Here is a 288,358-nt window from a genome sequence, read left to right on the forward strand (position 1 = left end):
TCAAAGCTGTCAGACAGAGTCGTTTGCATCTGCACAGGTTTCTGCTGCTTTTTTTTGTTGTTGTTGTTTAGCTGTGCCCTGTCCCCAGAGGTGGATTCTACAGAGACAGGCAGGTTTCCTTGAGCTGCTGTGAGCTCCACCCAGTTCAAGCTTCCCAGCGGCTTTGTTTACCTACTTAAGCCTCAGCAATGGCGGGCGCCCCTCCCCCAGCCTCACTGCTGACTTGTGGTTAGATCGCAGACTGCTGTGCTAGCAATGAGGGAGGCTCCATGGTCCCGGCCAGCTGTGGGTATAATCTCCTGGTGTGCCCGTTTGCTTAAAGCGCAGCATTGGGCTGGGAGTTACCCAATTTTCCAGGTGTTGTGTGTCTCAGTTCCCCTGGCTAGGAAAAGGGATTCCCTTCCCCCTTGCGCTTCCCAGGTGAGGCGATGCCTCGCCCTGCTTCAGCTCTCACTGGTCGGGCTGCAGCGGCTGACCAGCACCAATTGTCTGGCACTCCCTAGTGAGATGAACCCAGTACCTCAGTCGAAAATGCAGAAATCACCAGTCTTCTGTGTCGCTCGCGCTGGGAGTTGGCGACTGGAGCTGTTCCTATTCGGCCATCTTGCTCCGCCCCCTTCTGTATTTTCTATAAGGGATATTACACAATCATAGAACATTTGCTGTGAGTCCTAATTTGCATATTAAATGCACATTTCTATTGAGCATGTACCTGGATGCAGGATTTCTGTGTTACAAAGCATGCACGCACATGTTCTATTCAATAGCATTACAGCATAGCATTACCAATATATCTCCTTCCAGTAACAAGAGTTTCAATGGCTCTACATATTCATATACATTTGGTACTTTTGTATTTACAATAGTCAAGAAGACCACTGTTGTCTACTGTATACAGAATTCTAAAATGGTCCCGTAATATCAGCCCTGGTGTTGCTCCTATAATCTTATTATATTACATGATCAAAAGTATTCGCCAGATGAAGGTTACTAATCAGTTGTCCTTAAAATAAGATTAGTCACATGACCACCAAACTAATCACATCAGCCCTTTAAAAGCAGACAGTTTTTCCTAGGTGGTTGCAGAAGGGAAATTCAGAGAGATTAAAAATATAAGGATTCGACTGGGCGCAGCGGCTCACACCTGTAATCCCAGCACTTTGGGAGGTCGAAGCAGGTGGATCACCTGAGGTCAGGAGTTCGAGACCAGCCTGGCCAACATGGTGAAACCCCGTCTCTACTAAAAATGCAAAAATTAGCTTGGCGTGGTGGCGGGCACCTGTAATCCCAGCTACTCAGGAGGCTGAGGCAGGAGAAGCACTTGAACCTGGGAGGCGGAGGTTGCAGTGAGCTGAGATTGTGCCATTGACTCCAGCCTGGGAGACAGCTTGAGACTCCATCTCAAAATATAAATAAATAAATAAGTAAGGATTTAACATGACAGATATTCCACTGTTGGCTCTGAAGATGAAGGGCACATAGGGAAAGAAGCTAAGAGTGGCCCATAATTATTGAGAATGATCCCTGACATAGTGCCAACTAGGAAATGGGGACCTCAGTTCTACAACCATGTGGAACAGAATTCTGCCAACAGTCGGGGTGAGCTTGGAAGCAGATTTTTCCCTAAAGTCTTTAGGTAAGAGCCCAGCCTGACTGACATTTTTACTGTGGCCCTGTGAGACCCTTAGCAGAGATACCACCCATGAAGTAGAGAACAAATTACTATAAACTTTTGACCTATGAAAATGTAAGGCTAATAAATAAGTATTGTTATAAGTTACTATATTTATGGTAATTGGTTATGTATTAATGGAAAACCAACACATGATCTTTGACTAATCAGGTAGTACAGAATACATCCGAATGAACCAGTCTGTACTCAGCGCTAGTTGACTGCTGTCATAGGAATGGGTGGTCCCCATTGCACCACGTTTCATCTTTTATGAGATGCTGGATATAGATATTTTTAGATTAGATTTCCAATTATTTTTTAATTGCCAACTAATTCTGTTTCAGAAAAACGGAATTTATTCAATATTCAGAAAAATTAGAAAATGTAATTGATATGAAGCAGAAAATACATCACTTTGCAGGCAAATAAATAATATCTGACGGCGGCCAGATTGAATTCTGGCCCAGATAATGATTAATTCAGTCCCTTGCAATTCCAGTGTTTCATGGATCCACTAAATAAGTATTATAAAGCTTTTTCCTTTTTGTTTTAAATAATAAATACTGTAAATGTTGTAATATTCTGAGTGGCTTCCAGTTTTCTTTTTCAGATGAAAGATTTATAACTAATGCAGTATTTTTAACTATTCTATGAGATTTCTTCTTGTGGAGGGAATTACAGGAATTGAAGTTTATATTGAAAATTTTCTATGGTAAATCATTAGATGAATAATTTTAACATAAGAAATATGCACTTTGAAATATGATCTTTTTTCTTTTAATAAAAATATGTAAATACTGTTTATTAAAAAGAAATAATTATTTTTCTTCTCATTCACAGAGGTAGTAATTAAGAGTGTGACCTTAGACAAGTTGTAAGAACTTGGGCAAGTTTCTGAATCTCTACTTGTCTACATTTCTTGATTTTCAATGTGAGTTTATAGTAGTAAGTGATTAACAGGGTTTTTCTAAGGATAATATGAATCAGTACAATTATAGCACTTAGATTGTTGACTAGAACAGAGTGTTCAACAAAGGTTAGTGATTTGCAGACAGAGGTATGGGAGTTCTAAAGCATAGCGATCGTGCCTTGGCTAGGGCCAGGAATATTCAGTAGCTTCATGTTGCTTCCATCCTGTTTCATACTGCTTTCAAACCAGCCCAAGTCAGTATTTCAAGTCCCTTGACTGCTTTAGTCCAATTTGACTTTATAGTCTGACTGTCTGACCACTCATTTTCTTACCTCATGATACACACTACATTTCTTCTTGTTTAGATCTCACAATTTGGAGTGCCAAGAGTCCTACTTTCCTTTGTTTGCCTATCCTAAAACTCAAACCTGTAGATTACTCCTTCACAAAACCTCCCCAGATCCTGCCAGAGAAGCTTAACTGCTTGTAACCATAGTCATTGTTTAAACTTCAGGTACATGGCTGATACCTTGCATTAAAGTTATTTACATATTGATCTATATCATTTGTGGATGATTAATTTCTTACAAAAAGCAAATTTATTTAGTTGTGTCCCTACAGAACTCAGTATAATGACTTTTATATTTTAGAAACTCAGTAAATGTTAATTGCATTGCATTTAAAATTTAAAAGTAGCAAAGCAATGCTTCAACAATGTTAAGTAATGAATGTAGAAAAAGGAATTTATCATCAATATTTAAATATTATAAATTTAATTAGGCTTTGGTCTGGCATATTTTAGAGTTTTGTTATTGTTTTAGTGTGTGTCTGTATGTGTGTGCTTACTTGAATATTAGCTTTTTAAGCTTAAAAGCAAAACAGCTGTTAGGATAAGAAGCATGTCAGAAATAGGGCATTCCAAACAACATAATTATGTTTATATTGTCTTGAATATAGAAAAGATTCCAATTCTTAAATAAGGTAGATTTCTATCATAGCACAATAGCCTAGAGATCCATTTATAAAACACACATAGGCCTTTGACAACAGCAGGGCCCAAAGGGAAAATTACAACAATGAATGAAAGGAAGCGTGCCCATTTTTTTAAGAGCATAGTTTCTATTATAATGCAAAATGATGCATTTATTGATAACAGATCAAACTAGGAAGGGTTTCTTTAGCTTGTAGACCCACTGTCTAGGTAGAATCCAAATTCTAGATAAAAAAGGGTCTTAAAAAAAAAGAAGGATTTGAGTGAAGTTTCCCTTCTACCTTTCTCAAAGGCAAACCCATCAATCTTTAACTTGGGATTCTAATATACTCCTTCATTTGGCAAAGAGCTGCTATTTCTGACTGTCTGCAAAGCAATCAGATGGCAAGACAGTCTGAAAATTTAGACACTAGTGGTTCACATACAAATTCTCTCTTCTCTCTACCCTCTCTAGACAATGAACGTATCAGACTCTCACTTCTCCAAAAATTATTCCAGCTTATGCATTCCACTAAATGTATAAACCAGTGCTGGTCAAGGGAACTCATCACAGGTGTGCTGGGATCCTAGGAAAGATTTTCATAACCAATATATAAGACTTATTTCTGCTCTTCTACGTGTTGCGTGAAGATATGCATGTTGCTCAGTGGTTATTTTGTAGCTCTAAGAATGAAAGAGGGAAAAAACAGAAAAACACCCTGGTCCTAAATAACACCTTGACAGAAGTTAAAACCCAAACCAACCAACTCTGTACTTCTTTTTATATCAGATAATAAACATTTTTTATTTAATTCACATTTAATTAATTGGATATTCTTTTACTTGCAGCCGTAAACATTCTAATAGATACATAATTTGTTTTTGTATGGTCTGTATCTCGGTCAGTTTGAGCTGCTATGCCAAACTACCATAGATTGGATAGCTTAAACAACAAACGCTTATATCTCTCAGTTTTGAAGGGTAGAAGTCTGAGATCAGGCTGCCAGCATGGTCAAGTTCATGGTGAGGTCCCTCTCATTAGTTTATAGATGGCTGCCTCCTTACTGTATCCTAACATGATACATATAGATAGCCTTTCATAAGGGCATTATCCCAACATGAGAGCTCCACCCTCATCATTTCATCTAACTCTAATTACCTTCTAAAGTCTCAACCTCCAAATTAGGGTTTTCTTTTTTTTTTTTTTTTGACAGCGTCTCACTCTGTCGCGTCTGTCACCCAGGCTGGAGTGCAGTGGCATGATCTCCTCTTACTGCAACTTCCGCCTCCTGGATTCAAGCAATTCTAGTGCCTCAGCCTCCTAAGTAGCTGGAACTAAAAGTGCGTGCCACCATGACTGGCTAATTTTTGTATTTTTAGTAGAGGTGGGATTTCATCATTTTGGCCAGGGCAGTCTTGAACTCTTGACCTCAGGTTATCTGCTCTCCTCAGTCTCCCAAAGTGCTGGGATTACAGGCATGAGCCACTGCACCCAGCCAGGATTAGGGTTTTCAATATAAAAATGTAGAGGAACCTAAGCATTTAATCTACAGAAGACTAGATCTTGCAATAAGAATACCAAGTCCAAAGTACTTCCTGAGTGGTATAGTATTCAACATAATCACAGCCAACTAAGGCTTTTGTAATTCTGATAGATTTTTCTTTCTCTGTAAAGTCTCAGTTAACAGCAAGATTCAGTTATAGTAAAATGATGACTTAAGGGACATTTAAGCTGAAATTATGTGACTGTCTTTATAAACTGTAATACTTGGAAAGATAAAATTAATGGTAATCTTGTGCAGTTAAACATTAATATCTTGCTAATCCTGGACCTCCTCAGTGATTTACAGCTCAATGAATGCTGCTAATAAATATTCTAGTGTAATGCATGTCCATAATACATCTGTGTGAGAAGTACTACTGTTATCAGCTTACTTCCAAATGCAATAGCAAGACATTCCAGCTAGAAATCTTTTAACTTTTTTATGACAAAGAAGTTAAAAACGTTTCTATTTCAAAACTCAATTGATGTGTATTGCTTAATTTGGGATTGTTTGCCCTGAAGACTTATCCAGTCAGTCTAGAAATATGTAGGTCATGTCTTATGTACAGAGTCATGCCTATACATGCCTGTTAACTTCAGGTGAATTATCAAGCCTCTACACCTTCACATTCCTATAAACTAGGGCAGATACCACCTTCCTATACCAACACAAAGCACAAGAATAGGAGAAAAAAAGAAAAACAAAAACAGAATATATAGATCTGGTTTAAGTAACAGAAAATGCAGAAAATGGACATTTTTTAAGATGCATATAGACTTAGCAGTATCAGAGTTTACTATTTGTCTATTTTACCTATTATCAGCCCTTTGAAAGTTATACGATGCAGTGGCTAACCACATAGTATATAGAGTAAGTGGGATGTATGGAGTTTATCTGTTTCTTTTGGAAGAGATGGACAATGAATAATGTAATTTCTTATTTGATAAAAGAACATAAATTGATTAGAACTCCTGTGATTTTACATGACAGAAATCTCAGCTTAGACTGACTTACACCGAAAAAGGAAACCTGTTGGCTCAGGCGTCTGTAGAGATGAGAGCAGGTTGTGACACAGTTTGATCCAAGGACTTGTTCAATGTGTTTCTCTCCATCTCTGCTTATTTCTCCACTGGGTTTATTCTCAGGCTCCTCTTATTGTCTCAAGTAGTTCCAGGCCCACATCCTCCTCATTACTAACATGCTCAGGAGAGAAGAATCGTATCTTTCTTTCAATAGTTCCAGAAAAAGATCTCCTTGAATTTTATTTTTTTTAGATTCGATTCCTGTTATTCCTGAGTGAAAGTGAACAAAGCAATGCAGTTCCAAAGGGCCAGGAGCCAAAAGGGGTGATTTCTGAACTGAACTCTATGGACTAAGAATAAAGGAGTGTTGTTCACTAAATAAAACTGTGAGTTTGCTACCAGGAGGACAGAGAGAATGAGAGCTGAGCAGCAAAAACAGAGATGTTCACTGTCATCTTTTCTATTTTAACTAGCATAGAAATAAAACTAAATTGACATACATCGTTTGAATCCACAAATAAAGAAAAATTATTTGTCAAGCGACTAAAATGACTTTAAGATTGATGGAAGTTGTACTTTATTCTCAAATCTCTCAGTGTAAAACTAAACATGTTATATATTTTATACATAGTACTTAATTAATTTAAATTTAACATATTGATAACAAATAAGTTTAAAATAAATTTTAATCAAACAAAAATTAAATATGTGATGTGGTAAAGTCTACCATGACTTCAGCTTATAAAGGTGATTTCACAGTGATAAAAAGTAAGACATGATTCCAGATACCAAATTGACCTTATAGGGAGAAAAAACTTATACGAAGCAATATTAATCACTGGAAAGAGAGATTAAATAATGTAACATTGTGTGTTCTTGCTGTGGAATAAGTGGGGTGGAAAGAGGAATTTTAAAGATAATTAAGGATTGAGCTGAATCTTAAAGGAATGTTAGGGTTTAATTACATGAAGTCAAAAGATAATCTAGGCTCAAGAAACAAAATCTCCTTAAAAAACGCAAAACAAAACAACAGGTGAATAAAATAAAACTAAATTTTAGTGAAACAATAGGAATGCCAGTTTCATAAAAACAGAATAATGAGTCAGAGAGTTCTATGTCAGAAAATTATAGGGTCCTTAAAATCAGGTAAAGAGTTGGTGGAACATCACAGAGATGTGGATTCTGGAATCACACAGACCTGATCTTAAGCCCCTGCTTTGCCATTTACTAGGTGTATGGTTTGGGGTTGATTAATGTATCTTACTGTGCCTCTGTTACCTTATCTTTTATTGAAGGTTAATGCCACCTACTTGAAAAGATTGTGAGAACTAAATCAGACAAGATATTTGAACTTAGCACAGTTCCTGATAGATGGGGTACTAGTAGTAATTGTCAGTAGTTATTATAGGTAAAGCATCCCTAATCAAAAATTCTAAAATCCAAAATCCTTCAAAATCTAAAACTTTTTGAGAGCTGACATGGTGCCATAAGTGGAAAATTTTACGTCTGACCTGATGTGACATGTCACGGTCAAAACGCACAAAACACCTTTTACTCCATATGATGGTTAATATGGAGTGTCAATTTGATTGTATTGAAGGATGCAAATTATTGTTTCTGGGTGTGTCTGTGAGGGTGTTGCCAAAGGAGATTAACATTTGAGTCAGTGGACTGGAAAAGGCAGACCCACCCTCAATCTGGGTGGGCACAAGCTAATCAGCTGCCAGCCTGGCCAGAATAAAAACAGGCAGAAAAATATGAAAAGACTAGACTGGGTTAGTCTCCTGGCCTACATCTTTCTCCCATGCTGGATGCTTCCTGTCCTCAAACATCAGACTCCAAGTTCTTCAGTTTTGGGACTCAGACTGGCATCCTTGCTCCTCAGGTTGTACACAGTTTATTGTGGGACCTCCCCTTGTGACCATGTGAGTCGATACTCCTTAATAAACTCCCCTTTATATATACATCTATTCTATTAGTTCTGTCCCTCTTGAAAACCCTGATCAATACACTCCACATCTTCAAGAGAAAAAATATCTCCCAGATTCCTTCAGTTGTGATATTTCCTTACTCTGTATGCCCAGATTCTCCCACATAAGCATGCCCACAAAGGGTAAAAAAATGGCACAGGTGCATGCCAGATGCACCAACAGCAAGTTTCCCATGATGCCCCACATGGGCCCAAGCTATTTCTGTGTTTTCGTTGTTCTTGTTGTTGTTGTTTATTCTCTGCTTTGTGGTGCAGAAATATTGTTGGAAATGTCAAAAAGACCTGAAGGTATCCCTGTGGGTACCTGTAATAAGAACAAGAGGAAACGTTTATGTTTGTCTATAACACAGAAAGTCAGGCTGTGTTATGCTCATACTGCTGCCTGAGAAAACAGACACAGCTGGTTTCTGCTCTCTGAGAATCCAGACAGCAGTGTGAGTATGAAATGTCTTACTGAAGACGTTTGTTGGAATGACAGCATATATGACCTGAAGAAACAGAAGAATACATTGTTGAAGTTCTATGTTGAAAGTGATGAACAGGTAATGTAAAGCAGAGAGACACTGCAAAAAAACTAAAGATGAGGATCTTGATTACGTATTGAAAGAGTGAGTCCATTAGCATTGCAATGAACACATGCTACTTAATGGTACACTGATCAAGAACCAAGTAAATATTTATCACAAAGAACTGAACATTGAAGGGAACTGTTAGTATTTAAGAAGCTTATGGCGAACATTTAAGAAAAGACATGATATTAAATTTTCGAAGAGTTGTGATAAGGCATCCACTGATCATAAAGCAGCAAAGAAATTTATTGACAAGTTTGCCAAGGTTATCACTGATAAAAATCTGAAGCCGGAACAATTCTATAATGCTGATGAAACAACATGCCAGGGATGATACTAATTTTGGTGTAAATACCACAGAAAGACAATAATGGCGGTTCTTGAGACAGCCCCTAAGTATTAAGGATGTCAAGAACAGAATAAGCTGTACTGGGATGTGCTAATGAAGCAGGCACACATAAGTGTAAACTTTCTGTGATAGGCAAAACCTTCCATTCTTGTTGTTTTCAAGGAGTTACTTAAGTTCACTATTATACTACCAAAACGGTATGGACCACCAGGAACATCTTTTCAGATTTATTTCACAAATATTTTGTACAAGTGACTTATGCTCACTGCAGGGAAGCTGAGCTACATAATAACAAGATTTTGTTTTTCCATGGCAACAGTTCTGCTCATCCTCCAGCTGAAATTCTCACAGAAAATAATGTTTATGCTACATAGTTTCCCCCAAATGTAACTTCATTAATTCAGCTAGTTTAACAGAGTATCTTTCTATCAATTAAGCCTAATATGCAAACATTTTTTTGAATAGCATGCTAGCAACAATGAACAGAGGCATGAGTGTGGAAGATTTTCAAAAGGAAGTTAGCATGAAAGATGCCACATATGCAGTTGCCAGTGCTTGGAACACAGTGACTAAAGACACATTTGTGAGTGCCTGACACAACCTCTTGCCTGTGATATCACTATGTTCAGTGATAATGATGAACATGGTCGTGGCTTTGAAGGATTCCATATGTCAAGTGAGAAAAAAAATTGATGTCTGACCTTCTTATATATATAAGATATATATCTTCAGAATCCATAGTAAGCTGAAAGAAGTGAATATCAAAAAAGCTTTTAACCTCCATAATGAGACTCCAGGTGTTTACTCATTGACTAATGGGAAAATAGACAAAATTGTTCTGAATCAAGGTGATCATGATACCAGTGATGATGAGGGTGATGTTAACTCTACAGAAAAAGTAATGCTGATGATGATATGGTGAAAATGTGTGATATCATGGGCTAATTAAAGGATTAGAACAGTGTGCACTCATAAGAGAAGAAGAAATTGTCAGTCTAGAAAATCAAAGAGTAACTTTTAAGACAGAAACCATTGTTAATGAAGGAAATGAGCCTAGAGAAAACATTTTAAAGGCCCATCAAGCAGAATGCTTTCTCAGCCCTAGAGAACCCATTTCCTGGTTCTTCAACTGCTTCTGATGGTATGTTTTCACCAAAGAAAAATAAAACGCAGTGTATATTAACCTTTTAATCAAAATACAGCATGATAGGAAAAAAATAAAATCTTCCCATGGTTTGTTGATGTTGTTTAACAGCTTCTATAGGTATTCTGGTGAGGTGACTGTGTTGCTTAGTTACTCCAAACACATTGTTTTTTCACTGTATTAATGGTACATTATATATATATATATATATATATATATATATATATATATATATTACTGTTAAGTATTCGTGTGTGAATAAGTATGAGAAAATAATTGCTTATTGGTAGCATATAATTTCACAGTCAGGAATGATGGTGATGCCAAACAATCAGATATTGTTCCTGTGGCTGTGGCTGGCTGAGGCAGTAACGTCTTTACTTTCTGATGGTTCAATGCACACAAACTTTGTTTCATGCACAAAATTACTTAAAATATTATATAAAATTACCTTCTGGCTACGTGTATATGGTGCAAATGAAGTATAAATAAGTTGGTGGTTTAGGTTTTAATCTTCTCCCTAGTATATCTCATTATGCATATGCAAATATTCCAAAATCTAACAAAATCCAAAATTCAGTACAGTTCTAGACCAAAGCTTTTCAGATTTTCAGCTTATATTATTATTATATGAATTAATGCAATAAAAAGCAAAGATCTTGTGTTGTGATCTTTCAGGGAAAAACACACAACCTTACTCAAATTCCTCAACTAACATGTAGTTGTTTTTTGTTGTTTGTATGTTTTTTCAGAGCAAACATAAAAATGAAGATAACGCATGGCAAGATCTCCAAATAACCAAAGAACCATCAAAAAAGAAAAAAAAAAAAAAAAAAAAAAAACAAACAAAAAAAAAAAAAACTGAAGTTGACCTGGCCTCACAGTGACCAGATTATCATACCTGAGTGTGGTTCCATGTTCTGATTAATATTTTTGTGACTATCTCTACTGCTACTCTTTCCTGCTCTGAGTTGGCTTTTCTTACATGGCCAAATTTCTGACAGAGAAGTTTGATTTGGTAAGTCATTCTTTAGATAGAGCCACCTGTATATTGGATATTCTTGGATAAGATGCCCATCCACTTAGTATCTGCCAAAGAGAAGATTGAAATTTGGGCATCATGCAGTCACAGCACGAAAAAAATTGCAGAAGGAATTTTGTAGATGGAGACTGTGCATAGAAGTTGAGGCAGAAGATGTAGCAGGTTATCTGAGACTTAGCCTATATGGGACACAATAATTGTTTAAAATAGCTGAGATATTGATAATAAAAGTGATAATTTAAAACAATTATTTAGGCATGAATATATTGAAAGCATTAAAGAGAAGGATGCTTGCATAAGTAAGGCAGATATAAGCAAGGACGTTGTTATGTTTATTCCTGTTTGATATTTAAAGACCTGAACTGGGACTAAGGGAATGGGACTAAGGGAATGGGACTAGGCAGAACCGGACCTGAAATATCTAAACAACACTAATGCAGCTTGATAAATGACCGGTCATGAGGTAAAGAATCCTTTTGGCAGAGTAGTTAAGAACACATACTTGGTTGCTTTAGAGTCTAAAAAAAATCTAGTTTTGTGTTTCCATTTTGTCACTTATTAACTTTGTGACCAGAAGAAGTTGTTTATCCACATCAAACTTTAGTTTCTTCACCCACAAAATAGCTGTTATTCACAATAGCAGCTGCATAGTGTTGGTGTGAGAAGTGGATTATATCATGCCTGTGAAATGTTGAGCATGCAGTGTTACTTAGTAAATACTCAGCACATGTTACCTGTCTTTAATAACTCTATCAGAAGAGGAGTCCAAGAACACCATGAGGTATAGATTGAATCCATCGAATCCATGAAAGAGAGGCCTCAGGAGGGAAATTGATCTGCAGGCATCAGAGACTGGATTCTGCTTTGGAGGTGTTGGGTGGTCTCTAGTACAAAATAATCTCCAGCTGGAAAGGCCATTAAAGCACTGAATGCATAGAAGGTTATTAACTTGGAAGAAGATAAGAGACAGAACAAGAGAATGCCATCTAGGAAGTAAAAATGTTGATGTTGAAAGAGCATAGGTGAGCTCTTTCTGGAGAAAAGAGCAAGGAGACCAGCAAGAAGAGACCTCACTCTGCCCCCAGCTAGAGATAAAAGAGGAAATATGCTAAGGGAATAGAGAAGTCTCTGTGAGAAAGTCCCATGGCTCATCCAACATGCAATTTAATATCATTTGAACTATGTTTAACACTTGTTATTGGCCTTTTATCTCATTGCAAAAACATACTATTCCGTAGTTAGCTAAAAAATTTCAATAAAATGATTTTAATTCATATAAAGTGTTCTGTAAACACTTTCTTTCAAAATAAATCATACACAAATAATGTTTCTTGAACACTGTATTGTAAATAAGAATACTTAAATAAATATAAAACAGTGATAAGTATTTTTAAATTACTTACTTTCATATTTTGTGCTATATGACAGAAAATGCATAACAGAAAATGCAATTCTCATTGGAATCTATCAGTAATTCTTTAACATTTGGTAAACAGCCCTGCCTTCCACCTAGTTTCTTTTTTTTTTTTTTTTCTTTTTCTTTAACTTTCATTTTAAGTTCAAGGGATACTTGTGCAGGTTTGTTACATGGATAAATTGTGTGTCACTGAGACTTGGTGTATGAATGATCCCATCACAAAGGTAGTGAGCATAGTACCTGACAGGTAGCCTTCTAACCCATGCCTCCCTCCCACCCTTCTGCATCAACCAGTCTCTACCATCATTTGTTCCCATCTTCGTGCCCATGTATATTCAGTCTTTAGCTCCCACTTATAATAGAGAAAATGTGGCATTTGTTTGTTTGTCCCTGTGTTAATTTTGCTTAGGATAATAGCCTCCAACTCCATTCATGTTGCTGCCTAGGACATGATTTCAATCCTTATATGGCGGCATAGTATTCCATGGTGTATATGTACCACATTTTATTTATCCAATATATTATTAATGGGCATTTAGGTTGATTCCATGTCTTTGCTATTGTGAATAGTGCTGCAATGAGCATACACAGGCATGTATATTTATAGTAGAATAAATTATATTCCTTTGGGTATATGCCCAATAAGGGACTGCTGGGTCAAATGGTATTTCTGCCTCTAGATCTTTGAGGACTCGCCACACTGTCTTCCATAATGGTGGAACTAACACTCCCACAAACATGTAAAAGTGTTTCTTTTTCTCTGCAACTTCATCAGTGTCTGTTGTTTCTGGACATTTTATTTATTTATTTATTTATTTATTTATTTATTTATTTATTTATTTTTTGAGATGGAGTCTGGCTCTGTCACCCAGACTGGAGTGCAGTGGTGTGATCTCGGCTCACTGCAAGCTCCGCCTCCCGGGTTCACACCATTCTCTTGCCTCAGCCTCCTGAGTAGCTGGGACTACAGGCGCCCGCCACCACGCCTGGCTAATTTTTTTGTATTTTTAGTAGAGACGGGGTTTCACCTTGTTAGCCAGGATGGTCTCCATCTCCTGGCCTCCTGATCCGCCCGCCTCGGCCTCCCAAAGGGCTGGGATTACAGGCATGAGCCACCGTGCCCGGCCGTTTCTGGACATTTTAATAATCACTATTCTGACTGGCATGATGGTCTCATTGTGGTTTTGATTTGCATGTCTCTAATGATCACTGATGTTGAGCTCATTTTTGTATGTTTTTTTGACCACATGATTGTCTTTTTTTTTTTTTTTTGAGAATATCTGCTCATATCTTTTGTTCAATTTTTTAATAGAGTTGTTTCTTGTAAATTTCTTTAAGTTCCTTGTAGACTAGACATTAGACCTTTGTCAGATGGATAGATTGCAAAAATTTTTTCTCATTCTGTAAGTTATCTATTCACTGTGATGATAGTTCATTTGGCTGAGCAGGAGCTCATTAGTTTAATTAGAGCCCATTTGTCAATTTTTTCTTTTGTTATAATTGCTTTTGGAATTTCGTCATGAAATCTTTGCCCATGCTTATGTCCTGAATGACACTGCCTAGATTTTCTTCTAGAGTTTTTATGGTTTTGAGTTTTACATTTAAGTCTTTAATTCATTTGGAGTTAATTTTGTATAAGGTGTAAGGAAGGGGTCCAGTTTCAATCTTCTGCATAAGGCTAGCCAGTTCTCCAAGCACCTTTTATTAAATAGGCAATCTTTTTTCCATTGCTTGTTTTTGCTAGGTTTGTGTAAGATCAGATGGCACTTACTCAAAAATTGATCACGTATTGGAAGTAAAACACTCCTCAGCAAATGACTGAGATATAACAAACAGTCTCTCAGAGCACAGGACAATCAAATTAAAACTCAAGACTAAGAAATTCACTTAAAACTACACAACTACATGGAAACTGAACTTGAGTGACTCATGGGTAAATAGTGAAAGCAAGGCAGAAATCAAGAAGTTCTTTGAAACTAATGAGAACAAAGAGAAAATGTAGCAGAATCTCTGGGACATAGGTAAAGCAGTGTTAAGAGGGAAATTTATAGCACTAAATGCCCACATTAAAAAGCTAAAAAAAAATCAGATTAACAGCCTAACATCACAACTAAAAGAACCAAAGAACCCCAAAGCTAGCGGAAGATAAGAAATAACCAAGATCAGAGCTGAACTGAAGGAGATAGAGACACAAAACCCTCTTCAAAAAGAAATAATAGTAATAATAATAATAAGCAAATCTAGAAGCTGTCTTTTTTTTGAAAGAAAATAATAAAACAACCTGCTAACTAGACTAATAAAGAAAAAAAAGAGAAAGGAATCAAAATGACACAGTTGGAAATGATAAGGGGGATATCACCACTGACCCCACAGAAATACAACCAACCATCAAAGAATACTATAAACACATCTAGGCACATAAGCTACAAAATCTAGAAGAAATGGATAAATTTCGGGACACATATACATTGCAAGACTGATCCAGGAAGAAATTGAATCTCTGAATAGTCCAATAATAAATTCTAAACTTAGGACACTAATAAATACCTACCAACCAAAAAAAGCCCAGAAACAGACAGATGTACAGCTGAATTCTACCAGAGGTACAAAGAAGAGCTGGTACCATTTCTACTGAAACTATTCCCAAAAAAATGAAAAAGAGGGACCTTCACTGATTCATTTTATGAGGCCAGCATAATCCTGATACAAAAACCTGGCAGAAATATAACAAAAAAGGAAAACTTTAGGCCAATTTTTTTTTTTTTTTTTTAATTTTCTTCTGCTAACCTAGGGGTTGGTTTGCTTTTGTTTTGCTAGTTACTCTATGTGTGACATTAGGCTGTTAATTTGAGACCTTTCTAACTTCTTGATGTGGGTATTTAGCACTATAAACTTTCCTTTGAACACTGCTTTCACTGTGTCCCAAAGATTCTGGTATATTGGGTCTCTGTTTTCACTAGTTTCAAAGAATTATTTGATGTCTTTCTTAATTTCATTATTCATCCAAAAGTCATTCAGAAGTAGCTTGTTCAACTTCCACATTATTGTATGGTTTTGATAGATTTTCTTGGTACTTATTTCTATCTTTACTGCATTGTGGTCCATGAGTGCACTTGGTACAATTTTGATTTTTTTAAATTTTTTTTTTTTTTTTTTTTTTTTTTTTTTTTTTGAGACGGAGTCTTGCTCTGCCACCCAGGCTGGAGTGCAGTGGCCGGATCTCAGCTCACTGCAAGCTCCGCCTCCCGGGTTCACGCCATTCTCCTGTCTCAGCCTCCCGAGTAGCTGGGACTACAGGCGCCCGCCTCATCGCCCGGCTAGTTTTTTTTTTTTTTTGTATTTTTTAGTAGAGACGGGGTTTCACCGTATTAGCCAGGATGGTCTCGATCTCCTGACCTCATGATCCGCCCGTCTCGGCCTCCCAAAGTGCTGGGATTACAGGCTTGAGCCACCGCGCCCGGCCATTTTTTTAAATTTTTTGAGACTTGCTTAATGGCTGAGCGTGTTATTGATCTTAGAGTATGTGTCACTTGCAGTTAAGAATATGTATTCTGTTGTTGTTGGATTTTTCTGTAGATGTCTATTAGGTCCAATTGTACAAGTGCTGAGTTTAAATACAGAATATTTTTGTTAGTTTTCTGCCTCAATGATCTACCTAATGCTTTCAGTGAGGTGTTTAAGTCCTCCAGTAATATTGTGTGGTTGTCTCAGTCCTTCACAGATCTCTAAGAACTAGTTTTATAAATCTGGGTGCTCCAATGTTGGGTGTGTATATATTTAGAATAGTTAAGTCTGCTTGTTGGTTTATGTAATGCCTTTCTTTGTCCTTTTTAATCATTGTTAAAGTCTGTTTTATCTAATACAAGAATTGCAACTTCTGTCCTTTTGTGTTTTCTGTTTGCCTGATAGATCTTTCTCTATCCCTTTACTTCGAGACTATGGGTGTCATTACTTATGAGATAGTCTCCTAAAGACAGAAAATACTTGGACCTTGGTTCCTTATTCAACTTGCCACTCTATGCCTTTTAAGTGGAGCATTTAACCCATTGACTTTCAGGGTCAATATTGATATATGAGGATTTGATTCTGTCATTGTGTTATTAGTTGGTTGTTATATAGACTTCATTGTATAGTTGCTTTACAGTGTCAATGTGGTATGTGCTGCACTTTGTTTTTGTGGTGGCAGGTATCATTCTTTCATTTATATGTTTAGCACTTCCTTCAAAATCTCTTGTAAGGCAGGTTTATTGGTAACAAATTCCCTTGGCATTTGCTTATCTGAAAAGAATTTCATTTTCCCTTGTCTTACAAAGTTTAGTTTAGTGACATATGGAATTCCTGGTTGAAATTTCTTTTTTTAAGGATGTTGATAATAGGCCTTTAAACTCTTCTGGCTTGTACAGTTTCTGCTGAAAGGTCTGGTGTTAGCCTGATGGAGTTCTCCTTGTAAGTGATCTGCCCCTTCTCTCTCGCTGCCTTTAAGATTTTTTCTTTCATGCTGACTTTGGAGAATCTGATGACTATGTGTCTTGGGGATGATCGTCATGCATAGTATCTCACAGGGGTTTTCTGAATTTCTTGAATTTGCATGTGGCCTCTGTAGCAAGATTGGAAAAAAACTTTGTGAACTGTATACTGAAATACATTATCCTAGTTGCATGCTCTCTCTCTTCTCTTTCAGGAATGGCAATATGTTGTGATTTAGTCTCTTGACATAATCCCATATTTCTCTGAGATTTTGTTCATTTTTAAAAAATTTTATTTGTTTATTTCTGTCTGCCTGCATTGCTTCTAAACAGTGGGCTTCAAGCTCTGAGATTCTTTCCTCAGCTTAGTCCATTCTGTTGTTAATGCTTTCAATTATGTTTTGAAATTCCTGTCATAAAGTTTTCATTTCAAGAAGGTCAGTTAAGTTCTTTATTAAAATGTTTATATTGTCTCTCAACTGCTGGATGATTTTACTGTTTTCCTTGGATTTGGTTTCAATCAATTCTTGTATCTTGATGAACTTTCTTGCCATCCAATTCTGAATTCTATGTCTTACATTTCAGTTATTTCAATCCAGTTAACAACTATTGTTAGGAAAGTAGTGTGATGTGTGATTATCTGAAGGTAAGAAAATACTCTGACTTTTAATGTTACCAGAGTTCTTGTGCTGGTTCTTTCTCACCTGTGAGAGTTAATGTTCCTTTTTCTTTTGAATTTGTTGTTCTTTGGATGGAGTTTTTTCTTTTTATGATCTTTACTCCCCTTGAGGATTTGACTGTGGCATAATTCACATATAGTTGAATGACTTCATTTCTGGTTTATTTCTGAGGGCCCAGGCTCAGCTCCACACTCCTGGGCTTCATGCTCTAACCCTGGGTGGCTGGGACCAGGTCTGCAGCTCTGTCCTCTCATTCATCAAGGTCAAGCCCTACCTGGGCTGGCAGGACCAAGGTACTTCCAGACCACTGACAACAGGATGCCATCAGGCCTGGCAGGGAAGCTGTGGGCACAACTGCTCAGGGGAAGGCTGCCGGGGTGCCATAGCTGGGAGGTACTCTGGTGGGGGTGCCACCGGTGGGAAGTACACCATGGGATACATCACAGATGAAAAGTGTTCTGGTGGGAATGGCTGGGGTGGCAAAGATGCAAAGTGCTCCAGAGAGGATCTGGGGGAACAGTGGGCAAAGACACTTCAAAGAATGACAGCATCACAGGCAAACACTTTTTGGTGGGAAGCTTCCAGTAAAAGCACTCCAGTGTGATGACTGGGGCTCCGGTGAAAGCACTACGGTGATGGCCACTGACAAAAGCACTCTAGGAGGTTGGGTGGACAGCTGAGACAGCACTGTGTACAAGCATGTTCAGGCAGAAAATCTGAAAGGGGATAATAGACAGCAGGGTATACAGATCAGACTCACCCCAGTTCCATGGCAAAGACAGCCCTGCTCTTGCCAAGTCTGGCAACTTACATAAGTCAGAGCCACCCCTTCCTTAGGAATTTTTTGGAGTCTGGAACATGTCCTAGCACTTGGCAACCATGTTTGGGTTTTCAGCTTTTGTCCCACTCAGTCCTGGCATCTGAGTTTTCTGTCAAAACTTTCTCAATGCGTTCTCGCAGATGGTCTGTTCAGATTATACTGGTTTCCTAGATATTTTGGTCTGTCTCAGTGGGAAATGTTCTTCCTGGCTGTGGCAACTCAGTCATTCTTTTGCAGAAGGGCAGCAGTATTATTTTCATCAATATTTGTATTTGCATAGCAGAAACCCTGCAGTTGTGATACCGTGTCTCCACAAGATGCTGGCTTTCTTACTTGTTGATATGGTTTGGCTCTGTGTCCCCACCCAAATCTTATCTTAATTTGTACTCCCATAATTCCCATGTGTTGAGGGGGGGATCCAGTGGAAGATAATTGAATCATGGGGATTGCTTTCACCATACTGTTCTCGTGGTAGTGAATAAGTCTCACGAGATCTGATGGTTTTATCAAGGGTTTCTGGTTTTGTGTCTTCCTCATTCTCTCTTTGCCTGTTGCCATCCGTGTAAGATGGGAGTTGCTCCTCCTTGCCTTCTGCCATGATTGTGAGGCTTGCCCAGCCACATGGAACTGTAACTCCAATTAAGCTTCTTTCTTTTGTAAATTGCCAAGTCTCAGGTATGTCTTTATCAACAGCATGAATATGAACTAATACAGTAAACTGGTATGAGTAGAGTGGGGCACTGCTGAGAAGATACCTGAAAAATGTGGAAATGACTTTGGAACTGGGTAATAGGCAGAGGTTGGAACAGTTTGAATGACTCAGAAGACAGGAAAGTGTGGGAAAGTTTGGAACTTCCTAGAGACTTGTTGAATGACTTTCCCAAAAATGCTGATAGTGATGTGGACAATAAGATCCAGGCTGAGGTGATCTCAGATGGAGATAAGAAAATTGTTGGGAACTGGAGCAAAGGTGACTGTTGTTATGCTTTAGCAAAGAGACTGGTAGCATATTGCCCCTGCCGTAGAGATTTGTGGAACTTTGAACTTGAGAGAGATGATTTAGGGTATCTGACAGAAGAAATTTCTAAGCGGCAAAGCGTTCAAGAGGTGGCTTGGGTGCTGTTAAAAGCATTCAGTTTTAAAAAGGAAACAGAGCATAAAAGTTTGGAAAATTTGTAGCCTGACAATAAGACAGAAAAGAAAATCCCATTTTCTGAGGAGAAATTCAAGTGGGCTACAGTAATTTGCATAAGTAACAAGGAACCAAATGATAATCCCAAAGACCATAGGGAAAATGTCTCCAGGGCATGTCGAGGTCTTCACAGCAGCCCCTCCCATCACAGGTCCAGAGGCCTGGGAGGAAAAAACGGTTTTGTGGGCCAGGCCCAGAGTCCCCAAGATGTGTACAGCACAGCCCTGCATCCCAGCCACTCCAGTCATGGCTGAAAGGGGCCAACATAGAGCTTGGGCCATGGTTTCAGATGGTGCAAGCCACAAGCTTTGGCAACTTCCACATGGTATTGTGTCTGAAGGAGCACATAAGTCAATAATTGAGGTTTGGGAACCTATGTCTAGATTTTAAAAGATTTGTGAAAATGCCTGAATGCCCAGGCAGAAGTTTGCAATAGGGGCAGAGCTCTCATAGAGAACCCTGCTAGGGCAGTGCAGAAGGGAAATGTAGGCTCAGAGCCCCCACACAGAGCCCCTACTGGGGCATCATCTATTGGAGCTGTGAGAAGAAGGCCACCATCTTCCAGACCCCAAGATGGTAGATTCACCAACAGCTTGCACCATGCACCTGGAAAAGTCACAAACACTCAACATCAGCCCATAAAAGCAGTTGGGAGTGAGGCTGTACCCTGCAAAGCTACATGAGTGGAGCTGCCCAAGACCATGGGAATCCACCTCTTGGATAATTATGGTCTGGATGTGAGACATGGAGTCACAGAAGATCACTTTGGAGCTTTAAGATTTGACTGCCCCGCTAGATTTTTGTACTTGCGTGGGCTCTGCAACCCCTTCATTTTGGCCAATTTCTCCCATTTGGAAAGGTTGTATTTACCCAGTATCTGTACCCCTATTGTATCTAGGAAATAAGTAGCTTGCTCTTGATTTTATGGGCTCATAGGCAGAAGGTACTCACCTTGTCTCAGATGTGATTTTGGACTGTGGACTTTTGAATTAATGCTGAAATGAGTTAAGACTTTGGGAGAGTGTTGGGAAGACGTGATTGATTTTGAAATGTGAGAACATAAGATTTGGCAGGGGCCAGGGAGGAATGATATGGTTTGGCTCTGTGTCTCCACTCAAATCTCATTTTGAATTGTTCTCCCATAGTTCTTCTGTGTTGCGGGAGGGACCTGGTAGGAGATAATTTAATCACAGGGGCAGTTTCTCCCATACTATTTTCATAGTAGTGAATAAGTCTCACGAGATCTGATAGCTTTATCAGGTGTTTCTGCTTTTTCGTCTTCCTCATTCTCTTTTTGCCTGCTGCCATCCATGTAAGACGGAACTTGCCCCTCCTTGCCTTCTGCCAGGATTGTGAGGCTTCCCAAGCCATGTGGAACTGTAAGTACAATTAAACCTCTTTCTTTTGTAAATTGCCTAGTCTCAGGTATGTCTTTATCAGAAGCATGAAAATGGACTAATACACCTGTCATTTCTGAAATTTGATGTCTCCCAGATAAGCAAGAGTCCCAAATCTGGTCACAGTCTGCTCGGAGCTGCCATGCTTATGCTTGCCCTCCAGGAGCCTCTTCCCTCCACCCTTGGTCTTTGACTTAAGCTGCAAACCTAACCTTCCTTTATTCTCGATCCCATCCAATAAACACACATACCACATACACATCAACACACAATTAACACCAAGACTCATTGCTTCTATTGCTTAATTATCTCTCAGAACTGCCCACACTTCTGCATAACCACTGTCATTTCCCTAATCCAAGCCATGTTGCTATGTATTATATGCTATGACATGTACTACATCTTTCTTCAGGACCACTGTCATGGCCTATTAGCCAATACCAACACTTCCATTCTTGTTCTTCTCCAGGCCTTCTCTGTGCTATTATCCAGAGACATCACATAAAACACAAATATAATCACAAACATTCACTACTTAAAACTCAACAATTGCTTCCCATAGGCCTTAGATAAAATCAAATCTCTTTGACACAACTTACATGGCCCTTCATGTCTGGCTCCCCACTAATGCTAAAACTGCATTTGCCACTGTTCTATAGTTGGTTATCTATGTCCCAGCAATGTTGGACTCATTTCAGTTTGTAGCTCATTCCTAATAATCTCCCTTACCTCCTGGCCTTAGACACACATAAAGACAACTCTAAATGTTCTTTTGGGCATTCTTCAAGTTAAACTTTTAAACTTTCCTTTCTCCAGGAAGCCCTGAACTTCGAATTAAGATAGGTCTCCAATGCCACTCATTCCACTGTATTTTTGCTTCTCATGACATCTATTGTATTCGTAATTACTTTCTTAATGTCTATCATTCTCATTAAGCTGCATATTCATTTAAGGCTGGGACCACCTCAGTTTTGTTTGTAGCTAAAGCTGTAAGAGTAAATAGTTAAATCTATTGTATAGAAGGAACATAATAAATATTTATTGGGTAAGTTAAATTTTTGAAAGACTACTTGTCAAAACAAACAGTAGTAATCATTTAATTTGTTGAGTAATTCTATCAATCATTTCAATTATTCATCTATAAAGCCCACTTACATTACATAATATGACATATACTACAAAACATAAAGGGCTTTTATATACATGTACTTCAAATCAGGTAATAAATATTTATATTCTTCAAAATGCACATAGATTATGATTATATGTGCTCATTAGCTTATAACCCTTCATATAATTTTAGAAATATACGAAATTGTTTTCCATAAATATTTCCTCTTTGTTACCATTTTCTTGGTGAGATAGAATCTCGGATTTCCTCTGGATTCTCTTCACAAAACTTCTCTACAATCCGAATACTCTATTATCATTAAATTAATATGATTTTTGTCTCTATAGAAGTAATTTCCTAGGAGGAAGCATTAACTATGAGACTTGGTGCTTGGACATTCCCACTAAAACTAGTGAAATGGAAATGTCAGGAGAACGTCAAAAATGCAAATAATGCTTTATTGTCAGATATGAGCCAACTGGTATGGTATGACCAGCATGAGTGTTTGAAGCTCAGAGATACACGGATTTCCAAGGAAATACATACCCCAGATATTCAAAGGTCATTCCAATTCAATTCTAAAATAATGGAGCCTAGATTATTAAGTAGAATCTGTCCCAGACACCCAGAATTAAACCAAAGCCAATTAAGTGCTTAATGCTATTGGGTATCATGAACTAATTCTCCCAAACTCCAGGGACAACTTTCATTCAAATCCAGTTCTAAAAATAAGAAGCCAGAGACAGTCTCAGAATATTTTATTTCATCTCAGGCTATTTATTGACTTGAGACCTGCCCTTATGTGGGGTTGAGGGCAGTGGAATGCATTCTAAAGTGAAAAGACACTTAAAATTAAAATTATAATTTTTCAGCAAATTGTAGAGGGTATTTTAGAATGTTTACCTGAAAAATTAAAGCTCAGTAAATTTTCTTGGTTGATGTTAGGAAAAAACAAAAGAGAGAGAGAGAGACTCCATTTTCTCCAGTTCATGACCATTGCCATCATGAGCCAGGAGCAGGATCACCACAAAGTTAGGTATTCCGGTCGGAAAGGTTTTCAGATTTGAACTACAGTGAAATTCTAATTTAATCCAAGGTTAACCCTAAACATCCTGCAGAGTGACAGACCAAGTCATCATCTAAGAATAGAGAACCTATATAATCTTTATCCCACAGTTTTGAACTCATGTTAGGGAAGCAGTCACAAAGTCTCACCCTTGCTCAGTAGAATAAAATTTAGAAAAAAATAGAAAATGCTTATTCTTGTTTTACTTCAGAGCACCTGCCTCTGGTGCACTCAGGTGTTGCTTTTTCCTGTTATCAACTTTAGGCCCAGCTGTCAGGTCCTCACACCTTTTCTCAATGTGACTCAAAAACTGCAGTGTTTTCATGTCTTATGTTAACTCTGTGGTATTTTTAGTTCTGCCAGCTGAAGATGCCGGCCTTACTCATCCCTTCACCTCTCTTCCTAGTATCTTCATTCCACCTCCTTCTTTCTGAAAGGAAACATAGGCTGGACACGGTGGCTTACACATGTAATCCCAGCATTTTGGGAGGCCGAGGCACGTGGATCACCTGAAGTCAGGAGTTCGAGACCAGCCTGGCCAACATGGTGAAACCCTGTCTTTACTGAAAATACAAAAAATTAGCTAAGTGTGGGGGTGGATGCCTGTAATCCCAGCAACTCGGGAGGCTGAGGCAGGAGAATCACTTGAACCCTGGAGGTGGAGTTTCAGTGGGCTGAGGTCCTGCCATTGCACTCCAGTCTGGGCAGCAAGAGTGAAATTCCATCTCAAAAATAAATAAATAAATAAAATAAAAACAAAAGGAAATATAACCTCTCTCTTTAACAACATAAGTTCTCTCTACTTTGTTCAGCTGGCAACTTCACATGAAAGCTGAAGTCAAGCAAAAGCAGAGAAAAACCGGCACCCTCTTCTAAAAGGGGTGGGCAGGGTGAGTCTGCTGTCACTGCTGGCCAAAGATTCAAGAAAAACTATCCTAACTATATTCCAGAAACTGTTCTTAGTAAGGCTGACAATGATTCCCTAATATCAAAACCAAAAGATTCTTCTGCGCTTTCATCTTCCCAAAGATGACTGGTCACTTAGCACTGAATGATTAGTACCTTCCTCCTTTGGTCCTCTTGACCACACACCCTTATGGTTCTCCTTCTGCCTCACAAAACAATGGATCACTTATTCTCTGTTGCATGTAAAGATGTTTCCTTTCTGTCTAGCCCATAAATGATCCTGAGGCATTACACTGGTTTATCCTCTCTTTTTAACTAATGTACTGTCCCTTCACATATGTTGTCAGTTTCCTATAATAGCTAAAGACTTCCTCATCTCTATTTTCAATCAGACCTCCTTCTAATGCTCCATGCTTATATGCCCAACTTTCTACTCAATCTGTCTGCATTCCAACTTTACCACAGGAAATTTAAGCTCAACATCTCCAAAACTATGTGCACCTCATTCCACACTTTCCACCTTAAGAATGGTACCAAGAAATGAAAAGAGCACTATCAGGATCTCCTCTTTCAAAAAAAATCTAATCTCATAGATTCCACCTCCTAGTATATCCTTTGTGACTTCTCCACCTCTCTCTCTTCTTACTAGTATTGCACTTGGGCATGTCTACATAGTCTCTTGATCATGTGCTCCTCAATGGTCTCCCTTCCTCTCATCTTTTTTCCGTCTAATCAAACTTTACTAAGATAATATTTTAAAGGACAAACAACATATTATTACTCAGCTTAATGTCATTTTGTGATGTCTCTTAGCCTAGCAGTTCTTAAAACTTAGTATGCATCAAACCACCTCAAAGCCTGGTTGAATCACTGATTATTGGGCCCACTTTCTTAGAATGACTGAATCAGTAGGTTGGGGGTGGGCCTGAGAATGGATATTTCTAAGATGTTCCCAGATAGTTCCCAGGTGGTTTCCAGGTATTAATGCTGCTAACCTGAGACCATACTTTAAGAACCATTGTGTAGCCTACAGTATATATTTCAAACTACATGGCATGGTATCAAAGACATTGTCAACACATCTCTCCAGCCATATCTCCTGATCTCTAAATCTGATAGATGAGCTCCAGATGAATGAAAGTGGCTCACTACTTCTTGTCTGTGTGTTTTGCTTAGCTGTTACTCTTTTCTCTTTTTTATTTGCCTGCCTATTTAACAGCCACTCATGTTTCAAGCTCCAGCTCAAGTGTCACCATCTCATTATGGTATTTCCCAACATGGCCTCCTCCCCTGCTACTACATCCACACACTTGCTGGTAGAACTGGCTACTCCCTTCCTTACACCTCACATATGAACTGAGTCTACTCTTGTCACAGAATATGTATAACTTCATAACACTTAACTTCCTGTTTCCCCATTTAAATTCTAAGGTCTTGTGGGTAGAAACTCTCTTACTAGAATGTACACTTCCGGTATGTGGTAGACACTTATTTTTTTGTAGGCATTTAATATTTTGTTGTTGACTAAAAGCAGATAAATGCATGTTAAGTCATTTTTAAAGTCTGGTTTATTATCCCGTATACATTATTTTGTTAAACTTTGCATAAGGGAAACATGAATCTGAAAAAAATGCAAGAGTGCTTTACCATTTTAGTATAAGATAAAATGTGGACAAGATTAACAGAGAGGATTAAACCTTCTTTTTCTTCTACATAATGAATTTAGACACTGAGAATAATTTGGCTAATGGAATATCAGGTTATATAACTGACTACACAGCAATTCCATAAGATAAAAGAGACTCTAGTAATTCTATTGCATTCTTGCCTACATTGAGCAAGGTCAGCATTAATTTATGATGCAAGTACCATGTTTATATAAAAAGGATCTAGGCCATCTTTAAAATGAAGAGAAACAATTCACTCTAAATAGGGCATGGAGTGGGTGGAATGTTTGGCTCTGAATATAAATTATTGAATTGCCAACCAAAAGAAAAACTTTATATTCCTACTGGGCCAGAGATACAAATCCCTGGATGTATCACAGCATATTACCAAATGTTTTGTATAGTTCATTTATTTAGGCATTTGTTATTTTTAAAATATCACACAAACTATAATAGCCAATAATGATAGTGTAAGATACTATGCTAAGCACAGTGGGGAATTCAAAGAAGAGGTCAACATCACTCTTGTCCTATATCTCAACAGAGTCACTGTTGACTCTGGTATTTGGGTGGGACAATTCTTAAAAGCCCAATGCATTCCAGGATGATTAGTATTCCTGTCACCCATTCACCAAATACTGATAGCATCCCTTAGGCAATGTGACCAAATGCCTCTACATCTTCTCAAACACTTTCTAGGGATAGTAGCAGCCACAGTTGACTAGACCTACTGTGAGGAAGGGGTCCACTGTAAAAAAATTGTGACTCTTTCTCAGGACATCCCATCTCATTTTTAAGGGAATAATCGAGAAGGAATATTTCAAATTTTCCTTGTTATAGTTTACACTCATGTGTTATTCATGTAACCCACTAATTAACAAGCTTATATGTGAATGGCAATGTTAATATCTAGTAATGAGTTAATTCCTGAATTGATGTCAGCTATTGTAAATTGGAGAATAAATTATTATCTGGTCTAGAATCAAACAACAGGCACAGAAGAAAATGTTTCATTTTCTATCAATGCATAAGATATTCAAATATGCTATGATTGTGGACAACAAGTTTACACTTATTTATGTAAACAAACTAGAAAAAGTGAGTAGGCTTTGCCTCCTGAGTTATTTATTGTGTGATAGAAAATTTATTTTACTCGATATACTCACATATAATTAAAACTTAACTTATTTAACCAAAACAATATGAAATATGTTGATAAACCAGAATGTCAATTTGTTAATTTACAGTGGAGCCTAGATTTTTTGTTTGTGTCTTCTCCTCAAGGCCATTTAATAAGCCAAAGTCATAATTAAGAGGCTCCATCTCCACTGCTTCCACCTTTGGCCTAGTCTAGCCTGCTGTGATTGCAAGTTAATCTGGCTCCCTGTATCTTGTTGGCCCATCTTCAATCTGTTCTCAACTATTTATCCTTGTGATGAGTGATCTTAAACAAATCAAATGATGATTTTGCTTCCTTGCTTAAATCCTTTTAATGTTAGCCCATTGCTCCTAGGATGAAAGGTCATGAAGACTTTTTTTTTTTTTTTCCCTGAAAATAAACCTAAAGACTTAGTAGCTACCAGACCAGAACTCTAAAAGCATCTAAGTTTTTCAGACTGAAAAGAATGATAACAAATGGAAACTGAACGCAATAAGAGGAGATAAAGAATACTGAAAATGGTATGTGAGTAAATATAAAACCGTATTTTTTGTTTATTTAAAATATATTTAATTTTTAAAGAAAAATATAAGAACATTGCATTGTGTGTTTTTTTATAACACATATAGGAGCAAATTATAGGATAAAGAGGTAAATGGTATTGTACTCTTATAAGATTACTTGATCCTATATAATGTGGTACAATATTAAATCCAATTAAACCATATTTTTTCATAGAGCAATTAAAAAATAAGTACAAATTGGTATAACTAAAAAACTGACAACTAAAAACTAATAATAAAACAATGTTTACATAATAAAAAAGAAACAAAAAAAAACAGAAAAATTAATCAAATAAGTAAAACAGAGAAACAATAGAAACTACAGACTAAAATGTATCATATCAATAGTTACATTAAATCTAGATGGAGAAAATAATTGTAAGTCAAAATCTGTTAGACTACAAACAGTAAGAGACAAGTATATTGCTATCTATCAGACTGCAGACACAAATAAGTTAAAGTAAATGATTAAAATTATAAACCATCAAACAATAAGATAGTAGAGTTACAGATATATCAAACAATATAGATTTCAATAAAGAGATTTTACAAAAAATTATACATGAGATAATTTATCAGAAGCACATAATAATCTCAAAAATGATGTGCTTAAGTATAATTCAAAGTACACAAAATTTGACCAAACTAAAGGAAGAAATCTATAAATCCAAATAAACAATAATAGTCAAATATATATAAACCTTCTCTCATTAACTTTTGAAACGAGTAGTCATATAATAATGATAAGGCTACAGAAGAATTGAACAACACCATCAACCACGTGGACCTAATTGACATTTATAGAATATCACTCCCATTCACCCCATTCACTGTAGAGTAAATATGCTTTCAAGTGAACATGAAAGTTTCATCAGATTTATCATATGCTGTGCAAAAATACTACAATAAATTTCAAAAGATAGAAATGATAGATACTTGTCTAGCCAAAATGAAATTAAATAAGCAAGAAATAACAAAGATTTGTTATTTACAGATCTGCAGGTCAAGTATTTTTAAATTAACAAACATTAAAACTATGAATCGGCCCGGCGCGGTGGCTCAAGCCTGTAATCCCAGCACTTTGGGAGGCCGAGACTGGCGGATCACGAGGTCAGGAGATCGAGACCATCCTGGCTAACACAGTGAAACCCCGTCTCTACTAAAAAATACAAAAAAACTAGCCGGGCGAGGTGGCAGGCGCCTGTAGTCCCAGCTACTCGGGAGGCTGAGGCAGGAGAATGGCGTAAACCCAGGAGGCGGAGCTTGCAGTGAGCTGAGATCTGGCCACTGCACTCCAGCCTGGACGGGCACTCCGTCTCAAAAACAAAACAAAACAAAACAAAACAACAACAACAACAACAAAACTATGAATCAAAAAAGAAATTTAAGAAAAATATTAGAAGTTTCAAACTGAAAAATAAAAATAAGCATCAAAATTTGTGGGTTGCTGCTAAAGTAGAGAAAAACTTTTAGCTTTAAATGCTCGTAGTGAAAAATGTAGACAAAATCAAAAATCTAAGAGTCCACCTTAACAAACTAATAAAATATAAGCAAATTGTGAGAAAAAATGAAAAGCAGAAATCAGTCAAGTGTAACACTAACAATAGAGAAAATTAACTATAGTAGGCAGAATGATGTCCCCAAAGGTATCTATCCCCTAATCCCAGATATCTGTGACTCTGTGACTCTTGTATGATAAAAGTGATTTTGCAGATATAATTACAGTGATAGACCTTAGAATGACGAAATTTTCTTGGGTTATCCAGGTGGGTCTAATTTAATCCCTGATACCTTAAAAACATAATTTTTTTCCAACTGAAGTCAGAGAGATGTGGCAAAGTAGAAGCCAAAGAGACTAGAAGCCTGAGAGGGACTCCACATATCATTGCTGATTTGAGATGTGCAATGTGACATGGAATGCAGGCACACTTTGGAGATTAGAGAGATTTCTAGTAACAGCCAATAAATAAATAGAGGAGCTCATCTAGATAACCACAAGGAAATAAATTCTGCCAACAAGCTAAATGAGCTTGGGAGTGAATTCTTTCCCAGAGGCTCTAGAGCAGAACACGGTCTAGTCAACCCATAGATTTGAGCCTTGTGGAGCCAAGCTGTGAACCAGGTTAGTCATGCTGTACCCTGATTTCTGATCCATGAAAACACAGAGAAAATAAATGAGTGGTTAAGCTGTTATGCTTGTAATAATTTATTATGGAAGCATTAAAAAAAAAACATGAGACAAAAACAAAATTTGTTTTTTTTTTAATAGCTTTTGTCATACAAATGACAAACACCTAATAAGACTGACCAAAAAAAAAAAAAAAAAAAAAAAAAACCCACAAAATGTCAATAGTAAATATAAAAGGGGACATTGATGTAAATTCTATGAACTTCATAGAATAAATTTATTTATAAATAAAATAACTTTATAAAAATAGTATGCCAAGAAATGTTAAATCTTAGGTGGCAAGCACGAATACTTTGGAAAGGATAACTTGGCAAAACTAATATAAAATATATATCCATGTGTACACACATATATCTCTATTTCCACTAAGGAAATTGAACTTGTAACGAAAACATTCCCATAAAAAACTCCAAGCCAAAATAATTTCACTGGTGAATTACAGTAAATATTTGAAAAATAAATAATAACAATCTTACTTGAACCTTTTCAAAAAATAGAGAAGGAAATAATACTTTTCAACTCATTTTGTGAAATAAGCATCAATCTGAAACCAAAGACTGACATAAAACAAGTCAAGGAAAAATATTATTAATCTCTACTTTTTTATATAGATGGAAAATCTTAACACAATATTAGCAAATAAAATTTAGCAATTTAAATAAATAATGTACACAATGACAAGGTGAGGTTTCTCTCAGGAAGGCAAGGTGAATTAACATTCAAAAATCAATAGGCAATTTACCATGTTAACAGAGATTGATAGAAAAGAAAAACCATGTTATCACTTTCATACATGCAGAAAAAGTGTTTGAAAAAGATTGAGCAATCATTTAATTGGGTACTCCACCCCTAAGATTGGGAAAAAGGAAAGGATATTTCCTCTCACCACTTCTATTAAACATTGTACTAAAGCTCCATCCTGTTTTTATTCAGAAATAACATGAGTACCTAAAAATCTCAAATAATGAAAGAAAAATCTATCAGCACTAATAAACAAATTTAGCAAAGTTACACTATAGATTGCCAATAAACAAAAACTAATTATATTTCTATAAGCTAATAATAGTTTTAAAATGAAATTAACAAAATAATATCAACAAAATCATCAAATAATGAAAATAAACTTAACAAATTTCAGGTAAGATCTCTGAACTAAGAACTCCAAAACATTGGTGAGACAAATTTTAAAATACTGAAATGTATGGAGAGTTCTATCAGGTTCATGGATCAGAGGACTCGATATTTTAATATGTCATTTTTTCTCAAATTGGTCTACAGATGTAATGCAAAAAAATTCCAACAAGTTTTTTTTTTTTTTTTTTTTTTTTTTTTTTAAATCTGTAAGCTGGCTATATGGAACTCAAAGGATTTAGATGAGCAAAATTTTTTTTAATTCAAAAAATAATAAAATTGGAGAACTGCTGCTACCTGATTTTAATATATATTATAAAATCATAGTAATAAAGACAATACAGTATGGATATAGGAATAAAAAGACAGATCGATGAAACAGAAAAGAGATTTCAGAGATCGACTCTTATATGTATGGTCAACTGTTATTAAAAAAAATACTGAGGAATTTCAGTGACGTAAAGGAAAGTCTTTTTAAGCAAATTTTGGTGGAACAAGTAGATACACGTATGAGGGAAAGAAAAAATTTCCCTAATGTTATACCATACTCCAAACTAATGTTAAGATGATCATTGACATAATGAGCAATATAAAAGTTAAAAGAATCTTGACATATGCAAAACTTTCTTAGTAAGGATGTAAAACACTAAAGATAAATAAAAAATGTAATCTTGATTTCATCATGTTAAAAAATTCTGTTTATCAAATGACACAAAATGAAAAGTAAAGTGCGAACTGGGAGAAAATACTGTCAACACAAGTGACCAGCAAAATACTTTCATCCAGAATACACTAAAGAATACTCTCAATTGAACAAGAAAACAATTTAAAGATGGGTAAAATATTTGAACAGACATTTTACAAAGTAAAATACGTAACTAGCCAGGCACAGTAGCTCATGCCTGTAATCTCAGCACTTTGGAAGGCCAAGGTGGGAGGACTGCTTGAGCCCAAGAATTCAAGACCAGCCTGGGCAACATGGCAAAAATATCAAAATTAGCTGGGTGTGGTGGCTCAGGCCTGTAGTCCAAGCTACTCAGGAGGCTGAGGTGGGAGGATCATCTGAGCCTGAAGAGGTTAGTGAGCCATGATTGTGCCACTGCACTACAGTCTGGATGACAGATTGAGGCCCTCTCTTTCTCACTGGCTATGTGTGTGAGAAATATATATATATGTATACACACACACACACATATACATACATATATATATGAGAGAATAGAGAGAGATGTCAATATGCTAATTAGGCACAATGAAATTCATACCTATATTCTTTCGAGGCACTATTCCTTTGGGGTACAGCTAAACATATATTATCTTTTAAGGTCTATTTAAAAACAAAGATAATACACATTCCTTAAAAAGGAATATATTATCTGTTTATGTACTTATTGACTGTTTACCTATATGCGGCATTGAATATTAAATATTTATATATTGAATATTTATACATGTGTAAATATTCCAATATCAATATTTGCATATATGTAAATAGTCAATAAGTACATAAACAGATAATATATTCTTAGGAAAATGAAAATTAAATTCACAATGATAAACTACTTTACATACTATGAACACCAAATATTCACAAAGATGTGAAACAAGTGAAATGTTAACACATTCAAGCAGAGTGTAATATCATTCAACCAACTTGGAAAATTGTAAATTTGTTATAATGTCAAACATGTATTCAACATATAACCTGAAAATTCCAATCCTAAATATTTATACAAAAAGATTTGTAAAAGAACCTTTATAACAGCTTTAGTCATAATAGCCAAAAACTGGAAAAACCCATAATGACCAAAAGTGGAAAAAATCCATCAACAGGAGAATGGGTACACAAATTATGGTATATTTATTCAATGGAATGTTTTACAGCAATAAAAAAGAATTAAATTTTGATACACGCAATGTCATGCTTGAGTATCACAAACAGATATTACATAAAATAAAGCAAAAGAAAGACTGCATATTTTATGACTCCACTATACAAGTTCAAGAACAGGCAAAAATAATTTATACCTATAGAAATCATAACTATGGCTGCCTGTGGGAGCCAGGATCACAACTAGAAGGTGGAGAAAGTAATGGAAACACTCTATGTCTTTACTGGGATGGTGGTTACATCTGTCAGAACTCATTATTACACACCTAAGAGTCATACATTATAAAACATTTACCTCAGCAAAAATATGTTCCTTTGGAAAATCCAAAAAGAAGCATGAAGAGAAAAAAAAGAAGCATCTTGTGAAATGTAGTAAAACTGAGAGACAATGTTTAAGGACTGTTTGAAAACAATGATAATAAATGTTTAGCTGCACTTCAAATAAATAGTACGTCAAAAGAATATAGGTATGAATTTCATTGTGCCTAGTTAGCATATTGACAACTCAGCTGACTCTGCAAATACATATAGTAACCTGTTAGGATGTTTACAGTCCTGTGACTGATATGCCATGATTTATAAATTAATATATAAATCAAATAATTTATAAAGTAATATATACATCAAATAATTTAGAGTATGTCTTTGAATTAACTTTTTAGTCTTATAAGAGTTTGGATAACAGATTAATATAATCCTAAATGCCGATGTCTATCAATATTTTGTTAATGTTTCTACTCTAATAAATATTTTTCTAATGTTTAAATCTGTTGGTATTACTGTTGTGTATTCATAGAAATCTGGACAAATGATAGTGTCATGCACTAATCTATAAAACACAATTCATATTTTAAGTTATTGTGCAGCTCAACTTGCAAAGCATTTGAGATATTTTACAACATTGTGCTGATGAAGCATGGGTCATAAGAATAAGCTTAACAGTGCTATTTATTTCAATACATAAATAACTCGATTTTCTATTTCTTAATATGATAGATTAGAATAATTAGAGAGTGTATGAAATAATACCTGCCTTTTGATCTGAAAGATTATATCCACAAGAAACCTTTTAGGTGCTGATCTGACACATAAGAGTGAGAAACAGCTGTACTTGAAGTAGTGAATTATGAAAAAAATTTGTATATAAAGGGTTAACATCCTGCATAGGAAGCCAGACAGTTGAATTATGGTGATCAAAACCAAGACTGGATGAACTTTCACTGTGGATGGGATCACCTGAAGCATAGACAGTCGCCATGACTCATCAAGATCAAAATTTGCTTTTTCTCTCTCACACCTCTTAGTCTTAAACAGTATTACAGAACATAATAGCTCCTCAGTAAATGGATGATGAATGAACAAACACATGAGATAAATGGGATAGAGATAGGGAATAGTAAAAAGTGGGGTTCCACAGTGTGACTCTGGGCAGCTTGAAAGAATGGCCACACCAAAGAGAAACCACTGACTTGAGAAGAGACACTGAAGGAGAGGTTGGCAAATTCTCATAGCATCAAGCAGTAAGCATTGAAATTAGAGATCTAACCCTTGCCCTCAGAGGACATCGATAGAATGTCCTCTCCCAGAGTTGTCAGGCTGAGAATATTTGGGAGGTTTTATATCTATGTCATCGGATGTTACAGCATCAGAGTCGCAGTCGACTGAGCTGGTGGATCCTCCTCAGAGCTCAATGTAAACAAAGTTTCTAATGTAGAGGGAATTGATATTGGGATAATGAAATGGACGTAAATAATCAAAAGGAAAGGACAGGAGGACAGGAGGGCAGGCTTGAGTTCTAATTTAAGGATACGTCTTTTATATGTGTTCATTAATTTTGAAGCATCTTGCAGACTGACCATTCATCTCTGTGGGCAGAGGAGAGATGTGGGGTCAACATTGCCCTATAAATAAAAATATCATTTTCTGAAAACTCTGCTGTATTAAATATCTACATATTAAAAATTTTAAACCAACTTAATATTTTTAAGTGAAGCAACTCCATCTCTCTCAGTAGCCTCCATCTTACCATACTACTGTTTTGTTTCCTAAAGTAAATCTTCAGCTGTGGATTATCCTAGAACTCTGGAGTTTGTGTGGTATTCCATAATTCTGTCACAAGAAAATTAAAAAGGCATTAGCAGTATGCAAAAAAGTTGTATGTTTTCAATCCATGGAATAAAAATGAATCTAAACTCTTTTCCTATATTTTTGTTATTGCAATACCCCACGAATCAATAAGAGGGAAAGCAGACTGACTAATGAACAATAGTGTTCAAAATGGAGCCTACTCTTGAGGGCCCTATGGGGATAGTAAGTATTGCTGACCCAAAACACATTCTTCAGAAACCATGAGGGTGCTCACTTTACATTCCTTCATGAGTTCGTTCAATATATATATAATTCATCTAGTTTTCCATTTCAATTTCATTTACATGGTATTATATGGTGGTAGAACTTTTGGGGAACTGTATAAAATAACATTTCTTTCCAGATTCCTCCACGCAAGTCTTTTTTTTTTTTTCCAGCTCAGAAATTCATATTTGGGAAAATTTCAGTTTGGGTATAAGCTGACAAAGTAATGGTTTCATCCTTTGGAACTAGACCCATATTCTCCTTTACATCATGAGAATATTAATTTTGCTTTGTAAAAGAGTAAGCAAATTGAAGGGAGTTCTTATGGTCCCTCTGAAGTGATAGCTACTCCTCAATAGAGGTGTCACTTGTGTTTACTTTGAGAAAATGACTTACATATTCTGCGTTTTATTTTTCTCCTCTAAAAAGTAGTATCATTGGAATAGAATGGCATTTCTCAAAGTAGGTTCTGCGGATGCTAGCTTGTCCTGTGTGGTGGTGTAGAAAAACCTACTGCATTGTCACAATTTTTTAAAAGACGTTGCCATTTATAAGACCTTATTACAGAGGAAAAAAAAAAAGGGTAGTATTTTTCATACCAAAGTTGAAGATTCTGTGCTCCACTTCCCTAACACATCAGAATAAGGATTTCTCGCACATGTGAGTATAACCTTAAGCCTCTGCATTGCAGTCAGCAGGGAGGTGGGAACTCAACTCTGAGCAGCAAAAGGGAAGATGGATTGTGTAATCATAAGTCAGTAAATTACAAAAGACTATTTCAAAAGAGTTTTGCCAACATACATGTGAAACAGGGCCCAATATTTATACAGTAAAATGTTAATCAGCTCGTGATGTGTTTCTAGGGGAAAATAACTTCTTTGTTAGTTGAGATTTTAATGTTTTGAATATGTGACATGAAGTTCTGTTGATTTTGGAAAACACTTATCTCTTCAGTGATTCTTTAAGCATGAAGGATCCAGGGTCAAGGAATTCTGGCAAACAATGGTTCCTACCCTTGAGAGATTCACAGTGCAGATTAGCACATTGGAGGTTCTCTGTAAACTGTTTAACTCCATGCTTCCCAAACATGTTTCACCATGCAACCTATAACATGTACTTGCATCCCAGGTCTCCTTAGAACAGTATTTGGGAAAAACCTCTGATGATTTCTAAAATCTAATATATATAGATTAGATATATTAAAGTCCATTCAGGTTTAGTCTCTTGCAAGAATAGATCTAACATACATTTTATATTATATATTATGTATATAATATTAGATATTAGATATCGAATTTTAAATATCAGATATATATCAATATATAGTAGATATATTCTTGCAAGAGACTAAACCTGAACAGACTTTGATTTGTAGCCTTCCAAACTAGTGCAAATATATCTGAACAGTATTTCGGTCGTTTCTTATAGTGTTCATATTACTCTCTCAAACATGTTTCAGTTGATCATCACAACTTCATGGTAGTATTTTATAACTGAGTTTTACAATTCCAACTTGACACCAGGAAACCAAAATACTCCAAAGACTTCTGCAAGTGATTTCAGTGAAAAATCATCTGACACCAGAAAAAGTCATAACTGCTCAATTTACAAGATCTTCTCTGGCCAGCACCACCTCTCTGCTTTCATTTCCCCAAGATTTTCATTCTCTGAAGGCTGAAATCCAAAATGCCCATGTTTCCTACTCAGGTCTTATGCAATAACTACCATTCGGCTCCAAATGACTCTTGTTTATCTCACTTTTTCAAGACATTAGAGAAATGTCGTATTATAGAAAGAAGACTGGTTAGAGTTAGACACTCCTGGGTTCCAATTCTGGCTCTGACAGTCATCAGTTTGAGGGCTTATGCAAGTTGCTTTCTGTAATCTTATTATTTTCCTTGAAAAGGGAAGGATGCCTCAGGGATAATATTACCTCCCAGGGATAACAGTGACTTGATATAGACACACTCAGTACAAATTATTTTCCCTTTACACCTCCCTTTCATTTTCTTTCCCATTATCAGAATTGTAAACAGTTAAACATTTACATTATTTAGGCATTTATTGATATAAAACTTGAATCAAACAAGTGATTAATAGCCTAAGAAAAAGAGTAATCCCCTCAGTGCGACCATTAACCTCAGCCCTCTCTGCAGGGTGCAATCTTCACTCTAGGACGCAAAAGCAGTATTTTCCAAGATTCTGCAGGGCTTTTGTGTCTACAAGGAGTAGAGTAATTTGCAATGGATTCTCATTTCTGAGACAGAGAAGACTTAAGACCTTACTTGAAAAGGAGTTGTTAAATGAAGAGAAGGCCAAAAATCCACACCACTTCTTAGTGAAGCCCGGTAGCATTGCATGGTAGCATTTTGAAAAATAAAGGTACTCACTAAATCATTCATTCATTCATCTAAAAATATTTATTGACCACTTACCAGGAGTTGGAAGAATGAAAGAAATCGTGGTTTGTTCATCTTTATCCTTCAGTTACTGCTAGCTCAGGAGGATGCCTTCCTGTGTTACAGGGGGACAATGGAGTGTACAGTGAAAGATACTCATCGTAGTTCTTAGTCCACTCAGATCACAGTGCAATCAAACTAGAACTCAGGACTAAGAAACTCAATCAAAACAGCTCAACCACATGGAAACTGAACAACCTGCTCCTGAATGACTACTGGGTACATAACGAAATGAAGGCAGAAATAAAGATGTTCTTTGAAACCAATGAGAACAAAGATACAACATACCAGAATCTCTGGGACACATTTAAAGCAGTGTGTAGAGGGAAATTTATAGCACTAAATGCTCATAAGAGAAAGCTGGAAAGATCTAAAATTGACACTCTAACATCACAATTGAAAGAACTGGAGAAGCAAGAGCAAACACATTCAAAAGCTAGCAGAAGGCAAGAAATAACTAAGATCTGAGCAGACCTGAAGGAGATAGAGACGCAAAAAACCCTCCAAAAAATCAATGAATCCAGGAGTTGGTTTTTTGAAAAAATCAACAAAATTGACAGACTGCTAGCAAGACTAATAAAGAAGAAAAGAGAGAGGAATCAAATAGATGCAATAAAAAATGATAAAGGGGATATCACCACGGACCCCACAGAAATACAAACTACCATCAGAGAATACTATAAACACCTCTACGCAAATCAACTAGAAAATCTAGAAGAAATGGATAATTTCCTGGACACTTACACTCTTCCAAGACTAAACCAGGAAGAAGTTGAATCCCTGAATAGACCAATAGCAGGCTCTGAAATTGAGGCAATAATTAATAGCCTACCAACCAAAAAAAGTCCAGGACCAGATGGATTCACAGCTGAATTCTACCAGAGGTACAAAGAGGAGCTGGTACCATTCCTTCTGAAACTATTCCAATCAATTGAAAAAGAGGGAATCCTCCCTAACTCATTTTATGAGGCCAACATCATCCTGATACCAAAGCCTGGCAGAGACACAACAAAAAAAGATAATTTTAGACCAATATCCCTGATGAACATCGAAGCAAAAATCCTCAAAAAATACTGGCAAACCGGATTCAGCAGCACATCAAAAAGCTTATCCACCATGATCAAGTGAGCTTCATCCCTGGGATGCAAGGCTGGTTCAACATTCGCAAATCAATCAATGTAATCCAGCATATAAACAGAACCAAAGACAAGAACCACATGATTATCTCAATAGATGCAGAAAAGGCTTTTGACAAAATTCAACAGTCCTTTATGCTAAAAACGCTCAATAAATTCGGTATTGATGGAACGTACCTCAAAATAATAAGAGCTATTTATGACAAACCCACAGCTAATATCATACTGAATGGGCAAAAACTGGAAAAATTCCCTTTGAAAACTGGCACTAGACAGGGATGCCCTCTCTCACCACTCCTATTCAACATAGTCTTGGAAGTTCTGGCTAGGGCAATCAGGCAAGAGAAAGAAATCAAGGGTATCCAGTTAGGAAAAGAAGAAGTCAAATTGTCCCTGTTTGCAGATGACATGATTGTATATTTAGAAAACCCCATAGTCTCAGCCCAAAATCTCCTTAAGCTGATAAGCAACTTAAGCAAAGTCTCAGGATACAAAATTAATGTGCAAAAATCACAAGCATTCTTATACACCAGTAACAGACAAGCAGAGAGCCAAATCAGGAATGAACTTCCATTCACAATTGCTTCAAAGAGAATAAAATACCTGGGAATCCAACTTATAAGGGATGTGAAGGATCTCTTCAAGGAGAACTACAAACCACTGCTCAGTGAAATCAAAGAGGACACAAACAAATGGAAGAAAATACCATGCTCATGGATAGGAAGAATCAATATCGTGAAAATGGCCATACTGCCCAAGGTTATTTATAGATTCAATGCCATCCCCATCAAGCTACCAATGAGTTTCTTCACAGAATTGGAAAAAACTGCTTTAAAGTTCATATGGAACCAAAAAAGAGCCCGCATTGCCAAGACAATCCTAAGTCAAAAGGACAAAGCTGGAGGCATCACGCTACCTGACTTCAAACTATACTACAAGGCTACAGTAACCAAAACAGCATGGTACTGGTACCAAAACAGAGATATAGACCAATGGAACAGAACAGAGTCCTCAGAAATAATACCACACATCTACAGCCATCTGATCTTTGACAAACCTGAGAGAAACAAGAAATGGGGAAAGGATTCCCTATTTAATAAATGGTGCTGGGAAAATTGGCTAGCCATGAGTAAAAAGCTGAAACTGGATCCTTTCCTTACTCCTTATACGAAAATTAATTCAAGACGGATTAGAGACTTAAATGTTAGACCTAATACCATAAAAACCCTAGAAGAAAACCTAGGTAGTACCATTCAGGACATAGGCATGGGCAAGGACTTCATGTCTAAAACACCAAAAGCAATGGCAGCAAAAGCCAAAATTGACAAATGGGATATGATTAAACTAAAGAGCTTCTGCACAGCAAAAGATACTACCATCAGAGTGAACAGGCAACCTACAGAATGGGAGAAAATTTTTGCAATCTACTCCTCTGACAAAGTGCTAATATCCAGAATCTACAAAGAACTCAAACAAATTTATAAGAAAAAAACAAACAACCCCATCAAAAAGTGGGCAAAGGATATGAACAGACATTTCTCAAAAGAAGACATTCATACAGCCAACAGACACATGAAAAAATGCTCATCATCACTGACCATCAGAGAAATTCAAATCAAAACCACAATGAGATACCATCTCACACCTGTTAGAGTGGCAATCATTAAAAAGTCAGGAAACAACAGGTGCTGGAGAGGATGTGGAGAAATAGGAACACTTTTACACTGCTGGTGGGATTGTAAACTAGTTCAACCATTATGGAAATAGTATGGCGATTCCTCAAGGATCTAGAACTAGATGTACCATATGACCCAGCCATCCCACTACTGGGTATATACCCAAAGGATTATAAATCATGCTGCTATAAAGACACATGCACAGGTATGTTTATTGCGGCACTATTCACAATAGCAAAGACTTGGAATCAACCCAAATGTCCATCTGTGACAGACTGGATTAAGAAAATGTGGCACATATACACCATGGAATATTATGCAGCCATAAAAAAGGATGAGTTTGCATCCTTTGTAGGGACATGGATGCAGCTGGAAACCATCATTCTTAGCAAACTATCACAAGAACAGAAAACCAAACACCACATGTTCTCACTCATAGGTGGGAACTGAACAATGACATCACTTGGACTCGGGAAGGGGAACATCACACATCGGGGCCTATCATGGGGAGGGGGGAGGGATTGCATTGGGAGTTATACCTGATATAAATGACGAATTGATGGGTGCTGACGAGTTGAGGGTTGCAGCACACCAACATGGCACAAGTATACATATGTAACAAACCTGCACGTTATGCACATGTACCCTAGAACTTAAAGTATAATAAAAAAATAAATATATAAATATATAAATAAATAAATAAATAAATAAATAAATAAATAAATAAGAAAACAAAGATAGTCATGGTAGCAGCCAGAACAGCAGAGGAGCATGTGGACAGGAATGGATGTGAGAAAACCTACTTTCTTACTGAATAAACTAGAGGGTTAATTATTCTCCCATAAACAGGGGCTTATTAACCCAAATTGATTTAAAAACAGCGAGTCTGGGGCGATTAATGTTTAATGAGAGACTCCAGAAACTATCAGTCATGAACCGTGCATTATTTAGCAATGTATGACCACATTTTCATATATTGGATATGTACTGGAAAGGATATATAATCTTGGATATATGTTACTCTTTAATTTAAAAAGTAAACAAGAAAATTATGTGGCATGGCACTGCATATTAAATGTCAGAGAAGCAGAACTATCTGTATTATTTATCTCAAATTTGTCACCAAAGCCAATTTCTGAAATAAAAGATTCATGGTTGTTTCTTTTGAAGTTGCATAGAAATAACCTTTCCCAAAATTATGGGTGGCTTAGTGTGTAGGCAGTGCAGTCATCAGTGCTTTAGTTAATGTGTGGTTTGTTTTGCAAAGAGTTTTCAACATTTAAAAGGAATGTTCATGAATTTCTAAATGCTATGTTTGCTGTAGCAAGACACTCAAAGTAATCATTACCTCCAGCTGTGATTTCCATCTTCCCCACCACTGCCCTCCACGTGTACTTCTTTTAAAGTTGACAGACATTCTGTATTTTAACCTCCCTGACAATAATTATGTAGTTGGTGAGCAGCAACCATTCAACTTAGGTGCATTTACTTTCTACTTAGTCCCAATTATATGATCATGAAACACTTCAAGAGCTAATAATACAAAGTAAAGCATTATGACAATATAAAACTTAGAATTTAAGTGCAAAAGGGGAAAAAGTTATTTTCAGTGAAATAGAAGATGAAGCACATCTTTTTATAGAGGTTTTTTCTTAATATAATAAAGTGCTTTGGAACAAATTATTCAAAATAATTTATAACATTCCCATTAGAAGGTACACATAAGCCATAGCAAAAACTTCCAACTTCCAAAATTTTAATACCTTCTGAATATTTTTATTTCTTAGCTATTAAAATGTTTTAACAATATCATCCCAAAACAGAGTTACTGCCTAGAAACTCCACGAAGATTTTTTTTTTCCTGTAGGAACTCAGAGTGCAAATTATCCCACTTGAAGGCACCATCCAACATATCCTTTACAACATTTTTTTTCAGGAATAAAACAAAATTAATGCCAAATTTTACCTAAATATATTATACTAGAAATATGCAAATAAAGTCAGAAGCTTAACATATTAAAACTATGTAGAAATGTCTCCAGCATACACATTATATATGTATGCATATATACACAATTTATCATCTATATTAAGTATGATGGGCACATACACTTTTCTTCCAAAATATTCTACCACTCCAAGGTCAGTAAGATGGTAGAACTAAATTATTCCTCACAAAACCCAAAGTTAACAATTTGGAATTTGGTAATTTAAAAAAAAGTACTACCTATTGTTTTCTTATTAAGAATTTCCATAGAAATAATGATTAATAAGGTCAGTTATGTGTAGCTCACAAAAATGTGAGCTCAAAAGAAGTTTGACTTCATTATGTAGACTACAGGTTTTATATAATTCCGTTGTCAATTAGATAAAGTCTATGTATATTTGTGTGTGTGTGTGTGTGTGTGTGTGTGTGTTATTTTTTAAAACATTAGGATTACAAAGACACAGCTTCAAAAAAGGGATGGAAAATAGAAAATAATATCTTGATAGCTTGGCAGTTGAAAGTTGTGGAGAATTTTCATAGGAACAAATGTAGTTTTGAATTGTGTATTTCTATTAAAAGTAGGAGATATATATATATTTTTTTTCTTTCTTTTTTTACATTTCAGGTGAAGACCCGGTCAGAACACAAAATGAAAAAAAGCTGCTTTTTTTTTTTTTGTCTCATTAGAATTGTACTGGAAAGACTTAAACTTGACAATGACTGTCTTTGTAATTAAGTTAAATAGGAAAGTATATTACCTGGTCAAGATATTATAACATATATGAAAAATATGGAAACTCTATATGAAAAAATTCATTATTTACTGGGCACTTTCCCAACCATACTGCTGTGAAATTTTCCTGAGCCTCTTCTCAATGGCTCCAAGGGAATTGAGCACATAGAAAAATAATAAGAGAAGCCAAAATGAGATCAAATCCAAGCCATTATTACTGAACCTCTTTCTTTCTTTCTCTCTCTCTCTCTTCCTTCCTTCCCTTTCCTTCCTTCCTTCCTTCCTTCCTTCCTTCCTTCCTTCCATTCCTTCATTCCCTCTTCCTTCCTTCCTTCCCTTCCTCCTTCCTTTCTTTCTTTTCTTTCTTTCTTTCTTTCTTTCTTTCTTTCTTTCTTTCTTTCTTTCTTCTCTTCTCTCTCTCCTTCCTTCCTTCCTTCCTTCCTTCCTTCCTTCCTTCCTTCCTTCCTTCCTTCCTTCCTTCCTTCCTTTCTTTCTTTCTTTCTTTCTTTCTTTCTTTCTTTTTTTTTTTTTTTTTTTTTGGAGTCTCGCTGTGTCGCCCAGGCTGGAGTGCAGTGGCATAATCTTGGCTCACTGCTACCTCTGCCTCCTGGGATGAACCATTTCCTAAGAGAAGCCAGTGTGTTATCCTTGATAATTTTATCCCTGATCCATGAAGATCTCTTCATGTCACAATATCTACCTCTTTTATTATGTGTTTTGTGTGTGTGTATAACTTTTCTAGAATCTACTTATAATTGCCTTGTGATCCCTTTTAGATATGATAAGTCCTATTTTCTTATGAGTCCAATATATTTCTACTATGACCTCATATTTTTTAGTTATTCCTTCATATGCAATCATTGTAATTTAAAGCACTGTAAGTTGAACTCTTTTCTCCCAGAGTTATGTTGTAAGTGGGAGGATTCACTCTTAGAAATCTACTTTACACACACACACACACAAAAAAAAATACCAAAAAGGGTTACCAACAATAATAGATAAAATAGATTAGAAATGTAAGGTTTATAAATGTTTTCTCAAGTATGTAAAACCAACCCCATATGTACAGTGGTCTCACTAGGACTGTGTCACCCAGGTGTTCCAGGAGCATTTCCGTGAAGAGTAATCGTCACCAACTTTGTTGCAGGATAGCCCAGGATTTTCAGACACACTAGCAAGCAGGAAAAAGGAATCAAAAGGCAAGACTCAGGCTACACAGTCCTCTTTAACCTATTGACAGTGTGCTCAGGTTTTCATGATTCCAGACCAGGGCTGGTAGAATCTATGTGTATGTAAAATTCAGACCTAGAATACTTTCTTTTTTTTTTCCCCTTATCAATCTCCATAGAGTAAGTAATAACATTTTTTTTTTTTTATTGCTCCAGTGTGTATTCAGATTTAAAGATGTCCCTCTTAGATTTTCTATTGTTGATTTCATGGGCATAAAAACCTCAGAAAACCTCTGAATGCAATATCACAGAATTTAGTTTCTCTACAGTCTTTTGTATCAGGGTAAGAGTGAATGTGTCAGAAGTCACTGAGAGGTTGGCTGTGAATATTACTTGGGAGAGAGAGGTAGTTATATATAGCCTTCAAAATGCAGATTCACAAGTCAAATTGCCTCAAATCTGTACATATAGTATTAAAACATACTCCCTGGTTCACTGGGCCCTATTTCAGAAATCCTCAGATAAAACTTAATGTCAAGACTTTAAAACCACGTAAAATGTCAGTTTTCACCCGAATGTATGGAGTCCAAGGAAAGCTCCGCTCAATACATGTGGGTTAGAAGTCTGTGTCTCTCACTGTGGTCTCTCTAAGACTATCTCAGTTCGTGAAGAGAAATCATTACCAATTGTATTGCAGGATAGCTTGATATTTTCAGACATACTAGTAGGTAGGCAATGGAAAAAAATCAAAACGCAAGATTAGGGCTGCATACCTGTCTTTAGTCTTTTGACATTGCCTTTAGGCTTTGATATGCACAGATCAGAGCTGGTGTAATCTAGTTGCATCTTTTATCTCACAGAAGAGCACATTCAGATTCCTATGGGGAAGGGGCCTTCCATTTGATACCAAACATTTAATTTTAGTCCAGTACAAAACTACACCTAATCCCTTCTTGGTAAATATGTGTTCAAGTCAGGGAGAAACCTATACTCAGTAGTAAACTCAGTTCTACTCAAATTTATCTCCTATTTAGAAGATAAGTAGAAGTACAGTTTTTGGCCGGGTGCGGTGGCTCAAGCCTGTAATCCCAGCACTTTGGGAGGCCGAGACGGGCAGATCACGAGGTCAGGAGACCGAGACCATCCTGGCTAACACGGTGAAACACCGTCTCTACTAAAAAAAAAAAAAAAATACAAAAAACTAGCCGGGCGAGGTGGCGGGCGCCTGTAGTCCCAGCTACTCAGGAGGCTGAGGCAGGAGAATGACGTAAACCCAGGAGGCGGAGCTTGCAGTGAGCTGAGATCCGGCCACTGCACTCCAGCCTGGGCAACAGAGCAAGACTCCGTCTCAAAAAAAAAAAAAAAAAAAAGAAGTACAGTTTTGAGGGTCGCAATGACTTTGTCACTTATGCATTTTAATTTGTCCATAATATTTTGTTAGAGAAGTTTTCAATTTGCTCATCCTACAGGAAACAGCTATGTTGTTTAAATAGAAACTTACATAGAATGTGTTTATTTAAAGCTAAATATTTAATAACCCAAATGAGGAGGACAGGTACTAAAAACATACTTGTGGGATATATTTTCTATTTCCTTCAATTTTAGAATGGAAACTCTTACTTTCAATAAAGTACCAAAAGACTATGTAGCAGTTCTTGTATTAAAACCCTCTTAATCAGGCTTTCAGAGAAATAATGGATCAGAATGCTGGTTCTTATGAGTAAAACACATTTCATGGTGAATTCGGACAGAAAGCATTGAGTGGAACAGATGTATTCTCTTTAGGGACCATTTGTTCCACCAATCCTATTAAAAATAATAATGCAGCTTCTTTCTCTTTATAATATTTTGATCCTCCTTTTGCTGTACATAATGCCATAAGTTAATACTTTACATGAAAATCTATTTCCAGGGAAATCCTGCTGGGCTGCTGTACTACAGTAAACTCTAATCTCTGGAAGAGAGGGCAATAACCATAAGGGATAACATTGTCTACGTTTTAAATAGCAGTTGCTGTTTTCTTTTGTATTTAGTACAAAAAATGAAGGAATAAAGGAAGAGGGCACTTTCAAAAGACTTATTGGGAAGTAAAGAAAATATTAAAAAGAAGGATAATTCCCCTAAATAGAAAATCAAACCACCCAAGCCCAGGTTGGTGAAAACTGATGTTATTTTATTCAGCCGAATAAATAAATTCTAAACACGAATATGGCACATAATGAAGATGAAATTATAGCCTTAAAAACATTTCAATGTAATGCAGGCAGTTTATAAAATAAGGGCATATATATTCATGCAATGCAATTATTTGTCAACATTTTTACAAATAATTTTATAGCTTCCTCCCACACACACATTCACAGGGCATAGATGAATGAGGAACCACCTCAAAGGAGGAAAGGCTGTTACAAACAGAGGTAACTGTGGTTTTTTTCTTTCCCACTATCTTTCCCACCCCAAGTCTTCTAAAAAGAATGAACAAACAAAGCCCTTTCTAGAAAACCGGAGCCCAAGAGGAAATCTCAGTCTGCATGTCTCCTTCTTTGTCTCAAGCATTCATTCAGTAAATACTTATTGATCGTACACTATGCACTGGGCAAGCTGCTAGGGGATGGAGACAGAAAAATGAGCATAACACAGTTCTTCCCTTCAAGGAAATTATCAGCCAGGGGAAAGAGAAATCTACAGGCTATTATAATATAGCACACCAAATTCTTCCCTCTGAATACTGTATTCTCTGACAGCAAATCAAAATGCTAAGAATGCCTGGAATTTGAAAAGGCACAAAAGGTTTGGGTGTGGAAAGGGAGATAGGGTTGGCATAAAGGTGGATTTCATATATCATTTGAGATCAGGAGATGGATCAAGATATCCTACAACTACCTGTCTCAGTGCCTTATCTCTACTCCTGCATTTCTCACACCTATCCCCCCATTCAACCTCATTTGTTTGTGTTTTGTAGATAGTTCTTCAAAACTAAGCAGATAAAATCATTGGGAAAATTTTTACTACAGCATGCCTGCAAGGTAGTATTTCCAAGAGCCTCCTTGTCACCTTAAACCAGTATCACAGGCTATTAAGTAGAAGTTTCATCTGAGACGTTGGGATAAATAGACATCAGGCCAGAGACAAAATGCCATACCAACAAATATAATTTCAAAGGAAATTGCCAAGTAAAATATAAGTTTAGAAGTATGTTTTACTTATATTCACATTGAAAATCTAAAAGAATCAGGAGCGAATGCTGTGGGAGAATTCTTAAGAAAGATTTCTATAGTAAAAGAAAAACCTTCTACATCCAGAGGGGGAGATAGAAACTCATTCCTCCTTAAGTCGAAAGGGATGAGATTCAAAGGGAACACACCTTACAGTAAAGTGACCTAGGAGGCTTAGTTAACCAGAGAGATGGGCTGGAAAACTGCTTCAGTGGTGGAGAGACTGAGAGTTGCTTTTGTATGGGGCCTGAGCTATCATTCCAGAGTTTGAATAGGCAAAGAGTGCACAAGAGTTTCCTGTTGATCAGATGTGGGCTCATATGAAAGAGAAATCCTACTTGAAAGTATTTAAAATTGCTGAAAAGAACTAGCCTGAGAGATACCATCTGAGTATCTCCAACAGAGAGAATCTGGGTAGAAGAGACTTCTGAGATACTAGAACTTAGGGGGCCAATAGTAAACAAGAGGAAAAAGCAGCACTCACATCAGGGAAAGGATGACTGCCCATACACAGTGGGGGCCTCTGGACACCCAGAAAAGAATCTTTCAAAGAGTCAACTTTGAACACTTGCCAAGTCCACGGAGAGCATGCCAGCTTTTGACACTACCAATCAAGTAAAAATTTCCTAACTTCCTCCTCCTCTTCTTTCCTCAGCCTGCAGGGTCAGAAACCAAATAGAGCAAAAGAAGGAGAAGAAGAATAAATAAAAATCCTGGAGGCTGGGCGCGGTAACTTATGGCTGTAATCCCAGCACTTTGGGAGGCCAAGATGGGTGGATCACCTGAGGTCAGGAGTTCGAGACCAGCCTGTCCAACATGGCGAAACCCCGTCTCTACTAAAAATAGAAAAAATTAGTTGGGCATGGTGGCGGGCGCCTGTAATCCCAGCTACTCAGGAGGCTGAGGCAGGAGAATCACTTGAACCCGGGAGGCAGAGGTTTAAGTGAGCCAAGATCACGCCACTGCACTCCAGTCTGGGCAACAAGAGCGAGACTCCATCTACAAAAAAACAAAACAAAACAAAACAAAACAAAACAAAAAAAATCCTGGAAAACAGATGCTAAGAAAAATATTTCAAAATTTAGAAAACAGGACACAAAATGACTGCACGTCCTGTCAGTGTTACACTGGAACATTACCTAAAATGTTTACTCTTGAGGAATGAATCCTTATTTGACTTAACTGTCTGTCCTGATTAGGGGCCAAACTCTGGAATTTGAAATTAACTTACGGATTTCTATCCAGAAAAAAATATAACCTCAAAGGGTTCAGTTCAAGGACAATAACCTCTTAGGAAATTAGCAAACTTAATTCAACTTTCTTTACTTAAATGAACATATCTATTCCTCAAATATTGTTAAACCAGCTTTATCATTCTGTTGACTCCCTCATTAATAAGTTACATACAGTTTTGAAATGTGCAGACTTTATAATTGCATAAGAATCATGTTTTAAACTTTTAACAAAATAATTTAACATAGAGACAATCTTTCTCTGTCTCTCATTGCCAACCATCAACCTGCAACAGAAATCCAGCCAAGGAAAAGGAGAAGATCCAGGATAATTCAGTTCCAAAGTGTTCATTGCTACATGTGACTGTCCTTCTAATTTCTGAACTGCTAATTTAATGAGCAACAGAAAGTGACTTTAAAAGTTTTAGTTACCTGAAAGTAATCATAAATGTCATACATCTGTCAAACTTATCTTTCTAGAGACGGAGGAATGCTTCCTTAAATGTATTATTTTTTTAACTAAAGGAGCAAGAGGAGATTTAACAAAACAATGTTACTTTTGATTTGAAAAATCTCATTAGTTCTGTTTCTTTTACTTATATTTAACTCCTTATCTCCTAAAGAATGATAGAGAAGTTTACATGATTTATTGAGAAAAAAACCAGAATAGACATTTGTTTGTCTTTCTCTCTACCCTGATGTTTCATCTTAGTGAAAAAAAAAGTTTTTGATGTAATTGTTACAGCTTTCTATCAAATATAGTATATTGAAATTCACAAGCACTATACAAATTAGAAGATAGATTGAATTGGGTATTCATAAAATATCAAAAGCAAGTTCCAAAAGTAATAATGTACTTTGGGACAATTTCTTTTGAATTCCACTTCATCCAAGTGATACCAATAATGCATATTTCTTGAGCAATTATAAAAGCAGATGGTATTTTATTATATATTTCAGCATATCAACAAGTAAGATGATAACCAAAGTTGATATAACCTATAAAGCCAGGCACAGGTTATGCTATGGAAGTTGTTAACATTTTAACGCCCCAAACACAAAAAGTCAAATAAAATAAAATGCAGAACTACAAAAAAATGAAGCTTGATAAGATACCCTTTCATTAAATATAATCTTTGAATATTATAGAAAAAAAGGACATTTAATTTAATAAAAGCCATAACACATAGGTTCCTTATGATATACGTGATTTATAGTTCACAAACGAGGAAGTGTAATCCTTGGAATCAAGTCAGAAATTTGGATTCAGAAGATATATAGAGATTCAAGTTCTATAGCTGTGGAATTTGGGAGGTAAAAAATTACTTCAATTATGTTAGCCTCCATCATAATACCTATTGCAATGCTTTTTGAGTATGTGAAGTTCTTTATGTGCTTCTAAATACTGTACTCATGTCAAAAATTATTAAAGTTTCTGTTTTATACATATTTTTCATTCTTAGAGAATGAGTGTCAGAGTAATATGGAGCATTTTTTCTGGAGAATGTAACTGATTATGAGGAGAAGACATAATGTACCATCTTTGAAAGCTCCAATCTGATTAACTGAGACTTTGAACTGCAGAAATGAAGATGAACATGGAGAACTATAAATGGAGGGCTCTCTGCTGCTGCTTCTGTATACAGCTTCTGCTCCTTTCTGGCCAGTAAAATGAGAACACAAGGAACACAGATCACGCCCAAGACAAGAAAGAGTGAAGGACTGCAGCTTTTATATACCATGAGCATTGGCTCCCAGATAGCAGCACTCCCAACAACACACTCTCTGGGTCCAAAGCAGGCACGTGCTCAGAGTTCTGGACCTCAGGGAAAGCCCTTCTTTCCTCCTTCTTTATTATCCTGAACCTACTGAAAGCCAATGACAGAAGAAGCAGAAATTTAGGGATTGAAGTCCCATCATTCCACAGGACCGACATTGCTGAGGTGACAGAGTAGCCTTGGCTAATATTTAGCTCGAAATGGCTGATGAGAACAAATAGATAACATCTTACTTTTTCAATCTGTGGCTTCTTTAAGTAGAGCACAGAAAATAAAAGGAGAAAGAAGCTAAAAATCAGAAAGAGACAAACGAGGAACACAGTTTCCAAAGATTTTAAGAAAATATCTTTTTTTGAGATACATTTTAGAAAAATATTATTTGAATTCAAATATTTCATTGCATAAGAAGATATTCTATAGCTTGTTAAGTAAAAACTGAACAGCAAAAAAGAACAAAAACCAACATATGTAATCCTATAAGCAGCAAACATTAATTTTTGAACATTAAGTAACTCACTGGGTTAAATTAGTTTCTCCAGACCTTTCCTGCACAGTCTTGAGAAATATAATATCCTGAAAGGTAAACCCAAAATAATGTATCAGATCATAAGCACATTGCAGATTTATAACTGCTGTTTATACTTTTGGATAACAGTGAATGTGCCACTTACTCAAATGTGTGTTATGCGGTGTTCAAGGTGCCAACTCTGTGCTATGGAGCAAGATTTTCAGCTTTGGAGGATGACTATGCAAATTATTTAAAGAGCAGCTAATCAACATTTTTAAAATGTCCACATAGTATCTAGCAGTTTCTACATTTTTGACCTAAAATAAAGTAATATGAAAGTGATAAATTCCAACCTGTAATGTCTATACTAGTAAAGTTGCCAGTGATCAGGTTCTATCTAAATATATGTATATGGATTTCTTTTACAATTGTATTTACCCAGGTGACATCAATTATATTCAGAACTGAAGATCATTTCTTCACACCCCTACAAAAAATAACCCAGAATAAATTTTGCTTTTAACAAACCGTCATGTGTATTAACAATGTCTCAGAACAGTACTAGGATTTTAGGCATTTAACAAGACAGCTTCCAGATCCTATCTTGAATGTGTCCTCCGAATTCAACTGAGAAAACAAAGGTTTTTACGGCACAGCAAGATTAATGTAGGATTTTATTTTTCACAATCTTGATGATCAATATTTATTAAAAAGATACATTTGACTCAACATTGTTAATGCTAATATCCATAAACCTAAAGCAAATACAGTTTTTTGTTTTTGCTTTTGTTTTTTTTTCAAAATAATGACACTTTGTATTTATAACAGCATCTTCTTTTGTTTGTGTGTAGGGAGGAAGTTTAGGATAAAACATTCTGAAGACATTCGTAATAAAAATAGCTACAGAATATGGAAATTGAGGCTCCACTTTTCAGGCAGTTAAATCATCTATAAAACATAACAAGGTAGCAAGAGTAATGAGGTGGGTCAGAATGCCAGCACTGCCAGCGAAGAGTGGCCTAACCTGCTGTGTGTCACTTGATGCTTGGAACCTCTGTTTAGCAACCTGGAAATATAATTTGGATGTTTATTCCATTCAAATCTCATGTTGAAATATGATCTCCAATGCTGGAGGTGCTGCCTAGTGGCAGGTGTTTGGTTTCATGGGGGTAAATCCCTCATGAATGAATTGGTGTCATTCCCTTGCTCATGAGTGAATTCTCACTCAGTTAGTTCACATGAGAGCTCATTGTTTATAAGAACCTCACAAATCTTCTACTCTTTCCCTGGCCGTATGGTATGTCTTCTCTCCCTTCTCCACCTGCCATGATTGTATGCTTTCTGAGGCCTCACTGGAAGCAGAAACTGGCACCACATCTCTTGTATAGTCTACAGAATCATGAGGCAAAATAAACCTGTTCTTTATAAATTACTCAGCATCTGGTATGCCATTAGAGCAATGCAAAATGCACTAACACAGTTGGAATCTGAGGTAGTTAAAAGAGGTAACTACAAAAGTCTTTGTAGCTCTAAAATCTTATACGGAGGTATGTTAAGTTATAAGTTGCAAAGTAGCAACAACCCCACTTCCTCCAAAAATCAAAACCTTTCCAATTGATGATTCCTTTCTCAGTAACTCACCTTCAAAAATAGGAAGGTTGCACATCTAAAAACAAAAAAATCAAACCTGTAAGTTTTAATTACATCTAAATTTATAATATATGCATAAGAACAGTTTTAAAATCACATTAAAACTACATAGTAATTTGACATATGTGCATATATAATTTGTTATTTACGTGTATATACATTATGTATAACTATCCCATGTTATTGGTACATTTGTTCATTTCTCCTAGATGTGAACCTAAAGTCAGACGTTAAAATTGAATGCATGTTTATCTAATGAATAATAGATGGCTATTAGGTATGTATTTCATGTTGCAGAATATAGTATCCAATGTAGTGATCCACAACTATTTCAAAAATATTTTTTATTCAGACATGATACAAATACCTCCTCTTGTTCACAGGACCTACCATCTTATTATGAGTTGTAAACTTGCAATATTTAATGTCTAGGCTGCCTGCATTTAAATAGAAGGCACAATCAGAATAACTAAGTGCATCAACCATATTAATTTGCAATGCTGGTAGGTACTGTAAACTCAGAGGAGAGTAATCAATTCACCATGGAAATAATGTTGATCTCTTAGCCTTATATCATTTTCACCCGGGAATTATTCCACTGCCATCAATCAGAAGGAGAAATACAGCATATGAGGCAGCAGAAACCATCAGCCATTCATAAATAGAAGCAATCTCTGCATATGGTTTTCTAGAAATAATATACTAAGGTCCTGAATAGTACGAGTCACTATAATCAGTTGCAGTAGCTCAGTGAGTTACCACACAATGTACTTCCCAGTTCAGCAAGTGGAATAAAAGTTTTTATCTTGGTCTCTCATTGTCTCTCTCGGAAAAAGAAAGGTTACCTGTGATACTCTGTAAGTTACTACAAGAGAGACTATTCCATTTGCCCATGAAATGGAATTGGAGGCTTACTTGGTTGCTACATCATTCTCCCCTCCTCTGCTGAGACCATCAGTGAAATGAAGCATCCGTTTTTCCATTTATACAAATACTGTGCTCAGTGACTATGGGGCGGGTGTCCTGCTGCAGGGAGTCGGGAGCGTTGAGAAATGATGGAATCCACTGCAATAATGTAACATGAGGGGTTCACAGCCTTCCCATGAGAAGCAGGAGAGGAACCAGCCTCATCTAATCCTTTTTAATTGCATTCCCTTTGAGGATTTCTCTGAATAATGGGTTTCAGGGCACCCTACCACATTTTCTTCAATATGCAGCATCTTTAGGAGGAATCTGGAGACGTTTATCCTTCAAAAAGTGCATATAGGCTTTGACAGAGTTGAGTTGAGCTTTAAGAAAACAAAGACAATATTCCAAAACAAATTTAATGATTAGTAAATAGCATCTGTGATATGGACTGTTTATTGAAAGGGGGGGGGGGAAACAACGAAAAGTGATGAAGGCACATTTCTCAGCACTTGACTTATTTTTAAAAGATGAAAGTGGAGACCAGATAATTTGGTATTTCTACTTAACTGTGTTATAAAGAAGACATAAAAGTGGTTGGGGTCAGGTGTGGTGGCTCATGCCTGCAATCCCAGCACTTTGGGAGGCCGAGGTGAGTGGATCACCTGAGGTCAGGTGTTCAAGACCAGCTTGACCAACATGGTGAAACTCCATCTCTACTAAAAATACAAAGAAAAAAAATAATTAGCTAGGCATGCGACAGGTGCCTGTAATCCCAGCTAGCTACTCAGGAAGTTGAGACAGGAGAATCGCTTGAACTCAGGAAGCAGAGGTTGCAGTGAGTCAAGATCGTGCCATTGCACTCCAGCCTGGGTGACAAGAGCAAAACTCCGTCTCAAAAAAAAAAAAAAAAAAAGTATTGGATATTGTTGTAGGCAGCACAAAATTCAAGACTCAGTTTACCTTTAATTATTTAGGAATATACTGAGTAATCTATACATTGAAGGTTTAGAACAGTGTGATAAAGCATTTGATTAGATTTTGACTAATTCAACTATTCACTTATTTTCAATTTACTCATTTCAGTTAATATAAACACGATAGGAAGGAGGGGGTAGGAGAAGGAGAGGGAGGGAGCAGGGTGAGAGAGAGAGAGAGGGAAATAAATCTTGAATCTTGATATAACATGGATTTTTCTATTTAGGGCCTCAGTGAACCAGAAACTGGAAAGCTGTGCTCTTTTTCAATTTATGGGTTATAAAAGATTTGGGGTGCCTGGAGCCTACAAAATGCATGGCTACATGAAGAAATGTCACTTAATATATCTAAAAGGGAGACACAAGGAAGACTCTTCCTTCATCAAAATTATAGTAATTATCCAATCTATTAAGGAAAGAGCTGCCTAAAGCAGAAAGAGAATGCAATCAATCTACTTTGGTTTAAGATTTAGGCTTTCTCTATCGTTTTCTTTTTCTTGTGCCAGTTGTTTCTTGTCATCACTAATGAGTGATATTGGTACAATGGTAAGAATTAGGGTTGAGGTTAGGGTTTGAGTTCAGGATCAGAATAGTGGTAAGAAACTTACCTTAAACTTACATTGATTTCAATATCTACAAGTGCCTATGGGCATTTTCATGTGGGTAGCCTTCTACTACCTCACCATTCTCAAAGTCTAACCCATGATCTTCCTAAAACACAGACCCCTCTTCCAATTTTACATAAGAATTTCACCATTACCTTGTCTTTCAACTTATAAATACTTGTTGTCTTATCTCCCTCCAAAATGTATGTCTCTAAATCCGGTCAGTAGTTTGTCTGAAAATTTGCTAGTCATATCCATACCATCAATGTTTTTTTGTGTGTGACAAAAATCTCACTCTGTCACCCAGGCTGGAGTGCAGTGATGCGATCAGGGCTCACTGCAGCCTCTACCTCTGGGGCTCAAGTGATTCTCCCACCTCAGCTTCCTGAGTAGCTGGGACCACAGGTGTGTGCCACTATGCCCAGCTAATTTTTGTTTATTTTTTGTAGAGACAAGGTCTCACTGTGTTGCCCAGGCTGGCCTTGAACTCCTGGGCTCAAGTGATTCTCCCACCTCAGCCTCCCAAAGTGCTAGAATTACAGGTATTAGCCCAGCCTCTTTCTAATACTTAAGGCCTTTCTCAGCTCATCCCCAAAACAACTAAGTACAGACTTGCACTATCACAGCATGCATTGTGTCAACAGCTGCTAAATAATCTTTGCTGTTCTCATCCAATTTATTCTACACATGGCTAGTAAGCAAGAGGACTCATTTATATCACATTTTTGTTCATAAGCTCATACTGCCTCCCTGCTGTTTTTGAACCAAAGTTAAATCTCACTTGGTTTTGAAGCTCTTTACAATCTGCATCTCTCCTTCCTATCAAAAATACAAGTGATCTCCACATCCTTGTCATCTAAATGCATCCTAGGCTCGAGAAAAACAATCTAATCATAGCAAAACCACATACCTATGCACCACCAAGTGTTACACCACCTAGTACACCCAACTCATTCATCTAGCTTCTGCTTAAGTCACCTTGCATCTATTGTTTTCTTAGATTATCATTACTTCTTAGAGTCTCTCTCTTTACTAGGATTCAACTGTAATTACAGTCTAAACCTGTCCACTTAGCACTTAATAAACTAAGTTCTTACCATAACCGTTGCCTGTATATTGATATCCATCCACACAGTAGTCAGTTCAATATGTAGAAGCCACTAAATCTATGCTTAAATCATTAATCTATTAATACCAAAAGTGCTCTAATATATACTAAAGTTGAGTCCTTAAATACAGGTAGAAATGAAGATTAATGAGTGTTTACAAAATTGAAATTCTTTTGAAAGTGAATCAAATAACACTTTCATTTTTCCAATTATATTTTGGCTAAGTACCTAGTATGCATAAGAAACATACTGAGTCAATGGACACACACTGATTAAACGATCACAATGTCTCCTATTTAATCCACACAACAACCATGCTGGGTAGGTAATTGACTAGCTACATTTGAGAGCAAAGAAAATAACTTCAAGAAACGCTATCTGACTTGCCCAAGACTGTCCACTGGGAGAGGGTAGGACCAAGATGCATCTCAAGGTTTGTCTGACTCTAAGTATGATGTTATTTTCTCTGCCTAATTATAGGATTTAGAAATATAGAAGAGAATAGACTTTTAAAATGGAGAATATATATAAAAATTGGAGAATGAAACACTAGCCTCTGTTATCCTTTTTGTGTATGAAAGGAAACCAGCCATGATCTTTTTCAAGCACAAAGACTTTCACTTTGTCACCTACCACTCCAGGATTTATGCCCAGACAAAAGAAAGTGTGGTTCCCAGTTGCCAGCTGATGACCACTTCTGCAGAAGAACAGCAGAAGCTGCTCAGATAAATGACATCTCTGCTATTTCCAAATCAGTGCCCCTTACAAATATGTAGGCAATTTTTTCTTTCCTACTGAGGATTTCTTATCATTTTTAAAGAGGAAGTCCACATACGGGTTAAGGGTCCCCGATTCCTAACATTCTACATGATCTACCCTACATTCAGGCTGGTTCTAGGAAGTGAAGAGAATGCCACAGAGATGCTAGGGAACTAGGTACATGGAAGATTAGGAGCTGGAGGTTTTGGAGAGAAGAAGTGGCTTTTTAATTCCAGGCTGAACAGTCTGGAAATTGTTTGATAGGCAACCACGAAATATCCAATATATTCTGCAGGATGGTAACATTATCCTAAAGAGATGCCACAATTCTCCAGGTAGCCATGAATAAAAAATAAATAGTCTATTCTTGTTGCAACCCAATATTATAATTGAATAGCAAATTAGATCAAAATTTTACATTTAAAAAACATCATATTTAATACTATGTATTTGACATAGGGCAGGACAGATAAATAAGATGCTGATGTTCACATTTCCACATCTTAAACATGCACACACTCAAACATACATACGGAAAGAATGACAAACTCTATCCCTAACCTTTTAGGAAGGAAAATGTGGAAAATGTATGAAATAAGATGTGCAAAAATATATGTAAAACAAATTTATAACCAGTGAGACTCCACAGAAGGGTATTTTGTACTCCGTTTTTATTATAGGCCAAATGGAAAGAAACAGTACTGAAAAGTAAAATAAATAAATAAATAAATAAATAAATAAATAAATAAATCTCAAATATTTAGAAATACTGTGATTCACTATCCCTGACATTCAAAGATGTTCATAATAGCTTTATTCTCACAACCAGAGGGGTCTTCCTTATATCCAGATTCTCTAATGCTACAGTTTTTATCCGCTTTCCTATTTTCTCACTTCCAACAAGTTGCAAATGGTTATCATATTCAATATAATAAGCTATCTCATTTTTGAATCACTTTATTAATAACTTTGTGCTTATAGTCTCAATTATTCTAGTCTCTTTAGTCTTTTCTCATAATACAATATTCTATGGTCTTTATAATTTGCCTAATCAAAAAATAGGTTTAGGAAAAAAAAAAAAAAACCCTTTTTGGTTTCCTGGTCACTATTAAAAAAAAACGTAGAGGGCCGGGCGCGGTGGCTCATGCCTGTAATCCCAGCACTTTGGGAGGTGGAGGCGGGTGGATCATGAGGTCAGGAGATCGAGACCATCCTGGCTAACACGGTGAAACCCTGTCTCTATTAAAAAGACAAAAAATTAGCCAGGTGTGGTGGCAGGCGCCTGTAGTCCCAGCTACTGGGGAGGCTGAGGCAGGAGAATCACGTGAACCCGGGAGGCGGAGCTTGCAGTGAGCAGAGACCCTGCGCCACTGCACTCCAGCCTGGGCGACAGCAAGACTCCGTCTCAAAAAAAAAAAAGTAGAGAAAGTTGGAAATCTTGCTAACACGTGCACATATTGATTAAATGCTGATGAAGCCTATGGTATTTATTCTGATTAATCATGAATAGAAATAATATATTACATAGTGACTTTATACAACCACCAACAGTTTAATATTCTGTGTGGGGTTTTTAAGGATTTCAGTGATGATGGGAAGACAGCAACACTAAGAGGACAAAGAGCACTCAGCTGAATCTAGAGTGTTTTGCTGAAGTTGCATGCGTTGTCAGAGCAACACCTTCACTCATAGGCTGCAGCACAGAATCTGTAACGAGCTTCGTCTACTTTTCAACCAACTTTTTAATTCGTCTGTGCCTAAAGGATAATGTGTCTCATTCTTTTGTAGGTTTTGCTGTGTTACTCTTCTCTCTACTTCCAAATTCTGCCGTTAGCTTTAAAACTTATTTTCCTACAAATGTGCCCATCACTTTGTCCTAAATTTCTGTCTTCTGTGTGCACCACATTGCAGTTTAGTTCGGTTGCTTTCCCTTTTAAATGTTGATTACTGCTTTTACAGTTTAAAATAAGAGTGCCACTAATCCCTGTCCAGAGTCAAGGGGTCTGGACTCAGTCAACTGATCTCTCCCAAGGACAAGAGGAAGAATGCTCTACTTATCACTAAGAAGCCAGGCCGCTACTCCATTTTCCTTTGATTTATTGGTGCCCTTGAACTGACTAAGAAGTAAGCAGACAGGAACTGGGCCAAGTCAAAAAGTCTGTGTAGTAGAGGGCTAATAAAAATGGCCCCAGTTCTCCCCCTCCCTTACACTAGCTCTTAATTTTGCAGCTCTTCCCATCAAGTGGCATCTATTTCCCCACTTACTGAATCTGGGCTGACCTTCTGAGTTGCTTCAACAAATAGAATGTGACAGAATTGTCAGCATATCAAGTAGGAGTTTGGACCTCAAAACAGCTTGTGCACTTCCTCTTTTTCAGTTTCCTGACATTGCCATGAATACAAGCATGGGTTAGCCCACTAGAAGATGAGTGACCACATGGAAAATATCTGATTTATCGAAGCTGAGGCCACTCTAGATCAGCCATCCCTCAGCTGACCTACCAACCCACTGCAAGTGCATGAAGGAGACCAGCAGAAAACCCAAGCCCAGCCAACCTACACACTCCTGAAAAATAATAAACAATGGTTGTTGTAAATCATCAAGTTTGGGAATGATTTGTTAGGCGGCACTATTGCTAACTAATATAGTATGGATGGGTATCCTGCATCCTGGAAATTCAGGAAGTCAAGTGCCGTATGCTAAGTGAAGTTTTTAACGAACAATAACAAGGGCTCAAACTCTGTAAAGTGTTTGCTTCAGTGTGAAGGCTAGTAATCTGGAGGTTATGTCTCAGTCCTACTAAGCTGTAGGGATCTTGAACAATATACCCCAGAACTTTTCTTCCCAGAGCTCATTAAGCTAGTTTTCCTTGGGTCCCTTTCCTATCTTGGAGCTCCTTGAAAAACAGCTCCCAGGAGTCCAGGGTCCACGTAGTGTAGCTCTCCTCCCTAGGACTTCTATGTAGAAAATTATTTACCTTTCTTTTCTTAAGAAAGTAGTTCTTTCTTTCTTTTATCTTCTTAGGTCTATTCTTTTCTAGTTCTTTCATAGTAGGAGTTGATGGCCCAATAATGCCAGATCCCAAATTATTGGAAACTCAAAAAGGCAGGGAGGTATAATCTCCAGATGTTGGGGCTTTATCTAATACAGCAAAGAAAGGAAAGAAAAGCTTTTGTATTAAAATATTTAATGTTCATATTCTACCGCTTGGCCTTCAAAGTTGTCCCTCAGATAATACATCAAATAACTCTAAGATGACATCACGAAAGTCATTCTTCTTAACTTTGCTTGGCATACTCCTGCCTTTAAGATTCGAATATTGCTCATAACATTCATTCTGGATAACTCTGAACCACACAGTACAAATGTATTTGATTTTCACTGTGATCCTGAGACACTTGGTTTATACCTCTATTGCACTCTTATCTTCTTGGATCATCATTACAAATATCAGTTTATTTATCCCTTGCTAGTTTGTAAACAGGTCAGTATTAATTCATTTGGACATCCTTAGTGTTGAGCATAGAACCTAGAACACACAGGTGCACAAAGGTGCATTTCTGTTCAAGGAATATGTTAATCTGAAAAAGTCTTTAATTTCTGGCAGTTACCCTTGTCAAATGTGTTCATTCTCCAGAAAACCCATTTATTTGATGAGTTTTAATTGTCCCTTTCCTTACTATTCTTGTCTTGCATGATACTGTACTTTTTTCCTCCAAAATTTCTAATAACTGTATTTTTTTTGTTTTTCCTCTGTACTTTCAATTAGACTTAACATACCTTTCCTTCTCCTTTTGATCATTCCTACTACAATAATTCTTTTTAAAGGACTCTGACAAAGTTAGTCTCTCTGAAAGAATTTTATACAGTGTCTTATGAACCTATCGGGACTGAAGAACACACATTTTGGACAAAAATAATATGTTTTCAAAAACACTGATAAATGTTATCTTTGTTACAAGACTTCGCAGATTCTTTAATTAAATTCACATTGTGAATCTTCCAAAGGAGAACATGGTGTGTACACTTTCCCAAATTATAAATAAGATAACTTCTGTTATGCAATATTTTATAAATCTTGCTTCTTGGAATGAATTCTAAGTTTCACTGATCTTAACTGTTTATTTGATTAATTGTCTTAAAGTTACATTTGGAACTCCAATAACAATGTCTTCTTTTTCAAAAATGTATGTCTAGCACATTTCTTTGTGCCTCTGCTGTGTCCTTCCCCGCCTCTGGTAACCATCCTTTTACTCCCTATGTTCATGAGTTCAATTGTTTTGATTTTTAGAACCCACAAATAAGTGAGACAATGTGAAGTTTGTGTTTTTGTACCTGGCTTATTTCTTTCTTTCTTTCTTTCTTTCTTTTTTTTTTTTTTTTTTTTTGAGACGGTCTCTCACTCTGTTGCCCAGACTGGAGTGCAGTGGTGCAATCCTGGCTGACTACAACTTCTGCCTCCTGGGTTGGAGCAATTCCCCTGCCTCAGCCCCCTGAGTAGCTGGGATTACAGGTGTCACGACCATGCCCAGCTAACTGGTGTATCTTTAATAGAGACAGGGTTTCACCATGTTAGCCAGGCTGGTCTTGAATGCCTGACCTCAGGTGATCCACCCACCTCGGCCTCCCAGAGTTCTGGGATTACAGGCGTGAGCCACTGTGCATGGCCTGTACCTGGCTTATTTCAATTAGCCTCATGATCTCCTGTTCCATCCCTGTGGTTGCAAATAACAGGATCTCATTCTTTTTTTCTGGCTGAGCAGCACTCCATTGTGTATATGTACCACATTTTCTTTATCCATTTACCTGTTGATGTACACTAGGTTGTTTCTAAATCTTAGCTATTGAGAATAGTGTTGCAACAAACATGGGAGTGCAGATATCTCTTCAATATACTGATTTCCTTTCTTGTAGATATATACTCACCAGTGGGATTGCTGGATCATACAGTAGCTCTATCTTTTGTATTTTGAGGAATCGCCAAACTGTTCTCCATAGTAGTTGCACTAATTTACATTCCCACAAACAGTGTATGAAGGTTCCCTTTTCTCTACATCCTCACAATCGTTTGTTATTGCCTGTCTTTGGATATAAGCCATTTTAACTGGGATGAGATGATATCTCATTGCAGTTCTGATTTGCATTTCTCTGATGGACAGTGATGTTGAGTACCTTTTCATATGCCTGTTTTCCATTTGTGTGTCTTTTTTTTTTTTTTTTGAGAAATGTCTGTTCAAATTTTTTGCTCATTTTTTTGATTGAATTATTAGATTTTTTCCTAGATTTTCTAACAACAAATTAGAGTTGTTTGAGTCACTCATACATCCTAGTTATTATTCCCTTTTCAGATAGACAGTTTACAAATATTTACCCCCATTCTGTGAATTGTCTCTTCACTTTGTTGATTGTCTCCTTTGCTATGCAGAAGTTTCTTAACGTGATGTGATCCCATTTGTCCATTTTGGTTTTGGTTGCCTGTGCTTGTGGGTATTGCTCAAGAAATATTTGCCCAGACCAATGTCCTGGAGATTTTCCCCAATGTTTTCCTATATCAGTTTCATACTTTGAGTTCTTAGATGTAAATTTTTAATCCTCTTTGACTTAATTTTTGTATATGGTGAGAGACAGGGGTCTATTTTCATTCTTCTGCTTATGAATATTCAGTTTTCTCAGCACTATTGATTGAAGAGACTGTCTTTTCCACAGTTTTTGTTCCTGGCACCTTTGTGAAAAATAAATTAACTATACATATGTGGATTTGTTTCTGGGTTCCCTATTCTGTTCCATTGGTCTACATGTCTGTTTTTATGTCAGTATCATGCTTGTTCGATTACAATAGCTCTGCAATATAATTTGAAGTAATGTGATTTCTATAGTTTAGTTATTTTTGCTCACGATAAATTAGGCTGTTTGGGGCCTTTTGCTGTTCTAGATAAATTTTGGAATTCTTTTTTCTATTTCTTTAAAGAATATCAATGGTATTTTGATAGGAAATGAATTGAATCTGTAGATTACTTTGGGTAATATGGACATTTTAACAATATTGATTATTCCAATCCATGAAACACGGAATGCTTTTCCATTTTTCAGTGTCCTATATTTTTCATTAGTGTTTCATAGTTTTCATTATAGAAATATTTAACATCTTTGGTTAATTCCTAGGGATTTAATTTTATGTGTGTCTATTGTAAAGGGGATTACTTTTTTATTTATTTTCAGATTTTGCACTGTTGGCATATATAAATGCTACTGATATTTGTATATTGATTTCATACCCTGCAACTGTACTGAATTTATCAGTTCAAACAAACTGTGGAGCCTTTAGATTTTTCCAAAAGTAGGTTATATTATCTGCAAACAAGGATAATTTAACTTCTTCCATTCCAACTTGGATTCCTTTTATTTCTTCTCTTGTCTGACTTTTCTAGCTAGGACTTTCAGTAGTATGCCGAGTAGCAGTCGTGAAAGTGGACATCTTGTCATGTTTCAGATCTTACAGGAAAGGCTTTAGGTTTTCCTGCATTCAGTATGATGCTAGCTGTAGGTCTGTTATATATGGCTTTTATTATATTGAGTTATGTTACTTCTATATCAATTTCACAAGCATTTTTATCATGAAGTGACGCTGAATTTTATCAAATGCTTTTTCAGCATCAGTTAAAATGATTATATGACTTCTATCCTTAATTATGCTGATATAATGTATTACATTGATTGATTTGCATATGTTGAACCATCCTTGCATCCCCGGAATACATCTCACTTGGTCATGTTGAATGATCATTCTAATGTCTTGCTGAATTCAGTCTGCTAGGATTTTTTTGAGGATTTTTGCATCAATTTTTATCGATATATTGGCCTATAGTTTTCCTTTTTTTGATGTGTCTTTGATTCCAGTATCAGGGTAATATGGGCCTCATATAATGAATTTGAAAGTGTTCCCTCCTCCTCTGTTTTCTGTAATAGTTTTAGTAGGATTACTGTTTGCTCTTCCTTAAAGGTTTTGTAGAATTCAGCAGTGAAGCCACTGGGCTGCAGGTTTTTCTTTACTGGGAGACTTTGATCTCATAATTTGTTATTGGTCTATGCAAGTTTTGGTCTTCTTCCTGGTTCAATCTCAGTAGGTTATATGTGTATAGGAATTTGTCTATTCTAGATTTTCCAATTCATTGGCATATGGTTTCTCATAGTAGACTCTAATGTTCCTTTAAATTTGTGCAGTGCCAGTTTGTTTCTTGTTTTATTATTACTGATTTTATTTATTTATATCTTCTCTCTTTTCTTAATTAGTCTGGCTAAAGGTTTATCAATTTTTATTTAACTTTTCATTCCATTGATTTTTGTGTATTGTTTTCTTCATTTCAATTGCATTTATTTTTGCTTTGATCTTTATTATTTATTTTCTTCTACTAATTTTGGGTTTGGTTCGCTCTTGGTTTTCTAGTTCTTTAAGATGCATCATTCGATTGCTTATTTGGTTTTTCTACTTTTTTGATGTAGGCACTTGAACCTATAAGTTTCCCTCTTAGTACTACTTCTGCTGTTTCCCATAGATTTTGGTGTGATGTGTTTCCATTATCATGTGTTTCAAAAATTTTTTAAATTTTCTTCTTGATTTCTTCATTGATACACTGATCATTCAGGAGCATATTGCTTAATTTCCATGTATTTTTATATTTTCCAAAATTCCTCTTGTAATTAATTTATAGTTTTAGTCCATCGTGGTCAAAGAAGATGATTGATATTATTTCATTTTTTTGCAATGATTTCAGACTTGTTTTGTGACCTAACGTATGGCTTATCCTTGAGAATAATCTATGTGTTGAGAAAAAGAATGTGCATTCTGCAGCCGTTGGATGAAATGTTCTGTAAATATCTACTAGATCCCATTGGCCAATAGTACAGATTAAGCCTGATGTGTCTTTGTTCATTTTCTGTCTAGAAGATCTGTCCAATCTAAAAGTGGGGTGTTAACGTCTCCAGCTATTATCATCTTGGACATATCTCTCACTTTAGCTCTAATTATATTTGTTTTATATATCTGGGTACTCCAGTGTTGGGTGCATATATATTTACTGGGGGCCAATATATAGCTGAATTGACCCCTTTATCATTATACAGTGAACTTCTTTGTCTCATCTTACAGTTTTTGTCTTGAAATCTATTTTGTCTGACATAAGTATAGCTACTTCTGCTCTTTTGTGGTTTCCTTTGGCATGGATTATCTTTTTCCATCTCTTTATTTTCAGTCTATGTGTGTTTCTATAGGTGAAGTATGTTTCTTACAAATACAGATCAATGTGTCTTGTTTATTCATCCATTCAGCTACTCTATGCTTTTTGATTGGAGAGTTTCAACCCCTTATATTCAATGTTATTCTTGCTAAATGAGGACTTAAGGGCTTAATCCTGCCATTTTGTTATTTGTGCTTTTTTTTTTTTTTTTTTTTTTTTTTTTGATGAAGTCTCGCTCTGTCGCGCAGGCTGCAGTGCAGTGGCGTGAGCTCAGCTCACTGCAAGCTCTGCCTCCCAGGTTCACGCCATTCTCCTGCCTCAGCCTCCCGAGTAGCTGGGATCAGCCTCCCAAGTAGCTGGGACTACAGGCGCCCACCACCATGCCTGGCTAATTTGTTGTAGTTTTAGTAGAGACAGGGTGTTAGCCAGGATGGTCTCAATCTCCTGACCTCGTGATCCGCCTGCCTCGGTCTCCCAAAGTGCTGGGATTACAGCATGCCAGGCCTTGTTATTTGCTTTCTGATTGTGGTCTTTTCCTTCCTTCCTTCTTTCCTTCATGTCTTCCTTTAGTGAAGGTAATTTTCTCCAGTGATATGATTTAGTTTCTTGCTTTTAATTTTTTGTGTATTTGTTGCATGTTTCTTGAGACTACCGTGAGACTTGAAAATATTACCTTATAGCCCATTATTTCAACTTGATAACTACTTAACAGTTTACATAAACAACCAAATAAATAAGCAAAAAGAAAATTAATAAAAACTCTATGCCTTAACTTTATTCCCCCACTTTTTAACTTTGTGTTGTTTCTATTTAAATCTCATTGTACTGTCAACGTCTTGACAGTTGTTATTTTTTATTGGTTCATTGGCTAGTCTTTTCATTTGGAATAAAAGTAGTTTACACATCACAATTACAGAGTTATAATTTTCTGTTTTTTTCTGTGTACTGTTGCCAGTGAGTTTTATACCTTCAGGTGATCACTTCCTTCTCATTAAAGTCCTTTTCTTTCTGATTGAAGTACTCCCTTTAGCATTACTTGTAGGACAGGTCTGGTGTTGATTAAATACCTCAGCTTTTGTTTTTCTGGGAAAGTCTTTATTTCTTCAAATATGTCACGCCAGTGTCTCATGGCCCCTAAGGTTTCCGCGAGGAAGTTGGCTGCTCCATTGTGTGTTATTTGTTTCTTTTCTCTTACTGCTTTAGGAGCCTTTCTTTATCTTTGGCCTTTGGGAGTTTCACTATTAAATGCCTTGAGGTAGTCTTCTTTGGGTTAAATCTACTTTGTGTTCTATACTTTTGTACTTGAGTATAGTTATCTTTCTCTAAGTTGGGGAGGTTTCCTATTTTTATCACTTTGAGTAAATTTTCCACCCCTATTGCTTTCTCTAGCTCCTCTTTAAGGACAATAACTGTTAGATTTGCCCTTCGAGGCTATTTTCTAGATCCTGTATGTGTGCTTCATTTTTTTTTTTTTTAATAATTTCTTTCCTTTTCTCCCTCTGACTGTGAATTTTGAAATAGCCTGGCTTCAAAATCACCAATTATTTCTTCTGCTTGATCAATTCTGCTGTTAAAAGACTCCGATGCATTCGTCAGTATGCCGATTACATTTTTCAGCCCCCGAATTTCTGATTGATTCTTTTTAATTATTTTAATCTCGTCATTAAATTGATCTGATAGAATTCTGAATTCCTTCTCTTTGTTATCTTGAATTTCTTTGAGTTTCCTCAGCACAGGTATTTTGAATTCTCCATCTGAAAAGTCACATACTTTTTGTTTTTTTTCTTCTTCCTCCAAGATTGGTCCCTGGTGCCTTATTTAGTTCATTTGGTGAAGTCACGTTTTCCTGGATGGTGTTGATGCTAGTAGATGTTCTTTGGTGTCTGGGCACAGAAGAGTTAGGCATTAATTGCAGTCTTCACTGGTTGAGCTTGTTTGTACCAATTCTTCTTGGGAAGACTTCCCAGATATTTCAAAGAATTTGGGTGTTGTGATCTAAGCTGTATCTACTTTAGGAGGCACACTTAACCCAGTAATGCCGTGGTTCTTGCAGACTCAAAGAGGTACTGCCTTGATGGTCTTGGACAAAATCTGAGAAAATTGTGTAGATTACCAGGCAGAGACTCGTTTTCTTCCCTTACTTTCTCTCAAACCAGCAAAATCTCTCACTGTTGTGACCTAAACGGGTGGTAGGTGGAGTGACAGGGGTGGGTGACCCCTTTTGTTAGAAAAAGGGGTGAGTGACCCCTTTTGTCGCCACCACTATGACTGTGCAGGGTCAGACCTGAAGCCAACACAGCACTGGGTGTTGCCCAATGCCTGTTATAATCACTCCCTGGCTACTCCCTTTGTTTGCTCAAGGCTCTGGGGACATAAAATCAGCAGGTAGCAAAGCCAGTCAGGTCTGTGTCTTTCTCTTTAAGGTGGTGAGTGCCCCCAGGCCCCAGGTGGGTCCAGAGGTGCCATCTGGGAGTTAGGGACTATGGTTCAAAACCTTAGAAATCTGCCTGGTGTTTTATTTTACTGAGACTGAGCTGGCATGCATACCACAAAGCACAGTCCTTTCCAGTCTTCCCTCCCCTCTCCAAAGGCAGAGACTCACCCCATAGCCTGCACCACCACAGGTTATGAAGAGTACTGCCAGACTACCACCAACATTCCCTTAAGGCCCAAGGGCTCTTCACTCAGCTTGTGGTGAATGCTTCCTGGCTTGGGACTCACCCTGCAGGGGAGTGGGCTCTCTTCTGGCCCAGGGCAGGTCCAGAGATGCTATCTAAGAGTCTAGTCCCGGATTAGGGGACACTAAGAGCCCACTTGGTGCTATACTTCTCTGTGGCCACCACAGAGGTGGTTCCTGAAGCCAGCAATTCTCAGAGGCTCACTCAAGGCACCTGACGTCATACCTGGGTATCACTGTTTGTTTTTCAGGGTCCAAGGGCTCTTCAGTTAACAGGTGATAAATGCTGCCAGGACTGGGTCCTTTCCTTTGAGGCAGTGGGTTCCCTTCTGGCCTAGAGTGTATCTAGAAATGTCATCCAGAAGCTAGGGCCTGGAACAGGGGCCTCATGACTCTGACTGATGCCCTATCCTGCTGTGGCTATGTTGGTATCCACGATGTAAGACAAAGTTTTCCCAATCTTTCTTCTCTCCGCAAGTGAAAAGAAAGGGTCTCTTTGGGAGCTGCATGCTGTTACAGCCTGGGGTTAGAGAAAGGGTGATGCCAGCACTCTCTTAGCCACCCCAGTCCAGCTAGTGCCTCAGCAGGTCACACGCGCTATCCAGGTCCACTGTCTCTGGGCCCAGTTCAGCCCTAGGACTTGCCTATGAGTTGCAGTCTTTATGGCTTATGCTGACTTTCAAAGTTATTTGGAGCACAGATCACTGTAGCCCATGGCGACAAGGTTTGTGGAAACTAAAGTTCAGCCCGCTGGCACTGGTGATTCCCCTCTGGCTAGGGCTGGTTTAAATGCTCTCTCCGTGGGCAGGCATCAGCTGAGTTAGGTCTGGTTTTCCTTTCTGCCCTAATAGGATAGCACTGAGTTCAATGCCTCACAACTGTTGTGTTCTACCTCCCCCAGAGCCCAGAGATGCTCTCTGCAACCTGCCACCCTTGCCAGGGGGTGGTAGAGGTGGGGTCAGCAATTCAAGACTGTTTTATCTACCTCTTCAGTGCCTCCTTCAGAGATACAGAATTAAAATCAAGTACTATGAGGACTCACCTGACTTTTGGTTCTAATGAAGGTGTTTTTTCTCTGTAGATAGTTGTTAAATTGGTGTCCTTGTGGGAGTGTGGGGAGAAAACTGGTGAAGCCTTCTTTTTTGTCATCTTGCTCTGCTTCCCAAAAAATTTGAGTTTTTTGAAATATAAGATTAACTGCAACTAAGATTATTTAAACTTTTAACAAATTATTTTTCCTATCATCCTTTCTTGTATCTCTTTGTCTAAATAAAATACCTTTTTTCCCCCATTGGTGCATGCCAATATAGAGTTAGAACATCTGTCATCAGCCATTTTAGTCCTACTAATATACTATTTTAATCTTACTAGTAATGAATGTGGTATTTATGGTACAATATACATTGTCAGAATCCACAGAGACTGACAGTAGCTATTTCTGAAGACTATTACTAATTTTCAAGAAATTCATCACAAATGTGTAGAAAGAGTGCAAATAATATATTGCCCTCTTTAATACAGAAATGACCTCTATATACCCAAGGGTCCCAGTTCTTCAAATAAACTTCTCTCCATGCCTGAGAGCTGGGCATTTTATCAAGTTAACTAAGAAATTGATTTAATCTATGTTTAAATTGACCTGAATTATTATTTTTAAGTGTTTGAAGTATAATTTTGTTTCTTTTTTTCTTCAGAAAAAGAATGACACTTCACAGTTCCTGTGCATTTTTAAGCAGTTATTTTTACATGACACCTATGTTTCTGAACACCTTATCAAAAAATCTGTATAGTCGGTGGCCGGGCGCGGTGGCTCAAGCCTTGTAATCCCAGCACTTTGGGAGGCCGAGACGGGCGGATCACGAGGTCAGGAGATCGAGACCATCCTGGCTAACACGGTGAAACCCCGTCTCTACTAAAAAATACGAAAAACTAGCCGGGCATGGTGGTGGGCGCCTGTAGTCCCAGCTGCTCGGGAGGCTGAGGCAGGAGAATGGCGTGAACCCGGGAGGCGGAGCTTGCAGTGAGCTGAGGTCCGGCCACTGCACTCCAGCCTGGGCAACAGAGCGAGACTCTGTCTCAAAAAAAAAAAAAAAAAAAAAAAAAAAATCTGTATAGTCTAATAACTAAGTCATAATTGGTTATTTTACAGTGCATAATTTCATAATGTTTTATTTCCTTTCAAATAGATTGATTTGCTATTAGATTCCATTTACACAACCTTTCATACAGTTAATATTGATCCTGGTGTTACTGTGTTGGCATCAGTACCTGCCATTAACTGTCTACATTTTTGTCTCGTACCAATAATGCATAAACTACTTTGGATGATTTAATGGACTTCAATGATTTTTGAGCTTTGACTTCATCTTGCTTTTATTACAGAAAAGTATTTTCTTCCTGCTATAATATCCTTATTTTAGCTTTGTTTGTTTGTTTGTTTCATAGTTGCTTTTAAGTCATGCCCCTGTGTGTGTTTTAATCAACTTAAAAATTCTTAAAAGTTACTTCCTACAGTCTCAATACCTTCAGGGACAAGTATACTTCACCAAACCATTTATTTAAAGTGTAAAGTAGCCAGTAGCAGCAGTTAACAAAAGAACTAAATGAACAGCCTCACACTGCCACCAAGTTCAGAAACCAGACCAGTGAGAAGCCAGGAGAGACCATGGAGTCAGGGATACCTAAGCAAGGCAATAGTCCTTGCTCACATGGTTGGGCAAGGAGAAGTTTTACCATGACATGAAAGGAATACCTTAATATCTAGTCTCTTGTCCCTGAAAATTCTCTTTCAGAGGCTTTGGCATCCCAAAAATTTGTGGTGAGGTATTTTTTTCTCTCTCTTTTTCTTTTTTTAGAGAAGTTCCCTGTCACCCAGGCTGGAATGCAGTGGCACAATCATAGTAAACTAGCCTCATTGTCTGGAGTGACACCTGAATTTCATTGTCTCATGGCCATGAGGATCAAGGACATGGACACATAAAGAGTGAGGTTAAGAGCAGAAGTTTAATAAATGAAAGAGAGAGAATATCTCTCTGGTACAGAGAGGGGTCCTGGAAAAACAATTGCCCATCTGCTGTGAAATGCAGGGGGCTTCATAGATGAGCTGGTGGGAAGGCAGTGTCTGATCTACACAGGTCATGAAAAACTGGTTAGAAACAGGTGTGTCATTTGCATAGGCTGAGAATTTCTGGCAGCCGCCACCCCAGTCTTTTATTATGCAGGCGGGTTTTCAGCATGAGCTGCGCCATGTTGCCCATTTCTTTCTTACTGTACACGTGCTAATGAAAAAGGGAAGATGGAGCTTCCATGGCAGACATGCCAGGCCCCCAGGTAATGCTTTTCTATTGGTGCAGCTGCCAACACTCCCCCATGCAAGATTCCAGTTTCCTGATCTATGTTTGCAGTTCAATCTTTCAAGATGATTTTGTTAGAAAAAAATAACTTTGGGCATTGCTGTTTGTTAGAAGGGAAGTTCTGCTAAGGAATCTTTTGCCCTTGTTATCTGCCTAACTAATTTGTTTCTATTTCCTGTATCAATAGCTCACTGGAGCCTCGTACTACTGGGCTTAAGCAATCGTCTCACCTCAGCCTCCCAAGTAGCTGGGATTACAGGCATGCACCACCACGTCCAGTTAATTTTTTAAATTTCTTGTTATGTTGCCTAGGCCTGTCTCAAACCCCTGACCTCAAGCAACATTCCTGCCTCAACTTCCCAAAACACTGAAACTTTAGGCATGAGTCACAATGCTCAGCCTGTGCAGAGACATTAATAAAGGAAAAGATTCATTAATCCAGAAGAATCTGTAGGCCACTCAGATGAGTCATTCTGAACTACACAGAATTTAAATTTAAATTTAACAAGGTCTTGTTGGTCTCTCAGTAACAAAAGTGAAGTCATTTTTCATTTCTGGGGGAGAAAAATGATTTTTATCTATATAAGTAGACTAATTTCATCAAAAGAGTTGAGGGCCTAAAACTATTCTTACGAAACTCAATTAAAAAAAAAAAAAGAAACACTGATTTTGAATCTGAGGCTGTCTTTTTATGAAGGTTTGTCGGGTGGGGGGCAAAAGAGGTTGTCTAAGATACAGAATATAAAGTGCAAAGAAAAATAAGGAGGCTTCTATAAAGCAACTGAGAACAGAAAAGACAGACTGGGACCATTTTAGCATAACCACCCTTACTAATGCTAAGAAAAAACTGGCATTAAAACCAGCAGTGAAATGTAGGATTGTCTTGGAGACAACAGACTTTGAGGTTACACTCCTAAAGGGAGGTTCCCTCAAAATACTTTCTCCAAATGAGAGGATTAGGAGCTCTCTCGAGAACAAGAAGGGGATTGTAGAGGGGAAGAACACAAACTGATAGCACAGAATTTGTTCTAAAAGAGGAAAGAAGACAAGATCAGCACTCTTTGAGAAGACATTGGGGGGCAGTGGATGGGACGAAGGAGACCTGATCCTTGACCAATCCCAGGTGTACTTCGGATATATATTTGTTATTAAATTAAGAAGAGCTTCACTGCATATTGATTGGCTAAAAGTAAGACAGACTTTTTAGATAATTAACTAGTCCTTTCTTTTTAATCCCAAGCACTTGATAAGGACATTACTTGACCTCAGATTCATTATGAGAAACTAAACCAGTGAAGAGTTTAGAATGCTAAACTTGCTTTGCACACTCCCTTGTCCCTTGGTTTCCCTGATCCATCAGAGATCATTGCAATTATCTGACCTAGTCTTGTCTTTTCACTTACTCAGAATCACATGCTCACACCAGTCACGTGTCCATACATTTGGGTTGCTTGGTGTGTGTGTGTGTGTGTGTGTGTGTGTGTGTGTGTGTGTATGCTTCCTATGACACAGGTGGGATGCTGAGATGGCTGCAAGGTCCAAATAGTCTTAATTATACAGCTGAAAATTGATGCTGGTTACCAGGTGAGAGCTCAGTTGGGTCTGTCATCCAGAACATCCAGTTCTTTTCTATGTAGAGCTATACAATACAACTATTATGGTTTCCTAATAGCAAGGCAACTGAGTTCCAAAAGGAAGGAATAAGAAGCTCTCTGTCCTCTTAAAGCCTCTAGAATGCTACTTCCACCACACTCTGTTAACTGGAGCAGTCACAGAGCCAGTTCAGAATTGCAGGGAGAATTCAGTTGTACCTTTGGAAGGAGGAGTGGTTTTCATGCACAGACACAGAGAGAAGTGATGGCAGCCATCTTCGGAGGCTACCACCCAGGCTTAGTTTAATTCCACTTCTCAACAGGTTCAGAAAAAAACAAAAAAGCTTTCAGAATTTCTCTACACTATGGTAGTTCTGTAAATTTCAAATGAATACACCACATCTACTCCTTGTGCAGTTTGTGTATGTGTGTGTGTGTGTGTGTGTGTGTTTGTGTGTGTGTGTGTTAAGCAGTCTTTTCATTTAGTTTTTGAAACTAAAAAGTATCACACGTTTTCTTTGATTTAACTGTATTATTTTGTGGCAAATAAATCATTTAAAACATTACCTAGTGTGATGTTATTTACTACTTTTATTCTTAATGTTAGTATATCACACACCAATAATACGTTGAGCAAAAATAACTTTTACAGATTTATGCTGAACATAAATGAATTTAAACTGAAACATGCATTTTAAGGGAACAGAAGTTACCTGAAATGTTAACTCTGAAAGAGAAACATTTACATATTACCACAGTCACTAAATGATTATCAAAAATTGCAGCTTATTATTTTATATTTTAGTCACACTTTGAGACTGAAGGAAATGTCTCTTTGACCTAACATAATGCGGTGCAAAAAGCAAGAAGAGAGAACTACCAAGTAAAAGGCTAGCAGAAAAAAAAATGAGGCCAAAATTTTAACATACAGCATTTCAGAGAGAATCTTAAGTGTCAAAAAATAATTGAAAAATGTTCATTCATTAGTAAATCACAGTTTTATTTACCCAAAAGAAATATGGATATTACATATGTCAACTCCCAAATCTGGTGAGTTAAATATGCCCAAAAATATACTTAAGAAATTAAAAATATGCTGAACTATTTGTCTTATTTATTAGTATTACAGTTTGATGTGGCACATCTCCAACTGGAAGAAAATTAAAAACCCACTTACCAAGGTGCCAGACTGAGAAACATATGGCACTTCCCAATAACTACTACCTGGTGATTTGTAGGTGGGAAAAATCTATTTGGGGTCCTCCTCGTAGCTTGATAAGAAAAAAAAAATTGTATATGTTTACTTTTAGGAGTTTTCAGTAAAAAGAAATTTTAATTTATTTGCAGCATAGAGGAAAAGGTACTACCTTTATTAATGAAATGTAAGGATCTTACGGAGACTGAAGGGAATTATTTTAATGCATTGTTTTAGAAAGGGTTGGCAGCTAAGAGAGAAAACTTTGTGGGGGTTTTGAATATTTAATATCCCACTGTTGCTTTACAGCTTAAGGAAAACTTGTGCTTCTTTATTGGAAAATATCTCAGAGCTTGTCTCAACATGTATGGAATTAAAAAAAAAATCTTTAATATTCCTAAACTCTAAAGCTAGGTGGGAAAAAAAAAAAAAAAAAAAAAAAAAAAAACAGCTTAGGGCAAAAAGATAGTTCTTTCATTGCAAAATTTAAAAACTTAGTATTAAAATGTTTACATGAGGAAACTGTACAGCTATATAAAAGTGTTATTGTTATTGGGGGTTTAATTCATTACATTCTTAGTAATAGTTATTGATTGCTCATTGTATATGAATTATTTGAATTAAAGAGTTTGGGTGAGTCAAATAACTATGTGGCCTCTGTAGTTAACAGTGAATAATTTCATAGACAAACAAAACTGTTAGTCAAAAGATAAAGTGATAGGTCTAATGGGGAACTCAGCATTATACAAGGATGGAGACAGAGATAATTACACTAGGATGATTGTAGAAATGTTAAAAAAAAAAATGCAGGGAAGTCTCTACTAATGGCCTTACCACACAATTTGAATCATATATATTATTAACTTTGTTAAGTTAGGTCACTAATAGTATGTATTTCTTGAAAGATGAAGCATATTATTTAATTTACATCCTATATATATGCATTATATATTAAATTATTTATACTGTAATCCCCATCTACTATCAGAAAAAAAGATTATCCAAGCAACAGGTGATAAAAAGCATAATATAAGGATATTTCTAAGTCATCATGTAATTTTTAAGAAAAAATATTTAGTTTCATAAATTCAGCAATGGCAATGGCTATAGACTGTTTGGACTTACATTCTTCTTCTTCTAGTACTTAATAGCTGTGTCTGTTAGGTCTTTTTCAATTTAATTAAACTCACCTTGGGTCAAATTTATCTTCTTTAAAGTAAAGATATACTATATTTTATCTAAAGCACTTTTGATTGTAAGACACACCATTATTTTTCTACTACTGCAAAAGAAAAATTCACCAAAAAATGGGAGATAAAGGGCAAACCCTTCATAAAGTAGATATAACAAAGGGTGATGTCCTTAATGCAAAGAAAATGAGAAAAAGATCTGACCCACAGAAAATGTTACGAGAAAACTTACATTTCCTCCACTTTGGCCCAGAATGGAGAAAGGGAAAATTTCTGTTCTCTAATGACATGAACAACAGCCAGTAGCCATGTAGTTCTGCAGGCTAAATTCATACTGCCAGTGTGGTCTGAAAGACCTCAAAAGAAAATTGAGGTTGATCATGCTATGGGTGACTGGCAAAAGCAAATCCCACTTGTCTCTGGAAGAATTTGATGAAAATCCAGGCTGAAGCCACTCCAAGACAATATTAATTATAAGACCAATTTTACAGATGCACAATGAGAGGAAAACAGGTGTGTGGTAGATGAAGTGCAATCATGGCCCCAATTCTTCCTTCCCCCAAATCCACAGATTTTGCTAGGTGATTTGCACCTTCTCCCACTAAGACATCTACTTCTGCAACACTTGAATCTCTGCTTGTTTCATGACTTTTTTGTGACAATACAATGTGACAGGCTTCATTATGTACCCATTCCAAAACTAGGTTTAAGAGGTCTTTCACAGTTCTGCTTGGTGTCTTAGAACTCTGCTGCCTCCAGGAAGATAAACCCCAGCTAGCTTGCTGGAAAGATGAGAGGCCATGTGGAATAGAGTCAGTTAATCCTAACCAAGGTCTTGCTAGATCACCTATTTCCCAGCCTACAGATAGCTAACCACAGTTATATGATCAAGCTCATCTATGAACATCCGAGCCTATCCAGATCAACAGAACCACCCTCTAGCCTCATGGAAAGAATAAATGCTTATTATTTTAGGGTACTACAAATTTGGGGAGTTTTATATGCAATAATAGGTTACTGGAAAAATATATATCTTTAAATAAATGAAATACAGTAGTAATATCTAACTTATGGAGCTATGGTAGAGAATTAATACTTGCAAGGGACTTAAACTTGTGCCTCACACATAGTAGGTTTATATAAATGCTACATAAATTATTGAAATTCTACCTTATTCAACAGAGACTCTGTTGTTTCCAACTTTGTTCATACATGAAATTAGAGTCCTGATTTGCAGAACGATTATAAAGATCAAATGCAAGTAGAAATATTTTACAACCATAAGGTACTAAAGGAAATATGATTACAACTATAATTACACATGAACAAATATCTAAACTACGATGAATTATAAAAGAGTTATAAGCAAGGTTAAGCCAGTAAAAAAAGGCAAATGATTGTGTCTGGGAGATCCAGGAAGGATGTCTTTATCAAAAAGATGGCATCTGAATTGAACACAGAAGAACAGGAAGGAGCTGATAAGGTAACAGGTTGTTGTAAAGCAGAAGGTGGAGGAGGGCATTCTAGGTTAAAAATAACTACATGTGCAAAGGTCCAAAGATGTAAAAGTGTCTGCCATATGTCAGTCTTGCCTGCCTGATGGGACTAGGAAAAGGGGAAAGTGGCCAGATGTAAAGCTAGGAAAATAGATTATGGTGTCTTGTTAAGCAAGAAAGCCTTCCTCGTTTAAGCAATAGATGTCACAAGAAGTTTCTACAAAGGCCAGTGATATGACAAAATCTGTATTTTGGAAATATAATTCTGGTAATAATAGAGTAAAGATTGGAAGGAGAGAAGCAAACAACCATCAAGGTAAAAACATAATTAAGGTCTGATCCAAGTTCTCTGAAATTCAAAAAAACTAGAGACGTGTGAAAGACAACTAAAATTCTTAAGTGCCCTGCTATGTGGCAAAACCTGAGCTAATTGATCTCACATCCATTATTACATGTAATTCTTCCAAATGCTTTATGAATAGCACATTGTCCATCATAACACAGCTAGAAGTGAAAACTTAAGTCGTCCTGACTCCAAAGCCCCAAGGTTTTTACTCTTGTGTCTTGCTTACCAAGTTACAGAATAATTAAAAAAAAAATTAAATATATCAAAAGCCTAAAGTAACATATTTTTATAATTGTTTATTCAGTTTATTTCTTGATACCAAATGAAACTTCTATAAAGCATAAGTAACATTAGTTAATTCATCAAATTATCATATAAATGAGTTTTAACAAATGAATCACAGTCAGATAAAGCTTCACTTGATAAAGTTTAAAAAATCACTACTCAGCCATATTAAGGATTCTCAAATAGCTAAAAAAATTTTGTGAGTAGAGTAAAGCCAGAAGGAGGAAAGTTCTGAGAAGAAAATGTTGGTAATCCAGGAGATAAGGTATCTGGATGCTAGATTATAATATAATTCTTGAGGAATGTTTAGCCCTAAGAAGAGAAAGAATGGAAAGTAAACTTCAAAATATTTAAAGAGCTGCCACCAATTTAATGCTCTAGAGTAGCAGTGAGGTGTTGTCGCATTTGGAACTAGGAGTAATGAGTAGAATAAGAGGGTGGCAACTTTTGATGTACTAGAAGAAAATATTTTCTATTATCTAGAACTATTCAACTATAAAATGAGTTTATTCATGGAGTTCTGATTCCTAACTCCGAAAATATCCAAATATAGTTCATTTAAAAAAGGTTAATTGAGCAACTAAAATTGTCCTAGATTCATGTTAGGCATTCAGGAACAACCATGAACAAGATGATCTATCAGAAATGATTTCAGAAGGGGATTCTGCATTCTTTATTTAGTAGACCCTTTTTCAGCACTTACTGTTTTCTAGGCACTTGAAATTCTTGAATATTAATTTATGTAATACCTACAACAACCTTACAAATGGGGAAACTGAAGCAAACAGGTAACTTGCTCAAAAGCACACAAGTAGTGAGGATCAGCACTGAGATCGAAATCCACATGGTCCAGGTGGAAGGTGTGTACTCTGGACCACTATGGTTGCTGCTTTCCCCTTCCCCCACGGGGTAGGGCTGGGCTACCTGGCTAATAGGGTGCTTAACACAGCCTTACTCTCAGAAGACTCTAAGAAATCCCACAAACTAGTAGAAGACACTGAAGTCAAATTTTGACAAATTTAACATGTTCCCAGTGACTAGACTTTATTAGGTCTTGTCTTCTTATTTATTTCAAATATGGGCAAACACATCAACAAAATGCATTATGCCATTATTCTAATTTTTTTTCTTACCCCTCAGATAGGAGGAAGTCTAGGTGTCTATGGGAAAGAAGATTTGGAAATTGATTTTGTTCTACAGAATATATTTTAAAGAATCTAAATAAATCTAAGAGTTATTTCTTCTGGATATGAGATGGGGGAGATGAGAATGGGGGTACAAAGTTAATGTTTACCTTTTGGAATTCTGTACTGTTTGCTTTCATATGAGCACATTTTATTTTCTTAAATGCTTACATGAGATTTGTGTAAGTAAAAGTTTACTACAAAACATGAAAAGAATGTCGCTCATCTTCTGCTTATCTAAAAATAAAAGCAGAAACCTGGAATTGTGGATGAAATTTATGAGAATGACTCTAATTCATGTAATTAGAGAATGTCAAGATAGTAGCCTGAAAAAACTTATTATCTCACCACACTATTTTATAAGTTTCACAGATCATCTGACTCTATGCAACTTGCAGAGTCAGAAAGCAAACTAATTTAATTAGTCAGAAAGTAAACTAATTAAAATATACTAAAAAGCCATTGAAAGTCTAAAGCACTGTACAAATGCAAGGTTTGATGTGATTGATGCCAGAGCCAAACCTGGAACTGAAAGAACCTAGGTTGGTTCTTTGGAAGATGATTAGGCCATAAGGTGGGGCTCTGATGAATGAGATTAGTGCCCTTACAATAGGATTTTAGGACACAGCTTCAGTTCCTTTCACCCTTTCACTACTTCTGCCATGCAATGACACAGCAACAAAGCATCATCTTGAAGCAGAGAGCAAGACTTCCTCACCAAATACCAAATCTGCTGGAGCATTTATCTCAGACTTCCCAGTCTACAGAACTATGAGAAATAAATTTCTGTTGTTTATAAATAGCCCAGTGTAACGTATTTTGTAATGTATTTTGTTCAAGTAGACCACCTGAACTGACTATGATATACCATTGTGACTTACTGGGGTAGTAGAGTAAGGGAGCATAGAACTCTGACTAACTTACTTAATCTTTCTGAGTCTTCACATCTATAGAAAGATAATAACAATACCTATATCATACTGTAGTTCAGAGGATTAAATAATAAAAATCATGCAAAGCATATGGCCTGAGAGTTAGCATACAATAAATGTTATTGTAATTATTACTTTTATTATCATTGGTTACCTATCACTTAACATTTGCTGCAGTTAGCTTCTCATAGCAAAATTATGCTTCCCTTTCATCAGAGTAGTTATGTATTTTTCAAGTGTCCTGGTGACCTTCACACGATAGAGTTGAGAACATGACAGACTTTCAAATCAGATAGATTTGAGCACAAATGTCAGTGCTACCAAATATTAACTGAGGGATCTTGAGCAAACTATTCAAATTTCTAAGGTTCACTTTTCTTGATGAAAAAAATAGTAATAATTGCCTTGAGGAGTTGTTTTGTAGTTTAAAGGAGAATGCATGGAAAAACATTAGTCTATTGGTACTTATTAAAATCTTCAGTAAATGACACCAATCAGGATTATTTATTGCATCTTATATTATTGTAAGTTCTGAATGTTTTTTAGTTCCTATAAACTGCAAAATGTGGAGAAAGAGCCCAAATGTCAGCAAGATTGCTGCCCTGAACAATATGTTTGCTTCATTTTATTTCCATATATTTGCTTTCTATTTAGCTATTTGACTAACAGGGAGTGTGGGGAGGAAGTAACTAAAGGGATAGATCAAAAATTGATACCCTTTCCATGGGAAAGAAGGTGTATGTTCACCTAGGGGCTTCCTCTTCTTCATTGGTCAGTCCCAACCCACATGTTAAAGTCAAGAGGAAGAACCAGGAAATGGCCAAGTGTCTCATCCACTATTTTGTGAAAACATTAGATTTTGACCTTAAAGAGAGTTCCTGGTAAACCTAGGATAATTATTCTCAAAGAAATCATTAAGAGGATGCAGGATTGAGAAACACTGGGGAAGTCCAACTATGTAGCCAAAGGGATAGGTGGACGCATGTTGAAGGGATGGAGAAAGAATCTGTGAAGAGCTAAGGTGGCAAAAATTAATGAGGTTTTGATGTCTTGCTAATAATGCTAAAGGACATCACTGTTTATTTAAAGTGATTGAACTGAATGAGTAGAAAAAGATAAGTGGCCAGGTGCAGTGGTTCATGCCTGCAATCCCAGCACTTTGAGAAGCCAAAGCTGGTGGATCATTTGAGCTCAGGAGTTCGAGACTAGCCTGGGCATCATAGGAATACCCTGTCTCTACAGGAAATAAAAAAAAAAAAATTGTTGGGCATGGTGATGCACCCTTGCGGTCCTAGTTACTTGGGAGGCAGAGGTGGGAGGATTGCTTGAGCCCAGTTGGTCAAGGCTGTAGTGAGCCATGATTATGCCACTGTACTCCAGTCTGCACAACAGAGTGAGCATTTGAAAAAGAAAGAAGAAAGAAAGAGAGAAAAGAAGACAGGAAGACAGGAAGAAAGAAAAGAAAAGAAAGAGAGAAAGGAGGGAGAGAGAGAGAAAGAAGAGAAAGAAAAACAGAGAGAAAGAAAGAAGGAAGGATAAAAGGAAGAAAGGAAGGAAGGAAAGAAGGAAAGAAGAAAGGAGAAAGAAAGAGAGGAAGGAAGGAGAGAGAGAAAGAGAGCCAGAAGAGAAAGAAAGAGAGAAAGAAGAAAGAAAAAAGAAAGAAAGAAAAAGAAAGAAAGAAAAAGAAAGAAAGAAAGAAAGAAAGAAAGAAAGAAAGAAAGAAAGAAAGAAAGAAAGAAAGAGAGAGAGAGAGAAAGAAAGAAAGAAAGAGAAAGAAAGAAGAGAAAAGAAAAAAGATACATTTCATGGAATAGAAAAATGAAAGACTAAGAGTAATTTTCATTCATTCAATGCTTCATTTGATCACACTCAAAGTGTGATCTGCAGACTAGCAATATCAGTTTACCTGGGACCTTGACAGAAATGTAAATTATCTGCTCACTCCAGACTATTGAATCAGAAACCCTGGGGATTGGGGGAGGGTAGGGGTGGCTTTAGCAACTCATCACCTCCAAGTGACATTGTTGCTTATAAATTGTGAGAATCACCAAATTGGAGAAGTTTTCTTATCATACATTTTACTTTTTATTACAGTTTACAATTTCTTCTTATATCTTACCCCATTGAACAAAAAAATAAAGAAAGGTGAGGCAAAAGGGCTAAAAGACTAAGACAGAACTATGTAAATAATTTGCAACTCTAGGATTAACTAATTTATAGTGAAAGTGAAGGTTAATTTTTATCCACAGTCATTTTAATGCCATTCATGAAATTCACAGAATAGGCATATTAAGTCCAATAGAATAAATAATAAGATTAGAACAATACAGAACAGTATTTGTTAAGTGGAAAGAAAATGGCACTTGATGGGTTGCAGAATGAACTGGGAATGAGATGTCCTAGATAAAATCTTGCATATCACCAGTAGCTCCTGCCAGATCATTTCTAACTACATCACTGGATGATATTATTTGCCAAAGCCCAGTTAATCACAGGCAAACAGGACAATGCAGTACAAAGAGTGAAGTTTTTTACAGCTCTAATTACTGCAAAAGACTAGCATTAACAGAAAAGTTCCACAGAGGAAGTAAATTTAAAAACAAAGCAAATCAACAAAAGCCTGAGAATTATATTGAAAGAAAAGACACTACTAGAAGGGCATTGGAGTGAATTTTTCTGCATATCTTGCCTCACTCATTCCCACCCGACAAATCTTGCATTATTGGTTTAAAGCTTGTCTCCATTCATTTTAATCAGTAACATGCTCTTCACATGTTCCCTAAGTTGACCCTTGAACAACACATTTGAACTGTATGGGTCCAGTTACATGTGGCTTTTTTTCAATTGAACATCGATGGAAAATCCAGTAGTCACAGATACAAAACCCAAATGTACATGGGTTCCACAGGACCAACTGTAGGACTTGAGTGTGTGGATTTTGGTAAAGGCAGGCAATCCTGGAAGCAGGCCTTCACATATACCAAGGGAAAACTGTACTTAAACTTATTTAATTCAAAATGGGCATTTTAAACTTATTTTATGCATTACTGAGCATCTTATTTCATATAGTTACCAAAGCCGTTAGTAAGGGCTAACAAGAAGTGCCAGCTTGGGCACGCAAAATTTCTAATCATGTTGCATTTACCGTGTATTCCATAAAACCCCACACAATCATCAGATTTAAAACAATCTGAAAATATAAAGTAATATTTTTGCATTCTGATACAATAAGATATATTTCCTCTCATTCCCATTTGTGGTACTTTAAAAAAATCAGTCTATAAAAATTTCATGGCAGCTTCAAAGCACTCAACTCTAGGTAACAGAATGAAATAGCTTGAAATGTAAAATAGTTGTTGCGAGTATGCCGATGGCACAACTAAAATTTAGAGCAAACAGCTAAGAATCAAGGAGGGAAAATACTTTTTTTTTTCTTTTTTTGTGTGTGCATTATTATTTAATAGAAATACATTTTAAAATAATAATACAATAGTATCAAGGCACTGATCTAAGTCATAAAACTCCTTTCTCCTCTGATTTTGGAGTTGTGATGGTTTGTTCCATTTATTCAGCACTTAATCAAAAGTGACTTTGTATTACCCCTTCTTTTCTTTTCTTTTTAATTTTTTTTAATTATACTTTAAGTTCTAGGGTACATGTGCACAACGTGCAGGTTTGTTACATATGTATATATGTCCCATGTTGGTGTGCTGAACCCATTAACTCGTCATTTACATTAGGTATATCTCCTAATGCAATCCCTCCCCCCACCCCCTCCCCACAATAGGACCCAGTGTGTGATGTTTCCCTTCCTGTGTCTAAGCTATCTCATTGTTCAATTCCCACCTATGAGTGAGAACACGCAGTATTTGGTTTTCTGTTCTTGCAATAGTTTGCTGAGAATGACAGTTTCCAGCTGCATCCATGTCCCTACAAAGGACACGAACTCATCCTTTTTATGGCTGCATAGTATTTCATGGTGTCTATGTGCCACATTTTCTTAATCCAGTCTGTCACTGATGGACATTTGGGTTGACTACAAGTCTTTGCTATTGTGAATAGTGCCGCAATAAACATACATGTGCATGTGTCTTTATAGCAGCATAACTTATAATCCTTTGGATATATTCCCAGTAATGGGATGGCTGGGTCAAATGGTATTTCTAGTTCTAGATCCTTGAGGAATCACCACACTGTTTTACACAATGGTTGAACTAGTTTACAGTCCCACCAACAGTGTAAAAGTGTTCCTGTTTCTCCACATCCTCTCCAGCACCTGTTGTTTCCTGATTTTTTAATGATTGCCATTCTAACTGCTGTGAGATGGTATCTCATTGTGATTTTGACTTGTATTTCTCTGATGGCCAGTGATGATGAGCATTTTGTCATGTGTCTGTTGGCTGTATGAATGTCTTCTTTTGAGAAGTCTCTGTTCATATCCTTTGCCCACTTTTTGATGGGATTGTTTTTTTCTTGTAAATTTGATTGAGTTCTTTGTAGGTTCTGGATATTAGCCCTTTGTCAGATGGGTAGATTGCAAAAATTTTCTCCCATTCTGTAGGTTGCCTGTTCACTCTGATGGTAGTTTCTTTTGCTGTGCAGAAGCTCTTGAGTTTAATGAGATCCCATTTGTCAATTTTGGCTTTTGGTGCCGTTGCTTTTGGTGTTTTAGACATGAAGTCCTTGCCCATGCCTATGTCCTGAATGGTATTACCTAGGTTTTCTTCTAGGGTTTTTATGGTTTTAGGTCTAACATTTAAGTCTCTAATCCATCTTGAATTAATTTTCATATAAGGAGTAAGGAAAGGATCCAGTTTCAGCTTTCTACTTATGGCTAGCCAATTTTCCCAGCATCATTTGCTAAATAGGGAATCCTTTCCCCATTTCTTGTTTTTGTCAGGAAAATACTTTTTAAAAGTTTCTGTAGCTATCTCTTTAAATATAATGGCAGTGATCTAATGTTCTTTTAAACACGTGGCAGTCCTGATATGCAAGTACATGTGTAACCAGGGGAGGGCATAGAATTTTTCTCAGGGTGGGAATAAGGACTTTTCTTTGGACCCTCTCTGCCTATAGCTGATGATTTTGAATAGAATGGGAGGCATATTTGCCCTAAGCAGTTCCCAGCTTGAAGGGGCCCAAGATATTTTCCTCTCACAGCTGTTAGCTTCTTGGTCAAGCTCAGGGATTACTTGGCACAGGGGTTCTCATTTTCTCTAGGGTAACTGGAGCAAAGAGTAAACAGGTTGGAAGCTTTTAGCTGAGGAGGAAACTAGCAATCGGACTTGGGGTTAAGGCAGATTTGGTTTTGGGAGAAAGAAAAATAAAAAAAGTTGATGGGGAAGGAGTCTGGAGAGGAAAGAAAAAGAAGAAAGTGAAGCTATCTGGTCACCAACAGTGCTAGAAGAGAAGAGTTCAGTTCCTCTGCTTATAAACTCTCTGGCCCCCTATCTGAATGATAACCACAGGAACCACAGCATCAAACAAACGTGGTTTATTTGATAGGAAGCAGAATCAGCAGACGCCAGAATTGCCAAGGTCTGCATGCCTCCCAGATCCCATCCAAAGACTATGTTTGTAGCATGTGTGTTGATTCTAGGGCAAGGAGTCCACATTTTGAAAGAGAATAGATGAGATGTAGGTGAAATGTCATTACACATAACATTGAAACTTCTTCCAGATTCTTCTTTTTTTTATGCATGGTTTTCTTTGATGACAGGAAGATACTCTAATATAGATTTTTCACAGAAAAAGCTTTGAATGATCAGAAGACTTTCTAAGTATTTGTTTTAAAGACTCACTACATCTGTTTAAAGCAAGGACAAAATGCATACGACTCTGAGTGCCCAATCTGCCATCTACTGTAAATTTACTTTGCTAAGTAAATTGACTCTTTGACTCAGTCTCCTGGCTTTAAAAATAGAAATATTATCAAGCTCATAATCTTGCAGATCTCTATTAAGCAACAGACCTATGTATTTGACTATTTCTTTGACATCACAATTTAAAGAGTCCTCAGGCCTCTCAAACCATGTTTTCTTAACAGACTTCACAGTCCTTCCCAAACCTGCTGTCCTCTGCAGGTTGATGATGCTACCACAAACCCTTAATCCTTCAAGCCAGAAGATAAAAAGCTTACTGGATTTCTCCTAGTCACTTAGTTTAGACCTTCTGCTTCATTGGTGTTCCTCAAGACTCCTCCCTCCTCATTCCTATTGACCCTGTCCTCATTGAGGTTCTCATCACTTCTAACCTAGGTTATTGTAACCACAATCATTTCGTAATTGACCACCCTGACTCCAGTCTTGCATTCATCATTCTTTCTTCTCCCCTGCTGAAAAAAAATGTTATCTTTTTAGATACTCACTGGAGGGGAGAAACTAGAAAGAGAAAGAGAAGCAAGTGGGGGTGGTTAGATATTGAAGGCGGGAAATGAAAGTAAAGTTGGTGTGGGAATTTGTTCTTTTCATTTAAATTCATTCTTTCATTTGATTACTGCAAAAAGAATGTTATTAAAGAACAGAAAAAGAAAACAGCTTTCTCTATTCATTCCAAAATACCTAACACTTTATCTGTCAGGCACCATCAAGAACAAGACAGTTATTCTTTTTGTTTTGTGTTTTTAAACCCAGATATATTACTGGTTGTGCACAAAATGTTGCTCTATCTCACACTTGTATGTCAGTACACAGTAAACTTTAAAAGCAACAAAACTACCCTCTGTTTTGCAAAGGTGGTGAAATGCAGTCTTACTCTCTTCATTTTGAACTCAACTGGCAGACAGTGATCTCATAAACAAATATGCAGCAATTCTATTATGCATGTCACTTGTATCAGCAAACTAAGCTGTAAACTTGCAAAAACTACCTGGCTTTGAATGGAAGTCTCAATACTGCCAGTCCTTAAACCGAAAGCACTGCAGATTTTCTGAGAACATGTGCCCTCAAATAAGGACAAAAGACAGTGACCTTATTTGGCCTAATTCACCAAAAAGAAGTGACTAACACTGCAGCCAACTCTCTGTATCTGTGGGTTCTGCATCTGTGGTTCAACCAACTGTGGATCAAAAGTTTAAAAAAAAATAAATAACGATACAACCATTAGAAATAATACAAACAAAAATAACATGGTATAACAACTATTTACATAATATTTACATTTTATTAAGTATTATAAGTTATCTAAAGGGTAATTTAAAGTATACAGGAGGATGTGCATAGGTTATATCCAAATACTATACCATTTTATACAAGAAACTTGGTCATGAATGGATTTTGGTACCTGCAGGGGTCCCTGAAACCAATTCCCCTTGCAGATACTGTGGGACAACTGTAGATGGTTTCTCAGTTCAGCAAGAATTGAGTGGCTTCTGCCTATGTGAATATCTAAAATACTGCAGGCCTGACCCCCAAAATAGAATCATGCAACTTAAGAAATAACAAGCACATTAGAAAAGCAACATCCTCATTTTAGTAGAATACCATGTTGAAGCTCAGAAAGCTGGAGTGATTTGCTAAAGGGCAATCAGCTAAGAGTGAAGCAGATGTGAGGCTGGAGCCCAGGATTTCTAATGTACAGTAGACCAGTCATTTGCTTGTTTCATAAGCAGCATATACTGAGAAGTCCACTCCTTTTCTAATTCATAACAGATGCTGCATTCTCTCAGCTTCCCAAATGTGAATCACTTTGAGGAGACACTAAGCCTACTAGTTAAAACATATAGAAGATGCACCTCTATTTTTTTAGAGATAAGCATGTCTTATCTCTACAAAAATCCTGTGTCTAGTGGCAGAGGCAGGAATATCTCTGTCTAAAACAGGACATGATCTTGAAACTAATAGTCCTAAAGTTATATCATCACAACATTTAAGAAATATTACAAGGGTGCTCCCTCTTACCACTTCTACCAATATAGTACTAGAAGTCTTAGCCAGAGCTATTAGACAAGAAAAAGAAACAAAAGACATCCAAATTAGAAAGAAAGTAGTAAAAACATCCTGTTTCCAGATGACATGAGCTTTGAAATCATAGAAAACACTAAAGATTTCTCCCCAAAATTGTTAGAACTAATAAACTATGTTAGTAAAGTTATAAGCCATAAAATCAACATACAACAATCAGTAGCATTTCTTAAAATAACAACAAACTATGCAAAAAAGAAATTTAAAAACCCCATTTATAATAGCATCCAATAAGTAAGTGAACTACTAAATAAAAAAATTAATCAAGGAGGTAAAAAGTCTATATACTGAAGACTACAAAGCACTGATGAAAGAAACTGAAGAAGACACAAATGGAAAGATAACAGAATATTATTAAAAAATCCATATTACCCAAAGCAATACATAGAGTCAAAGTAATCTCCACCAAAATTCCCAGGGCATTTTTCAAAGAAATAGGAAAAACAATTTTTAATTTGTATTAAACCATAAAAGGAAAGAGCTCAAATAGCAGAAAAATCTTGAGGATAAAGAACACAGCTGAAGTGATGCCAGCAAGATGAAATGGGAGGTAACATGGTTATATTTCCCCACCACAAGAATTCTGCACCCATTCACAGACAAAAGTCTCTCTGTGGGAGCTTCAAGATTCAGGTAGGAAGCTGTAAAATTCCAGTGACGCCCAAGACCTATGAAGAACATTTGGAATGCAAGACCAGCATCCAGCTAGAAGACCCACTGATCATTCTTCCAGGCTCAAATCCAGAAATAGTCCCATTTCTAAAATAGTTTGGTTACAACCCCTTTTGTCCTCAAGCCTATAATCAAAACCATCTGCCAAGAGGTACAGCAGTGATCACACACACTAGTGCCTCAATGGAGAGCTTCAGGTGCCTACTGACATTTGTCTCAGCAGAGACTTGAAAGGTTTCCTGTAACATGGCTCCAGACTTCTCAGTTGAGGTCCCAACTTAAAACTACTTGCCAAAGGACCCACAGGTAGACTTGCTCATATCTCAGCGCGTGAAGGTCTGAACCTCTGTGACAGGGGAACATGTTTCCATTCCACAGCATATCCTTAGGGGATCCAGTCTCAGCTCTGACCAGTCTTACTGCAGTCAGAAACCTGCCCCACCTGTACAGGGACCTACTGAGAGATGTGCACCCATTTGAGCAAGGAGATGGGCTCATTAACCTCTGTCCCAGATCAGTTCTCTAGCGGGCCCAGTCATAGCTCCAGCCCTTCATGCTAAACTCAGAGACCTACCTTGCCTGTGCAGAAACATGCTCTAAGTGGCACTCCCATTTCAGCTAATGAGACAGGCTCACCAGTGTCCATTCCACAACAGATCCCAAGATGCCCAGTCTCAGCTCTGGCCCCTCTCACTGTAGTTGAGGACATAAACCTCTTATGTAAGGACTTGCTAACATAAAAGTACCTGCTGAACCAATGAGACAGGATCACCAGCCTCCAGCCCACAGAGGATCCTGAGGGAGTCCAGTCTCAGCTCTCCCGCCTCTCACTGCAGTCAGGAAACTATCCTTCATGTACAGGGACCTGTAGGGAGATGTCTACTCAGAAAAAAAAAAAAAAAAAAAAAATGAGAAAGACTAACTAGCTTCTGTCTCATAGTATATCCTGAGGGGGCCCAGTCTTGGCTCCAGCCCTTCCTGCTGCAGTTGAAGAACCATGCAGGGTATTATATGGTTTCTTGAATTCTTCCATTTTGTGGGAGGGACCCAGTGGGAAGTAATTGAATCATGGGGGTAAGTCTTTCCCATGCTGTTCTCATGATAGTGAATAACTGTCACAAGATCTGACGGTTTTACGAAGAGGAGTTCCCCTACACAAGCTCTCTCTCTCTTTGCCTGCTGCCATACATGTAAAACATGACTTGTTCCTCCTTGTCTTTCACCATGATTGTGAGGCTTCCCCAGCCACGTGGAACTGTAAGTCCATTAAACCTCTTTCTTTTGGAAATTTCCCAGTCTAAGGTATGTCTTTATCAGCAGTGTGACAATGGACTAATACGGTAAATTGGCACCAGAAGAGTGGGGTGCTTCTGAAAAGATACCCAAAAGAGTGGAAGTAACTTTGGAACTGGGTAACAGGCAGGGGATGGAACATTTTGGAGGACTTAGAAGAAGACAGGAAAATGTGGGAAAGTTTGGAACTTCCTAGAGACTTGTTGAATGACTTTTCCCAAAATACTGAGAGTGATATGGACAATGAAATCCAGGTTGAGGTGGTCTCAGATGGAAATGAAGAACTTGTTGGGAACTGGAGCAAAGGTGACTCTTGCTATGTTTTACCAAAGAGACTGGTGTCATTTTGCCCCTGCCCTAGAGATCTGTGGAACTTTGAACTTGAGAGAGATGATTTAGCATATCTGGCAGAAGAAATTTCTAAGCAGCGAAGCATTCAAGATGTGACTTGGGTGTTGTTAAAGGCATTCAGCTTTATAAGGGAAGCAGAGCATAAAAGATTGCATAATTTGCAACTTGACAATTCAATAGAAAAGAAAATACCATTTTCTGATGAGAAATTTAAGTCAGCTTCAGACATTTGTGTAAGTAACAAGGAGCTAAATATCAATCCCCAAGAAAATGGGAAAAATGTATCCAAGGCATATTAGAGGTCTTCATGGCAGCCCCTGCCATCACAGGCCTGAAGGCCTAGGAGGAAAAGATGGTTTCGTGGGCTGGGCCTAGGGTCCCCCTGCTGTGTGCAGCCTAAGGACTTGTTGCCCTGCATCTCAGCCACTCCAGCAATAGCTAAAAGGGGTCAACAAACAGCTCAGGCTGTGGCTTTAGAGGGTGCAAGCCCCAAGCCTTGGCAGGTTCCACATGGTGTTGAGCCTACAGGTGCACAGAAGAATTGAGGTTTGGGAACCTCTGTCTGGATTTCAGAGGATGTATGGAAATGCTGGAATGTTCAGGCAGGAGTTTGCTGCAGGGGTGGGGCTCTCATGGAGAACCTCTGCTAGGGTAGTGTGGAAGAGAAATTTGAGATCAGAGCCCCTGTACAGAGTCTCTACTGGGGCACCACCTAGTGGAGCTGTGAGAAGAAGGTCATTGTCTTCCAGACCCCAGAACGGTAAATACACCAAGAGCTTGCACCATGCACCTGAAAAAGCCACAGAAACTCAATGCCAGCCCATAATAGCAGCTGGGAGGGAGGCTGTACCCTGCAAAGCCACAGGGGTAGAGCTGCCCATAACTATGGAAGCACACCCCTTGCATCATTGTGACCTGAATGTGAGACATGGAGTAAAAGGAGATCATTTTGGAGCTTTAAAATTTGACTCCCCCACAGGATTTTGGACTGGCATGGGGCCTGCAGTCCCTTTGTTTTGGCCAATTTCTCCCATTTGAAATGGGTACATTTATCCGATGCCTATACTTCCATTGTATCTAGGAAGTAACTAACTTGCTTTTGATTTTACAGGCCCATAGATGGAAGGGACTTTCCTTGTCTCAGATGAGACTTTGGACTGTGGACTCTTGAGTTAATGCTGAAATTGAGTTAAGACTTTAGGGGACTGTTGGGAAGTCATGATTGGTTTTGAAATGTGAGGACATAAGATTTGGGAGAGGCCAGAGGTGGAATGACATGGTTTGGCTGTGTCCCCACCCAAATCTTATCTTGAATCCCCACCTGCTGTAGGAAGGATGCAGTGAGAGGTAATTGAATCATGGGGATAAGTCATTCCCATGCTGTTCTTATGACAGTGAATAAGTGTCACCAGATGTGATTATTTTATAAAGAGCAGTTCCCCTGCACAAGCTCTCTCTCTCTTCACCTGCTGCCATACATATAAGGTATGACTTGCCCCTCCTTGCCTTTCACAATGATTGTGAGGCTTCCCCAGCCATGTGGAACTGTAAGTCCATTAAATCTCTTTCTTTTGTAAATTTCCCAGTCTTGGGTATGTTGTTATCAGCAGCATGAGATCACACTAATACAGGGTGCTACTGGGATGCATGCCCATTTGGGACACTGGGACCAACTGGTCAGGTTCCCAGATCAGCTTTATCACACAGCCAAGGTACTGTCCTTAGGTCTTTCTCAGGTCTATATGGGCTAAAAAGCCATGTCAACCTCAGAGTCCCCAGAGACTCATGTCAATCCACTCAGAGAACATAACAGCTAGTCTGCTTAGAATCTCTAGAAGACCCTCTGAAGAAGGACAGGCACAAACAAAGCTAGATTGTGAAGACTGGAATGAATACCTAATTGATTAATGCACAAACGACACTGCATATCCAAAAGCATCATGAACATTCAGAGAAATACGACCTTACCAAATGGACAGAATAAGCCTTCAGAGGCTGACTCTAAAGTGATGGAGATCTACCAGACAAAAATTCTGTAACCTATCAGACAAAAATTCAAAATAGCTGTTTTAAAGAAGCTCAACAAACTTCAAGAAAACATATAGAAAGAATTCAGAAACCTGGAGAAATTTAACAGATCAAAATAATAATAATAAATCCTGGAGCTGAAATATTTGATGAATGAAATGAAAACCGTGAGAGAGCATTAACAGCAGAGCTGATCAAACAGTAGAATAAGTGAGATTGAAGACAAGCTATTAGAAAATAGAAAAGAGAAAAAATAAAGAAACAAAAAGCTTATGGGATCTATGAAACAACGTCAAAAGAGAAAACATATGGGTTATTGGAGTTCAAGAGAGAGTTCAGCCATAGTGGCATGCACATGTAATTGCAACTACTCATGAGGCTGAGGTAAATGAATCACTTGAACCCAGGAATTAAAGGTCAGATTAGGCAACATAGTAAGACCTGTCTCCAAAAATAAAGAGAGTTCAGAAAAACAAAGGTGTGCAAAACTAATTCAAAGAAACAATAACAGAAAACTTCCTTCAAACAAGGAGAAAGATATAAATACTTAAGTACAGGAAGGATAAAGCTTCTAAACAAAGTTTTAAAAAATAAACAAATTCAAAAAAATAAAAAATAAAAAAATAAATTCAACCCAAATAAGACTACCTGGTCACAGATTGCAATGAAACGCTCAAAGGTCAAAGACAAGGAGAGGATTGTGAAAGCAGTAAGAGAAAAGAAGCAAATAATATATAAGGGACTTCCATACTCCTGGCAGCAGACTTCTCAGCAGAAATATTGCAGGCAAGAGAGAGTGGGAGAATATACTCAGCATACTGAATGGGAAGAAAAAGACAAAAATACTGCCAACTGAGAATGTTGTACTTAAAAAAGCTATCTTTGGAGATAAAAGCAAGATGAAGATTTTCCCAAGGAGACAGAAGCAGATGAAATTAATTTCAACAAGATTTGTCCTACAAGGAATGCTAAAGGAAGTTTTTCAAACTGATGGAAAGAAAAAGATTCTAACATGTAACAGGGAAACATCCAAAAGTTAAAAACTCATTGGAAAAATAGGTACACAAACAAATTATACTTAATTTAATACTCTAATACTGTAATTGTACTGCATAAACCACTTATATCTTAGTATGAACCCTAAAGGGAAAATTATTAGATATAATTATATTAACTCATTAATGGATAGCCAATATGAAAAGATGTAAAATGTGACATCAAATATACAAAATGAGGTGGAATGGAGTTAAGGTGTAGAATTTTTATCTTTTCTTTTCTTGTGTAATCAAAGTTAAGTCATTACCAGATTAAAATAACCTATTATAACTATAAGTTTTTTTTTTTGTAATCCCCATAGTAACTACAAGGCAAAAGTTATAATAAATTCACTAAAAGTAAAAAGCAATAAATCAAAACATACTATTGGAAAATCACTTAGCCACAAACAAAAACAGTGAAAGAAAGAAAGAAAAAAAAGAAAGAAAGAAAGAAAGAAAGAAAGAAAGAAAGAAAGAAAGAAAGAAAGAAAGAAAGAAAGAAAAAAGAAAGAAAGAGAAAGAGAGAGAGAGAAGGAGGAGAAGGGAGGGAAGGAAAGAAGGGAGGGAGGGAGGGAGGGAGGAAAGGGAGGGAGGGAGGGAGGGAGGAGGAAGGAAGGAAGGAGAGGGAGGCAGGAAGGAAGGAGAAAGAATGAAAAGAAAGAAAGATAAAAGAAAGAAATAAGAAAGAAAAGAGAGAGAGAAGGAAGGAAGGAAAGGAAAGAAAGAAAAGATCTAAAAAACAAGTCACAAAGCGACAGGAGTAAATTCTTACCCAAAAATAATTACCTTGAATGTAAATGGATTAAATTGTCCAGTAAAACTCATAAAATGGCTGAATGAAAAAAAAAAAACAAAAAAACGAAAACATGTAACTATATGCTGTCTACAAGAAACTCAGTTCATCTGTAAAAACAAAATTAGACCAAGTGAGGACATCTAAAGAGATATTTAATGCAAAAGGACACAAAGAAAAAGCAGAAGTAGCCATAGGTACATCAGATAAAATTGATCATATGTCAACAACTATAAGAAGAGTCAAAGAAAGCCATAATATAATAATTAAGGAGGTGATACAGCAAGAAGATATAACAATTATATATGTACTCAACACTGGAGCACCTAAACATAAAAAGCAAATAGAAATAGACCTAAAGGGAGAGATACTGCAATACTATAATCGTAGGTGATTTTAACATCCCACTTTCAGCAATGTACAGATCATCCAAACAGAAAATCAACAAAGAAACAATGGAGTTACACTGCACTCTAGATCAAATGGTCCTAACAGTTACTTACAGAAAATTCCATTCAACACTTGCAGAATACACTTTTTTTTTCAACAGCACGGGAAACATTCTTCAGGATAGACCATAGGTGCGCTACCAAGCAAGTTATGACAAATTTTTAAAATCAAAATTATATCAAGTACCTTTTCTGACCACCATGACCTAAAAATTAGAAATCAATAACAAAAGGAACTTTGTAAACTGTAAAAATACATATAAATTAAGCAACATGCTTTGGAACAACAAATAGGCCATTAAAAAAAAAAGGAAGAAAACTTTTAAATATTAAAAATATCTCAAGACAAGTAAAAATGGAAATACAACATACCAAAAGCTATGGGATACAGCATAAGCAGTTCTAAGGGAAAAGTTTATGGCAATAAATGGCTAAATTAAAAAAAAAAAAAAAAGAAGTAGAAAGAGCTCAAATAAACAGCCTAATATGGAACCTAAGGGAATAGAAATATGAAATAGTAAAATAGAAATAGTAAAAGTAAAGAAATAATGTTCAGAGCAGAAATAAATAAAATAAAGACTACAATAATACACAAAAAAAAACCCCAAAAAGTTGAGTTTAACAAAATCATCAAGCATTTAGCCAGACTAAGAAAAACTGAGAAGACTCAAATAAAATCAAAGATTAAAATGGAAACATTACAAGTGATACCACAGAAATATTAAGAATCACTAAAGACTATTTGTAACAACTATATGCAAACAAACTGAAAAATCTAGGAGAAATAAACAAATTCCTGTAAACATACAACCTACCAGATTCATACTTCTTGAATCATGAAGAAATACAAAACCTGAAAGGATCAATGAAAAGTAATAGGATTAAGAAATGAAATATCTCCTATCTAAGAAAAACCCAGGATCCTGATGACTGAATTTTTAGAAAATATTTAAAGAATAACTAACACCAATTTTTACTGAATTATTCCAAAAATTAAGGTGGAGGGAATTCTTCTAAACTCATTATATGTGGCCAGCATTACCCTGATACCAAAAGTAGAATAAAACATAGAAGACAAAAAAATACTGGCCAATATGCCTAATAAACATAGGTGCAAAAATTCTCAACAAAATGCTAGAAAACTGAATTCAACAGCTCATCACAAAAGATTGATTACCATGATCAAGTGGTGTTCATCCTGGGGATACAAGGCTGGTTGAACATATGCAAATAAATGAACATGATACATCACATCAATGGAGTGAAGGAAAAAACCCTATCTCAATACACAGAAATAAAAATATCTGATAAAATTTAATATTCCTTCATGATAGAAACTCTCAACAAACTATGTATAAAAGAAACCTATCTCAACACAGTAAAGGAGATATTTGACAAACTCACAGTTCAATACTGAATGGGGAAAAGTTGAAAAAGACAAGGATGGCCACTTTCACCAGCGTTATTCAACATAGTACTGGAGGTCCTAGTCAATTAGGCAAGAGAAAGAAATAAGGAGCATCTAAACTGAAAAGACAAAAGTCAAATTTTCCCTATTTGCAGACAACATGATCTTATAAATGAAAACCCAATAGACTCTATAAAAACTTATTAGCATAAATGAATTCTGTAATTTTTCAGAATCCAAAAATCAACACACAAAATGAGTAGCATTTCTATATGCCAATAGTGGACTATCTGAACTAGAAATTAAGAAAGCAATGCCACTTACAATAGCTATCAAAAATAATAATAATAATTGGGAATATACTTCACCAGAAGGTGAAAATCTTTACAATACAAAATACAAAACATGGATAAAATAAATCGAAGAGGATACAAACAAGGTGAAAAATATCCCATGTTCATGAATTGAAATAATTAATATAGTTAAAATGTTCATAATTCCCAAAGTGATCTACAGGATTCAGTGCAATCCCTATCAAAATATCAATAATGAAAGTAGAAAAAAAATCCTAAAATTTGTATGGAATCACAAAATACCCTGATTTGCTAATGCAGTCTTGAACAAATAGAACAAAGCTAGAGGCATCTCACTACCTGACTTCAAAATATAGTACACAAAGCCACAGTAACCAAGACATCAATTTGGAAAAAGCTCTTATCAGAACATTATGAATTTTACTAAAGTTGAAGTAAGAGAGATCACCAAATTTATAGTGAATCTTGGGTGGACGAATGGTGAAATCACTGACGCTTTACAAAAAGTTTATGGGGTAAAACAGCATGTTACTGGCATAAAAACATACATGTGGACCAACAGATGGAATAGAGAGCCTGTAAATAAATCTAGGCATTTACAGCTAATTGATCTTTGACAACGTGGTGAAGAACACACAATGGGAAAGTTTCTTAAATAAATGATGCTGAGATAACTGGATAGCTATATATAGACAAAAAAATTTTGACCCTTATATCACACCATACACAAAAATCAACTCAAAGTGTGTTAAAAACTTAACTGATGCTGAGATGACTGGATAGCTATATGTAAGTCCTGTAACTGTAAAACTACTAGAAGAAAACAGTGAACCACCGTGCCCAGCTAATATTATCATATTATAACATGATCTAGTTTGGAGTACTAACAAGAATAAGACATCAATTTGGAAAAAGCTCTTATCAGAACATCATGAATTTTGCTTAAGCTGAAGTCAAGAGAGATCACCAAATTTATAGTGAATCTTGGGTGGAAGAATGGTGAAATCACTGACGCTTTACAAAAAGTTTATGGGGAAAATGCCTGAAAGAAATTAGTAGCTTACAAATGGACAGCTTGATTTAAGAAAATAAAAAATGAGATGATGTCAAAAATGAAGCCTGCAGTGGCAGACCAAATAGGAATACAACATAGCTTTAATCATACAAATGGGCCAAAGGCAAGTAGATATTATTCTTTCCTTGCAGTGGGTGACAGTTTGGTTGGGCACTGAACTGAGCCCCAAATTTTCTGCCAGTTAGAACACAAAGAATAACATGTTGAACTACATTCTTTTCATTATCTAACAAACAAAAGTACACAGATTTGTCTCTGCAGTCTGTGTTACTTCCCGGAACTAAACTCAAGCAGGAATTTATGACATGAAAACACCCAGAAGGCACACCAGAACACATCACTTCAATTATGTGATTAGAAAACACAAAAATTCCATTCAGACCTCCCTAAGGTTAAATCAAAATTTAACGAAAGCAGTTGGTTGGGGAAAATAAGACGAGGTGGTCTAAAGACTCACATTCACAGGATCTGAATTAAGATAGGGGATCATTTTAAATAGTGAGATATTGAACTTTTCAATTAGATTCCTTCAAATGTCAGATTCCTTAGGTTACACTGGCAGAGGCTACATTTTTGTCAGTTCATGATTAAACTCTCACAAGAAACTGCAGTATAAATATTCTGAGTTGTCAGTTAAAATGAAACCTCCTTGCTTTAGTTATTAGTCAGGACTTGTCACTTTTGTCAGCCACATTTGTTCTCATCACAAACAAGTGGTCTTACTGCAGGAAAGATGCCAGTCTAAGAAAACTGTTTTTCTTATAACTGACCCTGTACAGGTTATCAGAGAACACTCTATCATCTGTAACTTCTAATGTAGGGCAAAAAATTTTACTCTAAAATAATTGTTTTTTAAGCATAAATTATTTGTGTTTGATTTTTTTTGTGTGTGTGATTGGTTATTCTCATCCATGGAAGGGCTTTAATGTAATGTCTCTTAAAGTTTAAATACTAAATATTTTACCTTTTAATATTTATAATTATGTGAGAACATTTGACCTTGCCAAAATATGTTACTATACTGATTCTGAGTAGAGGATAAATAGGTCATATTTACCCTCTCTAAGTAGAGGGTAAATAGGTCATATTCCTCTGACTGCCTATTAAAAATATTTTTAGTGGAACCAAAATTTGAATTCATACAAACCAGTACTACTGAGAATTGACACACTGTCACTGAGAAGTGACAGAACGGAAAGGTGGCCTGTGTGGGGAGAACAAAACCACTGTTTTACTAGGATCACAACTTTTTCGAGAAGGATAAAAGGGCATTACTTTATTTTACAAGGTGCCCAGATCCCAGTTAGCCTTGTATCTGTTTAATTTCAGATGAATTATTAAGCAAACATTTTTAAGTGAATTAATTATTAAAAATGATTCATTTTCATTTAGTCATAAATGTAAAATTGTCATTAAAATTTTAGGGTCATTTTAACTATTTTGAGCTGTATATTTCTTTAATGCTGCTTACTATCTTATAAACAAATCAATACATTTCTCAATTTCAATGTAATAAAGATTAAATATTAATAATAACACCAATCCAAAGACAACATTAGTATAAGTGAGCTGAGAAATGCACCCTTATATAACTATCTAAGCTCTACCTATTAGTTGGGTTAATCTTGATGATTTAAATATTGATGAGTGTACAACAGATTATTTCAACTTATCTTAATATTTAATTGATCCTGAGTTTTTCCTTTATGTAAAAATTAGCTGTAATCTTTCTTTTAACATCCTTTCTGATTAAAAATAGCAAAATGAATAATCTAGAACTATGTCATTGTTTTAATTTTGTATACAATATAATAGAATCTGCACCAAGAACTCCTAACAAGTGTCCAAATACAATAGATATCCACTAAACATGAATGAAACGAACAGTATTGTGATATAGTTTATCTACATTTTGCTTTAGGAATATATCTGTTAGATTTCCACTCTGGTCACAAGGTAGTAATTCAAATCAGCTTGTTTCCCACCAAAACCAGCTAAAAATTTAGACAAAATTATACCAAATAATTCTACAGATATTAAAAAACATACAAGGTAGGAATGTTATTCCTGAGAGAAGAAAAAAGAATGAGGTTTTTGCCTGGTGGCACTTTCTGACTGCAGTTCAGAGGGGTTATTCCAAATGAAGCACAGTAGGATTTTCAAGTTCATGGTAAATATGAATTCTAATAGCTGTAATCACTATTTCATGCCAACAGTTAAATTTTTAACTTTTAATATAATCTAATGGGATTCTAAATTCTTCAGATGATGTGTTGTGGCAGAAGAATTTGAACTTGGTAAGATTTTCAAATACAAGTAGGTTTACAAGTGGAAAATCTATTAGAGACAACAAAACATTTTTTAAAATAAAGCAACTGATCAGCACATACAGAAATAACATTTTAAAATTTTCAAATAAACCTTTTATTTTAACAGATGGACATCAAGAACTTAGTAAAGTGGAAATAGAAAGTAATTATGGAGCATGACAAAGAACATCTAAATCCACTAGTCAATAGTATACCAATAATAAAGCACTAGAGGTCTTCTCATTAAAAGCAATAATAAAATACAAATGCTTGTATCACATTTGTTACTTAATGTTATTCTAGGATGAATAAGATGTCTGATAATAGGAAACTGGTTAAAAATGCATGTATTTGTATATATATGAAATAATTATCTAAAATGGTGTTTTAAATAATTAAAAAGGAAATATCTGCATGACTTTTTAATATTTCACAATATTCCACTTTAAAAATGCAATATCATGTATCTTATTGTTCTGTTGTTCAGCATTTCTAGAATATAAAAAGTCAAGGACAAAAGAAAAAATACAGAAAATTTTAATGTGATTATTTCTCAGTATGTTTTACTTACTTTACTATGTTTTTCAAAATAAGCATAAATTATTTTCATGGTTATGATATGATTACATTTTATTTTTAAAAAGAAAAATACCTACATCTGTGTAAATACTCTTATAAAAATATAAAATATAGAAGCCTATACAACAAATTGTTAATATTGGTTATATTTTGAGTTGGTGGCATGGAAGTATATGAATGGAAACAGATATTTCTACATTATTTGACTTGTTATAGGTACATGTGAAAAAATATGATAAAATAAATTTATTCAAAGAACTATCATAAATAAAATAGAAGAGAAATAATGACACACCATTTGCCAAATATGATGTATTATATTTTTAAACTACAGTTAGCAGAGATAATAATAAAGATGCAATATGCGAACAAAACTATAAAAATGGTGAAATCAATATCACACTTAATGGGCAAATGCTGGAAACATTCCCCTTGAAAACTGGCACAAGACAAGGATGCACTCTCCCACCACTTCTGTTCAATAAAGTATTGGAAATTCTGGCCAGGGCAATCAGGCAAGAGAAAAAAATAAAGGGTATTCAAATAGGAAAGAGGAAGTAAACTTATCTTTGTTTGCGGATGACATAATCCTGTATCTAGAAAAGCCCATCATCTCAGCCCAAAATCTTCTTAAGCTTAAGCAACTTCAGCAAAGGCTCAGTATATAAAATTAATGTGCAAAAATCACTAGCATTCCTATACATCAACAACAGGTAAGCCGAGAGCCAAATCTCCACATTTGCTACAAAAATTAAAAACAAAACCAAAAAAAAAAACACCTACGAATACAGCTAACAAGGGAAGTGAAGGACCTCTTCAAGGAGAACTACAAGTCACTGCTCAAAGAAATCAGAGAGGACACAAACAAGTGAAAAAACATTCCATGTTCCAGGATAGGAAGAATCAATACCATGAAAATGGGCATACTGCCCAAAGAAGTTTATAGATTAATTGTTATTCCCATTAAATTACCATTGACATCCTTCACAGAGTTAGAAAAAAACTATTTTAAAATTTATATGAACCAAAAAAGAGCCCTAACAGCCAAGACAATCCTAAGCAAAAAGAACAAAACTAGAGGCATCATGCTACCTGACTTCAAACTATACTCCAAGGCTACAGTAACTTAAACAGCATGGTACTGGTACATAGCACATGGTACATGATACTGAGAAACATAGACCAATGGAACAGAATACAGAACTCAGAAGTAAGACCACACACTTGCAACCATCTGATTTTCAACAAACCTGATAAAACAACCAATGGGGAAAGGACTCTCTATTTAATAAATGGTGTTGTGAGAGCTGGCTAGCCATATGCAGAAAAATGAAACTGGACCCCTTCCTTATGACTTAAACAAATATTAACTCAAGATGGATTGAAGACTTAAATGTAAAACTCAAAGCTATAAAAACCCTTGAAGAAAATCTAGATAATACCATTAAGGACATAGGCATGGACAAAGATTTCATGACAAAAACGCCAAAAGCAATTTCAAGAAAAGCAAAAATTGACAACTGGGATCTAATTAAACTAAAGAGTTTCTGCACAGCAAAAGAAACTATCATCGGAGTGAACAGACAACCTACAGAATGGGAGAACATTTTTGCAATCTATCCATCTGACAAAGGTCTAATATCCAGAATCTACAAGAAACTTAAACAAATTTACAAGCAAAAAAACCAAACAACCCCATTAAAAAATAGGCAAAGGATATGAGCAGACACTTCTCAAAAGAAGACATTTATGTGACCAACAAACACATGAGAAAAGGTTCAACATCACTGATCATTAGAGAAATGCAAATCAAAACCACAATAAGATACCATCTCATGCCAGTCAGAATAGCTACTATTAAAAAGTCGACCAACAACAGATGCTGGCAAAGTTGTGGAGAAAAAGGAACGTTTTTACACTCTTGGTGGGAATGTAAATTAGTTCAACCATTGTGGAAGACAGTGTAGTGATTCCTCAAAGACCTAGAAGTAGAAATATCATTTGACCCAGGAATCCCATTACTGAGCATATGCCCAAAGGAACATAAATCATACTACTATAAAGATACACGCATGTGTATGTTAATTGCAACTCTATTTACAATAGCAAAGGCATGAAATCATCTTAAATTAAAAATCAATGATAGACTGGATAAAGAAAATGTGGTATATATATACTATGGAACACTATGCAGCCATAAAAATGAAAGAGATCATGTCCTTTGCAGGATCATGGATGGACTTGGAAGCCATTATCCTCAGTAAAGTAATGCAGGAACAAAGCCAAACACCACATGTTCTCACTTATAAGTGGGAGCTGAACAATAAGAACACATGGACACACAGGTGGAACAATACGCACTGGGGCCTTTTGGAGATGGGTAGGGAAAGGGAGAGTATCAGGAAGAATAGCTAATGGATGCTGGGCTTAATACCTAGGTGATAGGATGGTCTGTGCAGCAAACCACTATGACATACATTTGCCTATGTAATCTACCACTATTTAAATTACTAAACAGACCCTACTCAAGCTTTACAGTAGGTATAAGCTTGCAGTATTAACTACAGATAGGAACTCCATGAGACACACTCCTCTTACCCAAGAAACCAATAACCATACAACTTAGTGATTGCTCATGCTACCTTGGCAGCCTCTGTAACATCATACAAAGCATTTATTTCTCTGCTATTTAATAAAGATTACTTTGCCTCGTACTTCCTCTATGTGTAAAATTAATTCTGATCAGCAAAACTTATTATGGATGTACCTTAGTTAGCAGTGAAGATCCACTGATGGTTAACATTGTCTTCATTCTTGAATTGCTCACTGTTTTACAGAAACTCATTGCTTACACCTTTATGATATTGATATAAAAACTTAATGCAAAAATAATTTAGGTAGAAGTAGAAAGGTAACAAGAAATACTTAGTTTCAACCAGCTAATTTTTAAACTTGTGTTCTTTATTTAAATTATATTAACTTAATCTATTGGCTAATAAAATGCAAAATCTAAAACTAGTTTAATAAGCAAAAAGTGGATCATTAAGAATTTCTTTTTCCTTTTAAAACTTCAGGTATATAGTTGAGTTAACCAGAGTCCTTCTTTCCTGGGCTATTATCATCTTTATAAATCCCTCTCCTATTTTATTTGAATTTTCTTGTTTTCTCTTTCATCCCTCCCTCCAGCCCCATACTCCCCCTTGGACCACTGTAATATATTTAACTCATATCTTTATTGTATGCACATCTCCTAAAATATATGGTATTCTTATAGGTGACACTTAATTTACACCAAATTGTATTCTAAATATCAGTTCATTTTTTTCACACCCACCACTGCATCTTTAAAACATATTCATGTGCTGTGTCTAAATCTTGCTCATTTTTTCTGATACAAACATGTTGAGTTGCATCATGTGCATACACAATATTTTTCTTATTCTCACCCCTACTGAATAGGGTGAGAATAGGGTACCTCCAACTTTTACTACTACAAGTGACTGCTATAGTGAATATCTTTTCATAAAACTTTTCCTCTGACAGATATGCCCTGGAATTGGATTGGTAGGGTAGGGTATAAGCATATGAATTTGTCTAATTACAGCCAGGTTGCTCTTTAGAATGGCTGCAACAGTTTGCCTTCTGACCATGAAGACATGACATATCCTATTTCCTCCCATTTTCTTAAATATCTAATATTGTCTAACTTCTAATTTTTGTAAGTCTAATGAGATAGAGAATAGTTTATTCTCATGTTTTAATTTCTCCGAAGTGTAAAGTGAATCTGAACCCTTTTTGCCCAAACACTTAGTCATTTGGGTTTCCCTTTCAGTAACAGTCAAGAGCAAGTGGAAGTGCTGAGTGAGTCTCACGCACTAAGAACACGCATGTCAAAGCCTCCTACCCTTCTCCCGTAGGGGTCAAAAGAAGGCCAGTGTGTTCAGAATTGCAATGCCCCTCTCCCAGCCATTGCTACCCCTTGGTATGCCCACCAAGTCTACGCTTATGCTCTTAGTCCCATTTAGGCCAGACTGTAATTCCCAATGGCTCTGCATTGTGCTGTCATCTCTCATCCTGCCCCAGGACCTGAAATTCTTACTCTCTGATCTCCAGGATTCACAGTAGGTCATCAGAAAAATTCCTATGGCTATCCTAAACCTCATCTCTCAGTGTGTTCCTCATCTTCTAGCTCTAATTGAACCCTGGGTTCCTTCAGAGCTCTCACAACATCCCTTCATGTTAAAAACCCTCAACAAACTAGCATTGAAAGAACTTCCTTCAAGATAAGAACCAATCTATGACAAACTCACATCCAATATCATACTAAATAGGCAAAAGCTGGAAGAATTCCCTTTTGAAAACTGGAATAAGACAAGAATGCCCACTCTTACCACTCCTGTTCAACATAGTACTGGAAGTCCTACCCGGAGCAATCAGGCAAGAGAAAGAAATAAAAGCCATCAAAATATGAAGAGAGTAATTCAAATTATCTCTTTTGCAGACAATATGATTCTATAACCAGAAAACCCCATAGTCTCTGCCCCAAAGCTCCTAGAACTTCAGCAATGTTTCAGGATACAAAATTAATAAGCAAAAATAAGTAGCATTTCTATACACCAACAACATCAAAGCCGAGAGCCAAATCAGGAATGCAATCCCATTCATAATAGGCACACAAAGAATCAAATACCTAGGAATACAGCTAAGTAGGGAGATGAAAGATCTCTGCAATGAGAATTATGAAATACTGCTGGATCATTCTTGAAAATACACTTCTGTTATTATTTCTCCTGTGTAAATTTTGAAATAAAAAATTCCCTGCATAATTTCTCTCTCCAGTTGCTGTCCTATTTCTCTATTTTTGATTATAGCAAAATTCCTCAAAAGAGCTGTCTACACTTGCCATCTTTAATTCGTCTCCCTCCTATTCTCTCCAGGCAGATTTGTCCCACCACTACCCCAAGGCTTTTCTTGTCAAGGTCAAAACGGCTCCCACGTTGCCACTGGTCAATTTTTATTCCTCATCTTTCTGCAACTAACAGCAACATTTTGCACACTGGAGCACTTCCTAAAATGGATTCCTTCCATTGGATTCCTAAATACCACTCTCTTGGTCTCTGTTTTACCTCAATGTTCTTTCTCAGATTTTTAGCTGTCTTCTCCTAACATTCCTGGACGGTACAGTTCCTTAATCTCTCTGAGCCTGTTTGTCATCTACCATGCATAGATATTATGAGGATTGAATTAAATAACATGTGTAAAGAACCAAAAACTAAGCTTAGAACACAGACATTCAATGAATAATAGTTATTACTTTTAGTAATAGCAAACGTGATATGGGGAAGCAATTAGAATTTTCATTGAAGGAATAACAAAGATAATGCCTGCAGTGATTCCTAGTTAGGTTTCCCAGGAGTGAGTAAAAAAATAAGAAGTCACAAGTTTAACTTTTAAGACAAATATGTACCAATAAAATAACTAATTTTATTTCTCAGTATGAAAATCCCCTAGTCAGAAAAGTGAAATATTAAATGTCATCTTAAATAGAAGATTCTAAACACACAAATTTTAAGAATATCAATCTTACATTATACCAACTTATACAATGAAAATTGTTAAAGGCAATTATACAGTTTTTATCTTAGAATGTTCATTATGAAATTTTGGGATTTCAGACTAGGGGAAAATGACATTAGGAAAATGTTATTAGTTCCAATGGGCTAGTTTATGCTATAAACAATCCAAAAATTTCAAAGGCTTACAACATCAGTTTGTGAAGATTTTTCCTCACCCTGTCACATGTCATCACACATGTGGCTCTACCTCATGCTGTTTTGACTCTAGGACACAGGCTGATGAAGGAGCCACTCTCTGGAACAGTGCCCATAACTCTCATGGGAACTGGGGGTGGGAAATATAGCAAAGTACATAATGGCTCCTTAAAACTGCCCCCTGGAAGAGATACTCATCACTTTCTTCACATATCAAAGGCTAACAAGAGTTGTTTAGTCACCTATGATTGTAATTGGATTAGATCATGTAACCCTTTCATATGCTGGGAGGAGGAGAGAAATTCAATATTTATGAACAGCCCTGGTAGCTATCACTCTCGAGATCCATCTTCAGAGTTCAGTACCCAGTTTCTTTGACTCCTTAAATAGGAAGAATCCCTCAACCCTCAATGGTCCTTACAAAACATGCAGACAAAAACTTTTTCTAGAATTAGAAGACACATCCATACTTTCAGTAGCAAATCTGAACTTAGATCTGCAAAAGAGAGAGATTCCTTAGAGGGAGCAAACTATAAATAGTTTGGCGCTTGTATCAAACTTGTTGATACAAGCACCAAACTAGGAATTGGTATTTCTATCTAGGCATTACATCTGATATCTTCTATGGCCTGAGGCAAGTTGTATAATAACACCATCCTTCAAGAAAATAAGGAGACATAATGAATGATTGATGGTGGAACATTTCTGAGCAGAGTAAGGATGTGATTGAGATTAATAGTGAAACCTTCCCATCAGATGGAAACCTAAACTGCTGAGTGACTGACACTGAAGAAGCAAAACACTGACATGCAAAGTGCTTCAAATCCTATGTGATGGGCTGTCTACATTGTAAAGAGTTATTACATAGAAGCATGTCATATTTCCTTCTTGGTTTCACATTGATGGAAAAAGAAAACCCATACACTCAAATCTGGCTTTAAATTTTCCCTGTGGTAAAACAGGCATTATAAAGAACTAGCTACATAATATTATATCTATCACATATCCCAATGTGAATGTTTGCATTACCTAGTAAAGAGTCCCAAGAGAAGGAAGCAGAAATAATTCCTGTAGAAACAAACTATTTCCTATGTAAAGGTTGTAAATAACGAAACCCTGAAGCACACATTGCTAGTAATAAGTTGTGATGCTTTCAGTGATCACCACTCAAACTCTACCAGATCAAAATATTAGAACAAAATATTTGGAAAATTATAATTTTTTTAAAAAAGCATTTCAAAACACAGGCATTATGCAGCATAGCACAATATATATTTTACTATTTATTTTCCCCATTTTCTGTTCTCTTTTTTCAACTACATAGGTTATAATTAGTTTCTCATTGTAGTAGTTCAGGCAATAGAAAAATTTATAGGACAAAATCCCAACATTCCTTTTCATTCACCCTATCCCTACAGGAGGCAGTAACCTTTAAGTTGACAAAAATCATTTGATTTATATGATAATACATACACACATTTGATTAATTTTTTAACACTAAAGAGATGAAAATCTATATATTAGAATACAATTTATTTTTCCCTTAATAATGTGACTCACCAAAATTTCTATGTAAATACATATACGTTTATTCCATGTTTTAATTGGTTGTACAGAGTAGCTATACATAGTTATTTACTTAACATTTCCCCTGTTGACAGTTGTTTAGTTCATTTAAAAAATATTTATTATTAAACACATAGTATGATACTAAAAAAAAAAAATCTGTAAGGCTAAAATGGCTTTTATCCAAAAGACAGGCAATAGCAAATGTTGGTGAGGATGTGGAGAAAAGAAATCCTTCATAAACTGTTGGTGGGAATGTAAATTAGTGCAACTATGAGGCAGGACAGTTTGAAAGTTCCTCAAAAAACTAAAACTAGAGCTGCTATACGATCCAGCAATCCCCTTGCTAGGTGCATATGTAGAGAAAGAAAGTCAGTATATTGAAGAGATATCTGCACTCCCATGTCTGTTGCTGTACTGTTCACAATAGCTTAGATTTGGAAGCAACCTAAGTGTCCATCAACAGATGCATGGATAAAGAAAATGTGGTACATATGCACAATGGATTACTATTTAACCAGAAAAAAAGAATGAGGTCCTGTCATTTGCAACAACATGGATGGAACTGGAGGTCATTATGTTAAGTGAAATAAGCCAGGCACAGAAAGACAAACATTATACATTCTCACTTATTTGTGGGATCCAAAAATCAAAACGATTGAGCTCATGGAGATAGATAATAGAGCGATGGTTACGAGTCTGGGAAGGGTAATGGGGTGTTGGGAGGGTGGTGAGGATGATTAAATTGATACAAAAACATAGCTTTTAAATGAATGAATGAGATCTAGTATTTGATAGCACACAGTGACTGCAGTCAATAATAATTTAATTGCACATTTAAAAATAACTAAAAGAGTATAATTGGAGTGTTTGTAACACAAAGGACAAATGCTTGAGGTTATGGATACCCAATTTTCCATGACGTGGTATTATGCACTGCATGTCTGTATCAAAATATCTCAAGTACCCCATAACTATATACAGCTACCATGTACCCACAAAAGTTAAAAATTAAAACATCTGTAAGGTAACATTTTGGTAGTGAACTTGTTAAATGCTAAACTGTTAATAGATTATGCTAAACTTTAAGAGTTAATGCTAAACGTTTGATAGAGATTGTAAAATTGCTTTCCTAATAGGCTCCACCATGTTGCACTCCTACAGAGTGTATGAAAGTGCCCACTTGCCTGGCAACATCAACAGCTCGTGCCAATCTAACGTGTACAGATATCTCATTTTTAATTTACTGTTTTCTAATTAACCATATTAGCTTGTTTTTATTATCTACTTTGATGAACTAAAATGTATGTTTGTGACATTTTTCAACTGCATAATTTTTATTTTTCTTACTATTTTATAGCAACTGTAGATATTCTGCATAGCAACCTGTTGGCAGTTGAATATGTTGTAAATATATTTCCAGTATAATAAAACATATTAACTTTATATTTAGTGTATTTTGTAATACAGAAGTTTAATTTTTATGTATTGAAGTCTGCCCTTTTTCTATATGGTTGCTATCTTTGTGTCTTGCTTTGGAAAGAATTGTTCCTCTCCAAGCTGACTCAATTATTATCTAATTCTTTCTTCAAATCCTATCTTTTGAAGCCAAGTTAATGAGGTATTTTTTACAAGAAGTAAAATTATGTTGTTAGTGCACAGGGTTCCACAAATGTATGCAGTTAGGGTACCACTACAATAATCAAGATCCAGAATGGATCCATTACCATGGAAAATATCCCTCACGTCCTTTCATAGTCAACCTTTGCCCCAGAACCGTGGTTCTGGCAACTACTGATCTTTCCCTCTGTTTCAATAGTTTTATCTCCTCCATAAGTCATATAAATGGAATCATACACTATGTAGCCTTTAGAGGCTGGCATTGTTCGCTTAGCATAAGGTATTCGAGATTCATCTGATTGAGGTTGAAGGTACTAGAACATGGATCATTTTTTACTGGTGAGTAGTATTCTGTTATATGGATACATTACAGTTTGCCACTTACCAGTTGAAAGACACTTGAGTTTTTTCCACTTTAGATGAGAAAAAAAACTGCTAAAAATATTCACTATAAGATTTTCATGTAAATATAAGTTTTTATTTATTTTAGGTAAATAGGAGTGGGAATGCTAAATTATATGGTAAATGTATGTTTAACATTTTTTAAAATGCTAAACTGTTTTTCAAAGGGGCTATATTATTTTGCATCCTCACCAGCAGCTTATGAAAGTTTGAGTAGCTCTGTGTCTTTGCCAGCACTTGGAATTGTTGATTTGGTTTTTTGACTTGTTTTGTTGCTTTAGCCATTCTAATAAGTGTGTAGTGATAGGACGCTGTGGTTTCAATTTGCATTCGCTTTGTGGCTAATGATGTTAAGAATGTTTTATGTGTTTATTTGCCATTCATATATCTCCTTGGGAAAAATATCTGTTCAAATAATTTGTCCATTTTCATTGGCTTTTTTATTTGGTTTTGAAAATTATTTCCATATTCTGGATACAGTTCTCTCTCAGATGTGTATATTTTCTCCAGTCTGTGGCTTACTTTTGCACTTTCTTAACAGTGTCTATCAAAGACCTCTCAGGTTCTTAACTTTATGAAGTCCAATTTAATCAATACATTCTTTTATGAATCTTGCTTTAGGTGTCTTGTCTAAGAAATTTTTGCCTAACTCAGAGTCATATATATTTTCTCCTATATTTTCTTTTAGAAGGTCTCTAGTATAGGCTTTATATTTAGGTCTATGATATGTTTTGAATTATGAATTATGTTAGCTTGCTGTGGCTGCCATAACAAAATACCATAGGTTAAATGGGCTTTAATAACAGAAATATATTTTCTCACAGCTTTGCAGGCTAGAGGTCAAGATCAAGGTGTTGGCAGGGTGTTTTTCCTCGAAGGCCTGCCTTCTGGGCTTGCAGATAGTCATCTTCTCACCACGTGGGAAGACGCTCTTTCCTCTGTCTACACATATCCCTGGTGTCTCTGTATGGTCTAATCTTCTAAAAATTGCCTTTACTTGTTTGTTTTCTAACTTCTATTCTAGGTCTCAAGGATGAGGCTTTCTAAGTGATCTTGTTCTTTCCCTAGTGATAGGATATTTATAAGCCCAAGACATTTTTTCTGCCCCTCCCATAAAGAGGGAGGATTAATAATAATCATTATTATTCCCAAACAACAGTGAGATTTCACTTGTGCCTGGGGTCATCTTTGTTTGCCACCCTTCTCTAGGGGCTTAAGGCTTTTGTTCCCTAGGAGAAAAGGACAATGAATTGCTTCATGCTTTTCTCACAGCAGCAGCCACTACCTTTATACAAACTTGCCCCTCCAAAGTAAGCTTTCTCCAGTCTCCTACCCTAGAAGTACTGCTCCTCTTGAACACCCTGTGAAATACTCTAAGAGCCTCCAAGTGCATGCAAACTCATACTTGATGCTTGAATTTTTTAAAAGCTTAGCTGAAAACATCTTACCTGTTTTTTATGGTGGACCTGTTTTCCCTGTTTACAAGTGAGACAATGGTGACGTCTTGATGTTCCCTGGAGATGCCTTGCTTTCCTTAGATTTCTGGCTTGCTAGCTGTCCTGAAATCTCATTTGGGTCTCATTCTTGAACTTATAGTTTTGAGAAAAATTGTGATTTTGTAGATTTTCTGGCTTTTTCTTGTTCTTAGGATGAAAGAGACTTTTTCTAGCTTTCCGTATCCTTTCAAAATTCTGCAGTAATATTTTAATTTTTCTACTTATGTACATGTTACTTATTAATACAGATTTTCTTTTATATAACTCAGGAAAGTTTCATTTGGAAAACTGTATTCTTAAATATAGATTAAAAGATTTGTTTCTTGGTATTATAGAATTTGTATTATTGTTATTTTGCTGTTCTTACCTGCATTTTATTTTCTTATAGCTTTCAATTGTTATCACTGGTGTATAAGAAAATGAATGACTGTTGTAAACTGATCTAGTAAACTTATTGCATTTTTAATCTAAGTGTTTCAGTTGATTCTCTTGGATTTTCTAGTCTAATGATCATTATCACCATGAGCAGTGACAGTTGTTTCTCTCTTTTCAATATCAAGAATTAACTTTTTTACATTAATTACAAATTGTCACATAATTTCAAATATTAGCAGTTTACTAGCAAGCATCTTTGTCCTCTTTCTAACTTTTTGTAGATATATACTCTACATCAGATGAAGAAGATTTCCTTCTATTCCAGGGGATTGATATTTGTTATTTTTGTTTTTTAATCTGGAATGAGTATTTAATCTTATTTGTCATATAATAAAATAATGATACTTATTTTCCTTCATTAATCTTTCAGGAGAGGAGATTAGTAGATTTTTAAATAATATACTATCTTTGCATTCCTGAAATACAACCTAATTGGTCATGTTCAATTTTTCTTTAATGTAACTTTGAATTTGTTCTGCTAATATTTAGGGTGTTCCAGGATTATTCAATAGTGCTATTGCTTCACAGTATTTCTATGTGTACATGGGGGAAGGATGAGAATTTGTTAGACTTTGGAATTTGGGTAATGCTAGCCTCATTGAGTCGGAAAGTTTTCTGTATGTTACTATGCTCTATAACAATGGCCTCCAGCCTTTTCGCACCAGGGACCCGTTTCGTGGAAGACAACTTTTCCACGAACTGGAGCGGAGGTGGTTTCAGCATGAAACTGTCTCCCTCAGATCATCAGGCATTAGGCAGATTGTCATAAGGAGCACACATCCTAGATCCCCGCATGCGCAGTTCACAATAGGGTTCCTGCTCCTATGAGAATCCAATGCCGCTGCTGATCTGACAGGCGGCGATGCTCAGGAGGTAATGCTCACTTGCCTGCAGCTCACCTCCTGCTGGTTCCCAACAGGTCACAGACCTATAGGGGCCAGGGGGTTGGGGACTTCTATTCTAGAACATTTTCTCAAAAATAGAAGTTATATGTTCCTTGAAAATTTGATAGACTTTGATAGTAAATTCATGTTGCACTCATATAGTTATTAGTAGAACTTTGACTACTAGTAAAAATGTTCTAAATAGTATTGATTTAGTCAGGTATTCTTAAAGAGGTTCTAAATAGTATTTAGTCAGATATTCTACTAATTCTTGAATTATTTTTGGTAATTTACATTTTCTTAGGAAATTAGCCATTTTATGCAGATTTTCAAGAGTCCTTGCATAAATTTATACTTATAATTTTGTAATAATTTTAATCACCTCAGTAAATTTAGTTATTTTCCATTCTTTAAGTTGCTTATTTGAGTCTTCTTTTTGTTGTTTGACCAACTCTATTCTGAAGTAAAAATTCCCGCTATGAGACAGTTGAAAAGGGAGCTGACACACCGTAGTTATTACTCATTAGCCGTTAGGCAAGCATTTTGAAAACTCTATATCCTGGTAGTATTTTCTTGATTAGAACCTGATTCTTCTCTTATTAATTACTGCATGTGACCCCCTAGCTCAACTGTGCACAAGTTTCTTCATTGTTCATTTTTCTCTGTGGATAGAGTAGACGTCGTGGAACACGACCTCATTACATGCTGTATAGGTATCACTGCACAACTCTTTTTGATGTAAGTCTGAGTTCCTAAGGATGTTTTACAACCTCCTCATATATTGGGAATTGTTGCATCGAGCAAATTTTATGTACCTGTAACTACATTCAAATGTTTTTTTCTGAGGCGTAATTTACAAATTTAATCTCTTTATTCTTTTTTTCGGCTTTTCTCTCTCAACAAAATGGTAGCTCCCTAAAGGTCATATAAATAACAGGTTTGAAAGGGAAGGAAACTATATTAATTTAGATCTTAGTTTATTTAACTGTGAAGTTTTAATAGGCTTGCCTTGCTCAATGCCTTTTAAAAAGGGTTAACTCTTAATATATGGGGTTAAAAAGCAATAAGCTCATCCAACCCTAAAAGGCCCCAAATTTTATCTCTCTTGGCATTTTTTGTTTGTTTGTTTCGTTAGTATCTGTTCTCAAACCAGTCAATTTTTGCCTGAGATCATCTCTTTCTCATAATACCTTAAAAGGGATAACCAACACATCTTACTAACAATCTCTTTTCCAACCACTTCCCATAGAGCTGTAGGCCTGGTGGGCACTTTGCTTGCCATTTGAATTATTGTAGACAACTGTTTCGTCACATATTTCCATACTACATACTTCATCCATCTTTTCATTGCCTAATACCTGCTTACTCACCACCCACTCATTGATTTTCAATCCTCTGCTACATATTTTAAAATGTTCGTAACAGAAATGTTCCAGTTAAAGGTGATAGTTTCTGTCATAGATAGGGTTACAAAGCTACAAAAAAAAAAAAAAAAAAAAAAAAGCTTTGATTTGGAAATAATCCAAAGTTTTAAGAAATTAATACAATAAAAGTTTATTTCTTGCTCATGTAACAGTACAACTCACAATTTCCTGGTTGTTGGGTAGCTTTACTCCATAGGATATTTAAGAAATTCAAATTTCTTCTGTCTTGTTGGTCTGCCAATTCATAGATACTTAGAGTCTTCTGCAGCGAGTCAGAAGTGGAATTAAACCATTAGGGACAGCACATCGGACTCTTACTTACTCCCTTACCACGGAAGGGTTACCCATCATTTCCATTAGCTTTCCATCACTGAAACCACAGAGAGGCGAGATGAGAAATATAGATGCTGGCAAAGTTTTATGTAATAAAAGGGCGAACACAAGGTTTTTTAGTAGACCCTGGCTGTCTGTCATTGACTTTGGTTATGATCAGTTTTCTTTAATCAATTTTTAAATCTAAAAATTATAAGTGTACATGTCATTTTTCTATATCTAAATGTTTAGACATTTAAAAATACAGTTGCTCCTTAAACAATGCAGACATAGGGGTACCAACTCCATGTTCGATGGAAAATCCATATATAACTTTTCACTAACCCAAAATGTAACTACTAGTAATAGCCTACTATTGACCAGAAGCCTTACCAATAACATAAACAATTGATTAGAAGGCTTACCAACAATGTAAGCAGTTGATTAACATGTATTTTGTATGTTATATGTATTATGTACTGCATTCTTACAATAAAGTAAGCTAAAGGAAATGTTTTAAGAAAATCATAAGGAAGATAAAACACATGTGCAGTATTGTACTGTATTTATCAATGTCGTAAGTTTATGTTATCTGCTGACAAGATAAATGGTCTTTCTGAAATGGCAGGCAACCACAGCTGCATGCCTCAATCTACAGTACATACTGAAGTATTCCACTTTTTCTTGTAATGTCATGATTTCTCTCTGCTTCTTGGGAGCACCTCTAGCATCACTAGTGGCACTTCTTATGGGGCCCGTGATGTTATTGAAGTTTTATGGTATTGCACTAAACACAATGAAAAGTATGCAAAAACTGTGAGAGCTCACTTTTTACTGTGGTACACAATTTACTGGAAAGATGAACTACTCAAGCAGAATTGATTAGTGGCTCATGCCATTTTGAAAGTGGATAACGCAACAGTTGAACTCACTGCCATTCCAACCAACAGGTGCTGGCTGTGGAGTTAAGGTAGTACAGTACGTGCTATAATTTTAATGTAGTTATGATTTAAAACTTCATCTTTATGTTTGTTTACATTTCTGTTGACTGGGAATGGCATTATATACATGCATAAGTTTTGATATACTTTAATATTTTAATAGATTTATGTATGTTTTATGGTAGTAAATGATAAAAGACTGGTATTTACATATATTTTATGCATTTATGAAACACCATTTTCTTAATTTTTTTTATGTTTCCAAGGCTATATGGTTCATCTGAGGTTTTCCAAATTGTTGCGAACCTCCAGAAGATTTTTCCAATGTATTTGTTGAAAAAAATACGCATAGAAGCAGATCTGTGCAGTTCACACCTGTGTTGTTCTCTGAAGCCTCCCAAGTTGTTCGGGATATTTTATTTTTATATTAGGCATCAAGAGTACTCAGATTTAGAATTAATTGTATCAATTTGTATGTGAAGTATTTCTCCTTTTTGTACTTATGATTACATTTACCGAATACTTTCTTTAGGTAATTATTTCAGAAAAGGACTGGAGGTGATAAACTGACTTCCATTTGAAGATATTTTCACTCTGCTTTCCTTCTTGAAGGGTGTTAAGTAGAGGATCTTAACTTTGAAGACAGTACTTCACTAATTTCTTTCTTTAGCTCTTAAGTTTTCTCATTATTTCTTTGATTGTTTAGTCTCCTCCGAAAGTTTTACTTCATATGACTGTTGAAATTTCTGAATCCACTCCTTATGTCTCTTAACCTTTCTTTCATATATTTGATCTCATGACTTTATTTTATGTAGAACTCATAACCTCTGTCTTCCATATCACCATATTACTTTTTAGCTATGTTCCTTTCTTGAGAATTAATTATTTCTAAATTTTATTCAAAGCCAAAAGTTTAATTTTTTTCTGTATAATGAAAAGACTAACAATATCCATAGATTTATTATAAATTTTATTTTCTTTATTAACTTTGCTCCCTTGCATATTCATTCTTTAATTGAATGTGATACTTCTTTCATCTTGTCACTTTGTCACAAATGCTTATTGAGTCTGTATTTGAAAATTATTGTTTGCTTGTGCATGTGGTTTACTATAGTTCACTTTCCATCCTATGAATAAGAGTTTGACTCGGGTGGTAGGCAGAATGTGCCAGTCCTCTGGATAGAGAGGCTTTGTGAACCTCTTCAGACTCAGAAACTACCTATAATATTATCGTATGTTTTCATATACCATACTATCTTACATATGAAACTTCACAGATCGTTTCCTCTGCTTTAGTGGTTAAATACTGCTTTCAATTTCTACTTAGCAAAATTGGAGTAGCAGAGGGGGAAATATTGTTATCCAAAAGCTCTAAATGACGATCTCTAATTATTTACCCTTAAAAAATAGTACCCCATGGTCCTGTCTATTTTTATATTAACTTATTCGTGGTTTGCAGTAACGAAATAGCTATATATTCTATTCTCATAACAATATTCTTCTATGTGTTTTGGAGGTATTTCGTGTTATATATTTTTGTCCATAGATCTGATCTTATGTTTTCAGAAATACATAGCTTGTGTATGACACTCTCTTGTTTTCCTATGCTTGTATGTAATTAATTTTTTTTGTAATTTTATGTAATATATTTCTCAGTGTGGTAACCTGAACTCAGTCCTTGTTTGCTTTCAACTTCCCCTTACCCCACTAGATATTTTTCCTTAATAAAACATGTTTCCAAATCAGACACACTTTGGAAAAGTATGAACATAAGGTTTTTGAAAACTAAATCACATTTTAAATTTAAAAAATAACAATTTGAATACCTAAAGATAGTATGCTTTCTATATTATTTTCATTAGGATTTGGTATCCAGATAAGTCTAAGCTCATTGGTTGAGTTCGTTGAGTTTGGAATTTTTCTGTATTTTTATTTCTGAAAATTTTTATCTAATATGGAAATGGTATGACCCTTACAGTTTTGTTAGACCTTTCTAGGAATATTAATTTGCACTAGCATCAATAATAATTTTCAATAGTGTTAGTCTATCTGGATGTTTTGGCGTTTCTTCAGTTAATGTTAACTAAATTATTTAATTTAGGTTTTCAAATTTCCTGCATAAAGTATTCCATATAATTATTTTATAGTATTTAATTCCTTCAGTTTCTGCAGCTATTGCTCATTCTCTAATTTTTCCATCAAACTTGTCATAAATAAATTATTTTTAAAGGGCCAGGTTCTGATTTTTAACATTTCTAAAAAGTTTTCTATTTCTTTAATGTAAACTTTTATGTTTAATAATTTCTTTCTACCTTCCTTGAATTTATTTTGCCGTTATAACTTCTTGAATTGAGCATTTTTTTATTATTTTCCTAATATGTATATTAGGAATCTCTGTAGATTCACTGTAACTCCTTCTTACAGGTTTTATGCTTCCCTTATCATCATTTATTTCTAAATTATTAAAGAACTATGTTAATGGGATAAGAACTGGCTAGTGATGGCAGTTGATGCATGTTTGTGTGTGTGTGTGTTTCCTTTGCTGTTTTTTTTTACCTTTTATAAAACAGTTTACGTGGCTTCTGCTTTTTAAATCTTTCTTTTATTAAAATTTTCTTTGGAAAATATTCAAGCCGATAGATAATATCTTACGTATTTAAAAATAAAATGTGGACTAGATGCAAATATCTCTTAGAATTACTCAATGCCAAAAACAGGTAAGCGACACCAAAAACAGAAACAACCTTGTTTGATATTCTTATGACAAAAAAATTAGGATAATCTCATGGGAAGTCAAATAGTATAAACAAAGAGAAATCAGAAAAAGTGCCTGAAAAGCATTTTAAATGTGTTGTTATTGTAGCCTCCAGCCTCTTCAAATACATGTGAACAGGATTCTTGTGTTTCTTTTTTCTTTTATTTGTGGTTTTTGATTTTCTGTTTTGGTTTATTTGGTTTATTTTGTCTTTGTAGGTGAAAACTCACATGATCTTATTTCTTACCATATCCTCTAGGTCTGGTGGCACAGGAAGCATTTTGGACACTTTTAGCATAGAAGGCAGAATCCATGCAAATTTGGGGGATCATATAGAATCACATGATATTTCTTTGGAAAACCATGCACATTATTTGGTAGCACATAGTTAAGTTATCATCAAATATTTCTCCAAAATGGGATAGAGAAGGCTTTATAATGGATTGGTGATTTTTCTTTTTTACTCACTGATATATTTATACCAACAATATTAATTGAATAAGGAGGAAAACCAATTACTTTGAAGTATACAAAGAAGTTATTTCCATTTTCTCAGGCCACACAAGCCTGAAGGCAGAAAAAGAGTGTTAGGATTAGTAACAATCAGCATTATTCTGTCGTTCGATCTCCAGGCTTGTGAAGATACCTTTCAGAACTCATAGTCACTTGCTCTATTTCCAATTCTCTAAGGACCAGCACAAAAGGCTTACAGTCCCTTCTCTCAGTAGTCACTAATTCTTCAGGCCTCAGCTGCCCCTAGTGTTACAAGAAGTAGCCTCACCTGTTATTCAGGAAGGAGGAAAGACAATAGATTACACCAAAGGCTAAATTCCTCTCATCCCCTCAAGCCCCTGGTTTTCTCCTGATACTGATCTGATGTGGCTAAGAGCCTCTGCCACTACTATTGTGCTGGAGTCCTCACTGCACCTCACATAGGTTATCTGGAGCTCCAGTTCTCCCAAGTCAAAACGTTCCCCTTGCCAAGGTGGAGAGTTTCTCTCCTTTATCCTTTACTGCTATGTCTATTATCCTAATCCCAAAGAAAAGACGTCTTTTGCTCCTAACATGTTGACTAACATGTCGAAAAGACTTCATGTAAAAATATAGTTTTTTATTGTTTTATTTATGATGCAATATCCTCCCCTAAACTCAACAGTGGATATGTAATCATTGGACTAGCATTACACACATTAATGTGTTAGTCACCTCTCCTATCTGACAGCAAAGCATAGCTAGGTGTTAGACCAAGCCCATGTACTCAATTCTCTCTTGCCAGGTTGAAGTTTTCCTATGAGGCCCCTCAATTCCTAATGCAAAGATATCCCTGGCAGCCATATCATTCTTCCAGTGGTGCCCAGATAGTTCTGAATCTATATGGATTTGCAGCTCAGATAACTGAGGCCTTCCTTACAAAATACAGACTACATTTAATCTTCTGGAAAATTAGCAAAGAAAATATGTAATATGTAATAATACTATTTGATAAGCATTCAGTGAAAATTTACATACCACAAGGATATGAGGGTGCACAAAGCAGTGATTCATTTGCAAGGCTGGCTGATGTCATAAACCAGAAGAGGCGACGAGGAGAAGTTTATGGGCAGTAGCAGTTCCATCTGAGTAAATTATGGCTGTGTATTCATTCTGGGACATTTACTACTTTCTCCCATAAATACAATTAATGTGCTGAATTTATTTTCAAAGCACAAAGCAGAGTTATAACAAAGTTTTTCAGTGGAGAAGCATATAAAACAACTTCAAAGGAAATTCTTTAGGGCTGGCTTATTGAAAATTTAACCAACATCTTCATTTTCCTTTTGGAGACTGTGGTACACATAAGCAGAATTTTCTTTCAGGATGTGGCGCATTTTCAAAAGCAACAGACAGAAATTGGAGGCTCAATTTCTCTTTTCCCTTTATCATTCCTGTGTTTCCTCAAAAATCTGAATTTGACTCAAGAATGGTGCTTTTATTTTTGAAGGAGCTTGTCGTCATGAATAGAACATACTTATAAGTAACCATAAGCCATGGAAATTTACTTAGTTTTCAATTATCGAAAAATACGCAGTTGAAAGGAAACATTCACAGGAGATTACCTGAAGCCTACAGGAATTTTCCAAGTTTATTTGAAACTATAGATATCCACCAAAGTGCCTAACTTGCATTAATTTTGTATTCTATAGTTTTCTTTTTAAAAAGTACTGTGAATTGTTTTCACCAATTGAAAAGATAAGAATACAGTGAAAAGAATGTCTTACAGATTCAGTCTCCCTTTCCCAACACACATTCTCCTTCCTTTGTCTTTCACACAAACTCAGTGTTCATTTCCAGTGTTTCCTTCAAGAGCAGGGAGGGAAATAGCACAGGTGGGGAATGGGTCCATCAAGTAGGCAATGGAGCATGCAGGCAGGCCACAGACCAAGTACTTAAGCATCCACACAAAACCACATGGCTGTAAATTACTGTTATTACTTTCCAAAAGTTCCCTGGATTGTACAGGATTGCCCATGCAATCATAATTACAAAGCAAGCTGCAGTAATCATTAAGTAAACACTGCAACTTCTGCAGTCTTAAGCAAAATGCTTGTTTTCCTACCTAATGATCATGTACAATGTAGAAATACCAAGTGGGAGGCAACAGCTCACATTTGATTCTTAAGATTCAGAGGGTATTATATTCTATCCGCCTCATCTTTCTCAGCAATGACATTTTGCATGGTCATATCTCACCAAAGTGTTGAAACAAGAAAGTAATCAAAGTAGCTTTGCTGGATTTTCTAGTAAAAATACCCAAAGCACAGAGCAAGAGTTATCCATAGGATGAAGTCTTTACTTGGCACACCACTCGCAGGTGATATTTTAACTTGGTTTTCATGGAAGAAAGTAGAGTTTAGAAACTGATATTAATGAATGCTTGTCATGTGACAGGGGCAAAGCTTTCTTCATATATTACCTTTTTAAAATCTTCACAACCCTACACAACAGCTTAATTGTCTCATTTTGTAGAAGAGAAAACCAAGGCTTAGTGTAGGGCAATTATTTGCCATTTTCCATCATAAGTATGTGCTAGAACCATGACTCAACCCCAGGACTGTCTTTGAAGTCAGTGCTACTTTCACCTGTCCTATGCTGCGGAGAGAAAATTTAGGAGAGAGCTAAAGGAAAGTAAAATGTCAACCAACTTTTTTTTTTTTTTTTTTAGATTTCATTTTAAAGACAAGGCAGTTTGCATAAATCCAATGAAACTACAACTATTATACAAATGAAAGACAACTAATCTAGCTAACACCTTGAAGAACACAGATGCAGAAGTCTATCACAGGCAAAGGAGAAACTTAACTCTAAACACAACATTTATTTACACATCTTTATTGAGCTGATTTGCAAAGCACTCTTAAATGTGGGTGGAATGAAGATTAATAGGGTATAGCCCCTGCACTGCTTGAGTTCAGTGGATGGTGGAAAAGAACCAAAGCAGAGAAAAATATAATTGATGGTATAGTTTTCAGTTTCTCAAGAAGAACCCTTCACCTGCGCTCCTCCTGCCCCTACAGTCCTGCTCCCCAAAAGGTGAACAAGCAGGCACTGTATCCTTGTGAAAATATCAAGTTGTAAGACATGGTGACAACCTCATTTTCAAGCCTCTGGGTGAATCCAAAGCAGTGTAAAAGAGAAGGATGCAAAGAACAAGCTAGTAATGAAGCACATTTCAAAAATGTGGCGTTGGATGCCAGCCTGCAACAAGACGAAACTGCCCCTAGGAGTCAAATCTCTATTTACTCTTCTCTAAGCAGCCCAGAAAGCAATTCCTGATCCATATGCTGTGAATCCGAGTAACTTTTGGCTTTCATAAAGTATAAATGTAGCCACTTTCAGCTCACGCATAAACCCTCACTCTGTGGTAATACGTCTCCTGGATGCTTGACCAGCCTCCTGCCCTTTGCTAGCCACCGTATGTCCCAGTGCCTGCAACACTGAACCCCCCGAATTCCCCAGAGAACATTTTATATACTGCTATCTACCTGCATGTACTCCTAGACCCTTCTGTTTTCGTCTCAATGTCTAAAATGCATCTCCAACTTTAACAAGGCTGTTCTAATTCCTCCCTGGGGGCGGTGGGGGGGGGGGGTGGGGCAGGTAGGTATATCCCTGTTATTTTATTCATGATTTTCTTCAAAACACATTTGCAAACACTGAGGACTCAGTAGTGCACAAGACAGACAGCTTATTTGTTTATACTACAAATGTACAGACAAGATAATTGTAGACACAAGTCCTGTTAGAAAAATAAAACAAAACGACATAAATGTGGTTTTAATATGGAGGGAAAAAAATGGAGGGCAAGGGGTAGCAGTGGCTTATTTTTCCTAGAGTACTTTCCAAGGAAATGAAAATTCAGCTGAGTTGTGAACTACAGGAGGCTTTCCCCGGCCCCCTACCCCACAACACCCCCCCCAAAAATGGAAAGTTGGTTTTCAAACAATAGGAAAAGCAAGTTCGAGTGCTCTATTACAAGGTTTTTCAAACAACACTCTAACTGCCTCCCTAATTACAGTCTGAATTTTTTGTGGGGATGGCCCATGACTTATTCATCTTTGTATCACCAGCATATACCCTAGTACCTTGTAAACTGACATTCAAGAATGCTTGCTAAATGAAAAATGACAAAAACATTCCTAGTCTTAAGAAAAAAATTGCACAAGTGTCTATATATGAAATATTGAATGTTGAAATGGGCATACAATATTCTAACTCTACAAATGTAAGCGCGTGGGGTATCTTGACAGGACAGAGTCGGTAATGGTCTTGGGTGCCCCAAGTTAGATACATTCATCCTACATTTCCTACATTTACATCTACTATCATTTGGATGATTGCATCTACTGATGTGCATTGGGGATGAGAAAACTTTCTGGAGGGGGAAAAAAAAGCATTCCACCATGAACACCACAGATGTTCAGACATACCAGCCAATCCAATGGGCCAGAAGGGCCCAACCTAAGCCAAACTGTAGAAAAAGCCATGAGAGTTTTGAAAGAGAACTTACTCTAAGAGGAAACGAAATATGGCTCCCAGTACCCAGCCAACACATGCATGTCCAAGGGAAGTGGTGGTTTCCAGCCATGAAAATCTGTCCTCAGCCAACAACTCTAGGGACACACAAGAGGAAGTGTTGTACATATGAGCTGAAAGGACTCTTTCACTGAATTCTGCAGATATGGCAAATCCTAACAGTATAACACAGAGCAGAAACTTTTTCTTTACATTTGTGAAAGCTGGGGAAGCTGCAACAGTATTATAAAGATTAAGAACAGCAGTGGGCCACAGTGACACTCTAGTAGAACCAGAAGTAGCTTAGTTAGTTGGAATGGAGCCCCAGCCCAGCAACGGTGACAACCCTGCTATCAAGGCATTGGCTATTGAGACCTAACTTGCTAGGTGCCACAGCAAGCAACAAGAGTACTGAATTTGTAAAGATATTTTTGAGTCTTCTAAAAAATCCCAGAAATTCTAGGAGGGAGAAAACTATGCAAAGTGTGTCTCTATATCCAAGTACATACAGATTTGTGAATATCAAAGATAATATTCACATTTAAGATAACCTTTACACGGTTTGTAAAGGAGATTGACAGAAAGAAAAGTCAGTTTAACATGATATAGTTATTCCTAGGCTATAACATATACTAGATATTTCTTGTGTTCTAGCTTAATAAAGAGTTGAAATTTGGAGAATCTCAGAGTTTAAATGATTTTGACTTCTTAAATGAGTATTTCTCAGTGAATGGCATACCAATGGAGATTTATCTAAATCACCTAGGGAGGTTTTTCAAAATACGTTTCCTCAGTTATCCTTTTGTTTACAATTCTCAAACCTCATGATTCCAATATACTTCCCTTCCCAAAGAGCTGAGATAGGATATTTGTGTGTTTGTAATATGTACCTAGGTGATTCTAACTGTACATTTACCCCATCGCCATCCATCTCCTGAATTGCTGAGAAATGCCCTAATTGGTTGCTTGCTTGTTTTTTCTTTTCCTTTTCTTTTCTTTTTTCTTTTCTTATTTTTCTTTTTTTTTTTTTTTTTTTTTTTTTTTTTTTTTTTTTTTTTTTTTTTTTTTTTTGAGACAAAGTCTCGCTCTGTCACTTAGGCTGGAAGGCAGGGGTGCAATCTCGACTCACTGCAACCTCCACCTCCTGGGTTCAAGCAATTCTCCTGCCTCAGCCTCCTGAGTAGCTGGGATTACAGGTGCCTACTACCATGCCCATTATTTTTTATGATTAGTAGTAGTAGTAGTATTTTTAGTAGAGATGGAGTTTCACAATGTTGGTCAGGCTAGTTTTGAACTCCTGACCTCAAGTGATTCACCTGCCTCGGCCTCCCAAAATGCTAGGATTACAGGCATGAGCCACCATGCCTGGCCACTAATTGCTTTCTAACATCAGTTGCCTCAGGCCAGGCTTTGAATAAAACCATATAGTAAACCAGAATCGATACCATTAGTATACACCTGAAGGGCAGGTGAGTTGAGCATGTTTCTGGCTGCAAGTAACAGAAAGCAAAAGTGAAAATACCTTAAAATCAAAGGGTATTAACTATTACACATTAAAATAAATCTGAAGATAAAGTGGCTCTAGGCCAACAGCATCAAAAATGCAGACTCTTAACCTTCTTCATCTAAGCCATCCATAGCACATCAACTCATCTTCATGGTTTCAAGACAATGATGACAGTTGCAGGTTCCACATGCAAATGTAACATCAACCAAAGGAAGCAAACTATTTCTTCTTATGGACTTCTTTTTAAGAAATGTCAGTGAGAAAAATCTTTCAATAAGCCCTCTACCACATGTGCCTTTATGTCTTATTGCTGGCATTGTAGCACAAGCACACCCCAAGTCACTGGTAAGGGAAGAGCCCCCATGATTCATACAGCCAATCCTGACTGCTCAATCCTGACTAGGGTTCCAATCACCAAATATTCTGATTTAGTTAAAATAGCATGGGGCTTGAGTTCTAGATGTGCCTAAGTTCCCCAGGTGACCCTAGTCCATAGTTAGTGTCATATCAATCATGATTAACCTATGGAATTAAGGCTTGTGATACCTCAAACACCTCCCCCCACAGAGAAAGTAACTGAATAAAAGCAAAGCTGTGTTAAGAAAGAGAAAGAAAACAAATGACTATTAGGTGGGCCACAAGAAATACCAAAGGCATTCCGAGTTGTTCTTTGTAGAAAGGACCATGACAGAGATGATAAACTGACTTTTTTTTAGTTCTAAAAGATAAAGGATTTTTTCCATTCAATTTCAAGTTTTTTACATTTCAAATAACTGAAAGACCAGCCATCATGAAATCAATATAGCCTCTTCAACGAAGCCTTCTTTCAAATAAAAATATTGGAGTAGGCATCCTGGCTCAAACCTGTAATCCCAGAACGTTGGGAGGTCAAGGCAGGCAGATCACGAGGTCATGAGTTCGAGACTAGACTGACTTACACAGTGAAACCCCATCTCTACTAAAAATGCAAAAATTAGCCAGGCTGGGTGGCACGTGCCTGTAATCCCAGCTACTCAGGAGGCTGAGGCAGGAGAATCGTTTGAACCCAGGAGGCAGTGGTTGCAGTGAGCTGAGATAGCGCCACTGCAGTCCAGCCTGGATGACAGAGTGAGACTCCATCTCAAAAAAAAAAAAAAAAAAGAAAGAAAAAAATTCGAATCTGCCTTTCCCCCCAATAAAATCAAAACTTTAAATATTTAACAATATTTTTGATATCTGCTTTTGGCAGCACTAATAGATGACCTTATTGCCACCATTTTTGTGATCTCTATGGGTAGCTCAAGTTTCCCCTTCACTCTCGCTGTTGTGCCCAGGGAAAACTGATGTTTTAAAAAGGTGTTAAATTGAAGGAAGGGTAGAGAGTATTGAACTTTTGGTACTAACAGAAATGGTTTAAGCTTAGGACTGTGTGGAGGTAGTTTCTCTATAAGTTTTAATTTCATCAAAAAAAAAAATAGGGATCGTAACAATAGTCTTATTAGATTATAATGAGGATTAATTTAGATCAGTGGTTTTCAAACTGAGCACACATAAGGATCTCCTGAAGGGATAGTTGAACCACTGATTGCTGGGTCCCATCTCTAGAGTTTCTGATGCAGGAGGGCTGTGGGTGGTTCCAAGAATTTGTATCTTTATCAGTTTCCCAGGTGATGCTGATGCTGTTGGTCTTAAAAACAGACTTTGAGAACCACTGATTAAGATAACACAAGCAAGTTACTTAGCATAATTCTTGTTACATAGAAGAATTTGCTTGAGAACAGAAGAATTTACTTGAAAATAGAAGTACTGAGAAGCAAGCAGTAAATATATTTTAGCTGTTATTATTAAGTTACATTTTCACTTATTCTTAAAGCACAAAATTAATTATATTTTAGTTTTTTAATAAACACCTATTATATCATCTTAAATTCTGGCAGAGGGTTTGCCCTGAAGTTAGCCATTTCCCTTTCATAATGTAATTACAGCTCCATGTCAAGGCATGTAGGAGGTTTCACTGATAAGAGTTTTCTCCTATGACATATTTTTTTCAATAGTATCTGAGTAAGTTGCTAAATCTATACTTAGAGAATTCTTAACTTGACTTTTTCCTTGCCCTGATTATTTTTGTATTTTAAAAAAACTAAACACTGCCTTTACTGTTAGCCAACAGTAACAGTTTATTAAACAATTGGACACTTCAGTACCTGCCTCAAGCACTGATCAGGTATTCTGTGAAGAATCCTGGGAAGTGATAGTTCTGCAGAAAATGAACTGCAAAAGAATCATATTATTTTATCTGTTCAATAATAATTTATCCCTCTCTTCATCAGGGTTAATTGCTCTTCTAGATTAATTAGTTTCAGACGATACTTGTACAACCTTCAAATTACTTTCAAATCCATGATTTTATGTGATCCATACAGCCTTATGGCTTTACCATCACTGTAGCCATCTCACAGCTAAGAAAACAAAGAATTGAACTGCTTGTTTGTGACGGAGTCTCGCTCTGTTGCCCAGGCTGGAGTGCAGTGGCGCAATCTCGGCTCACTGCAAGCTCCGCCTCCCGGGTTTACGCCATTCTCCTGCCTCAGCCTCCGGAGCAGCTGGGACTACAGGCGTCCGCCATCTCGCCCGGCTAGTTTTTGTATTTTTTTTTTTTTTTTTTTTTTTTTTTTTTTTTGAGACGGAGTCTCGCTCTGTCACCCAGGCTGGAGTGCTATGGCCGGATCTCAGCTCACTGCAAGCTCCGCCTCCCGGGTTCACGCCATTCTCCTGTCTCAGCCTCCCCGGTAGCTGGGACTACAGGCGCCGCCACGTCGCCCGGCTAGTTTTTTGTATTTTTTAGTAGAGACGGGGTTTCACCGTGTTAGCCAGGATGGTCTCGATCTCCTGACCTCGTGATCCACCCGTCTCGGCCTCCCAAAGTGCTGGGATTACAGGCTTGAGCCACCGCGCCCGGCGTTTTTTGTATTTTTTAGTAGAGACGGGGTTTCACCGTGTAGGCCAGGATGGTCTCGATCTCCTGACCTCGTGATCCACCCGTCTCGGCCTCCCAAAGTGAACTGCTTGTAATTTTATAACAAAATTTTGTTCACCAGTCAGTTGTAGGACCGAGGATGAAACTTAGGTCTCTGATAGTCAGTACATATGTACAATGTGTACTCAGAGAGAGTGTTTCTCAGAACTTATAAAAATCAAACATCAGATTAAATCTCTTTGAGCGTTTCATATTTCATTTGACAGCTTAGTTAAAACTGAAAAAGCAGTATCTGTCTATTATTGGAAAAATAATTAAATAATGAATACCTATTATTGAAAAAAAATAAAACCATATCCAGTTCTACCCACCCAAAGAGGAACACTCTAACAACCGGGGGAATAATCAATCCCTTAAACTCCCCTCTCCATCACACTACATGAGACTAAACTCTTATGCATTTGAAGTTGTAGTTATTTACCAAGATATTATGATCATGTTTCCATGTTAAAAAATATACTTTTTTTCCCCCAGCATAGTGGTTCATTGTTTGAAAGCACAACCAACTGAGTGTTAGATAATTTCCAAATTTTACTTTTTCAAAGAGTGCTCTAGTGAGTATTCTTGGAGCACAGTCTTTCCCACATCCTTAGTTATGTCCTCAGGAAAAAACCCAAAAGTGAAATTACTATGTCAAAAAGCATGCAAAGTTTAAGTCTTTTGATACATTTTGCCAAATTGGCCTCAAGAAAGATTGTACTAAATTACTCGCTGGTCTTCAATTCATGAGCACACCACTTCCCTTTTTATTGTTATTGCACATTGTTTATCTGGCTACTGGTGGATTTTCCTTGGCCAAAGCAGCTTGTATTCTGTACTTCCACAAAAGAAGCCTTGAGTAACTCAATAAGAGCACCTAAAAATCTCTTCCTATGAATAAGATTTTGGTATTGTAAAAACAAAATTGGTAGGGCTCTTTCATTTAACCCCATCGTCTAAAAAGCTCCATGAATATTTTCACCTACACATTCCGACTGATAACAGCCAAACTTTACAATGGGCCACACATTATTCTACGACCTTTACGTGTGTCAAATTCTTTAACCCCATAACAACCTTTTAAAAAGAGATCCTATTATTATTTCCTTTGTACAGATGAGGAGGAAATCGAGGCACATCTTTGCCTGAGAAGACACAGAAAGTAGTAGAATTGAATATGAACTAAGGTTTTCAGTCATCATAGTAACAAAAAATAAAAAGAAATTGGAGCAAGGAAGAGGAAGAAGGCAGAATATGGGGGGAAACAGAGACGCTATTCCCAAATGCAGAATGAACAATCCTGACAGTACAAAATGAGATAATAAAAGTAAGTTTTGTATTTATTGTTCTTATAAAGATATAAAGAAAATTAACATAACATGGTCCAAACTGGAAGTGAAGGCACTGTTTAAGCAGTTTCTAAAGCATTATTCATAAGCCTTGTAAAAAAGAAAACCAGACCTCCTGGAACTCAAGACCTTTTGCTCAGAATGAATCATTTTAGGAGCCCCAGCATATAAAGGGACCAGTTTCATTTCTCTGTCTCCACCAATTTATGGCTCAAAGTGGGCAGACTAAATCACTTAAAGCTCTGATGGACAAAACTTATTTTCTTGACCAGTCACATGTTTTTCAGGTCAGGAAACAGAACAAAATAAGTCATGATTTAAAAAATATCAGGCAAGTTATTATGTCCACATTCATATTCCTGGAGGAGATTGCACAAGACTGCTCATTAATTGTGGTGTTGAAATTATATAGATTGTGCTAAGCCAAATATAGCTAACCTTTGGGAACTCGAGTGCATTCCTGAGTAGAAGAACTTCTTGAAAGGAAATAAATAAGTAATGTACCCCTGTGCTGAGATTGTACTGAGTTGTGTGCTGCTTGAAATTTGGGATAAATTGATAGTATGACTCATTAAAGGAATTTAGAGCATTATCAGGTCCTTTGCAAAAAAAGATTTTTGTTCAGAAACAGCAGATGCTACATGTTTTCTCCTTGTCATGGTTTGATTCTTCCAGCCCTCACCCAGTCTCAACACACTTTTTTCTTCAAAAGTACTGTTTTCCACTAACTTTTTCCCCCTAGACCTATGTCTTCTACACTGGAAACGCTTTCCTGCTACTTCCTAATAGCACAGGGGCACAGCATTAACTACATTTGGGGAAGATTAGAAAGGTAAAGAGGTTAAGTAAGGTAAGAAGATTTTTTAAAAAAAAGTAAACACCGTTTTCTGGTTTTGTTTTTCCTTAAACTTAAATATGCCTCAGGTTTCTCCAGATCGTCCTCTCTTCTTCTTAGGGCTAACTATAGAAGGCAGTGAGAAAATAACACCAGAATAGGAGTGGCTGACAAAACGGAAGGTGTTTGTCCTGATGGATTCATTCTGATGCAGGAGAATGGCACATGTATGGGTGCTGCCCCTGAAGAACATGTTGCTTACATGCATAGGTTCCTTTGGGGAAGGGAGAATTAGATTTTCTTATCTCCTTGAAAGAAGTAGGTCATTCTCGTTTCTGATCTTGTTGCAGCCTCATTATTCCTCCTTAGTCTCATTCTGAAACAGCCTTTCTAATTTTTTATTCCAGGTTTATTTTTTTCTGCCAGGTTTTCAAGACCCAGTAACATTCTGAAGCACACAGAAAAGGTAAACCAGATGTCTGTTTAAGGTTACAGGGAGAAACATACAGTAAACTCTATTTTTTTGCTATTTTTTCTTTCTCTTTTTTTTTTCTTTTTCCTTCTTTTTTTAAGCAGCTACAGACAACAAACTCAAACAACAGCAATGGAAATGATGGAACAGATGACAGAAAAGTATAATATTTGAATTCAACATTCTTTACCATGAAGTTTTGCCCCAAAGGAGAAAATAAATAAAAGCTAAAACTTCATGTAAGCCTTTCTAGGAGAGTCAGTAAAATGACTTAGAATATAAAGTAAACAAATATTGAAAATATGCTAAAGGGTCGTGTTGAATGGTTATGTATCCATTGTGAGCTTTCCGAAGTAACCACACTGTTCAATACAAACCTGTCAATTCCCAGGATCATATTTTTTGTTATTTTTACCAAAACATCTTAAATAAATTGTGCTGTTATTAACATCTGTTTACAAAAATGTTTCTTTTCAAGAGGAATCCTTCAAAGTACCTAAATAGTTGATGAATCAGGTTCCACTAATGTTTGACTTGGACCAGATATTCAAGCTTCTTGAGCATCTTTGAAATGTCTAGGAGCTTAGTTATGAAATACAATAAGACTTCAGTAACAGTATGTGTGGAAAGGCTAATGTATTTAAATTATAAGGTTTTTATTGAAATTTAGTTTTGTTATCACAAGACGTGATGTATGCATGAATAGTTATCACCATGCCAAAATATTGCCAGCTTTTATGAGGTCCTTTTTAACTGTGCAATCATTTATGGGGTTCAGTTTAGGTTCTCCCTTTCTCAGGTCTTATTTTCACTCAATGAATAAAATATATGTTTTAACTTGACTAATACAGAAAGTTGTCATTTTATAGGAAAAAGATTAAAAAAAAGGATGCTATAATGTCATGGGTTCTAGTCAAAAGGTCAATTTATTCACATTCATAACTTCCTCTCTCATGATTATTACATGGAGAATATAATCAGCAATAAAATTATAAGATGATTCTCCACCTCTTCGATGCAAAAGCTTTGAGGGGCGGGCAGGTTAGGGTCTCATATCATCACCTGTATTACTACACTAGTGGATTGAGAAGAAACCTAACCTAAGTAGCCTTAGAATTCCAAAAGATTGTGATAACTTCAAAAAGTGGTTATCACTCAAGAACTTCAAAAGCTAAAAGTGAATTTTCATAAGCAGGAATTTGGATATCAAGCATCATCACCAAACCAAGTCTGAGTCAAAAATATTTCTTTGTTAAGCATGTTAAAGTAAGCGGTATTATTTTGCGTGCTACACACGAGCAAAGGTGGAGATACAATTTACACATCTATCTTTTGAAGCTATTTGAAACCAAAGTGGCTACTTAAAACCAAAGATCTTTCAGAATGAATAAAAAATAAGCCGATTAAGGTTCTTCAAATAAATTAGCTCACCATGTGACCTTTAATGAAAGACAAATTATTGCCAATAGTGAAATATATGTGATTACTTACAACTTAGAAGAGATAGAAACCTGGCTCAGGTTACATCTGCCTTTCAGCAGTTATCATATTATGAGAATGCTTGGTAACTGCATTTAGTTATCCAATTTAAATAATTTTGAACTGCCCAACCTAATCAACTTCTCTGGTTGGAGAATCTCTCAATAATATTTCCCACATAGGTCGTGTGTAGAGGAGGTAGGCCAGAGACCTCAGGGAATGATAGTGCCATGAAATTCTTCCTCAAGTACACATCGATTTTTTTATTTTATTTATCAACCAACCTAATAGTTGCAGAAAAAAATATATTTTCATTTAAGAAAAAAGATAACTCATCAAATTTTTCTGGAAATGTGTTCTTGAACTTAGACATGGAAAACTAAGAGCAATACTAACAAATATGATCATGGAAGAAATAAATGGAATCATTCCAATGTCGTAAGAGAAATCTTGCCCTTTCAGAAAGGACCAGCCAGGTACAAAAGAGCCAGACTGAACTGGCAGGAAGGGTGTTTGTGTTCTGGGAGAGCCAAAAAGTAATTATATTCTTGAACAATTTTATAGCTAAATGAAACTTCTTCAACCTTCTTCCCATTATCTTTGTCCCATTACTTTAACTTCATTTTTCCCTTGTCACTGGCCAAAGATCAATCGTTTATTGCCTTGAGAAGAACCTGAAATGTGCAACTGAGTTTCATATTTGGAAAAGAAATTATATGAGCAAGGAAGTCAAGAGAAATGTAATAGAGGAAATTCTCACCAGTTTGGCTTCTGCCTCATAGAACTTCCTGGCTTGTGTTTTAGAAACTGTAAACCCACATACAAAGGTGTAATTGGCTCTGCTCTAAAGCCCAGTTTACCTTCCCAAGCATACGACCCAGAAAGACTATTTCCAAAATTCTTAGTTCCAGAAAGTAGAAAAATTGTTGTAAAGACAATGAATTTAATATTTAATGTAAACAGCTTCTCCCTCAGGATATACATTTTCATAAAGACACAGGAAGTCATGCATATATGTAGCAAATCCTTATTTACTCAACATTAATAGGTAATCTGTCATATTTCTTATACAGAGTCTGACCCCAATAAGTACCAATGCTTTTTTAGCCGTTTGTTTAAATGGCTAAATGTGTAACGTGTTTATATTACACACTTGCCTACCTTCTAAAACATAAATTTTCTTTTCTTTTTTTTAAGATCTTTGTCATCAATTTTTCTACATTGACATGTTAGAGGCCATTGAAGAGTGTAGAGTTAGATGCCTTTATACTATACATCCCTGGGAAGCAATGTTGTTTTAAGGACTTTTGCACTCAAAACTGCACAACTACCTGGAAACTGAACAACCTGCTCCTGAATGACTACTGGGTAAATAATGAAATTAAGGCAGAATTAAGTAAGTTCTTTGAAACCAGTGAGAACAAAGACACAACATACCAGAATCTCTGGGACACAGCTAAAGCAGTGTTTAGAGGCATATTTATAGCACTAAGGAGAAAGTAGAAAAGATCTAAAATCGACACCTTAACATCACAATTAAAGAACTAGAGAAGCAAGAGCAAACAAATTCAAAAGCTAGCAGAAGACAAGAAATAATTTAGATCAGAGCAGAACTGAAGGAGATAGAAACACAAAAAAATCCTTCAAAAATATCAATGAATCCAGGAGCTGGTTTTTTGAAAAGATTAACAAAATAGATAGACTGCTAGCCAGACTAATACGGAAGCAAAGAGAGAAAAATCAAATAGACACAATAAAAAAAGATAAAAGGGATATCACCACTGATCCCACAAAAATACAAACTGCCATCAGAGAATACTATAAACACTTCTACGCAAATAAACCAGAAAATCTAGAAGAAATGGATATATTCTTGGATATATACACCCTCCCAAGGCTAAACAAGGAAGAAGTCAAATCCCTGAACAGACCAATAACAAGTTCTGAAATTGAGGCAGCATTCAATAGCCTAACAGCAAAATAAAGCCCAGGACCAGATGGATTCACAGCCAGATTCTACCAGAGGTACAAAGAGGAGCTGGTACCATTCCTTCTGAAATTATTCCAAAAATAGAAAAAGAGGGACTCCTCCTTAACTCATTTTATGAGGCGAGCATTATCCTAATACCAAAACCCACAGAGACACAACAAAAAAAGATAATTTCAGGCCTTCTCTAATAGTATTTTTTTTTTCAAATCACCATACAGGCCAGTTTGTAGTATTTCATTTGCTATATGGTCATCTTTCTTGACTCTGTTAAGGTATAACAAACCAAGCTAGGCACAGAAGGACAAACTTTGCATGTTCTCACTTATTTGTGGAATCAACGCAAAACAATTGAACTCATGGACTTAGAGAGTAGAAAGATGGTTACTGGAGGCTGAGAAGGACACTAGGGATGGGGAAGGTGAACAAGGTTAATGGGTACAAAAACAGTGTGCCTGTATAAAAATATCTCATGTACCCCATAAACATATACACCTACTATGTACACATAAAAATTTTTTTAAAGAAATAGACAAATCAAATGGAAAAGAAAGTATAGACTTAGATTAAGAAGATAAAGTTGATTTAGTATAGATAAATAAAACTCTCTCTTAAATCTACTTAAAGGAAAATATATTCTAAGGGTAGAAAGAAAGAAAAAAATTATTTGCTTCCTGAAGTTTTGCAATAATTTCTAATGATCCAATGTCATGCCCCTCAAAACCAGAAACATCACATTAAAAATATAAAAGTAAACAAACATGAAGAAGCTTAAATTATAATTAGTATGATCCTAGAGAATACAGAAATGACAAAATAATCTACCCCAAATCCTTTGTTTGAATAGCTCCTCTAGGGAAGAAAATTTGCACGACTGTGCACACACAGACAGATTATCTTTTCTAAAACATCCCTCATAGAATACAGTGTTATCTTTGTTATGTTTCTATTTCCTATATGAAAAGAAAATATTGCCACAGACAAAAATCCTACATAAAATCAGAATATTTGTGATAAAGCAAGCCACTTAAAAAACAATCAGGTTTTCTGGCAAAAGCAGGAACAGAATAATGGGTGATGATACAACTGACAAGTCTGGTATGATTTATAGCCCCAAACTGCCCCAGCACGATTGCTCTGTACTCTTTTTCCCTACAGCAGGATTTGAAGTGGTGAGATCTTATCAGAATTCCACTTGTGCAAGTTTTCATTGAGGTCAGTGGTATTAAAGGAGAAATTCAGAGAGGTAGTCAGGAAATAAACAAACCTAGGACTCCAGCTATTTATATTAGATACGCGATTGGGCCACCTTCTCTAGGCCTCCCTGGGGGAAATGGCTCTGTAGCTTTATAGGGCCTCTGCATTGTAGGAAACAGAGACCTTGAAATGTATGCACTACCAGAATGATCTAGTAGGAGGCTCATTGATTTTAGGTCAGTGTGAGGGAAAAGAAATGGGATGCACTACTGAGGTAGCTGGAAGAAGTTGCTTGCTTTACAACTGCCTGAGTTCCTTAGCTCTTATGGCTTTTGTCAGCTAGGTTGCCTAGAAGAGTTACAGGTGCAGCATTTCTCTTTAAATCCCAGATGAGAAAACAAAACCATAAAGACTGGTCAGGTGAATGTGGTTGGCAAATGGGGAAGCCCTTGCTTGTGGTGATGTCTTTTCACACAAATACATAAGTTAGTTGCAGACGCATTTGATTTTAAATTCTCAATCAGTTTAAAACATGAAATCATTTTAAAAATTCTGAGTTGGTTTTAATAGTACACAGAAGTATTATGCATATTGATATATGTATAATGCATAATATAGTAATATTATGTATGTACACAGTTTGTTTTAATTATGCCACAGGAATGAGAAGTAAGGACAACCTTGTTCATAAAAGCAATCGATTTAAAGCAATGCCAAAAGTTGTGGAGCACTCACTGGGTCTCTTCCGGCTAGTAGAAAGTTTGCTCACAATAGAATAGGCTTGGAAAAGCTATATCTCTGCAATCATACTAGCAGTTTTATGAGAAACTGGAGAATCTTTGCTAATTATGAATTTGTCTCAGTTTCTCTAACCATAAGATGTGTAACATAATTCTCAGAATCAACCTGAAAAAAATTTTAAAATACATGGGAAAATGTAAATAAATACTAATAATGAAGCATCATTAATTAAACCATTATCCTTAAGTGAAATCCTCAAAGAATAACTATAAAGCCCTTTGAGCACTGTCTGTTTATCAGGTAAGAGTAAAATCCATTCACATAATTGATATTTATGGTTATCACATTGGCTTAAATTATACCAGGAAAGGTTACTGTGTTGTGTGAAGAAAAGCATTAAAATAATACTAATAATCAAATTTGGGGACTTATTAAAAGGGGAGATTGAATAAAGTATAGAAGTATGAAAAAGTATATAGGCAAAGCCTCAGTGTAAGTTATCAAGAATTCACAAAATTCACATTCAAATATTGCAACAAAGATAAAATTTGTGAACAGAAGAAATATTTCATGATACATAAAAGGAATATATCTAGGAATGGCAGAAATTATAGGCAAAATAATCGAGTACAAAATGCAAAAAATCTGTAGAAAGCTATAATTTGGTATATTCAAGTCAGCTTCAGTCAAATTCTAGAAAGTCTGGGTAAAGAGAGTGATCTCACACTGAAAGGAAAATCTTGAGAGAAAATAATTTGCTATGACATGTATAAAGTGGAATGCTACCAGAACAGGAAACATCTCAAAATAGGTTTCCACCATTGCTCTTCCTAATTTCTTCTTTCCATAATCATCTAAGTTCCACTTTGAAAATTCAGTAACATATCATGGCCATAAAAATGGGAGGCTGTTTTCCTAGAAAGAAAAATCAACACTTCTTCATTCTTGCAACTGGATTCATTACTCTGCCCCACAATTGGGATAGAACAGACTGGTCAGCTGCAACCATTCCTACCAGCAGCATCTCTTCTCCCTATTACATTTTTGTTCTCTCCTTCCTTTAATACGAGATACATTTTGTACAAGAAATGTCACCTGTGACCTTACCTTAAGCAGCTAGATGATTCCACTTCCCTGACTCCCCAGATTTCTACTTCCCTCCTCTAGCCCCCATGTGATGGTGTGCTCTACACTCTCCAGCATGTTTTACAAATGTCCTTTATTCTGCAAACCATGTTGATCCATGTTAGAAAATACCACACTGTTCTTGTCAAGCTCCAGCTGTGGCTCCAAGACCAGGGTTAGCATCGTAAGATTTTCTTTTTCAATGACGTGAGTTAGGATAAGAGTCAAATGGAAAGCAATTGCCACAGAAAGTTGTCATCTCTTCTACTCTCATGGAGACTCATTCCCATCCCTTTCCAGGGAGCTGCACTGATATTCTCCACACATATGAATCCAGTGTTAGAGCAGCTAAATACTGCTTTAAAAACAAATCATTGGCCAGCTCAATGCTTTGGGCTTTTGTTTGTTTGACAAAATCAGGATGTTTTACTCTCTTTTGGATGAAGAAATTGTCCACAACCATGTTTTGTATCTTATTTTTACTGTAGGGATAAGGACTGGAAGTTAGGATAAAGTAAGAGTAAATGCTAGGCCAAAGGAAAAATGAAAAACAGAAAACAGAAGACAGTGACACTCTGCAAACTGTTGGCCCAGCTCACATGTTTCTTTCTGTTTTCACTGAAACCCATTACTGATAGCAAAGATTGGAGTAGCTTAGAGAGAAAATAGTGAGTAGCTTAGAGAAAAAATAGGAATTGTTCGTGAAGGAAACCTTATGTAAAAGGCTCCCTGGTTTATTCAGAGTGGTATAGTTTTTAGGATGAAACACTGAGTGTCAAGAATTTTGAAGAGTATTTTCCATTGTACTAAATATACTAGCTTAGTCATTACATAGATTAACTTCAGTGTATTTTTCTTTCATTTACAATGAGCATTGTTTTATTAAAAGAACTGAAGAATCAGCAAAAGTATTTTCCATAATGACATAAGACATTGCTGCACACAAAGTGATTAGAATATTATTTAAATAAAATAGGATTCATATTTATACTCCAACTTTCTGTAACCATGTTGGTAAACCTGAAAAATATTAAGAAAAAATTCAATTCATAATTTACTATAATATTCAAGATCTATAGTCAGAAGAGAGACTAAGGAGACCTGAATAAAATAGGTACAATCGGTGTTTGGGTGCTGTCAGCCTACAATAAATTTCTCCTTCTGGAAACTAGTTCCATCCATGAGGGAAGGACTTCACTAGTCATGCTTATAATACGAGACCCTGCAACCCTGGTCACAGATTATTGGAATTAGATAAGCCCCTGATCCCAGCTAGGCCTAATTCTCTCTTCCCCCAAAATTTGTACAAAGGTAATACAAATTTAAGAGAAGTGAACCACTCATCGCCACCTGCCATGTGCATGGGCAAGGAAGTCAACAATATCTTGAAAAAGAAGAATGAAAACATACAAAGACTGAAGAAAATACTTGAAATGAATACAGAGAGAAATAGAGAATACTCTTTACATTTCTGAAGCTGTCCATGTGAAGATTTCAGATCCTTGAAATACCTATCTTCTCTTGGGTTCCTTTTGTTTGTTTGTTTGTTTGTTTTTTTTTTTTTTTTTGATGGAATCTTGCTCTGTCTCCAGGTTGGAGTGCAGTGGCACTTCGGTTCTGTAACTTACTTCAGTTTAATAGTTAGTATTTTTTTTTTTCCTTCCATACTGTCTTTAGCCGTAGTCAGAATTCTTTAGGTTGCAAATAATTGAAACACAACAAAATTTAGCTTAAGCAAAAAAAGTGTTGGTTCATATATTTGAGAAAAACATAGAGAATTAGACTGAGAAACATGGTGAAACCCCATCTCTACAAAAAATAAATAAATAAATAAATAAAAAATTAGCTGGGCATGACAGTACACCTGTAGTCCCAGCTACTAGGGAGGCTGAGGCAGAAAGATTGCTTGAGCCCAGGAGGTTAAGGTTTTAGTGAGCTGTGTTCATGGCATGCACTCAAGTCTCAGTGGCAGGATGACATTTTGTATCAAAAGAGGACAAGAAAAGTAAAGGAAGGAAGGGAGGAAGGAAGGAAGGAAAGAAGGAAGGGAGGGAGGGAAGGAGGAGAGAAGGAAGGAAGGAAGGAAGGAAGGGAGGAAGGGAGGGAGGGAGGGAGGGAGGGAGGGAGGGAGGGAGGGAGGGAGGGAGGGAAATTAAAGGACAGTAGGAACCAATGCCTAGGAAGACTAGAATTTAGAACCCAGTAATGGCAAAGATGCCCTCTCTAGTTCTGCTTTCATCTCTGCCTGGCTTTATTCTGCTGCCTGGCTCCTTCTATCTGATGGGGAAAATGGCTGTTGATGGTACCAGATATAGACCCTTCTAGCTGAGCAACCTTAGCAACAATGGAGCCTCTTTTCTGACATCTGGGTTACCAGTCTGAGATCAGTATTCTGATTGACCTGCTAAGATCATCTGATAGACACTGAACTAATAAATGTGTTTAAGAGAATAGTCACTGATTGGCCAAGAATGAATTCTGTACCCACCTCACAGTCCTGAGTGGAAGAGTGAGATAGAAAACTTATAACTTGAAAATGAAAAGTGGAAGAATTCTTGCTGGGCATCCCAAAACAATAGCTACAGCCAGTCAACATTCCTGGTTTCTTTCCATTTGTAAACTCTTTTATTTCATATTGTTTGTGTTTAAGGCAGCTCAAGTTAGTTTCTTTTGCTTCCAATCAAAACAATTTTAATTAAGACAGTATTTCTAGGAGTCAAATGGCTTGAATTGGATAAAATGTGGCTAATAAATTTATCATGAATTATCCTATGACATTGTAGCTGAGTTTGAAGTCACATGGTGTTGAGTTTGTCTATGAAATATGTATGCAGCTTTTCAGGCAGTCTTCATTGATTCTCCTTGGGAAAGTCAAGTATGCACACTGGTTTCATATATAAAATGAGAAAGGGAAACTACTAATTGTTATGTTCCTTTCCAGTTTTCCCTTTCTCTGAGCCTATAATTCTAAGTAAATAGTTCACTAGTCCCAATAAAATGTGATTTTTTTCTGGCTGCCATTAATTCCTTTGGTAGTTTCAGATTCTTAGCAAATTTCTCAGTACAGTAGTTTCTCTATCAATAAAAGAAAAGTATAGAAATAAGGAAACAGAGTCCTTAATTGTTACACATGTTTACAATTGAATATTATGCAGCTATTTTAAAACTTTATGATGACTTATAATAAAATATCAAAATTAGGATTCAAAATTATGTGTATAATGGAATTCCATATGTTCAACTCATTTATTTATTTACCAGATATTAAGTGCTCAACATGTGATTGGCACTATTCTTAAAAGCTGGACTACAATAATGATAACATAAATTTTATACCTTCATGGAGCTTACACTCAAGCAGTGGATACAGACAAATAAGCAGGGAAGAAAATGATAAATGTATAATACAGACAATTATGGAAATATGAAGCAGAAAAAAAGGAGTGCATTCATTCATTCAGTAAATTTTTGTGAGGATTAACTCTCATCCGGGTACTTTGCTAATCTCTGTTATAATAAAACTTATGGGGACTAGTTAGCAAATAAGTCACTGCCCCTAGGTAAGTTCCCTTTGGGTCTATAGTGTTCATGAACATACCCAGTGGTGACTTCAATGATCAACAGAATATAATTGGAATATACATACTTAGTAATTGTCAGCACCCTGATATTGGTTTCTGGCTATTGAGATAAACTCTTATAATGAAAAATACAAAGTGGAAATCTCTGAAACTTCCCACTATAAATCAAGAAGACTATCACATTCTAGGGAGAAAGATTAGTGCCACACTTAATGACCTAAAAATTCAGTGTGATCATCCCCCTCATATCTCTCTGAGCTATTATCTGGCCCTTCAGAAACCACATGGATCCTGAATGACACTACCCTACCCTACCAAAAACTCAACCTAGTTGTAGAATAACTGGAGGGTGCTGTGACAAATATGTACTCTTTTCTAGAGAGGATCAGTGCATGCTTGGGTACATAATACTCAACCATTGATTTGATAAACATCTTTTTTCATTTTTCATTGCTATAAGAATGGTAGATTAGAAATATTCACATGATAGTGACAACAGTATATATTTATATGCTTGCTTCAGGAATATGTTAATCCTTTTCTCATCTGATATAAAATAGTCCAAAGACACCTGGAAAATTTTAATACTGAAAACAACATATTAGTTTGCTTTATTGATGACATCATGCTACTTGGACTAATGAGCATGAAATAGCAAGTGAATTGGTGGCCTTGGTAAGAGACACATCTTCCAGAAGATTGGAAATGGACTGTACAAAATTACAGAACTCTGCCTCATCAATAAAGATTTTGTTTCCTGTGCTCTGGGATATTCTGTGATATTTCTTACAAAGTAAGGATAAATTATAGCATCTTTCAACTCCCACCAAAAAAAAAAAAAAAAAAAAGCCAAAACATCTGGTAGAAATCTTCACATTCTGGAGGCAACATAATCCACACCTGGAAACACCTCTGATTCTTTTACCAGTTGAAATGAAGGCTGCCAGCCTTTAATGGGGCTCAGAGCAGGAAAAGGCTTGTAGGTGATGCTACCAGTGGCTTAATCAATTGGACATACAATCTGGAGTACTCTATGATACTAAAAATATCTGTAATGGGGAAAGAACCAGTGAAGAGATTGTAGCAATTCCCAATAGGTGAACCATCATGTAGACATGTAGAATATTTTGATAAACTATAACTACATGACAGTCCTCAGGCTAGCCAGACACCAGTGGTGTAAATCTTCCTAAAGTACAGAATTAGGATCGTGCATTTAGTGATTTAGTGATTACCTACTTTTTTGAAAAAGGAATAACCCAAGGTCAGAATATTTACAAATTCTCTGAAAGAAGCAAACAGCTCAGCTGGTTTTTCAGAAGTCTGAAAAAGAGAAATATTGAAGTATCAAGGATAAGCAATTCTGGGGAAAAGGAATGTGAATGAGCCTATGTGAAGATTCTTATATTTTTGTATTACATGCTAGTGTTCATCAAAATTAACCTCCTCAGAAGAGGCAATAAATAATGAAACAGACAGCATGGTTTGGTCAACTGAAAAGTGCCTGCCTCTGGGATGATAAGTGCACAGATAGAGCTCAAAAAAATGTGTTCAGTAAATACATAAACAGATTTGCCAGAGTGGCAAGAAAGGAAGCTATGGACAGGTCCAACAGCATGGAGCCCGGCTCATCAAGGCTTGTCTAGATATTTTCCCTCCTGAATGTCCAATCTGTTGGCAACAGAGACCCAAACTGGGTCCACAAAAAGACATCATCCCTTTATCCCAATCAGCCATTTAGCAACAAATGTACTGCACGGGCCACATTCTACTCTGTAAAAGACAATGAATCGTCCACCTTGACTGGAATCAATACATATTTTGGGTATGGGTTTGCCTCTTCTGCCCTCAAGACTTCATTCAGCATCACTATCTAAAGCTTAAAATACTTGGTTCATTGACCTGGGACTCACACACATCACCTCAGATCAGAGGAACCAGTTCTGTAGCAAAGGACATGTAGCAATAGACGTAAAATCAGGGGACCTACTGGTACCACCTAGAAGCTGTCAGTTTGATAGAGCAATGGAAGAGCCTATTGAAAGCATAGCTAAGGTACATATTGGGGAAAAAATAATTCTGGTCCCCAGTAGAGTAACATTTTCACCAGGAACATGGTAAAAGGACATTAAAGTTTTAACTACAGCTTTTGCTCGGTCATTTCAAGTACCGTGTGCCAAGAGACCAGCAGGCAATGAAAAGAGTTCCTTACTGGCAAGAGTAATTAATTCTAATGATCCGAAGGGGTTAAAGCTGCTGTAATAGGGTCAGAAAAATATATTTGGGCCCACAGATTCACTGGATAGTCTCTGTACTCTCTTCTGAAATTTTGACAGTAAATAAACAAGGGCAACAACCATGCCTAAAAGCAGCATAACTAAAAACTCAAAGGTAAGGGTCTAGATTACCCCACCCAGTAAGTAACCTAGAAGAGCAGAAGTGTTCGCTGATAGTAGAAAAGGATGGCAATGAGCCTGAAGCTTAATTTTCTAACCCTCTTCTTGTAAGTTTCCCTTAAAGAAAAGAGGCATACCCCATTGCGCTGAAGGAGCTGTTCCCACTCTGTTGCCAAGTAAGTAGCATCAAATAACACAAGAGTTAGACTGTAATGGATCCTTGCAGCACACTGCCCCCAGCACTCTCTTCAGGACTGAAGCACCAATTACCCCAGAACCTGCAAGAAAGACTGCTCCCAACCTAGATTTCTTCTGGAGCTTGCCCTGGGCTGAAAAGAGCCACTTCATGAACAATTGCACCTCTGCGTCTAGGCCTGTATCCTCTACCTGGCTGATGTCAGGATACAAGGGACCAGTCCCATTGTCCCAATTCAGGATAACCCTGGTAGATCCATTCCTTTCCTCCCGCAGAGTTGTGGAATCATCTGAGAGCTTTGATGTATCTACCTTGAAGCTGATTTTCTCATGCTGACAATCCTGCTTCCTTCCTCTTCCACAAGTATTATTTTTGAACTCACTCCCTGTTAAACTTCCTGCACACAATTCTCCACCTCACAATCTGCTTCTCATGAGAATAAAAACACAGATTTACAAACCTCCAGGTATTATTTTACCCACTGTTTACTATGAAACACAGATATATCAATGTCAAGAAGCCCTTTATACCTGATGTTGTGCACAGCCTATGTATTTCTAATTTAAAAAGTTATGCTTTGAAAGCATAATAATCTTAATATGCCAGGACATTGTAAATCACGTGGGAGTATTCAAATTCAAAGAAATAATGTGCTGAAATTATATTTTAAAAATTAATGAGAAAATTTACCTCTGACCTTAACTCCCTTTATTAGCTTAACCACATGTCGAAACACATACAGTATTATAAAACATAGCACCTGGTGAGCCTTTTTAAAAAAACTAATCATCTATCTGTGAAAACATTCCATTAGAGAATATGAACTGTTCCAACTGATGGAACAGTTTTGAGTTTTTAAGAGTGTAAAAAATCTCATAGTTTCTTTGTTCTTCTCTGAGAAATAACAATCTTCCCTGAAATCTGAAAGCTTGGAGAATTAGCATATTTTCAATTCTAGCCTTGAAAACACCCATTTTTGTCTCAGTGATAGGAATATATTGTGGCAGAAAATTTTCTTCCACTATCTAACACACTTTTTATAACCAAAGGAAAAAGTCTTAAGGATGTATCAAAAACTCATGCAGTTCACCAAAATTAATACTTTTACATTTTCTTACTAACCAAATGTATATTAATAGACCTTAAATGGGCTATGGTTATCAAAAATACTTTGTCTTTTTGTAATTTCTTTCTCTTGAGGGCTCAAAGAATTTTTTTTTTTCAGAATTAAAACATTTACAAAGCTTTTAATACAGGTTTTCTTTTCCTTAGGGAGAAAATACCATTTTAATATGCAATTCTTTGATATATTATTGATGTCTTTGACAAGTTACATCATGGTTGAAGCTATGAATACCATTTAAAATTGCTATTTTTCCTCTACAATTTCATGAGATAAGGTGGTCTAAATAATATTTCATCACTCTAAAAGTGAACGTAAATCTATAGGGACTAAAGTATTGTCAACTTTAAGTATATCTGACCCTCATTATAATAGGTCAGTGGTCAACACATTTATTTCCTGTGCCAAGTGTCCAAAACAATAGAATGCCCTAAGTCAGGATAATATTAATGAGAATTTAATGGGGGACATTATTTCAATTTTCTCTATCTGAAAATTGGTTAAAGCAAGGTATTATAAGAAGAAAACTTGTAGATTGTTCTGAATTCTTTAAAAGTCTTTTTGTCTGGAAAGCATATTAACAAATTAAACCCAATAATTGAAACGGTGATGTACTCTCAGCCTTTTAGCTGAAAGCAGGGCAGTTTTTGGTAGTGAAAGCTTTATCACAGCTTTGCAGTTTCCTGGCCTTTAAGCCTGAATTTCGATCAGTTTCTGAATGAGGTGTCGTTTTAATACTTATGGGTTCACTTAAATATCATCAAATCAATTGTGATCATTGCCTGCCAAGTTGTTCTATTGCTTTTCTCCTTCCCAACCATAGAGTTCTTTTGACAATTATTCTGGATCTTTTCTCTGGTTGAGAAAAACACTGCCTTTGGCAAGATGTGGATTTCTCCACCGCCTTTCTCATTGCTACGTCCTTTTTCTTTTTGGATTGCTTTTTCCAGGGTAGAAGTCATGTTACAATCTTGCTTTATACTGACACTGCTCTGACCTATGCTTGACAACAGACCAGCAGTTAATTGACATGGTCTAGACAAAATATTGAGCGTACACTTGTCTCTGCACTGATAAAACATTGGTTCTTGCAACAGAACTCAACAGGAACCTTTGTGTGATGAATCTTTTAACAAATGAGAGATCTGTGTACTGTAGATACACACTTACCCAACTTAAGTCATTATAAATAAGAATATATTTCAAAGGAGCTGAAGTCTGAACTTCTCTCATAATGATCCAATATACCCGTCTTTCATGTCTACAAGACCTGTGATCACCTCAATTAATAGATCATAACCACAGGGGTTACCCCAAACACCCTAATAAAACATTACATGTCTGAGATGATTTCTCTCAATCGAAGCCATCTCACAATCTAGTTTTTGGGCCAAGTGTTTTTATATTTGGAGGAGCATATTCATCTAAATGACACCTAGAGTTATGTTTTATTATAACCAGAGCTTCAATATAAAATTGTGTGTCACTTTTTATTTCCATAGGATTCTATGAAACAGCAGATAACCATCTTCTCTTTTCTCACAAACAGAACATCCCCCCACACACATATGTAAAGGCCAAATAAAAATAAAGTATTTCTGTATGTAAATAGCTTAAATTTTGAACTGAGTTTTGAATATTTATTTTAATTACAAATTCAACTTTTCAACTACTGTTTGCTTAAAAGAAATCCCTTGAAATTCAGTTGTCATTGATCTTTCATTCTTTTCTTAGTGTGAGCAATGTTTACATTCAATATAATATAGGAATTTTAGTGAAGAGAAAGACTAAACTTGCTAAATTGTTAGATAGTTCACTGAACTCATCTGACTGCCATTATGTGAATATTTGAACATTTGCTGGTTATATAGTTGTATGCTTTTATAGTAAAACAAGGAGAAAGTTCTCCCACATGAGAGAGACATTCTCTACCCTTATACATCAAGGAAACAATGCATGCACTTGGTCCACTCGCCCCTCAATTTTCCTGTAACATCATAACTCATTTTCTATCCTACCATCTTTAAAGAAAAATAAAATGAGTGGAGAGTCTATAATTTCTCGTCAGCCTCTCCAGATAAGTAACCATTGCCAACTGTTTCACTGACTTAAAGCATTCCTTTATTTCTCTTGTCAGATTTACTGTCTTTATACAATAGTTTCCAGAGCATGTTATGAAGCCTTGGAGGCTCATGCTCAGATAGAACAGCTGCTCCTGCAGAAAGGAATCTCTTATTCTCAACATTTCCACCATTGCTCCTGGGCAGAGTATCAGACAGTCAGCATAGCCTTCCACACATCCGTGGAGTTAGGCCTTCCTCTGGCCAACAGAGCATAATTCTGATGAAACTCACTCGTGCTAAAGTTTAGCACTATTCTTCAACTTCATAATCACCTTCCACTCATTTTTTTTTTCTTAAATGAAAAAATGTTTATTGTACAAAGTTTGGGAAACACAGACAAGAATAAAAATAAAAGTCACTAATAGCTGCTACCTCAAGATGACATCTGGAGTTCATAACCTTAGGTTTATCTTTCCAGAAATAAAATATACAAAATCTCTTTTTTGGTTATTTTCAAAATTAATGCCATACTATACCACAGTTTTGAAAATTGCTTTTTTTCATTTAGTGAATTTTTATATTTGTCCATGCATTTTTAGTGGTCATGTAATGTTTCATTGTACAGATGATCAATTTTACTTTAAAACCTTCCCTTATTTTAGAACATATAAGTTTTTCTTAAATTGTTTGCCATTAGAGCAGAAATTAGGCTGCCATTTGGAAGTCCACCAGCAGGGAACGAAGGTTTCTACAACTCGTTCTTTGAAAATATGTGGATTTATAACTTTAAAGATAATTTTTGCCAAATTGATTGGTGATGGATTACACTTTTAGTTCTGTTTCCTTGTATTCTCAATATTGGTCACATAGGCCTTTGGAGAAGGAAGAAGAGGTAGAAGAGTGTTTTCTCTGTGCCAAGTTCTGCCAAAAGCTTTTCACACATTAACTTATTTAACCTTTACAGTAACCCTTGACTTTCCATTTTTAATTATGCCATTATAAAGGTGGTAAATTGGAGAAAATATAGGTTATTAGCACATACTGTATATATCTTTAGGGCTTTTATAGCAAAAAGCTGTACATGATCTTGGAAAATTTGTTTTGCTTCTCTCAGACATGACTTTCTCATTTTTTAAATGAGTGAGACATTCAGATCTCTCACTTCAAAGAGCCTAAAATTCTAGATTTAACAATTAGAGATGCCAACGGTATATTGCAGGTATCTCCACATTCCAAAAACATAAGGGCACTAGACCACTTATGAAAGGCTTGAAAAAGGAGAGGCCAAAAACACGCTCTGCAATTGCCAGCCAAACTCACTTTGAGGCATTACAAGAATACAGAAGCGTCTCAGTGGAGAAATCAACGTGCTGCAGCAGCTTCCCTCACATATCCTTTCTCCTCTACCTATACCACTACCGACCTTGTGAGGGAACAAGAGGGGAAAAGAGTGGAATCTTTTTATCTGGCCTCCGTCACATGAGAAGAGGCATTTCCCAGGGACTATTCAAAGTAGCCCTTTGGAATTTAGGTTTTACAGTAAAATGGTGTCTCACTTTTGAAATGGTACTAACTCAAACCCTTTGTGACAATAATAAAGTGGCAGTAACTGGTAACCGTAGGGGTGAAGGGAAAGCTTCTCCTTTTCCCTCAAAAGGTTTGCTGAAAGATCAATTCACAAAGACAGATTAATTAGAAAAGAAAGGCATTAAAATGATCATTAATGTGTATACAGAAGACTTCAAAATGAAGTCCCAAAGTTGCAGGAGAAATTATCCATTTTTATGTGTAGTTTCAACAGAGTATGGACAGTCATGTAGAAATATGATTGGATGAAAAGAGTACGATCTAACAGATTGAGTGGGGAAACCCTGCAAGGCCTGTCTGGCTAGATTCTTCTTGGCCTTCTGGGAATGAGGCAGCATTCTCTCTGGAATGAGGATCTTATGACCTAAAATCAAACAAGGTAAGTCAGATAATTTTCTTTATGGCCAGTTTCTACACAGAAACTTAGAAGGGAAGTTAGGGTAATATTTTTAGGTTTTATGACTGATTGGGGAAAAAGAAGTTCTGGTTTCTATGACTAGCCTTGAGGACAACAGATTCTAGCTTCTACAGTTATTTTCAGGGGAGCATGGGTCTGAGAGGCAGATGAACAGAAGGAGGTCAGAGAAAATATTTTGCTTCTGAGGCTGTTTCTAAGGCCTTTGTTATTTTCTGATTTCCAACAAAACACTGACAGCAGATCAAAGTGGTGTGTGTGTGTGTGTGTGTGTGTATGTGCGTGTGTGTCCAAATCCAAATGTGAAACCCACTAAAGGGCTGGTTCCCTGGGCACTAAGCCAGGAGTAGGGCTATTTTGGGGGAAGAACATGGGTCATGAGTAAACAACCATTCGTAGGAGAGGTTCTTAACGTGTTAGAGATTTGCAGTCTGGGCATTGAGGAAAGGCGCCCACAGGTGCTCCTACAAGACAAAATTTCAGCTTTAAATACCTGGCAAGGCCAACAGAAACCAATACCAGATTTCCTTAGTACCAGCCAAAAACAAACTTTCTCGGCCCTTACCTCTCCTCCCCACCTGCTTGCAACCTAGAGGAAAGAGTAGAAAAGAACTGTTGCCCTGAGCAGGTTAAAAGAGGGCAGATGAAGGGAAAATGAAGTTGCTTTACAGTTGTACTGTATAGAGTCTCACCTCTTCCCATAAACAGGTTGATTTGGAATGTGTCAAAGGGACACAAAACTTCCTCAACTTGAGCATAAATATGCCTAATGCTAGTTTCAAACTGGGTTGGGCATGCCTGGTAAACTGATGAGGTGGCCCTGCTGTGCTCTCTGCTAGGATGCTCTCAGGAAGAGAAAACATTTTAAAGGAAGAGAAAAAGGCCAGGCACAGTGGCTAATGCTTATAATCCCAATACTGTGGGAGACTAAGGCAGGCAGATCACTTGAGGCCAGGAGTTTGAGACCAGCCTGACCAACATGGCAAAACCCCGTCTCTATAAAAAATAAATAAATAAAATAAAAAATAAAATAAAAATTAGGCAGGCGTGGTGGTCACACCTGTAATCCCAGCTACTTGGGAGTCTGGGGCACTAGAATTGCTTGAACCCTGGAGATGGAGGTTGCAGTGAGCTGAGATTGTGCCACTCATTCCAGCCTGGGATATAAAGCAAGACTCCATCTCAAAACAAAACAAAACAAAACAAAAATCATAAAGGTAGAGGAAAAATAGATCCAATGCATTAACAAAACTCTATATCTCACAGTAAAGAGGTAATTCTGATATGGTGTTTATCAAAGGGATTTTCTCCTGCCTTTTCTAGACTCATGTAGTATATAAAAAGAAAGTGAAGGGAAGACATAAAAATGAAAGTCTCCAAAATGTATTTTTCCCTGTCCTTGCCATGGCTGACTATGACTAGAGTATACACTTCTTGACCATGTGACTTGCTTGAGCTAATAGTATGTAAGCATAAGTTGCAGCACATTCTGAAGTCTTAAGGGGTGTTGTCTGTTTCCACTCAGTACTCTTGAGCTTCTGCCATTTGTCAGAAGCACTTACCCCAAGTAATTGCTGAAGCCAAAGTAGATGATTTATGGAGTAATCTAAATACAACCTGCAGCCTAGAAGCTCAGTCCATCCACCCGAGTCCAGCAGAGCCATAGCCAATCCATGAATCCATAAGTCAAAATTAAATACTGACTTTTGTAAAACACACATATGTTCGTATTGTCTGTAGAACAGCATTATCACAATGAAAAACAAAAACTAGTTAATACAAGCAATTTTTATAAAGATATTGCCAAATGAGAGGGGACACAAAACACTAAAATTAGAAGGAAATATTCTCCCTCTACTTTGCTACTGAACACTCATAGCTTTGGCACCCTGGGTGATTCAGGGAAACAGCAGTAGCAGGAGAGCCTGGGAGAGACCACAGCATGGGAAAATTAGAGGCTTCAGCCACAGCAACATCCAGGCCTGGTGCCTGGAAACAGATGGCAGTGGCCATGCTCTTTGGGATACTGAGTGACAGAAGAAGTGAGAATCTGTGTATGTGGATGCTTAAAAGACACATAGCTTCTTAACCAGAGGGGACATCCAAGATGGCCGAATAGGAACAGCTCCAGCCTCCAGCTCCCAGTGTGAGTGACACAGAAGACGGGTGATTTCAGCATTTTCAACTGAGGTACCGGGTTCATCTCACTGGGGCATGTCAGACAGTTGATGTTGGTCTGCGGGTGCAGCCCAACCAGCGAGAGCTGAAGCAGGACAAGGCATCGCCTCACCTGGGAAGCACAAGGGGGAAGGGAATTCCTTCTCCTAGCCAAGGGAAATTGAGACACACAACACCTGGAAAATCGGGTAACTCCCACCCTAATACTGCACTTTACCAAGAGCCTTAGCAAATGTGACACCAGGAGATTATATTCCATACCTGGCCCGGAGGGTCCCATGCCCAAGGAGCCTCCCTCATTGCCAGCACAACAGTCTGAGATCTAACTGCAAGGCTGCAGCGAGACTGGGGGAGGAGCACCCACCATTGCTGAGGCTTAAGTAGGTAAACAAAGCCGCTGGGAAGCTCAAATTGGGTGGAGCCCACCACAGCTCAAGGAGGCCTGCCTGCCTCTGCAGAATCCTCCTCTGTGGACAGGGCATAGATAAACAAAAAGCGGTAGAAACCTCTGCAGATGTAAAAGTCCCTGTCTGACAGCTTTGAAGAGAGCAGTGGTTCTCCCAGCATGGAGGCTGAGATCTGAGAAGGGACATACTGTCTGCTCAAGTGAGTCCCTGACCCCTGAGTAGCCTAACTGGCAGACATTCCCCACTAGGTGCAGACTGACACTTCACACCTCACATGGCTGGGTACACCCCTGAGACCAAGCTTCCAGAGCAAGAATCAGACAGCAACACTCACTGTTCAGCAATATTCTATCATCTGCAGCCTCCGTTGCTGATACCCAGGCAAACAGAGTCTGGAGTGGACCTCAAGCAAACTCCAACAGACCTGCAGCTGAGGGTCCTGACTGTTAGAAGGAAAACTAACAAACAGAAAGGACACCCACACCAAAACCCCATCAGTATGTCACCATCATCAAAGACCAAAGGCAGATAAAACCACAAAGATGGGGAAAAAGCAGTGCAGAAAAGCTGGAAATTCAAAAAATCAGAGCACATCTCCCCCTCCAAAGGAACACAGCTCATCACCAGCAATGGAACAAAGCTGAACAGAGAATGACTTTGACGAGTTGAGAGAAGAAGGCTTCAGTCAATCAAACTTCTCAGAGCTAAATCAAACGTCACCAGTGCAAAGAAACTAAAAACCTTGAAAAAAAGAATGGATGAATGGATAACTAGAATATTCAATGCAGAGAAGACCTTAAAAGAACTGATAGAGATGAAAACCATGACATGAGAACTACGTGACAAATGCATAAGCTTCAGTAACCGACTTGATCAACCGACTTGATCAACGGGAAGAAAGAGTATGAGTGACTGAAGATCAAATGAATGAAATGAAGTGAGAAGATAAGTGTAGAGAAGAAAGAGTAAAAAGAAATGAACAAAGCATCCAAGAAATATGGGATTATGTGAAAAGACCAAATCTACATCTCATTAGTGAGCCTGAAAGTGATGGGGAAAATGGAACCAAGTTGGAAAATACTCTTCAGGATATCATCCAGGAGAACTTCCACAACCTAGTAAGGCAGGCCAATATTCAAATTCAGGAAATACAGAGAATGCCGCAAAGATACTCCTCAAGAAGAGCAACTCCAAGACACATAATTGTCAGATTCACCAAAGTTGAAATGAAGGAAAAAATGTTAAGGGCAGCCAGAGAGAAAGGTCGGGTTATACACAAAGGGTAGTCCATCAGACTAACAGCAGATCTCTCGGCAGAAACTCCACAAGCCAGAAGAGAGTGGGGGCCAATATTCAACATTCTTAAAGAAAAGAATTTTCAACCCAGAATTTCATATCCAGCCAAACTAAGTTTCATAAGTGAAGGAGAAATAAAATCCTTTACAGACAAGCAAAGGCTTAGAGATTTTGTCATCACCAGGCTTGCCCTACTAGGGATCCTGAAGGAAGCCCTAAACATGGAAAGGAACAACTGGTACCAGCCATTGCAAAAACATGCCATAATGTAAAGTCCATCGATGCTAGGAAGAAACTGCATCAACTAATGTGCAAAATAACCAGCTAATATCATAATGACAGGATCAAGTTCACACATAACAATATTAACATTAAATGTAAATGTACTAAATGGTCCAATTAAAAGACACAGACTGGCAAATTGGATAAAGAGTCAGGACCCATCAGTTTGCTATATTCAGGAGACCTATCTCATATGCAGACACTCATAGGCTCAAAATAAAGGGATGGAGGAAGATCTACCAAGCAAATGGAGAACAAAAAAAAGCAGGGGTTGCAATCCTAGTCTCTGATAAAACAGACTTTAGACCATCAAAGATCAAAAGACACAAAGAAGGCCATTACATAATGGTAAAGGGATCAATTCAACAGGAAGAGCTAACTATCCTAAATATATATGCACCCAATACAGGAGCACCCGGATTCATAAAGCAAGTCCTTAGAGACTTACAAAGAGACTTAGACTCCCATACAATAATAATGGGAGACTTCAACACTCCACTGTCAACATTAGACAGATCAACAAGACAGAAAGTTAACAAGGATATCCAGGAATTGAACTCAACTCTGCACCAAGCGGACCTAATAGACATCTACAGAACTCTCCACCCCAAATCGACAGAATATACATTCTTCTCAGCACCACATCGCACTTATTCCAAAATTGACCACATAGTTGGAAGTAAAGCACTCCTCAGCAAATGTAAAAGAATAGAAATTATAACAAACTGTCTCTCAGACCACAGTGCAATCAAACTAGAACTCAGGACTAAGAAACTCAATCAAAACTGCTCAACTACATGGAAACTGAACAACCTGCTCCTGAATGACTACTGGGTACACAACAAAATGAAGGCAGAAATAAAGATGTTATTTGAAACCAACAAGAACAAAGACACAACATGCCAGAATCTCTGGGACCCATTTAAAGCAGTGCGTAGAGGGAAATTGATAGCACTAAATGCCCACAAGAGAAAGCAGGAAAGATCTAAAATTGACACTCTAACATCACAATTAAAAGAACTAGAGAAGCTAGAGCAAACACACTCAAAAGCTAGCAGAAGGCAAGAAATAACTAAGATCAGAACAGAACTGAAGGAGATAGAGACACAAAAAATCAATGAATCTAGGAGCTGGTTTTTTGAAAAGATCAACAAAATTGATAGACCACTAGCAAGACTAATGAATAAAGAAGAAAAGAGAGAAGAATCAAATAGATGCAATACAAAATGATAAAGGGGATATCACCACCGACCCCACAGAAATACAAACTACCATCAGAGAATTCTATAAACACCTCTACGCAGATAAACTAGAAAACCTAGAAGAAATGGATGATTTCCTGGACACTTACACTCTCCCAAGAATAGACCAATAGTAGGCTCTGAAATTGAGGCAATAATTAATAGCCTACCAAACAAAAAAAGCCCAGGACCAGATGGATTCACAGCTGAATTCTACCAGAGGTACAAGGAGGAGCTGGTACCATTCCTTCTGAAACTATTCCAATCAATTGAAAAAGAGGGAATCCTCCCTAACTCATTTTATGGGCCAACATCATCCTGATACCAAAGCCTGACAGAAATACAACAAAAAAGGAGAATTTTAGACCAATATCCCTGATGAACTTTGATGCAAAAATCCTCAATAAAATACTGGCAAACAGAATCCAGCAGCACATCAAAAAGCTTATCCACCATAATCAAGTGGGCTTTTCCCTGGATGCAAGGCTGGTTCAACATACGCAAATCAATAAACGCAAACCAGCATATAAAAAGAACCAAAGACAAAAACCACATGATTATCTCAATAGATGCAGAAAAGGCCTTTGACAAAATTCAACAGCCCTTCATGCTAAAAACTCTCAATAAATTTGGTATTGATGGAACGTTTCTCAAAATAACAAGAGCTATTTATGACAAACCCACAGCCATATCATACTGAATGGGCAAAAACTGGAAGCATTGCCTTTGAAAACTGGGACAAGACAGGGATGCTCTTTCTCACCACTCCTATTTAACATAGTGTTGGAAATTCTGGCTAGGGCAATCAGGCAAGAGAAAGAAATAGAGGGTATTCAATTAGGAAAAGAAGAAGTAAAATTGTCCCTGTTTGCAGATGACATGATTGTATATTTAGAAAACCCCATTGTCTCAGCCCAAAATCTCCTTAAGCTGATAAGCAAATTCAGCAAAGTCTCAGGATACAAAATCAATGTGCAAAAATCACAAGCATTCTTTTTTTTTTGTTTTTGAGACGGAGTCTTGCTCTGCCGCCCAGGCTGGAGTGCAGTGGCCAGCTCTCAGCTCACTGCAAGCTCCGCCTCCCGGGTTCACGCCATTCTCCTGTCTCAGCCTCCCCAGTAGCTGGGACTACAGGCGCCCGCCTCGTCGCCTGGCTAGTTTTTTGTATTTTTTAGTAGAGACGGGGTTTCACCATATTAGCCAGGATGGTCTCGATCTCCTGACCTCGTGATCCGCCCGTCTCGGCCTCCCAAAGTGCTGGGATTACAGGCTTGAGCCACCGCGCCCGGCCAAAAAATCACAAGCATTCTTATACACCAGTAACAAACAGAGAGCCAAATCATGAATGAACTCCCATTCACAATAGCTTCTAAGAGAATAAAATACCTAGGAATCCAACTTACAAGGGATGTAAAGGACCTCTTCAAAGAGAACTACAAACCACTGCTCAGTGAAATAAAAGAGGACACAGACAAAAGGAATAACGTATCATGCTCATGGATAGGAAGAATCAATATTGTGAACATGGCCATACTGCCCAAGGTAATTTATAGATTCAATACCATCCCCATTAAGCTACCAATGACTTTCTCCACAGAGTTGGAAAAAACTGCTTTAAAGTTCATATGGAACCAAAAAAGAGCCCGCATTGCCAAGACAATCCTAAGCCAAAAGAACGAAGGTGGAGGCATCACGCTACCTGACTTCAAACTATACTACAAGGCTACAGTAACCAAAACAGGAGAGGGGAGGGATAGCATTAGGAGATATACCTAATGTAAACGACGAGTTAATGGATGCAGCACACCAACATGGCACATGTATACATATGAAACAACATGGCACATACATACTTATGTAACAAACCTGCACGTTGTGCACATGTACCCTAGAACTTAAAGTATAATAAAAAACAAAACAAACAAAAAAAAGAATTCTTTACCAAAAAAAAAAAAAAAAAAAAAAAGACACATAGAGGTGGGAAGCTGGGAGGACAACTCCACAGATGCCACATGGTGGCTGACTATGCTTGTATACACAGGATCAGATGTGATACATATCCTGCAATCTTCCCAAAAGGCATGCGGTCCTACAATGCCAGCCAAAGCCAGAAGCAAAGAAAGAGTAACAAGTCCATAACTACAATGAACTTTTACCTTAAGAATCACACTCTTGGATAGAGACAAAAGGTAAACCTAATGCATTTATGTATAACTCAACTAACGTTGGAAAAGCTGATATTTTTGATAATGAGATTGAAATTCTGAGATTTCAAAGGGTGAAAAGATGGGATAAAGTTAACGAAACGAAATGTATAAGGATAAACTTAAATTTTTGCATTTAGATTCAGGAAGTCAGATAACCAAATGCAAATGAAGGAAAGTAAGATTATAAGAAAAATGTCAGGGGATATTACATTATAAGTCAATGTGATTTATAATAAAGCTAATGCAATTCTTTGTTGTATTAATAAAAGTGTAATGTCCAGATAAAGATGGACCCAGTACTGGATATAGTATGATGCTTGGTTAAATTAAATTCTCTCTGCATTTATCCATCTATTTTGTACAAGTTGTTCTGCTAGATAAGGAATTTTGAGAGTGTAGAGTGACAAAATGGAATGACTCCAGAGTACCACAAAAGGGAAGGTAAGGGGTCTGGAAGATACAAAATAAAAGGAATTGTTGAAGGAAAAAAAAGATATTTAGCCTGAGAAGAGATGACTTCATGGGGAAATTAGAATTGTTTTCAAATATTTGAAAGGCTGTTCTTTTTTTTTTTTTTTTTTTTTGAGACGGAGTCTCGCTCTGTGGCCCAGGCTGGAGTGCAGTGGCCGGATCTCAGCTCACTGCAAGCTCCGCCTCCTGGGTTTATGCCATTCTCCTGCCTCAGCCTCCCGAGTACCTGGGACTACAGGCGCCCGCTACCTCGCCCAGCTAGTTTTTCGTTTTTTTTTTTTTTTTTTTAGTAGAGACTGGGTTTCACCGCGTTAGCCAGGCTGGTCTCGATCTCCTGACCTCATGATCCGCCCGTCTCGGCCTCCCAAAGTGCTGGGATTACAGGCTTGAGCCACTGCCCGGCCTGAAAGGCTGTTCTTTGAAAGAATGAATAAACTTATTTCGTAAGACTCCAGAGAGTAGACCCAAAGCCAATGAGTGGATGCTATAGAGTCAAATTTCGATAAGACTATTACAAAATTAAGTTGGCTCTCTAACAAAAACATAAGCTTACAGTCTTAGAATATGTAAACAAAGCAAAAGGGAAGTGGTCATGTTCTAAAGGGATGTCTGTTTGGGGTTCCCTCTCTTGCTCTGTCTCCAGACTCTATCATCCTGTGAAGGCTTCTGAAAATTTATTGCCTCCCCAGCAGTAAAACAATCTTCATAGAATCCCTCTACTTTATCATCCAGAGAGGCATATGTGGGAAGCAACCCATACAAGAATTTTCCCACATTTACAAGGAAGCCTAACTTGCCCACACCATATTTTCCTATGTGCTTTCTGGAGAAGTGAGCTCAGGACCAGTCAAGGAATGGTTTAAGTGTATGTGAGCTTGCCCTTGCTCAAGCATATAGTAATACTGTGTATATGGACGAGTAATTTGATAAAGAGAGAGATGAATAAAGAAGGGAGAGAGAAGAGAGAAAAATAAAGATGAGAGTATCTGTAGCCAAGAAGGCAAAAATTGCCATTTGAAGCTGCACCTGACTAGAGTCCGCATCTCCTGGGAGAATGACATGTTTTTCTTCCTATGATACACTGTGGATTTAGAAAAACTGTTTTCCAAATACGAAAGGTGAAGCACTCAGGCACAGTCCATCAGTCAGATAAGTTAATCAAAGAGAACTGAATGATTCAGCACAGTAGGTAAGAAGTTTAAGCTTCAAGGGCAGGGTCACAATAAAGGATCAAGAGAGGGAGAGGGAAATGCTCAGCAAAGTAACTGAATGCCATGGCCATCTGTGGGTGGAGCTGGCCATCTGTAGGTGGGAAGGGGACAGGGATGTGCCAAAGGCAATCATGGCAGTTATAAAATAATTATTCTTGAATTACTCCCCAAACACCAGTTGACTGCTCATGCAGTCTTGTGAGGATGGTCCTTTGGAAGGTGAAACGATCTGGACAGTATCCAGTATGGGACAATGGTAGGCAGCAAAATAACAGAATGCTCAGAAGTTGGGAGCTCAGGAGACACACAGAAGTAGAACAAGAGGAGATAATAATGAATTTGAATCCCACAAAGATCTCCTGAAATATTGAGACAGAAAAGGAATTTCTCACAGGATTTCCTAGTGTCTCATTACGGGAGTTGAAGCAGCTTTATTTAAATCCAAATGGTCAAAGTCATCGCTGCAGGCTAGAGGACTTGGAACAAGTTAACAACTGAGAACTACATTTAAGTATGAAAAAACAAGAAGTACCAATATTTACAAGTGGGTTGCTGAGTCTGTCAGTCTTCTCTAAACTGAATGAGTAGACGAATGAGAAACACAATAGTCAGCATCTACTTTGAAACAGAGTTTTCAGTACTAAACTGATTGTTAATGCATTATTAATTAGAACTACAATTAAGTGGATGAAACCACCTTTCATATTTTTGAGGACTTTACTGGGTAAGAGAATTACAAAAAATAAATGAATGTAATTATCTTATGGATAATTCTATATTTTTCTCAATTATGGGCAGTATAAGCAAATATTTAAAATTATTTTGACTGTTCTTGACTATTTCTTGGTTAATGAACAATAATGATTTAAAAATTGTATGTCACATCATGACTGTATTATTTTTTAAAAAACAAACAATGCTTTAAAAAGTAAACATTTATAGACTATAATTTTGCTTTTTAAAGGGCTTTAACATCTATTGTTTTACAAATTATCTTAGAGCTTATTTTATTAATGGTTCTTATGATAATCTTATGTTGTTCACTTTAAAGTAGAGGCAACATATAAAATATAAAACAATTTGAGGTTTCAAATAATAAGTCAGTAGATGAAACTTTGTTGTGTATATGTAGTCATATTTTTTGCTTACTCTTTGTTTTCAATGTCTTCTTTACAGTGAACTATTTATGAGTAAAGCAATATTATGTTGGGGTTTCCTTAAAATACTCCAGGAAAAAAATGGGGCAAAAATGGAAACAAATGGCAGAGTGTGGTTAATTAATGAAGTAGGGTAACAGGTACTCAACTTCATGGCATTATTTTCTCTACTTTTGAGTATGTTGGAATTTTCCATAGAACAACTTTTTTAAATAGAAAAATAAATATCTGTTTATATGACATAGACTCTTCCTCTGTAGTTTTTTGATAACTGAAAACAAATTAGAAGTTTACTGTAATAAATAAATCACAACTTCTTTTTCTGACATTCACCATCTTATACCACTTCCACTATTTGTAAAAACCTAAGGATAGGAGGTTTGGTTGAGCATTTCTTTGTAGTTCTAATAATCTGTTACAGATAAAAATTACTTAGAGTCAGGGAACCTGATTTTTGTTTAAAAGCTGTTCAAAACCACTAACAGAAATCCCTGCAACAGCCTCAGATCTCTTGACAGCCCAAAGAAAGGGGCACATTTGACTCACAGAGTTTATAAAATGTGATTAGTCTTATAATGTTCACAAAAGTATGAGAATAGATAATACTGGTACCTCTGTTTGAGAGAAGGGTACTCTACAGACTTCCTTAAGCCAAAACTTTCTCTCCCATTGCAACACTTGAACATCCTTCCCCACATCTGGCATTTGTCTTACTCATAACCCCTACATCCTATCATAAGCAAGAGACACATTTTATGGACAAAGCTTGCGTACCAATATGAGCTTCACCAGAAAGTCGGAAATATTTGTCTTTGTGGTCTCATTCAAAGCTTTTGTGATAAATACCAGATAATTTATTTCCAACTATTAGTCTTCAATAAGATACAGAAGAATTACTTGAGCAATTCTGCTTAAAAGAGACTTTTATATATGATCCTCTCAAAATTGCAATTTGTGGACTTGAGTTAGTTAGGGTCTGATATTGTGATTTTTTTCTTTCTTTCAACTTTTCACATGATCAATCTGCAAACCATCTTAGATATCATTCATTTGTAGCCTTCACCAAATCCATGAGAAAACTTCTGAAGACCCAGGTTCTCTGTATGTTTTAGAACCAAGAGCGCCTCTTGGAATTTCTCTAAAGATCCAAACCAAAATTAAACAGTCTATGTATAGTCTAAAGGGGAAATGAAGGGCAAACACTTTGAGACAGTAGCGAACAGGTTAACACCGATGGCTCTGATTAATAGATAAATAAATGTGTTAGAGGACTACAACTAGGTTCTAATCTAGAAGAAAAAAAAAGGATTCAGTAGGCAGGAGAGGCATGACTTTAGAACCTAATCCCTAAAAGAGGAATGTGATCCAATTCCAAGTTAATATCCTGTTCAAGTTTCCTTCAACAATATATTTGAAAAAACTTCACCAAACATAACAGTCTCTTCTGTAAAGCTCATTTATTTTATAGGAGGAGCTGAGGATGTGAGGGTTTTGTTTCCCCTTAAGGTCATCCAAGGAGGAAGTGGCTTTAGAAATTGGTAACTTAATATTCTGCAAATGGTAAACAGAATAATTCACGAAAAAGCAATGTTGACTTTGGGCCTTCAAAGTGGTGGTTTTTCTTTTCCCTTTCTTCCTTCCTTCTTTCCTCTCCTCCTTCCCTCCTTCCTACCTTCAATTATAAAAGTAATGTGTACTTGACAAATACTCAAACAATAAAGAAGTATATGCTGGAAAAAGGAGAATTTCTCCCTTTTCCTACTTCATCTTACAGATACTCATGCAATAGAGTCTATCTGCAATCCTATATTGTCTTCATCAGCTCAGGTTGCTATTAAAAAAAAAAAAAAAAAAAACTATAGACAGGGTAGCTTCAACAACACTCACTTATTTCTCACAGTTCTGAAGGCAGGGTGCCAGCATGGTGAATTCTGATAAAGGCTCTCTTCCTGGCTTGCAGAAGGCTGCCTTCTTGCTTCCCTCATATGATGAAGAGAGAGAGTTAAAGTCTCATCCTTTTCTTATAGGGACACTAATCCCATCAAGGGGCTCCATCCTCATGATCTCATCTAACCTTAATTATCTCCCAAAGGGGGTTAGGTCTTCAACATGTAAATTTTGGAGAGACACAAATATTCACTCAGTTCATAATACATGACTTATATGCATTTACAGATTTAATTATATATATGTGTGTGTGTGTGTGTGTGTGTGTGTGTGTGTGTGTGTGTGTGTGAGGGTTTCTTTAACAAAAACATAGGAATATGCTCTACATACACCTCTAAAATAAGGGTGCATTTTTTAAACTTAAAAAGTTGGCCATGAACATTTTTCCACATCAGTCCTTAGAGATCTGTCTCACATTTTAAAATAGTTCTACGATATTCCGTAGTATGGCATTTCCAAAACATATGTAACAGTTTTCCTATTAATCGACATTTAGGTTGCTTTTGATTTTTATTCATTACAAATAATTTACAATTACCATATACAGCCTTATGTGTATATGGTAATATTTCTATAGCATAGATAGAATGTAGTTCTAGTAAAGCAACAAGGAAGGGGTGAGCCATTAAAGGACACGTGCATTTAAGATGCTGATAACACCAACAAATGGCGCTTCTGAGAGGACTGTACCATTCTTATTCTCACCCACAAGGTCTTCCATTTACATGTTTGTATTAACAATCTTTTACATTTAAAATGTTTATTCCATTATCTGACACATTATAAATACTCAACAAGTAGCACTTGACGATAAAAATGTGTTAGAAAGATTTAGTCTGTAATGCTTTTTGCTGGTCAATATTTTACTTTATAATTAACCACAGTGGACCTGTGTTAAATGACTCTGTTCACATGAGTTTTTAGTGGAATATTATGTGACACCACCCTAGTTACTAGAAAACATGCAGGAATTTCTAAAATTCCCAGGAACATTAGGAAGAATGAAAAAGTCAAGGAGAGCTGGAGGTTACCAGTTAGGTCTTCACGCTTAAGAACACACAAGAACTTAAATCTTTTCACATACTCTTCACATCTCATGGAGCTAGAAGAGAGAATTCATTCCCAAGGCTAAAACTGAGTGTCACCTGGTGAATAAAATGGGTAAAAAATATTAGTATGAAGTAACATCTGCTGCCATCACAATGAAATACCGGCATATAGATCATCTTAAAGTGACATAACACCCAGAAAAATGAAACTAATGTGTGGCCAGAAGATCTGAGTAACTGCCTCTATGTTCCTGTGCCCTCTTTAGCTGCTTGCTAAAAACTCTTAGCCCAGACCTGTGAATCACTGGAATTGCTGCAAAAATTGCCAAAGTAACCTCTGAGAAGCAGATGGTTATGAGGGCTTCTGTCCAGATGCCAGAACCCCATATGCTTGCCAATCTGTGTTTCCAGCATGCACCATTATACTTAAAATTATATTTTCCTTTTCCTGCTCATGTTCACTCTACCACAATTAACACGGTTGTAATACTTTTTTTAGAAAAAAAGAAACATCACAGCCTATTTGCCTTCTCTTAATAAAAATAAAGGTAAAAAATGCAGTGTCAGACACCTTCAAACCTTCAACTTAGGCTGCAACTCCAGTATTCGGTGCTTCAGTAAGTGATTGTCATCAGTCTTTCTGCAGTTTTTTTATTTCAACTATGCCATTGTCTTGTCTGGGCACCTCAGTACTGAGAGAACCACTCTCTGATTTCCTTTCCAAGTTTGCTAGAAAAATACATATATATGTATTTATATTTATATATATATATATGTATATGATTATATATATATTTATAGATATATAAATGTATATGATTATATATATATATATATAGTTTCTGGAAAGAAACTAGTCACACTTTTTTTTCCAGAATGGGAAGAGAGAAGTGACTTCAGCTCTACTTCTACCACTCGTTCTTTCTGCCAAAGTAAGTAGATGAATCTCTTGCTGCCTTCAAATTATAACAATTCATGTGTGGATTGAAAATTAAATGTATGATGCACACTAAAACCCAGCACCTTCTTCTTGCAGATGTGCTAGGGTATAATAGTCATCTACTTCCCATCACAGTATAGTTGAGTTTTCAAAGTCTTCGAATTTTCTAAATCTTGGATGAGTTTTCTATAAAATCACAGTAAAAGGCAATGCTCAAGTATCTTCCTCAAATATTTCAAACATGATTAATCAAGAAGATGAAAGGCATAAAAATAAATGTGCATATGATGAGCACTTGCCACTGAGTCCAACTAAATTTGAAATCACAAATAACCCAAATGAAGACAACACAATAACCCTGGTTATAGGAGAAACTATTTTTATTCTATTATCGCCAAATATTTTAATAGAAACACTAATTATATTGTAACATAATTGAAATGGGTTAGAAATTGAGATGATGGCATAGAGAAGCAAATAAACACAAGAAATTAACAAAATTTTTCTATAATTACTAGAGTAACTAGGACACAATGAACATAATTCTTATTTCTGATTTATCTTAAATCTCCACATTAATGTCTTTAAGATTAAGGCCATGTAATAGGATGTTGACTTAGCTGTCTATATTTTAAGTTGCTCTTTATTATGTCTCTTCAATTTAGTCTTATTAGCACAATACATATAGAATAAGCCATAAGTATTACAAGTTTTTGGGTTAAATCTCCATTTAATTCTTATACATATATCACAGGCCTTTAAAGATTCAACTAATCAAAATTTTCATATTCAGAATAAAATTATTTAGCCATTAAAATTAAAATTTCTTATCATCAAATAGCAGTTAATATCTCAATTTAAATGTCAAATCAAAAGGAATATGAATCTTCAGGAAAAGATATCACAAATTGAAATATTTTGCATGATTGGAGATTACATAGATATTTGAATTCCTCAACCCCAAAAGGAAAAATATGATCTGTACCATATGAGAATACATCTCAATTTCTTTTTATTTTTAAGTAAATAATTTAAAAATATTATTTAATGCCTTTCTTATCGGCATTAGTATATCTCTGCCTCTTTCTCATTCAGCATTGCCAACCATGAGAGACTGATAGCAGTAAGAAGGGAAAAGCTGCCCTTGCAGGTTTTTTTCTCCTCCTGGTTCCTCCAGCCCTGCCTCCTGTTTCCTTGCCCCTGAGCCTGACATAAGTTGCAGTCATCACCAGCAGCTCAGGTAACAGACAGAAACCCCACCTGTTCTGAAACCTTGCTAAGAGCAGCAATTGTTCAGCACCGGTGGGTGCAGGAGTGTGCCTGGCACCTCCATCCGGAGTATTCTGAGTTGAAAGAAAAACCTCTATTAATGGTGCATACTAATGATCTTTATGTTTTAATTAGAAGTGCTTGAGTTAAGATCACTCGCTGAAACATTAACGAGAAAGGGAAGGTTTACCTCCTGTTCCTCTGCTTTTTGACTACAAGAAAGAAGCAGTCAGCTGACCTGAATTAGGTTGAGCAAATATCAAGAAAACTCATTAGAATTCTGTGATTTCATCCAAGCTGGAAATACCAGATATTTCCATTTCAAAGCCAAGAAAACATAAGATTAGCAAAGAGAATCGTCCTTAGAGTATCACGAAGTAGGAGTTTCTCAGGTCTCTACCTGTTTTTCTCCCTCCATTCATATACATGCATATGTTTTTATGTGATTTTTTCATACCCAAATAACTATACTGTTAGAGTGTCCAATGCCTTCAATATGCAGAAATCGAAAGTCACATGCCTATACAAACGTTCTAAGGACTCTACCATGGTTGAATATGTCTCTATGCAATTTGAAGGTTTTTGTTGGCTTTCTTTATCTAAAAGCATCAAATATCATTAATAAATGAATTCAGAAAGATTCCTTTCTTATTATAATAACCAAAACAGTTAAGAGTTAATTTTTTGGAAAATATTTTTGAAAAATCTCCCTTAAACTAAGGATTAATATGTCCTTTTGAAAATAGAGAAACAGACAAAAATCTAAGAGACTTTATTGGGAAAAAGTCCCATGAGGGTCAGGACGAACAACCCAATGATTTCTAAAGCACTGTCATCATCATGGATGTTTTCACACTTTGACACCACATAAAAAGGCCCCAAATAAAATGTAGAAGAAAGTATCAAGTCCAGGGTCAGTGCTAGGAAATGGCACTGAGGATCTACTCAGATAGAAATACATGGGACTGGCATGGTGGCTGACACCTGTAATCCCATCACTCTGAGAGACTGAGGTGGGCAGGACACTTGAGGTCAGAAGCTTGAGACCAGCCTAGCCAACGTGGTGAAACCCTGTTTCTACTAAAAGTATAAAAATTAGCCAGTTGTGGTGGCAGGTGCCTGTAATCCCTGCTACTCAGGAGGCTGAGGCATGAGAATCGCTTGAACCCAGGAGGCAGAGGTTGCAGAGAGCCAAGACTGTGCCACTGCACTCTACCCTGAGTAAGATTCTGCTTCGAAAAATAATAATAATAAAATGCAAAAAGAAGTATATGCTTGAAGACAGGACAGTAGTGGGTGACTTCTCTTAGCTATTTCACTTCAGTGTAATTTTAATTAACCCAAATGCTGCCTCAATTCTCCTTCCTCAATATGTATTATAGATCAGGGTTTCCTCAAGTGACATTTACAGTCATCTGGTGGTCCATAGTGGTTATTCAATGGGTCTGCAAAGAACATGGAAGCTTCAAAAGAAAAAAACAATGAAGTGATTATGTTAACAAACATTTCAGAAACTTATGATGTGAAATGATGTGATTTGCATGAAAGCCTTGTTACATGTTTAATAATCATCACCTTCTGAAAAGTTGTTGCAGGCCATTCTTCTTGCCTATTCTTCAGTTAACGTAATGTATTTTTGTCTTTGCTGATGAATTTGTCGCTATTTGCAATATATTTCGTATAATTGTGCATTTAGTATTTTCTATTTTAAGTACCATGCTGAGCTAATGCCCCTATTTGAAAATTTGGACCAATGGCTCAAAAAGCGTTCAATGATGCATGAAAGTAAAGAAGACAATAATAATAATTCCAATAACTCAGAAGGTCATGCAAATAAAAAAAGAATGGAGCTCCATTGCAAATACAGGATATAAATTTTTATGTATTTGAATATGTGAATCTGCTGGTGTTATGATTTTGCATAAGAAGATGAAAAGTGACGTGAATATCTGAAAATTGATGTTTGGGGGAACAGCAAATTTATTATCTCCCAGCCCAATTCTATTTTCTGTAATGACACTTCTTCCAAATAATGACATAAACCCATAGAAGCTTTATTTCTAAAGAAAACAAGGTCGGGGGCGGAGCAAGATGGCCGAATAGGAACAGCTCCAGTCTCCAACTCCCAGCGCGAGCGACACAGAAGACCGGTGATTTCTGCATTTTCAACTGAGGTACTGGGGTCATCTCACTGGGGAGTGCCGGACAATCGGTGCTGGTCAGCTGCTGCAGCCTGACCAGCGAGAGCTGAAGCAGGGCGAGGCATCGCCTCACCTGGAAGCGCAAGGGGGAAGGGGATCCGTTTTCCTAGCCAGGGGAACTGAGACACACAACACCTGGAAAATCGGGTAACTCCCACCCCAATACTGCGCTGTAAGCATAAAGGCACACCAGGAGATTATACCCATACCTGGCCGGGAGGGTCCCACGCCCACGAAGCCTCCCTCACTGCTAACACAGCAGTCTGCCACGATCTATCCGCAAGGCAGCAGCGAGGCTGGGGGAGGGGCGCCCGCCATTGCTGAGGCTTAAGTAGGTAAACAAAGCCGCTGGGAAGCTCCAACTGGGTGGAGCTCACAGCAGCTCAAGGAAGCCTGCCTGTCTCTGTAGTCTCCACCTCTGGGGACAGCGCACAGCTGAAGACCAACAGGGGAAGTAGCAGGAGCCGGTGCAGACGCGAACGACTCTGTCTGACAGCTTTGGGGAGAGTCGTAGATCTCCCAACGCGGAGGTTGAGATCTGAGAATGGACAGACTGCCTGCTCAGGTGTGTCTCTGACCCCTGAGTAGCCTAGCTGGGAGAAATCCCCCACTAGGGGCAGTCTGACACCCCACACCTCACAGGGTGGAGTACACCCCTGAGAGGACACTTCCAAAGGAAGAATCAGACAGGTACACTCGCTGTTCAGCAATATTCTATCTTCGGCAACCTCTGCTGCTGATACCCAGGCAAACAGGGTCTGGAGTGGACCTCAAGCAATCTCCAACAGACCAACAGACAGTCCTTCTGACTGTCAGAAGGAAAACTATCAAACAGGAAGGACACCTATACCAAAACCCCATCAGTACGTCACCACTATCAAAGACCAGAGACAGATAAAACCACAAAGATGGGGAAGAAGCAGGGCAGAAAAGCTGGAAATTCAAAAAATAAGAGCGCATCTCCCCCTGCAAAGGAGCGCAGCCCATCGCCAGCAACGGATCAAAGCTGGTCAGAGAATGACTTGGACGAGAGGAGAGAAGAAGGCTTCAGTCCATCAAACTTATCAGAGCTAAAGGAGGAATTACGTACCCAGCGCAAAGAAACTAAAAATCTTGAAAAAAGAGTGGAAGAATTGACAGCTAGACTAATTAATGCAGAGAAGATCATAAACGAAATGACAGAGATGAAAACCATGACACGAGAAATACGTGACAAATGCAAAAGCTTCAGTAACCGACTCGATCAACTGGAAGAAAGAGTATCAGCGATTGAAGATCAAATGAATGAAATGAAGCGAGAAGAGAAACCAAAAGAAAAAAGAAGAAAAAGAAATGAGCAAAGCCTGCAAGAAGTATGGGATTACGTAAAAAGACCAAATCTACGTCTGATTGGGGTGCCTGAAAGTGAGGGGGAAAATGGAACCAAGTTGGAAAACACTCTTCAGGAAATCATCCAGGAGAACTTCCCAAACCTAGTAGGGCAGGCCAACATTCAAATTCAGGAAATACAGAGAACGCCACAAAGATACTCCTCCAGAAGAGCAACTCCAAGACACATAATTGCCAGATTCACCAAAGTTGAAATGAAGGAAAAAATCTTAAGGGCAGCCAGAGAGAAAGGTCGGGTTACCCACAAAGGGAAGCCCATCAGACTAACAGCAGATCTCTCGGCAGAAACTCTACAAGCCAGAAGAGAGTGGGGGCCAATATTCAACGTTCTTAAAGAAAAGAATTTTCAACCCAGAATTTCATATCCAGCCAAACTAAGTTTCATCAGTGAAGGAGAAATAAAATCCTTTACAGATAAGCAAATGCTTAGAGATTTTGTCACCACCAGGCCTGCCTTACAAGAGACCCTGAAGGAAGCCCTAAACATGGAAAGGAACAACCGGTACCAGCCATCGCAAAAACATGCCAAAATGTAAAGACCATCGAGGCTAGGAAGAAACTGCATCAACTAATGAGCAAAATAACCAGTTAATATCATAATGGCAGGATCAAGTTCACACATAACAATATTAACCTTAAATGTTAATGGACTAAATGCTCCAATTAAAAGACACAGACTGGCAAACTGGATAAAGAGTCAAGACCCATCAGTCTGCTGTATTCAGGAGACCCATCTCACATGCAGAGACATACATAGGCTCAAAATAAAGGGATGGAGGAAGATCTACCAAGCAAATGGAGAACAAAAAAAAGCAGGGGTTGCAATCCTTGTCTCTGATAAAACAGACTTTAAACCATCAAAGATCAAAAGAGACAAAGAAGGCCATTACATAATGGTAAAGGGATCAATTCAACAGGAAGAGCTAACTCTCCTAAATATATATGCACCCAATACAGGAGCACCCAGATTCATAAAGCAAGTCCTTAGAGACCTACAAAGAGACTTAGACTCCCATACAATAATAATGGGAGACTTCAACACTCCGCTGTCAACATTAGACAGATCAACGAGACAGAAAGTTAACAAGGATATCCAGGAATTGAACTCATCTCTGCACCAAGCGGACCTAATAGACATCTATAGAACTCTCCACCCCAAATCAACAGAATATACATTCTTCTCAGCACCACATCGCACTTATTCCAAAATTGATCACATAATTGGAAGTAAAGCACTCCTCAGCAAATGTAAAAGAACAGAAATTATAACAAACTGTCTCTCAGACCACAGTGCAATCAAACTAGAACTCAGGACTAAGAAACTCAATCAAAACCGCTCAACTACATGGAAACTGAACAACCTGCTCCTGAATGACTACTGGGTACATAACGAAATGAAAGCGGAAATAAAGATGTTCTTTGAAACCAATGAGAACAAAGATACAACATACCAGAATCTCTGGGACACATTTAAAGCAGTGTGTAGAGGGAAATTTATAGCACTAAATGCCCACAAGAGAAAGCAGAAAAGATCTAAAATTGACACTCTAACATCACAATTAAAAGAACTAGAGAGGCAAGAGCAAACACATTCAAAAGCTAGCAGAAGGCAAGAAATAACTAAGATCAGAGCCGAACTGAAGGAGATAGAGACACAAAAAACCCTCCAAAAAATCAATGAATCCAGGAGTTGGTTTTTTGAAAAGATCAACAAAATTGACAGACCGCTAGCAAGACTAATAAAGAAGAAAAGAGAGAGGAATCAAATAGATGCAATAAAAAATGATAAAGGGGATATCACCACTGACCCCACAGAAATACAAACTACCATCAGAGAATACTATAAACGCCTCTACGCAAATCAACTAGAAAATCTAGAAGAAATGGATAATTTCCTGGACACTTACACTTTCCCAAGGCTAAACCAGGAAGAAGTTGAATCCCTGAATAGACCAATAGCAGGCTCTGAAATTGAGGCAACAATTAATAGCCTACCCACCAAAAGAAGTCCAGGACCAGATGGATTCACAGCTGAATTCTACCAGAGGTACAAGGAGGAGCTGGTACCATTCCTTCTGAAACTATTCCAATCAATAGAAAAAGAGGGAATCCTCCCTAACTCATTTTATGAGGCCAACATCATCCTGATACCAAAGCCTGGCAGAGACACAACAAAAAAAGAGAATTTTAGACCAATATCCCTGATGAACATTGATGCAAAAATTCTCAATAAAATACTGGCAAACCGGATTCAGCAGCACATCAAAAAGCTTATCCACCATGATCAAGTGGGCTTCATCCCTGGGATGCAAGGCTGGTTCAACATTCGCAAATCAATAAACGTAATCCAGCATATAAACAGAACCAAAGACAAGAACCACATGATTGTCTCAATAGATGCAGAAAAGGCTTTTGACAACATCCAACAGCCCTTCATGCTAAAAACGCTCAATAAATTCGGTATTGATGGAACGTACCTCAAAATAATAAGAGCTATTTATGACAAACCCACAGCTAATATCATACTGAATGGACAAAAACTGGAAAAATTCCCTTTGAAAACTGGCACAAGACAGGGATGCCCTCTCTCACCACTCCTATTCAACATAGTGTTGGAAGTTCTGGCTAGGGCAATCAGGCAAGAGAAAGAAATCAAGGGTATCCAGTTAGGAAAAGAAGAAGTCAAATTGTCCCTGTTTGCAGATGACGTGATTGTATATTTAGAAAACCCCATCGTCTCAGCCCAAAATCTCCTTAAGCTGATAAGCAACTTCAGCAAAGTCTCAGGATACAAAATTAATGTGCAAAAATCACAAGCATTCTTATACACCAGTAACAGACAAGCAGAGAGCCAAATCAGGAATGAACTTCCATTCACAATTGCTTCAAAGAGAATAAAACACCTAGGAATCCAGCTTACAAGGGATGTAAAGGACCTCTTCAAGGAGAACTACAAACCACTGCTCAGTGAAATAAAAGAGGACACAAACAAATGGAAGAACATACCATGCTCATGGATAGGAAGAATCAATATCGTGAAAATGGCCATACTCCCCAAGGTTATTTATAGACTCAATGCCATCCCCATCAAGCTACCAATGAGTTTCTTCACAGAATTGGAAAAAACTGCTTTAAAGTTCATATGGAACCAAAAAAGAGCCCGCATTGCCAAGACAATCCTAAGTCAAAAGGACAAAGCTGGAGGCGTCACGCTACCTGACTTCAAACTATACTACAAGGCTACAGTAACCAAAACAGCATGGTACTGGTACCAAAACAGAGCTATAGACCAATGGAACAGAACAGAGTCCTCAGAAATAATACCGCACATCTACAGCCATCTGATCTTTGACAAACCTGAGAGAAACAAGAAATGGGGAAAGGATTCCCTATTTAATAAATGGTGCTGGGAAAATTGGCTAGCCATAAGTAGAAAGCTGAAACTGGATCCTTTCCTTACCCCTTATATGAAGATTAATTCAAGATGGATTAGAGACTTAAATGTCAGACCTAATACCATAAAAACCCTAGAAGAAAATCTAGGTAGTACCATTCATGACATAGGCATGGGCAAGGACTTCATGTCTAAAACACCAAAAGCAACGGCAGCAAAAGCAAAAATTGACAAATGGGATCTAATTAAACTAAAGAGCTTTTGCACAGCAAAAGAAACTACCATCAGAGTGAACAGGCAACCTACAGAATGGGAGAAAATTTTTGCAACCTACTCATCTGACAAAGGGCTAATATCCAGAATCTACAAAGAACTCAAACAAATATACGAGAAAAAAACAAACAACCCCATCAAAAAGTGGGGAAAGGATATGAACAGACATTTCTCAAAAGAAGATATTCATACAGCCAACAGACACATGAAAAAATGCTCATCATCACTCGCCATCAGAGAAATGCAAATCAAAACCACAATGAGATACCATCTCACACCAGTTAGAATGGCAATCATTAAGAAGTCAGGAAACAACAGGTGTTGGAGAGGATGTGGAGAAATAGGAACACTTTTACACTGTTGGTGGGATTGTAAACTAGTTCAACCATTATGGAAAACAGTATGGCAATTCCTCAAGTATCTAGAACTAGATGTACCATATGACCCAGCCATCCCACTACTGGGTATATACCCAAAGGATTATAAATTATTCCACTACAAAGACACATGTACACGTATGTTTATTGCGGCACTATTCACAATAGCAAAGACTTGGAATCAACCCAAATGTCCATCTGTGACAGACTGGATTAAGAAAATGTGGCACATATACACCATGGAACACTATGCAGCCATAAAAAAGGATGAGTTTGCATCCTTTGTAGGGACATGGATGCAGCTGGAAACCATCATTCTTAGCAAACTATCACAAGAAGAGAAAACCAAACACCGCATGTTCTCACTCATAGGTGGGAACTGAACAATGAGATCACTTGGACTCGGGAAGGGGAACATCACGCACTGGGGCCTATCATGGGGAGGGGGGAGGGGGGAGGAGGGAGGGGTTGCATTGGGGAGTTATACATGATATAAATGATGAATTGATGGGTGCTGACGAGTTGATGGGTGCAGCACACCAACATGGCATAAGTATACATATGTAACAAACCTGCACGTTATGCACATGTACCCTAGAACTTAAAGTATAATAAAAAAAAAAAAAAAAAAAAAAGAAAACAAGGTGACTTCTTATGAAAACAACCAGGCTTTTCAATATAAAATTAATTTTTCCACCTGGATAAGAAGAGACTAAAACTAAAGTGGTATCATTCACAGTGGCCCGTCTCATAAAACTAAATCCTTTATTTCTAATAGTTTAAGTCTCTTGTTCTTAAACTCTTGTTCATTAAATTCCATGATTTTTCTATTTACATCATCTTGTCATCTACAGATAATGACAGATATCTCTTCATTTTCAACAATTCTTCTGTCCTTTTCCTCATCAAAATTATTATTTGGGATTAGTCCTCTAGAACAGTGTTGAAGAGTTGCAGTAATAATTAGCATTTTCTTATTCTTGGATGAGAAAAAGAGAGTAGGAGAGGAAAAGAAGGAGGGTGGGAAGAGAGGCAAAGGTGTGGGAAAGAGAGGGAGGAAAAGAATAAGAATCTTAGGACCATCAAGTAATGAATTAAAAGTTCTGTATTCCTATATATACCCTGAAACTATCACTTGTTATCACAGCACAGATAAATAGTTGATGTTTAAAAGAATTATATTAACTAATGAAGAGTGGGATCAATTATGATCAGAAAATAAGAATACTAATGAGAATTCTTATTTAAAATGTGGCCAACCAAAATGTGATGTAAACATTTTTTAAAATGTGCTTCCAGAGAATTTCAGATAGTTCTGATTCTCTATCATCTGAAGAAATATTCTTGCCAATTATAAAAATATTCAAGAGGAACATTTCCAATTTGCTGTTTCTAGGTTTATACAAGAGAATAACTTAATAAAATTTGAATGAAGACAACACTTGTAGATGCATTGATTAATTGTTAGATAAAATTATAGGAATAACTTCTGAAATCTTTTTTAAGCAATTTGTTCACACTTCCTTACACTGAACTCAGGAGGCATTTTTTGTAATATTTTAAAAATAATCATAAACTTAGAAAAAATTTAGAAGTACAGCACAAAATCTTTTATTTTCCTAAACTACTTGAGAATAAATTGCTAATATTATATCCCATTGTCCCTCAATCCCAAATTTTTTGTTTCCAGCAACAAAAGGATATTAATTTATATAATCATATAACTATCAACATCAGGAAATTAACACTAATAAAATTCTCTAATCTGTAGACAACAGTAAAGTTTCTCCAGTTGTCCTAGTAATGTCCTTATAGCAAAATGATCTAAGCATTCAGATTCACATGTTGTGTTTACTTTTATGAATTTCTAGTCCCCTTTCGGCTGCAAGAGGTTTTCACTTTCTCCTTGACTTTGAGGACCTTGATGCTTTGCCAATTACAGGCCAGCTATTTTGTAATGTTCTCCAATTTGGGTTTACCCAATCTTATACATTTCTGGTGTTAAAATTGGGACATAATTTTAATTTGTCACATTGATAATGGCATTCACTTTGATCACTAGATTAACATGAGACCTACCATCCATCTTTCTCCACTGTGAAATTCCTTTATAACTATTTTTTTGTGATGAGGTACTTCTAAACTATTTAAATATCCTGTTTATTTTCAAACTTTTGGTTTATTCACTTATTTAATTATATCACCATGGACTCATGCTTTCTTATTTTATCAGTGGGTTATAATCTATTAAAATCATAATTATTTTAATATGCAAATATAACATGGTTCAGCCAGTGGAAACACCTCCAAGAAGGTCTGAGTTATTTATTTTGCCACAAGATGACCTAGACACACCAAAATTCCCCGGCTCCAGACCTGAAAGCAGTGTTTCTCAAAGAACCCTTGGGTCCATTCTTGAGGAGAATAATTGCTCCAAAATCTTCTCAGTGGACAGAGCAAGTGAATATATGTGTGGATGTACATAACACATACAAAAACACAGATACACCAATATTCAGAGTGTTTATAAACACAACTATATTTTTATGTCTCTCTATCTTTATCTATTTATATTAAAAACCATGAGTTCACACCAGTAGTGTTGAACCCAGCCTTCAGGGTTCATCTACTCTTCTCCTTCGCTATATTTACAACCCCTTTTACAATAGTAAGAAACTAACTCCCATTCTCTTTTATATATTTATTTATTCATTTAACCAGTTCCTCTGTAAGTAGCCAGATTTCCATCTCTATCATCACCTATTCCCCATCCAAGGACTCAAAAGCCAGTTTGCATGTCCCCTTTACCCTATTCAGACTCTAGCTCTTCATCTTAGCCCCTACCCCACATGAACATCCTCCTCAACTTGCTCAGACAATGACACCCCACCAAGGTCACCCACCCACGTGGTCTCTACCGTACCCTGTTCAGGTTCTGCCTCACTATGCAGGGTCACCCTTATAGGTAGATGTCCTCCTCACCGTGCTAGACTTCTGACTGACTGTTCACACCAGACTCACAGTGACATGAACACCTAACATGACCAACCCCATCTGATTTATTTAGTAATAAAAAGAAAGCAGAAAAACTGTGTTGTATGGTATTGTATACTACATCGAGCCTTTATGAGCATTATGAAAAACCCAAGAACACTTTTTGCAAGTATGGTATTTATTTATTCATATCAATTAATCAACAAGTGTTTATTGAACACCTGCTATGTGCTCAGTGATATGAGAGAAGAATAAAAAAGTTCATGTCATGTAGCTACTTGAAATTAGATTGTAACTTGAAGAAAAAGTAGAATAGTAAAAGTTCCCTATCTTTTCTATAACAATAGAAACATACATTGAAAGATAGATAACTATTACAGTCTCAAATGGTCATAATCATTTGCTTTGACACAACCTTTCTACTCATGATGTCTATGCCTTTCCTTCCTACTTCATTGAAGCTCACCCAGCATCAATCTTTCTATTAATGATTCAGAATGGATGATGCTAAGTTTCACTCTGTTAAATTACTGCAGCATACACTGTCATAATTTTGGTATCACTGTCATCAGGGTTAACACATAGGAGCCTCACAGCATAATGTAAAAAAAAAATCATTAGTTAAAAAAATAAAAGAAGAAAGAAATGTATTACAGAGTAAAATTTAAAAAGAGTTTGCCGTAGGTTAGTCTGACTCAGGAATGCAATTTATATTTTAAACATTATTTTCATAAAGGTCTACATTTCACTTTAAATGTGTAAAGCATAAAGAATGCCTTCATGTTCTGAATCAGAGTGTGGATATTATGACTGTGAAGCCATGCAGGACTCTATAGGAGTATTAAAAACCAGAACAAGCACCCATGGGGAGAAGAAAAGGCCAGGAGCCAATGGTAACCCAAGAAGACAACAGTCCTGTTGAGAAGCCCTATAGGAGTGGTGAAAAAAGGAGGTAGTTGCTGCCAGTTGCTACTGTCTCCACAACTGTCATCATTCTTGATCGCTCAAAGGGAACCAATAATCATTTGTATCTAAAAAAGTATTAGGTGTGGGTTAGTATTAATGTCATACCTGAAGGATAAATACTGACTAATGTGCACAGCAAGAAATGTCAACTATTGTTAAAATCAGTGATTGCTGTTTTCAGATACTTCTTTTGTCAAGATAGAAGGGCAGAAATGGTGATGGAAGCAATTATTCATTCCTTTGGTTCAACAAGTGTGTTTGAACTTCATTCTTTTGCCTTCTGCAAGAGTGATTGAGACTCAGTAGTTCTATGTAATGTCACTTATGACCAAGGCACAGTCTTTGTTAATGTACAAAATATTTCCGGGCCGGGCGCGGTGGCTCAAGCCTGTAATCCCAGCACTTTGGGAGGCCGAGACGGGCGGATCACGAGGTCAGGAGATCGAGACCATCCTGGCTAACACCGTGAAACCCCGTCTCTACTAAAAAATACAAAAAACTAGCCGGGCGAGGTGGCGGGCGCCTGTAGTCCCAGCTACTCGGGAGGCTGAGGCAGGAGAATGGCGTAAACCTGGGAGGCGGAGCTTGCAGTGAGCTGAGATCCGGCCACTGCACTCCAGCCTGGGTGACAGAGCAAGACTCCGTCTCAAAAAAAAAAAAAAAAAAAAAAAAAAAAAAAATATTTCCTTCTACAACCTAAGAAATAAAAGCTAATTACTGAACGTCCTGGTTGTTCTCTACACTGCGAATGTGGTCTTGTATTCTGGGGGCCCCCAACCCTTGGGCCACAGACTGGTACCAGTCCCTGCCTGTTAGGAACCGGGTCACACAGCAGGAGGTGAGCAGCAGGTGAACAAGTGAAGGTTCATCTGTATCTATAGCTGCTCCCCATTGCTTGCATTACTGCCAGAGCTCCACGTCCCATCAGATTAGTTGCAGGACTGGATTCTTAGAAGGATGTGAACCCTATTGTAAACTGCACATGCAGGGGATCTAGGTTGCATACCCTTTATGAGAATCTAATGCCTGGTGATCTGAGGTGGAGCGGAGAGGGTTTTGCTAGCCCTGTGGAGTGGCTGAAAATACAGATTAACATTAGCAGAGAGGTTTGACTGCACAGAGACCATAATAAATAAATTGCTTGCAGACTCATATAAAAATCCTATCAGTGAGTGGCAAGTGATAATTAAGCTGCATCTGGTGGCAGGCTTTATATGGCAAATCAGTTGATATACTTCAATTGTACAGCTGCATCCAGTGGCAGGCTTTAAGTCAGAATCTGACACATTTTAGTCCACGCATGGCCCACCCATTATTTTATTTACCACTTCCATCTGTGCCTCATTCCCATACTGCATACTTATCTCAGTCATGGTTTTGGTAAGCCCACAGGCTAACCCTAGCCAAAACGGGTTAAAAACAAACATCACTGGAAAGCTTCTTTGAAAAGAGGGGAAGACCCAATGATGAGACAGTAGAAGACTCTAAGACAGCCAATAAAAAGAAAATTGCATTTAAAAGAAAATACCAAAAATTCCACTTAAATTACAGTTTCGTTGCGACAGTTGATTCACATTCTTCAATCCCATTTTGCATAATATGTGGCAACCAGTTACCCAACAAAGCCGTGAAACCTTCAAAACTGCTTCACAAAGAGACCAAGCACCCTGCATTAAAAGACAAGCTTTGGCCGGGCGCAGTGGCTCACACCTGTAATCCCAGCACTTTGGGAGGCTGAAGTGGGCGGATCACGAGGTCAAGAGATGGAGACCATCCTGGACAACATGGTAAAACCCCATCTCTACTAAAAATACAAAAATTAGCTGGGCATCACGGCTTGCGCCTGTAGTCCCAGCTACTCGGGAAGCTGAGGCAGGAGAATCACTTGAACTCAGGAGGTGGAGGTTGCAGTGAGCTGAGATTGCACCACTGCACTCCAGCCAGGCAACAGGGCAAGATTCCATCTAAATAAATAAATAAAATAAGACAAGCCTTTGGAATTTCTCAAAAGAAAATAGTGTGAACATGAAGAACAGACACAACTATTGAAGGCAATCACTTCATTAAATGTGTCTGCACAGAGTATCATTCTTAGTGGCTAACTGCATTGCTAAAGCTAAGAAGCCCTTTACCATTGTTGAAGAGTTGATCCTGTCTGCTGCTAAGGACATTTGTTGTGAACTTTTAGGAGATGCTTCAGTCTGCAGTTCAAAAGGTGGCACACGTTTCTCTTTCAGCTAGCACCATAACTAGATGAATTGATAAAATAGCAGAGGATATTGAGGCACAATTGTTAGAGAGGATTAATGAGTCACCATGGTGCACAACCCAGGTTGATGAGTATTAGGTTAGGCTGACTCAGGAATGCCATTTGTAATTTAAAATGTTAAAATAATTTAAAATGTTGAAAACAAGGCAACAATGCCTATTATTGTGCAATATATTTTTCAGGAGGATGGGCACAGAGATATGTAATGTGCACTTTTGTTGCCAACCAACACCACACCTGCAAAACTATTCAAGTATTTGAATGATTACATATCAGAAAAACTGAATTGATTGTTTTGTGTCAGCATATGCATGGACAGAGCGGCTGCCATGACTGGACAGCTTTCTGTCCAGGTCAAAGACTAGTTGGGTCAAAGAGGTCACTGTGAGTCTATGCCCTGTGTCATTTATAAAGAAATGCTGGCTCATTGAAAATGTCATGTGAAGTTAATAATGTTTTGCAGAATGTGATTAAAATTATCAACCACATTAAGGTACATGCCCTTCACTCGTGTCTATTCTTGCAGCTCTGTGAGGAGATGGACACAGCACACACATCTTCTCTCATACACAGAAGTGAGACAACTTTCCAAAGATAGATCACTGGCCAGAGTTTTTCATTTGTGGGAGCTGATATTTCTTTTAGAAAAACATTCACCACTGGCAGCACATTTCAGTGACACAGATGAATCTCAAAACTTGCTTGTGTGACATATTCAGCCTCCTCAACAAACTCAACTTGTCACTTCAGGGGAGAAGGACAACTGTGTTCAAGTTGGCAGATAAAGTGTCTGCATTCAAAGCCAAACTGAAATTATGGGGTCAAGGAGTGAACACTGGGATTGTTTGACATGTTTCAAACATTAGCAGAGATTTTGAATGTGATATGGTTTGGCTCTGTGTCCCCACCCAAATCTCATCTTGAATTGTACTCTCAGAATTCCCATATGTTGTGGGAGGGACACAAGGGGAGGTAATTTGAATCATGAGAGTGGTTTCCACCATACTGTTCTCGTGGTAGTGAATAAGACTCATGAGGTCTGATGGTTTAATCAGAGGTTTCTGCTTTTGAAGCTTCCTCATTTTCTCTTGCCGCCACCGTTTAAGAAGTGCCTTTCACCTTCCACCATGATTTTGAGTCCTCCCTGGGCATGTGTAACTGTAAGTTCAGTTAAACCTCTTTCCCTTCCCAGCCTCAGGTATGTCTTTGTCAGCTGTGTGAAAACTGACTAATACAATAAATTGGTATCAGTAGAGTGGGGCGTTGCTAAAAACACACGAAAATGTGGAAGCGACTTTGGTACTGGGTAACAGGCAGAGGTTGGAACAATTTGGATTGGAGGGTTCAGAAGAAGACAGGAAAATGTGGGACAGATGATTGGGACCTCCTAGAGATTTGCTGAATGGCTTTGACAAAATTGCTGATAGTGATATGAATAATAAGGGTCAAGCTGAGACGGTCTCAGCCTGGAGATGAGGAACTTGTTGGGAACTGGAGCAAAGGTGACTCTTGTTATATTTTAGCAAAAGACTGGTGACATTTTGTCCCTTCCCTAGAGATTTGTGGAACTTTGAACTTGAGAGAGATGATTTAGGGTATCTGGCAAAAGAAATTTCTAAGTAGCAAGGACACAAGAGGTGACTTGGGTGCTGTTAAAAACATTCGATTTTAAAAGAGAAACAGCATGAAAGTAATACAGAAAGAAACTGAGCTGGAGCTTTCATTCTCCCAGTTGCTGCATGATGACCTATCTCAGTTTTCAAAAGAGTTTCAGCATTACTTCCTAACCACAAAAGACTCCCGAACTAGGAAGGATTGGATCCTCGGCCTATTTATGAACATGCCAGAGAAGTTGACTTTATCTGTGCTGGAAGAGGATCAACCACTTGGGATCACAAATGAAAGTGGCCTTAAAAGTGTGTTTGAGACAGTTTCAACTCTCCATACATTCTGGATTAAAGTCAAGGTGTAATATCTTGAGATTGCCAAAAGCACTGAAAAGCCTGCATCCATTTCCAACATCCTATCTTTGTGAAGCAGGGCTTTCTGCGGTGACAGCAATCAAAATGAGATTATGGAGTAGCCTGGACGTAAGAAACACACTTTGGGTGTCACTGTGTCCTGTCAGCCCCAGAAGGGACTGTCTAGTTGCAGGAAGACATGCTCAGGATTCCCACTGTTCCTACATTAGGGTGAGTTGTATAATTATTTCATCATATATTACAATGGAAAAATAATAGAATTAAAAGACACAACAAATTAAATGGGCTTGAATCATCCTGAAACCATATCCTCCCACCTACCCTGCCCCGATCCATGAAAAAACTGTCTTACATGAAATCAGTCCCTAGTGCCAAAAAGGTTGGGAACCACTGCTATAGTCATTAAATTAGATATTTGTGAGTGGCTGTCCAGGTTCAACCCTTTCCCCTAAACCCTCTTCAGCAGTAAAGTTCTAAAACTCTCCATCCCTTTTGCTGCTCTTGGTTCAATTAGAGCGGATACTGACCTAAGCTAGATTAATCAGAACCTCCCTCCTATGAGGTTACAGTTAAGATTCAGTGACTCCACTCACCTACCCAATGACACTTAACTTTTAAGGACATCTAAATTTGAGGATTGCGGAGTCATGCCTCATGGTGACATATCTAGTCCTTGCATGAAGAAGCAGAGAAAAGTGTCTGCCAATTAACTGTAAGGTGAAGCAGACAGGCCAAGAGAAGAGGAGGGACTCCTGCCTCTGACCTTTCCACCTGGATCCACCATCTGCCTTTCAGTTCAATGTAACTCCACTGGTTCCTTGTAAACATCTCCCACTTTCACCCTGGTTTTACTTAAGCTATTTAGGATGGGATAAAGTTGAAGAAGCCTTTGTTTGGGGATGGCGTATCTGTCAGCTGCTTGTAAGCTACATCTCTTAATGACCCTTGGTTCTTACTGGTGGCAGTCTTTGCATGGAAATATTACTTAAATTTTTACACACCTGGAAGTGGCTGCCAATGGATTGCTTAGCTCCCAAGGATCATAAACTTATTGTTTAATGTCTCCTTTCCACTCAAATTTGATGCTATCAGTCCTGGAGCAGGTAATCAGGTAGAAGAGGTCCTAGATTGGAAAGTTGTATCAACAGCTCAGAATATCTCTGCTTCAGATATTTAGCAGAAATCTCAATATTTGTTTTCTATACAGATCTTGAAAAATCCAACTTATCCTATTAATGCTTATGAAATGTGCTAATCAATTCATCTAGTGCTTTAGCAACCTCTAGTTTATCTATGTCAGAGATGCCGTATGCAAAGGTTTTCAATGTTCCCATATAGTAAATGTGCAAAAGATTGCCTTAGTTAAGCTAAGCTTTCTAGTTAAATTTTCCCCGCCCATTTTTGGTTATTCAGGCCTTTTGTTTCGGGTTACTTTTCAAGTTAGTTGATTGATGTTGTTTTTAAATTTTCTATTGTATCTGTGCCACTTATAGTGAATATACTCAAATTCTTCTTGAGTAGAATAATCAAAACATAACAGTGAATTCCACCATGAGAGCAGAAAAATATTGTCAGGATCATACACTTCACTGATATATCAGCCAAAAATGTTGCACCATAAGCTGAAACGTCACTAAAGCAAGAGGTTTATGGACTCTACCATGTGTTCCACATACATGGACCTATTTCAGGGTCTTTTAGTCAAGTTTACAACTACTGAGCATTCACTCTTTACATAAGAAATTGAAGTAAAGAAAAAAACATTCCCTGCACTTGAGTAATTTACCGTCATTGGGAAATATAGGCATAAAGTCAGGGAGCAAGAATATAAGAACAAAATAAGCTCTAGGAACATAAGCACATTTTAAAGATAAAATAAAGGATAAGTAGTGTTGTCTTAGAGAACAAATAAGGGAATGTTGCTTGAATTTGGCCAGGAAGGATGAATAGGTTGAAAATTTCAAAAGGACATCAGGAATCTCCAGCAAAAGGAACAACATGAGCAAAGAGGTGGGTGCATGTGACGGTTAATACTGAGTGTCAAGTTGATTGGATTGAAGAATACCAAGTATTCTTTTTTTGCTGCTTCCACTGCAAGAATGAAGACCATTCTCAGCAATCAGACTGTTGACATTCCAGAAAATGTCGACATTACTCTGAAGGGATGCACAGTTATCGTGAAGGGCCCCAGAGGAACCCTGCAGAGGGACTTCAGTCACATCAATGTAGAACTCAGTCTTCTTGGAAAGAAAAAAAAGAGGCTTCTGTTTGACAAATGGTGGGGTAACAGAAAGGAACTGGCTAGCATTTGGACTGTTTGTAGTCATGAACAGAACATGATCAAGGGTGTTACACTGGGCTTCTGTTACAAGATGAGGTCTGTGTATGCTCACTTCCCCATCAACGTCGTTATCCAGGAGAATGGGTCTCTTGTTCAAATCCGAAATTTCTTGGGTGAAAAATACATCTGCAGGGTTCGGATGAGACCAGGTGTTGTTTGTTCAGTGTCTCAAGCCCAGAAAGATGAATTAATCCTTGAAGGAAATGACATTGAGCTTGTTTCAAATTCAGCGACTTTGATTCAGCAAGCCACAACAGTTAAAAACAAAGATATCAGGAAATTTTTGGATGGCATCTATGTCTCTGAAAAAGGAACTGTTCAGCAGCCTGATGAATAAGATCTAAGAGTTATCCAGCTACAGAAAGAAGATGCCAGATGACTCCTAAGACCTACTTGTGATATTTAAATGATGCAATAAAAGACCTGTTGATTTGGAAAGAAAAAAAAAGAATACAAAGTATTAATCCTGGGTGTGTCTGTGAGAGTGTTGCCAAAGGAGATTAACATTTGAGTCAGTTGGCTGGGAAAGGCAAACCCATCCTTAATCTGGGTGGGCACAATCTAATCAGCTGCCAGCGTGACTAGAATATAAGCAGGCAGAAGCTTTTGAAAAGAGAGACTGGTCTAACCTCCCAGGCTACATCTTTCTCCCATGCTGGATGCTTCCTGCCCTCAAAAACCAGACTCCAAGTTCTTCAGTTTTGGAACTTGAACTGGCTCTCCTTGCTCCTAAGCCTGCAGATGGCCTATTGTGGGACTTATAAAGGGGAACTTAAAAAGCTCCCCTTTATATATATATATACACACACACATACATATGTATATATGTATATAATGTACATATTATGTATATATGTATGTGTGTGTATATATATAATTCCATTTTTGCAATATAAATATTCCATCTTGGAATATATATATCCTATTTTGGAATTATATATATGTATTTTATATATATTCCATCTTGGAATATATATTATATATGTTATATATATTCCATCTTGGAATATATATTATATATGTAATATATATTCCATTAGATCTGTCCCTGTAGAGAACCCTGACTAATACAGATTTTGGTACCAGAAGTGGTTCTGGAGGAACAGAATATTAAGGATGGATTTCTTTCATTGATTTTGGGGTTTCTGGAGTTGGCTGCTTCATATGATTAGGCCCAAAAATGCTAAGGACTCTACTCCTGACAATATGGAGAACACTGATAGTCCTTGGCATGAACTATTTAGAGATGTATGCAAAATAACTGCATTTAAGCACTCCTGATTAATCACTCATGAGAGGCAAAGAGTTTAGTGACTCTATACATAATAACTTTGACCACATGTGAAAAAACAAGGACGATAAGGAAGCTGGTCGGTTACTCCTAAGTTCAGTGGACAAAGTGATGAAAGAAAATGATGAACTCAGGGATTCCATCTCCCAGCTTCAGAAGCAGATACTGATCCCCAAATCTGCTAAGACTGCTCTGAATGAGAATCTTATCTCCTGTACAGAAAGAGATGAAATTATGAAGAAACAGACACAAGCTCTAATCATGCAAGTGGCTAACCTGCAAGGAAAGGTGTATGTGCAGCCTCACCAGGTGTGTACTGTTAAAGTGAGGGCATTGATTGGAAAAGAATGGAACCAGCAACTTGGAATGAGGATGTGTGGGAGGACCCTGAAGAAGCTGGGGAGACTGAGTTTGTAAACTCTGATGAACCTTTCTTGCCAGAAGAAACAGTTTCCCCAATCCCAGTAGTGGCAACAACCCCTCCCCGACCCACGCTGCCATCCATCTTTCCATCTTTGTCTGAGGAGATAAACCCTGTGTTGCCTGAGGCAACAGTGGTGGTCTCCCCTGAGGCAGTTGCCAGGCAAGATAAGGTTGATTCTCCTCAGGAGCGACCCCAACACCCCTGTTTGCTTCTAGACCTATAACTAAAGTCCTGGCAGGCCCCTAGAGGTGAGGTTGACAGTATGCTTGAGTTTTCTAATTTATATAATTTATATATAAATTTATATAAATACAATTATATATAAATTATATATGTGATTCATTATGCATATATAATTATATATAAATTATATATAATTTTTATATATTATATATATAATTTACGTATAATTATATATGCATAATGGATTTTCTAATTTATATAAACAGAAATCTGGAGAACAGGCATGGGATGGATAGTAATGGTGTGGGATAATGGTGGAAGGAACAAAGAGTTGGATCAGGCTGAATTTATTGATTTGGGTCCACTAAGTAGGGACTCTGCATTTAATGTTGCAGTTTGGGGAGTTAAAAAAGGTTCTAATAGTTTATTTGCTTGGTTAGCTGAAATATGGATTAAAAGATGGCCCACTGTGGGCAAGCTGGAAACACCTGATCTCCCTTGGTTTAATGTAGAGGAAGGGATCCAAAGGCTTAGGGAGATTGGATGGTAGAATGGGTTAGTCACTTTAGACCTACTTATCCCAGTTGGGAGGGGCCCGATGATATACCGTTGACCAGTGCCTTACAAAATAGATTTGTGAAGGCAGCACCTGCATCTTCGAAGAGTCCGGTAATTGCTCTTCTCTGTATATCAGATTTAACAGTGGGAACCACAGTCACTCAGCTACAAAATTTAAATATAATGGGAATAATTGAATCCCAAGGTGGCAGGAGCCAAGTGGCGGCATTCAACAAACAAAGGCAAGATGGGCGTGCCATAATGAACAGCAGAGGCAAAGTGGCAATCAGAATAGTTTGACTCATGGAGAGCTCTGGCACTAGCTAATTAATCATAGTGTTCCTAGAAGTGAAATTGATAAGAAGTCTACTGCACTCCTACTTAATTTATACAAGCAGAGGATTTCTAGGTCAAATGAGCAAAAGACTAATTTGAATTATAAAATCAGAGAAAAACAGCCCCTCAATCAATTTCTAGACTTGAGTCAATTTAAAGACCCAGAACCCCTTGAATGAAGAAGAGGCTGGGTCCCCTTGAGGAAGGACCTCACTACATTACCATTAATTTATGTAATGAATCTTTATCCCATCCTTCCCCAAGGAGACCTCTAGTCTTTTACCAGGGTAACTGTGCATTGCAGAAAGGGAAATGATCAGACATTTCAGGGACTATTGGACACTGGCTCTGCGTTGATGTTGATTCTGAGGGACCCAAAACGTCACTGTGGTCCTCCAGTTAAAGTAGAAGCTTATGGAAGTTGGGTAATTCAAGGACTTTTAGCTCATGTCCAACTTACAGTGGGTCCAGGGGTTCCCTGGACTAATCCTGTGGTCATTTCCCCAGTGCCAGAATGCATAATTGGCATAGACATACTTAGCAGCTGGCAGAACCTCCACATTGGCTCCCTAACTGGTAGGGTGAGAGCTATTATGGTAGAAAGGACAAGTGGAAGCCATTAGAGCTGCCTCTACCTGGAAAAATAGTACTTCAAAAACAATATCACATCCCTAAAAGGATTGCAGAGATTAGTGCTACCATCAAGGACTTGAAAGACACAGGGGTGGTGATGCCCACCACATACCCATTCAACTCTCCCATATGGACTGTGAGGAAAAACGGATGGATCTTGGGAGAACGACAGTGAATGACTGTGAGCTTAACCAGATGATGACTCCAATTGCAGCTCCTGTACCAGATGTGGTTTCATTGCTTGAGCAAATTAACACACCTCCTGGTACCTGGCATGTAGTTGTTGGCTTGACACATGCCTTTTTCTCTATTCCTATCCATAAGGTCCACCAGAAGCAATTTGCCTTCAGCTGGCAAGGCTAGCAATATACCTTTATTCTTCTACCCCAGGGGTATATCAAGTCTCTGGCTTTGTGTCACAATCTTATTTGAAGAGATCTTGATCACTTTTTGCTTCCACAAGGTATCACACTGGTCCATTACATTGATGACATTATGCTGATTGGATCCACTGAGCAAGAAGTAGCAAACACTGGACTTATTGGTGAGATATTTGCATGCCAGAGGATGGGAAATAAATCCAACTAAAATTCAGGGACCATCTATCTCAGTAAAGTTTCTAGGGGTCCAGTGGTGTGGGGCCTGTCGAGATATTCCTTCTAATGTGAAGGATGAGTTACTGCATTTGACCCCTCCTACAACCAAGAAAGAGGCACAATGCCTAGTGGGCCAATAGGCCCATTGAGCCTATTTCAATTTTGGAGGCAACACGTTCCTCATTTGGGTGTGTCACTCCAACCCATTTATCTAGTGACTCAAAAGGCCACCAGTTTTGAGTGGGGTCCAGAACTGCTGTGCAAGCTGCTTTGCCACTTGGGCCATATGACCCAACAGATTCAATGGTGCTTGAGGTGTCAGTGGTAGATAGGGATGCTGCTTGGAGCCTTTGGTAGGCCGCCATAGGTGAATCACAGCAGAGGCCTCTAGGATTTTGGAGAAAAGCTTTGCCATCTTCTGCAGATAAGTACTTTGCTCTTGAGAGACAGCTCTTGGCCCGTTATTGGGCTTTGTTGGAAACTCAACGTTTGACTATGGGTCATCAAGTCACCATGCGACCTGAACTGTCTATCATGAACTGTGTTCTGTCTGACCCATCTAGCCATAAAGTGGTCATACACAGCAGCATTCAGTCATCAAATGGAAGTGGTACACATGTGATCAGACTCAAGCAGATCCTGAGGGCACAAGTAAGTTACATGAGGAAGTGACTCAAATGCCCATGGTCTCCACTCCTGCCATGCTGCCTTCTCTCCCCAAGCCTGCACCCATGGCCTCATGGGGAGTTCCCTATGATCAGTTCACAAAGGAAGAGAAGACTAGGGCCTGGTTAACAGATGGCTCTGTGCAATATGCAGGCACCAACCAAAAGTGGACAGCTGCAGCACTACAGCCCCTTTCTAGGACATCCCTGAAGGACAACAGTGAAGGGAAATTTTCCCAGTGGGCAGAACTGCGAGGCAGTGCACTTGGTTGTACACTTTGCATGGAAGGAGAAATGGCCAGATGTGCAATTATATACTGATTAATAGGTTGTAGCCAATGGTTTGGCTGGATGGTCAGGGACTTGGAAGAAGCATGATTGGAAAACTGGTGACAAAGAAATGTGGGGAAGAGGTATGTGGATGAACCTCTCTGAGTGCTCAAAAACTGTGAAGATATTTGTATCCCATGTGAGAGTTCACCAACACATGACCTCAGCAGGGAAGGATTTTAATAATCAAGTGGATAGGATGACCCGTTCTGTGGGCACCATTCAGCCTCTTTCCCCAGCCACTCCTGTCATTGGCCAATGGGCCCATAAACAAAGTGGCCATGGTGGCAGGGATGAATATTACACATGGGCTCAGCAACATGGACTTCCACTCACCAAGGCTGACCTGGCTATGGCCACTGCTTAACACCCAATTTGCCAGTAGCAGAGACCAACACTGAGCCCTTGATATGGCACAATTCCTCGGGGTGATCAACCAGCAACCTGGTGGCAGGCTGATTATACTGGACCTCTCCATCATAGAAAGGGCAGGGGTTTGTCCTCACTTGAATAGATACTCCAGATATGGGTTTGCCTATCCTTCAGACAATGCTTCTTCCAAGACTACCATCTGTGGACTCACAGAATACCAAATCCACCGTCAGGGTATTCCACATAGCATTGCCTCTAACCAAAGCACTCACTTTATGGCTAAAGAAGTGTGGCAGTGGGCTCATGCTCATGGAATTCACTGGTCTTACCATGTTCCCCATCATCCTGAAGCAGCTGGATTGATAGAACTGTGGAATGGCCCTTTGAAGTCACAATTACAAGACTAATTAGGTGACCATACACTGCAGGGCTGGGACAAAGTTCTCCAAAAGACTGTGTAGGCTCTGAATCAGTATCCAATATATGGTACTGTTTCTCCCATAGCCAGCCAGGATTCATAGGTCCAGGAATCAAGGGGTGGAAGTGGAAGTGGCACCACTCACCATCACCACTAGTGATCTACTAGCAAAATTTTTGCTTCCTGTTCCTGTGACATTACGTTCTGCTGGCCTAGAGGTCTTAGTTCTAGAGGGAGAAACACCTCCACCAGGAGTGTTTCCAGTAGAACAATGATTCCATTAGACTGGAAGTTAAGATTGTCACCTGGACAATTTAGGCCCCTCCTACCTTTAAGTCAACAGGCTAAGAAGGGAGTTACAGCGTTGGCTGGGTTGATTGACCCAGACTATCAAGAAGAAACCAGTCTACTACTCCACAATGGAGGTAAGGAAGAGTATGCATGGAATTCAGGAGATCTATTAGGGCATCTCTTAGTATTACCATGCCCTGTATTTAAGGTCAGTGGGAAACTGCAACAGCCCAATCCAGGCAGGGCCCCAAATGACCAAGACCCTTTAGGAATGAAGGTTTGAGTCACTCAACCAGGAAAGAAAACACGACCTGCTGAGATGCTTGCTGAAGGCAAAGGGAACACAGAATGGGTAGTAGAAGAAGGTAGTCATCAATACCAGCTACAACAACATGACCAGCTGCAGCAATGAGGACTGTAATTGTCATGAGCATTTTCTTCTTTTGTTAAAAACATGTTTGTGCTTGTATACACTTGTACTAAGAAAATATCTTCATTTTATTTCCTTGTTCCTTTATCATGTGACATAAAATTTATTGACTTCATATCAGCATTTAAGTATTGTTAACTTTATGTAATTGTATTTGGATTGGGGATTGGTGTGTTTCTGATTGTAAGAAGGATAGTTGTGTTATGTTAGGTGTAATAATGACCTTATTATTGTGTTTATTTGAAGATTATGTAGGATCTCAGGAGATGTGTGTGGGATCAAGTTGACAAGGGGTGGACTTGTGATGGTTAATACTGAGTGTCAACTTGATTGGATTAAAGAACATAAAGCATTGATCCTTGGTATGTCTGTGAGGGTGTTGCTAAAGGAGATTTACATTTGAGTCAGTGGGCTGGGAAAGGCAGACCCACCCTTCATCTGGGTGGGCACAATCTAACCAGCTGCCAGTGCAGCTGGAATATAAGCAGGCAGAAAAATATGAATAGAGAGGCTGGCCTAGCCTCCCAACCTACATCTTTCTCCAATGCTGGATGCTTCCTGCCCTCAAACATTGGACTCCATGTTCTTCATTGTTGGAACTTGGACTGGCTCTCCTCACTCCTCAGCCTGCAGATGGCCTATTGTGGGACCTTGTGATCATGTGAGTTAATACTGAATAAACTTTATATATATAAACTTATATATATATATAAACTTATATATATATAAACTTATATATATATATAAACTTATATATATATAAACTTATATATATATATAAACATATATATAGTTATATATATATAAACATATATATATACTTATATATATATATAAACTTATACATATATGTATGAATACGTATTCCATTAGTTCTGTTCTTCTAGAGATCCTTGACTAATACAGTGCATAAAGGTTCATCTTTTGTTTGAAAAACATTGAAAAGCCAATTAGGAAAATCTTGACTTGTTAGAATTTGTTAGAAGATTGATCTATTTGGGAAGCCATGTAAGGGATTCCTGACTTAAGACATATTAGATAACTGAAGTAGGAGGATCACTTGAGCCCAGGAGTTTGAGACCAGCCTAGAAAACATAGTGAGCATCAGTCTCAAAAAAAAAAAAAAAAAAAAAAAAAAAAAAAAAAACATACACACACACACACACACATACACATACACACACACACACACACACACACACACACATATATATGTATCAGATAATAAACACTTTACTCATATGGCTAAGCTTTTATTTCAAGTGCTGCTCAAATTTTAAAAAAACCTAAAGATAAGATATAAAATGAAGAAACTCAAACTAAGAGTTTTGGGATTAGAGATGAAGAAAATGAACTTATAGGCTTAAAAACTAAAACCTGCTATTGTTGCTATTGTCAGGAGCAAGAGTTGAATAGTTCAACCAAGAGTTGAATAGTTTCCTGCTCTCTTGGGCTAACTAGCTGAAATTTGTATTATAAAAATGACCTAGGAAGTGCCAAGTTTCTGGCTTCTGGCCAGAGGCTACACTTCCCAACTTCTCAGAATGGGTACCCTTCAGGTTACAACCCTTTAGGAGAAATAAGGCTCTCCTTTCCAAATTTATGACCCTCATTATTCTTCAGTTGATATGATTGGTCTATGAGGATAGGATACCTGGAGAACCCCAGGTTCCATGGCATGATCAAAAGTCAATGCACTGATGTCCATAGCTCAACCGTTTCCTCAACCATATTAGAAGGAAGACAGGACAGACTGTGGAACTGTGAAGAGCTGTTGGATTTTGTGTGCCAGATAAACAGCTCTCACTTTACTGTCAAAGAGCTGTTTTATTTGTGGGTGGCAGTTTCAAGGTGAAAGGACAACATCCTATTTGAAAGGCTGCTACTCTGATTGTAAAGTATACTTTTGTGAGCAGAATTTACCATTCTCTCTACCTGAGTTCTCCAAAATTTGGAAACTATTCATGAGAATTCTTACTTTATGGTAATATAATCATTTGCATAAGTTCAGTAACACTATGATTTCTTTTGTAACAGGACACAAGGACACAATTGGAGACACTGCTTATTTTACCAAGGCTTTGACTGGAGTAACATATTTTAAAATTAAGTTCTAGCAAAACCAAACACCGCATGCTCTCACTCATAGGTGGGAATTGAACAATGAGAACACTTGGATACAGTGTGTGAAACATCACACACCGGGGCCTGTCGTGGGGGGTGTGGGGTAGGGGGTAGGGGGTAGGGGGTAGGGGGTGGGGGGTAGGGGGTAGGGGGTAGGGGGTAGGGGGTGGGGGGTAGGGGGTGGGGTATGGGGGAGTAGGGAAGGTGAGGGGGAGGGGGAGGGGGAGGGGGAGGGGGAGGGGGAGGAGGGAGGGGGAGGAGGGAGGGGGAGAGGGAGAGAGGGAGGGAGGGTGGGGGGGAAGGATAGGATTAGGAGAAATACCTGATGTAAATGACGAGTTAATGGGTGCAGTAAACCAACGTGGCACATGTACACCTATGTAACAAACCTGCACGTTGCTCACATGTACCCTAGAACTTAAAGTATAACTTAAAAAAAATTAAGTTCTAGCAAAGCCAACTTAAAAGGAGCCTATATGGCCAATCTCCTTGCTGCACTTTATGCAAATAATCTGGCCAAATGTAATAAGACTAAAACTTATTTTGCATAGAAATTGGCCTTACTATACTTTCTTTTTATAAAGAAATTATTATTTATACTTTTTATTTATATTGTATAAAAGAGAATATAAAAAGAATATAAAAGAAAATATAATTTCTCTTTATATTGTATAAAAGGGGGGACTACAGAGAGAAATTATGTTTCGAAGTAAAATTATAACATATTACTAGAATCCAGACCTGACCTTTGTTTTTGAGTTCCCTAATAGAATAGCTTCTTTTTTCTATTCTGACACACAAATTATCTTTTGATTGTCAAATCATTGATGTTAGTTATCTCTTGTTGCTTTACTTCTTCCAAGAAAATCAGAATCATGGTATTCTGAAAACTACAGATGATTTGAAAAAGCCTGTGAATGTTCTTCATTTGGATCCCATTGAGTCCAATCTGCTTTTTGTTGCCAACACTCTGCTAAAACTACACAAGCACCTGCCCTCTAGGTGCAGGGACTATCATGAAAGAGGAGGGCATATGAAATTGTAAGGACTGGTTTTGAAGGATAGAATTAGTTCAGACCCTCCAAATCAAAGATGGATACAGAAATGCTTAAATAGCTGGCAAACTGAGGGTCTTTGTCTTCTGAGACATTATGTGGCCCCTTTCCATCCATCCCAATCATGGAAATATTCCAGATTCCTATAGAATTAGAAGAGAAATACTGAATGGACATCAAGATATCCTGTGACAGAGCCTTCTGGGTATAGTTGTCCTGTGCTTGCCATCAGATGTGTCCAAGGTAACACAGCTCTTTGATGTGCCAGATGATCAGAGTATGTCTGTACCAGCAGCACACTATGGTTCTTAACCTTTCAGGAGTCATAGGCCTTCTGAGAGTACAAGCAAACAGAAACACAAAGAGACATAATTTCTTGTGGTAGAGCATAGCATGTGCAAACTCTTATTCCATAATTGAGATAGGTTTTAACACATCATTATTTTCACCGATATTTCATATAAAGCTATGCAAAATTAAAATAATTTAATGGATAAAACAATCCATTATTTTTTCTTTAAAACCGTTAGTTGCTCATAAATTATACATTGAAACTTTTTTTCCATTATCTAGAAGTGGTTCTTGTCCCGACATGAAACACATTAACTCAAAAATCATTTATAGTTGTTGTCTAAAGAGCTATTATACTTCTCTCCTTTTCCTGGAGGATTTATATTTAGCAAACTACATTTCTTCTTGCCAGTGTATGTGTGACAATATGCTACAAGGAGAAACATAACTTAAAACTGTCAAAACAAAGCTACTGACAGCACAACTGCACAACAGGGCAAATCAAGGTTGACATACTGTGATAACAAAAGCAACCCAGTCAAAGGGCCACAGGGCACTACTCTAACACCCAAAAGATGGTATCATGCAGTAGCACAAGGCAATTCTTACATGTCAAAATAAACCCACGGTTTTTAAAGGGAGATTATGTGATGGTCTTACATTGCAATTTTTCATGTGTATTTAACTATAGGATACCTTTAATTGTATAAAATAAGAATTGGAAGAATAGTAAGAGGTGAGGAGAGCAGAATTCTATGTCAAACAACTGGAAAGACTAGGTAAAAAATTCAGGGCAAAGGCATTTTCTCTTCAATCATCTCACACTGTCCTCCAAAGCTTTCCCTCCCACTGCAGCCACAGGAAGCAGAAAGCCACATCTGCAAGGAAAATCAGTTTATGTCCCAGCAAATTCCTTGCCCAGGAGCTTCATGTTTAGTGATTAGCATTTGTTTTGTTTTGGAAACCATGGTGAAACAACAAGTATAATCTTTTCTGCTGGAAATCAGTGTCATTTTCTCCCTTTTTAGCACCTTCACTTATGAAGCTGACTTTGATCTTAATGGAAAAAAAAAAAAAAACAATTCTTAAGCAGGAAACTTCAGAGAGATTGATTACTAAACTATTTGAAGGCAGATATGAAGAACTGCCAGTTTTTACAGAGAATTTGTGTGGTAACACATTTATGATATACCCTCACGAAGAAGAAACTCCTGTCCAGTCAACCAGAGATTGCAACAAGATGAAAACATAACCTTACAACAAAGTCCTGTGAGACCTACTGTTCTCCTGCCAGCTTGGCTGTCACCTTCTCCCCTTTGAGGAGCCTGGGAGCCAAGGATGTTCCAGGGCCAGTGAAGGGCCTGACTAAACCAGATCAGGGAAGAAAATGCTTTGCCTATTGTCAAATCTGTTCTCAGTGTCACTAGGCTATATGGAAATCCCCTACCATCATTCTTAACCCAAGACTCATCAGGCATAAATGCAAAAACATTTCACCCACAATCTATTATTTACATGTGTGGGGTTTCTCCAAGTTTATCAATGGAGGCACCAGATGCTTACTAAACCCTCTTATCTCTGAGCTCTTCCACAGACAATGAAGGGGCTGACCAGCAAGTAACATAAAGTATATAATCACCATCTCAAGCCTCTGACAGCCAGAATTCCAGCCACTCAGTTACTGGAAACAACTCCATACCTGTATGAAACAATAAGAGGTTTATAAATGAAGAAAAGGCTCAATTCCTTTCAATATGGGAGAGGCAGTAAAGCTACTGTAAATGTTCATTTGATTAGAAATGATTGACTTAATATTTTACATAAAATTAAGGTTATTCATTTAAGAAGTTAGATGTTTATTCTAAGCACTCCTATTCTATCCACCCTAACAGAGAAGCACACATTAGAAATGGCCAAGGTTCACTAAAGCAGAACCAATTGAAGTAGGAAAAAATGTTATGTGAGAACAAGAGGCAAGAAGATAAACACTCAAGCTTAGTAGATAAGAGTGTAGGGTCCAGAACCAGACTTCCTGGGTTCAAATCTGGCTTTGTTACTGCTGCTTTATGAATTGAACAGATATTTAACTTATCTGTACTTCAGTTTATTCAGCTATAAAGTGAGGATTATAGTGATATGTGCCTTGCTGGGTTGTTGTGAGTGACTTTAAGTGAGTTCGTATCTGTGAAGTGCCTAGAACTATATTAAGCACAGAGAAAGCCCTTAGTAATTATTTTCCTTTAGTAAAGGTAGTATTAGGGAATCACAGTGGCTAGCAGTATTTGAGTAAAAGCAAATGATCTTACATATTAGAATAGGCCATGAGAAGATCACTTGGTTATAGTCTGTGACAACTAATAGTTGGTATTTGTAATAATATATATAATAAATATATCCTGATATATTTTGTTTAAAAATAAGGTAGAAAGCCGCACATAGAGTTATGTGTAATCTTTTATAATCTGTTTTCTTAACTTACTGTTTAGTGAACATTTTCCTGTATAACTGAACACATAATTATTCCTATGGAAATGTCTTTTATTTGTTAAATTTCTTATAACCACATACTTAAGTTCTTTTTTACTTTTTTGCTTAATAGATGTAGTAAAAAGAAAAATATCAATATTTAAAATTTAAAAAATAACTTGTTATATTTACATATATTAGTGAAGGTGTTTTTTTATTTAGGAAAATATTTATAGAAGCTTTCTTGGACATGAAAAGTAAGAGTTCATGTGTGACTTGAAACAAGAGGAAATTAAAAAGAGAAAGGTGAACTTCCCTGCACAGTAAAGTAAAAGGAATTTTGATTTTCCCTAGGTTGCCCGAGTAGAGTATGTGAAGCCATGGGAATGGAGAGAAGAGAGAGAGGAGAGACCCCATGGTTAAAATGATGTGACATGTGCCGAAGCTCTGTGGAGGACATGCCAGTAAGAAATCTGCTAAATAATTTTCTAGCCATGGTAAAGTTTGACATTAATATTAAAACTGTTTCTAACACTATATTATGCTTTCCAGTAATGATTAGACTTAATTATCTCCAACCAAAAAATTTGCATCAATGATAACTTAAGAGAATGGAGGAAGATGGATGTTTAGTGTGAAGAAAAGCAGGTCACCAAAAAATGTTCAGCACAGTAAAGCAGTAAAGCCAAAGATAATTATAAATACACCACACTAAGGTAGCAAGGATGAAGCAAATTCCAACCATTGAGGAGACTGTACATCTTTTCTAGTAGTAAGATCTTGAGAAAGTACCAAAACATTCTGAGCCTCAGTTTTCATCTATAAAATGGTGGTAATGTTGTCAATATTTCATATAGTTGTAATGGAGATTAAACGAGTGCATCAATATAAAGTTTAAGTGTTTAGAAGACAGCTGGCAATAGAATGTGCTCCATAAACATTAACCATTCAAGTCTATACACATGAATCCTCTACACATCCATGATTGAATAGAGTCCCAGAGAAAGTTACCAAAAGGATTTCAAATGAGAGTAAAATCAGCATTGTATTGTTCTCCAGATAGAGGCTGAAATGGAGGGTCAAGAATACAAGCTATACTCACTGCAGGCCTTGGGTAGCACTCAGAGACATACTGGCTTCAGGTGTGACCCAGCACATTCCCAGCTGTGGTGGCTATAGGGAGAGACCACTTCTACTTCAGGAAAGGAGAGGGAAGAGTAAAGGGGACTTTGTATTGAAGCCTAGGTTCCAGCTCTGCCACAGTAGAGAAACAAGTGGGCTCCTGGGGTTCCTGATTCCAGGCCTTGGCTCAAGGACAGCATTCCTGGACCTGCCCTGGGGTAGAGGGAAATCAACTGCCCTGAAGGGAGAGATTCAGGAGTGGTAGCATTCACCATAAGCTGACTGAAGAGCATTTGGACCTTGAACAAGAGCACTTGAGTGAATATCAGTGGTAGTCAGGAAGTACACACCATGAGCCTGGGGTGGGTGGTAGCCATGGGTAGAGACTCCTCTACTTAAGGTAAAATGAGGAAAGAGTAGGAAAGACTTTGTCTGTGGCTTGGGTACCAGCGTAGTTGCAGTAAAACAGAGTACCAGGTAAATTCCTAAGGTTTCAGTCTCTAGGCTCTGGCTCCTAGACAACATCTCCAGACCTGCCCGAGACCAAGGAGAAGTTGCCTTGAAGTGGAGGATGCAAGTCTGGATGGATTGGCCACCAGTTGATTGTAGAGCCCTTGGGCCTTGAGTGAACATAAGTGGTAGCCAGGCAGTTGTCATTAGTTTAATGCAATAGGTTATAAGATATTATTCACAGGCCTTATAGCAACCTCAAATTAAGAGACATGTAACCAGGCCACACATGGTGGCTCATGCCTGTAATCTCAGCACTTTGAGAGGCCGAGGTGGGCAGATCACAAGTTCAGGAGTTCGAAACCAGCCTGGACAACATAGTGAAACCCTGTCTCTACTAAAAATACAAAAATTAGCCAGATGGTGGTTTGCACCTGTAATCCCAGCTACTCTGGAGGCTGAGGTAGGAGAATCGCTTGAACTTGGGAGGCAGAGGTTGCAGTGAGCCAAGACCATGCTGTTGCACTCTAGCCTGGGCAACAGGGTGAGACTCTGTCTCAAAAAAAAAAAAAAAAAAAAAAAAAAAAAGAAAAGAAAAAGAAAGAAAAAAGAAAAGAAACATGCAAACAATATCCTGCAAATGCAACACAAGAAACAGGCAAATAATACACTGCAAATACAGATACAACCAATACAAAGCAAGAAATTGAAACATACCACCTGAGAAAATCACCTTCACTAAAAGGAAGTGAGAAAGAAAGGAAAGAAGGAAGAAAAGAGCACAAAGCAACAAGAAAACAAGTAACAAAAAAGAGTAAATCCTTATTTGTCAAACATTAAATGTAAATGGACTAAACTCTCTAATCAAAAGTAATGAAATGACTGAATGAATGAAAAAGCAAGATTGATCATATGTTGCCCACAAGAAACACACTAAAACCTATAAAGACAGACGTAGACTGAAAATAGATGGAAAAATACATTCCATGCAAATGGACAACAAAAAAGAACAAGTGTAGCCATACTTACAGCTGACAAAATAGATTTCAACACAAAAATTATAAAGAGACAAAGAAGGTCATTGCATGATGATAAAGTGGTAAATTCTACAAAAGAATACAACAGTGGCAAATATATATGCACCCAACACTGGAGCATTTGGATATATAAAGCAAATACTGGTTGAGGTAAAGACAGAGATAAACTCCAATACAATAATAGTTGGAAATTTTGACACCTTACTTTCAACATTGAACAGATCATCCAGATAGAAAATCCACAAATAATTATTTGACTTAATCTGTACTGTAGACCAAATGAATATTTATTGCATATTTCATCCGATGACTGCAGAATGCACATTCTTCTCCTCAGCACATGGATTATTCTCAAGGATAGACCATATGTTAGGACAAAAGCAAGTCTTACAACATTCAAAAAAACTGAAATAATATCAAGCATCTTCTTTTATCAAAATGGCATAAAACTAGAAATCAATCACAAGGAATTTTGAAGATGATACAAATACACGGAAATTACATAATATGTTCCCGACTGATCAATTAATCAATTAAGGAATTAAAAAGGAAATTTAAAAAATTCTCACAAAAAAATGAAATGAAAATACAACATACCAAAACATATAGGATAAGGTGAAAACAGTTCTAAGAGGGAAGTTTATAGCAATACACATCTATCTCAAAAAAGGAAAAAAACTTCAAATAAACAATCTAATGATGCATCTTAAATAAGTAGATAAGCAAGGGCAAACCAAACCAAAAATTAGTAGAAGTAAAGAAACAATAAAGATCAGAGTAGAAATTAGAACCAAAAACCCCAAAAATTAATGAGACAAAAAGTTGGTTCATCAAAAGATAAGGAAAATTGACCAACCTTTAACCAGCCAAACTTAATTGACAAACCTTTAATCAAACTAAGAAAAAAGAAGATATCACTGAAATAAGTAAAATAAGAGATGAACAAGGAGACATTATAACTGATACTGTAGAAATTCAAAGGACCATTAGTGGCTACTATGAGCACCTGTATGCTAGTAAATTGGAAAATCTAGAAAATACATATATATATATTCCTAGACACATACAACCTACCAAGATTGAACCATGAAGAAATCCAAAACCTGAGCAGACCAATAATAAATAATGAGATCAAAGCTGTAATAAAAAGTTTCATAGCAAAGAAAATCCAGGACACAATGGTTTGACTGCTGAATTTCACCAAACATTTAAAGAAAAACTAATATCAATTCTACTCAAACTATTTTGAAAAATAGAAGAGGAGGGAATACTTTCAAACTCATTTTAAGAGGCCAGTATTACCCTGATATCAAAATCAAAAAATGACACATCAAAAAAGAAAATTATAGGCCAATATACCTAATGACCATTGATGCAAAAATTCTCAATGAAATACTAGCAAATCGAATTCAACAATACATTAAAAAATTATTCATCATGACCAAGGGGAAGTTATCCCAGGTATGCAAGGAAGGTTCAACATACACAAATCAATGTGATATATCATATCAACAGAATGATCAACAGATAATTTCATCTGACATTGAAAAAGCATTTGATAAAATTCAAAATTCCTTCATGATAAAAAGAAAAACCCTCAAAAAAAAAACTGGTTATACAAAGAATATACTTCAACACCATAAAAGTCATGTACAACAGACCCACAGTAGTATCACTGAATGGGGAATATCTGAAAGCCTTTGTTCTAAGATCTGGAACAAGAAAAAGAGTCCCACTTTCACTACGGTTTTCCACTGATACTGGATGTTCTAGCTAGAACAACCAGACAAGAGAAAGAAATTGTAAAGGAAGAAGTCAAATTATTCTTGTTGGCAGATGGTATAATCTTATATTTGTAAAGACATAAAGACTCCACAAGAAAACTATTAGAACTGTTAAATTCATTAAAGATACAGAATACAAAGCCAACATACCCATTTATTAGCATTTCTATATGGCAACAGCAAACAATATGAAAAATATACCACACACAATACCGCAAATATAATAAATAAAATAAAATTAAATTAAAATTAAAAGATACCAAATACAATACCACAAATAAAACAAAATACTAAAATATTTAGGAATATACTTTACCGGCCGGGCGCGGTGGCTCAAGCCTGTAATCCCAGCACTTTGGGAGGCCGAGACGGGCGGATCACGAGGTCAGGAGATCGAGACCATCCTGGCTAACACGGTGAAACCCCGTCTCTACTAAAAAATACAAAAACTAGCCGGGCGTGATGGCCGGCGCCTGTAGTCCCAGCTCCTCGGGAGGCTGAGGCAGGAGAATGACGTGAACCCGGGAGGCGGAGCTTGCAGTGAGCTGAGATCCGGCCACTGTACTCCAGCCTGGGTGACAGCGAGACTCCGTCTCAAAAAAAAAAAAAAAAAAAAAAAAAGAATGCACTTTACCAAAGAAGTGAAAGATCTCCACAATGAAACTATAAAACATTGATGCAAACAGACACACACAAAAAATGGAATCATATTTCATGTTCAAGGATTGAGAGAATTAATATTGTTAAAATTTCTATACTACACAAAGCAATTTATACATTCAATGTATTTTTTTTTATTTTACTTTAAGTTCTAGGATACTTTATCAAAATACCAATGACATTCCTTCCAGAAATAGAAAAACTTATCCTAAAATGTATATGGAACCACAAAGACCCAGAACAGACAAAGCTACCCTAACAACAACAAAAAAAGTGGATGAATCAAATCACTTGACTTCAAATTATACTACAGAGCCATAGTAAGCAAAACAGCATGATACTGGCCTTAAAACATGCACATAGCCTAATGGACTGAAGAACCCAGAAGTAAATTCACACATCTACGGTGAATTCATTTTTGACAAAGATGCCAAGAACATACATTAAGGAAAGGACAGTCACTTAAATAAACGTTCCTGGGAAAACTGGGTATCTATGCGCAGAAGAATGAAAATAGACCCCTATCTCTCACCATATACAAAGATCAAATCAAAATGGATTAAAAACTTAAATCTAAGTCCCCCAACTATGAAATTCCTAAAAGAAAACATTGGGAATCTTCAGGACATTCAACTAGGCAAAGATTTCTTGAGTGATATCCCACAAGCACTGGCAAGCAAAGCAAAAATGGACAAAGGGAATCATACCAAGTTAAAAAGCTTCTGCACAGCAAAGCAACAATCAGCAAAGTAGAGAGACAACCCACCGTATGGGAGAAAATATTTGCAAACTACCCGTCTGAGAAGAGACTAATAGCCAGAATATACAAGGAGATCAAACACTTCAATAGGAATAAAACAAATAATCTAATTTAAAATTGGTAAAAGATCTAAATAGACATTTCTCCAAAGAAGATATACATATGGAAAATAAGTATATGAAAATGTGCTCAACATCATCAATCATTAGTGAAATGCAAATCAAAACCACAATGAGATATCATCTCACCCTAGTTAAAATGGCTTTTATCTAAAAGACATGTAATAACAAATGCTGGAGAGGATGAAGAGAAAAGGGAACCCCTATAAACTGTTGGTGGGAACGCAAATTAGTACAATCACCATGGACAACAGTTTGGAACAAAAAAGCTAAAAATCAAGCTACCACATGATCCAGCAACTCCACTGCTAGGTTTATACCCAGAAGAAAAGGAAATTAGTATATCAAAGAGATATCTGCACTCCCATGTTTATTGCAGCACTATTCACAATTGCCAATATTTAGAAGCAAACTAGTTTCAATCAACAGATAAGTAGATGAAGAGAATGTGGTATGTATACACAATGGAGTACTATTCAGCCATAAAAAAAGAATAAGATCTTGTCCTTTGCAACAACATGGATGGAATTGGAGGTCATTACATTAAGCAAAGTAAGCCAAGTTCAGAAAGACAAACTTCACATATTCTCACTCATTTGTGGGAGCTAAAAATTTTAAAATAATTGAACTAATAAAGATAGAAGATAGAATGATGGTTACCAAGGGCTGGAAGGGTAGTGGTGGGGTGAGGCAATAGAAACAGGGATGACTAATAGGTACAAAAATATAGTCAGATAGAATGAATAAGATCTAATATTTGGTAGAAGAACAGGATGACTGCCAAATAATTAAATAATTATTGTACATTTTAAATTAACTAAAAGAGCATAATTGGTTTGTTTGTGACACAAAGAAAGAATAAATGCTTGAGGTGATGGATGCTCCAACTACCCTCTTATGATTATTACACACTGTATGCCTGTATCAAAATATTCCATATACCTTATAACTATATACACTGACTATGTAACCACAAAAATTAAAAAGAAAGAAAATTCAATGTTAACACAAACATTGGAACATATATTTTATTAAATATAGTATATAATCTTTCCAAATTTCTTTCTTTAAGGAGGTATCTATGGAAGATAAATATTGTGGAAATAGGGAGAGAATCCTACCAAGGACCATTCACATTCTATTCATTTCGTGACTGTGTCTTTTGGTTACACATGCTATTTTTGTAGCCAAGCAAAAATTACTCAGAATAATACCCCTGAAATTGCTAGATCTATATCTCCTTTTAATTGTTTGTAAAATCCTCTTTTTACTTATAAGTATTCAGGACAAGGTTAAATTATGTATAATATATAATTCAGAAAAGTAATGCAACTTTTTAAAGAGAGCTTATTCAAAAAGCAAATATATGCTTATAAATGCCAGCCAACTTATGTTGTTTACTGCTCTTCTAATATTTCTGCACTTTATTAAATATGAAAAAAACTTGTAAAGCTTTTTCAGCCATTTATGCTTTCACCAACTACAAGTTTTCATGTATCCATTCATCATGGGGCCAAGAAATATTTATTATATACTACTCTGTGCCAGGTACTGGGCACTGTGTGGACTATGGTTTCAGAATATTTTGTTTAACAGAACATGAGACTACATATACATCCTGCCATCTTTTGGTCACACAGGGTGTGTCACTTTTTGCATGCCAGCTGTCATGAAGAAGGGCTTGAAAAGATTTCCACAACTTCACACAGAATGGACTGAGGAAAAGGTTTCAGTGAGGAAAGTTATAAGCCAAGCCTGGAGTTACAAGAAAGAAAAGCCATAGGGACTCTATTCTTTCATCTTCGCACAGAGGCAGGTGTGTCCGGGCCAAGGTACTCCGCTGGACACACCACGCATAATGGTTCCAGAGGAGACTCCTTGCCCTTCTTTTGATTAACCTTTTTATAAGGCAAACATGCAAGGAACCAGTCAGAGTGTGTGTTTGTGTGTGTGTGTGTGTGTGTGTGTGTGAGAGAGAGAGAGAGAGAGAGAATATGATCTCAGAGAGAGAGAGATATTAAGAGAGAGAGAGATATTAAGAGAGAGAGAGAACAAGAGAAAGAGTGGTCATAGGGAAAGAAGAAAGAGTTTGGCCAAAGTGAAATTGTGGTGATCATCAGAATACTGGAAATCAGGCAAACCAGGTGAAGTTTTAGAGGTTTCTGCAGTAATCTGGGAAAGTGAATTGTGTAACTCTTAGAGCCCGTGGGTAATTTGGTTCAAGGATAGCCCCTCTTGCCAGAGGGAGGAAGCCCACAGTGTTGTAGAATGCTGAGTTTGGATGCAGGCATGCCTGTGGGGAGAAATCATCCCTTCTCCAATCTGACTCCTTTTCTAAGTAAACAAGAAATAAATCCCAGGGTAATTTTCAGACAATTTGAGGACTTCTGTGTGCCAGGCATTGTGCTAGGTATCAAGGATATCAGAGTAAATAAATTGAATAAAAGCCCCTGCTTTCAGCTAACTTACAGTCTAGTGGGAGATTGAGACTAATACAAGTAAGGCCATTGTATTATATATTACATGAGCATAATACCAGGGCTGTTTATTAATATAATGCACAAGAGATAACTTTACATTTATTTTAATGTGTAATGAAGCAAGGTAAGTAGTGCATTAAATTTTTGCAAATATTGCTTTTAATAAGGCTAAAGAGCATACACATTTTAAAAAATGAGGGAAAGAGTGTTGGTTGTTAAAACATTATGTAAATAATAATACAAATAGAACCCACATATAGGATTTTTAAAACTCCTCATGTGGTATGTAAATAACTGAAGTTCAGGAAACACCACTTCCTGCCACCGAATCCTCACAAAATCCTGTGAGGTAGGCAGTAATATATATTACTGTCAGAAAGTGGACTGAGAAAAATCTAGACTAGGCCCTCGGGACCTGAAGAACGGACTGACTGACTCCACAGCTCATATTCGTTCTATGGTCCCTCACTGACATCAGAAACACCAATGATCATCAAAAATGCTAATCCATTTAGGATTTTCTCAAATGCTAACCTAACATAATCAACTCTCTATCCCACAGAGCAATCTGGAGCCATCATGCTGTGCATCGTGAAAGAAGCTGCAAATACAAACACAATTCTTTATTTTTCTTTCCAGGTATCAGTAGCTCAGTTGTAGTAGCTTTTCCTCTGCCTGTGTCTTTGCAACCCAGAAACTTGAAGGTAGTTACCTCAAAATTCAGGAAAATGTCTGCTGATAATAGGTTGCCCCATGGAGAGGTTTTCCACAAAAGGGAAAAATCAAAGAGAACAGGAACTGACTGTGGACTGAGAAAAAAACTGCTGAGCTGGTTTCTACCATGAAAGTGATTAACCAAGTTGGATTACTAAGCCCTTCCAAAGCAACATCTGCCCTATTAAAGCTTTAAGGGCCATATGCCAAAGTGAAAATTAAATAAAGCAACAAAAAGACTGTGCCCAAATGAATTTGGTTTTATTTTTATTACACAGAGTGAGGCTCTGCACTATAAAGCAACCACAGAGAAACTTTGCCAAGTTGTGGTGGTTTCCCAGAATGCATTAAACACTCAGGAAGTCTCCACCATCTCTACTAATGATGTTTGCTACTGGATCATAAAATGACTTCGATTCAGACTTTTAGGGAAAAGCCCACTTGGTGAAAATTTCATCAAGCAATGTAAAATTTGCCCATCAATTTCAGAATAGTTTGTTAGGGGTGGCTTAAAATTGTGGAACAACAAAGGTTTTCAAATGCCTGTTGTAATCAAAAAGCCTTATTCTTGTCTTAATTGCCTCTTTTCCTTCAAATATTACTAAATATTTAATCATATACAGAAAAGATATCTTAGCATTGAATTTAGTAAAGGACAAAGGAGGATACAGCTCCATGAAATTAGATGATATATTCAAATACTACTATGTTTGCAAAGGACTGTTTCTATTCTGTTCATTGGTAGCAGGAGGCAGTATCAGAAAAAAAAATTTAGCATAAAATAAATTTTAACAGCTGTCTTAGTCCACTTTTTATCACTTATGACAGAATACCTGAAATTGGGTAACTTATAAAGAAAAGAAATTTTTTTTACAGTTATGAAAACTAAGTTCTAGGTCAACTGGCCCCATCTAGTGAAGGCCTTCTTGCTGATAAGGACTCTGCAGGGTTTGGAGGCAGTGCAGGGCACCACATGGCAGAGGGGATTGAACATGCTAGCTCAGGACTCTCTTCCTCCTTTTACAAGGCCAGCAGTCCTGTTTTCATGATAACTCATTAAACCACTGGTCCATTAATTCATGAATGGATTAATCCATCCATGAAGACAGAGGCCTCATGACCCAATCACCTCTTCAAGGCCCCTCCTCTCAATTGGGGATCAAATTTTAACATGAGTTACACTACCAACACTACCCTGAATGCAACACTACCTTAAATGCACTCAATCTTTTCTAATCTCAGAAGCTAGGCAGAGTCTGGCCTTATTGTTACTTAGGTGAGAGATCACCTTGGGTACCAAGGGCTGTAGGCTTAATAAAGTTATTTTCTTGGTATAACTGAAACTTTGTATACCTTCAGTGATTTGGACAGGTGATAAATCAGAATTACAGAATATTTGTTTTACCTTGCTTTGTTTCTTGCATCTTGGCATCTTTCTTTCAAGTATATGCAATAACTGAAATCAGACCAAAAATATTTCTAACAATCTTTTTCAATAACTATGAAAAACAAAATTGATTTCCAATATGCATAACAAATATATTTCTTCTCAATTGCCTAAAATGGTTTACTGGATTACAAAGCCTTTTTTTTTTTTTTTTTTTTTTTTTTTACAAATTAGGTTTTCTAATCCTTTTTTAAATAATCCATAGAAAAATCAAACTGGTAGACTATTATATTAAAAATTTCTAACACTGAGAAAAACTAGATAAAATATGACATATTTGGTTTTTGACACATAATTTAACCTGAGAAGAAGGTGGGCAGTGGGAGAAATCTCAGATGTTAAACATGAAGATGGTTCTGAAAACCAACATTACATACATATGAAAGAACACTGAAGGTACCGAGGGAGAAAGAATCAGTACTATTAATCTAGAGACTTGGGTTTTAATGTTCATGCAGGGACTGAAAAGTAGCATTGGAACCATACCACTTGAGACCCCAGAAAAATTCCATAATAATTGAATGGCTATGCCTAAAGAAACACCTGATTACAACTCATGCCACACAAGACTAATAGAGAAAGCAAACCTTGCTAAAAGTTAGTTTGCAATAAAAGTTAACAAAATATGTGGAAAAAAAGATGTACCTAAGCAAAATTCAGGAGACACGACAAACAAGAGTACTTGTTGATTCAGGAGACATGACAAGAATTTTATGTAATAGGACAATAACCGAATTCTAGGTAAGCTAGAGTCATTTGTAGCAGACTAATATTCCTTGTGAAGACAATAGGAAAAGCTGAATAAAAACAAGAATTACATGTCTGGAGATGTTATTGGAGGACAACAGTGGCAATAAAATCCAGGAGGTCTGGATTTTGGAGACAGTGGAGCCATGAGCTGATGTTTTGCAGCTACTTCTTTCTTTCCTTCTTTCTCTCTTTCTTTCAAGACAAGGTCTCACTATGTTGCCCAGGCTGGTCTCAAACTCCTACCTTCAAGTGATTCTCCTGCCTTAGCCTCCTAAAGTGCTGGGAGTATAGGCATGATCCACTATGCCCAGCGTGCACTACTTTCTTCTTAGTCCAAATGCTGATTCGGGAAACAGGGCAAAGGGCTAAGAATTGGTATTTTTACGTGGAAAGAAGAATTCTTCTAAGAATAAAAAACCCAGCATAAATTTTGGTGGTCTAAAAACATGTAAAAATAAAACTGAAGGCATAATGTTTCTGTAGTTGTGTTTCATGACTAACATGCTCATATGCCCACTGAGTCATAACATACCAATACACTGAGACAGCAGGATTTGCAGCAGAGAGTTTAATGATCACAGGGCACGAGAGAGGAGATGGGAGGAGACTCTCAAATCTATCTCCCTGAGGAGTTCTGGGCTGGAGTTTTTAAAAGATTCATGAAGGGACTGGAAAACTGGGGTGATTGGTTGGGGTAAAGGGAATGAAATCATCAGGATGTAGAAACTGCATTCTTTGGTGAGTCAGCTTCTCTTGGAGTCCTTCAGACCAGCTGGCATCCGTAGCTTCACTGGTATACACCACCTAAAAGAATATCTCAAATGAAAAACTAACATTTCATGATGTTCAAGTTATTGTCTATAGAGCAGTTAAAGAGTGACATGGTCTATGCGATTCTGGGGCAAGAAGCAGATACAACTACGTACAACTTCCTCGTACAACTACGAGGAAGCAGATATGAGAGCAAGATAACCTAATGATTAATGCCAAACATGCTGTAAGCTTTGTTGATTTTCATTTCTCCTCTTCCCCTCTTTCCTGATTAATTTTATAAAGTTTATAGGAATGGTTTCAGCTGGAGACCTCATGGTTTTCTCCTCAAGACATTTGCAAAGTTCTGAAGCTGTGCAAGCAAGGATGCTGAAGGTCTACCAAGTGAGGAAATGAAGGGCTCGGAAAAGCAGAGCAGAATTTTCTGGAAACCACCATGCCAAGAAGACAAGGACTAGAGTTCTTATCAGGTTAACATCCTTCACTTCAACTGATTCACATAGAAGTTAATCCTCTCAGGAGGAATATAATATCATCTGCCTCTACAATTTGATACATATGATGTCCACCATTCGATAAAAAATAATGGCTTTTCTAGCTTTTAGAGGCGGCCCTCATTCCTTGGTTTGTGGCCCTTCTTCATGTTTAAAACAAGCAATTGAATCATTCTCACATCTGCTTCTGTCATCACATCTCCTCTGACTCTTCCGCCTCTGTCTTCCATTTTATAAGGACCCATGATTTTACTGGGTTCACTTAGATGATCCAGAATAATCTTCCTATGTGAAAACTTTTAATCATCCGCAAAGTCCCTTTTGCAATGTAAGATAAGATTTTTACAGGTTCCTGGAATTAGAATATGGACATTGTCAGGAAACCATTGGCCTGCCTATCACTGCAGTAAAATCAAATTTAAAATGAAAAAACGCTATTATACAACAAATTAGAAAAAAATGTGTATGTCAGTTATCAGCAAGTGTTAATGAAAAAATAGCGGAAAGGAAACTTTTACACACTTCTGGTGAACATGTAGAATTTCACAGTTACTTTGGAGACTATCTGACAATACTATTTCTTGGTGTCCACTGTAGAGATAATATCACATGTACACAAGGATACAAGTTTGAAGCTGATACTACAACACTTAGTAATAGTGGAAAAGGGAAATAATCTGTTTCTTAGTTGTTAGAGAAAGATAAATAACTGTAGCTTATTTACATAATGAAATTCCATACCTTAATATTAATGAGTGAACTAGATGCATATATTATAGCTAAACCTCAGGAAAAAAATATAGGAGAAATATTATTGCTAATTTATAGGTAAAATTATGGACAACTGTTGTGGTGAGGAAGATGGAATTGGGACCCAACTCTAGATTTTGCAAAGAGGCATGTGTATATTCAAGTATACATAATAATATAACATATTGTATATTGACATATATTGTAGGAGATAATACCCCAAAATGTCAGGTTATTGTTCTCAGGAGAGGGAGTAGGCTGAAGGAATATAGAAATGGCATTGGACATATATGTCATATTTTTAAAATCTGGAATAATTAATGAAATGTTAATTTATTTAATCTTAAATGAAATTTGAGTGTTTTATTATTTTTCTACTGTTCTTTATATTTACATTTTTAAATAATTAAAGATATGTCTTAAGAACTCTCATTCTGTTCCATATTCAAATTATCACAACTCTAAAATAAAAGGAATCATATTAAAGTAAGGATCAACAGAAGAAGCTGAATTGTACGTATATTCAGGAATAGGCCATATAATTAAATATAACAGCACAAGTGATAAGAAAATAGTCCTAAGAAAAGGAGTTATCTAATCTGACTGTGCCTCAAATGCTAGATGTTTTTATCTGAAGTATTGCTGAAAGTTTATGGCACTTCTGCAGAAAACTTATCCAAGAATGGGGGTACAAAAGTTTCATGAATCTTTATATCCACAAAAAGTTAACAATTTCTTTAGAATATAGTAAAATAGTTTGAAATCTACCATGCTGTTCTACCCATATAATTTATAATGAACTTTTTTTTTTTTTTTTTTTTTTTTTTTGGCTGTCAGAGAGCCACCAGCTGACTCGCTGTCACTCATGAACCTCTCATGGCCCTGTTCCTGAGACTTTATTGGCACAGTTTGTTTATGGCAAAACACGTGAAGGAAAATTTATTGACAAATTAATTATAGAATATCAGTGCTAACTAAATTGCTTGTTGCAATAAAATTGGCTCTCAAATACTGTCCTGGATCACATACAAGATTGATACACTCTTTGAGCCTGCCTCTACTGTCAAGCTGCCCCCATTCTAAGATGTGCTTCTAAAGTTGGTTGATTTCAAGCTCAAATGTACCATTATAAGTCCTGATCTGATGTCAGTTTCTTTTTCCTTAATACAGGATTTTCTAGAAATTTACCCCAAAAGAAGCAATAGATGTACTAGTCTGTTTGTGTTGCTCTAACATAATACCACAGCCTGAATAATTTATAAAGAACATACACATATTTTCTCACAGTTCTTGAGGCTGAGAATTCTGAGACCAAGGCACCAGAACATTTGGTACCTGGTGAGAGCTACTTTCTGCTTCCATGATACCCTGTTGTATCTTCCAAAGGAGGTATATGCTGTATCCTCACATGTCAGGAAAGAGCAGAAGAGAACAAACCCATGTCCTGAAGTGAGTTTTATAAAGACCCTAATCCCATTTGTGAAGGCTCTACTCTGATGACTTCATCACCTCCTAAAGACTCCACCTCTTATTACTATGACATTGGCAATTAAGTTTCAACACATGACTTTTCAGGGACATTCAGTCCATTGCAATAGTAAATTAAGTAATACTCTTGTTGAAGGAAAGAGTCAAACTCTGTAAAATATTTCAAGAGATTTATTCTGAGACAAATATGAATGACCATGGCCCATGACACAGCCCTCAGGAGGTCCCGAGAACATGTGCCCAAGGTGGTTGGGGTACAGCTTGGTTTTATATATTTTAGGGAGGCATGAGACATCAATCAAATACATTTAAAAAATACTTTGATTTGGTTCAAAAACGTGGGACAATTCAAAGTGGGGACTTCCAGGTTGTAGGTAAATTTAAACATTTTTTTTGTTGACAATTGGTTGAGTTTATCTAAAGACCTGAGATTATTGGAAATGAATGCTCAGGTTAAGAAAAAGGATTTAGGGGACCAAGTTTTACTGTGCAGAGGAATTTCTCAGATAGAAGACTTCGGAGAGAGAGTAGGTTCTAAAGTGTTTCTTATCAGACCTAAAAGGGTTCCTGGCTCTTAGTTGATTATCTCCTGGATCTGGAAAGAAAGGACGGAAAACAAAGGGGGAAGGAGATTCTCCATAGAATGTGGATTTTTACCACAAGAGACTTTGCAGGGCAATTTCGATATATGGCAAAGAAATATATTTTGGGGTTAAATATTTTTTTCCTTGTCTCATAATCTTAGTCCAAAGTCAGACTGAAAAGCAAATCACAATACATAGGGCCAAATAAAACCCATCTGATGAGAATTTATGGTTTGTAGGGCATGGCTCTCTGGACATCTTAGGCAGGAATTTGGGCAAGACAAAAAATCAGAGCTTAGTCCTCACTCTCAATTGTAATACATATTACTTTCAAAATCCAAGTTACAGTAACTTTCCCTTTACCTTTGCAGAGATTTTTCTTGGAAGTCCCTTACTGCTGAAACTCAAATTTCAATAAGAAAACAAGCCTTCCTGTTTCCAAGAAATTGATCTTCTGTCTTTTGACATGCATTGTGTTTGTCTTACTGATGTAACTTGGTAAGAAATTTGCTTTTGGTTTTCAGTGTTAGTGAAAGGGGAAGCTTGGGAGACTTCTACATGTTCATGCTATTGTTGTTGTTTTTGTATCATAATATCTCTCACTCAAAAGTTTAGGAAGAAAGTCACTGTAAAAATTAAACCATGTGCTAAGAATATTAACAAGATAGAGAGAGGGAACTTGGAATATAGCCAGATAAAATGGTGTCACAATGCCAGTGACCTACCTGCCAAGTCAAATTGGGTAAAAATCTCTTTCATTGAACTACATAAGCACTTGATTAATCAACAAAGGTTATGTTCTAGGACTAAGGATTTATGTCCATTCAAAGCAATTTTCAGTATTTTTTTTTCAATAGTTCTCTTTCCCTAGTACCTAGTGACTCTGGTAAATGGCCACATAACATTTTGGGAGAGACTTAAGTGATTTTCTGGACATATTTGTGAGAGTTTTCACCTGATCTTTCCTCAAAAAAGCCTTCTCTCTTTTTAGTAACTCTAGATGTGGAAATAGATGAAGGTTTGAAATTTAAACAGAAAGCTAAGACTCTCAAGTCACACTTCAGTTCACCAGACTTTTGTTTTTTAAAATTATAAAAGTCAAGTAGGATCCTGGTGGATTTCTCATCTTTTTATGGCCTAAGAAGCAATGACAAATTACCCATAACCATAAATACCTGTGAGTTAAACCATTATAATGACCACACCTACCCTTTTACCAATTGCCACATTTATGTCATGCCTTTACATTTAAGGGCTGCTCTGGGGAACTGACCACTCCAGCACCTGGTCTTTGCATTTAAAAATGAAACATCCCATTTCAACAGCAATGTCTCCTGCCAGCATCCCAAAAGAACAGAGAACAGTTGTAGAGAGCACTTTTCAAAGATGATGGGGCTGCTGTCATCTAAGCATTATTGAAGAGAGTCTTTTTGAGGGCCCTTTTGGGAAACACAGGAGGTAAATGAACATGCTATATGTGAGCAATCCATTTCAAGTTTATATGTCCCTAAATCTAGATTTCTTCCCAAAGTCCTAACTTTCACATAAGAGACCTGACAAGGCAGTGAATTTAACTGAGAAATAGTGGCAGCTTCAGGATCAAAATTTGAATCTGATTTTTATGTATTTCAGCTGTATGACACAATTGAGCTAACTTTTTTTATATAGAGAAATTCTATGGTTTTCTTTCTATATATTGAACCCAGAACTTCAGAGTTTGAGTATGTAAATCTTTTTAAGTTCCTAAATGTCATTAGAAGTAAGCACTCACTCTATAGGCTGAATTTCTTATGTCCCTACATAGGGCTCTCTGGCTGTGGCACTGTTTCCCTGAAAGATTTGCCTTGTGTATTCATTGCAGGTGACCACAGATGAAAATTAGAGGGCTCTTTCACATTACTTGCCAAGAGGCTTTATACTGGTTGAATTTCAGAGCCTTCAGCCTGAATCAGATCAGATAACCAATTCCAGATACCTCCTATTTGCCTGAGTTTCTGTTTTCTAAAATGACTTCTGGAATCAGTGTCGATATCAATCAGACAGCAACAAAAGAAGATAAGTTGGATGATTTGGGCATAAAATGAGTTTATTATAAAGATATGGAGAGCTGGAAAAATTTTGAGAGGGATAGAGGAATAGGCAAAAGGTTAAGATTCCAGAAATAATGCCCACAAGCACATTATAGTACTGGCCCAATGAGGGAATAGCCATTGCTACCAACACTGAGCACTTTGGAGTAGAATTTACAGGACTGCCAGTGATAAGACTTCATTTGCATCTAATTCTGATAACAATTCTGTGCCAGGAATTCAGTCTTGGAGGCAATCCACCTCTGAGAGCCAAGTGCTTAAGTACCATACTGGCTAGCATGGTTAATAAAATGGATTCTTCATGGAACCTCCTTTCTAATACTGTTCACTTCTGAACCACAGTCTGGCACCAATGAGTTTAATCAATTTTGCCTAGTCATATGCTTGTACCTTAACTACAGGAGACACTGGCAAATGAATATTTTAGTTTCTGCTTTGAGTAGGCCAAACATATAAGTAGAAAATTCTCCAAGCATAGAAAAGTTTTCAAAATTGCTAGATAACAAGAAAATATAACAGATATTCACTATTCCTGATGTGTACTCCTTTGTTTTTAATATTTCTCTGTGAATCACTTTTGTCTTATGTGTGTTGGATGCAAATAGCATAGTTTCCTTTTGTTGCTGTTCTTACTATGGTTTAGGTTTTTTCTTTTTTCCTTTGCTTTCTTGCTTTATTTCTCTTTTCTAATATTGCTATATGACTCAAGTTGTCTCAACATTCCTTTCTTAAGTGATCCACCCACCTCGGACTCCCAAAGTGCTGAGATGAGAGGCATGAGCCACCCTGCCCAGACCTCATTCCCTTTTACAGTTGCATAACACTCTACTTTGTGGATGTACCCATAGTTATTTTCAACATTTACCTTTAAGTTAAATTAACTTTTAAAAATTGAGCTTTTATTTCTCTATTAAAACAAAAAATGGAAAAGAAATTCTTGAATTTCCCATCAGCAGGATAAGAAATTTAGCTAATGTGTATTTGTTTCTTTTATTCCACACTCGACTCATGGTTGTTGTGTTCTAATTGTGTTCTCTCTTTAAAATTAACATTTACCACATATTTCATAATTATGTTATTTCTTGCTACTCAATGTTCTTATATAATGTAGATATTTATCTGGCTTCATTTATTAAATAGCTAGAGAAGATTTGCCAGCAATTTTTTTAGGAAAGCTATTTGGTTTGTCTACTTTCCAAATTATTGCCTGTCTAAAATTTATTTATAAATCTTTAATAAATATAATTACATAGATTATAGAATGCTTTGGTGGCAATAATCTTCTTAAAACTTTGAAAAAAAATGATTCCAACGTCTCTTGCATTTAATGTTACTGAGAATCTTTAGTAGCTGTGTGTGTGTTTGTGTGTGTGTGTGTTTCCTAACTCCCTGGAAGGTAACCTATTTTAGATTGATAAGTCCAAGAGGGAGGAAATTTCACCACCTGCAAAAAAAATGTGTGCAGATTTTCTTTCTGTCCTAAAAACTCAAATTTTACCAAGATATATTCTAGATGTGTCATGGCTGTTAGTTTTGCCTGCTATTAAAATCTGAAACTTTGACAAAATTATCTATCAATGAGGCAGATGGGAAACCAGGCTCTCTCATACATTGCTCATATGAATACATAATATATAACTTCTGTGGCGGGTAATCTGTTCCTATCTAGTAAAATTATTTATACATTACCTTTTAACCAGCAATTCACTTCTAATAATTTTCCCAAAGTTATGCTGGAAAAAATATGAAGTCATTTACACAAAGCTAGTTATTGCTAGATTATTACCTGGTAGAAACCCAAATGTCTTTCAGTTGTGCTAATTATATTAACTATGGGTACATCTACAAAGTAGAGTGTTATGCATGTCTAAAATGGGATAAGAGCCAAGTGCAGTGGCTCACGCCTGTAATCCCAGCACTTCGGGAGACTGGATAACTTGAGGTCAAGAGTTCAAGATGAACCTGGCCAATATGGTGAAACCCCGTGTCTACCAATAACACAAAAAGTGGCTGGGTGTGGTGGTGCATGCCTGTAGTCCCAGGTACTCAGGAGTCTGAGGTGGAAAGATCACTTGAACCTGGGAGGTGGAGGTTGCAGTGAGACGAGATCATGCCACTGCACTCCAGCCTGGGTGACAGGGCAAGACTCCATCTTAACATAAATAAATAAATAAAATAAAATGATAAATATCTCTATTTGCTAACATGGAATGATGTCCAAGATAAACTGTTAAGTTAAAAAAAGCAAAAACAAAAAAGCAAGGTGAAGAAAATTGCACATGGAATGCTATCAATTAGCACAGAATGGAAAGATATGAAGACATATACCTAATTTTTTTGTCTTAAAAAGCAACAATAGAAAAATAACCATAAGATAAAAAGAGTAATTTCCTTTAAAAGGAGAAAAAGAATATAAAGGAACAGGCAGGAACAGAATCTAAATTTCTTTGGATATATCTTGTTTATTTAGATTTAAATCTAAATAAAATGATTTTTAAAGCAGTCCTTAAAACATGAAAATAAAAGCTTTAAATTAAACTTGCTGTACATTTAGTTGATGGCATAATGCTTTTCCAGCTAATTTTAAGGGACAGTAATTTGATTGTAGATCCCTAGAAGGATATACTCAAAGAGTTAAAACAAATTTTAAAAAACATTTTTAGTAATTATAAGTGAATTGTTGATATTATTAGTCTGAACCTGTTGTGGGAATATTTTAGGACAAAAATTATGAATACTATGTGATATTCTAATTCTATAATTCCTTTGTGTTTTTTAGAATGAGAATTCTCAGAATAAGTAAAAGGAGATGCAAGTGTAACAATGAAATAGTTAAGTAAAATCCCTTGTAATCTTTCATTTGAATTGAAAGTGATAGTGGCAGAAGGCAGACAAATTCCTAGGCAGACAGGGGTGAGTCTCCGGTGAAACCCAACCTTCAAATCAAAAACAATTTAAAGCCTGAAAACCAAGCTGCAGTTCCAGATAGAGTCCATGACTGGAGTGAGAACTTCTAATCCTGTTTTCCCACTCTTTCCCGATTGGTTCTTTTTGAATAATGTTTTTAAACCAACCAAATGTTGCCTCTTCCAAGGCTACCTACAACCTGCGCCTCCTCAATTCAACCTATAAAAACTCCAGACCCAGCCACACAGACGGGCTACCTGCTTTCAGGCCCCTTCTCACACAAGGGGCTACCCACTTTAGGTCCCCTCTCATTGTCGAGGGCTTTTCTGTAGCTAGATAAAATTCTTCTCTGCCTTTCTCACTCTCCAGTGTCAGCATACCTCATTGTTCTTGGTCGTGGGACAAGAATCCAGAAACCACCCAACAGTGGAAGCAAAAAAGGGCTCTAACATGCTCTTGGCCAGCTTGTGGAGCTGCCTGCCGTGTGAATGAAAAGAGCTGTGACATACTCCCATTCGCTGGACATGGGAGTGAAGAGCTGCAACCCTTCTGGGGGCCCCGACCTCAGGACTCGTCAAGCCAGAGCTGTAACACGCCCCCGCCCCCCCCCCCCCCCCACCCCGTTTGCTAAGCCATGGGAGGAGGGAATGAACAAGCTATAACATGCCTGTGTTCACCAACCTGCAAGCGGTGGGAATGAGAGACAGAACTGTTTCATTCCCTGGTTGGGACTCCCTGAGCAGAAGCTGTGACACCTCTTTGGGGCTCCGTGGTTGCTGGTGTCTCTGAGTTTTTGGGTTCCACTGTGTTCCCCTTGTCCAGAAGCTGGCGCTGAAATTAGAAGCTGATCACAGACACTCGGACCAGCCTCCAGTCAAGCACAGTACCATGGCGGGTACGGGATCCAGGCTAACAGCATGAGCCAAGGACAGCCTGATGGACCAAGTAGGTGGAGAGAGCCCAGCAAGTTTGAGTGAAGCCCGGGCAGAGGCAAGGCTGACCACGGAGATTTCCGGCTGGCAAATCATCACTGAAAGAATCCTGTGTCAAAAAGTACCAATGCAAATTTATGATGAATTTTACTTTAAAAATAAAAGTATTTCCTGACTCTAAATACTAAAAAAGCCAGGAAGGAAATGACCAACCCATTCATAATGTACACTCTTAGCACCCAGCTGGTGGTCACCACATACTGTTCTCCACTCAAAGGAATCAGAGGTCCTGGAGAAATGTCTGGTTTCAGGTCTGGAGAAGAAATTATATAAGGTAATCCGGTGTACTTTGCCATACCATGTAGCAAGGAAACTCTCTAATACTACTAGGGTTCAAAAGAACTTAGGAGTCAACCCGAAGAGGCAATGTACATCAATGATAGAAATTTTGAGCATGGATAAGATAATAAAGTGATTTAAAATACATCATAAATGCTTAGATCTATAAGTCTGTATGGTATAAAAATAAGTATAAGGAATATTAGTGAACCAACTCATAATTTTGAAAACTAGTAAATAGGGGAAAGAATCATACATCTACTCTGCATTTCCCATATAACTGTACCACTAGGTGGCCAGATAACAATGAAGGAAATTTTCTCTTAGAGAAGTATTCTAGCTAATAAGGAATGAATGATAGAATCTGAATACCACCGTTATTCAAACCATAATGAATCTAGGCATTGATGATCAATTGTATTTTATTTCACAAAAAGACAAAAACCCAGACATTGTATGCTTCCTAATTGGAGCATTTATGAAGCAGCATTGGCAAAACAAACAAAATGCATCAATCTTTTTCTGGTCAAGCCTTCAGGTCCATATTAACCTTTAAGAAATACAAAGATTATAAGATCTTTTTATTCAACACATCAGGTAGGCAACTGACAGACTTCATAATGAAAAGCTCCAGAATAAAAAAGCACCGTTTCTCCAACAAATAATTGTAAAAACAAACAAAGTAACAGAGAGGAAACCTACAAAAGGCACTTAAGACACATATCCACCAATTTCTATGCAAGGGCCTTATTTGGATCTTGATTCAAACATATTGAAAAAAAATTATAACACTGATGAGACCATTAGAAATTCAAGCAATAGACTTAATATTTATTTGATGGCAAGAAGGAACATTATCAATTCAATTTTTTGCAAATCATAATGGTTATGCTTTTTAAAAGTTTTTATTTGTCTTAGAAATAAAAACTAAAATATATACAGAGGAAATAATAGGGTATCTGGAATTCAATTCAAAACAGTTTGGGAGAATGAAATTGGTTAAGATGTAGATCAGATTAGTCAAAGGCTAATAATTATAGCTGGAAGATGGGGGTACATGATACATGAGGACTCATTAACCTATTCTGTCTTCCTTTATTTAGGTTTAATTTTTTTATAATAAAAAGTTGAAAAAAGTATCTGCAAGTTAATGAGTCCTATAATTCTGAAAATCAAATTTGTATTTGAGGTCAACTAATCTGTTACATGTTTATTTTTTTCTATTCTATCATTTTAGTTCTTGCCTTTTGGAATTCCTGTTTCATGGATATTGGACCTACTGGATCTGTCTTTGTAATCTTTTTGACATGTAATCCAACTTTATTCAACTCCCACTGATTCCTCAGACAGCTAATCTATATTGCACCACTAAAACTCCATACAATTGCTTTTCTTGAGGTCACCAATATCCTGTGTATTGCCAAATCCAGTAACTACATTTATTTCTTAATAATTCTGAAAATTTTAGCAGTATTTAACCTAACTGATCACTTATTTGTTCCAGAAACATTCTGTTCTCTTGCCGCATGACTTCATATTTTGTGTTTTTTCCCCTACCTCTCTAGCCATTTAATCTTACTCTCTGTTGCAGTTTCTTCTCTTCCATCTAATCTATAAATACATGAATTTCCCATGACTCACACATGAGATTATTTCTAATTTTTCTAAATCATTTTCTCATTAGTTTATTTCATGCTTTTCAATGACCTTAGACAGCTTCCAGATGCTGATAACTCCAAAATTTATGTCTGAGTCTAAACTCCTCTTTTGAATACCTCTTTTAAACTCCTCTTTTGAACACCATGTTCTTATCTGGCATACCTACTTGACTATATGCATAGGCAAATTCTTCATTTCTACTTTTGGTTCCTTATTAATTCTAACAGCCATTCCTTGGAGATGCAAAGTAAAGGAACTCTCCCAATGACCCTATTCCACATCATTATCAACATTTAAAAAATTCTGAAGTAACTTTAATTTTTTACATTTACTTGCATTTTGTTTATTTTCTATGTGACCACTAGCATGAACTTTGTAAGAGTAGAAATTTTGTTTTGTTTACTGTTTTATCTTTAGTACCTAAAGTATTTCCAGACACAGAGTAATAATTTAATAAATGCTTATTGGATTAAAGAATAAATGTTGTTTTTCTTTGATTGGTTTTCTGAAAAACAAGCTGAAATATACTCAAAGGTCCATTAATTATTAATAGTAATTGCTCACTTACTTATGCTGTTTTACATTTTGTAAATATTTTCATTAAAAAAATCTCATTTAATGATCATAGCAACACTGGAGACAGGGATTATTTTTCTTATTATAAAAGTGAAGAATATTGTGACTGAGAGGGCTTATTGTAAATAAATAAATATTGTAAAGCTGAGCTTTGACTCCAGGTTTTCTAATTTCCACACTGATATTTCTATCATACTGTTATATCCATCATTTTTGCCTTAATAAGCCAATAGGCAAAGGCAATTAAAAATGCATTCTTTAGAAGAAAAGAAGTTCCATTGTAATCAATCTGCTATCAGATAGCTGTATGGTCACAGAGGTATAAAACTGTATGAATGCCCTAGGTTAGTAGCTGTTCTCTCATAAGTGGGAGTCTCAATAGTAGAAATAGGGACAGCATTGGTGAGAAGTGTGTCTTCTTGAGCCTAGGATGAAGTATATCCCACAAATAAAACCACTTTCTTTAAGAAGTGCTTAAAAAAGCACTAGGAGAGGCTCAGTAAATGACTACAAAATCAGAGTAAACATACCACCCACTTGATTATTAAGAAGTTTTTACAATGACTAAGGTGAGCACTAGGGGGACTAAGTTTGAGAGATTCATTTAGATCTTCTTGCCACTATCCCCCAATGATACTCCTTCCCGGAGGAAGAACAGATTCACTTCCAGGAAGGTGTGTTTGTGTCTGTCGGGGAAGTAGAGATGTGTCTCAGGGCTTCTCCAAGGGGGTGTGTGGCTGGATGAAGACGTTTTCTTCTTGCTCCTGACAACACCCTCAACTCCACACTGTCTGTTATTCATGATGGATGGAAAGCTGTGTGTAGGTATACGGCCTTTCAATTTTCTATTTCCCATCTAGCTTGTTTTGGTAAGAGAGTGCATGGTAATTTAATGGAGAAGCTCACATCAGAAATGAAGAGTGTGTATTTGACTACAGCATATCCTGTATTTTACTAAGAAATTCAAGAATAGCAATTGGCAGTTGTAGCACATCTACTTTACAAAAATAACCTTAAATTAGACAAAATCAGGAGAACGAAACTCTAAAATCTGAGAATTTGCTAACACCAGATTACAAAAATAACTGCCTTTTCTACAGTGTGATGTTGATTCTCAACTATCTTTGTCCACTATTTTGCATATTTTTATGCTTTATCACTTTAATTAGTTTCTTGAAGACAGGAATAAAAAGTTTTGAATTCCAGCATGGGTGACAGAGTGAGACCTCATCTCAACAACAACAAAAAAAAGTCTTGAAAATTGCACAGTTCTCATAGTTGTTTTATATTTCCAGAAATTTATATGTAAATTTCTATTCTTCTTGGACATTCAAGTAAATTATGTTTCTAGTTGTTCTAAGAGCACTACCATGTTTCTGTGAATTTTAGTAAGAGCATTAGTGAACTTTTAGTTTCTAGTTCCAACAGTGCACTTGAGAGAAAAAGTTTCTTTGGGAAGATATGTGATTGAACCTTTAAAAAGTATGCATTGCGGCCAGGCGCGGTGGCTCACGCCTGTAATCCCAGCACTTTGGGAGGCCAAGGCGGGCGGATCATGAGGTCAGCAGATCAAGACCATCCTGGCTAACATGCTGAAACCCCGCCTCTACTAAAAAAAAAATTAAAAAAAAAAATATGCATTGCATTATAAATCATGATTACCAATGAGAGTGTATTATTAATCCTGCATAAAAGATGCAGCAGTTATTATGGCTACTGTCCATCCAGTCCTTTCTGTAAGAATGTAGCTGAAATTTCAAAATCATAGGTATAGTTAATCTTTCAGTCTAATGAACAGATTTTTGTATCTGTCATTTTTATATTTATCCTCATCTTTTATAACTATGTAATATTAACTTTCTTCTGGCATTAAACCATCTACCTTAAAGTTATTTTACATTATAAAAATCTTGCAATGATTGTCCTTATTACATATTGCTGGAACTGCTAAAAAGAAATTATATTCTCACTCCTTGTCCTTTTAAGATTTGACCTGTTTCTAGAAAGGTGAACCATTTTCAAATTCTCAGTGATTTAGATTTATTCCTTCATTCTAATATAGCTGTGGGTAATGAAAACGGGGAAATTTTTAAATCTGCAAAATGGTAGCACTTAACCCTGAAAAAAATTTAGCATGCATGAACATCTGATTTTGTACATGAACGCTGACAATTTAAAATATTCAAATAGGCTCAAATTAGTAAACAGCCAACCTTTAGATCTCCCTTTTCAAATTAAGATTTAATTTCCACTTTAATGAGAGTCACAGAAGTTCTCAGGTTAAGAAACAACGAATATACCAGATTTATAATGAAAAAAAAGTTATCTTCTCTCTTATTTCTTCCCTCTCCCAATTCTGCCAACAACTGATTCTCACTTGTAAGAAGCAACCACTGGGCCAGGCATGGTGGCTCAAGTCTATAATCCCAGCACTTTGAGAGGCAGAGGCGGGTGGATCACCTGAGGTCAGGAGTTTGAGACCAGCCTGGTCAACATGGTGAAACCCCGTCTCTACTAAAAATACAAAAAATTAGCTGGGTGCAGTGGCAGGCAACTGTAATCCCAGCTACTTGGGAGGCTGAAGCAGGAGAATCACTTGAACCAGGGAGGTGGAGGTTGCAGTGAGTCAAGATAGCGCCATTCCACTCCAGCCAGGGCATCAAGAGCAAAACTCTGTCTCAAAAAAAGAAAAAAGAAAAAAAAAAAGACAGAGAGAGAGAGAGAGAGAATTTGCATTGCTACAAAGGAATACCTGAGGCTGGGTGATTTATAAAGAAAAGACACTTACTTGGCTAGCAGTTCTGCAGGCTGCACAGAACACATGGTGCTGGCATCTGCTTAGCTTCTGGTGAGGCCTCAGGAAACTTTTACTCATGGTAGAAGGCAAAGGGAGCCAGCATGTCACATGGAGAGAAAAGGAGCAAGAGAAGAGAGGAGGAGGTGCCAGGCTCCTTTTAATAATCAGATCTCATGTGAAATCATTACCACGGGGAAGGCACTAAGCCATTCATGAGGGCTCTGCTCGCGTGACACAAACACCTCCCACTAAGCCCACCTCCTACACTGGGGATTCAACATGAGATGTGGAGTGGACAGATATCCAAACTATATCAACACGTCATCTATTTTAGTTTTTTCTCAGGGTATGTACATCTATATGTCATAGTAACACAATTAAATTGCTATTAACTAATTCTCATATAGAAGAGGAAGATTAGCTGCTGTATATGCTGTTCCCCATACACAAACACACACATAGCTGTACATAATTCCTCATCCCCATCTTCCAATATGGTTACACCATCTTTTAGGAGGCCAGGTAAGATTGTGTCCAGTTAAACCACTAAGTATACTCTCAAATTCTCTCTCTTCTATAAATCTTTGTTTCTCTGATGGTGTACTTGCCTTCTATTTTGTATTTGATTTAAAATGTGTGTGTACCTAACACTAAGTCATCTCAAGGGCTTCACCTCTATTCTAAATGTATTTATCAACTATTCTAGCAATAATATTTATTCATCAGAATATCCCTGATAAAACTTCCATCTGCTGGATTCAAATTATATTGTTTGCTCTATAGATTTCATCTTGAAATTTGTTTTAATCAATTTTCCTGCAAATCCTCCTTATCTTTTTTAGTAGCTTTATGAGAAACGACGTTCAAGAGGTAAGTGTTCAAAATTTTACATGTCTGAAAAGGCCATTATTCTACATTCAAAATTAATTTTTACTGTGGGTGTTAACAAACGATCAGTTATAAACCATATTTTGTCACAATTTTGAAAGCATCATTCAGTTATCTTCTTATTTAGGAAATGGCAATTTTTTTCTATAAAGAGGAAGATATCAAACTTTCAGGCTTTGTGGGCCATCTGCTCATTGTTGAAACTACTCAATTCTGCTGTTTTGGCTCCAAAGCAACCATAGGCAACTTGTAAACAAATAATCATGGCTGTTTTCCAGTAAAACTTTATTGACAAAGACAGTTTCCCAATCTCTCATCTAGATTATCTCATTACTACAATGACATTATGATTTATAATTCATTTACATGTGACCTTTTTCATTTTAGAATCTTTGTTAATGTTATGCACTTTGACCACGAAATTCTGAAATATCCAGATGATATACATTATTAGGAACTTAATGTTTCTTGAGAGAATATTGGTGGGCTCTTCAAACTGAGAAATGTTCTTGTAATTTGATAATTTCCTCTCCTTTCCTTTCTCTGTTCTCTCCTTCTGGAACTAATATTAGTGGAAAGTTGGGCCTTCTGAGTTTAAGGTTTTTAACTTCTACTTTTCAAAGGTCTTTTACCATTTATCTTCCAACCTTCTATTTTAATTTATGTTATCTTGTTTTTTTAATGTCTAAGAACTCTTGTTGTCTGACTGCTCTTTATTTTATGGTCCCTTGTTTTTATTTTATGCATTCAATCTCTATGAGAACTTTAATGACCATATGTGTGGGAGGGATGTGTGTGTGCAGGTGTCTATGTGTCTGTGTATGTGGATTTGCCTGCTACCTAATAGGCTGTTTCATCTGACTTTTTTATTCTTCTCTCTATTCCTCCTTCTTCTCCCTCTGTTCCACCTTTCTGCCTTTCTTTCTTACAGAGGTTTCCCTGAAATGTGATTTTTAACTATTCCTTAACGTTTAAGAACAAGGCATTGAAAGATGACTAGAAGTTCTGTATACAGTACATGATTGAGCTTGACAATTGGTGAGCTTTACTATAACGTGATCAAATTAAAACCTAGGGATGGGCACGGTGGCTCACACCTGCAAAACCAGCACTTTGGGAGGCTGAGGCAGGCGGATCACAAGGTCAGTAGTTCAAGATCAGCCTGGCAAACATAGTGAAACCCTGTCTCTACTAAAACAAAAATTAGCTGGGCATGGTGGCGCATGCTTGTAGTCCCAGCTACTCTGGAGGCTGAGGCAGAAGAATCACTTGAACCTGGGAGGTGGAAGTTGCAGTGAGCCAAGATCGTGCCATTGCATTCTAGCCTGGGTGACAGAGTGAGACTCTGTTAAAAAAAACAAACAAACAAAAAAACAAAAAACAAAACACCTAGGCATTTCACTGGGGATTGCAAACTTAATGTGTAACAATTTTCTATTAGGCTAGTTTTCCCCCATAAAAGCAATTTTCCATCTCATTCCTGGAGACATCACGCAGCTGAGATCATTCTAGGGACCAAATAGGGAAAAGATGGTATAAGGATCTCGCAATTTAGTATGTAGCCTTTCACTTAATTCCTGTGGTTTCAATATAGCTCATCACAGCCACCCTTCAAATCAGAGGAGTGTTCAGTATTCTCCAGATCAGAACTTGTCTGATTCAGCACCTGCAGAGAGAAAACTTTACTTCAGTCTTCTTAATGGTTTGGAGAAAGAAAATCACTTGGAGTCAGGGAAGGGATCTGGTGTTCTGATACTTTCAAGACTTTTAACGGATCTTCCTGCTTTCTGTCCAAGCCTATGTTCTTCATCCCGAGGTACCTGGTACCACCAACTCCTCAGCCTTTTTAGGTATCCATAGGACAAACTGGCTTGGTTCTTAGCTCTCCTATCAGCAGGCTTAGATGTAAGAGTTACGTAATCTGATAAGTCAATTATGACTTATCCACTACCTTTCCAGCACTTAAAAAAATTGGTTTACGTTTTTAGTCTGCTGTAATCTTCCCATTTTTCTTTCTTTTCTGTGGGTTTCTAACTTTCTAAAATTCCTTTGGTGTAATTTTAGTAGGATTTCAGGAAGGACCAGAAATAAATGAACATATTTAATCTAACACGTTTCATCTAGTTGTATCCCCAATTTTAGAAAACTCATACCTACACCAGCTAGTTTAGAATTCCAAGTGATTTACATAGCAAGGAGAACTGAAGCTTCTTCTGATAGGCAGGGCTATAAACTCCCTAATTATCGAGACTATGAATAATTCATCTCTTTGTCTGCAACATATAGCCTTCTACTTGGTTCATTGTGGATTCATGTTTAATATTTGTTTAATAATTAAGTGATATTAATGAATAGGTTTTAAGAATAGCTTCTATTTAAAACTTAACCCCAAAATTGACATGATTTTTTTTTTTTTTTTTTTTTTTTTTAGACAGAGTTTTGCTCTTGTTGCCCAGGCTGGAGTGCAATGGTGTGATCTGGGCTCACTGCAACCTCTACCTACCGGGTTCAAGAGATTCTCCTGTCTCAGCCTTGCAAGTAGCTGGGATTACAGGCATCTGCCACCACACCCGGCTATTTTATTTATTTATTTATTTATTTATTTTTTGTATTTTTAGTAGAGACAGGGTTTCACCATGTTGGCCAGGCTGGTCTTGAACTCCTGATCTCAGTTGATCCACTTGACTCGGCCTCCCAAAGTGCTGGAATTACAGGCCTGAGCCACCGCACCTGACCAACATGATCTTTTTAAGCAGCTAAAAATAAAATACTTTTCAGAAAAGTAAGTTCAAATGAAAAGAAGATTGTACCAAAATAGAAAAAAATTGATCCATGTAATACATATTGAAATGGAAAGTTCACAAAAATGTCACCATGATAACAACTAGAAGTCATACCATGCTGTCCCAAATCCCACCACCATGTCGGTTTACTCCTTGGCAAAAATTGTTAAATTGGCATGTTTAGGGAAATAATCAATTTCCATAAATGTCACTGGATTTCTTTCTGGAGACCCCTCACTCTGCGGCTGAGGTTGAACTGCGCGGTGTGATTCTCATACACTGCAGCTGGAAATGCTTGCATGCAAGCTCTTCTCCGGCCGTAGCCTCCTGTGTAGCTAGGACTAGAGGTGTGCCACCATGCAAGCTAATTTTTTTAAATTTTGTGGAGGCAGGGCCTCACTCAGTTGCACAGGCTGGTCTTGAACTTCTGGCCTCAAGCAATCCTCCTGCCTCAGCATTCCAAAGTGCTTGGGTTACAGGTGTGAGACACCATGCCCAGCCTCATAAGGATAATTTTAAGTAAATAAGTGGATTATCTTTTCGTCCTTAATAACAGGTAGGAATGGAAAGAGTTGAGACTAAAGAGCCTTAAAAAACAATGATATTTAAATACAGGGGTAGATTTCGCTAAATTATCACTTCACAGGAAAATTACACCTGGAAAAAATCCTGTCTCTGTTTTCAACTCTCTGTCATTTATCGGCCAGTTCATTACCTCTGGTTGGTGAAGCATCAACAGTCGCTCTGGGCATATCTAGCTCATTTACATAGGCCAGTTGTCCCAGGCTCAATGGTCTCATGTTAAACTAGCAAATAGCTAGAAGAAAATGAATCCCTTTCAACACACAAAGTTCAGAGCCATATTTTTTCTCACGTTGATGAGAATGAGAGAGCAATGCTTCCCAATTTGGTACTAGATGCCTAACGTTAAGCAGCATCAGTCAGATCACATTATATTGAGTTACAGAGCAGGTCAGCACAAATGGCCGTGTTCAAAGAAGTCTCTGACTCTTTGCCAAGTCGTTTGGCACCAATCAAGTTGTCATCAACTTGAGTTACTTGTAGATCATTTCAGGAAGTATTAAGATAATTATTGGCTGTTTTCATAATAGTAGGAAGCCAGGAAAGCACTCACTGAACCTCTGTATCCATCTATAAATTGAGAAACAGACACTCTATATCTAAAAACAATACAATCCATGTCATGTTAATGTATGCACCATTTCACTTTATATTCTATTTTCCTACTCTTAGATTATACATTTGAGTAATTTATCCACATGACATTAGAATACACTCAACCTTGTTGTATCTAAGATGTTTTTTTCTCTCAGCTATTTGCTGAATTTTTTCATGGAATAATTTATTAGATAATATATTTCACCTGATAATGTTACATTAAAGAACAAATTAGACTTTAAAATTTGCCATATATATATATATATATATATATATATATATATACACACACACAATAACTGATATTACTAAAATATCATTTATATTTATAGTGAATGGCATTCCAAAGTTCACTCAAAGGCTCCTTTCCAAAAATGATATTTCACAGAGAAACAATATAATTGTGGATCCACAATCTGGTGATGTTCAATACCGTATTGATAATAATGTCTTATCTACAATGTTGGTGCTACGAAGAAAGTCATTCTATCCTGGAGAAAGCTCCAAGACCTCATCCCCTGGCATGATGTTCTAACATGAAAAATATTCCATTTCTACACCTTCATTGACTTCTGAAGGTGCCAGCAGTAGTATAGAGAATAAAGAATCTCAGTTATCCCCAGAAACTCAAGCTAAATAGAAATAAGATGGAGATTAGCTGCTGGTAAAGGTAATTCACATCAAATGTCAGTGATCATTACATGAAACATGGAAACGGCACATAACTACTTAATTTATCTCTTAATTTAACACTTATTTCAGTGTCCCACTCTATCCCCTTGATATGGTTTGGCTTTGTGTCCCCACCCAAATCTCACCTCGAAATGCAATCCCACATGTTTAGGGAGGGACCTGGTGGGAGGTGATTGGATCATGGGGGTGGTTTTTCCCTTGCTGTTTGCATGATAGTGAGTGAGTTCTCATGAGAGTTCATGGTTTTGAAGTGTGGCACTTCCCCTATCTCTCTCCTCTCCCTCCTGCTGCCTTGTGAAGACGTTTCTTGTTTTCCCTTTGCCTTCTGCCATGGTTGTAAATTTCCTTAGGCCTCCCCAGCCATGTAGAACTGTGAGTCGATTAAACATTCTTCTTCATAAATTACCCAGCTTCAGGTAGTTCTTTATAGTAGTGTAAAAACTAGCAAATACACCCCTTGAACTGCATCCTCCAATCTTTGCTGAGTACCTATTTTAGCTTATCAAGGAGAGGCTGTACTGAGGTTAAAAGCACAGAGACTAAAGTCAAACCATCTGAGCTCAAATTATGACTCCATGTTAGAAAACTTTTTCCAAGGATCTCTCATATTTCTGCACAATCTGCCAGCAGAAGCACATATAGCCTTTATTTTGGAATGTCCTGTCAAATGTATTTGTATAGTGAACAATCTTGGATAACAGAGATAATCCAAGAGAGCATGTTGATTTGCTGTCTAGTATAATAAAGATAATGCCTCCATCCAAGACAAATGTTGAACAAGTTTGCACATAGCTCATTAAAAGTTTGAGATTTCCTAAACTTGGGGTTTGTCTTAGTCCATTTGTGCTACTGTAAGAGAATACCATAGACTGGATCATTTGTAAAGAACAGAAATGTATTTCTCAAAGTTCTGGAGGCTGCAAAGTCCAAGATCAAAGCACCAGAACCTGAGGATCTTCTTGCTGCATCCTCCACGGTGAGAGGTAGAAGGACAAAAGGAAGCAAATGATCTTCACCAAGCCCCTTTATAAGGGTACCTGATCCCACTCACGAGGGAGGAGTACACATGGCCTAATCACTTCTTAAAGACCTCAATTTTCAATACTATCAGATTGACAACACCTGAAGTTTGGAGGCGACACATTCAAACTATAGCTTAGCAATTTCCTAAGCTTGGAGTTGTTCAGCTATAATGAAAACCCCACTGCATGCACAGCATCCATCTGGATCTACCTCTGATTTACCCCCTTGACACTTTGGGGCAGGAGTAACAGCAGCAACATGAAACTCATGCTGCCTGCTGTGTCTTTTGACACCTTTGGGACCAAGAGTCTCATGTATTTTGCCAGCATTCATAAAACTGGGAGAAGCTAACATGTTAGCTTATGGGTAGGGTAAAATCTCAGACTTGACACCTTGCCACTTAATAGGTATGTGACCTTGGAAATAAATAAATCTCAGTATAACTTTAGTGTTCATGTCTAAAAACTGCGGTTGACAATCATCTTTACCTCACAAAATTGTGAGGTTTAAACAAGAGAATGCCCAAGAAATGTAGCATAGTTTCTGACTGTAAACACTCAAAATCAAGTGAACTGTTGAGTTTTTGTTGGTGTTGGTTTAACATTTATGACCTTTAAAAATTTTTTTCCTCTTATGTGCATAATCTGTCTTTTTGGAAATACTCATCTTTTTCTTTGGTTTTAATCATGTGAGCACATGCATGGAAGTGGAAAGTAAAAGTATTCAATAAAATACAATGAAACCTGGGAATTGTATATCTGAGCACCATCCGGACATCTGCAGAGGAAAGAACAAGAGTTTACTGCCTTTGCTCTGGGGGATCAAAGCTGTGGTTTTAGCTGTAGATATGAATTATGGGGAAATTGCTATCTAATAGTGAAAAATCCCAGGCTAGTGAAATCAGAGGACCTTAGGATGGGGCTTTGAGCACAGACAGCGTCTCCAAAGTCCCCCAGGTGACAATAACATTCAGCTGGGTGAAACTACTGTTCTGACCAAAAAGATTTGTCTTTTTTATTCTGAGGTAGATGTTGAATCTTGATTGAAAGCACTTGAAGAGCTTTAAAACAATATGGAGGCCTGTGCCCCATTCCCAGAAGTTGTAATTTATTTGTTCTGAGTGAAGATTGGGTATCAGGGAAGTAAAAACTACCCAGTTAAATTCAATCTGCAGTCAATGTTCTAAGAAAGAGAACAGCAAACAGGTAAAAGCTTCTCCTTTTAAACATTCCAGGGAGATAGGGCAAGGGATTTAATAAAATCACCGAAAATTAAGAGGATAAATCAACATTTTCTCATCCTTCAATTTTTTTATGTCTAAAATCAAGTTGAAGTCTTTCAAAATCATGAATCTAAATCAACTGGCTTTGCTTTTAATGAGGTCAGAGTGGTCCTGCAATTCTTTCCCAAACACAAAAATTAGACTGTAGCACATTGTAAAGTCAGTTTATATATACGTATGTTGATGATTCAAACAATTTCTGTGGCCAAATATGCTACAGACATTAGTCAGGCAGGGTGTATAGACAAGTCTGCAGCTGATCCTCATGATTCTCGGGAAGGCTATGTTTGTTTTGGATGAAAGCACCTTTGTTGTTTACATAAGCATGTTTCACTCATATGTTTGTAAAACCTGATACTATTCAGGGTATGAAAGTCCAAACAGGATTGTTACTGAATTATCTGCAAAATAAACAGTTTCATTTAAAACAGTCAGCTTCAGGCCACACACGAAAAATAACTTTCCTTGGATCCTTCAAGCTAAACATGAATGTTTAAACTATAAAAGTATAATTTAAAACCAAATGCTATTTAAAAACTAGCAATCTGTGGGAACAATTTAGAAGAAATATTATCTAAAAATTTGATTGGTGAACAAATTCTCAATCTTCTCTTCCAAAATCAAAATGTAGTGATCGAGATGAATACTTCACTTTATTGCTTAAATAAACACTATTTAAATGATATCGAAGGAAAGGATATTAACACCTGAACAGTTTCTTCTACATATGTGAGACACTTTACTGACATCATTTTCTTTTCATGCACACAGCAGCCACATCAGATATATGCTATTATAATTGAGGCTCATGGAGGTTAAATTGCCCAGGAGCTCAGCCCCTACATGGTGAAGGTGGGAGTAGATGTTGTCAGTCTGGTGTAGAAATCTCACTCCTTCCCATTATATCACTCAGCATTAACAATGGAATTACCAAACAAATGAGCCCTAATGAAAAGAAGTGGCTGTGTAATTCATTTCTAATCTAGCCTATATATGTCTGGAATCACGAACTGCTGCATAGTGAAAAACATCTCCGAACTGGGAGTTGGAAGATATAATACTTTCTGCTCAGCATAATAGTAATTGTGGGCATGCCAAAAGTTATTTGAGCCCCCGTTTCCTCATATGTAAAATAGTGATTCTACTATCTTCTTGGTCTATTCCTCTAAGTTATAGTGGAGACAGAAGTACAGATGTTTTATAATTGTAAGGGACTAAACAAATATAGGGAAATATCACCAGCAATACTCTCTATATATGACAGGTACCTAGAAAATACCGATTTCTTTTAAACAGGCAAGAAAAGCATTTATGGTATCAAGACATTGGGTAGAAATAAAATCTACTCAGAATAGATTTCTGAAATAGAGTTCTACTCAGAATAGATTTCAAATGGCCTGTCCTAGCATATAAAATTTAAATTTCACTGTCAAGTGATGACTCCCTAGATAGACTCATGAGACTTCCCGGGGTTTCCTGATTGAGCGACTGTAGGTGTACAAAGTTACAATCCTTCATTATATATCACCAGATTTTACATTCCCTTATTAGTCTTCCACCCAAGGGAATTCTCCGCTAACTGTGGCATATTTTAGCGTTTTCTTTTTTCTAAGTGCCTGAAAATCAAAAGATCTTCATTCTTATTCTAGACCAACCACATTCTAACTGTGGATACAGGTATGTTTAACCGCTGCAGATACTAGCCTCTTCATCTACAAAGTAGTTGGCTAATGTTTAAGGTTGCCAGATCAAATATAGGAAGCCCAGTGAAATCTGAATTTCAGATGAACAAATTTTTTATAGTATAAATATTTTTTGTATTTTTATCTGAGAAATTTGGCAATGCTAGCTGAGTGAATTTTCAGGCCCCTCAATCTCAGCATGGTCTTACTTCAGAAGATACAACTAACAATAACAATCACAATAGATGATTTTTAAGGTTTACTCTGTGCCAGGCACTATTATCAGTGCCCTAACATATATTATCTAAGTTAATCTTCTACAAAGCCCTACAAGATAGCATGAGTTTAGAACACAGTTAATATGGTTTAGCTCTGTGTCCCCACCGAAATCTCACCTTGAATTGTAATACCCATAAACCCCACCTGTCTAGGCTAGGACCAGGTGGGGGTATTTGACTCCATGGGGTGGTTTCTCCCATGCTGTTCTTGTGATAATGAGTGAGCCTCACTTGATCTGATAGTTTTAGAAGCTTGTGGCATTTCCCTGCTTGTGCTCACTCTGTCCTGCTGCTCTGTGAAGAAGGTCCCTGCTTTTCCTTTGCCTTCTTCCGTGATTGTAAATTTCCTGAGGCTTCCCCAGCCATGTGGAACTGTGGGTCAATTAAACCTCTTTCCTTTGTAAATTACCCAGTCTCGGGTAATTCTTCACAGCAGTGTGAGAATGGACTAATACAACAGTTCACAAGACTGCTCTCATCTCTGATATCAATTGAAAATTCACCAGCCCTCAAGACTACCCTTAGGTTCACTAATTCACTAGAAGGATTCATGGAACTCACTGAAACTTGTTATACTTACAGTTATAGTTTATTACAGCTAGAGAAAAGAAATTAAAAGCAGCCAAGAGAAGAGGCACAGTGTTGTGGACAGTGTTAATCCTGGCAATCGTGTGTGACAATACATAGAATTGCTGGATGGGGAAATCCACCTGAGCTCTGGTATCCAGAGTCTTTTTTGGGGGGATTGTGGGGGCGGGGGCTCTATTGACAACTACCCATGCAACCAATCTCAATTTCCAGCCCCTTTATAAGTCAAGCTAATACCAAATGACTGAAAGCCTCCACCATAAATCACATTGTTAGACTTTCTGGTATAATCAATGCCCCCAGGTAAACAAAGACACTCTTAACAGGCAGGACATTCCAAGGGCCTAGAGATAATCTCCAGTAGTTAAGGTCAAAGTTCAGACTTACCTTTGGGCAAGGTTAAATAACTTATTGCACAGATAGATAACAGTAGTTGTTCTCATTTTAAAGTTGCAAATAACCCTGAGGTACAAAGTCAAATGACTCCGCCATAGTTGTATAACTAGTCAGTAGCAGAGCTGAGATTCAAATTCAGAGCCTGCGCTTTTAATCACTAAATTGTGCCAGATTTGATTTACAGAGAGATCTGAGTCCCAAAATTGATTCTCTCTATTGTTACTCTCAAACCAAGCCATCAGCTCCTTTCAAACAAAGCCTTATCCAACTCAGGTTATTACAATATAATCCTTGGTTTTAATTTTCTAATTCCCTAATTAGGGAAATAGCCAAAGATGACTTTTTTCAGCTGAAAAGACACAGCTCCCCAGGTCTGTCAATTATCACTACAAATGTTGAACATCCACCATGCACCAAGCACATGCAGAAGAGGTTACATTGAACACTGTACCAATGTCATTACTGGATCCAGGTAGAGGTCAGTAATGAAAGACTTTAAGATTGTTCCTTCCCACTATCATTTCTGAATGGTCAATGCGTACCAGTGTTGTCAGATTTTTGGTCTCTCTCCTCTCAGTCCCCCTCCCTCCTTTCCTCCTTCTCTCTCTCCTGCTCTCTCACTGAGGCAGGTGGCCAAGTTGCTGAGTGTTGGATTTCTCTTTTCCTCCTTATCCTCAGCTCTATAGGTAAGAGAAGCAGGGCAATGCTTAGTGGAAAAAATAAGGAAAGTCAGTTCTGGTTTAAAATTTCTTTGACCTATTTCGTGTTAAAACAAAAAACAAAAATGAGAAAAAAAGGAGTCTTTCTCAGGAGTCAACTGGATTCTCAGAACTGTCTAAATTTGGGGACCAAAGCCATTGCTAGTTTTATCTGTATTGCCATTTTATTCTTGGTTTACATTCTGTTTGTTTCAAATGGTGAGCTATTAAGGAGAGAAAATGGTTTAGACTTAGGAATTCCTATACCTTCAGTCAAAATAACATCATTATTAAAACACAATAGTGATCATTTACACACACCATGCTGCCAAAAGAAAACTGAGGACCAGGCAAGTTACGTGAGGAGGCCAGAGTCACACAGAAAGTTAATGGCAGAGTTAGAACTGGAACCAAGGTCTCCTAATTTAGAACTCAGCAAAGACTATGTCACCTCCTCCATGGACAATCAGAGAAAGAGAAAGCGTGAGGAGGAAAGAAGGGAGGGAGGAAGAACAGAGGAAAGGAAGAAAGGTAGCAAAACAATGGAAGGAAAGAAAGAAAGTCTTTGCTTTAAAAACAGATCAACCAATGTATAACATGCAAAGGAAGACACTGCCCTAACAGCCAAATATACACAGTACCTAAAAGTTCAACAGCTTAGGGAAGAGTTTCTGAAAACAACAGTAGATATTTAGTGTTTTGCTATTCTTGTTTGTTTGTTACCTTTTACAGTTCTCTTTAGACAAATATCAATACATTGGTCTCCAAAAGAAGTATTTTGTTGTTTGGATTTGATTTGCTGGTTTTGTTTGGTTTTGGTTTTGGTTTATTTCTTTGTTTTTTGAAAACATATTTTTAAAATATATTTAAAAAGTAAGAGGAGCAGAATTTGAGGTAGTAGAAGTTAGAAAATGAAGAGGCTACTCTGTTCACTTTCTTTTCCTAGCATTGAAACAGTCTCACAACACACAGCTCCCTTCGGATAATATTAACAGATGTTTAATTACTAATACACCAATGACACCAAATAGGCATAGACATCAACCAGTCAGTCCAGATGCTAGTCACAGGTGATGGGTCTTTTACAAATGAGATACTGGTACACACTGCCTGTCAGTATTTGATGACTCATAAGTTCCATTTTATACAAGGAGCACTTATTTTAAATTGGTCACTATTTTATAAGCATATTATTACACTTAGTCATTCTAACTCTCATTTTACAGATGAGAAAACTGAGGCCTAAGAAGTTTAAATAGCTTCACAATATTTCACAGCTAGTAAGTGGCAAAGTTAGAACTTTAGCCCAGGTCTGAGACCTTAGAACCAATAATATTAAGCATAAAACATTGTCTCATATTTAGTGACAAAATAAGATATATTGGCCATTGATAAGACTGTCATTATTGTTTGGATGGTTTGGCTTGGTTTGTGTGGGTTTGATTGGATTTAGTTTCGTTTTAAGCCAACAGTCCTCCCCCCAAATTTTTATAATCATCACTTTGACTTAAATCAACTTTGTTTTACATCAAAGCAAAGATATTTCAGCATATTTAACTTGTCAACAGCAATTTTATTGATTAAATTTCACAAAAAGAAATATTAAGGTTCATTCCAGAGACATCTATTGGCCATTTTCAGTATTTCTATGGCATTCTGAGGGAATCTAGAATATTTCCTTTACATCACAATGAAATCAAACCAAATATTATGAAACAAGCTAGTATATCGCTATTTTAAAATAAGCAAATGGGTCACCTATAATTTCTTTGAAAAACTTTCTAAGTCAGAATCCAGTCTGACTTAGAAATTAGTACAAAATTGGCCCAGATAAGTATGATTGTAATGAGGGTTCATCAAATAAATAGCAGTGGTTAAAATTCTATGCCAACTTTCTACTTATATTTGCATATAAGAAATAAACAGATTTAGAGATTTCGGGTTGAGGATCAGTGAGCCTCTTCATTTAGGAGGCAGAAATCACACCAACTAAGTTGCTCAAAGATCAATTCCAGGCTGTTACAGCAACCTGAAAGTTTAATCCCATTGGGATTCCAAGATTGTAGCCAATGCATACAAATAAACACCACCATAGGACGGAGACCCCTAGAGTCTGAACAACTCATTTTGGAAATGGCAGATTGGTTTTGAAGCGAGAACTATTTTTATCATTTGTTCACTTCATATCAAAATGTTTAAGCAGATTTTTTTAACTCTCAAATGTGCCAATGTGCTGTATATTTTATAGATTGTGTGTATGTTGTTTTGCTGTATTTTAAAGTACTAGTTTTGAGGTTTTTAAAAACTTTCATTTTAAGTTCAGGGATACACGTTTCGGTTTGTTATATAGATAAACTTGTGTCGTAAGGTTTTTTGTAAAGATTACTTCATCACACAAGTATTATGCCTAGTACCCACTAGTTATTTTTCCTGATCATCTCCCTCTTCCTACCCTCCACCCTCCAATAGGCCCCAGTGTGTGTTGTTCCCCTTTATGTGTCCATGTTTTCTCATCATTAAGCTCTCACTTATAAGTGAGAACATGTGGTATTTGGTTTTCTCTTCCTGCACTAGTTTGCTAAGGATAATGGTCTCCAGCTCCATCCATGTTTCTGCGAAGGACACGGCTTCATTCTTTTTTATGGCTGCATAGTATTCCATGGTGCATATGTATTACATTTTCTTTATCCAGTCTATCACTGATGACCATTTAGGTTGTTCCCATGTCTTTGCTATTGTAAATAGTGCTGCAATGAACATAGGTGTGCATCTATCTTTATAATAGAATGATTTGTATCCCTTAGGGTATATAGCCAGTAACGAGACTGCTGCATGAAATGAGATTTCTGCTTTTAGGTCTTTGAGGAATTGCCACAGTGTCTTCCCAATGGTTAAACTAATTTACATTCCTACCAACAGTGTAAAAGCTTTCCTTTTTCTCTACAACCTCACCAGCATGTTATTGTTTTGACTTTTTAATAACAGTCAATCTGACTGGTGTGAGGTAGTATCTCACTGTAATTTTTATTTGTATTTCTCTAATGATCAGTGATGTTGAGCTTTTTTTCATATGATTGTTGCCTACATGTATGTCTTCTTTTGGAAACTATCTGTTCGCATACTTTGCACACTTTTGGATGGGGTTATTGTTTTTTTCTTGTAAATCTGTTTTAACTTCCTTATAGTAGATATTAGACCTTTGTCAGATGTATAGCTTGCAAAAATTTTCTCTCATTCTGTAGGTTGTCTGTTTAGTCTGCTGATAGTTTCCTTTGGTGTGCAGAAGCTCTTGAGTTTAATTAGATCCCATTTGTCAATTTTTGTTTTGTTGCAATTGTTTTTGGCATCTCTGTCATGAAACCTTTGCCTGTTCCTATGTCCTGAATGGTATTGCCTAGGTTTTCTCCCAGGGTTTTTATAGTTTTGGGTTTTACATTTAAGTCTAAAGTACTGTTTTAAACTACATGTGTGGCATGGGTCCTAATTAATCAGGAATGGCTTAAAGTCTGCTGTAGTAGCTGATATTAAAGCTGTCATTTATTTAAATAGCACTAACCTACAGAGAGAGATTGTGGCATTGGAGAAGGCCACAGAATTCCTAGCAGCTGTATTATTAAAAGTAGAGGCAGGTCAGGGCAGTGGAAGAAGGGCAGGGTATAGTCATCTGAAAGGCTTATGTTAAAAATTAGCCCATGTTAATATTATTGAAATTCCTTAAATTTTGAAAATTTATATATATATAATAATCTGTAATTTAGTTTTAATGTATCATGTGATAAAAAACATAAAAAGGATGTAAATAATATTACATCCTGAAATTTAAAATTAAATGTGAATTTCTTCTAAATATCAGTACTAAATATTTGGAGGGATTTTACTTTGATATATTCTTTCTTTTGCTGTAATATTTTTTTTTCCTTTTCCTTTTACTCAGCTCATCCTTCCCCATTCCTATCCTAATCATTAGCTAATTAATATTAACAAATTGAAGTTAATTCCTTTACATTTCCCATTATACATTGTTTATAAAATATAAAATAGTATACAGAAATATGAGAAAAATATTGAAAAAAGACAAATTGTTAAAATGATTTACTTTCCTACTTGCCTTTTACTGGTGTCAGACCTGCATCTTAGTCTGAAAGTTCTTGCCAAACTCCTGTTTCTCTTCTTTATCTTTTATGAACATTTTGACTATTAAATTTCTTAAATGTATAATCCCATCTTCCCATCCTCTTCCTTTGGAGTACAAACCAATATAATTATTTCAAAATTTTCACTATTTCAATAACATTATGATGAAAATATTTATGCGGGCGAGATGTGATGGCTCATGCCTGTGATCCTAGCTCTTTGGGAGGTCAAGGTAGGATGATTGATGGAGCCCAAGAATTCAAGACCATCCTTTTCGTAACATAATGGGACCCCATCTCTACAAAAAAATAAAAATAGAAAAATATAAAATTAACCAGACAAGGTGTTGCTCACCTTCAGTCTCAGCTACTCAGGAATCTGAGATAGGAGGATTGCTTGAGCCCAGGAGTTCTAAGTTGCAGTGAGCCATGATTGTGCCATTGCACTCCAGCCTGAGTAACAGAACAAGACCTAAAAGAGAAAAGAAAGAAAGAAGAAAGAAAGAAAGAAAGAAAGAAAGAAAGAAGAAAGAAAGAAAAGAAAAGAAAAGAAAAGAAAAGAAAAGAAAAGAAAAGAAAAGAAAAGAAAAGAAAAGAAAAGAAAAGAGAAAAGAGAAAAGGAAGAAAGGGAGGGAGGGAGGGAGGGAGGGAGGGAGGGAGGGAGGAAGGAAGGAAGGAAGGAAGGCAGGAAGGAAGGCAGGCAGGCAGGAAGGAAGGAAGGAAGGAAGGAAGGAAGGAAGGAAGGAAGGAAGGAAGGAAGGAAATTTAGAAAGAAAAAATATTTATATGTATTTTTCTGGACTTCCAATAAAATTCTTAAAAGAGATTCTTCACAAGGCAATATGAGCATTTTTACAACTCTTGGCATGTGTTGCCAAATGCTGTTTCAAATTGTTACAATTTACTCAAACACCAATAACAAATTAAAGTGCTTACATTGCCCAATTCTCCACATAATATTATAATTTAAAACGTTAAAGCTTTTTGCTAAAAAAAGAGTCAAATGATCATTTATAGCTGTTTTGTTATGCACTTTTTTGAACTTCGTGAACTTGAACTTAAGTCTAGATATGTGTATATTAATTGTATTCCTTCTCTATTGGTATCTTTTGTCCATTTATATCTTGTTGGTCCTACCTTTTCTTTCCATTTGTGCCATGCATTTTTATTCATTAAAGTACCTACTCCTTCTTTAATTTCCTTTAGAAAAACAATTAAAACTGATTTTAAACAGAAATAGTTTCATTTTAAGTATATCAGTTACCTGTGACTAATGATACGGTATGAGCTTTTTTAAAATAGCACACTTCCAATGTGTTATGAGCTCTTCTTTTACCAGAATGTCAACATTTATTCTTTGGCAAATTTTAAATGTTAACAATTAAGTATGTGTAGAATTACCTATCATGGAAAAAACAAAAAACTGCTAAAATTATTTTAGAAAATGTCGTATTTCTGATTAAATGAATTTTTTATTCTTTTTTTTTCAAATAAAACACTGTTGACTGTATTTTAACCATCTTCCACATCTCCAAAGAGGAAATTCAGCTGCAATTGTTCAACTAAGAAACAAGTGATAAGGGGGAAGAAAAGGCTCACATTTTCATATAGAATATCTACCGGATTACTGCATTAACTCACACACACACACACACATACCCCTTTAAGTCTTAATGTCGACATACAAAAATATAGAAAATAATATGCTGAACACCTTTGTACTCACCACCAAGTTTAAGAAATAAACATAACAGATCATTCAAAGTACTATGTAATCTCCCCAGTTACTTTCCTCTCTCCCTTACCCAAAGTTAACCACTATTATAAACTTAATGTTTGTCATTCTTGTGCTTGTTTTCATACTTTCATTTCACTGTACTTTATTTCACTATGCTTTTGTTTCATTATAGTTTCAGTAAACAATATGTGACTTTTTTGAATCATTTAAATTTTGTGTAAATAGTATTATAATCTACATGTCATTCTGCAATTTGTTTCTTTACCACACCATTATATTTTTGAGATTTATTCATCTTGGCAAATGTAGCTCTGGTTCATGTTAACTGTTGGATAGTACTTTCCTACTGGAGGTGGTGCCTGTGGCTTAGCAGCATCAGGGGCCCTTGGAGTCAGCTAGAAATGCAGGATCTCAGAACTGACCCTAGACCAACAGCATCAAAATCTATATTTTAACAAGGTCCCTGTATGATTTAGATGCACACTGATGTTTGAGAAATATTGACGTTGAATTTCATTGCATCAAAATCTCACACTTTATATCCACTAATCAATACTTAGACTGTTTCTAAATTTTTAATATGCTGATTTGATGTTTTGCTTGTTTTATATTTTTGTTTTTAAAAAATTTTCCATACACACACACACAAAAATCATTTCATGAACGGCATCATTTAATCATGTAAATGACTTATTGAGGGAGTGGTTCTTTATTCCAGGATGAGGCAGGCTAGTAACATGCATTAGGCTAGTGCAAAAGTAATTGCAGGTTTTTTGGCCAGTGGAAATAATGGAACCGCAATTACTTTTGCACCAATGTAATATAAATTGCTCAACAGCACTTAATTTTAAAGACATGCTACATTTTCTTACTTTTACTATATAACTAAAATCCTGCATCTGCTGACCATGGTCAACAAGGTGTCCAATTTCATAAATTTACATGATTCCCTCGCCTCTATATCTATAACACTAGGACCTTAGCCTACAGAGATAAGAATGAGACATTTAATTTTCAGTCTGCCATGCTGATGATGAGGATGTTCACAGACTAGACTTATGAAACCCCTTTAAAGGCCTGTAATTCCACTGCGTCTCCATCAAGCTTCATGAGAGGCAGCTTCACTGAGTCTGGTGACCAGCCCCCTGCACTCACAGGCAGTCATTCCCTTCAAGGCCCACAGGGTGCTGTTTGGCAGACCCTTGTTGGGTAACCTAACATCCCTCCTGCTTTCCTACTGGATGTTTGTGAAACCAACCTGCTGGTTAGTTTCCACATTGGAAACACAAAGCACCAGAATTGTCTCCTGCTTTTTAAGTAATTTCTGTTATGACTAAACCTTTTTAGTTTTTTTTTATTTTTTATTTTTAAAAAAGTCTGCAAATTCTCCATTGACAAGGAGAGCTCAAACCTTGGAAAGAAGCCCGACTAAGTCCTCTCATTTCTTTAGCAAGAACATACAACAGAGAAAAACACTACAAGATACCAATTAATTTCTCATTACTTATTCTATTCTAAGCTTAACGTTTGCTAACGCTGGAGGGTCTAACTCAGAGTACAGTAGCGAAGTTCTCTTCAGGACTGATTGGTCTTAGCACTGAGTTACTATTGTTTTTAACTCATCTCCTCCAACCCAACATCTATCTTATAAATTAGGAAATTGTCACAAAAGAGTGTAAATGGCCAAACCAAGGACCAAAGTTGCTCTAGAAATAATGAAGCCAGAGTTCCCCTGAAAAATATCACTTAGGAAATGCCCTCACTGGTTTGATCTAGCATAAGTCCAATAAGATCTTGCCTTTCTGGGACCATCATAGGGGTTCACTCAAAATTATTTACCAGGAATGAAGCTGCTGTCACATCAGTAACCACTATTACCAAAGAATTAAAAACTAAATAAAAAAAGTAGAACATTTGGTCACTTAGTCAAGGTAGAAGTTGATCTAAAAAATCTGTAGGATTGATAAGTTGTTTCAAGGCAAAATCTAGTAAGACAACAATTACTAAAGACTTGCTGAAGTGGACACAGCTAGTTGATGGTAGAGTACAAAATTCTATGAGACTTGCTTCCCCCAAAATTCAATTCAGTCAGCATACTCACTGCCCAGTATGTGCCTGGTACTTCATGCTTTATCTCATTTGATCTTTAAGAGCATTCTCATTCTTTAGGGTAATATATGATCACCATCTAACCATATAAGAAAGCTAAACTTCAGGAGGGAAATAAAAGGTATTTATATACCTGGTAAGTAACAGAACTGAGATAACAAAGTTCACTTCAAGTGAAACTTCTGGTTGCAGATCCAGCTTTCTTTCCTATATGCTTCAATAAATAGACAGTAAAAATACCAGCCAGTTCTACACCCCCAAACTAACTCATCAGCCTCAAAGAAGCTGTATTAACACTGTATTAACATCATCCAAATCTCTCCATCCCTTGGCCCTTTTCTGCTCAGATTGGACACCATCCACTGGAAAAGGAAAAAAAATATTTCTTGGAGACACGCTCAGGAAAATTTCTACTCCTACCTGGATACAAATTATGATGTGTTCTTTCATGCCAGGATTTTACTCCATACCATCAATCCCTTTTCTCATACCCAGATTCTTCCTCCATTGAGGCTCCCATGGAGAAGAGGCTTCTGAGCATCCCACCCCACCAGTGTTTCTCAGATGTGTCTCAGTCTCATCTGAGGACAGTTCCAAGATAGCACCACTGGAAAATAAAGACAGACGATTGTTTATTGAGGTCCTGCTATGGGCAAGGTCTGTGTCAATTGTTGTGTTTATATTATTTATTTTTATAAGCCTGTGGACAGGTATTATTATCTTCATTTTCGTATAAGGAAACTGAGTCTTAGCAACTTGAAACTATCTAAGACTATATGGATAAATAAATTATTAATTTGCCACAGATTTTCAGTCTCTGAACACTACTCTTCCATTTAGATCAACATGAGTGTGTGTGTGTGTGTGTGCGTGTGTGTGTGAAGTGGTTTCTAGACCATTTTATTCTTCCCACAAATATTGATTTATACATATGTCCCCTCTGCTAAGTTTGGAAATATAATAAGAAAAAAACAGACATAGTCCTCACCCTCACGTAGTAACAGTTCTATGGGAAAGGTAAACAGAAATCAAATAATCATATACATATAGAATCCTATGATTATTCATGTCAGACTTCCTGGCCCCCACATCCGTTGAGAATGTCTATAGAAGTCCAAAAGTAAATCACAGACACAGATCAGGATTTTATTTCCCTAAATATTATCACTCCCTAGGTTAATTAATGAATACATATGGATATTCGTTACAGAAGAGCAGAGTTCACCCAAACCCACCCGCTTGTGTTCATCCAGGTCTCAGGGTAAATCTGAACCCTGTGAAGTAGCAATTAGTTTCACAAAATGAAAATGAGGCAATGCATGACTGTACAGTCACCAAAAAATATAAAATCCCAAAGCAGACATCGAGGGAGAGAGACATTTTGAAAACAGGGTATGAGTAAATATTTCCTACAATATCATTTTGCTTCACAACACTCTTGGAAGAGAACTGTGACTTCAGAAATTCAATATGAATGTGAAGACTTATTAAGATACTTTCATTTCCATTTTACAGACCTTGTATATATTACAGGCAGTTTCAACTGCCCTGGGAAAACATATTATAAATGAAAGTTTGGAACATTTCCTTTGAAGGAGAACTCTCTTGTTATTAGGCTGTCTGGGGAAAGGTTGCTTATGGCCAAATGATTAGGAGGATTTTAGGATAATTGCTGCTCAATGCTCCAGTTTAGAATTTGAGGTTGAGGTTTGAAAGGGCAGAGTTGGCAGAAACTTTATGACATCTTAAACAAATTATAAGAGAGCACTTTCACCACATTTAAAAGAGCATGGTTTCTCAGAACCAGTGAAAGTCTCTCTTGAGCACACTTTATCCCTTTAACAGCCATAGTGTGAAACAGGTAACCTCATTCCTGAGATACTTGCAAAAAAGGGAAGTGACTGCTGGTTTGGGTCCCTAAGATCTCTAATGAAGAAGTGTAGAGATTTTGATTGGGTAGGTCATAGAGTCTTGACTGAGACCGGGTCACATACAGTGAGTGGCCTGTGGTTTGGATGAGGTGATCTTTCTTTTCCATCAGCTGCGATTCTGTTTCCAAAGGAAGATTGGGGATAAAGCTGGAAAGAATGTGGCTCAATGTTCTGAAACTTCTTCTATGGGTTGGAATAGCCAAACACCCAGAGATCTGAAGGAGAAGAAAGTGGTTTCCTTATAATTAAGGAGGAAATTATGGCATGCTAGATACAGTGCTTACTTCACAGTGATTCACCTTGCACTAAACAGTTCCTGAGTGCATAGAACCAGGTTACATATTTGCATCAGTAACAGACTGCAGAAGGAAGAACACTACCACAGAGCAGGGGACTCATAAAATAGTGCAACCTGCAAGTCCAATCATGCCACACTCTCATTCAAAAATCCTTCCATGGTCTCCTGATGCCCACAGAATAAAACCCAAACTCCTCAGCATGACACACCTTTATCTAACTAGCCTTCTATTTATCATTTCCTCTTTCCATATTTGGTACTTTAGGATGCCACCATGCTCCAGTACCGCCTCTACCCACCAACCTTTAAGTACCGGTTTGTCCTTCAAATCTTGTCTCAAATGTGAAACGATCTTCCCTGCCAGAAGGTGTTCTTGCTCTGCCAGGGACAGTGACTTGCCACCACCCTCCATTCCACCATTGCAGCACTTTTCATCCATTGCATGATCATAGTTGGCCTTGTCACAGACTGCAAGGCCCCTGATAACATGGCACACATTGTGGTCTTCTAACTTACTAGTGTGTGAATTTGGGTAAATGACTTAATCACTTTGTAACTCAGTTTTCCCGCAGGAAGGTTGCTGCTTAGTGCATATTTCCTTTTCCTTTGGAAAATAAAGGGCTGGAGATAATGTTTAGCACGGTGATGTTGAGTGTAAACAGACTGCTCATGAAATTTACAACAGAAAAAGGACAGTTCAGAAGTGGGAACTCAAAACTGAAGTGATTCAAGAAAAACTAAGCTCTGAGATCTTTGGAGATGTTGGGAAGAGCAACAGGCTTGGAGTTCAAAACAATCTCATTAAAATCTTGAGGATTAAGTTTGTCTCAAGAGACTTAAAGGTTGAAAGTGGGCAAGGCACGGTGGATCATTCCTGTAATGCTAGCACTCTGGAGGCCAAGGAAGGTGGATCACTTGAGCTCAGAAATTTGAGACCAACCTGGGCAACATGGCAAAACCCCATCTCTACTAAAAATACAAAAAATTGCCCGGTGTGGTGGCGCACACCTGTAGTTTCAGCTACTTTGGGGGTTGAGGCAGGAGGATCACTTGAACCTGGGAAGTCGAGGCTGCAGTGAGCCAAGACTGTGCCACTGAACTCCAGCCTGGGTGACAGAGTGAGACCCTGTCTCAAACAAAACAAACAAAAGAAGATTTAAGGTCATTCATTTAATTATTGGTTATGTGCTGGTTCCTATTTCCAAGTCATGCCCCAGGAATTAACTAACTTCTTTCATGCCTTCAGCAAGATTATGTCAGTAGCTGTAAGACAGACAGATAAATAGAAAGAGAGAGAATCAAAGCTAGACACTGGTCAGGCTTTCATAAAGCCCCCCTGAGTAAACGCAAGAGACTTGGTATTCATTCATTCAGACAACAATCTCTACAGAGTATGCCCCAAGCATTGGACCTGCCCCAGTACTTCAGGTACACAGAGAAATGAAAGGGACTCCCCCAGGCTTCAGACCGTAGCCTAGAAATCTTCAAGGACTAGGAACAGTGAAACCCAGTCTCCTTCAGCTCCTGTAACACCCCTATAACTTGATCTGGCAAGATCTTTACATGGTTAAGTACATATTCTATTCTGAGGTGGTAAAATTAGTATTTCCACATCTATGAAGTTATTCTACTTCAGCAACTGCAGTGTTCTAAGAAGGATTATTCTTACTTTTATTTTGTAGTTTCTGAAACATCCTTAGGAGGTTGGTCTTACAGTCAAAATATCAACCCTTGAAACCTGTGAATGAAAGGGATACTGATAATGCTATTGTTCACCCAGTCTCACAAAAGAACATCATAATTGAGGAAGAGATCACTGTCACCTTTATAGTAGCCCTCTATGACCTTAGCTATAATGGCACAACCTCCTTTCAATGTGTAAAGAACAGATATAAATAAAGTAACACCATAATACATCCTTAGCAATATGAAATACCTTTTTCTAGGACAGAATGGAGACAGCTAACTAAAGTCTTGCAATGTTAACCCATCAATCACTCAGCAAGCCTTTAATGAAAGACATAGCACATCTGTTTGCCCAGGTCCTCTCAACACTGGCTTTTGGCTTCCTTAAATAAAGTCTACATGTTTCTTAAGTTCCAAAAAATGCAAACCATTTAGAGATGGCATCTAAGAAAAATAAAATAATTTTTTTTCCTGAAATAGACTTTTAAAATCAATAATGATTCTTCACTATTTTCTTGATCAACTTGGAAATTTAGTGCTTGCTCTAGATTTGAAAGTCAGTATCTTTTCCATACCATGAGGCATTGCCTCCACAACCAGCAGGATGAAGAAAATGCTTTCCAAGGGTTTGTCGAATCCCAATCGATGAATTTTTTATGCTACTGGAATAAACAAACTTATTTCTCATTGGCAAAAATGTGTTGATTGTCATTTTTGATTAATAAGGATGTATTTGAGCCTAGTTACACTGATTTAAAATTCATGGTCCAAAACCGTAATTACTTTTGCACCAACCTAATACTCCTTTCACCTGCAATAAAATATATATCCTGTTAGTAAAGCAGAAGTAGAGAACAGAGATTATTTGGTAAGCAGTATTTTTTCTACAGATGAAAGCATGTCTGAATCAGAATGTCAAGTTATTAATTTACAGCAAGAAATATTGTGGTCTTATATTGAGGAGTAGGAAGAATTGAGATGGAAAATCAAGTTAACCCCTTAAGTATAAACCTATCTGCAGGTATGCAGATGGAAGTTGCCAAGAATATTATGAACCTAATCAAACAGGTAACCACAGTTAGAGAAGCAAGACAAAGCACAAGTCAAAAGCCAATAAATAAAGGAAGACAAATAAGAAAAGAAACATCAGTATAACAGTAGAGCAAGGAAGCCAGAGCAAGACAACCAAACCAGATCAAAACTCAAGGGATTTATAAAGGAAATACTTCCAGAGCTAAAAATAATTCTGCATAACAAAGTTTCTCAACTTCAGCACTATTGACATTTTAGACTAAATAATTATTTGTTGTGGAGGGCTGTCCTACGTTGTGGGATGTTAGCTGTGTCTCTGCTATTCACCAATTTTCAGTTATATGTTCCCCAGTTATGACAACCAAATGCTTCTAGATATTGCCTACTGTCCCTTAACCCGAAGCAAAATTACCTACAGTTGAGGACACTGTTGTCAAGCTTTGTTGACGTTCCAGCAGGTTTTACAGTTCCAACTCTGAGAATGCCTTAAAAGCACTGACCAGCTTCTACAGAAAATGACAAGAATAGAAACCAATAGTCCAGATTGGCATGGTGGCTCAAACTTGCAATCTCAGCACTTAAGGAGGCTGAGGCAGGTAAATTGCTTTGAGCTCAGGAGTTCAAGACCAGCCTGGAAAATATGGCAAAACCCATCTCTACAAAAAATACAAAAATTAGCTAGGTATTTTTTGACTCGTGCTTGTAGTCCCAGCTACTTGCGACATGAGGCTGGAAAATCGCTTGAGCCCAGAAATGGAGGTTGCAGTGAGCCAAGATCACACCACTGCACTCCAGCCTGGGTGACTAAATGAGACCCTTTCTCAAAAAAAAAAAAAAATGAAAATGAAATAAAAAATGAAAAGAAAAAAAGAAATCAATAGCCCAGAGGGGCTTGAAACTTTCACACTGACAATCTTTGCTTGTATTACCCGTGTTTTGTCTCTCAGGTAATGTGACTATCAACCGTATTGATAGGGACATCAGGGAGTTGGAGGCAACCTAAAAGCTCAATAGGGAAGGGGTCAGTAAAATAGTGTTGTTGCATGCTATGGAATCCAAGGCAACAGTTAGAAATGAGGAACTAGATGGATGTACAGTAACATGAGTATAACTAGATCTACAGAGTTATGTTTAAAGAAATTTAAAATACAGATATATGCAAAGCAACCCTACACATTTTACAAGAATTCAGACTTATTGAAGAATGGGATTGGAGATAACAGAGGGAAAATACAATTAAATTAAGATTGAAGCCTTATATAGTACAATATATATAGTATGCCATTAAGAATATAATTAAATGAACTCTCAGCACTTACTGTTCAATAATTCAAAAAAGAAAGATAAAATGGAATTGGATGTATTAAATTCACATTTTCACTGGACAGTTGATGTATTGTCATGCTGGAGGTTTTCTCAGCACTGAGCAGCCTCATCATTTGTACAAAAGTTGTGCAGCATTTTTCTGACTTTCTAATTATGATACAACTCCTAAGCTTTAAGTTATAAATAATCAAGAACTTATGACAGGTGGTAAGCTGAACCTTTACAACAGTAACCAAACTCCATTTAGATCATTTTAAATAACCGAGCTATTTTCTCACCATTTTTCATGTAGAATCTACATTCTTCCTCCCTGAACGTAAACATAGAGCATTGGCGTATCACATGTTAGTCTGATGAGCAATTATCACCACTGAATCTGCTCTCAGATAATGGGGCGTATGCACAACTAAACTGTTTACCGGCTTTTGCCTCTGTCAGGTTAGTGCATGATAGTGGAGATGACGTTTTAAACACAGATGACTCTGGTATTGAAGCTCCTTCTTCTTTATCCTAAAGTGATGCCCTCTAGCTCCTTGAGCTAGTCATTAAAAGCAGCCAAAGTGATTGAGTCAAGCGGCCTTGTTAAATGGCTTTATCATGAACTCGATATGCAAGAGAAACAAATGGAGGAAAATCTCCAAGAATTTCAGTGTTAACACAAAGGTACAATTTTACAATAGTGAATTAACATCCACAGGATGCATCCTTGATGATCATGGAGGTTACATTCCAGTTATGGAATTGCTTGTGTTTGAAAGAAAGGGAAAGAAATTACTACCTTGTTTCAGCCACAGTTAGCAGGAGGTCTTCTGCCACTTCCAACTTAACCTAATCCTAATCAATCCAGGGTCATGATCCCAAAAAGATTAAAAACCATCACGCTTTCTTAAATTGATCTAATTTCTAAACTTCTTGAGGTCAGGACTATCTCTTATTCACATTGTAAAACACTACCATGCATCTAGTTAGAATTCAACATATATATTATTTTTTATTAAATTCATCCACAGCTGATCGATATATTTGTTATTAAAATATTTATGGTAAATGGGCAGCCCCACATATTGCTTGCAGCTGCACTTTTCTGCTCAAGTATTTCCATTTAATTTGTTTCCAAATTGAATGAAAGCCTCTCAGGCTGTAAATCCCAGGAGGTGAGCTTTTGTCATCAAACTGTTGAAATGTCCCAAGATATCTATTTTAACATCACAATCTGATCTGGCTCCAATATTATTTCAGGGTTGATTTAAACTGTATACAATTATCCTGTCTTTACAAAATGGAATTGCCTTTTTATAACAGAAAAGATGCTCCCTTTTTTGAATCTCAGTGAAACAACTAGGCAGCTGACAAGCAGTCTGTCCCAAGATGGGGCTTTGGCTGGGAAATTACCACACATTAATGAAGGACCCCTTTGTCTACTCCAACCAAATCACAGCACCTAGGAATTCAAGGGCTAAAATAAGAGAATTGAAAGCTGGTGTATCATGACAATCACAAGAAGGAACATTTCAAAGTTTGTTTTGTTTTGTTTAAGTTTTGCTCTCCACCCACAACTTATTCTCAATCTATTTTACTATCCCACTAAATACCATTCTAGGTTACATCTGAGAAATAAAATCTCCCTGGTTTTCTGCTGTTGAATCCTCCTGTGTCATTAAGATAAAACAAGCACAGTTTGAACCAAAAGTATCTGCCTAGTTTTGTATGTTACAGGGAAAATTTGAAATTTGAGTACAGCAATCATTTCAGCAAAGACTTTGGAAATGAGTAGTTTTCCTTTTATGGCAACTCGTTCCAGTCACTTCTCTGTTCTCTGGCAAGTCTAAACAACAACTTAAACACTTCTGTACTTTGTTCAAATCTTGGAACAGGAAAGTTATTCAAGGGCATAGATCTAATGCTGAAGTTCCATCACTTTCCCCAGCATAAATTACAACCTCTGCAAGGTGCAGACAGAAAGTTACAACCCCTTATGTCTTGCTGAGAGGGAATCTTAACTCCCTTCCATGCCACCCTGGCCCCCACAGAAGCCTCTTGAGGCAAGCAAGCTGTGTCAGCAAAACCATGCAAGCCTCTATCTCTATGACTCTGCCTGGTGATTCTGCTAAGGCAAGAGTCCCAGGACCTCCTCAGTTGTGTCATGTTTGATTGTGATGGGTCCTGTGCTGGCACAGACTTGAAGATGTGTCAGCTGTGCCAGTGTTGGCTCCTTGGAGTGCCACAGGGTAATTGTGAGCAGGCTGCAGAAATCACCAGTGGAAGCACTGCACCTCAGCAATGACAAAGAGACGGGGTGGGGGGTAGGGTGGAGATGAAGGGGGGCCTAGTGAAGGAAAGAGAAGAGGGAGGAAAGGAGGGAGAGGGAGCAAGAGAGAGGGAAGAAGAGAGAGACAGACACACACACACAGAGAGAGAGGTGGGGGTGACAGGGGGAGCTAGGTAAGGGAAGAGAAGAGGGAGGAAAGGAGGGAGAGAGAGCAAGAGAGAGGGAGGAAGAGAGAAAGAGACAGACAGACAGACAGACACACACACACACACACAGAGAGAGAGAGAGAGAGAGAGAGAGAGAGAGAGAGAGAGAGAGAGAGAGACATTACCCAGAACTCCTTACATAGTCTGGACCTTTGGAGAAGCAGTGGGAGCCAGGCTGACTGGGTTTGAATCCCAGCTCTGCCATTGTGTTGCTGTGTGATCTGCAGTAAGTTACTTGTCTCTTCATGCTTTACTTCCCTATCTGCAAACTGAGGATAAGGCAACCTAATTCTTAGGATTATCATGAAAACTAACAGAGTAAAAATTTGTAAAGTACTTGGAACAATTCCTGGCACATGGAAAAATCTACATAAATGTTTGTTAAGTACATTTTTTTGCTTAGGTTTCACCCAACAGAGGATTCAACAAAGTCCTAGTTTCTTCATAAAAATGGGCTTCTAAATTCAAGTATAGCTTCTCCCAAGAATTTAGTACTATTTCTATTTTCTAACACTGTAGTTCTCGCTTTCCCACAGCTTCACTTTTCATGGTTTCAGTTACCTGAAGTCAACAAGTATGAAAATATTACATGGAAAATTCCAGAAATAAACAATCCATGGTTTTAAATTGCTTGCTGTTCTGAGTTGCATGATGAAATCTCACACCATCCTACCCCATCCTGCCAGGGACACAAATCATTCCTTTGTCTAGTGTATTCACACTGTATATGCTTAGTCGCCATCTGGGTTATCAGACCAAATATCATGGTATCTCAGAGCTTGTATTCAAGTAACACTATTTTACTTAATTGTTCTTCTTTTATTGTTAATTATTGTTAATATCTTACTGTTCCTAATTTATAAATTAAACTTTATCAAAGGCATGTATGTGTAGGAAAAAACATAGTATATACAGAGTTTGATGCTATCACAGTTTCAGGCATCCTTTGGGTGTCTTGGAACATATCCTCTGCAAATAAAGGAGGACTACTGTATAAAATGTATCTCACATCAATAAGTATCAGTTTGGCTCATGTCAGCTGATTTACACAGCACCATAAATGAACAAGGCACTGGGCTATGCATTGCAGAGTATGGCATGGCATGTGAGTAGAGGAATGAGAAGCCACGTGCTCTTAGGCAAGTCACTTACTCTCTCTGGGTTGAATATTTCCCTGTCTAGAACTATCTCAGAGGAGGTATATTCCAGCTTTAACAGTCTGTAAATCAAATAGTGTATCAGTATATACATACAATGAACTCAAGACAAATACAAAGTATTGTGAGGGTCCAAAATAGAGAAGATTATTTATTAATCTTTAGTCTCTAGATTTAGTTACAATTATCGATGCCTCACCTTACATTGTTGTCCCTTCTCTAGTAATTCAACTTTTTAAAGGCATGCGCATTAGGGTCGGAAGTAGTAGTGTTTAGTATATGTTGTAAAATTTAAATTATACAATAGTTTCAAGTTTTAATTACAGAGTTTTGAAGTATGGAGTTTATCAAATAGAAGTCTTTTTTAACAATAAAGGAGAATTATTTGCATCTTGCCTAAGCAATACAGCTCTCTATGTTATAATACCTCAATTGTCCCGATTCCAGCTCACACCAGCTTAAGCAAGACCTCTAGCCCACTGCAAACTGCCTGTGTCAGGGGGTCCAGAAGGAATCTCACATGTGCTCGACCACAAGCCTACTCACCACTGTCTAAGCTGCTCCCCAAGAATTACTGTGAATCTGCTCTGCTTTGCTCCTCAGAACCTCTGCAGTCATCATGTACATACAGAAGTCTCCTTGTTAGTTGGAATCAGCGTTCTTCAAGGCATAATGCTCACCGCAGTTCCACCAAGCACTTAAGGCTACTTTGTGTTGCTCCTACCTGGAGGGTCCCCCTCCCTTAGAGCACTCTCAGGCTCCACAGTCCTGCAGAGGTACACTCTTGGTTCTGCAAGGGCTCAGGCTGTGTCATCATCAGAGCACAGTGGGAGGAAATCAGCTCACCTAGTTACGTTAAAAATCGCTGGAATGAGGCCAGGCACGGTGGCTCACGCCTGTCACCCCAGCACTCTGAGAAGCCCAGGCGAGTGGATCACCTGAGGTCAAGAGTTTAAGACTAGTCTGGCCAACATGGTGAAACCTTGTCTCTACTAAAAATACAAAAAATTAGCCAGGTGTGGTGGTGCGCACCTGTAGTCCCAGCTACTCAGAAGGCTGAGGTGGGAGGATCGCTTGGACCCGGGAGGCAAAGGTTGCAGTGAGCCAAGATTGCACCACTGCACTCCAACTTGGGTGACAGAGCAAGACTCCATCTCAAAAAATAAATAAATAAATAAAAATAATAATAATTACTGGAATGGTCCTCAAAAGCAGCATTGTTGGTCCAAAAATATTACTAATTTTGGTAATAGTCTTTTGAGTGTTAGTTACATATTATATTTCCTCCCAAGGACCCAAATGTGCTATCAGTGGTTAAGCGACACCACCCCGTACCAGTTGCCCCACTCCCTTCCAGTGTGAAAGGCCTCATCCTCAGGCTCTGCTGACCTCAGCAGACTTCCTTCCTTAGGATGAGGGCTCCCCAGTACAGCGACAGAGTGAGACTCTGTCTCAAAAAAAAAAAAAAAAAAAAAGAGACAAAGGTGTAGTCACAGCAAGCAAGGTCACTATAAATGTAAGTGATGTAAATTTATTCTCTTTAGAGAAGAAAACCTTTTATCCCTGAAAGCCAAGTATCTATGCTAGGGGTTGTCAAACTTCAGTGTGAGTGTGAATTACCTGGTGAGGCTGCTAATAATATAGACTCAAAGCTCCATCCCTTGAGATTTGGACGTCAGGCATTCTTTGGTGGAGGTCCCAGGACCACATTTTAAAAATGTGCTTGCAGCAGCCACAGCTGCACCATCAAACACCCAAATATGTTTGCAACGGCTGGATGAATCCATAGCAAAGTGGAATCAGAAGACAGTAGGAATCTATAAAAAGCCTCAGGAAATAATAGGCTTATTTATTATCTTCCAGTCAAAGATAATGCTCATCTCTGGATGTTCATCTAAGAAAATAATATTTTCTATATTTCCTAGTACAATTACTTTCTACATGGTATGAATTCTTATTTCAATCCTTCTGTTATTTGCCTGCTTATAAGTTCTTACAATATTTACTACAAAGAAACTCCATTGATAATCTCTCCAAATTATTCTACGTTGCCAGTTATAGAAATCTAAATTAAGAAGATTCCCTCTGTTTCCCTACCTCAATTACTTTATTATTAATGGAAAATAAAACTGTTTGGTGTTTAGAAACCTTTTCACTTTAGTCTTTTTTTAGAATCAGAGGCTTTGTGCCTTTAGTCCCAGTTACTTGGGAAACTGATAAATGGGAGGATTTCTTGAGCCCAGGAGGTCAAGGCTGCAGTGAGTCGTGATCGCACCACTGCATTCCAGCATGGGTGACAGGGTGAGTCGGTCTCAAAAAACAAAAAAAAATCAGAGGCTTTGCAAATTATGAACTTCTCATCTGACCACTTATTTGATACAAACTGTTTATAACTTGTTAATAACATGGTCTGCCAATCCAGTACTTGCACTAACTTCTAAAGTTTATGGAAGAGTAGATTTAAATGATCACCTACCCAGGGCAGAGTCCTGCAAGTTACCTGGACCAGTGGTTCTCAAAGTGTGGCACCCAGACCAGCAATGTCAGCATCAGCATGCCCTAGGAATTGCAAACAAGTTCCCAGTCAAGGACTACTAGGAGCCTTTCAAGTGGTTCTGTTGCTTGCTAGAGTTTGAGAGCCACTACCCTGTAAGGCTTCTCTCTCTCTCTCTCTCTCTCTCACTTCTGCATTTTCTAAGCAACAAGCACAGCCTAGTATCATAACTCCTATTTCTCCTACCAGTTCCCTCCTTTCTCATATCTCAGTTGAAGCCTTTATCATAGTTTATGCATGCTGTGAAAGAAGCCTCTGTATGGCTCCCATCTCTCTAATCTTGCTCCTTCCACTTCAACCCTCCTCAGAGAGCCCAGAGTTATCCTTCTGTATGCTAATTTACCCTTGATTTTTCCAAATTAAAATCCTCCAAATGCCTGCAGGATGAAATCCAAAGACCCTAAATTCTTCATAAAAGCTTTTCATTACCTGGCCTTCCTTTAAGGCTTTATGTCTTGATTAGCAATACACCCTCCCTTATTCTGTTGTCCCTTGGCCTTTGCATATGCTGATCCTTCTGCCTGAAATGAATTATTTAAACCAGAGACCTTGACTTATATATAAAAAAATCATTCTCATCTATTGCCTAAAGCAGAGCTACTTTTCCTTAATCTTCCCCTCTCTGACCACTGCCCTCCATTTCACGCACACTCTATAAAGCAAAAGCAAAATGATCTCCCTATTCTTTTTGGTATAAATTCAGTAAAGCCTCACTTCTCTGGGCAGCCTCCCATAATCACTCCTTGCAGATAAGTTGCTTTGTCCTTTGTGCTCCAATGCACTCTGCAAGAGAGCTATTTTCAGGCCTTTCATGCACTACTACAATTTATAAATATGATATTCTTTCTATTAAGGACAGGACTGTGTCTTGTTCCATTCTGGAGTCTTAATAACCCCAACACCTAGCACAGTACCTGGTCCAAAGATGCCAAATGATGTTGATTGGTAAAACCTATGATTAAATGAAAAAGTAAATGCATGACAGATAATATGTTTTAAAGAAAAAAGCTTGTACTAAGAAGTTATTTGCAAAATGGGCTTCTATTTTCTGCTGCATTACTTTCCAGGTTACAAACCAGTGGCCAGGAATCAAATACTCTCCACGTACATGTCTTATTTTGTTAGCAAGGTGTTTTACATTTTTAAAGATATGTTTAGATGGGGCATGTACCCTCTCTCCAGTTGCAGTCCCTTCCATCCTTTTTTGTCTTGCTTCCACCAGATTCACAAATTCATGTTACCATTTTGGCTCATGAAGGCATGTGAGTTCACCACCAACTTTATCTACTCTTCTGGTCTCGATCTTTGGCTCCTGTTTCTAAGCCATAGCTCTTGTCCTCTGTCACAGTTGCTTCCCAAGTCCTCCCCTCTGCCCCCCCCCTCCACATTCATAGATACATGCATGTACATTATAGAGCTCTCAGTATCTCTCAGTGGTACTCACCTGGGGCCTCTCTGGCTGCAGGTGAAATCTGCTGCTTCCTGGCTTGGTGCCTTCTCATGTTCCCTACTCAGGATTTTCCTAACCCCCAAGGCTTAGAGGGTAATCACTAGGGCACAATCACCAGCTCTGACACATTCAACTGTTTGACCTTGGAACAGTTTCTGTTTCTAAGCCTCAGTTTCCTCATCTGTAAATGGAGCACTATGTCTTCCTTATACATTCATTGGAAGATTTAAATGAGAAGTAAATAAGTTAAAACATATTATGTAGTATTGTTTAACCAGTAGAATGTTATTAAATTCTATCTTTCTGAAGTTGGTTAAGGCAACACAGCTCCATTAATGTAACCAAAAAGAGTTACAAGTTGAGCATCTGTAATCTGAAAAGCTGAAATCTGAAAAACTCTAAAATCTGAAAATTTTTGATCATTGACATGACATTGAAATGAAATGCTTATTGGAACACTTCAGATTTCAGATTTTTAGACTAGGAATACTCAATCAGTATAATGCAAACATCCCAAAATCTGAAAACACACACACACACACACACACACACACACACACATCTAAAGCATTTATGGTCAAACTATATTTATCAGTGAGCTTCTACTATATTAGTCTACTCAAATATATTACTCAACAAATCCTTACACAATGACAGCTACAAACTGTGATTAAGTACTGTCATTTCTATTGTACAGAAAGGGAATTGAAGCTCAGAAAAGTTAAAATGTTTGCAAATGATAGTAAATGTCATACAACAGAAAGAAATGATAATGGCTACAAGCAATGAAAGCATTTTTTAAATCATCTAATAAGGAGTCAGAAAGCTGGTAACCCCATGGTTGGGCCGGTGATTCAATAAGGTAGGGGCAGTAGGTCAGGGTCACTGGTATCATCTTGTCCTCACCCTCTTGGTCCTAAGATGACTGTGGCCATTTTATCCATGTGCAGGTCCAAAACAAAAGGGAGTAAGGGTGGTGGCAAAAAAAGAATTACTTTCTCCTCATGTTGTTCTCTCTTTTTAATGAAAAGATTTCCTAGAAATGCCCTGGCAGCATCCCCTTACAGTTTATTGGATAGATCTGAGTCACACAGCCTCGTTGGAAGGGAGGCTGCGGAAGTTGGAATCTTAATTTCTCAACTTCTCACGAACAAAGAGAAGGAGGCTGGGAATGGGTGTTAGGTTAGCCAAATAACTGTCCTCCACAGGTAGACTTGGGAGAACAGGAATTCTTACACAAATTGTTTGATTATAAAGGCCACATCCTTTTTATTACTCTATGCTTCCTCTTTTGTTGTAGGAATGTAAATTATTTTGTAGAAATTTAACATATTAGGAAAAAATCTAAACTAAGGTTTTCATTACCATTCTGAACTCTTTCAAATAAAATCTGATTTCTGTCTCCAGTGACCTATGATAGAAATGGCATGTTATAAATAAACTATTATGTTTATGAAATAGGGATATTAACTCTCTTGGAAAGATGTTTTGCCTTCAATATAAAAACATATGAGTGGCATTATAAAGCCGGAGTCATCAAATTGGCAACAGATTTCAGATATATTTAAATTGGAGGGGGGTGGATTATATGCTTTAAAAGATCCATTTTATATTTTTGATCATAAATTCATGTAACCTAGGTAACATGTTTCCACTACATCTTTCAACCAAATATGTCTTCAACATTTTCAAATTTCAAGCCAGAATCCTGTTCCAAAGGCTTTTTGTATTTGCTTAAAGACTAGAGTTGAATTTCAATTTATTTTAGCAATCCACAGATAGTTATCAAGATGTAAATATATAAAATGTTAGAATATTTCAATTTAGCTTTTTAAAGATTTTATGTATTTACTTATTAATTCAATTTAACTATTAAAATGCAATTCAGATCCAAGTTTTATTCCAAAGTTAAAATTGCCAATCATTCAGTATTCAGGTTTCTTTGTTTGTTTATTTAAATAGAGATGGGATCTTGCTATCTTGCCCAGGCTGGTCTCGAACTCCTGGGCTTAAACAATCTTCTCACGTTGGCCTCCCAAAGTGCTGGGATTTCAGGCGATATAAATAGGATATTTGTCCCCAGCCAAATCTTCTGCTGAAATGTAGTCCCCCACCAGGTGGGGCCTGATGGGAGGTGTTTGAATCATGGGGGCAGATCCCTCATGAATGGCTTAGGCCATCCTCTTGGAGATAAGTGAGCTCTTCTCTGAGTTCACAGGAGATCTGGTCATTTGAAAGTGTGTGGCACTGGCCAGGCACAGTGGCTCATGCCTGTAATCCCAGCACTTGGGGAGGGTGAGGTGGGCAGATCACAAGGTCAGGATATCGAGACCATCCTGGCTAACACGGTGAAACCCCACCTCTACTAAAAATTTAAAAAAGCCGGGCGTGGTGGCGGGCGCCTGTACTCTCAACTACTCGGGAGGCTGCGGCAGGAGAATGGCGTGAACCTGAGAGGTGGAGCTTGCAGTGAGCCGAGATAGCGCCACTGCACCCAGTCTGGGCAACAGAGTGAGATTCTGTCTCCAAAAAAAAAAAAGAAAGAAAGTGTGTGGCACCTTGTCTCCCCGACTCTCTCTTTCTCTCTCTTGCTCCTGCTCTTGCCATGTGACATGTCTGCTCCCCCTTTTGCTTTCCACCATGGTTGTAATCTTCCTGTGGCCTGTCTAGAAGCCAAGCCAATGCCAACACTATGCTTCCTATAAAGGCTGCAGAACCATGAGCCAGTTAAACCTCTTTGTGAAATAAATTACCCAGTCTTAGGTATTTCCTTATAGCCATGGAAAAACAGCCTAATACAACAGGCATAAGCCACCGTGCCCAGACAGTTTTGTAAGCAATAATTGTATTTGCCTTATTAAAGGCAAAAAGGAATGAGTGTCTCCTTATCTAAAAATTAGCAAGGTGTTTTAGGGCATAAGAGAACAAACCTCTGTTTTAGTCTGAAAAAAAATCACCACAATTAACTATACTAGTTGTCAATAATGGAGTAGTTTCCCTAATTTAATACTTCATTTTTGATTTCTGAATCACTTTCTATTTTCAATATAAAAGGAAAAGGTAAACTATAAATATGGTGCTCAGATTTGCGATCTGAAGACAAAACATTTATAAAAGAACATTAAAGGAATATTATCTAAAGGGATGCAAACTATTTCCCCATTAAAAGAAATAAAAAACCTTCAAGTATCTAATGGAGACAGCGTTTATAACAACAGATGGTTACAAAATAATAATTGAAAGCTAAGCATGGTTATTGACCTCAGAACTGTCTGATGAACAGCGCTAGTTTAAGGCTGGCTTCATTAGAACAGCATTCAGCCGTTTGCAACAGTAAGCAACTAAGAGTAGCTTCACTGTATAAGAGTTTATTGTTTTGCACAGCAAGAAGCTGAGAAAAGGCAGTCCAGGGCAGGGATGGCACCTAAATGATGCCATCGGGGCCAATTCCACAATCTGAATTGGGCCGGCCTTTATCCTCACACTAGTTGCCTCATAGTCACAAGGTAGCTGCTGCACTGCCAGGCAATCAGTCTCATTGCATGTGGCAGAAAAAAAGGAAAGGAGGTGTGAAGTCTAGCCATTTGCCCTACATAACTGTGACATTTTATGACACAATTTAAAAGCATTGATTCTAGTCCTTCAATTTTGACTAAAAGAAAACTGAAACATTTTGAGGTCAAATGGCTTGCCCCAGGTGGCACAGCTAGTTAACAGTTTGCTCAAGTCCTCTTAGTCCTTGGGCTGATGTCATTTCCATTGGGCTCACCACTTTCGGGCAGCTGGATGGGCTTCCTTTGGAGTGTCAATAATCATAGCACTGGGACTCCTCCACATTCCAAAGAAAAGGTTGGGTCTCTGCCTCATAAGAACCTTTACAGCATGAATACCTAGCAAGTAGGGCGTACTTCCCTATTATCCATAGTCTCAAGGCTCCTTGGCAATAAAAAGCCAGAATATAAAGAAATCTTGGTGGAGAGAACAGTGATCACAGTCGTGATGACTGTGGCAGTGAAGGTGGGGGTGGTTTTCTGGGGAAGGGAGTGGGAGGTGAGGGGTTGGTGTGGAGGAAAGAGAATTCAGTTCACTTAGAATGTAGAGGTTCTCAGTATCTATTTTTCTCACATCTGCAGACCACATCAAAGCATGGAAACAAACGTAAAGGTCTTATTTGACATCCTATTACTACATAAATAGAAAAGAAAGCTCATAATTATCATGGAAATTATATAGATGGCCTAGTGCTTTAACCACCTCCAAAAAGATTAAGTAGTTCCTATTTGACCGAGATGAGTACTAAATTCCTGTTATCAAAATAACTGGGTCATGCAGCTCAATAGGATAACTATCGACTAAGAGTGGCATCATGTAGTTCATCAGAATTCTGCTTGGGAAAGCTGAAACACATCCTGCTATGTGTAACAGCAGATGGCCCCAGCATGCCTTCATGCTTGCTCAGATGTTATTAATCTATGACCAAAGGAACAGGTGGCAAGCAGAGACCGCACGATTTCCTTCAAAAGTCACCACATCTACAGAAAAGTATGAATTGTCTCAACATTTTAGAATCTCCATAGTGATTAATTTTAATAGTTGTACTTTTTAAGCAAGTGGAAATGAGGAACTCACATTTTATCTCCATTTTCCTAGTGTCTACGAAAAACTCCATAGAATTTTTGAGTATTCACTCACTTAAATACTTACTGGACAAAAGTAATTCAAAAATAGAACATTAACTCCACATTTAAAGAAAAATTCATTAAACCTGAGTAGTTCATTACCATGATATGCATTTGATTATATTTTATAGCAGGAATAAGAGTTTCCCCAGTATAAAGCATTCAACCAAATTTGTTACAGATTAAGATGCATTTGGAATGTAAATTATTCTAAACCAAAAACTATTTCCTTTCTGGTTCCCTTCTGCACAGCCCTAGGACATTACCCTAGGACCAGATAGATCAATATCTCAGTGAGCCTCCTGGAGGAAGGGTCCCAACAAGCATCATTAGTCCACATTGCTATACTTCAGTAAAGCAATTAAAATACTAGCATAGGTAATTAAAACTGCAAATTTATTACCTGTAGTTATTAAAATGCCATGGCCAGATGCTATTCAACATTATCCAAATAGCTTTCTTTTTACATTATTATTTGTATTAGTGAAAGCCATTTAAAAAAATGAAATCCCATTTTCATATATCTTTGTATTTAGATTGTTGTTCTTGCCTAAGAAGAAGAAATAAAGCTAATCCCTTAACAAATGAAAATTACTTTCTTGTGTTCTGAACTAATTTAATCTAAATTGTTAACTCTGTGGAAGGTGAGTTCAAAAAGGAGAAATCTCATCCCAAGGGCTAGAAAGAGAACAGGTTTATCTTACTTATGCATCTGGTACCCTAATTCATAAGGGCTTAAACTCTGGACTTACTACTCATAGCTCACAGCCAGCAGCAAACCCTTTTATGCAATAAATTCTGCAGTGGCAAAGCAATAAGTTAATAAGCTCAACCCGGGGGGAACGTCCAAGATAAATACAGAGCTACAGCATAAACCTTTAGGAATTGGAAAGGAACAGCTGTTGAATTCTCATGGGAAACTGCCTGTAGGTGATGTTTGGGAGAGAGGAGGAAGGGGACAGAGAAAGACAACACCCTCACTTCACCCAGCTTAGAAAGGGAAAATGCAACCCTTCAAAGCAAGCAGTTCTGACTCACAAGTGTGAAGTCTGTTTTTTCCTATGCAAATGATCACCAAAATCTGCTTGTGTTTTAGACTCACCTCTGCAAAAATAAACATGTAGCTGTTAAAGCTTTACATTTGGGGCAAAATACTGAATGCTCTTAGAAAAGTCTGCCTGAGAACTGCTTATTCATATTTTGTGTCAACAGAAAGCCCCCCACATCTCTAGGTTACTTCTACTCCACTCTACATGTAAAACAGCATTATATTTGGGATTCAGAAACCAGGCCCTGACAGGCGTTTTAAATAGCATCAACACATCTTTTGTCTGTAGGGAATTAGTTTCTTGCCATTCTTCCTTTTCAGGCTTAGTCCATGACACAGACAATTAGAAAACCCCATTCAAACAGATGGTGCTAAAAAGATTTCATCGTAATGTGCTTTCTAATTTCAATTGGATTGAAGGGGGACACGTGAAGGTCATTGCTAATATTTCCCCCAGACTAGACCTTGAATGAAGTGTCTTAGGCAAGTTTGTTCCTGCCTGCATGTTTCATTACCCTTGCAAAACTTCTGTCAAAGCAAAGCTGTTGGACAGGTTCATGTTTAAGAGCCTTAGGAAGCTCCATCTTAGCAGCACTTACAGCACCTACTAAAAATAATTTACAGAGACACACAGAAAGTGTGCATGAAGGTGAACAGTTTGAATGTTTCTGCCTCCTATAGGCAAGATAAACAGCTTATCATTGTGGTTGATTAATTCAACAAAATGACTGAACACTTGATTAACTCTGAAGCAGCTTGGATATGAAATAAGGATATGTGATATGCTGTAGTCACTAGGGCTTCTTTTCATTTTATTTAAAAAAGTCTACATGTCTAAATTCACTCATGAACTCAGTACAGTCAGGACTACAGGACATTGTCTAGAATCGTGTCCTCACTCTGGCTTGTCATGGCAAGTTTATATTAAAGGTGGCTTCAGCAGAAAACAAGGAGCTTGAGCAGATCCCATCTGGGTCCACTACACTCTGGAAAGCAGAATATGTTCACCTGGTAACATAAGATCAGTGAAGTGGTGATATAATGTGACTTGGCTGCTGAAAAATTGTGATTGTTAAAGCATCTGCCACTTGCTAGTTCTGTTATCTTGGACAAGTTTTTAAACTCTCTGTTACAGTTTTCTTATCTGTGAAATGTGGACAGTATCTCATGAAATAGTTGCCAGGAGTGAATAAGCTAACAGACAAAATATGCAACGCAGTGTCTGGTTCATAGAGGGAGCTTTAAAAACCTTACCTCCCTTTTCTAACAAGATAACTCTCCCTGCCTGTGGCAGGCTGAAGAATGAACCCTTCAAAATACATCCACATCCTAATACCTGGAACCTGAAAAGGTTAATATATTTGCTAAAAGTGTTCTTGAAAATATGTTTAATTTAGGGACTTCGAGATGAGATTATCCTGAGTTATTTGGTAGATCCTAAGTCCAATCGCAAATATTCTTACAAGACAGAGGTTAAGGACTGAATTTTGTGACCCTCTGAAATTTATATATTAAAATGCTAATCCCCAAAGTGATGGTATTAGGAGGTGGGGCCTTTGGAAGGTAATTATGTCATGGTGTGGAGCCCTCACCAACAGAATTATTGTCCTCAGAAGAAGAAACAGAAGAGAGATGATTTTTCTCTAAAGCCATGTGAGGATAAATTGAGAGGACAGCTATCTCCATACCAGGAAGAGAGCTCTTACCAGATGCCAGCTAGCACCTTGATCTTAGACTTCTCAACACTATCAGAGATAAGTGTTGTTTTAGTCATCTAGTGTATGGCTTAAATTTGTTATAGCTGTGTCAACTTAGTCCCAACTAACCATGACAGAGGCAGAAGGAGAATATACACACAATATGGGAGGTTACAATGACGATACAGGCAGAGACTACAGTAATGCAGCCACAAGCCAAGGGATGCTGACAACCACCAGAAGCTGGAAGAGTCAAGGAGTGGATTCTCCCCTAGAGCCTCTGAAGGGAGCATAGCCCAGTGGATACCTAGATTTTGACCCAGTAAAATCTGGATATCCACATTGGACTCCAGGGCTGTGAGAAAACAAATATCTGTTGTATTAAGTCAATAAATTTGTGGCAATTTTTATAGAACCCACAGGAAATTAATACACTCTCTAACTTTATCAGTACCACACGTTGCAGTACCAGATATTGACTAACCTCCTTTCAAAGCCAATCAGCAATTTTTTTCAGTGTCCACAAAGACACCCATCTTATATGTGTCAAGAAATGTACTGTTGTTGGAGCACCCAAATGAGAAGTGCCTGTTTTCCCCTTTAATTGCATGTTTTCTGTCTCAAAATAAAGAGAAAATGCTGGGGAGTTTGTGATATACTACACTATGGATTGCGTTGGTCGGGAGGCAGTAGGGTCAACTACATGGCTGGATTCTAATTGAAGGCCCCCCATCTGTTGGCTCCCAAGCCCTCCATCACTTGAGTTGTTCCAGCAAAGTTCCAGAGCCCCCAGCTGGGTGAGGAAAACCAGTTGTCTTAGGGAAAAAATGTACAGTTTCTACTAAATCAGTATTTCCATTCTCAGAAAAATTTACTCAGATAATTTTAAGTAATATACATTGCCAGCTTCATCCATGTCCCTATAAAGGCCATGAACTCATCCTTTTTTATGGCTGTATAGTATTCCATGGTGTATATGTGCCACATTTTCTTAATCCAGTCTATCACTGATGGACATCCGGGTTGGTTCCAAGTCTTTGCTGTTGTGAATAGTGCCACAATAAACATACGTGTGCATGTGTCTTTATAGCAGCATGATTTACATCATCATTCTGAGCAAACTATCCCAAGGACAGAAAACCAAACACCGCATGTTCTCACTCATAGGTGGGAACTGAACATTGAGAACACTTGGACACAGGGTGGGGAACATCACACACTGGGGCCTGCCATGGGGTAGGGGGCTGAGGGAGGGATGACATTAGGAGAAATACCTAATGTAAATGACAAGTTAATGGGTGCAGTAAAACAGCATGGCACATGTATGCATATATAACAAACCTGCACATTATGCACATGTACCCTGGAACTTAAAGTATAATAAAAAATAAATAAATAAAATAAAAAGTAATATACACTGCCTTTACAATTGTCTTTCAAACATATTTATATCAAGGAAAAAGTCTAAATTGGTACTAAATAGTCCTTTAACACTTTTTAGATGCTTGCTGATCTCCCTTCATAAAAACAAGAGGCCAGGCTACAAGTTGAATGTCTTTTGCAGGCAGGCAATAGCAGTTAAATAGATTTTATATTACTATTTTGCTTTGATTTCTGTATTTATATTGATGATGACCTCCTATTTATGGCAAAGATTTCTTTTTCTTAATCATTGATGATAATCATACAATTTTGCATACGTTAACAAATGTATTTATGTTGACATAGTGAATCAATTTTTAAAAACATATATTAAATAAATAACACCACAGGTAGTCATAATGAAGATAGTCCTGAAATGCTTAAGGTTTAGGACATTCTACACTAAGAAGACAGAAACCTCTAGGAATTCTATGAAATATTTTATCCAAGCCCCATATTTCCCAGAACATAAGCCACATAACATCAAAACTTTGATTCTAGTCTTGTTTAGGTCCCAAACTACCCTCAAGTAGTTAGGGTAGATTCTGCTTGAGAATCCCGGTGTGTGATTGAGGACCTCTGTCAACCCAAGAAGCACCCCAGGCATTCGCGCTATCCTTCTGAGGCAGGCTCGGGAACATCTGAACTGCACTGTCCACCCATTCCCTGGACCTTCTCCATGCCGAACAGTCGAGAAAATCTTTGTCAAGGGCAAATAGATATAATTCTTAAATTAAGCAATTTTCCCATATGACATTACTATTCTCTACCCCTGTGGAAATAAAAAGGTAATTGGCTCCTGTATTAACCACCAGAATAAATTGTGTGGGGCTGAAGGGACTTGTGTTCTAATTGTTACTTAACAAAAAAAAAAAAAAAAAAAAAAAAAAAAAAAAAAAAATGCAGTTCAGTAATCTTAAATAATTAGGGAGTCATGGAATAATAGTTTTCATGTAGAAATTGTTTTTACCTAGAAAACAAAACAAAAAATACTTAGATACTTTTGGTTGAGTTATACTTCATTCTGGTTTGTGGACAATAATAATAATACATCAAAGGTTAATTTAATCTCCCTATGGATGATGACAAAACTGTACTCTAGTAATTTAGTGTGCACAGTAAAAGAAAATAACTTGCAGTCTTTTGGATACTGATGCTGGAACATCCAGATATCCAGAGAAAATATTGCTCCCCTAACTTGTCTGTAAGAGATTCAGGTTTCTTCCTGAGCCCCACCCACAGGGTAGCAGAGACACAAAACTACATTTTAGCCAACAGAAAATTCTCACTCCAAACCCATCATTTGAACCATTAATTAGGTCATGCAGTCTTATTGTGATAAAAGCTGCCATGGAGGTCTTTACTATCTCCTTCTCTCCCTTTCTTCCTCAAGTTGGCAGTGGGTATAGATGTAGACTAACATGCTCTTGGAGCAGCAGGTGCAGAGGGTAGCTTATATGGATTTGTGTTCTATCATTTACTATTAAATAACATAGTTCATCACTTCTCTACGTCTTCATTCAATCAGGATTGCATAGTCCTCTCTAGCTAACCCTTGCTGCTGCTATGAGCATCCTAGATCTGGCCCAGGCAGTTTGCCCTGCAGCCCGGGTTTATAGGTCACTTCCCTCTTAACAATGGTCATCTTTCAGATTCTGATATCAAACTGCCTGTTTTCACATCACCACTCACTACCAGTGACCTTGGGTGAGATATTAAAATCTCTGTGACTGGGTTTCCTCATCAATAAAATCAGGAGGGGGTAATAATGATAGTATCTACCTGTCAGAGTTGCTATGAGGATTAGTTAATCAACATAAAATACTTGAAGCAGTATCTGTCACATACAAGCACTATATAAGTATTGATTACTATTGTTATTGTTGCAATAGGAAGGTGAGCAGCCAGAGAGCCAGCTAACCTCCACACCTCCCACAGGACCTTGCAAGAGTGTCTGGATTCTGTTCAGATCGCACACCAGCCAAATGAAGCTCAGAGACCCAAACTTAGATCTTCCTCTCAGGCTATGCCATGGAGTTTCTCAGTTGTGACTTGTTCCAGGTTAATAGGAGGGCAGGCTGCAAGACAGTCTTCTCATAGCATCAAAAAACAACAAACAAACAAACAAAAAGTCAAGGGAGAACTCTGTCCACAGCATTCCCTTTGGTTTGCATAATTACCATGCACAGGCCAAGCCAGAGAAAGGAAATGGGGCTTTCTCTGTCCACCCTTGTCGCTCTTACCTTCACGCTTCCTCCTTTCCCAATCCTACTGAAGCTGTTATAAGGAGTTTTCTTTACTTTTTCTTCTTGTCTTCCTTCCCTTGTATAAAATCCTTATCAGACTTAGGTTTGATGGCTGTGCCACAAATGGTAGACAAGGTAGAAGAGAATTTACCAAAAAGAAGACCTAAATTAGAAAGTTTTCAAAAATACCATGCTCATTCACTAGTTTATATCCCAAAACAACAAGAACCATCCTCAAGTCCTCAGTGATGGAAGGCAAAAAGTCAAAACAACTATACTGGGTTGGAGAGCTGGAATTCAGGGAAGTAGCAGGATTCCAGCATATTTCAGCTGAAGGCAGTGATTTCCTGAGGAGAAATGATCCAGACCCTCTCCCAGTGAGACTGGGGAAGGCAGTAACATTTTAACTAGAAATAAATTGCTGATTCTAAGTTATTATAAACTAAACTTTTCTGGGAAAATTGGCTATAAGATGAATCTTTCAAAACTATAATGAACAAAACAGGAAGCACGGCAGCTTAATGAGAAACAACCTGGAGTCATGGTTCCTTACAGACTTTTTCTGCAGGAAATGTCAGTTTCTAGAGTTCATGATCAATAAGTATTTTTCATTAAATAATGCAAAAAAAAAAAAAAAGACAAAAAAGAAAATCACTTGGGTCCTTGGAGAGGCTGCCTGTAATTTATCAAGGTAGGCCATACACACATACAAGTTCAAGATCTTCCTATTCAACACAGTCAATACTATGAAGCAAAACCTATTGTTCTGATACAAGGGAAATGCTTTGGGACTTTCTCAGGCTATTCTCTCTAAAATATTAATATAAAAATAAAGACTATTCCATAGAATACATAAATTTAGAAATCAGACATCTCTAAACTCAGTAGCTATACCCCACCATAAGAACTACCTGTCAACAAACTGAAGTGTCTGTTAACAACCAGACATCACTGCTGATGGCTTCAGGTGTAAACAGTAGCACTTGTTGTATTAACAGTATAGCCACAAGAACATTATTTTATATTTCTGAGGTTCTGTGTTTGTCCACGCACATGATGAAAATGTTAAATAGGCTCAGAGTCAGGAAGAAAACTTTGGTAATTCTAATTGTGTTGCACATTTCTTTCTGCAAGGTCATTCATTAGCTGTTATTTCATGAAAGTGGCAGGCCTAACTCATTAAAGCTATTGCTGTTTTTTAAATGGAAATGGTTTATAACAATTTAACAGGAAAAAAAAAAAAAAAAGCCCTGGGGATATGCAGAAGTTTCTTCATTAAAAGAAAATTAACCCTGAATTTGTAGCACTGTAACTTAATAAGCAGTGGTAATGCTTGCCCAAAACATACAAGATCAAAAACAGTTCTATAAAAAGGCTTGATCATATGCAGCAATTAGGATAGAATGGGAAAGTAATGGAATCATAGAAGTTTAGATCTGAAAAGCTTGCTACAGATACTTCATCCAATCTGTCTGGTTTCTTCCTGCCAACCATCTCTATCCCTCTCCTAATATATATTTTACAAATAAGGCAACTAAATCCAAGAAAAATTAAATTGTTTTCTCTATTTACATATTTAATATTATATTTGAAAGTCATTTCTCACTTCAAAGCACCGAAAATGACAAAAGAAATTCTAGAGTAAACAACAAAATACAACGCAAATTTGCATTATATAAGATGAAGGAATTAATATCTTTAACATATAGAGAATTTCATATTAATTGATAAAAAAATTTAAGCATGCCAAAGAGAAAATAGGGAAAAAACACTTATTTACAATTTTAAAAAGAATTCATAGGATGTCTACATAAGTGTTCAATCTTAATAGAAAGCAAATAAATGTAAATTGAGACAAAATTTCCATGTTCACTCATTCATTGATCAAGACTTGTTGAAAGGTTAATATTCAGTATTGCTGAAGAATAGGGAAAGGAGTGCTTTTATATGCAGCTCGGCCAGGGACGGTGGCTCATGCCTGTAATCCCAGCATTTTGGGAAGCTAAGGAAGGTGGATCACTTGAGGTCAGGAGTTCGAGACCAACCTGACCAACAGGGTGAAACTCTGTCTCTCTAAAAATACAAAAGTTAGCCAGGCATAGTAGTGGGCTCCTGTAATCCCAGCTACTCAGGAGTCTGAGGCAGGAGAATCAGTTGAACCTGAGAGGCGGGGCTTGCAGTGAGCCGAGATCACACCACTGCACTCCAGCCTGGGTGACAAAGTGAGACTCCATCTCAAAAAACATATAAATAAGTAAAAAATAAAAATAAATATGCAGCTGGTATTCATATAAACTGGTACGTTTTTCTGAACAGCAATTTAGCAATGTGCCAAAAGCCTTAAAAATATTTATTTCCTTTGACTCAATATCTAACTACTTACCCTAAAGAATTAGAGTTGTACACTAATATTTATATAAAAAGATGTTTACTACAATGTTATAGAGGTGAAGAATTGGAGTCAATCTAAATATCCAATAGTAGGGATTGAGTAAATATGTTTTTATGCATGTATTTAATTAAATACTACCCAGTAATAAGTCATGTGACAAAATAAATTTAATGTCAAAAAATGTTAAAAAAAAATATTAGGTTATGAAAGGAAGGTATACTGATTTAATAAGCTGATCAATAAAACAATAAAGTATATGGAAGGTAGATATTAAAATGTAAGGCAGTAGTAGCATTATGAAAAATTTCTTTATTATTTTCTGTATTTTTAAAACTTTACCAAAGAATATATATTACCTAAAGACAGAACCTAAACAATGTAAAAGACAACTGAACATTGATTACAATAAATCTGACTTGCTTATCAATGTGGAGGTGGGATTTTATAATCTCTAGCAACCTTCCCAAGGACATCACTCTGTAATTCAAATCTGAGCCTTCAGATAGCCACACTCTCTCTCTGTTGAATTCTGCTTCTATAAAGATAAGACACATAACTAAAAAACAGAATAAAACAAAACAAACCTAATAGAATTGTTTTAATATTGTGTTTAATTTTTAGAGGGGTTTGGAAATGGACCCAGTGTTCCTTTAAATCTTAAGCATCACTTTGTAACTTCGATCTCTGAAACAGGGTCACTGGTTTAAATGCCTTTAGCACTTGATTAATTAGTAATCAGGACAGAGTTGATGGGTTTTTTCTGCTTCAGAGCTGATAATTATCATTCCTGACACAGAATTCAACTTTCAGTAGGCAGCAGGCACCCTGCTGTCACTATTATACTCTGCTCCACACTCCAAATTTATTTTAAGATTTTGTTTGGAAAAAATCCTGGTGAAGATTTTACCCATAGTTGCCTCTTCCTGGAGTCACTTTTTTCTATCATTGCCTCCCTGTATTCATAGATAATATAATTGACTATTTGATGAAAGCAAAGAACTTGTAGAACAATAGTATGTAGCTCAGGGAGATATTAAACATTTTGAAAACTCAGTCAAGATTATAAAACAGAGAGAGGGGAAGACTTGAAAAGACCATTGTAAGAAAGAACCCCAAAGTAGCATGAAAAAAAATTAGAAAAGTTGGTTTTCCTCTTTTCACCTTTGAGCATTGTGCCTACAATCAAACATGTGTGCAAAACTGTCTAAAGCCATGGTTTACTTAGGGCCTATTAGTTAAGGATGCTATTGAAAAAACACCTGTAATAAATCAATTGACATTCACAATTTGGAGATTAGGTAACCAAATTACAAACTATAAATTCATGTTTCCACTCTCAATGCTGAAGACTGCCAAATATATATATGATAATGACACCAAAAAAGCCCCCTTACAATTCCTATTAATGAAAGGGTGGTCACAGATGATACAGCACAACTTGTGAATTTAAAAGAAAGAAAGAAACCAGACGAACCCAGTGCACTGTGGGAGTGTTGTATGTTATAGATGACCCTTCGCCTCCTGGGGTAAAGTCCTATACTAATTATTGCGTCATACCTTTTGTGCTCCACAGCATTTGCTGCCTTCTAGTTATTAATAGAATACTAGGATTTGAGGTGCCAGGTTCAAAAGACATTTTTAAAAGTAATATAGGCAATCTTATGATTCTGTGATCCCAAATCTTTTTTACAAGTGTTCAAATTGTTAGACCCAGGAAATAACTGCTTCCTATTTGTATTAGACCATTTTCACACTGCTGATAAAGACATACCTGAGACTGGGATGAAAAAGAGGTTTAATTAAACTTACAGTTCCACATGGCTGGGGAGGCCTCAGAATCATGGCAGGAGGTGAGAGGCACTTCTTACACGGCGGCAGCAAGAGAAAATGACGAAGTTGCAAAAGCAGAAACCCGTGATAAAACCATCAGATCTCGTGAGACTTATTCACTACCATGAGAACAGTATGAGGGAACTGCCCCCATGATTCAAATTATCTCCTACTAGATCCCTCCCACAACACATGGGAATATGAGAGTACAATTCAAGATGGGATTTGGGTTGGGACACAGTCAAGGGATATCACCATTCCTTTGGATGCTGATGCCCTTGAGAGAGCAAAGGAAGTGAGTGTAATGTAGAAGTGACGGTTTGATTCTCAGAACAGAAAAATAAGTCCCAGGTCAGAACTGCAGGACATTGTGGCAGTGACACCACAGGAGTCAGACAACAGTCAGAACACAGTAATGCTACAGCACTATGACCTCATGCCTTTGAATAGGAGCATTAGACAGAGTTAGGATAAAATATACAGGCTGTCTTGAATCCTAGCATGATACTAATAAGGATTACTCTTGAAAATGCTAAGAAGTTATTAGAAATCAAATTATTATGAAAATGAAGATATCAGGGGTGTATTGATTTAGTCAGTGTAGCTTGCCAAGTATATCCAATTTTCCATCTCCTCAGAAACTTAAAACATCCCCATGACTGGAGCCATGTAACTGTTCCTGTTCAATGAGCTGAAAGCTCAAATGAAGTGTTTCCGGAGCATTTAATGACCAAAAGGAGACATTCAAGATTTCTTTATTCTTTCTGACATGGCAGCTGACCACATTCAAGATGGGTAGTTACTCTGCCAACCTGGGTTCCTAAAGTGCTATGATGAGCCCAACCCCTAAGGGACCCACAGTAGATTTTACTAAATTCAAAATGGAACTTGGTTATTTGAGGCCACAGATACTTGGAGTTGCTTGTTACCTCAACATAATCCAATATTCTAACTGATACGTATAGTGACTTCCAAATGAATATAGCCAAATGATAAAGCTTTTGTTGGCCATTCAGGAAACCATTTACAAATTACAAAAGTAAAAAAAAAAAAAGGCAAAAATTATTTTAAGAGTCCTAGAATAGTTAGAAGTGAACAATGTAAAAAGAAAAGAAAAGCATCCTTAAACTGGTGAATTTCAGGGTAAAAAAATCTGCTGGGAGAGGAAAGGAGTGAATCAAGAGCTATAAGCATAAACTCAATAAATAGAAACTTCCTTATGTTATCTAGAGTTCTTTAAGCAAGGTAAAAATAGTTCTTAGAATAATTTATCTTTATAAGCACATTGGTATAAGTTCCTTATTTTTGACACATTGTTCTATACATAAAATGTACAACTCTATTTTTCTGACCCTACTGTCATTATTCCCTTTGAATTACCAATTGAAAACTATGGGATCACAGTTTCATTATACAGACAAAAAAACATACTTTCAATTCATTAAGCTTTCATCCTAAACCAATCCACTTCACACACACAAAAAAAATGAGATTAAAAAGTAAAATAAGAATGAGGGGGTGGGTAGTGGATATAAATCTCCATAAAACATTTAATCCAGTTTTTCCTTGTTAGTTAATAATAAAAATTCTCTACAGATTTTGAGAGGGAACTTGGTGCTACTTTAACTTTGTGTATTTAGCATAAAAGTATATTAGAACTTCCCATTTCATAAGTGAAGAAAGGGATGCTTCTGGGCAGACGCATCACGAAACCAACTAACATGCATTTAGGGGTCTGTATTTTAGATTTAGTTTCTAAAATTGACATTCATTCATTCATTCAACAACTATTTAATAAGCCCCTACTATGTAGCAGACACTGGGCTAAGTCGACAAGACATACTGCAATGGAGAAGGTAATATTCAATGAGTAATTAAAAATCAGAATTGTAAGGTCTAGGCTTGGTATCTAGGGAGGGATCTGTGAGGGCACACAAAGGACCACATAGCCCAGCTCTCAAGGGCCAAGAGAAGGATTCCCAGGAGGGATGTCTTAAAGGAGACCAGACTAAAGAGCACCAAGGACAAGAGCTCTCCAATAAGAGAAATAAAGAGAGACTTTAAAAAGGGCCTATCACCTCATACATTTATCATTTCTTTGTGGTGAGAACATTCAAAATCCTGCCTTCTAGCTAGCTTGAGCAAGGCTGGTAGATTAGAGTCCACAAGGCAAACTAAGCATGTCCAGAGATGAAACCAAGGAGTTAAATTAGACAGGATTCACATCTTGAAGTTCCTTTGAGATGACATAAAGAGACTTGTATTTTCAGCTGAAAATCAGGAAGGCATTGAAGTATTTTAAGCAGAGAGATTGATGTGATCAGATTTGAGCTTCAAGGAGGTCACCCTGACCGTGGTCTAGAAATGGGCTGGCTGGGGAAAGCCTGGAAGCACAGTGGCTGATTGGGAAGCGTTTTAAATCATCCTGTGAAAGGTAAGTGTCCTCCTAACTAGCATAGTGACAGCAAGGTAGAGAAAATCAGACAAATTTGAGAGAAGAAAAATAGAGTATAAAGGATGTTTATTGGTCAGAGAAGAGGAAAAATGGTCAATATCATCCCACATCCAGCAGCTCTCAGGTCACTATCTTAGTCTATGTGTGCTGCTATAACAGAATACTCCACACAGGGTAACTTCTAAGGAGGAGAAATTTATTTCTCCCAATTCTGTAGGTGGAGAAGTCCAAGATGAAGGCACTGACATCTGATGTCCACTGAGGACCTTCTTGCTGCATCCACACATGGTAAAAGGCACAAAGGCAAGCAGGAATAGCCTCGTGTTGCAGAAGATCGAATGGGAGAAAGCCCACTCCCACAAGCCCTTTCTGTAGTTCCATTAATCCATTTATAAGGGCAGAGCCATCATGACCTAAATATCTCCCAAAAGACCCCACCTCCTAATACTGTTGCACTGGAGAATAAATGTCTAACACATGAATTCTAAAAGATACATTCAAAGCATAGCAGTCACTTACGGCTTGGGATCCTGGCTCCAGCACCTAATGGGTGACGTTGAGGAAATTTCTCAACCTCTTTTGCTTTAGTTTTCTCCTGTAACAAATAAGGATAAAATTAGTACTTACTTTATAGGTTGCTTTGAGGTTAGCATTTTGATTAAGGCCTGACACATAAGCCCTCAATAAATATTAGCTTTAAGTTGCAAAAAAAATAAGTACAATTAGGTAGGATTATGATTATAAACTGTTCATTAATTTAGTGACTTTGTGGAAAATAACTCTGTCATTGGAAGGTGACAATTGAAGTCATATCACAGTAATCTAAGGAGCTAAAAAGATAAAGGAGAGACGGCAGGTGTGCATATGTGGTTAAAGAAGAAGGTAAAGAGGCAAGATGGTTCTCAGAGGAAAATATTGGACCAAAGAACTTGTTTTTTCTTCACTTAAAGGATGTGATGTTACTCATGCTTCAAGGAAAGAGAAACAGGGATCCAGAGCACAGCTGCTGGAGTGAGCCAAGAGGAAAGACAAGGTCAGCTCTCAGATTCTGGAAATGCCTTTTCTATACCCCTTTTCAGACAAATTGTGCATTTTCAATCAATGGAATATTTTTGCTCAACCTTATCATAGGAAAGAGGACGCTAAGACACATGATGCATATGACTTAACTAAAAAAAACCACGTAAATGTGAGCACAGTGAAAGATCTAGGTTTGTAGTTTATTTTCTGTCCCACACTATAAGCCTGTGTCCTGCTCTTCTGGATGTCATTGGCATACCCACTTTAGGGCACTGTTCAAAGAATTCTGTGTGGTCAGGAAGCAGGGATTACAGGGAGGGGGCAACGATAGATTATTTTTAGCAACCAGGATGACTCAGCAGAAATTTAGTATATGGTACCAGACTAAGAAATATACATATCTCTAGTAATTAAACTCAGAGAGCAAGGATTTACACTATAAAGAGAACAATGCATTTATATACAATGAAAGAATAGGACAAGGTCAAAGGTAGATTCTTATAAAAATATTTACCTATATGAAATAAACTATATTTTCTCAAAAAATATTTTTCCAGGCTCTGCTACAAAGCTAAAGCTCCAAGTAGGCCTAGGCTTATAATTCTGGGATCAACTTCTATCAGAGAATATATTAATTGAATCTCAGGTGTGGCCATTTATAAAGCTGTCGGCAATGCAGCAATGTAAGAGTCAGTGGTATACAACTGATTTTCAAGACAACAGTGGACATAGGTCAAACTTTATGCATGATTATTTCTAACTTCTCCATCAGGCAACATATTAAAATCAACTTGAATAAGCTAGATTTATAATTTTCAAAATTTTTTATAAAGGACTATGTTCTGAATATAAAGGAAAATCAAAAACATCCTTTAAAATTATAATAGCATAAAAACATTAACAGTGCTCGAATTTTAAAAGATCAATAAGAAATGTCATTAGAATAACAGAGATATCGTAGATAAGGTTTTCAATATATTACATATTTATAATGTTAAACAAATTTGGAAATCAAGTAATCATATGCATGCTGAAGTATTTAGTAATGAAGTATACTAACATCTGCAAATTATTTTGAAATACATACAAAAATAAGATGCCTTGATGACAGATGAAAAGATGGATAAATGAGATATGTGATAAAACAAGAATAAGAAATGTAGCCAAGTGTTAATGGTACGATTTAGATGGCATATACATGACTGCTACCTTCACAGTTCTTCAACTTTTCTGTATATATTAAACATTCCATAATAAAATTTTAAAAAAATACTTATGAGTAGTCATTCCACTGAAGTTCTTTTTTTCATCATCTACCATCCTCAAAAGAGCCTTGTTTTATCAATTATCCACCTTTATTTGTGCATTATACCACTTTCTCACTACTGGTTCTTTTTCCTTTTAGCACTTTAATAGAATGTGTTTGTGTTTGTGTATGTGTGTGTGTGTTTTGTAAAAACAAAAATGTATTCCAATAAGGTTTAGAGAAGAAAGGTTTGTACTACTCACAATTTGCAAGTTAAAGAAACCTGACTCAATTTGACTCAAGTAAGATGGCAAATCTATTCACTTAACTCAAAAGTCTGACGGCACACTGGAAAATCTAGAAACTTCAGGCATGATTAGATTCGGAAGCTCAAATGACTATCAATAATCTACTTTTCTCCATCTCTCTGCTGTTTTTCTACTATGTTGGCATCCTTTAAGCCATGGTAAGATTATTTGAGAAGTGATTGTGTGAGGGGAAGGACTGTAGTGCTGTCTGTCATGTCCATTATAGAATCCTCTCCTATTGTGGAAAAATTCTACTCTTGGATCTATCTTCCATTCTGGCTATCATCATATCACTTGCCAAATGTTTTAGAAGCTTTGTCTACACCCATTTTCTTCTTCCTTACCCTCAAAACCATTCATAGTTTCCTGCAATCTGAGCAATCTGGATTCTCCTTCCACAGCTTCATTGAAAATGCTTTTATAAAAATAACCCATGGTTTCCATTGTGAGGAAGCCAGGGGAGACTCTCAGTTGTTACCTGACTGGCCTTCTGGGCAGTGTTTGGCTCTACTGACTACTAACTGCTTTTCTTACCGTGGATTCTCCCACTAGCAGACCCTGCAACAAGGACCTGGGTTCAAGTAGTTGATTTGAAAGATAATCCCAAGAAACTGAAGTGGAGATGTAGAAAATAGTGGGTAAAGAAAGAGAAAAATACTAATAGAAGGCATAATTTCAAAAATGCCCTTACCAACTTTCATCTCGATTATAAGAATTTCCTAACAGGTCATCTTGCCTGGGTTTTATCTCACTAAATCCATTCCTCAACATGGATTGAGAAGAATATACACAAATATGACACCCCTCTCATCGAAGTCTTTTCAGGCTCCCAACCTCTACCAAATAAAATCCAGCCTTCTTAGCATTTAGCACAAAGCCTCCCACTACTTAAGCCTCCTGTGCCTTTCTTGTCACTTCTTGCCCTCATTTCCACTTGCAGTTTTAGGTTCTAATATTCAACTACTGCAGTGTTCCCAACAAGCCATTCTGTTGCACAACCTCTTCTCTTTGCCAAAATTACCTGCCCCCACCTGGAGCTCTCTTCTTATCCTCTCTGCCTAAAATGTCTTACACATCCTTCACAACCGGGTCAGGTAGAATTTCTCCATGTTTCATTGCACCTTGAGCAAACCTTTACATTGGCACCACCTAATGCTATTATGTCAGCACAATCTGTTCCCTTCTCCCATCTTCCATACTGAACCATAAGGATCTCAAAAACAAAGATCATTTATTATTCAGTTGGCACTTAATAAACACCAAACTGAACTGTAAAAACATGAATAATGCCATTACTGACATCTCCCAACTCAAGCATACAAAATTGATTATAATAAGTTATAAAAGCTATTTATTATGGGAGGGAAAATAGGAGGGACAGAGAAGCAAAGAAGTCTGTTTTACTCTGCATACCAGTGTGTTAAAACTAGCCAAATGCCTGTGGCATACTTTGCTGGAGCTGGTGAAGGGGAGGAGCCAATACCTCCACTCTGTGCTCCTTGGCACTCTCTCTGGCAAATTTGCTAGGGCTTCCAAGATCTGGAATTGGCTCCAACCCCTAAGCTGAAGATCTGCTTTTATAAAAAGGTACTGAGAATTTAAGCCGCTGTTTACCTTACCTACCTTAACTAGATGTAAATTTCCACCATAAAAACAGGTGATTTGGTCTCACATGTTGAGATTCTCAGAAGAGTCTGTTAGCAGAGACTATTTAGTCAATATTTATTGTTCATCCATTCAGCTAATACTTTGTTTTGTTTAAAACAATTTTTGAATAATAAAACTTGTACATAGGATAAATATTAAACAGTAAAAAAGCATGTAGATGGGTGCTGTCTAAAACATTATTTTGCAATGAAGGAAATGTTCTATAGCTGTGCTTTTCAATGTAGTAGCCCTATCCACACACGTGGTTATTAAGCCTTGAAAGGTAGCTAATGATATTGAAAAATGAAATTTTTAATTTAATTTAATTTGAATTAGTTTAATTAATTAATTTATTTATTTATTTTTTGAGACGGAGTCTCGCTTTGTCGCCCAGGCTGGAGTGCAGTGGTGCGATCTCGGCTCACTGCAAGCTCCGCCTCCCGGGTTCCCGCCATTCTCCTGCCTCAGCCTCGGAGTAGCTGGGACTATAGGCGCGTACCACCACGCCCGGCTAATTTCTTGTATTTTTAGTAGCGACGGGGTTTCACCGTGTTAGCCAGGAGGATGGTCTTGATCTCCTGACCTGGTGATCCGCCCGCCTCGGCCTCCCAAAGTGCTGGGATTACAGGCGTGAGCCACCACGCCCGGCCCGAATTAGTTTAATTTAAATAGCTGCATGTGGATAGTAGCAAACATAATAGATAGTGCAGGATAAGCAGTAAATCTCCTCTTGCCCTTGTTTTCTCTCAGCCACCAAGTTTCTCTCCTCAGAGGTAACCATTATGATCAGACTCTTGAACATATTTCTAGTGGTATTCTATGCATTTGCAAACATATGTATATGTGAATGTGCACAAAGAGTAGCATCCAAATTACACAGATCGCTCTGAACCCTGTTTAATTCCCTTATAAAGATATGTGTTTAATATTTTCATATAAGTATGTAGGCTTGCCTCATATAGGAATATAATATAGTATTCCTTTTAATGGATGTGTCCTAATTTGTCCTCTATGGGTGGACATTTCTTGTCTTGTTTTGGGGGGGGGCAATTAACAATGACAATGAATGTTTCCAGGCCCTCCAAGACTGTTCACAAATTCCATGATTCACTAGGACTCACAGTCTCAGAATATAGTTGTAGTAACTGCTAAGGTTTATTACAGCAATGGATACATAGCAGGAGCAACAAGGAGAAAAGATCCAAGAAGAATCTGAAGAAATTCATGCATAGGCTTCCTATGTTGTATTTGTCCCATGGGATGACACACTGAGTGTGTTCCTAACTTCAGCAGGTAAAAAAAAGTGCAGTAACGTGCAAAGTTTGTCCAAGAAAACACATTAGAGGCTCAATGCCAACATTTTCACTGGGGACTGGTCACATAGATACCCCCTGCCTACCAACTACAAGCATTCCAAATTTCCAGAAGAAACGCAGATGTTCAGTCCTCAAGTGAGTAAAACAGCTTTATCAATTAGGGAAAGTTTCATGTTAGTGCAGGGAATTGTTTACCAGCCGAATCCCAGATGCCAGCCAAGAACCAACCCTCAGGCTTAGCATGTTAACTCTTTTCTGTATAAGAAACATTATTGTATATACCTAATTTTTCACATGCGCAAGTATATCTGCAGGATACCTAGATGTAGAAATGCTGCATCAGAGGGCATGAACATTTCTATTATTAATAGACATTGCCAAAATATACACCAGCAAGGTATGAGAGTGTTCTGCTAAATTCCCACAGAGTGAGACAAATATTTTTAAATGTTTACTCTGTACAAGGCAATGCTGTAGGCACTGCAGATATAGCATTAAACAAGAAAGAGGTCCCTATTTACACTCTCTGAAAAGGAAGGCAGAAATAAAATAATAAATGAGTAAGTGAACAAAATAATTTCAAATAATGGCTAATCATATAAAGAAAGTAGAATTCGATCACATAATAGGTAGGGGCAAAGGGGGCTACTGTGGATTCAGTAGTTGAGGAAGTTCTCTCTGATGAAATATCTTTGAAATAGGATCACAATTACAAGAAGGAGACAGTTATCCAAGTCTGGGGGCACAGACCTACAAGAAAAGTTTGAGGGAATCATACAGAGGCCTTAATGCAGGAATAGATGCAAGGCCTTTATATGAGAGCACCATACTGGACCAAGGTGGAGAATAATTCAAGTTGAAGTCAGAGAGAACAGTAGAGGCCAGACTATGCAGAGACTTTCTACATCAATGCAGGAAGTTTCGGTTTCATTCTGCATACTGTTGGGAGAGGCAGTCTCAGGCTAGAAATGCTTCAATCCCCTCTTGGCTGCATAAGAATGGACCTTGAACCATACTTATGGTTATTGTGTCATACACTCTGTCCAATCCCAACCTATTTCTTGCCTTGTAAGAATCACCATAAAATCACTCAGTCCAGGCTCTAAAGCCCTTTAAATACCCTCCCTGACTTCTCCTTCTGAAATACTGCTAAGAATTAAGGTGATTTTTTCCTTTACCCACAGAAGGTCTAAAAAACTTAGCCTTGCTTGATCAACAGATTTTCTTTGTTGTCTTTTGCAGAGTTGATCATATTGAAGAGTGTGTAGGAAGAGATCAAGACAGAAGCAAAGAGTCTTCTGGAAATTATTACCCTACCTCTGCTATCCTAAAGATTTCAGAATCTTAGTATGAGATCCTGGTAGAATGAACTCTGGATTAAAATTCAAAAACTTGGTATCTGGCAAACGCATTGACTTAAACCTCTCAGTGCCTCAAGCTCTGCTAAATAATGTAAAAAACCAAAAGTTAAAACTCTGGTCCACATTCAAAAAATATGAACTAATATATGTAAAACATGGAGTACCTTAAGGGAAGAATTGAACTTTATGAAGTAAAGGAACTGCATAATTTTCTGATTGGAGTGGAACTTTTAACTCACAGACATTCAACCATCTCTCCTTTGAAGTACAAGATGAAGAGATTTTTCTGATTCCTCAGGAAGTGCCTTGAAACCAACCTAATTATGTTTCTTTTGTTGTTGTTGTTATTGTTTTTTGTTTTGTTTTGATTTTTAAGATGGAATTTCACTCTTGTTGCCCATGGCGGAGTGCAATGGCGTGATCTCGGCTCACCGCAACCTCCGCTTCGCAGTTTCAAGTGAGTCTCCTGCCTCAGCCTCCGAGTAGCTGGGATTACAGGCATGCGCCAACACACACAGCTAATTTTGTATTTTTAGTAGAGAGGGGTTTCTCCACGTTTGTCAGACTGGTCTCAAACTCCCGACCTCAGGTGATCCGCCCACCTCAGCCTCCCAAAGTTCTGGGATTACAGGCGTGAGTGCCCATCCCCTTAATTATGTTTTACATGAATTTAGACTCTATCAAAATAGGTGACAGAACTAGAATCTGGGTGTTTGTTAATTTATCTTTAAATAGTAGGAAATAAATAATAATCCCAGAGCCAGCAGGCCTTCAAAATAGACAAAATCCTAAATTACACAAAACTATGATATAAAAAGCAAGAAGTACAAATACTGGCACATAAACATATAAGGTTTGTTCAGGTTATGCAAAATTGATTTCAAAATAGCACTTTTCTCAAAATAATCCAAGGTTATTATCATAAATATATTAAAGTTTTGCTGACTTACAAAATGTATAGAAATCTTTGTTCAAAAAGAGAAAAAAAACAGCTATACTCTTCTCTGGGTTGAAATATTTTTCAGTGAGTATTTCTCACTATTTGAGATTTTCTTGTATATTGCATGGACCAGATGGTGCAACAAATCAGTATAAATCTTGTCAATGAAACACTTATAGTTTCTCAGAAAATGAGTATCTATAAACAGTGTGTTGTGGCATGCCATCTTGCAAAATCTAAATATAGTTCTGGGTCAACTCCTTTAGGTCACTAAATAGAACTGCTGGCAAATCCAGACAATAACTTTTTGTATTTTTCTCCTGAACGTTTTCACCACCTGTCTTCATGCCTGACCTCTCCAGTTTCAAGCAGATCACAAAGGGAGGAAGAAAAAACCCTGGCAAGCCCATATGCCAAACTAGATCATATCCAGGAGACCAAATGCCTTCTAAATCCAAGAAATAGTTATTTATAGACCTGTAATTAGTGATTAAAACCCCAGGAGTATTTGTTTTCCTTTTAACCTTAAACTCCTCTCAGCTTCTATGCATTCTCATACTTAACATGATGCTGTACAACTCTGCTATTTATAAGGAAACAACCCAGTAATTATTGTGGGAAATGTGCTCCTCACTGCACGTTTATCTTTGATTCGCATGTTCAGTGGTCAATTATTACGTAAAATAAGATCATAGTCTAATTTTTCCTGGTCAACCATCAGAAAACTCAGAAAAATTTCACCATGTAGAAATTAGGAGATATATTCGAAATGAAAAATAATTTAATTAGTAGTTATATTTCTGGTATATTGTAGCTGAAATAATGACATTTAAGGAACAGGTGATCAAGTAAAAGAAACAGAACCAGGCTTACTACATTACCATCGATTTAATAACTGAGAAGTTAGTATTTTAACATTAGGTTAAAAATATGCCTCTCAACTATCAATGGTTCTGAATATCTAACAAGGAATACATATTTGCTTAATTGAAATTTGCCCAGTATAAGCAGGCACTTCATTTCTAGCATGTACAAATAGATATAAGAAAACAAAAAAAAATGACTAAAGGCCCCATGCAATATATTTTAAATAACTTATGTAGACACTTTACCCTCAAAAAGGGGAGCACAACTACTTAAGTATGGGCTGCACATCGTGACTTCCTTCCAAAGGGTACAGTGTGGAAAGAGGGAAAAGAGGTTAATTTTACAGTGAGGAAACCCCACACGTAGTATCTTAGCCAGATAATCAAGGTCAATGTCAATAGTCATAAATCATGTTGACAGTGTGGACCCTTGGCATGGTGTGATAAGAATGGCACTTCATCTCTGGACATTCTCATCTAAAAACCATAACCACAGCCTAATCATGAGAAAAACACCAAATTCCAACAGAAGGGCATCCTACAAAATGCCTGACCAGTAGTCCTCAAAACTATTAAGTCCGTCAAAACAATGAATGTCTGAGAAACTGTCATAGCCAATAGAACCCTAAAGAGAAATGACAACTAAATGTAATGTGGTATTCTGGATGGAATCCTAGAACAGAGAAAGAACATTAAGTAAAAACTAAGGAAACCAGAGTAAAGTATGGACTTTAGTTAATAATATATTAATATTAATATATTTCATTAATTGTAATGAATCTACCATACTAATATAATATGTTAATACTAGGGGAAATTATGGGGCATATGGGTTCTCTCTAGACTAGTTTTGCAATTTTGCTGTAAATCTATAACTGTTGTAAAGAATAAAGTATATAAATAATATTAATAATAACAATGATACATGTGAGTACACATAGAACCTGGATTTTGGTTTCTACCACCAAAGATTCCTGGGAGAAATTGCTGATTCTTGGACTAGGGCAGGAAATGAAACCTGGAGCATCCTGTAGTGTCAGAAAGTAAGAATGCACTCAAAAAAAAAAAAAAAAAGGAAAAAGAAAAGTCCACAATGATGAGTATATGTCAAAGGGATACAGGAACCAACTAAAAGAGGTCTCAATTTCCAAAGTTGAAAAAAAGTATTTAGCTTTGCCACTGGTACAATTGGAAAATAAAGGAAGGGGCAAAGCAACTAATATTGACTGCAGGTTGTTTATGGACCAGGCACTGTGTGACATATGTGCCAGGCATTCACGCCACATTTCACGTGTGAAACCATTCTGTGAGGTCGAGGTGATTATTCCAGCTTTACAAATGAGGAAGGTAAAGGCCATCAAGTATAGTTACCTTGCCCAAGGTCACACAGGTCTCAAGCCAGATTAGAAGCCTGGGGCTGCCTGCATCCTGAGTCTTTACATTTACCCAATGTTGCCTCTAATTAAAGTTCAGTCCTACTCTGCTCGTAAATCCTAGTCCCAAATTTCCTGAATTTTTCTAGCAAATACCCATTAAGTAATTTAAAAATTGGATGGAGAAGGGAGCCTTATATTAGAGTTTATTATTATTCTTTTAGTGGTCATAAGGGAAACATCACAAACAAAAACAGCTACAAAGCTGAGGAAATGATAAAGACATTGATTCCAGTCAAGGTACCTATACCTGAACTATTTCTAGAACTTAAATTGGCATCCCAGCAACAATATCTGATATTTAATCTGCCCCCTAAAAAGGATTGTTGTTGCTTCTTTATGTTCACTTAGCTTCCAGCGAAACCAGTTTATATTCCGGGTTAATGAGTAAACTGCTGATAGAATTTTGGTGTGACCTCATCAAAGTAAAGAACTGGAACATAGCTCATAAGGCCATTCGAAACAAGCTGCCACTCTGGAAAGACCAAAAGGCATCTAGTTAAACAGAGCATCACAGTGTGCACCAGGAAATGGCTTGAGGTGCAATAAAAACATAAGCCAGCATAGCACATACACTACCCATACAAGGGCTACATTACCTTCCACACATCCCCACTCCCACCTCCCCAGCCTGTTCCCACTAGCCACATCATGTAGTTCTGGGTTACCTTGTCCCCCAAAAACCTAAGTATCCAGACACTGACTTGATGACTGGTCACCTTTGTCTTTAAACAATACCCCTCCATATTGCTTTTGTTGAAGTTATATCTTCTTCTTGGATAAATAATTCACACCACTTTTTTTGAACTGTAGGAATCTTATTTAAATATATGTTTTTCTTTTAGCCTCTTTACCTGGTCTTCTGTTATAATTATGCTTTCAGGTCCTGATCTGAGCATTGTATTGGGAATCATATAGCCTAGAACATTTAATTGTGTATTCTGGAAAGTTTAATGATCAGATCTATGATGTATCTCATGCTATTTTTTTCACGGTGAGATTGCATTCTTTCAGATCCCTTTTTCCCCCAAATAACTCTTTGTCATTATTTGATTAGTCACTTTTACGTGTAGATATTTTTCATTATTTCCTTGTAAACAAGCACTACATAGTATATAAATCAAATGTTTAAGTTTTCTTATAATGTAATTTTCTTATTTTACTTCCATATACAAACCCCCACTCATTGAAAAATAGAGTAAGAGGTTGAAAAATATCTGGCACAAATATAGGTAGAAATAGCCTGAGTACACTGAGAGGGCATGCAAGGTCCTGCCAATTGGGCTCCCAGATTCTGGGAAAGCCTTCTGAGGCCACAGTGCATGGCCAAAGTTTACTGATGTGCAGTAAACCAACTCAAGTGTACACACCAAAGAAGAAGGTCTGCTATTTGGGGTGATGTTGTGGGAAGGATTAATTTATAAAGATTGCTAATCTTTCTGCAAATAAACTATGAAACAATGTTAAGCATTTTTTATTAAAAAAAAAAACTGTTCAGCAGACATCGAAATAAAATGTATATTTTGCCTGCCATGAGGAAGTTAGCAACAATGTGAATGACAGAATTTTAAAGCAGCATTTGAAAAATATTATTTCTAATTCTTTCCCACAGTAACATTTTTTTCCCACAGATAACATTTTTTCTTGTATTAGATAACCAAGAAACTAACCCTGTATAACATCCTGGCAATCTGCCTCTCTGGACAAGGGTGAGAAAAGCAAGTATTCAAACTCTGGGAAAAGCCATCTCCAAGGAAACCCCCATGTTTACCCTTCTTTGGGGGAAAATGTGTGAGTACAAGACTCGCTCCGTGTCTGGGCAGGTGGCAAGCAGAAAGAGCTTTGACAGAGTCTCCAAAGCCCCTCCTGAGTGAACGCCTCAGGCAGTCATTATTAGCTTATTAGACTTTTCTGGTAATTGGATGTCTGTGTAACTGCCCAAAGCCACATGCTACCATGAGAAATAAAATGCCTGGGAATTCAGCCCCTGGATTTACTCGTTGACAGAGAAAAATGGCCAAAAAGAAAAAGGGGTTTGAGGAAAGGGTAGAATAAGTAGCAGACAAAATGAGACAGAGCTTCTCTCATAAAAAGGAAAAATAAATTGAATTTTAGTATCCAGCATTTCTAATTAAATTTGGATTATTTAAAAACCATTCCCTTTCCTGTCACAAACTGTTTTTAAAAAGATTAAACAGGAAGCTAAAAAAGAGATTCACAGCTCATTCAACAAATAGCACCCTTTTCACATAATGGATCAAATATGAGCCTGGCTCCCAGTATGGAAAAATCTGGGAAATGTATATACTGGGTCTAACCATAGTCAATATCAGATTTTACACAAATAAGGGCAGAAGACAGAGCCAAGAGTACCATAACTATAATTGTATACTTGAATCCCACTTAAGAAATCTGCTGTATGCTCTTATAGAACCAATTTGAAAGGATCAAAGAAAAAAAAATAAAATTCAGTCATTTGTCATTAAGGAACATGTTGTTTGGTAGGGTAATATAGAGAGCACATTCCATGACCACAGCAGTAATGGGGGCTCAGGGAAGGATGGAGCATGTGTGGTTGGGAGTGGGTTGGAGAAATTTTTATAAATGAAGTACATTTGGAATAAGCTATGGAGGAGAAAGAGTACTGAGCTTCGATAGATAAGGATGGTAAGGAATGGTATCCAGGAAAACCAATAATGACTAACAAAAATAATAATGATAACAAGAGGTGAGTTGTAGGTACAGGGAGTTGGTGATTTGTCCAAGGCAGTGGTTATCAAAGTGTTGGCTCTGGACCAGCAGTGTCAGCACCATCTGGAAACTTACTAGAAATGTGAACTCTCAGGCCCCACCTCACACCTGCTGAACCAGAAACTCTAGGGGTAGGCCCTGTAACCTAAATTTTAAGAACCTCTCCAGGTAAATTGTATACTCAGTCAACTAAAGAACAACTGGCTGATGGCTTGGGGAGACTGCTGAGAAGGAAGAGGACCCCTACTCTAGCAAATGGGAGAATGTGGAGGACCACTTGGACATATAGCAGTCTTCTGCTGGCTTTTATAGCAGAGATAGAGTCAAAATTTTCCTAAACCCACTCCCATATTAAAGCAAAGTCTGTTCTCTCAGAAATCTCCCCTACAGGCTTAAGCTGTAAACATCTGCACTATGTGTAGAATAAACAGAGAGCATTAAGCCACCCACTGAACTTTCAAAAAGCAGGTTAGGTTTTACTCACCACTATACAATTCCCACCACCATGACTCTCACCTTCAATTAATAAAAGGATACATCCTTAAAATAGGTATATTATGAGATATCAGGATTAAATGTTAACAATAGCATCTAAAGTAATATCCAACATGATTCTGCTATCAAATAGCACAAGCAAAGAACTTAGCATTTGGAGAGAAATTTCCAAGATAAAACAAAGAAATTAGCACTGTGTTTTAAAGCAGCATTGTAAAAGGCATAATGCCCTTTATTTGAGTAGTTCTTGTGCATTACAAAACACTGTCCCATGCTTACCTCATCCGATCTATTTTTCTCTTACAGATATTAACATCTGGAAGCTGAAGCTCATAGAAGGGAAATAATGAAAATATTTAACACTGAGTTGAGTGTTTATACTATCCCAAGCACTGATCTTGGTTGTTAGATATGTGAACTCATTCAGTACTCACAGCAACACTAGAAGGAAGGTAAAGTTATTACCCAGTGAGGACATGGGGCAATGAGAGGTCTCATAGCCTAGTCAAGAGCTCACAAGCACAGTAGAAAAGTGGGGATGCAAACCCAGCAACACCAGAGACAGAGCACATGGGCTTGTCCTCTGCGATCATCTGCCTCCCTGTATATGCGGCAGAAGCAGAATTGAAAAGCCGTTCTGTAGATCCCAGGACTTTCTACTTTTTTCTTTTCTTTTTTTTTTTTTTTTTTGAGACGGAGTCTCGCTGTGTCCCCCAGGCTGGAGTACAGTGGCACCATCTCGGCTTACTGCGAGCTTCGCCTCCCGGGTTCACGCCATTCTCCTGCCTCAGCCTCCTGAGTAGCTGGGACTACAGGCGCCCACTACCGCGCCCGGCTAATTTTTTGTATTTTTAGTAGAGACGGGGTTTCACCGTGGTCTCGATCTCCTGACCTTGTGATCCGCCCGCCTCGCCTCCCAAAGTGCTGGGATTACAGGCGTGAGCCACTGCGCCCGGCCCCAGGACTTTCCTACTATCCTGTTTGTCCATATTATTACTGCTATAGGTGATGATGTTGAAGGGGTGGGAGTAATTGAGTATTAATAAAAGCAGCTACTTTACATCCTTGTCTTTCTGGACTTTTATATTCTAAAACTAAGTATGAACACACATACACACACATTTTACTTGTATGAAGTTATGACAGAGTTTCATTTTTTTATTACTGAAATAAAACGTGTACTATTTGATGATTCACTGTATTAGTTCATTTTCACACTGCTGTAAAGAACTGCTGGAGACTGGGTAATTTATAAAGGAAAGAGGTTTAATTGATTCACAGTTTCACATGGCTGGGGAGGCCACAGGAAACTTACAATCATGGCAGAAGGCACCTCTTCACAGGGCAGCTGGAGAGAGAAGAAATGAGGAGCGAAGCAGGAAGAGCCCCTTACAAAAACCATCAGATCTCATGAGAACTCACTCACTATCACAAAAGCAGCATGGGGGGAACCACCCTCATGATCCAATCACCTCCCACCAAGTTTCTCCCTAGACATGTGGGAATTATGGGGGTCATAATTCAAGATGAGATCTGGTGAGGGACACAGCCAAATAATTTCAAAGAGGGTATTGTTTGTCTTCCTAACTCCCTTTAAAACAGGCTTCCTGAAGGAGCTGAAGAACATGACACCTGAATAGAGTGGCTGTGCAGGTGTAGAGTGAAAGGGTGGTATGCTTAATAAAGTAAAGACATCAAGACATGCTCACCTTGTTTCTGTTATAATGTGTCTAACTCTGGTCACTATAAGAAAAAAAAAGGTAATTTTTTTCAAAGTTTGTACTGTCAAAAAAACAAGCCTTATATATATAATACATAAAATAATTAGAGAATACTACTAACACAGTGTTAAAGTGTGTACTATAGACAAGTAGTTCCCATGCCACCTGGGTATGAGGAGCTAAGTATAGTTTACTGTGCACAAGCTGTGTAGTTATATGCGGAAGCCCTGTAGTATCATTTTTAAATAGTACATATAAATACATTTTACATGTTTCAAATACTATAGATATATACTTATATACTATATATACACACATATGTACATGTCTATAATATTTAAAACAGATATATATATATATATTTACACACACACATACACACACAGGACAGGGGAAAGTATCTTACTATAATTATACTTTTAATCTCTATTGATGAGATTATACATATATGTATAGATGGATTGAAAAACACCTTGGAATCAGAATGCAACTCTTTGTAGGTGTAGAACCTGCATGTTTTAAGGAAAAACACCAAAGTGAGTCAGGAAAAATGGGAGATTGTGGGACTTTGGATGGGCAAAAATACTAGGAGAATGTGGATTGAAAGAGGAGGATGAGACTCTTCCCAGAACAGGGAACGTGGAGTTAAGACTCAGACGCAGGCATGAATTTTGAATTTGGGGGTCCCATCAGGAGTAATGCCTATTGAAACTCTACTGTTTTCATGCCTTTCTATTTTCATAATCTAACATGCCCTTTATTTGAATAGTTCTTATGCATTACACAACACTGTCCCATGCTTACCTCATCCGATCTATTTTTATCTTACAGATATTAACATCTGGAAACTGAAGCTCATAGAAGGGAAATAATAAAAATACTTAACACTGAGTTGAGTGTTTATACTATGTCATGCAAATATCTGCTTTGAATGGAATTGTTCCTCATAATTTCTTGGCCAAAAGTATCATGAAAGTTATTTTAAATTGCTATTTTTTCCAACACAATGTTTGTAGGTCTTTAGGTAATTCACAGTAGATATGTATGGATTAGGCCAGGTTATCTGTAACACATCCTTTGATTCTTACTAGTAGAGAAATTCTAAAGTGAAAACTATAAAATGCCACACATTGATTTTAATAACTGTTCAAAACAAACAACTACACACACACGCGCGCGCACACACACACACACACACACACACAAAGATTCTTTGTAGCAGGATCTGGTTAAATGGATCCTGCCATATCTGGAGTGGTTAGCCCTCTGGAGGGGCACAAAGGTAGCACTCCATGGAACCACAATGAGCCACTATATTAATCTGTCTACTTATTGTATCATTCGTACTGAAAAGTACCAGTGATTATTTCTGCTTTTCCAAAGAACATGAAACAATAGTTAAAGTGTCATGGGATCCTTGGGGTGATGCTTTGCCAGCCAGAAACCTCTGTGGCTGGTGGTGCCTTCTGCCTGAGAATTGCTTGCACCCACTGGGCTCATTCTGCCCACTCAGCC

At 37.2% G+C, this 288,358-nt stretch overlaps 1 protein-coding gene across 1 annotated transcript; it reads left to right on the top strand.

The window, feature by feature from the left end:
* The first annotated feature begins 181,176 nt into the window (after nt 1-181,176).
* Nucleotides 181,177-181,866, top strand: LOC104676466 (60S ribosomal protein L9-like). Its single transcript, XM_010381307.2, has one exon. The coding sequence runs from the start codon at nt 181,177-181,179 to the stop codon at nt 181,753-181,755; it is 579 nt and encodes a 192-aa protein (XP_010379609.1). The 3' UTR covers nt 181,756-181,866.
* The last annotated feature ends 106,492 nt before the right edge of the window (nt 181,867-288,358 follow it).

The sequence above is a fragment of the Rhinopithecus roxellana genome, chromosome 1 (assembly GCF_007565055.1).
Source record: "Rhinopithecus roxellana isolate Shanxi Qingling chromosome 1, ASM756505v1, whole genome shotgun sequence".
Lineage (NCBI taxonomy): Eukaryota > Metazoa > Chordata > Mammalia > Primates > Cercopithecidae > Rhinopithecus > Rhinopithecus roxellana.

Coding starts and splice junctions, on each gene's coding strand:
- LOC104676466 (XM_010381307.2), top strand. CDS start 181,177: ATGAAGACCATTCTCAGCAATCAGACTGTTGACATTCCAGAAAATGTC.